A 288,358-nucleotide genomic window follows, 5' to 3' on the forward strand; every position below is an offset into this window, starting at 1 on the left:
AGAACATATCTGACAAACAAGCTTTTTTTTAAGATTAAATAATTTTTTGCCTAAAATAAGTCTGTTAGGATTATTTTCAGACAGCTATTTTTCTTATTTCAAGAAATCTGAGTAAAATTTACTTGAAGCACTGGCAGATCATTTCACTTCTAATAGATTTACACAGAAAACAAAGGAATTTAACTAGTTTTAAGGAGATGTGTTTTTGCAGTGCATATGTATTGGTTTAGGACGGTGATACACCGTTCGATTCAAACCTTTGTTTTCAAAAACTAGAAACATTTTGAAAACTTCCAGGATAAATGCCTGAATTTTTAAAACAAATTTAAATTGCAATATTTGAACACAAATTATATTAACATACACAATAAATACAAAGGGTTAGGGTTACGGTTATTAATTACGGTTAATAATCTCTTAACTAACCAGGAATGCAAAAAAATAAACGTTTGTCTTAAGACCACTCAACATTATCTAAATCAATGCAATTGAAAAAAAAAATGTCTTGGCGTATAACAGTGCTTCTCAATTATTTTCTGTTACGCCCCACCCACGAAGACTTAACTGTTTCGCGCCCTACCCCAACTCTCTGCTGCCACTGTAAATATTACCATTTGTCTGTAAAATTATTATAATAGGTACTGTACTGACTGATCCCTGTTCTCAGTCTAGTACTGGATGATAGTTAGGGGATTGTAGTGATGACGTGCGCTCAGTGCAGTTGGAGACGCGAAGCAAACACCAGCGAGTCCATTTCTCAGTTCAACTAGTTTATTCTGGTGGCGTTTAATAAGTTAACTCAAAAGCACTTTGTCCAAATAAAAGTAACAAACCAAAAGACTCAAAACGTATTTACAACAAACAACATAAATGAGTACATTCCTTCCTGCATGCTGCTACTAAGCCACAGTCAAAAACTGTTTGCCCTCCTAACTGCCAACACCTGTGACATGATTAGCTGACATTTTAAACATACCTGGGCTGATTCGAGGTCAGTGGAAAGACGCGATTGACAGCCTCTAGTGGCGAGGAGTAAAATTACATATAATAAGACAAATCAGGAATATGGCTCTTACAGGTACACCTCTGCATAACATTTGTCCTTTTTTCTGCATAAGCAAAAAATATAGATCAACTTAGAATGAAGTATAACTTTATTAACAATGCTGTTTTAACACAAAAGACTTAAAGCGCATAAAATTGCCTAAATTCAAAACAAAACAAAAAAGTCACATCCAAACTGTAAAAATACACGCAAGGTACATTTTTTACCATTTGATACAGAAAAATAAAATGTAATAAAATCAAATCAATAATAATAAATTCAAATTGATGAGCAACATTAACTTACAAAGACAATATGCCAAACAATTTGACCAATAAAACAAAAAAGAACAAAAACGACAGTGTCATTGGACAGAGGGACAGTTTTTATTTTTGCTGCTGGTAGTACCAGCTGGGGGGTTATTTAGCACTGAGCATGCTAACAGTGTATGCTGTTTACTGATGTAACACTGACATAGAGGGACGATTGTTGGCAATATTTGGCACGTTTTCGCTAAAAAACAATCAAGTGGCTTATCAATGTGATCTGGGTGTAAAGTCTTTCAGTGATGTCTTAATTGATTTGGTTTCCCGCTGCAAACATTTTTAGACACCGTAAACAGACTGGTCTTTCCTTGTCTCCTACTGCATTCTTTGCTATGTGCGCGTGTTTGGTTATAAAAATACTGCACACACTCTGAAAATGAGAGCGCCACAGACACCCACTGACTGGATATACAAGTACACTTTATTCTAGTCCGGCAAAAAAAAAAGTATGTTCCCCGAGGCCACATGCGCCACCCCCGGCATCGCTGTTTTATGATGGCAGTAATGACACACAATTAAGCAAGCACATACAAAAAAATACCTGTGGCCCTTAAACGGTCACTACTGGATTATTATTTTGCAGAATGCTTTAACGTCATAAAAGATAAAGAAATCACACACACAGAGATACAAAATAACGCGGCATACTAATTGCAAGATGCAGTCCGTGCACAATCCACTCATTAAGTTCTGCCGTTTCGACAAGGTTAGAGCCGCTATCTGACGCCATCATGTTCATTTGTAGCCTGTGTTAGCCGCTAGCGTTAGCCTGTGGCCTGGCTATCAGTAGAAAGCTGCACTGAAAACACACGCTCTTGAAATCGTGAGAACCAGGAAGGAAAGCAGGTGAAAGCCCGTCTGGAGGCCGTCAAGAGTCCACTGAATGTTGGGTGAAAGTTTGGCGAAGCTCCCTAAAGCCCCACTCCATCACGTTTGCTTGTAGGGGTAGTGTTAACCTACCGGGCTTGGTTTGTTTGACTTCCTGAGTGATAACCACGTGACTTCATACGTAAATGAAAAGAGCCAAACAACACAGAGTCAATGCGGGATGAAAAGACAATATTTTCTTGTTTTAATAAATTACTGAATTTACCAACATGGTCAAAATTACGACGCCCATCATGAAGAATCTCGGTAACTGTAAATTTTCATTTTCCCGTCCAGCTCTAGCGCACGTTGTGTTAGCCCAGTGCTTCTCAATTATTTTCTGTTACGCCCCCCCCAAGGAAGACGTAAATGTTTCGCGCCCCCCCAAACTCTGCCGCCACTGTAAATAGTATCTTTTGTCTATAATATTACTATTATAAGTACGCCTCTGCCTCACATTTTTCTATTAGAGAAAATAAAAGAGATGAACTTATAAAGTATAACTTTATTAACATTGTTTTGTTTGTAACAGAAAAGACTAACGCGCATCAATTTGCCTTAACAAAAAAAAAAAAAAAAAGTCACATCCAAACTAAAAATACACTCAAGGTTCATTTTTGACAATTTGATACTGAAAAATAAAATCTGTTAATAATAAAAAATTCAAATTGTTTAGAAACATTAACTCATGAGGACAATATGCCAAAAAATTTGACCGAAAAAACAAAACTGAATAGAAGAAGAAAAAAAAGTGTCTTTGGACCGAAGGACAGTTTTTATTTTCGCTGCTCACTGCTCAAAGTATCACCTCCAGTTTGCAATGGTGTGGGGTTATTTTGCACTGAGCATGCTAACAGTGCTCACTGGTTTACTGATATAACACTGACAAAGCAGGATGATTGTTGGCTATATTCGGCACGTTTTCGCTGAAAAAAAAACAAGCGGCTTATCAATGAGATTGGGGTCCAATGTCTTTAAGTGGCGTCTTAATTGATTTGGCTTTCGGCTGTCCGCTATAATCCTTTTTAGACACAGTAAACAGTGGTCTTTCCTCATCTACCACTGTATTAAATGCCAAAGCCAAAAGGCAAACGGCCCAAAAAAAGCGGATTCTCGGCGGCCGAGGAGTACCTTAGGTGAGGGCGGTCGGCGTGACGATCCCAAGCCGAAAATGGCACTTCTCGGGCGGGCACGTGAGAACCGGAGAAGACAGTGGGTCGCTGCGTGAGTCCGGCCGGGAAACGGCTTTCGAAAACGGCGCACAGCTCTTCATATCTCTCTTCTGTGTGCTCTTGCTTACTTCAAAAATACTGCGCGCATTTTGAAAATGAGAGCGCCACTGCCACCCACTGAGTGGATGTACACTTTATTCTAGTATGGCCAAAAAAAAAAAAAGCTTGTTCCCCGAGGTTACATGCGCCACCCCTGGCATCGCTCTTCGCCCCCCTGGGGAGGGCGCGCCCCAGTATTTGAGAAGTACTGTGTTAGCCTTTTCTTTGTTTTAACTGTCTTTTAGCATTGGTAAAAGCGTTCTATAAATAAAAATCTATGATTACTATGATCATTTGAAAGGCTCCTCTCCATTATGTGTTCTTGTGTGTCTGTTTAAGCTTCGCTTATGAATGAATCTTTTACCACAAGCTGTGCAGACAAAAGGCTTTTCCCCGGTGTGTGTACGTGTGTGTCCTGTTAACTGATGCCTCGTACAAAACCTTTTATCGCAAAGAGAGCATGTGAAAGGCTTTTGCCCAGTGTGTGTACATGTGTGTGTTGTTAACCGACGCTTCGTACAAAATATTTTATCGCAATGAGAGCATGCGAAAGGCTTTTCCTCGGTGTGTGTCCTTGTGTGACATATTAATTGTTTCTTTTGGGAGAATCTTTTACCGCAAAATGTGCAGAGAAAAGGCTTTTCCCCAGTGTGTGTACGTGTGTGTATTGTTAACTGTTGCTTATGAACAAATCTTTTATCGCAAAGAGAGCAGGCGAAATGCTTCTCTCCAGTGTGGGATTTGGTATGACAGTTTAGTACGGCTTTCCGGGAGAATCTTTTATGGCAAACTAAGCAGGGAAAAGGCTTCTCTCCAGTGTGTGTCATTGTGTGTTGGTTTAAACTTCCCTTCGCAGTGAATCGCTTACCACAAGTTGTGCAGACAAAAGGCTTTTCTCCCGTGTGTATACGCATGTGTCTTATTACATCTTTCTTTGAACAAAATCGTTTATCGCAGAGTGAGCAGTCAAAAGGCTTCTCTCCGGTGTGCGTTCTTGTGTGTTCGTTCAAATGTCCCTTGTCGGGGAATCTTTTACCACAACATGTGCAGACAAAAGGCTTCTCTCCAGTGTGTGTCATTGTGTGTTCGTTTAAACTTCGTTTCTTAGCGAATCGTTCACCACAAGTTGTGCAGACAAAAGGCTTTTCCCCCGTGTGTGTACGTGTGTGTCCTGTCAACTGATGCTTCGTACAAAATCTTTTATCACAAAGTGAGCAGGCGAATTGCTTCTCTTCAGTGTGTGATTTGGTATGACAGTTTAGATATGATTTCCGAGAGAATCTTTTATGGCAAAATAAGCAGGGAAAAGGCTTCTCTCCAGTGTGTGTCATTGTGTGTTTGCTTAAACTTCCTTTCTCAGCGAATCCTTTACCACAAGTTGTGCAGACAAAAGGCTTTTCCCCAGTGTGTGTACGTGTGTGTCTTGTCAACTGATACTTGGTACAATATCTTTTATCACAAAGTGAGCAGGCAAAAGGCTTCTGCCCTGTGTGTGTATACATGTGTCTTTTTAAGTGATGCTTCCAAGAAAATGTTTGCTCACGAAGTGAGCAGGTAAAAGGTGATGACCCTTTTAGGGATTTGGAAGCGTTTTGCTCAAAGTCATTATCCTCCTCATCAGTGTTAAAGTCTGAAGAGTGTGATGTTACGTCGTCACTTTCCGAGAGTGGCGCTAACAAACCGTCAGGTTGCGGCCGTCCCTCTTCTTTTGTTGTCAGGTGTTGAAGTAAGCTGTTGCTCCAGAGTTTTGCTGCTCCGCTCTCTTCGCTTGGACCTTCATCTTCTTCACTCTTCACACGAACAGTCATTGGAGACTTGGTGATTTCATCTTCTTGTTCTTCTTCTTTAATGTTGGGGGTCTCTGGCTCTGCCTCCTGTTTGATGTATGGCATCTCCAACTCCTCTTTAATGTGGAGGGGAGGGTGCTTCTCAGGGTGAAGCTCTTTTATAGTGACGTCTGAAGGACACTGGATGGAAAAATATAACATCATTTGTTAAAGGGGCCCTTTTCTCAGGTCTCCCGCTGCATAGCATTTAAGCTAACGGACATTTGCTATGCAAGTTAGCCTATTGTTGTAAACATTAGCATAAAATATCATTTAAGCTAGCAAACTTTTGCCATGCAAGGTAGCCAATTGTTGTAAACATTAGCATTGTATAGCATTTTAGCTAGCGGACTTTTGCTATGCCACTTCGCTAACTTGCTTAAATGCTACATAATTGCTTAAATTTCAGATTGTTTCTGGTGCTCACCAGGTTGCTTAAATGTATTTTATTTCTGTTGATGTCCCTTCAGGGCAGTGGTTCTTAACCCTTTAACACCTAAGCCTACTTTGGCCGAATTTGCATGCCTTTGATGTTGCCTTTATATTTCAAAGAAAAAATTGTTCACAATGGCCAAGTTGGGTTCCTTTTTTCAGGATACCTTGAACTTCATGTCCAAACTGTTTGTTTTCTTCACTGACCAATTTTAATCCACATTTTAGACCCAAAAAGACAAAAAAATCCCAAAATCTTTTTTCAAAATTTGTAATGTTGATGTCCCACTGACAACCAAACGTGCTCGACCAACCGTTTTGAAACTTGATAGTATTTATTTAACTTGCTAGGATAAACATTCAATAGAAAAAAATAAGATTGAATAGATTTATGTTTGACAATTCAACACAAGCAGCAGGTATGGTCATAGGCGTTTTTGGCCTTTGCACATACTATGGTCAAAACAGGTTATATACAGTGCAAAATAGTGAGAAAAAAATTATATATATCATCCAACACAAAAAGGGTTTGGAGGATATCTCGTTGTGAAGTTCGGTATTGTACCCATCACCTTATCAAAGGTATATATGTACATGCAATCAAGCTTCTCGAACACACATCTATATAAAAATTAAAAAGATTCATAGTGAATAAAAAAAATATATAACATTGAAAAACAGTATTTTCAAAAATATTGACAAGTAGTCCAGTTCAATTCAATTTTTTCAGGCATGTGACCCAATAGTGTTTTTTTTTTTTTTTTTTTTTTGCGCACTCAATAAAGTTAGTTTTTGAACAGGTCACTGAGCTGCGTCACATACAACGTCACACAGCCTACTCTTCCGCCGTTTGAGCGCTACTGTCACTTCTACTCGCCGAGACGCCGACTAATCCGAGGAAAACGACGACAAATACAGCTCATCCTATTCCTTGAGTTAATGACAAAATGCATTAGCTTGCGCTAAGTTTAGTTTTTGATTCATTCTGCACGTTTCAAAGTCGCTCGCGTAATCCAACAGGTGTTCATGCCTCCTTTTTCTTAGTTGGCGCCTAGCTCGGCTATTTATTAAAAATGTTCACATTAGGTTCGTCCTTCTTGACATCACAACGGCTCTTGGGATACGTAGTCTTTTGTGCTGCTTTCGGTTTTGAAAAAGGACAAGAAATGATGGAAATATGGAGATAGACACATGGTCCATGCAGCGTTTTAATGCATATTTATGAGTGCAATAAAACTATAAAACTCAAATGACATTATCTCCCGTTTTACTTGGTCGATTGACTTCAAATAAAAACTGGTGTGGACATCAACTTTTGTACTTTCAAATGAGAGCAACCAGGGGCACGTGGGTGATGTAATTACAGCGTTACGAGGCTTCAAAGATGATATGCGTAAACGTGTCGCATCCGACATGTTCGGTGTTAAAGGGTTAACTGGGGTAGCCACCTATCCCTTAAAATAAGGAACAATCCGAAATTGGGAATTAAATGTTGCGTTCCGTATTGAACTAATACGGAATAGAAATGATTAGATACATTTCTATGCATTTTATGAGTTTTCGGGATGTCCCTTTTTCTCTCTGCCTGTACAGCTTTGGGCGCGAGGGGGGCGTCCCGTATTTCTTATTTCTGAAAGGTGGCAACCCTTTTTTTAACCTGGGTTCGATCGAACCCCAGGGGTTCGGTGAGTAAGTCTAAGGGGTTCGGCGAGGGTTAAGACACACAGGGCCCTATTTTCATTCACCTACTAACGGCAAAGTGTAGTTTTGGACTGGTTTGACCACAATTTACAAGCTTACTGTAATTCCATTTCTTTTAACTGTTAGCCCTCTATCTAATGCAGTGCTTCTCAATTATTTTCTGTTACGCCCCCCCCAAGACATAAACATTTCGCGCCCCCCACTCCAACTCACTGCCGCCTCTGTAAATAGTAGCATTTGTCTATAAAATGATTACTATTATAAGTACACCTCTGCATAACATTATGTCCTTTTTAATATTAGAGAAAAAAATGTAGATCAACATAAAATAAAATATAACTTTGTTAACATTGTTTTGAAAAAAAAAAAGTGAACTGTAAAAATACACTTAAGGTAAATTTTTTGACCACTAAATACTGAAAAATAAAATTTAATAAAATCAATAATAATAATAAATTCAAATTGATTAGCAACATTAACTCATGATAAGAACAATATGCCAAACCATTTGACCGAAAAAACAAAAATTAATAGAACAAACACAAGAATGTCATTGGACAGAGGGACAGTTTTTAAGTTTTATTTTATTTCATTTTTTTGCACTGGGCAACTTGGTATACCACCTTATATGATGCTAACAGTGCTTGCTGGTTTACTGATGTAACACTGACAAAGTGGGATGATTGTTGGCAATATTCGGCACGTCTTTGCGAAAAAAAAAAAATCAAGCGGCTTGTCAACATGATTAGGGTTTAATTGTTTAATCTAAGGCTACGTTCATACTACAGGTCTTAATGCACGAATCCGATTTTTTCGTGTTTTTCCGACTTGAGTGAGGCATTAACTTGACGGTCTGAACGTGACAAGTCGCATAGAACTGGACCATTTCAAATCCGATCTGGGTCACTTTCGTATGTGGTTCAAATCCGATCTGGGCCACATTTTTCCAGACTGTCGCGGCGGTCTGTACTGTCCACTCTCCCAAATCGGATTTCATGCAGCAATTACGTCATCAAATAGCGAGAGAGACGCTTACCGTAGTGGTGCCGCTGTGCGTTATTAGCGCCTAGCTTGCAGTGAACACGGCTTTTGGGGAAGGGCTGGTCTTGACAACAGTCATAAAAAATAAAAATGGGTTGAGGATAAGCCTGAGAATGCTCAGTTTTCTCTCTGCTCCAAGTGAGCAATATTTCAACACTGCCTACACGGCCGAGGTCGGGGCAAACTGCCCGTATGTGTGTGTGACGTGCACGGACCGTGCGTGCATGCTATCGATCCATATAAACTTTGAATATAAGCCTAAACGGGGATTATTTATGTCTGTTATTTGTGTCCTCCTTTTGAAAAGCAAAATATGATATCCCTGGAATGACGGATGACGTGTGTCATTTGTTTTGATGCTTCTGCGCATGCGGGTCGTCTTGCTCAGAGCGTGTCGGACTGCGAATTAGTGCGCATGCGTAATACTTGAATGGTCTCAAAGGACAAAGGCAGTCTGAACGGGCACGCCAAAAAAACATATGACAAAAAATCGGATTCGTGCATTAAGACCTGTAGTATGAACGTAGCCTAAGTGACGTCTTAATTGATTTGGTTTCCTGCTGTCTGTTGCAAACATTTTTAGACACAGACTGGGCTTTCCTAGTCTCCCACTGTATTAAAAGTCAAAGCCAAAAGCCAAACGCTACATACACTTCGTCATATTTCCTCGTCTTAGCGCTTCATATCTCTAGTGCTCTTTGCTGTGTGCTCTTGTTTTGGTTAAAAAATACTGCGCACACTCCGAAAATGAGCGCGCCACTGCCACCCAGAGTGAATGTGCAATTACACTTTATTCTAATACGGCAAAAAAGTATGCTCTGCGCCCCCCTGGGGGGGCCCGCCCCACTATTTGAGAAGTACTGATCTAATGGGAGGAGAAACTGGTTTGCTCAGTGGAAGGTTCACCCGTACTTGGTACATTGAAGTATACGAAAAAAAAAACATTTGCGTCCTATTTTACACTATAAAAAAGTATGTGATGTAAGGATGCAACACTAAAATGAGATGTAGACATGACCAAAAGAAATTCATTTTCCAACGTGAAAATCAACAGCAAAAGGCACAATTATTTGTGGTATATTTAAAATTTGAAGTAATTCGAATTGGAATTCAGATATTAGCTTGCTATAGCTTAGCTATATCAGTTTTTAATTTAAAAAAAAAATTGCTTTATTATTTAATTCTGAAGGGTTCAATGAATGCACACGTGAAACTTGTGGGGTTCAGTACCATTAGCAAAGTTAAGAACCACTGCTTTAGGGGCTCTGTATGTAAACTTTGCTTCATTAAAGTAGCAAGTGGGCAAAGACATTGCCTCCCTTATATACACCAATCTTCATCTTTCACAGATGAACCCCCATAGTTGGGATCAAATGGGATTATATGAATAAAATGTGGTCATGGGGAGTCAACCAAAGTCTTCCCAAACAGATATTTTCGAGTTGTCTGGTGAAATTCTTCCAGTTTTAATACTGTAAAATATATCGCTAACACCAAAAAAGTCGCAATGTCAGTTTTTTTCCAATATTGTTCATCTCTAATAGAGTGAGAGGTTTAATGTTGGTTCTCTACCTTGTAGATACTTTCTCGTGTTGCATGTTTGTTGCCACTGTCGCAATTTATGACGTCAAACACAACATGTGCTGTATGATACCCACATTGCGGCAGCTACTTGTCAGATGGCTCAATCATGTGGCCCAGTGTAAACATGCCCAATTGCGATTTGGACACTTGCCCAAAAAATGAACAGCCAGCCCTAAAATTTGATTTGAGGACGAAACAGATTGGAATTAGATATGCCTGGAGTCTGAACGTAGCCTCGGAACCCTTTTGCTGTAGATACAGGTAATACACCTTATTACAGTTATCCATCTTCCACTGATATTGATGAAAGATTTGTCAACTCATTGGCTGCCATTGACGGCCATAGACGTCCAATCCGTTTGACGTCGGAGGGATGGCAGCGAATGAAATGCCGCCTTCCCAGTTCAAATGGAGTGGACGTAATAGTTGTACCGCCATATCGTGACATTATCGTTATCGTGAGCCTTCTTTCGCTACTCAGATATGGGAATTTTGCCCTAGTCTCAATCACGATCACATCAAAGCAAGTCTGGCATTGCACAAAGAGTAAAACAACTAATGTCATGATCTTACCCTCATTTTCTTTTGTTTTACAGTTGCTCGCTGTGGCCTGGATTACCTCTCCTCATTTTCCACGTCTGTACTCTTCAACTTGATGCTTGGGATTGCGTTTGCCTTCAGGAGTGGCGCGGGAAGTGGGAGGCTGCAGCACCCCCTAGTGTTGGGTAGAAAAAAATGGTGTTTCATTAGATTTATTAGCCTATAAAACTGTGAAAAAATAGTGTATATAACATTGGGGATTTAATATATATGTTGAAAAACCTTTTTTGTTATTAACATGGTCACAACCTGACACCTTGCTTGCTACCGGTGTTCTGCCAAAATGTGCTACATCGGCAAAACGTCTACAAGAGGCGAATTTGACACCAAAAGCACTACCGCGCTCTTCATATTTGTTTTGTTTAGTTGCATACAGGCAGACCGTACTAAAAAATACCCGATGAAAATACTGAAATGTAGTTATATAAAATAAGGACGGTTTAAATACGCTCCTTGACAAATGTGGTCAGCAGATCAACACTGCTTTAAAGCTACCACAAGAAAACACAATGGTTAAAAGTGTGGGAGGGAAATAGACACAAAAAGGATTTTTGAGGCAAGGAAAAATTCAATAAAAACAAAAATAGTGACAACTCGCCACTTTTAACCAATGTACGCATGCGTGCGGATGCTTGCGCAAGAGCACACTGAGCAGCGTGTAGGACAGTACTTCTCAAATAGTGGGGCGCCACCCCTGGCATTGGGGTGAGGTTGTTTTCTTGAAAAATCTTCAGAAGGAAAAATTGTTATCAATTCACATTTCAGGTAATCCTCAAAAAACATGTTCTTGATATAACGCCATTCAAATTTTTGATGAACTTTTTATACATTTGAAGAAATTGTAATTTTTGTATTACTACCCTAAGCTTCCACAAGTGGGTCAAAAATGACCCACATGCATTTTCTATGGAATCCAACGGGAATCTTTCATTCTTTTCAACTTTAGCTGTCAGGAATAAATTTATCATGGACCACACAGGCTAGGTATGTAAAAAGGGACATCCCTTAAGAAGATTGTTACACAGCAAGAGCTGATACGTGCATTATATGTATTATGTCCAAATAGTATTTTGTGTGTGTGTCTTTCATGACTCTATTATTATTTATCAACAAATTAACCTACTTTATAACTAGCTAGCTAACAATGGACAGTTTTTGTCATGTTTTTTTGGCGTACCTGTTCAGACTGCCTTTGTCCATTGAGCCTGATCAAGTACTACACACGCGCTCTAATTTGCAGTCTGAGATGCGCTGAGCAAACTGACCCGCATGCGCAGGAGCATTGGAGCAGAGAGAAAACCGAGCATTGTCAGGCTTATTCTGAACCCTTTTTTTTTTTTTTTTATGACTGTTGTCAAGCCCGCTCCTTCCCCAAAAGCCGCATTCAAACTAGACGCTAACGCTAATGCACAGTTGCACCGCTACTGTAGCACCCTGTCTCTCTCGTTCTTTGCTGATGTTAATTGCTGCATGAATTCCAATTTGGGGGACTTGATAGTTCGGACCAGGGGCGGACTGGGACTAAAAAGCAGCCCTGGACTTTGACTCAGCCCAGCCCACAAGAATTGCTATACAAAGGGAAACACAGACCCCCTAGGGGGGGGCCGGGGTCATGCCCCCCCGGGATTTTTTTTTTTTTTTTTTTTTACATTTTATTGTAAAATGCATCAATTTCGTGCACTTTGAGAGAAAATGAAGAAAATGTGTCTAGACTGTGACTGTCTGACTTGGGGCGCTCAAAGTACTGCAAGGCTGAACTGGAGTTGGATTCATTTTCTGTACTAGCTCTATGATCAACCTGAATAAACAAATGAAAGAATTTATTTTTCAAAGCAAGTTTTATGTATCCAATTGATTATAATATATCTCTATATATCTTTGTCTATAAAATGACTTCATTGTTTATGCCATAATTCAGTGGTCTCCAAACTATTACACATAGGGCCGCAGCGGGCGAGGGATTTCATTCCAACAAAACAAGACAACACCTATCCACCAATCTGGTGTCTTACAAGTGTAATCTTTTGATTGCAGTCAGGTGCTGCTTGTTTTAGCAGAATCTTCTTTGGTTAAACTGTCGGTACTCGATCGGTTGAAACAAAAACCAGGCCCCACAGCGTCCCTTGAGGACCGGTTTAGAGACCCCTGCCATAATTAATCTTGCCATACAAATAATAAATTTCAATGAAAATACAATAAACATTTCAAGACAAATCCTGTATACATAACATTCATTGGAAAGTATTAACCTTAAAACAAAACGATATATAAAGGATTAATAATATATATAACATCAATTTAACTACCTAAACTTTAAAGTAAAACCATTCATTTTATTAATATTTTGTTATATTTCTTCTGAATTAATATTGCTGCTGCGTGTGCATACGTTGTTTTACAGGTAAAATATTTTTCTTAAGAGAGTGATAGTAGGACTAGCATACTGTAACTTGACACGATTGCAAACGGGTACATGGGCTAGCTGGCACTAACCCCTTAATTGTCATTTATTTCATTTAAAATGTAGCTACCTGGTGGATAACAACTGCCAGTATACCGAGCAAGTAACCCTCTTCATCCCTACTTACTTTCCCTGCGTTTGTCTGGGGAACTTCCATATCATTACCCCCCTCCCTCTTCTTTTCTCTCTCCCTGCACCGGTTGCACGTCAGAGCGGCTGCCGCTCCCACCATCTCACCATCGCCGGGGGCTGGGCTGTTGACTTGTTACCCGACGTGGCCGCTGCAGCTTGCGAAAATATTTGTCAATTTATGACATTTTAATGCTTCGCTCTCCAGTTTCTTTAATTTTTTCTCCCTAACCTTCTCAGCGCCACCCTTTTTTTTTTTTTGCCACCACCATCCATATTGACGCTCGTTGCTATTTTGCTTCCACAAGGATCCAATGAAGGCTACTCTGTGCTTTCTTCGTTCTTCTATCAGATTGGCAGTGCCAGGCGCAATGCTGCCACCTGTCGGATTGGATGCGAACTGTAGTTAATCAGAGGATGGGGGGGATAAAAACAGTGATGTATAATGAATGGCGGCCGCCGGCCGTCCAGGCCACCGGCCGTTCTGTGATCCTCCAGAACCCACAGATTACCAGTCCGCCCCTGGTTCGGACCGCAGCCACATTCTGGAAAAATGTGGCCCGGATGGGATTTTAACCACATGCGAAAGTGACCTGGATCGAATTTGAAAATGGTCCACTTTTATGCTTTTCCCTTTCAGTCGAGTCGGAAAAACACGAAAAAATCGGATTTGTGCTAGATTTACAGCTGAAATGGTCCTACAGATGTTGGATGATGGAGAGGCAGTGACAGGGTTGGACTCAAGTGTCCGAAATTTCTGATGATGAGGATCCAGACTATTGTCCAGGTGGCAGTGGCAGTTGTCCACCTGGAAATCCAACTGAACAGGATCAATGTGACTAATAAGATTCCACTTATGTGTCCTCTGAAGAAGAAAGTGTCCAAATCATGGCCAACAGAATGAGTTGGTACTAGTAGGCCTGAACGATATATCGTTTAAACATCGCCATCGCGATGTGCGCATGTGCAATAGTCCCATCGCAAGGACGTGCGATAGTTTTTTAATTTCATTTTTTTTAATCCACAAACGTTTGTTTTGAGGAAGGAGAGGGGGAAAAAAGCACACAGCTTCTCTTTCTCTCCAGCAAGTCATCGGCTCCTCCCCCTCCCCCTGCAACAGCGGAGTGGAGGGAGGAGGGGCCGAACAGCAGAGCGGAGGGAGGAGGGCCCGTTCTCAAAGTGAAAGCAAGCAATCAACACGTTGGAGGAGCAAGGAAGACTGTATCCAAAAGGAGTTTTGGAAGTATTTTGGCAAGAACAAGACTATAAGGGACAAAAAACAGCCCTGTCGACAGTGCCTCGCCATGGTTGCCTCAACAAGAAGTAATCTGTCAAACATGTGGGACCATTTAAAACGCAGGTATCTATGCATTCCTGCTACGAGCTCCCCATCAGAGGCTTTTTAGCACAGGTGGGAACATTGTTACGTGCCAACGTTATTGTCTCAAGCCTGCTATAGTGGATAAACTAATAGTCTTGGCCAAAAACCTATGAGACCCAGTTGAGAATTGCTGAGCAAGGAAGGTGGACGATATGCAGACAAATACATAACACAGCTGAAGGAATGTCTTTTCTTCTTTTTATTCATGTGACAGCTATCAGGAAGGCAGGAAATTTGGGAGTTAAAATGGTTCTGTTATTCATCACAGTTATTTGCAGTTATTCAGTTCAATTATTTACAAGTTCAATTGAGTTTGTTTCTTTCATATTTAAATTTATTGTAAACCGTATTTTTCAAATAACTATATATAGTACAGCTGCACATAAAGTTTTGATACTTAATATTTTTGTTGAAATATTTTTACAACTTTGTTGCCGTTTTGCAGTTTTATATTGTTATATTTTGTGTAAACAACTCAGGGGACTAATGCACTTGCACTTTTATTAGTCAGATTTAATATTTAAGTTCAAATATGTTGAAAACTTTGTTGTTTAACTGAGGTTTTTATGTATTGTTATAGTTTGTGAACTCTTTTGTCATATTTAATATTTTTGTTCAAATATGTTGACAACTTTGTTGTTTTACTGAGGTTTTTATTTATTGTTATAGTTTGTGAACAACTCTTTTATTTGTCATATTTAATATTTTTGTTCAAATATGTTGACAACTTTGTTGTTATTTTACAGAAGTTTTTATTTGTTATATTTTGTCAAAAACTAAGGGGACTAATGCACCTGCTCTTTTATTTATCATTTAATGTATTTGCTGCTGTTGAAGTGTAAAATATTGTATTCAATCAATGATCTATTTTGTGCAGACATGACTTCCTGGATACCTTCATACAGAAATCTTCATCATTAACAAATTAAACGGTATTATATGAATACACTGTGGTCACGGTGTGTTATGTAAAGTATTTCCAAACACCTATTCAAGTCATTTAGTGAAAATTTCTTTAAAAAAGATAGATCTTTTTTTTTTTTAATATCGCAATATAATATCGCAATATATTGCAAACCTAAAAAAAATCGCAACAATAGTTTTTTCCAATATCGTTCAGGCCTAGTTGGTAGGGTTCTTACCTCCCACCCATGGTAGAACACAGAGCCACAATAACCTCAGAAATTGGTCAGTGCCTCCACAAGGGCTTAGCACCGCTCTCTTACCAAAAAGATGCATGGGAGCTCTTCATCATTGATGATAAAATACAAGGAAGGATAAAGTCTATTGCTGTTCTGTTTATTTGTCGTTTTTTTCAAAAAATGTTAATTGAATCATAAAGATATTTCAAGCATGAAATCTTTCTTGTATGGCCCTAAATATCATTCTAATTAATATACAAAATGGCATAAAAACACATTGGTTCTAATATGGGTCATTTTTGATCCACTTATGGAAGAGTGTAGGGTCCAGTAACTTGTGCATCTAAGGGTTAATACAGTGGAAGATGAGGAAAGACCACTGTTTACTGTGTCTAAAAATTATAGCGGACAGCCGGAAGCCAAATCAATTAAGACGCCACTAAAAGACATTAGACCCAAATCTCATTGATAAGCCGCTTGATTGTTTTTCAGCGAAAACGTGCCGAATTTTGCAACAATCGTCCCACTTTGTTAGTGTTTTATCAATAAACCAGTGAGTGCTGTTAGCATGCTCAGTGCAAAATAACCCCACAGCATTGCAAAGGAGGTGAGACTGTGAGCAGCAAAAATATAAACTGTCCTCATGTCCAAAGACACTTTTTTTCATCTATTCAGTTTTGTTTTTTCGGTCAAATTTTTTTCCATAATGTCCTCATGAGTTAATGTTTCTAATTAATTTGAATTTGTTATTATTTACTGATTTTATTACATTTTATTTTGCAGTATCAAATGGTAAAAAATGTACCTTGAGTGTATTTTTAGTTTGTGACTTTTTTTTTTTTTTTTTAATTCAGGCAAATTGATGCGCGTTGTCTTTTCTGTTACAAATAAAACAATGTTAATAAAGTTATACTTCATTATAAGTTGATCTATTTAACTTTTTTTCTTTAATAGAAAAAAAGGGCAATGTTAGGCAGAGGCGTACTTATAATAGTAATTCTATAGACAAATGATACTATTTACAGTGGCGGCAGAGAGTTTGTGGGGGCGAGAAACATTTAGGTATTCTTTGGGGGGGGCGTGACAGAAAATAATAGAGAAGCACTGGTGTAGGACGTCTCGCCGCAACGAAGGAACTGCAGAACACCGGGTCGCGTTTAATAAGACGCTATAGGAAAAGTTAACTGTTGACAAAGGAGACGTAACCATGGCGCAAAAACGAATTAGCGATTTTTTTCTTTTCAAAAACAGCAAATTTTTCTAAAATTCAATTCAAGGTCAAAAATGAAGATGATGAGTGCTATCTACCTTTAGTGTCTTCAAATAGTTGAGAAATGCTTGCATTGTAGCCATATTATTGTTTTTTGTTGCTGTTGAGCTGCCGCCGTGCAGAGTGCTGTTGGTTATTCGTGTGCAATATATTTTAGTGTTGTGAAAAGGTGGTGTTAAACTGAGGCTGATTGGACCTTTTAGTTTTCAAATGTGTTCGTGTGTCATTGCGCCGTCTAGCTGTGTGGAATTATAATACACAAGTGCTTTTTTCACGATGAAAACTACCACACACTGTAGGCAAAAAAGAACGTTGTCTTTGTAGTAGCCTAGTGGTTGTATGTAAACTAACCAGCAGGCGTGTGTACAGCCATTGTGCACGCCTTGTAAGGAGAAAACACACGAGGATGACAAATTTAGGCTGAAACGGCTGTTTTGGGATGGGGAAAAACAAAAAAAGATCCTCAGCAACCCCTGCTATGAGCGACTTCCAGCGCCCCTGGCCTTCAGTCAGTAGCATTTTGTCGCATCTTTAACACAAGTAGAAAAGAGTCTTACACAATTAAATGTAATCGCTTTAATGTAAACTGAGCGACCCCCGCCCCTTTAAACAAAATTTACAAGTGGCATAAAGCTAAAGCGACGTATTGCTTTAACGCAAGGGTTTGCATAGAGACAGGAGGGACATAACACTAAAAACTTCTCAGGATGCTCAAATTGTCCCCATCAACTTTTAAGCAAACTTACCGTAATTTTCGGACTATAAGCCGCTACTTTTTTCTTTTATTTTGAATCCTGCAGCTTATAGTCCAATGCGGCTTATATGTCGATTTATTTGGGTTGATAGGTAACACATGCCTCCTAGCATGCATTGCAGCGCTAAAGAGAAACAATCAAAATTCATGTGCTGTGCTTATTATTTCTTCAGTTACCGTTCCAGTTGTTTCATTAAATGCTAGTTATGGTATTTCGCAACACTTTATTTGACAGTGGCGTCATAAGACCATCATAATTGTGACGTGACACTATCATGGGCATTACTGAATCCTTATGACAGATGCCATTAAGTGTCATCTGGCAAAATATGTTATTAACTCCATTTATGTCCAACTCCGAACTTTTGCATCCATCCAAAAGTGAGATAGTTTGCCGGATAACAATAAAAGAAAAAAAAAAAGCACTTATCAATGCACGTGACAGTCTCATGTCATAATTATGATTGTCTAATAACAGTCTTATGGCGCCACTGTCAGTGACTGTTACCAAATACCATAACTAGCAATTAATGAAACAACTGGAACAGTAACTGAATAAATAATTAGCACATAACATGAAATTTGATTGTCATTTACATCTAGAATGCTGCAATACATTCTAGGAGGCATGGTGGACAACAACAGTGTTGACACTAGTTGGCAGCAGAGGTTGACTGCCTCCCCCAAGGGAGCAGTGATGGCCAAATGAAGCTTCTTGAAGCAATGAAGCTTTGCAGCCAATTGAAGTTTCATTGTGGTTCATTTGGTCTTATGACAGTCGTATGATGCCGCTGTTAAATAAGGTGTAACCGGTTAGTATTTTTTGGTGTACATATCCCATAATACAGTGAGGAATGCTGCGGCTTATAGTCCAGTGCAGCTCATCTATGAACAAATGCCATTTTCGTGTCACGTTTGGTGCGTGGCGGCTTAGTCAGGTGCGCCTTATAGTGCGAAAATTACGGTATTTGTATAATATAATGAGTTCAGTTATCGATGTAATTTAGATTGTCTTCCTATATTTTGTAAGGGTAGAATTGACCCTACCATTATTAAATGAATTACTTTCATTATGTTCAGATTTACATTGACCCCATTTCCCCCCCCCCCAAACGCACGTTTGATTGGCTGACCACTTGTTAAATTCCCTTGTTTTCAGTGTAAAACTACTAGAAATACGTGAAATTATCTGCCAGTGCTTCAATTTTACTCAGATTTCTTAAAATCAGAAAAAATAGCTATCTGAAAATAATCGGAATTTATTTTAAGCAAAAAGTGAGCATATTTAATCTTTTTTTTAACTATTCGTCAGAAATGTTCGTGATTCAAGAATTGATCTTTTTCAAAATATTACTTAAAAGCATTTTTTTCTTGAATTAGGTGAAAAATGACCGACTTTTAGATGTATGGGCTTAATAAGAATAAATTGTAATATTTACCTACAGTACATGGAATAATGGAATGGAATGGAATTTTATTGTCATCATCAGTATCATTGACAATCATTGCAATTACAAAATGTGATATGATTTACACGAAGGAACTGAAGAAGAAGACAAAGGCTGACGAGATGAAGCATATGCTTATCAGTTTCCCGTCCTCCATAAAACTAAAGACGCACATTCAGGCATGGAACATACATCAAAGCGTCCAGTCATGCAGCTCAATTAATTTCAGGGCGTACAAGGTTATGGCTTAGTCATGTCCCTGACATTTTTGCATCAGTTTGCTGTGGAACATTTTGTTGTGGCTATGTGTGTGGCAAAAGTGATTATGTGTTATCACAACTGGTGTGAGTAGCGGCAACAATTGGCACACACAAAGGTCGCTGTAACAGTTTCATCAGACATGTATGTATAAAATCAAACAACATGCTGTACATATTTTATCCCAAGATTAATGTCTCCGCAACGAAAACATGCTTACACAGTATCTTTTCCATATCCTAGACATTTGAATCAGGAGCTCAGTAGACACAGCAGATAATTATGTTTTTACAATTGGGGATTAGGAGCTCAATTGTAATACATTCAAGGAGATTGTCAATCATAATTGCAACACCCTCTCCCCCCCTTAAGATGCCCGATTCATTCGTGTCATGTTATGTCCGTGCAAATTAAAGTCAGAGCTTTTGTTATATTTAGTAGATAATCATTATTGTGTTCGAGATTCTTGTAGAGACGCCTGCCGTTGATAGGTTTCAGCTAAACGTCCACATCCACGAGTTGTTATACTGGTCCGCTGTGTAGTATTTACAGTTATCCAGCTATTATAGTTAGCTGGTCAAAACTCGTGATAGCTTTTATCTTCATATCTTGCGTCTTGACAAGGATCCTGCAATCCGAGACCCAGGTGTTGGCTATTTTCCCAGCTTTCTTGAGTTGATGTGCTTTTCTTGCAATTTCGGCATTTCGGCGAGTCAAGTTGTCATTCAAAAAAATCTTCGACCCTTTCAGGTGGCAGCGCTGCTTAAGCAGGGCAGTCTTTGTCTTTTGGTCTGCCAGCTTCATGAGCACCGTCGCCGGTCCTCTCCCCCCTGATGGAAGCAGAAGGCAGCGACGGATGTCCAGCGGTTCCATTTTTATTCCATACTCTTTCAGCTTAGCAATTGCCAGTTGCGCCACTCTGTCCCCTGGGCTAGGCGTCAGTTGTAATCCAGAAATGATGAGCTCATTTGCGCGTCGGCACTGGTCGAGATCGTCAGCCTAAATTTCCAGCCTCTTGATGTGAACATCTCTCGCCTCGACCGCCTGCTTGAGTTTCTCGTTTTCAGCGCGAAGTAACTGGAGCTCTCTGACGATTTCTTGATTCTGGTTTTGAATCAAGCCAGTCAAGAAGACCTCCTACTTCTGTATGGAGGATTTTATTTCATCCAAGTCTCCAGGTTTTAGATTCTTTGGAGCCATACTGGGAGTCGAGCTTGCTGGCCCTGAGCGCTTATCGGTTAAGATAAGAGAGTGCTTAAGCAACTCAGAGTGCGTCTGTACGCGGTGAAAGCTGAGCATCTGACCCAGTAATCTGTTAACTAGTCTAACACTCAAAATCAAGATGGAGAAAATTATTCAAGAAAAAATATCAGATTAAGACGTTACAAATTTGCAGTGTGAAAGTATATATATATATATGTATAAATCAAGACAGATTTGTTTTGCATTGATCACTTAGCCTATCAATTAATTAGGTTCATCTTGGGAATAATAGTTCTGACCCCCGTTCACCCAATCTGTTTGGTTTTATTCATGTCCCGACCCAGCAAAAATGCCGGTTATGCTGTTATATCGTCCCTACCAATATTAAGACCAAACCTACACCCTTGCTATAACGTGTCATGGCTAGCGAGCTAAGCTAAACAAAACGAAGTTACGTAATCCTGCAAAGCTTCAACATAAAGCCAAACGACTTTTAAGGCAGAGTTATACTTCCGCGTCAGACCTGCGCCGTCAAGGAAGACCCGAGTTACGACCCTGCGACGAAGCCTGATGCGCTCCTCTCGAATTTTCTACCTTCGCGTCGCGTAGACGCGTATGACGTGGCAGAAACGGACTGTGATTGGTCCGCTCAGACTGTTGTTTCCAGTTCAGCGCGAAATCACCACCATTGTAGAATAGAATCAAACATTATTTTCTACATGCAAAAATGGACCAAGCCGACGAGAGTATCATCGAACAGCAAATCTCATCAAGACATTATTGTGATTGCCAAATGGCAAGGTCGGCGATTGAAAAAAAAAATTTTTTAAATGGAAGAACCACCGAGACGTGTGAGTTCGGAATCAAGTGGCCACACGAAGTGGTGACCCAGTCGGCCAAAAACTGCCAACTTTTTATCACTTGATGTCGTATTTTTGGTTGGTGCACTTCCTCATTTATTGTGTACATATGTTTGCTGTGAGTCTGTGACTTATTTACGTGTCACCCTTCAAGTATATGAAGAAGAAAGCACAGATTTGGTGTCAAAAGAATTGTTTTGATCTTTAATTTTCAATAACAGACAGTTCACACACGATACATCATCACTGATTGAGAGTGCCTCGGTGCTTTTTATGAAGAGTGCCTCGGTGCTTTTTATGATAACGTTAAAATCAAGGCTCCCAACGCAGTTTGGGAAGTTCCATTGACGCCAGAAATCTGCTATGGCTTCCCAATGGCTGGTTGTAGTATGGAGATAGAATAGTGCCAAAAGAAGTGAGGTTGTAAAATGAAAATTATCCCTGTAAAATGACCAACTAAAAAAACACTTATATTTCCAAATTTTGCGTTGTAAAATAAACATGAAAAAAACTCAAAGGAATAAATTGTTCTACATGTTGTTTTTTTCTGTTTGGAAGTATTTTTTTTTGTTTTGTTCTACAGGTGTTTTTTTCTTCACTAAAGGTTAAAAATGACCAATTACAAGTGCACGTTTTGTCACATTCTTGTCAAGTTTTATGAGCCAAAAAAGATACTTGTAACCTAGTTTTAAAATTAAAAAATGACTAATTTTAACATGTAAAACAAAAACTTGTATTTCCAAATTTTGCGTTGTGAAATAAACATTAAAAAAAATTCCACAAGTTTTTTTTTCCATTTACAAGTGATTTTTTTGTTCTACGGGTGTTTTTTCTTTGCTACAGGTTAAAAACCACCAATTACAACCTCACGAGTTTTGTCTCCCCCTTGTCGCGTTTTCAGAGACAAAAGTCACTAGTAACCACAGACGAAAAAAACTACTTGTACATCGAAATAATCTGTTTTAAAAAACAAACAGAAAAATATCATTCCAAGTCGTGGCCAAAAAAAGACGTTAAGAACACAATCTAGTGAATAGTTCTTCACTACCAGGTGTGACCCACCATCAGCAAGCATGGCAATAGACCCTACCCACCGACGTCACAAAATCACGTGCTCGCTGTATGGTTCCGCCCACTTGTCCGTCATTTTGTGTCTGTATTATCAATGGTCTCAATTGATCGAGCAATTTATAATGCATTTCATGGAAGACTCGGTGCTTTCGGATGCCGTAAACTCACTTGATGCGTTGCATAAAAGGTGTTATGTGGAAAAGCTTCAGTTTATCCATTCGCCAGATCCATATTTGATGCCTAAATCGATGTTTTTCGACCTGCTGTCTCCGCCGTATTTGCCTGACATCTGCTAGCTACCCTGAACTGTACAACTATCTTGTCCACACAAAATCAGCCTATTCTCACGAAAGTTTGAAAAACTTTAAGAGCTTGGAGGCTTATAAATACTTCGTTGCTGGTTGGGTGAAACAGGTCCTCGTCCACGAAAATTCGGCAGGAATCTATCTTGTGCTTGGAAAGGTGAGTTACGAAATTTTCAATTCAAAATCTTTTGTTATTGCTAACATCCACTGTCAAGTCTAATGTATTTCATGTCGTTTGTCAATGGAGTTAGGGCTTTTAATGTTTATATGGTTTAGCGATAGCACTCTCACTACATACGTACGTGTATGTTATCGGCGATTAGCCTAGCAATGATCTTAATTGTGGTTGTCAGCCCAAAACCCTCTAAATATATATTAAATGCATCTTACCAGATATAAAATGACTACTACATAATCTGTGGTAATCGTTTGGAGCCCAGTTTTCTCGTCAAATTGCAGCAGCCCATCTCGCTCTCTCCTCTCCGGGTCTCTCGGAATCCGGTAGAACTTCAAGTCTCTCCGTCTATCTTCTCTGTTATTGCAACCGACCGCCACACACGCCTTCACCATTTTGATTATTAATGTTAACGAGCAGAAAAACACGTCGTAAATAGGAGGAATGTACATAGCCGTAACAGGGAAACATGATGTGTTGACGGACAATTGGGCGGCACCAGTCAGGAGGAAGGAGTTGTGACGTCACGTGGGTAGGGTCTATACCAGGGGTCAGCAACCCTGGTCCTCGAGTGCCACTATCCAGCTTGTCTTCTATGTCCCCCTCCTTTAACGCACCTGACTCAAATAATCATGATCGTTATTAGGCTCCTGCAGAGCTTGCTGATGAGCTGATCATTTGATTCAGGTGTGTTAAAGGAGGGAGACATGGAAAACAAGCTGGATAGTGGCACTCGAGGACCAGGATTGCTGACCCCTGGTCTATACCAAAAGTAGCGGAAAATCCACCTTTTAAACAATATGGAGCTTGCATGCAAAATCATTTAGTGGTCTCTTGCGCCACCTGCAGGGTTAAGGGTGTAAATACACTATCCATCTCATGTTATTTAACCGTCGTTGAAAGGATTGATACGAAAATCACGAAAATTGCAATAAAATACGTCATAAATCCAAATTTATGAATTATAATGGTAGTCAATGGTAACATATTTTGTAATTCCGAGTCACTTGCATTCAAGTTTTTTGGCTACTTAATGCAAAGGTTTAGAAATGACGGCAAAGTTGCATTTGGAACGTCTGCCTGTTTTAAGAACCAAGGAAATATTTAACATTCGTAGCGTTTTCTTCCTTATGCTTTCTCTTTGATGTGAAAACAAAACCCATCCAAAAATTACATATAATGTAATATTCGGCACAAGGGTTAAAGAAAAAACACCCGAAGAACAATTCACTAGATTGTGTTCTTAACGTCTTTTTTTGACCACGACTTGGAATATTTTTGTGTTTGTGTTTCACAACAGATTATTTCGATGTACAAGTAGTTTTTTTCATCTGTGGTTACAAGTGACTTTTGTCTCTGATAACGCGACAAGGAGGAGACAAAACTCGTGAGGTTGTAATTGGTGGTTTTTAACCTGTAGCAAAGAAAAAACACCCGTAGAACAAAAAAATCACTTGTAAACGAAAAAAAAAAAAAAAAACACTTGTAGAATTTTTTTTACATTGTTTTTTTCATGTTTATTTCACAACTCAAAATTTGGAAATACAAGTTGTTTTTTGTATTTTACAAGTTAAAATTATTCATTTTACAGGTATTTTTTTTTTATTTTAAAACTAGGTTACGAATATCTTTTTGGCTCATAAAACTCGACAAGAATGTGACAAAACTTGTGCACTTGTAATTGGCAATTTTTAACCCGTAGTGAAGAAAAAACACCTGTAGAACAACAACAAAAAATACTTCCAAACAGAAAAAAACAACTTGTAGAACAATTTATTCCTTCGAGTTTTTTTCGTGTTTATTTTACAACGCAAACTTTGGAAATACAAGTGTTTTTTAGTTAAAATTGGTCATTTTACAGGGATAATTTTCATTTTACAACCTCACTTCTTTTGACACTATTCTATCTCCATATGTAGGACACAGCAAACAAATCGGGCAGGAGGGCTTTGCAGACCTTGAACGCAATGCTCGACGCCAGTTTGAAGCTAGTCGCCACATCTAGCTCTTCCACCTGAGTCTAAAACTCTCTGTGCGGCATCAAAAGTCGGCCAGACCGTCTCGAAACCGTCTTCTGCGTCACTTGCCCCTTAACATTTGTATGTTCAATATTTATTCAATGTTGATGAGCAGGACATTTACTTTCAAGAGTTCCAACTTGCATTGTTTATTTTTTCTCCCTTAAACTAGACTAGCGGAAGTCAACAAGCATGCCCCGAAACCGTACAAACATAACGCCACAACCCTCTAGTGGCTTGGCGGTGAATTACAGAGCAACGCGTTCCCTCACCGCAGAACTATCGAATGTCGAATGACGCCGTCGTCGCTGCGCCGTCACCGCAACGCGGGAGTATAACTCGGGTTTTACACTACGCTTTAAGATGGGACGTTTTAGTCCACTAAATTCTTACTTCGGTACTTACCCGATGAGAATGCTTTGAAGGAACCCCTTTGGTCAAAAGGGAACACGAAAGAACGCCAGTACCCGGTAGGTGAACAGGTATTGTGTCATGTGAACCGGAAGTAGAAACATTCAGGCGCTGAAACTTCAACGTAATATGTGAAGTATTTGGAACCAAAACTGGATTCCAAAAATATTTAATGAATATGATAAACAGAAGTGGCTCAAGTAGCCAAAAATTGTACTCAAGAGTAGCGTTTCTTCAAAATAATATTACTCAAGTCATGTTCAAGTAGTCATCCCAAAAATTTACTCAGGTAAAAAATATTCTATGAAAAAACTACTCAAATACTGAGTAATTCTTTATTTATTTTTAAAATGAAAACATTTTTTTTTTCGCAGCATAAGGTCATCTATTTGAACTTTTATTTATCATACTATAACCTATTGGATGACCATACTAGGCCAACCCACCGCAAGAGCATGAGTGTCCTCTAGTGCAAGGGTGTTAACAAAGGCATAGGCTTGGTCTCAATATTGGTAGGGACAACATAATAGCATAAACTGCATGTAAACTTTTTGCTGGGGATGGGACATTAATAAGATCAAACAGATTGGGTGAACGGAGGTCAGGGCTACATTTCTCACTAATATGAATCTAATTGATAGGCTAAATGATCAATGCGAAATAAATCTGTAAATTTATAACATCTTTGTCTGATAATAGTCTGAATTATTTTCTCCATCTTGTTTTGAGTGTTAAAGACTAACAGATTAATACGTCAGATTTATCCACCTAAATTAAGTAAATATTACAATTTGTTCTTATTAAGCCCATGCATCAAAAATTTGGGTCATTTTTCACCTAGATTCAGGGAAAAAATGCTTTCAAATAATGTTTCGAACAATATCTATTCACCAACAAGCTTTTTTTGTTTGTTTTTTTGTTTAGAGATTAAATATACTTTTGTCCTAAAGAAATCTGAGTTACTAACTACATTTACTTCAAGCACTGGCAGATTATTTTACTTATTCCTTATAGTTTTACACTGAAAACAAAGGAGGTGTATTTTTGCAGTGCATAGGTATTGGTTTAGGTGATAAAGGTTTTAATGGAACAATGCGTTTTCAAAAACTACTTAAGTAACATTTTTGAAAACTTCCAGGATTAATGTCTGGATTTTATGAGCACATTTAAATTGCAGTAGTTTAACAAATTATATTTACACAGTAAATACAAACTTGTTAATAATCTCTTAACTATCCAGGAATACAAAAAAATAATACAAACTTGTTAATAATCTCTTAACTATCCAGGAGAACAAAAAAATAAACTGTTTTAAGACTAGGACTGGGCAATATGGCCTCAAGTATGTATCACGGTAAATTGAGCAGATTTACCTCGATAACGATAAATGACGATAAATTCGCCCAAGCGGACTGTTATATAAGTTGAAAATTTGACTCAATGCATGGAATACAAATTAACCGTTTCTCGTTAAATTTATTTACCAGCTTTCAATTTAACAATTGCACATGCAGTCTAAACATTAAGTATAAAAAAAAAAAATCTTGTAAAAAATAATAATTCTAGTGTGAACATTTATAACAGCTTGTATGACTTGAAAAATGTACAACATAAAAATTAATATGACGACTGTGCAAACATGTCATTGTAACACAAATGACTTGCAGCTTAAAGCTACATTCACACCGGCCGCGTCATTTGCTTGCGGCGCGTCGGGTTTCCATTGAAAGTCAATGTAAACGCGCCACAAGGCGCGTCAAGCTGCCTTGCGTCACGCGTCGGGGCGTCGCGATGACGCCAAATCGACTGACGCGCGTCAAATTTAACGCGCCGCAAGGAGATGGTTTGGTTGAACTTTTCTGCGGCAGAGTTCGGCGTCGAGGGGGAAGCAGCCAATCGAATACGTTTTCTAATTCACGTGACTTTAGCTGCCCCGGAGCCGGAAACATGCCGCCACATCCGGTGAACACTAGTCAAAACATTTCGAACTACTCAGAAAATGGAAGGCGCTTTGATAATTGCTGTGAGTGACCATAAAGTCCTTTTCAACACGACATTGCCAACATAGAAAGACCGGAACAAGAAGGACGCTGCCTGGAGGGAAATAAGCGATGTGCTCAATGTTTCTGGTAAGTACTGAACGCTGCAGCTAACACAAAAAAAGGTAGCAAATGCTAAATTACGGGCTACAGTACTTAAAGCCAACAACTTACTACAACTCGGACAAAACGGGAAAACTGCTATGCTTATTTGTTTACAGTTATTTAGCGCAGCAGCGGCTGGTTCGGTGCTGGTCTTTTTTTTTTTTTCTTTATTCGGCACAACGCCGGCCGACGTGGAAATGCACGATATTAATGGCGTTCCTTGATAAATTTGTAGCATCGAGAAAGACCTCTACCAATTTCGGTTCGTTTGTATGTGCATTAAGTTTCGATTGCATGTGCATTTAAGGTTTCTGTGCGATATGGAAGAAATTAATAAGGAACAAAAAACTCTTCATATCTGCTCAAAGGAATGCCATGACCCCTATATGACACTGACAAATGCAAGATTGTTACTATGTTTTGGTTTTTATTTTGTTATTTTAATTTATCTATATCTATTTATTTTTTTTTTATTTTTTTTTATTTTTTTTTTTAACATTAGCCAAGACGAACATCAGAGTTTGATGGGGGATTCCACTCCTTGCATAGAGCCTATCCGTCCTTCGACTACACCCTCAATGGACTGGCCTCCTGGAACACCTACCTTGGGAAGCACGCTGACAGACTGCACACCAGCCATGGTTGACATCGCAGAAACGCCAGCCGTTCTGTGCTACTCCCCTTCCACAGTTAGCTGAGGACCCCTCCTCTCTCACCCCGGCAGTCACACCAAAAAGGTCGCGTGGTATGTATAAAGTTTATTAATCGACGTAACTGATGTTTGTGTTAGACTTTTTTTTAATACAGGTAAAAAGCGAAAGGCGGGAGACTCCGTGGGAGTCCGTGGGAGAATGAGATTATCCAAGCCATCAAATTCCACGGAAACGATGCACCAACCCACAAAATAAACCACTGTCTTCTGGCATTTCAAGAGCTTATCGACACACTTCCAAAGATGAAGCAGCAGGAGCTTCGATTAAAGTTGCATCAGTTTGCGTTTGAGTTTGTGAAGGCACACGGGAGCTGCGTGAATTTTTTCTTCTACAACTATTGTACTGTGTGTATTTTGCAGTGGGGAATTATAGTTTTAATTTGTACCGAATTGATCTCTTGCAGTCTGGTCTATTATGTACGGTGTATCAAAGGAGTCAAATTACAATCAGACTTAAATGATTTGCAGTGTAGTTGAAAAAAGGGCTTACATAGGTTTTTGCATTCTTCTATGTATATAGGTTTGTTAAAAAAAAAAACTTCTTTTCAAAATTGTATTAATTCCTACTTCATTTGTTACCTAGTTAGGTACTGTACAGCTACACTCATAGTTAGTTACAACTTGGGTTTTCATTTATTATACCATAAATTCTATTTCCGTTTATATGAGCATTAAAACATCAGGCATCAACTAAAAAATAGTAGTTATTTTCTTTTAAATTTTTTACTGTGTGATTTTTTTTTTCTTTATTCTACAACTATTTTACTGTGTGTATTTTGCAGTGGGGAGTTATAGTTTAATTAGTACCGAATTGATCTCTTGCAGTCTGCTCTATTATGTATGGCGTATCAAAGGAGTCTAATTACAATCAGACTAATATGATTTGCAGTGGAGTTGAAAAAATGGCTTACATAGGTTTTTGCATTCCTCTATGTACATAGGCTTGTTAAAATTCTTTTCAAAATTGTATTCATTCCTACTTCATTTGTTTCATAGTTAGTTACAATTTGGGTTTTCATTTATTATACCATAAATTCTATTTCCAATTATATGCGCATTAAAACATCAGGCATCAACTAAAAAATGAATAAAGGAGTAGTATGAAATGTGAACTTAGAAAATCCAACCTCCCTGCACCAACAAATTAGCTGACAACTGTCATAAGTACATAAATACTTGATTACAAATATTATTTATCCACACAAACATTTTTAATATAACTAACCTCTTCGTTTTCAAACAGGTGGTTAGAAGCAAGGAACGTAATGAATTGTATAGAGTTTGTAATGATTGTGTGTTAAAAATAGGATAGGCCTTAGCAAGAATTGAAATACTTGGTGATAGATTGGCTTGGAGATAGCTAATGTAGGGGTTCCAGCAGATCTTGTCATCGATTAATACTAAATAAAGAAACTAAATAAGAAATTTACAAACACTTTAACATCACATTATTAACTTGTATGTTGAAATCAATATCATACAACTGCCAAACACCATGTTTTGTCTTTTCCAGGCTCTAATTACTGCACACACAGAACAAGAGTTGCCAGTACAAGTGAATTTTAAAATATTATAAAAATGAAAATTTAATAAAAAATTTAATTACAGAAAATGCAGGCATGGCAAATGTCCATGCGTGGTATTTATTAACACTTTCTAAACAATTTACAGTCTTGCTACTGTAATGCAACTTCATTTGTGAAATATAAGGTGAATGCTTCCCGCACTGCAATGGCCTCTCGTGTTGCGTTGTTGGCAGAAAGTCTGCTAACATCAGGGAGAGGATGGCTATCAACATTAGCTTTGGCATTTGGTGTTTCAGCTGTTCCTGGTGAAGATTTCCTAATGATCATCGACAACTTCTCTATGCCATTTTCAACGATGCGTCTATGGTTTCACCGGATACTAAACAAGGGCTGAACCGGAAGTAGTTCAGTCTCACGGTCTGACTTCTCGAGCTCGGTGTGAATGCTTTTGGCGACGGCAATGTACGCGTCACGCGTTGTCACGCGTTATTTCGCGGCCGGTGTGAATGCAGCTTAACAGTACACTTCAGACAACTTGTTGGTAATGGCTGCTGTGACATAACTATTCAACACAAGTGTTTACGTCAAGGTTTCAGGGTTTTTTTTCCCAGAACATTTTTAATACATACACCCCCCACACAGACACAACCAGATTAAAGCTGCATTGCTCTGATGCCCATTAAACATTTAAGATTTTATGATGGCAGAATAAAGCAAACACATACAGAAAAATAGCTGTGGCCATTAAACTGTCATATTATATATAGGCTTCACTGTTGGATTATACTTTATGCTGAGTGCTTTACCATCATGAAAGCTTTCAGAGAAATCACAGAGAGATACCAAATAACGCGACATAATGATTGCTAGATGAAGTCCATGCCCAGTCCACTCATTAATTTCAGCCGTTTCGACAAGGTTAGAGCCGCTATCCGACTCCATCACGTTCATTTGGACCGTTAGCCGCTAGCGTTAGCCTGTGGCTTGGCTACCAGAAGAAAGTACTGAAAGCATCCTCTCCTGAAATCGTGAGAACTACGGAGGACAGCCCGTCTGGAACCCGCCAAGAGTTAACTTAATGTAGGGTGAAAGTTTGGCGAAGCTCCCTTAAGCCCGGCTCCATCACGGTTGCTTGTAGCGTTAGCCGCTCGCGTTAGCCTACCGGGCTTCTGTTTGTTTGGCTTCCTAAAAACCATGTGACTCCATACGTAAGCACACTGACTTTTCATTAAATTACCGAATTTACCGACATGGTCAAAATTATGTTGGTCATCGTGAAGAATTTCAGTAACGGGAAAATTTCGGTTTACCGTCCTGCTCTACTTAAGACCACTCAACAGTCCGTCTAAATAAATATAACTGAAAAACCTCTCAGCGTATAGCAGTGCTTCAATTGTTTTCTGTTATGCCCCCCCACGAAGACTTACTCCCTTCCCCAACTCTCTGCTGCCACTGTAAATAGTCCCGTTTGTCTCTAAAATTATTATAAGTACACCTCTGCATAACATTTGTCTTTTATTTCTACTAAAGCAAAAAAAAAAAAAAAAAAAAAATCAACTTAGGATAAAGTACAACTTTATTAACATTGTTCTTTTTGTAACAGAACAGTCTAGAAGCGCATAAGATTGCCTAAATTCAAAATAAAAAAAAGTCACCTCTAAACTGTAACAATTCACAGAAGGTACATTTTTTGACCATTTGATACAGAAAATTAATATGTGATAAAATCAAATCAATAATAATTCAAACTGATTAGCAACATTAACAAAGACAATATGCCAAACAATTTGACCGAAAAAACAAAAATAGAAAAACGACTGTCATTGGACAGAGGGACAGTTTTTATTTTTGCTGCAGGCACAATCAGCTGGAGGGTAATTTTGCACTGAGCATGCTAACAGTGCATGCTGTTTACTGATGTAATACCGACATATAGGGACGATCGTTGGCAGGAAAGCATCAGTGTATTGTAAACAATCAAAAATAAAATTGTGAAAAGCAGTAAGCCATAATTATTGGAACTCACTCCCAAAACCCATCCGCACCTGTTCTGATCTTCCAACCTTCAAAAAATTATTAAAACTCACCTTTTTAAACTGGCTTTTAATTTGTAATTCTTTTCTCTATTGTTTTGAACTGCGCACGTTAGGGCTGGGCGATATGGCCTGAAATACGTATCATGGAAAATTGAGCAGATTTACCTCAATAACGATAAATTCACCCAAGCGGACTGTTTTATCATTTGAAAATCTGAATCAATGCATGAAATACAAATGAACTGTTTCTCGTTGATTTATTTACCAGCTTTCAATTTAAAATATTTAATAAATGTACATGTAGTCTAAACATTAAGTATATACTGTTAAAAATTCTTGTAAACAAGACGTATGAACATTTATAACAGCTTGTATGACTTGAACAATGTACGACATTATAAAAATCAATACGACGACTGTGCAAAGATGTCATTGTAACACAAATGCCTTACAGCTTGAACAGTAAACTTCAAACAGACAACTTTTTGTTAATGGCTGCTGTGACATAATTACTCAACGCAAGTGTTTACTTCAAGGTTTCAGGGTTTTTTTTACCATTTTTTTAATCCATGCACCCCTCACACAGAAACACACACACGCATTAAAACTTTATTGCTCTTGTGCCAATGAAAATGTAAGATTTTATGATGGCAGTAATGACAAACAATTAAGCAAGCACATACAAAAAAATAGCTGTGGCCCTTAAACAGTCACTGTTGGATTATAATTTTTTTTGCAGAATGCTATAACATTATAAAGGATACAAAATAACGCGACATACTAATTGCTAGCTGCAGTCCGTGCACAATCCACTCATTAAGTTCAGCCGTTTCGACAAGGTTAGAGCTGCTATCCGACTCCATCACGTTCATTTGTAGCCGCTGTTAGCCGCTAGCGTTACCCTGTGGCCTGGCTATCAGCAGAAAGCACTGAAAACGCACGCTCCTGAAATTGTGAGAACCAGGGAGGAAAGCAGGTGAAAGCCCGTCTGGGGGCCGCAAAGAGGCTACTGAATGTCAGGTGAAAGTTTGGCGAAGCTCCTTTAAGCCAAACTCCATCACCTTTCCTTGTAGGGTTAGCCGCTAGTGTTAGCCTACCGGGCTTGTTTGTTTGACTTCCAGAGTGATAATCACGTGACTTTATACGTAAGCACACCGACTGCTTTCTTAAAGTAATGCTCTACCTTAAATACATGTAGGCTCTAATAAACCACAATTGTTCTCTTGTACTAAAATATGTTGTTAGAAACACATAAAATGTTAAATCAATGGCAATATTTTATAATATTTAGTACATATTTTGACCGTTAGTTGGCGCCATGGTTTGCGGGCTCGCATTGATGACGTAAATGGGATCTTTCCAAATGTGTAGCGTGTACAACAACTGCTTATTGCTGGCTAAACCCGCGAAGTAAAATGCCACGATGTGCTACTTTTGGATGCAATTTCCAGTCAAATGGAAACAAGGGGAGTGACGTGAGTGGTCAAGGTGGAATTATTATTTTTAGTGAATAAATGTGCATAAATGGAAGCTTCTCCCCCTTTTTGGTCCCTGTATGCACGTATCCTACCCACCACGCGTTACCACTGGCGCCCGAACATTTTTCCTGGATCCTCAGTCAAGTAAGGGATCTGTCTATTTTCTTGACCCGACGGTCCCACCGCGTCTGCAATATTGGTTTCGGATCCATTTTTTTTATTCGTCGGTCCCACAGCGGCTTTTCGATCAGTCTATTTGGTGGAATCGACGGCCTGATCGCGGCTGCAACGTTGCCATGGGATCGGTCTAATTCCTGGATCTTCGAGAGAGTAAAAAACGCGGATTTGGATTATTATTGCTATCTTTTTTGTTGACTATTCTTCGTGGGAGTTTTCCTCAAATCATGCCAAATAATTAAAGCACTATGGCACATTACAGTGACGACAGTGACTCTGACATGGACCTTACAATAATGTTGGAGTTCGTCAGGGAATGCGTGTTTGCATACTGCTAAGCTCCCGAGTGAAGAGTGGTCAAGATGGAAATACTATTTTTTATGAATAAATGTGCATAAGTGGAAGCTTCTCCCCTTTTTGGTACTTCTATACATGTATCCTACCTAGCACGCGTTATAATGTGCGAGATATGGATTACACAAGGTGTGCTCTTTGGCCTGTACTGTATGTAAAGCACACGACAGCTTTGGATGCTAACAATCTACATAAGTATATTGGGATAAGTTTGAAAACGCAATCTGCTTACCTTGAATATCTGCTACTAAAACCGGAGTTCCCAACAGCATACACTCTCTCGCTCCATTGTCATTGAGACTCACTTGCCGCGAGTGCATCACCAGTTTTGCCCAACTTTTGTCTTATCAGGTATTTGCTGCACGCATTTTTCCCTGCTGCCCGTCTTGTGAACGACCGACAGTGCTGTTCTGCTCTTCACTCTTCACAGATCTGGTTCAAATAGGAATGGTAGAACCGATGACATGTTGCGAAAGCTAACGAGTGACACGCTGGAATTTCGGCAACGAGCCCGGTGACGTCACGCACTGCGACGTAACAAGAATGGCAACTGATCACTTAAAATTTAACAAATTTTATTAAAACAAAAACATTAAGAGGGGTAGAGGTTGCGCTAGACATTTTCGCCGTCTGTCATTTTGACTGACAGGGTCATGAAAATCCGGTCATATTCTATTTTTAGCCGTCACTTAAATTTTTAAAATGATAAAGATGACATATTCAATAGTATTTAGTTTTCATTCATTTTTAATTAATATTGTAACGCTTGCTTGGCGGCGAAAAATTAGACACGGAAGTCGTGGTATTTTTCTCCCTTTTTACTCTGCTTACCGCCAACAACTCCGCCCCCAAAGAAAAAGAGGCAACGATATAGACCCCAATCACCAACGTCACACAATGATCTTAATTGCGGTTGTCAGCCCAAAATCTTCTAAATATATATTAAATGCATCTTACCAGATATAAAATGACTACTACATAGTCTGTGGTGATCGTTTGGTGCCCAGATTTCTTGTCGAATTACAGCAGTCCATCTCGCTCTCATCTTCGGGTCTCTCAGAATACGGTAAAACTTCAAGTCTCTCCGTCTATCTTCTCTGTTACTGCAACCAACCACCACACACGCCTTCACCATTTTCATTATTAATGTTAACGAGCAGAAAAACATGCCGTAGTAGGAGGCATGTACGTAGCGGTAATGTGTAAACATGACGAGCTGGGCGGCTCCAGTCAGGGGGGCGGAGTTGTGACGTCATGTGATTGGGGTCTATACACAGGCGGCAATCTTGTCCATCAATTGGATGGCGCGCTGGCACACCGGGTGCACCAATAAGAACCTCGCGTTGATGTGTCAATCACGGTGCCGCCGCCAGACCCCGGTGCGCTACAATATTCTGACAGAAGAGCCAACGGCGTCATGCATTAAGAGAGACAATAGCTAATTAATATGCTCACTCGTCACCCTGTGGTCTGGGGTGTGAATTGCAACCTGTCAAAATGACGGACGGACTTCCGTTTTTTCCGTCACCGTTTTAAAAAACCGGTCAACGACAGAAAATATCCGGTTAACGCGACCCCTGAAGAGGGGTTTTAATATCAAATTGTTATAACTCATACTAACATTTATCTTTTAAGAATTCATTGTCTTAAAGATCGAGGATCTCTTTAAAGGGGAATGAAAAGAGCCCAACAACACAGAGTCAATGCGGGATGAAAAGACTATATTTTCTTGTTTTATTCAATTGCCGAATTTACCAAGATGGTCAGAATTACGTCGCCCATCATGAAGAATCTCGGAAACTGTAAATTTTCGATTTACTCTAACTCTAGCTAACGTGGTGTTAGCCTTTTCTTTGTTTCAACTGTGTTTTAGCATTGGTAAAAGCGCACTATAAATAAAATCTATGATTACTATGATCATTTGAAAGGCTCCTCTCCAATATGTGTTCTAATGTGTCTGCTTAAGCTTCCCTTATGAATGAATCGTTTACCACAAGCTGTGCAGACAAAAGGCTTTTCTCCAGTGTGTGTTATTGTGTGTTGGTTTAAACTTCCCTTCACAGTGAATCGCTTACCACAAATTGTGCAGACAAAAGGCTTTTCTCCCGTGTGTGTACGTGTGTGTCCTGTCAACTGATGCTTCGTACGAAATCTTATATGACAAACTGAGCAGGCGAATTGCTTCTCTCCAGTGTGTGATTTGGTATGACAGTTTAGATGTGATTTGCGAGAGAATCTTTTATGGCAAAATAAGCAGGGAAAGGGCTTCTCTCCAGTGTGTGTCATTGTGTGTTTGCTTAAACTTCCTTTCTCAGCGAATCCTTTACCACAAGTTGAGCAGACAAAAGGCTTTTCCCCAGTGTGTGTGCGTGTGTGTCTTGTCAATTGATACTTGGTACAATATCTTTTATCACAAAGTGAGCAGGCAAAACGCTTCTGCTCTGTGTGTGTATACATGTGTCTTTTTAAGTGATGCTTCCAAGAAAATGTTTGGTTACAAAGTGAGCAGGTAAAAGGTGATGACCCTTTTAGGGATTTGGAAGCATTTTGCTCAAAGTCATTATCCTCCTCATCAGTGTTAAAGTCAGAGGAGTGTGATGTTACGTCGTCACTTTCCGAGAGTGGCGCTAACAAACCGTCAGGTTGCGGCCGTCCCTCTTCTTTTGTTGTCAGGTGTTGAAGTAAGCTGTTGCTCCAAAGTTCTGCTGCTCCGCTCTCTTCGCTTGGACCTTCATCTTCTTCACTCTTCACACGAACAGTCATTGGAGACTTGGTGATTTCATCTTCTTGTTCTTCTTCTTTAATGTTGGGGGTCTCTGGCTCCGCCTCCTGTTTGATGTATGGCATCTCCGACTCCTCTTTAATTTGGAGGGGAGGGTGCTTCTCAGGGTGAAGCTCTTTTATAGTGACGTCTGCAGGACACTGGATGGAAAAATATAACATCATTTGTTAAAGGGGCCCTTTTCTCAGGTCTCCCGCTGCATAGCATTTAACGGACATTTGCTATGCAAGTTAGCCTATTGTTGTAAACATTAGCATAAAATATCATTTAAGCTAGCAAACTTTTGCCATGCAACGTAGCCAATTGTTGTAAACATTAGCATTGTATAGCATTTTAGCTAGCGGACTTTTGCTATGCCACTTCGCTAACTTGTTTAAATGCTACATAATTGCTTGAATTTCAGATTGTTTCTGGTGCTGACCAGGTTGCTTAAATGTATTTTATTTCTGTTGATGTCCCTTCAGGGCAGTGGTTCTTAACCCTTTAACACCTAAGCCTATTTTGGCCGAATTTGCATGCCTTTGATGTTGCCTTTATATTTCAAAGAAAAAATTGTTCACAATGGCCAAGTTGGGTCCCTTTTTTCAGGATACCTTGAACTTCATGTCCAAACTGTTTTTTTTTTCTTCACTGACCAATTTTAATCCACATTTTGGACCCAAAAAGACAAAAAAATCCCAAAATCTTTTTTCAAAATTTGTAATGTTGATGTCCCACTGACAACCAAACGTGCTCGACCAACCGTTTTGAAGCTTGATAGTATTTATTTAACTTGCTAGGATAAACATTCAATAGAAAAAAATAAGATTGAATAGATTTATGTTTGACAATTCAACACAAGCAGCAGGTATGGTCATAGGCGTTTTTGGCCTTTGCACATACTATGGTCAAAACAGGTTATATACAGTGCAAAATAGTGAGGAAAAAAATTGTATATATCATCCAACACAAAAAGGGTTTGGAGGATATCTCGTTGTGAAGTAAGGTATTGTACCCATCACCTTATCAAAGGTATATATGTACATGCAATCAAGCTTCTCGAACACACATCTATATAAAAATTGAAAAGATTCATAGTGAATTAAAAAAAAATATAACATTGAAAAACAGTATTTTCAAAAATATTGACAAGTAGTCCAGTTCAATTCAATTTTTTCAGGCATGCGACCCAATAAAGTTTTTTTTTGTTTTTTTTTTGCGCACTCAATAAAGTTAGTTTTTGAACAGGTCACTGAGCTGCGTCACATACAACGTCACACAGCCTACTCTTCCGCCGTTTGAGCGCTACTGTCACTTCTACTCGCCGAGACGCTGACTAATCCGAGGAAAATGACGACAAATACAGCTCATCCTATTCCTTGAGTTAATGACAAAATGCATTAGCTTGCGCTAAGTTTAGTTTTCGATTCATTCTGCACGTTTCAAAGTCGCTCGCGTAATCCAACCGGTGTTCATGCCTCCTTTTCCTTAGTTGGCGCCTAGCTCGGTTATTTATTAAAAATGTTCACATTATGTTCGTCCTTCTTGACATCACAACGGCTCTTGGGATATGTAGTCTTTTGTGCTGCTTTCGGTTTTGAAAAAGGACAAGAAATGATGGAAATATGGAGATAGAGACATGGTCCATGCAGCGTTTTAATGCATATTTATGAGTGCAATAAAACTATAAAACTCAAATGACATTATCTCCCGTTTTACTCAGTCGATTGACTTCAAATAAAAACTGGTGTGGACATCAACTTTCGTACTTTCAAATGAGAGCAACCAGGGGCACGTGGGTGACATAATTACAGCGTTACGAGGCTTCAAAGATGATATGCGTAAACGTGTCGCATCCGAAACGTTCGGTGTTAAAGGGTTAACTAGGGTTGCCACCTGTCCCTTAAAATAAGGAACGATCCGAAATTGGGAATTAAATGTTGCGTTCCGTATTGAACTAATACGGAATAGAAATGATTAGATACATTTCTATGCATTTTAGGAGTTTTTGGGATGTCCCTTTTTCTCTCTGCCTGTACAGCTTTGGGCGCGAGGGGGGCGTCCTGTATTTCTTATTCTTGAAAGGTGGCAACCCAATTCTTAACCTGGGTTCGATCGAACCCCAGGGGTTCGGTGAGTAAGTCCAAGGGGTTCGGCGAGGGTTAAGACACACAGGGCCCTATTTTCATTCACTGACTAATGGCAAAGTGTTGTTTTAGACTGGTTTGACCACAATTTACAAGCTTACTGTAATTCCATTTCTTTTAACTGCTAGCCCTCTATCTAATGCAGTGCTTCTCAATTATTTTCTGTTACGCCCCCCCAAGACGTAAACATTTCGCGCCCCCCACTCCAACTCACTGCCGCCTCTGTAAATAGTAGCATTTGTCTATAAAATGATTACTATTATAAGTACACCTCTGCATAACATTATGTCATTTTTAATATTAAAGAAAAAAATGTAGATCAACATAAAATAAGGTATAACTTTGTTAACATTGTTTTGTTCGTAACAGAAAAAATGTAAAGTGCATCACTTTGCCTGAATTTAAATTAAAAAAAAAAGTGAACTGTAAAAATCCACTTAAGGTAAATTTTTTAGACCACTAAATACTGAAAAATAAAATTTAATAAAATCAATAAATAATAATAAATTCAAATTGATTAGCAATATTAACTCATGATAAGAACAATATGCCAAACCATTTGACCGAAAAAACAAAAATTAATAGAACAAACACAAGAATGTCATTGGACAGAGGGACAGTTTTTAAGTTTTATTTTATTTCATTTTTTTGCACTGAGCAACTTGGTATACCACCTTATATGATGCTAACAGTGCTTGCTGGTTTACTGATGTAACACTGACAAAGTGGGACGATTGTTGGCAATATTCGGCACGTCTTAGCTTGAAAAAAAAAAAAAAAAAAAAAAATCAAGCGGCTTGTCAACATGATTAGGGTTTAACTGTTTAATCTAAGTGACGTCTTAATTGATTTGGTTTCCTGCTGTCTGTTGCAAACATTTTTACACACAGACTGGGCTTTCCTAGTCTCCCACTGTATTAAAAGTCAAAGCCAAAAGCCAAACGCTACATACACTTCATCATATTTCCTCGTCTTAGCGCTTCATATCTCTAGTGCTCTTTGCTGTCTGATCGTTTTGGTTAAAAAATACTGCGCACACTCCGGAAAATGAGCGCGCTACTGCCACCCAGAGTGGATGTGCAATTACACTTTATTCTAGTACGGCAAAAAAGTATTTTCCCCGAGGCTCTGCGCCCCCCTGGGGGGGCCCACCCCACTATTTGAGAAGTACTGATCTAATAGGAGGAGAAACTGGTTTGCTCAGTGGAAGGTTCACCCGTACTAGGTACAATGAAGTATACGGAAAAAAAAAACATTTGCATCCTATTTTACACTATAAAAAAGTATGTGATGTAAGGATGCAACACTAAAATGAGATGTAGACATGACCAAAAGAAATTCATTTTCCAACGTGAAAATCAACAGCAAAAGGCACAATTATTTGTGGTATATTTGAAATTTGAAGTAATTCGAATTGGAATTCAGATATTAGCTTGCTATAGCTTAGCTATATCAGTTTTGAATTTTTAAAAAAAAAATTGCTTTATTGTTTAATTCCGAAGGGTTCAATGAAGGCACACGTGAAACTTGTGGGGTTCAGTACCATTAGCAAGGTTAAGAACCACTGCTTTAGGGGCTCTTTATGTAAACTTTGCTTCATGTAAGTAGCAAGTGGGTAAAGACACTGCCTCCCTTATATACAACAATCTTCATCTTTCACAGATGAACCCCCATAGCTGGGATCAAATGGCATTATATGAATAAAATGTGGTCATGGGGAGTCAACCAAAGTCTTCCCAAACAGATATTTTCGAGTTGTTTGGTGAAATTCTTCCAGTTTTAATATTGTAAAATATATCGCTAACACCAAAAAAGTCGCAATGTCAGTTTTTTTTTCCCAATATCGTTCATCCCTAATAGAGTGAGAGGTTTAATGTTGGTTCTCTACCTTGTAGATGCCTTCTCGTGTTGCATGTTTGTTGCCACTGTCGCAATTTATGACGTCAAACACTACATGTGCTGTATGATACCCTTGTTGCCGCAGCTACTTGTCAGATGGCTCAATCATGTGACCCAGTGTAAACAGGCCCAATTGCGATTTGGACACTTGCCCAAAAAATGAACAACCAGCCCTAAAATTTGATTTTAAGGACGAAACAGATTGGAATTAGATATGCCTGGAGTCTGAACGTAGCCTCAGAACCCTTTTGCTGTAGATACAGGTAATACACCTTATTACAGTTATCCATCTTCCACTGATATTGATGATAGATAGATTTGTCAACTCATTGGCTGCCATTGACGGCCATAGACGTCCAATCCGTTTGACGTCAGAGGGATGGCAGCGAATGAACTGCCGCCTTCCCAGTTCAAATGGAGTGGACGTAATAGTTGTACCGCCATATCGTGACATTATCGTTATCGTGAGCCTTCTTTCGCTACTCAGATATGGGAATTTTGCCCTAGTCTCAATCACGATCACATCAAAGCAAGTCTGGCATTGCACAAAGAGTAAAACAACTAATGTCATGATCTTACCCTCATTTTCTTTTGTTTTACAGTTGCTCGCTGTGGCCTGGATTACCTCTCCTCATCTTCCACGTCTGTACTCTTCAACTTGATGCTTGGGATTGCGTTTGCCTTCAGGAGTGGCGCGGGAAGTGGGGGGCTGCAGCACCCCCTGGTGTTGGGTAGAAAAAAATGGTGTTTCATTAGATTTTTTTATTAGCATATAAAACTGTGAAAAAATAGTGTATATAACATTGGGGATTTAAAGTGCCAGTGACACGAAAAAGCATGTTTATTTCATAATACACGCGGTATTTTATGCTCCTGAATGATATGGACCGCTTGGATGTGTGTGGAAGCGATCGCTATATTTATTTAGTTTTTTGAATCCCGCGCCAGGAAAATGAGTGACTTCCAGCTTCGGTCTTGCATTGAGGAGGAGGGCGCTGTGACGTGTACGGTAGAAGACGTCCTCTTCACGCTACAGTGTACTGTTGCGTATGAGGACGAAGGATTCAGCTGATTTTGCGGATTAATACGTTTATTTTTTGCATCACGCCAGCCAAACGGCTGCAGAAAAATCATTCTGTACGAGGGAGAGGCGTATGCGCCTTTTTGGAGTTTCAAAAGGTTCCCATTCACCGTGGATATTTACTGTGGGACCATTGGACTTACGAAGAAGTGAGTAAACATCTTGTTTTGTATTATGTCAAATACGAATACAGCGTACTACAAACTTCCTTTAAATGAAGGACTACTTACGTTTGATCATTGATAGGCATGTAAAAAGCTCTCCTAATGCATTAGCAGCAGCACGTTAGCTGCGTTAGCTCCAGCCACCCTCCTCCGGGGAACGAACTGTAAATTGCTCTCCGCCGGGCGGTTTGCCGATCCGCGACGACAATAGACAACCGGGTCGTCATGTCAAATAATCCAGGATAGTTATGTGTGATTTTCCGCTTTGAAGACTTTGAAACATCACTCGGTTCGGGTTAGCATGTCGGCTAGCTGTCACGCCTTCTGGTTTGTTTACATTCTCCGAAGCCGGGGAAGGGAAATGACATATGTCCGATTTAGGTGTCATAAAATATAGTTCGGGAGGTGCGACAGTAAAGGTGAAGTCGACAGTTTTGACCATTATGGAGTAATTTTGCCATGTCGTCCTGAATAAATGCATTTTTATTATTTCATATTCCATTCAGCACAAGACTGTTATTTGTCATGACCATGCCATTTATTTAGCAATTGGGGAAAATACTTGGATAAAAAAAAATATCCTGTAAAAATATTGAAGCAAAGAGACAGAAACAATGAAATTTTGCCGCTCTCTTCGTCGCGTTTTCCTCATTGTGAATAGTTCCCCCTCGACGGGCTGACTGGTCCTTCTCAAGCCATTTGTATAGCTATTGGGAAAAAATCTTGGATAAAAAGAATATCCTGTAAAAATATTGAAGTAAAGAAACAGAAACTATGACATTTTGCCGCTCTCTTTGTCGCGTTTTCCTCGTTCTGAATAGTTCTCCCTCGACGGGCTGACTGGTCCTTCTCAAGCCATTTATATTGCTATTGGGGAAAAATACTTGGATAAAAAGAATATCCTGTAAAAATATTGGAGTAGAGAGACTGAAACAATGACATTTGGCGGCTTTCTTCGTCGCGTTTTCCTCGTTATGAATAATTCCCCCTCAATGGGCTGAATAGTAAAATGGATGAGCCCAGTCTACCGCTGACGTCATCCACCAGTTGGGGACGCTAAAGTCCTATAATGGTAGGCGTGGCTAACTGGCTAATTTCTCGTCATCTGTGCTTTGCTAAATTGTTGTATATAATCGAATCGTCTCAAAATATGATTCTAATTCACATACTAATGCCATTTAAGACTTTTTTCTCGTGTCGTATGCTCTTTAAACTAGACTAGCGGAAGTCAACAAGCATGCCCCGAAACCGTACAAACATAACGCCACAACCCTCTAGTGGCTTGGCGGTGAATTACAGAGCAACGCGTTCCCTCACCGCAGAACTATCGAATGTCGAATGACGCCGTAGTCGCTGCGCCGTCACCGCAACGCGGGAGTATAACTCAGGTTTTACACTACGCTTTAAGATGGGACGTTTTAGTCCACTAAATTCTTACTTCGGTACTTACCCGTTGAGAATGCTTTGAAGGAACCCCTTTGGTCAAAAGGGAACACAAAAGAACGCCAGTACCCGGTAGATGAACAGGTATTGTGTCATGTGAACCGGAAGTAGAAACATTCAGGCGCTGAAACTTCAACGTAATATGTTAAGTGTTTGGAACCAAAACTGGATTCCAAAAATATTTAATGAATATGATAAACAGAAGTGGCTCAAGTAGCCAAAAATTATACTCAAGAGTAGCGTTTCTTCAAAATAATATTACTCAAGTCAAGTTCAAGTAGTCATCCCAAAAATTTACTCAGGTAAAAATTATTCTATGAAAAAACTACTCAAATACTGAGTAATTCTTTATTTATTTTTAAAATGAAAACATTTTTTTTTTCGCAGCATAAGGTCATCTATTTGAACTTTTATTTATCATACTATAACCTATTGGATGACCATACTAGGCCAACCCACCGCAAGAGCATGAGTGTCCTCTAGTGCAAGGATGTTAACAAAGGCATAGGCTTGGTCCCAATATTGGTAGGGACAATATTATAGCATAAACTGCATGTAAACTTTTTGCTGGGGATGGGACATTAATAAGATCAAACAGATTGGGTGAACGGAGGTCAGGGCTACATTTCACCCTAATATGAATCTAATTGATAGGCTAAATGATCAATGCGAAATAAATCAGTAAATTTATAACATCTTAGTCTGATAATAGTCTGAATTATTTTCTCCATCTTGTTTTGAGTGTTAAAGACTAACAGATTAATACGTCAGATTTATCCACCTAAATTAAGTAAATATTACAATTTGTTCTTATTAAGCCCATGCATCAAAAATTTGGGTCATTTTTCACCTAGATTCAGGGAAAAAATGCTTTCAAATAATGTTTCGAACAATTTCTATTCACCAACAAGCTTTTTTTGTTTGTTTGTTTGTTTAGAGATTAAATATACTTTTGTCCTAAAGAAATCTGAGTTACTAACTAAATTTACTTCAAGCACTGGCAGATTATTTTACTTATTCCTTATAGTTTTACACTGAAAACAAAGGAGTATTTTTGCAGTGCATAGGTATTGGTTTAGGTGATAAAGGTTTTAATGGAACAATGCGTTTTCAAAAACTACTTAAGTAACATTTTTGAAAACTTCCAGGATTAATGTCTGGATTTTATGAGCACATTTAAATTGCAGTAGTTTAACAAATTATATTTACACAATAAATACAAACTTGTTAATAATCTCTTAACTATCCAGGAATACAAAAAAATAATACAAACTTGTTAATAATCTCTTAACTATCCAGGAGAACAAAAAAATAAACAGTTTTAAGACTAGGACTGGGCAATATGGCCTCAAGTATGTATCACGGTAAATTGAGCAGATTTACCTCGATAACGATAAATGACGATAAATTCGCCCAAGCGGACTGTTATATAATTTGAAAATTTGACTCAATGCATGGAATACAAATTAACCGTTTCTCGTTAAATTTATTTACCAGCTTTCAATTTAACAATTGCACATGCAGTCTAAACATTAAGTATAAAAAAAAAAATCCTGTAAAAAATAATAATTCTAGTGTGAAGATTATAACAGCTTGTATGACTTGAAAAATGTACAACATAAAAATTAATATGACGACTGTGCAAACATGTCATTGTAACACAAATGATTTGCAGCTTTAACAGTACACTTCAGACAACTTGTTGGTAATGGCTGCTGTGACATAACTATTCAACACAAGTGTTTACGTCAAGGTTTCAGGGTTTTTTTCCCAGAACATTTTTAATACATACACCCCCCACACAGACACAACCAGATTAAAGCTGCATTGCTCTGATGCCCATTAAACATTTAAGCTTTTATGATGGCAGAATAAAGCAAACACATACAGAAAAATAGCTGTGGCCATTAAACTGTCATTATATATAGGCTTCACTGTTGGATTATAATTTATGCTGAGTGCTTTACCATCATGAAAGCTTTCAGAGAAATCACACAGAGATACCAAATAACGCGACATAATGATTGCTAGATGAAGTCCACGCCCAGTCCACTCATTAATTTCAGCCGTTTCGACAAGGTTAGAGCCGCTATCCGACTCCATCACGTTCATTTGTACCGTTAGCCGCTAGCGTTAGCCTGTGGCTTGGCTACCAGAAGAAAGTACTGAAAGCATCCTCTCCTGAAATCGTGAGAACTACGGAGGACAGCCCGTCTGGAACCCGCCAAGAGTTAACTTAATGTAAGGTGAAAGTTTGGCAAAGCTCCCTTAAGCCCGGCTCCATCACGGTTGCTTGTAGCGTCAGCCGCTAGCGTTAGCCTACTGGGCTTCTGTTTGTTTGGCTTCCTAAAAACCATGTGACTCCATACGTAAGCACACTGACTTTTCATTAAATTACCGAATTTACCGACATGGTCAAAATTATGTTGGTCATCGTGAAGAATTTCAGTAACGGGAAAATTTCGGTTTACCGTCCTGCTCTACTTAAGACCACTCAACAGTCCGTCTAAATAAATATAACTGAAAAACCTCTCAGCGTATAGCAGTGCTTCAATTGTTTTCTGTTATGCCCCCCCACGAAGACTTACGCCCTTCCCCAACTCTCTGCTGCCACTGTAAATAGTCCCGTTTGTCTCTAAAATTATTATAAGTACACCTCTGCATAACATTTGTCTTTTATTTCTACTAAAGCAAAAAAAAAAAAAAATCAACTTAGGATAAAGTACAACTTTATTAACATTGTTCTTTTTGTAACAGAACAGTCTAGAAGCGCATAAGATTGCCTAAATTCAAAATAAAAAAAAGTCACCTCCAAACTGTAACAATTCACAGAAGGTACATTTTTTGACCATTTGATACAGAAAATTAATATGTAATAAAATCAAATCAATAATAATTCAAACTGATTAGCAACATTAACAAAGACAATATGCCAAACAATTTGACCGAAAAAACAAAAATAGAAAAACGACTGTCATTGGACAGAGGGACAGTTTTTATTTTTGCTGCAGGCACAATCAGCTGGAGGGTAATTTTGCACTGAGCATGCTAACAGTGCATGCTGTTTACTGATGTAATACCGACATATAGGGACGATCGTTGGCAGGAAAGCATCAGTGTATTGTAAACAAACAAAAATAAAATTGTGAAAAGCAGTAAGCCATAAGTAAAATATTGGAACTCACTCCCAAAACCCATCCGCACCTGTTCTGATCTTCCAACCTTCAAAAAATTGTTAAAACTCACCTTTTTAAACTGGCTTTTAATTTGTAATCCTTTTCTCTATTGTTTTGAACTGCGCACGTTAGGGCTGGGCGATATGGCCTTAAATACGCATCACTGAAAAATGAGCAGATTTACCTCAATAACGATAAATTCGCCCAAGCGGACTGTTTTATAATTTGAAAATCTGAATTAATGCATGAAATACAAATGAACTGTTTCTCGTTGATTTATTTACCAGCTTTCAATTTAAAATATTTAATAAATGTACATGTAGTCTAAACATTAAGTATATACTGTTAAAAATTCTTGTAAACAAGACGTATGAACATTTATAACAGCTTGTATGACTTGAACAATGTACGACATTATAAAAATCAATACGACGACTGTGCAAAGATGTCATTGTAACACAAATGCCTTACAGCTTGAACAGTAAACTTCAAACAGACAACTTTTTGTTAATGGCTGCTGTGACATAATTACTCAACGCAAGTGTTTACTTCAAGGTTTCAGGGTTTTTTTACCATTTTTTTAATCCATGCACCCCTCACACAGAAACACACACACGCATTAAAACTTTATTGCTCTTGTGCCAATGAAAATGTGAGATTTTATGATGGCAGTAATGACAAACAATTAAGCAAGCACATACAAAAAAATAGCTGTGGCCCTTAAACAGTCACTGTTGGATTATAATTTTTTTTGCAGAATGCTATAACATTATAAAGGATACAAAATAACGCGACATACTAATTGCTAGCTGCAGTCCGTGCACAATCCACTCATTAAGTTCGGCCGTTTCGACAAGGTTAGAGCTGCTATCCGACTCCATCACGTTCATTTGTAGCCGCTGTTAGCCGCTAGCGTTACCCTGTGGCCTGGCTATCAGCAGAAAGCACTGAAAACGCACGCTCCTGAAATTGTGAGAACCAGGGAGGAAAGCAGGTGAAAGCCCGTCTGGGGGCCGCAAAGAGGCTACTGAATGTCAGGTGAAAGTTTGGCGAAGCTCCTTTAAGCCAAACTCCATCACCTTTCCTTGTAGGGTTAGCCGCTAGTGTTAGCCTACCGGGCTTGTTTGTTTGACTTCCTGAGTGCTAATCACGTGACTTTATACGTAAGCACACCGACTGCTTTCTTAAAGTAATGCTCTACCTTAAATACATGTAGGCTCTAATAAACCACAATTGTTCTCTTGTACTAAAATATGTTGTTAGAAACACATAAAATGTTAAATCAATGGCAATATTTTATAATATTTAGTACATATTTTGACCGTTAGTTGGCGCCATGGTTTGCGGGCTCGCATTGATGACGTAAATGGGATCTTTCCAAATGTGTAGCGTGTACAACAACTGCTTATTGCTGGCTAAACCCGCGAAGTAAAATGCCACGATGTGCTACTTTTGGATGCAATTTCCAGTCAAATGGAAACAAGGGGAGTGACGTGAGTGGTCAAGGTGGAATTATTATTTTTAGTGAATAAATGTGCATAAATGGAAGCTTCTCCCCCTTTTTGGTCCCTGTATGCACGTATCCTACCCACCACGCGTTACCACTGGCGCCCGAACATTTTTCCTGGATCCTCAGTCAAGTAAGGGATCTGTCTATTTTCTTGACCCGACGGTCCCACCGCGTCTGCAATATTGGTTTCGGATCCATTTTTTTTATTCGTCGGTCCCACAGCGGCTTTTCGATCAGTCTATTTGGTGGAATCGACGGCCTGATCGCGGCTGCAACGTTGCCATGGGATCGGTCTAATTCCTGGATCTTCGAGAGAGTAAAAAACGCGGATTTGGATTATTATTGCTATCTTTTTTGTTGACTATTCTTCGTGGGAGTTTTCCTCAAATCATGCCAAATAATTAAAGCACTATGGCACATTACAGTGACGACAGTGACTCTGACATGGACCTTACAATAATGTTGGAGTTCGTCAGGGAACGCGTGTTTGCATACTGCTAAGCTCCCGAGTGAAGAGTGGTCAAGATGGAAATACTATTTTTTATGAATAAATGTGCATAAGTGGAAGCTTCTCCCCTTTTTGGTACTTCTATACATGTATCCTACCTACCACGCGTTATAATGTGCGAGATATGGATTACACAAGGTGTGCTCTTTGGCCTGTACTGTATGTAAAGCACACGACAGCTTTGGATGCTAACAATCTACATAAGTATATTGGGATAAGTTTGAAAACGCAATCTGCTTACCTTGAATATCTGCTACTAAAACCGGAGTTCCCAACAGCATACACTCTCTCGCTCCATTGTCATTGAGACTCACTTGCCGCGAGTGCATCATCAGTTTTGCCCAACTTTTGTCTTATCAGGTATTTGCTGCACGCATTTTTCCCTGCTGCCCGTCTTGTGAACGACCGACAGTGCTGTTCTGCTCTTCACTCTTCACAGACCTGGTTCAAATAGGAATGGTAGAACCGATGACATGTTGCGAAAGCTAACGAGTGACACGCTGGAATTTCGGCAACGAGCCCGGTGACGTCACGCACTGCGACGTAACAAGAATGGCAACTGATCACTTAAAATTTAACAAATTTTATTAAAACAAAAACATTAAGAGGGGCAGAGGTTGCGCTAGACATTTTCGCCGTCTGTCATTTTGACTGACAGGGTCATAAAAATCCGGTCATATTCTATTTTTAGCCGTCACTTAAATTTTTAAAATGACAATGATGATATATTCAATAGTATTTAGTTTTCATTCATTTTTAATTAATATTGTAACGCTTGCTTGGCGGCGAAAAATTAGACACGGAAGTCGTGGTATTTTTCTCCCTTTTTACTCTGCTTACCGCCAACTACTCCGCCCCCAAGGAAAAAGAGGCAACAATATAGACCCCAATCACCAACGTCACACAATGATCTTAATTGCGGTTGTCAGCCCAAAAAGAGAGACAATAGCTAATTAATATGCTCACTCGTCACCCTGTGGTCTGGGGTGTGAATTGCAACCTGTCAAAATGACGGACGGACTTCAGTTTTTCCGTCACCGTTTTAAAAAACCGGTCAACGATGGAAAATATCCGGTTAACGCGACCCCTGAAGAGGGGTTTTAATATCAAATTGTTATAACTCATACTAACATTTATCTTTTAAGAATTACTTGTCTTAAAGATCGAGGATCACTTTAAAGGGGAATGAAAAGAGCCCAACAACACAGAGTCAATGCGGGATGAAAAGACTATATTTTCTTGTTTTATTCAATTGCCGAATTTACCAAGATGGTCAGAATTACGTCGCCCATCATGAAGAATCTCGGAAACTGTAAATTTTCGATTTACCGCCCGGTTCTAGCTAACGTGGTGTTAGCCTTTTCTTTGTTTCAACTGTGTTTTAGCATTGGTAAAAGCGCACTATAAATAAAATCTATGATTACTATGATCATTTGAAAGGCTCCTCTCCAATATGTGTTCTAATGTGTCTGTTTAAGCTTCCCTTATGAATGAATCGTTTACCACAAGCTGTGCAGACAAAAGGCTTTTCTCCAGTGTGTGTTATTGTGTGTTGGTTTAAACTTCCCTTCACAGTGAATCGCTTACCACAAATTGTGCAGACAAAAGGCTTTTCTCCCGTGTGTGTACGTGTGTGTCCTGTCAACTGATGCTTCGTGCGAAATCTTATATGACAAACTGAGCAGGCGAATTGCTTCTCTCCAGTGTGTAATTTGGTATGACAGTTTCGTAGTGATTTCCGAGAGAATCTTTTATGGCAAAATAAGCAGGGAAAAGGCTTCTCTCCAGTGTGTGTCATTGTGTGTTTGTTTAAACTTCCTTTCTCAGCGAATCGTTTACCACAAGTTGTGCAGACAAAAGGCTTTTCCCCCGTGTGTGTACGTGTGTGTCCTGTCAACTGATGCTTCGTAAAAAATCTTTTATCACAAAGTGAGCAGGCGAATTGCTTCTCTTCAGTGTGTGATTTGGTATGACAGTTTAGATGGGATTTCCGAGAGAATCTTTTATGGCAAAATAAGCAGGGAAAAGGCTTCTCTCCAGTGTGTGTCATTGTGTGTTTGCTTAAACTTCCTTTCTCAGCGAATCCTTTGCCACAAGTTGAGCAGACAAAAGGCTTTTCCCCAGTGTGTGTGCGTATGTGTCTTGTCAACTGATACTTTGTACAATATCTTTTATCACAAAGTGAGCAGGCAAAAGGCTTCTGCCCTGTGTGTGTATACATGTGTCTTTTTAAGTGATGCTTCCAAGAAAATGTTTGGTCACAAAGTGAGCAGGTAAAAGGTGATGACCCTTTTAGGGATTTGGAAGCATTTTGCTCAAAGTCATTATCCGCCTCATCAGTGTTAAAGTCAGAGGAGTGTGATGTTACGTCGTCACTTTCCGAGAGTGGCGCAAACAAACCGTCAGGTTGCGGCCGTCCCTCTTCTTTTGTTGTCAGGTGTTGAAGTAAGCTGTTGCTCCAAAGTTCTGCTGCTCCGCTCTCTTCGCTTGGACCTTCATCTTCTTCACTCTTCACACGAACAGTCATTGGAGACTTGGTGATTTCATCTTCTTGTTCTTCTTCTTTAATGTTGGGGGTCTCTGGCTCCGCCTCCTGTTTGATGTATGGCATCTCCGACTCCTCTTTAATTTGGAGGGGAGGGTGCTTCTCAGGGTGAAGCTCTTTTATAGTGACGTCTGAAGGACACTGGATGGAAAAATATAACATCATTTGTTAAAGGGGCCCTGTCATTACCCGATCGTGACGGGTGCATCGATTGTGACGGTTTGCTACTGCGCACGCGCAGATCAACGCCATTTTCTCCCGACGGATTACGGGAGATATAGATTTATGCATTAGGCTCGGACATTGAGGGTTTTTCATGCGTTTGTGTACGCCGCTATCTTCGAGTGGCATGAAATGCTTGAATATGTCTTAATAGATACTTCGAGTGATCCGAGAAGATGAATGTGGATACCTAGCATCTTCCAAGGTACCTGGTCGACGGAACGCTTCCAACTACTCAAGTGGGGCGCCGTAAGATTCGATGAATGGTGCGTGATTTCATTGTTAAAGGTAAGTAAAACTGATGTTATACTGGCAATTTTTTGTTATAAGCCTGAAAAGAGGGTCATGAATATATGAGCCTCTACGTTTTTTTAATCCTTTATAGGCCAAGTGACTATGTTTTATGCCATTTAAAAAACGCAGCTCCATAAGCTATTTATAAAGATATTTAAATAATTGAAAAAAAGAGGCACTTTTTCTATTTCTGTTTTTTAAGTAGAAAATGAGAAAGATATGAGATGTTAAAATAAAAATAAGTGAAACTGTTGTGAATGTCAGGTGGGAGAAGGTCCAGAGCTGAGTTTTATTTATTTATTTATTTATAATTTTTTATCTCTGTCAGGTGGTGGTCATTTTAATCTACTGACTTTTAAGAATCTCTTTGCTTTTTTAATTTTCGTCCAACAGATAAAAGACCCCCCAATAAAATATATGCGCCTGGTCATCAAGTCAAAGGGGAAGCAGACTATCCTCATGGAGTGTCAAAATAACTCTGGTACTGGGAACTAGAGCGGCGTCGAGGGCACCCGCAACAAAGCCATTTCTAGCTTCTATTGGCCAACAATGATTCAGGACATCAATGAATGGGTAAATGCCTTAATTGAGCAACTAAGTTAAATCAGAAGCGTTACATGAAATTTATTTCATCTAAAGTAATGATTTATATTGAAGCACAAATGGATTGTTTTCACTTCTCAACAGACATTACAATATTAGACCATCCTGCTTTTCAGAATTGTAGAAATATTGTAAATAAATTTGTTTTTATTTCTGAGAAATTATCAAATATTGTCACATTTTTAAAGCCTTTTTGGTGGTCTGTTTTTCATTTTGTGACACTTATGTCAAAGAACATTGGGAGGTATTGGGCATGGATTTATTTGCATTTCTTTTTAAAGGCATGGGCACAGATTTGCCTTCTGGTCAGAGAAAGCGTCCCCTCTTCTTCAGGGAACTCTACAGCCTGTCTTCAGGGTTCCAAAGGCAACCCCCTCTATATCTTACTCAACTTCAATCAGACAGGTAAAAGAAAACTACAAGATAATCAATCAATGTTGATAAGGGGAATGGTCATCACTGCAATTGATGGCTTACCTGGTAATAACGTTCACCTGCATGTCATGTGTAAATTATGTTTTCTTTGTAAGGTTGAGGATGACACTGACAGCTGCCTAATCCTGGACATAATTTCCTTTGATCTAAATTGAGGACATAACTGCTATACTAGTAATTATAATCAGAGGCAGGGCCCAATGAGGCAGTATTGCACAGGGAGTTTAGTAATTGTCATGAGAAGCCAATTACATTTTAAACATTTGTTTTTAATAAATTTGATACTTTTTCATTGGCGGCTCACCTATATTTTACAGTTGCCAGAAGTATTGACTGCCAACATACATGAAAAAGTTGTCCTTCGGGAAGGTGACCGTGCTATATGCACATTGACTCTTGTGTGCTCCAGAATCAGAGACCTTGGTTCTCCAGACTCCTTCAGAAGACGGCCACATTTTAAATGGCTTAACAGTAAGTACTTTAGTAAAATGCAATGACATGTACTTTTTTTGTGCTGTTGTCACATTTGTCTACAAGCTATATATGTAAATGTGATTTTTTTTTTTTTTTTTAATCCCACAGGTGTCTGGACATGGAGCAGGTTCTGTGCAGAATTCAGGAGAGAGTATTACAACATGTACACCATTGAGATCTGCCATGGGTATGGGGAGCAGTTCAAACAATCCCCACGAGGTGAGTTGCACTGTGTAAGCTTATCTTGGTGTCATTAGAGACACTTAATATCTCAACATAGCATAGACATGGTGGAAAAGCCACAGTGCTTGGAAACAGTATTTCTCAGTGTTTTTATGTTCTTTTATAGGATTTGTTGGAGAGGAGAAAAGGGGTAAAGTAACGGCGTTTTACTGCAAGGAGGAAACACCTACAGGATACTGCAGTTGTTCCTGCTGTCCAATGCATTAAACTTTAATGTATTTGTTTGAGTTTGTTCTACACATGCACATTAAAACTGTTTCAGCTTAAGGCATTTTGTTTTCTTCAATCTACGGCATAATCATTGGATGCTTTCCTATGAAACTTTATTTTTATCCTAAATTTAATACAGAAATAAATGTCACCTTACAGCTTTTATTTGTTTATTCACCTTCTCTACTGTTTATCCTCAAGAGTATTTCTAATTATATTTATGCATTTGTAGGTTTGTATTATGTATTTTGGACTATAGAATGACTGCCACATAGTTTTCAGTGTTATCATAAATTTTCTGTTGTTCTTCCCTAAAGCTGTCAGACTGTTGAACTCTTGCCATGCTCCGTAGACCCCCAGTATTACTGGACTACTATGATCATGTCTATATACCTCACGCACATCTTAGCCCCTAACAAGCCCAAGTCAGCCAACTGCTAAATTGTTTTAGTAGTTACATATTTTTATACTTCTATCCAGCGTTTTTGTCTTTCTTGCTTGTTATTTTTGTATGCACCTTACAATTTTGCTCTTTTATACTCACTCTGCATTTATATTTGCTTTTAAAACGGGACCTGAGTTCTAATTTCTCACCATTAACATGTAAATCTGAACTGATGAGACAATAAAAATCCTTGAATCCTTATAAAATGGTCGAAATATTACAACAATAAATTTAACAGTGATAATGTTTTGTTTTTTATAATCACAGCAAATTACATGAAACTACGAGTATACCAAAATATATACAAAACAAAAACATTTTATTGTTGGATTTAGCTGCAGAATTAAATCATAACATGGGCTTTAACAAAATTTTGTATATATACTAAATATAAAAAAGTCACAATAGAGGCTCTTTTTAATTGTTACTGTTAAGGACTAAACTATACTCACCATACAAATCTAGGACTCTGAAGCCTTCGTACATTATTACAATAACAATTTCTATTTGTAATACCATTGAGAAACGTATGTTATAACAGTCCGTAAGGTTTAAAGTTTTTCTTTTAAATTTAACCAGCGTGAATGGTCTCTGAAGGGGTTACTGGGGGTGAGGGGAGGGGAAGACATTTAAGTATGTAAGGAAAGCACTTTTTCAATTCTTTTAAAGAATTATTATTACTATATTGATACACAGATAAGGGTGGAGGCAAACTGTAGATGATGTACATTTTTATACAGTAAATGGCAGTATGCACTAAAATTCGCGATTAATAAAAAAAAACAAAGAACTTTAACGTGCATGCGCAGATAGCTACCCGATCGCGACCGTCTCTCACGTGACTGAACTACGTCACTTCCCTCAAAGGCTTTACGCTTATAAACGCAAGAGATTCAGACATAAAAATTCATTATTCTTCGATTTGTCTTTAGGTTGATTAATAATTTTTTATATGTCAGAATCTACCACATAAATCACTCTTGAGTCATCGTGGCTCAAGTGGGGGCGGTGCTCTACGCGCATGCGCAGAACCAATCGAGGTCTGCCTAAGATTTATTCCTGATTAAATAAAGTCTTAAGGTTTTCTTTTTGTGTACACATGCATTGCTTGGATCAGGGTGTACCTCAAATGCCTTACCGATTTAAAAAATATCACATATATGTCTATATCTCCCGTCATCGCTCGGGAGAAAATGGCGTCGATCTGGGCGTGCGCAGTAGCAACCGTCACAATCGATGCACCCGTCACGATCGGGTAATGACAGGCCCTTTTCTCAGGTCTCCCGCTGCATAGCATTTAAGCTAGCGGACATTTGCTATGCAAGTTAGCCTATTGTTGTAAACATTAGCATAAAATATAATTTAAGCTAGCGAACTTTTGCCATGCAAGGTAGCCAATTGTTGTAAACATTAGCATTGTATAGCATTTTAGCTAGCGGACTTTTGCTATGCCACTTCGCTAACTTGCTTAAATGCTACATAATTGCTTAAATTTCAGATTGTTTCTGGTGCTTACCAGGTTGCTTAAATGTATTTTATTTCTGTTGATGTCCCTTCAGGGCAGTGGTTCTTAACCCTTTCACACCTAAGCCTACTTTGGCCGAATTTGCATGCCTTTGATGTTGCCTTTATATTTCAAAGAAAAAATTGTTCACAATGGCCAAGTTGGGTTCCTTTTTTCAGGATACCTTGAACTTCATGTCCAAACTGTTTGTTTTCTTCACTGACCAATTTTAATCCACATTTTAGACCCAAAAAGACAAAAAAATCCCAAAATCTTTTTTCAAAATTTGTAATGTTGATGTCCCACTGACGACCAAACGTGCTCGACCAACCGTTTTGAAGCTTGATAGTATTTACTTAACTTGCTAGGATAAACATTCAATAGAGAAAAAAATAAGATTGAATAGATTTATGTTTGACAATTCAACACCAGCAGCAGGTATGGTCATAGGCGTTTTTGGCCTTTGCACATACTATGGTCAAAACAGGTTATATACAGTGCAAAATAGTGAGGAAAAAAATTATATATATCATCCAACACAAAAAGGGTTTGGAGGATATCTCGTTGTGAAGTTAGGTATTGTACCCATCACCTTATCAAAGGTATATATGTACATGCAATCAAGCTTCGCGAACACGCATCTATATAAAAATTGAAAAGATTCATAGTGAATAAAAAAATATATATAACATTGAAAAACAGTATTTTCAAAAATATTGACAAGTAGTCCAGTTCAATTCAATTTTTTCAGGCATGCGACCCAATAAAGTTTTTTTTTTTTTTTTTTTTTGCGCACTCAATAAAGTTTGTTTTTGAACAGGTCACTGAGCTGCGTCACATACAACATCACACAGCCTACTCTTCCGCCGTTTGAGCGCTGCTGTCACTTCTACTCGCCGAGACGCCGACTAATCCGAGGAAAACGACGACAAATACAGCTCATCCTATTCCTTGAGTTAATGAAAAAATGCATTAGCTTGTGCTAAATTTAGTTTTCGATTCATTCTGCACGTTTCAAAGTCGCTCGCGCAATCCAACCGGTGTTCATGCCTCCTTTTCCTTAGTTGGCGCCTAGCTCGGCTATTTATTAAAAATGTTCACATTAGGTTCGTCCTTCTTGACATCACAACGGCTCTTGGGATACGTAGTCTTTTGTGCTGCTTTCGGTTTTGAAAAAGGACAAGAAATGATGGAAATATGGAGATAGACACATGGTCCATGCAGCGTTTTAATGCATATTTATGAGTGCAATAAAGCTATAAAACTCAAATGACATTATCTCCCGTTTTACTTGGTCGATTGACTTCAAATAAAAACTGGTGTGGACATCAACCTTCGTACTTTCAAATGAGAGCAACCAGGGGCACGTGGGTGACGTAATTACAGCGTTACGAGGCTTCAAAGATGATATGCGTAAACGTGTCGCATCCGACACGTTCGGTGTTAAAGGGTTAACTAGGGTTGCCACCTGTCCCTTAAAATAAGGAACGATCCGAAATTGGGAATTAAATGTTGCGTTCCGTATTGAACTAATACGGAATAGAAATGATTAGATACATTTCTATGCATTTTAGGAGTTTTTGGGATGTCCCTTTTTCTCTCTGACTGTACAGCTTTGGGCACGAGGGGGGCGTCCTGTATTTCTTATTTCTGAAAGGTGGCAACCCTATTCTTAACCTGGGGTCGATCGAACCCCAGGGGTTCGGTGAGTAAGTCCAAGGGGTTCGGCGAGGGTTAAGACACACAGGGCCCTATTTTCATTCACTGACTAATGGCAAAGTGTAGTTTTAGACTGGTTTGACCACAATTTACAAGCTTACTGTAATTCCATTTCTTTTAACTGCTAGCCCTCTATCTAATGCAGTGCTTCTCAATTATTTTCTGTTACGCCCCCCCAAGACGTAAACATTTCGCGCCCCCCACTCCAACTCACTGCTGCCTCTGTAAATAGTAGCATTTGTCTACAAAATGATTACTATTATAAGTACACCTCTGCATAACATTATGTCCCTTTTAATATTAAAGAAAAAAATGTAGATCAACATAAAATAAAGTAAAACTTTGTTAACATTGTTTTGTTCGTAACAGAAAAAATTTAAGGTGCATCACTTTGCCTGAATTTAAATTTAAAAAAAAAAAAGGGAACTGTAAAAATACACTTAAGGTAAATTTTTTGACCACTAAATACTGAAAAATACAATTTAATAAAATCAATAAATAATAATAAATTCAAATTGATTAGCAACATTAACAGTTTTTAAGTTTTATTTTATTTCATTTTTTTTGCACTGAGCAACTTGGTATACCACCTTATATGATGCTAACAGTGCTTGCTGGTTTACTGATGTAACACTGACAAAGTGGAACGACTGTTGGCGATATTCGGCACGTCTTTGCTAAGAGAAAAAAAAAAATCAAGCGGCTTGTCAACATGATTAGGGTTTAATTGTTTAATCTAAGTGACGTCTTAATTGATTTGGTTTCCTGCTGTCTGTTGCAAACATTTTTAGACACAGACTGGGCTTTCCTAGTCTCCCACTGTATTCAAAGTCAAAGCCAAAAGCCAAACGCTACATACACTTCGTCATATTTCCTCGTCTTAGCGCTTCATATCTCTAGTGCTCTTTGCTGTGTGCTCGTTTTGGTTAAAAAATACTGCGCACATTCCGAAAATGAGAGCGCCACTGCCACCCAGAGTGGATGTGCAATTACACTTCATTCTAGTATGGCAAAAAAGTATGTTCCCCGAGGCTCTGCGCCCCCCTGGGGGGGCCCGCCCCACTATTTGAGAAGTACTGATCTGGAAGGAGAAACTGGTTTGCTCAGTGGAAGGTTCACCCGTACTTGGTACATTGAAGTATACGGAAAAAAAACCCATTTGCGTCCTATTTTACACTATAAAAAAGTATGTGATGTAAGGATGCAACACTAAAATAAGATGTAGACATGACCAAAAGAAATTCATTTTCCAACGTGAAAATCAACAGCAAAAGGCACAATTATTTGTGGTATATTTGAAATTTGAAGTAATTCGAATTGGAATTCATATATTACCTTGCTATAGCTTAGCTATATCAGTTTTGAATTTTTAAAAAAATAATTGCTTTATTATTTAATTCCGAAGGGTTCAATGAATGCACACATGAAACTTGTGGGGTTCAGTACCATTAGCAAGGTTAAGAACCACTGCTTTAGGGGCTCTGTATGTAAACTTTGCTTCATGTAAGTAGAAAGTGGGCAAAGACATTGCCTCCCTTATATACAACAATCTTCATCTTTCACAGATGAACCCCCATAGTTGGGATCAAATGGGATTATATGAATAAAATGTGGTCATGGGGAGTCAACCAAAGTCTTCCCAAAAAGATATTTTCGAGTTGTCTGGTGAAATTCTTCCAGTTTTAATATAGTAAAATATACAGTTGTGGTCAAAAGTTGACATACATTGTGAAGAACATAATGTCATGGCTCTCTTGAGTTTCCAGTTATTTCTACAACTCTGATTTTTCTCTGATAGAGTGATTGGAACGGATACTTCTTTGTCACAAAAAAACATTCATGAAGTTTGGTTCTTTTATGACTTTATTATGGGTGAACAGAAAAAAGTGATCAAATCTGCTGGGTCAAAAATATACATACAGCAGCACTAATATTTGGTAATATGTCCCCTGGCCATTTTCACTTCAATTAGGCACTTTAGGTAGCCATCCACAAGCTTCTGGTAAGCTTCTGGTTGAATCTTTCTCACACTCTCTGCTGCTTCGCTACTGTGCAGACGTCTCTCTGCTTTGCTCCTGCTTCTCAAGCTTCAATCATCTTTTTAATCATTTTTAATCACCTCTAAATTACTCAGTATGTCTTGGAATTTTCTTTTAATCTTGTTTTTATTCAAACAAAGGCTTTTTGAGCATTTTTGAGCCTTTTAAAGTGCTTTTTTGTCGTTACTGGAACACAAGTCTGCCTTATCAGAGCTGAGGAATTCGGCTAACGAAAGCTAAGTAGCAGCAACATGCCTCCCCTGTCAATGGATGATTACCACAAACTGCTCCAGAAGATAGCAGTACTGGAAACAAAAATCTACCGGCTTGAAGTGAATATGGAGGTAAATGGACAGCTCGGGAATGAAACCACTCTGCCGATCTCCCAAAACAGCGAGTGGGAGCGGACCCACAGAATGCAAACAAACACCATCGAGACTCAACGGGACCCTGGCAGAACCCAGCACTGGCAGATTTACGATGAAAAGGAATGGCCACCTCTGCAGAAGACCGCGTCATCTACTCCGGCACCAGAAAGAAAATTATCACAGATCAAGGCAACAACAAAGTACTGTTGTACGATATACCGGTATCAGTATAGTATTGCGGTACTTGCTTTCAAAAAACGGTACTATATTACCTCATTTTAGTACCGACAAAAAAATGTCATGTGTTTTGAGCGTCGGAGAATGTTGTGTGTGTGCTGTGCAGCAGGCAGCAGCAGCGCTGCACTCACTCGCTCTGACTGTGCTCTGCTCCTGTGTGGGCGGACCGACTTCCCCCACCCCTCCCCTCGCCCCTCACAGCAAAGCAGCAGCTCATAGCAACAGTTCAGCTCGGGGAAAGATACGAGGAAAAATGACGGCAGCTCCTACAGAGCCGCAGCCTACAACTAGCGGGCTGCAAAACCAGCCAAGGCTCGTTGAGAAAGAAGACGCACGAAGCGAAATATGGAGGTACTTCGCTTACCGTGCCGACGAAGAAGGAAACGCGGCGGACACATCAAAGCCCGTGTGTAAAAGATGCCATAACGCCACACAAGCGAAAGGTTCCAACACATCCAACTTGGCGAAACATCTTGCGGACAACCATCCCGATTTGTACCAAGAATTCAAAGAACGACAGGTAGCGAATGTGAACGATAACAACACACAACATGCCTTCAAATCAGTCCCAACGAGTATTTGTCCCACAATAGCCTACTCGTGTGTCAGTGAAACACGAGGCAATAAACGCAATGTGCTCACAGAACACGGAATCTCCACCAAGGAGCATATGAGTCAAGTAAAGTAGCCTATCAAAGATCAAAAAGTTTAGCCAACATCAGAATACTGCATGCCATGTAAAAGATTTATGGCCCTCATTTGCCATAGCGTTTGGTATGCAGTAGGCTACTCTGATGAACATCCTAATATTTTCAATAATCAAATTATATTAATGTTATACTAATTCATTGGCAAAAACGCCTAAATGTTTAGAAAAAAATACACACATCATAAACCACCACTATACTGCCAGTCCCAAGCCAGTCTACTTTAGTAGCCTAAACATTAACTGTAGTGTGTGTGTGTGTGTGTGTGTGTGTGTGTGTGTGCTCTCTGTCCCTCTCTCCCCCTCCTCTCTCCCCTCCTCCTCTCTCTGTCCCTCTCTCCCATCCTTTCTCATCTCTTGTGAACACTTTTTGTTGTTGTTGTTGAACCTAAAGCTCAGGAGCTGCAGCCAAGTACAGTACTTTTATTTTTTGTTAAAAAAAATAGCTGTGTGAAAATATTTTTTTATTTAAAACAAGTTTGTACAGTTCATTCTATTGATGTGTGAATTGTGAAGACATTTTTATTTATTTTTACATAAAGTTCAGGAGCTGCAAGTACAGAGAGTATTTTTATTTAAAAAAAACATAGCAGTTGTTGTTTATAACTTTGAACAGTTTACTTTGGAACACAGTTATTGTTACTTATATGAGGTGATCTAAGATTTGCCTATAGCATTTTCAGTACAACTAAAAAAGTAGGAACCAGGATAATAGCACCATTTAGCGGTCTGATGTCACACTGGAGATGTGACAGTTTAACATTGTTCAAAATAAAAATGTTACTACCAGAGTGAACTTCAATAAAAGAAGTTTTCTGTTCCAAGTTTTGTCCTCTCTATTCCAGTATTTTTTCCCTGATGTTTTAGGTTTTTTGCGTGGTATCGTTTAGTATCGGGTATCGAGGTATTTAGTCAGGTATCGGTATCGAACTCATAATTTTGGTATCGGGACATCCCTACAACAAAGGCTCAAAGCAAAGTGCCTCAAGCTGCTGGAATTCAACTGGAAAATAGATTTACGCCACTCTCCGAGACTCCTGACCCAGGGAAAGTTGGAACACCCAGCTCGAAAGAGAGGTATGATGCTAATGCATGTGCTAGCAGGCTACAGAGAAAGCGACCCAATGGGCCCCGCACTCTGATAGTGGGCGACTTTGCTGTGAATGGGATGAAACACTTTTTTAGCAACAATACCAGAGTATGTTGTTTTAACAAAGCTACGGTGTCTGTTATCTCTGAAAAAATCCTTAGCATTGCTGCTCAGCATCCAACAGCCACTACTCTGATAATACACACAGGAGCCCTCGATATTGCGAAGCAAAAATCAGAGCTTTTAAAGCAAGACTTCACTGAACTGATAAACAAAGTCGGAACTTTAAATACTGAGGTGTTTTTCAGTGGACCAATACCCGCGCCCAGGCTGGGGGATGAAAGTTTCAGCAGAGTGATGATGCTCAACAAATGGCTCAAAGCAACATGCGCTGGACAATCGATGTACTTCATTGACAATTTCAACATATTTTCAGGGCGCAGGCATCTCTTTAAGAACGATGGCCTTCACCTAAATAAGTCAGGAGTGCGGTTACTAAGCAGCAGCATGTTTTATCTCTTGAGGCACAGACAGTCTGCTTATCTCGAGGAAAGGAGGCAAGCTGTCCCAAAACATCGGATAAACATGGTGGCTGGGATGAGTGCTGAATCAGACAGTGTGCATGCAGAATCAATGTCTCCTCCAAAAATGGAGCCGATAGTCGCTGAAGGGGAAGTGACTAAGCCAGCCCTGCCAGGCTGTGACCAACCCTCCTCTGCTGAGGCTCCACTGCCTCAACGGGAGGAGACCCTGGTAGCAGGTGATCGACCCCCTTCAGACGAGACTCAAGAAGTGGCTCCATCAGCTCAACAGGAGGAGAACGACCCGACCGTGCAATCCTCTGCTGTCGAGGCCCCATCCAGCCCCAAATCCTCGCACTCCAAGACGCCACCACGCTGCCAACTCCAGGATAAGGCCCCATCCAGCCCCAAATCCTCACACTCCAAGACGCCACCACGCCGCCGACTCCAGGATATGGCCCCATCCAGCACCAAATCCTCACACTCCAAGACGCCACCACTCCGCCGACTCAGTCAGGCTAAGGCCTCATCAAGGCCTAAATCCCCACAGTCCCGGAAGCCCCCCCGCCGACGACTTAGTTTGGATGAAATAATGAGTCAACCTGATCGGGACTCCATGGATCTAGATGGCAAGGTTAACCAGTCTCTTGATCTCCTCAAGTTCATGTCTTCGCTTCCACCCTGTACCTGTCACACCCGACAGGTGCCAGGGGAAGATGGCAACAAACCAACCAGCCTCCACTGGAATTCTCTCGGGGCAAAGCCAAAGCACTACAACTCTGGAATTACACGGTATTATCCTTCTATGGAGGAAGCCATGTTTGCGACACCAATATGATGTGCACCGGGTCCAGGCTGTGACAACATTACAAAGACTGTTCTGTCCCAGCAAAAGCCGGGGCCTTATGGAGTACAGTATGTATGCTCAACAATCCCAGTGGTGATAAACAACAAAAAAAGGGCTAGACTGGTGAGAAATAAAAAACGTTCAATCAACTCTGCCAACCTGTTAAGCATAGTAAGTCATTCCCAAAACTCACCAGTGAATCCAGTCTGGCATCTCCAATTGGCTCTGCTAAATATTAGATCTTTAGCTGGCAAATCTTTCTTAATTAATGATTTTATCAGCAAACATAACCTTGACATGTTGTTCCTAACAGAAACTTGGTTAGATCAAGATAAGAGTTCGACAGTTCTGATTGAGGCAACCCCCACAAACTTCAATTTCTTTAGTGCTCCAAGAACCCATAAGAAAGGAGGTGGGGTTGCCAGTCTGATCAGGGACAGTTTTCAATGCACGAATATTTCATGTGGTCAGTTTGATTCCTTTGAATATATTGTCATTCAGCTAAAAAGCCCTTGCAGAGCTGCCTTGGTAACAATTTACAGACCACCGAAGTATAACACAATGTTTTTTGATGAGCTTACCAAAATACTGTCTTCCGTCTGCATGGACTTTGATTGTGTTGTTTTAGTGGGTGACTTTAACATTCATGTTGATAATCCTGAAGAAGGATGTGCTAGAGAGCTTTTAAATATTTTGGATACATTTGGTTTATCTCAGCATGTCACAGTTCCAACACATAACAGAGGGCACATACTGGACTTAATAATATCCAAAGGTCTTAACATCTCTGAGGTCACAGTGAATGATGTTGCTCTGTCTGATCACTACTGCATTATGTTTAAAATGACCACCCCTGTCCATCCTCTGAAAAGGGAAACAGAGGTGATTAGGAAGCGTTACATAAGTGATAACACATGTGCGTTATTCACACAGGCCTATGCCTCATCATTAACCTCTACAATAGCTCCAGTGGAAGAACTTGTAAATAGTTTCAGTTCCAGTGTGATGACTGTAATGGACACTATTGCCCCGATTAAGACAAAAACTTTGTCAAGAAAGAAGAGGTCACCCTGGAGAAATGCCACACTAGCTATAAAACAAAAACAAGTTTGTAGACGAGCAGAACGCAGATGGCGAAAAAACAAACTCCTAGTTTTTTATGATATCTACAAAGAGAGTCTTCGCAAATACAACCAGGAACTGAAAAATGCTAGACAATCATATTTTTCAGAGATCATTAGTAGAAACACCAACAATACTCGCACACTATTTTCTGTTGTTGACAAACTGACAAACCCACAAGCATCAATACCTCAGGAATTGGCATCTGAGGTGTCCTGTAATAATTTCGCAGCATTCTTTACACACAAAGTACTAAAGATTAGACAGGCTGTGTGCAACTCCGGATTAACAAATGTTACACTAAACACCTCCCAAAATGTCCCCCACGTCAATCTTAGACAGTTTAGCCTCCTGGACTATGCCACTTTAACAGAAATTGTGTCGAAATTAAAGCCCACAACATGCTGCCTTGACATCCTTCCTTCAAACTTTTTCAAAACTGTTTTTCATTGCATAGCCCCAGACATACTTCAGATTATAAATACTTCCCTCCAAACAGGAGAGTTTCCTCAGACTTTAAAAACTGCAGTAATAAAACCTCTCCTAAAAAAACCTAATCTGGATGCCTCAACCATTAGTAATTACAGGCCAATATCAAATCTGACATTCCTGGGGAAAATTATCGAAAGGGCTGTGTTTGAACAGATCCAGACTTTTATGATGCAAAACAATCTTTTTAACTCATTTCAGTCTGGATTTCGGCCACAACACAGCACCGAGACCGTGCTTATCAAAGTCCTAAATGATATTCGTCGGAATACCGATGCAGGCAAATCATCTGTTCTGCTACTATTGGATCTCAGCGCCGCATTTGACACGGTTGATCACAACATACTACTCAGCAGATTGGAACAGTGGGTAGGGTTTACTGACACTATTCTTCAGTGGTTCACATCCTATTTACATGATAGAGATTTCTTTGTGTCAATTGGAAACTATCAGTCAGAACGAACCAAATTCACGTGTGGAGTCCCTCAAGGGTCAATTCTTGGACCACTCTTATTTAACATCTATATGCTTCCGTTAGCTCAGATAATGGAACAGTATGATATCTCCTATCACGCCTATGCAGATGACACACAACTGTACATTTCTGTGTCCCCACATGATTATAGTCCCTTAGTCTCCCTGAGTAAATGCATTCGTCAAATCAATGAATGGATGTGCCAGAATTTTCTCCAGTTAAATGTAGAGAAGACAGAGGTGATCATTTTTGGGCCAAAAAAGGAAAGGTCAAAGATAAGCAGCCAACTTAGCACAATGTCACTAACAGCTACAAATCAAGTCAGAAACCTTGGCGTAATTATTGACTCAGACCTAAAATTTGATAGCCATCTAAAGTCCATCACTAAATCCGCTTATTACCACCTAAAAAATATAACCAGAATTAAGGGGCTTCTGACTCAACAAGACATGGAAAAACTTATGCATGCATTCATTTTCAGCAGATTGGACTACTGCAACGGTATATTTACAGGTCTTGATAAAAAATCAGTCAGGAAGCTGCAGCTAGTACAGAATGCTGCAGCCAGAGTCCTCACAAATACAAGGAAGCTGGACCACATTACACCGGTTTTGAAATCGCTACACTGGCTTCCAGTGAGTCAAAGGATAGACTATAAAATACTACTGCTCGTCTACAAAACACTTAATGGCCTTGGACCAAAATACATGCTTGACTTGTTAGATTCCTATGAGACATCTAGACCCCTAAGGTCGTCTGGAACGGGTCTTCTGCATGTTCCAAGAACAAGAACCAAGAGGGGTGAGGCAGCATTTAGTTATTATGCTCCTCACCTCTGGAACAAGTTACCCGAACGTCTGAAGTATGCTCAAACTGTTAGCTCCTTTAAATCAGGGCTAAAAACGCTTTTGTTTGGCACTGCATATCCATAACTGTCTATATATTTCAACCTACCTGCCTTCTATTCCTATTGTGCTTATCTCCATTGCTGATTTCAATGATTATTAGTAGTAGTAGTTTTTGCTTTATTTTTATTTTTGTTTTATTTTTATTTATTTATTTTTATTCTGTGATTAGATGTGATCATTTGTCTTGGTTTTTACGTTGTGTTGATTTAAATGTGATTTTTATGGTCTTCATGTGATGTAAAGCACTTTGAATTGCCTTGTGTTGAATTGTGCTATATAAATAAATTTGCCTTGCCTTGCCTTGCCTTTGACCACTCCTCTTGACAGAATTGGTGCAGTTCAGTTAAATTTGATGGCTTTCTGACATGGACTTGTTTCTTCAGTATTGTTCACAAGCTCAAGTCAGGACTTTGGGAAGGCCATTCGAAAACATTAATTCTAGCCTGATTTAGCCATTCCATTACCACTTTTGATGTGTGTTTGGGGTCATTGTCCTGTTGGAACACCCAACTGCGCCCAAGACCCAATCTTCGGGCTGATGACGTTAGATTATCTTGAAGAATTTGAAGGTAATCCTCCTTCTTCATTATCCCATTTACTCTCTGTAAAGCGCCAGTTCCATTGGCAGCAAAACAGCCCCACAGCATAATACTACCACCACCGTGCTTGACGGTAGGCATGGTGTACTTGGGGTTAAAGGCCTCACCTTTTCTCCTCCAAACATATTGCTGGGCATTGTGGCCAAACAGCTTGATTTTTGTTTCGTCTGACCACAGAACCTTCCTCCAGAAGGTCTTATCTTTGTCCATGTGATCAGTAGCAAACTTCAGTCGAGCCTTAAGGTGCTGCTTTTGGAGCAAGGGCTTCCTTTTTGCACGGCAGCCTCTCAGTCCATGGAGATGCAAAACACGCTTGACTGTGGACACCGACACCTGTGTTCCAGCAGCTTCTAATTCTTGGCAGATCTGCTTTTTGGTGATTCTCGGTTGAATCTTCACCCTCCTGACCAATTTTCTCTCAGCAGCAGGTGATAGCTTGCGTTTTCTTCCTGATCGTGGCAGTGACAAAACAGTGCCATGCACTTTATACTTACAAACAATTGTTTGCACTGTTGCTCTTGGGACCTGCAGCTGCTTTGAAATGGCTCCAAGTGACTTTCCTGACTTGTTCAAGTCAATGATTGTTCAAGTCAATAATCATTCACAAGAAATTGCTAATTCGTGTTGCTGTATGTATATTTTTGACCCAGCAGATTTGATCACTTTTTCTGTTAACCCATAATAAAGTCATAAAAGAACCAAACTTCATGAATGTTTTTTGTGACAAAGAAGTATCTGTTCCAATCACTCTATCGGAGAAAAATCAGAGTTGTAGGAATAACTGGAAACTCAAGAGAGCCATGACATTATGTTCTTCACAAGTGTATGTCAACTTTTGACCACAACTGTATTGCTAACACCAAAAAAGTCGCAATGTCAGTTTTTTTCCAATGTCGTTCATCCCTATTAGAGTGAGAGGTTTAATGTTGGTTCTCTACCTTGTAGATACTTTCTCGTGTTGCATGTTTGTTGCCACTGTCGCAATTTATGACGTCAAACACTACATGTGCTGTATGATACCCTCGTTGCCGCAGCTACTTGTCAGATGGCTCAATCATGTGGCCCAGTGTAAACATGCCCAATTGCGATTTGGACACTTGCCCAAAAAATGAACAGCCAGCCCTAAAATTTGATTTGAGGACGAAACAGATTGGAATTAGATATGCCTGGAGTCTGAACGTAGCCTCGGAACCCTTTTGCTGTAGATACAGGTAATACACCTTATTACAGTTATCCATCTTCCACTGATATTGATGATAGATTTGTCAACTCATTGGCTGCCATTGACGGCCATAGACGTCCAATCCGTTTGACGTCGGAGGGATGGCAGCGAATGAAATGCCGCCTTCCCAGTTCAAATGGAGTGGACACAATAGTTGTACCGCCATATCGTGAAATTATCGTTATCGTGAGCCTTCTTTCGCTACTCAGATATGGGAATTTGCCCTAAAGTCTCAATCACAATCACATCAAAGCAAGTCTGGCATTGCACAAAGAGTAAAACAACTAATGTCATGATCTTACCCTCATTTTCTTTTGTTTTACAGTTGCTCGCTGTGGCCTGGATTACCTCTCCTCATCTTCCACGTCTGTACTCTTCAACTTGATGCTTGGGATTGCGTTTGCCTTCAGGAGTGGCGCGGGAAGTGGGGGGCTGCAGCACCCCCTGGTGTTGGGTAGAAAAAAATGGTGTTTCATTAGATTTTTTTTATTAGCATATAAAACTGTGAAAAAATAGTGTATATAACATTGGGGATTTAATATATATGTTGAAAAACCTTTTTTGTTATTAACATGGTCACCAGCTGACACCTTGCTTGCTACCGGTGTTCTGCCAAAATGTGCTACATCGGCAAAACGTCTACGAGAGGCGAATTTGACACCAAAAGCACTACCGCGCTCTTCCAACTTGTTTAGTTGCATACAGGCAGAACGTACTAAAAAATACTGAAATGTAGTTATATAAAATAAGGACGGCTTAAATACGCTAATGTGGCTAATGTGACTAATGTGGTCAGCAGATCAACACTGCTTTAAAGCTACCACAAGAAAACACAATGGTTAAAAGTGTGAGAGGGAAATACACACAGAAAGTATTTTTGAGGCAAGGAAAATAATCAATAAAAACAACAATAGTGACTACTCGCCACTTTTAACCAATGCACGCATGCGTGCGGATGCTTGCGCAAGAGCACACTGAGCAGTGTGTAGGACAGTACTTCTCAAATAGTGGGGCGCCACCCCTGGCATTGGGGTGAGGTTGTTTTCTTGAAATATCTTCAGAAGGAAAAATTGTTCTCAATTCATATTTCAGGTAATCCTCAAAAAACATGTTCTTGATATAATGCCATTCAAATTTTTGATGAACTTTTTATACATTTGAAGAAATTGTCATTTTTGTATTACTACCCTAAGCTTCCACAAGTGTGTCAAAAATGACCCACATGCATTTTCTATGGAATCCAACGGGAAACTTTCATTCTTTTCAACTTTGGCTGTCAGGAATAAATTTACCGTGGACCACACAGGCTAGGTATGTAAAAAGGGACATCCCTTAAGATGATTGTTACACAGCAAGAGCTGATACGTGTATTCTAAGCATTATGTCCATATAGTATTTTGTGTGTGTGTCTTTCATGACTCTATTATTATTTATCTATCAACAAATTAACCTACTTCATAACTAGCTAGCTAACAATGGATAGGTTCATACCGCAGGTCCTAATGCACAATTCTGAGTTTTTGTCATGTGTTTTTTTGGCGTACCTGTTCAGACTGCCTTTGTCCATTGAGCCTGTTCAAGTACTATACACGCGCTCTAATTTGCAGTCTGAGATGCGCTGTGCAAACTGACCCGCATGCGCAGGAGCATTGGAGCAGAGAGAAAACCGAGCATTGTCAGGCTTATTCTGAACCCATTTTATTTTTTTATGACTATTGTCAAGCCCGCTCCTTCCCCAAAAGCCGCGTTCAAGCTAGGCGCTAACGCTAATGCACGGCTGCACCGCTACCGTAGCACCCTGTCTCTCTCGTTCTTTGCTGATGTTAATTGCTGCATGAATTCCAATTTGGGGGACTTGACAGTTCGGACCGCAGCCACATTCTGCAAAAATGTGGCCCGGATGGGATTTTAACCACATGCGAAAGTGACCTGGATCGAATTTGAAAATGGTCCACTTTTATGCTTTTCCCGTTCAGTCAAGTCAGAAAAACACGAAAAAAATCGGATTTGTGCTAGATTTACAGCTGAAATGGTCCTACAGATGTTGGATGATGGAGAGGCAGTGACAGGTTGGACTCAAGTGTCTGAAATTTCTGATGATGAGGACCCAGACTATTGTCCAGGTGGCAATGGCAGTTGTCCACCTGGAAATCCAACTGAACAGGATCAATGTGACTCATAAGATTCCACTTATGTTTCCCCTGATGAAGAAAGTGTCCAAATCATGGCCAACAGAATGAGTTGGTAGGGTTCTTACTAGAGAGAATGACCTCCCACCCATGGCAGAACACAGAGCCACAATATCCTCAGAAATTGCATACCTGTTAAGTTTCTGATTTGGTCGGGAGACTCCCGATTTTGACCCCAATGCTCACGCCTCACGATTAGAAAGCCAAATCTCCCGATTTTCCAAAAATGTCTTTTTTTTTTTTTTTTTTTTTTACGTTTTTGTTTGTCACCGTTTTGTAACGATACCATTCGGCCCGATTCGGAAAGTGACCAACAACGAATAGCCTGGCCGTCTCCGACTTCCCTGCCCTCACTCCCCTTCAGAGCTGGAAAAGCCCAACCAATCATCTGACAGGGAGGGAAGAGGCGAAGCACCACCGACTTCCCAAGATGCTGGCACTAATAAACCGGCTTTTAGACTGGTTCAAGTCTTTATTTTGGAAGGAAGAGATGGAGCTGACCCTGGTCGGCCTCCAGTATTCGGGAAAAACGACGTTCGTCAACGTAATTGCCGTAAGTCTTACCTGCCAGCGATAGCTAACTAGCCTAATGCTAATAGCATTAGAGCTAATGATGGGAGAACGATGAGGAAGAAGTCGCTGCTTTACTCTGTGTTTTCGTGGATCAAACATCATGGAATATTAAACCACTGCGGTCCTACCCCCACAATATATGAATTCAAGTGAGAAAGCGTATCGTTACTTACCTGAAGTTTAATCATTTAGATTCGCTATTATGCTAAAGCTAAAGTGTATACTATACACTTTATTACATTATATCATTATTACTGTGCTGAAACAAAAAATATAAAGTTTCAATTCTAAGTTACAATTCAATTAAAAACTGCCATGACAAAGATACTTTTAAAAACAAATATGATTAATTTTCTAAATGATGTAATTAATGTTGCTGATTTAGTCTGACGAAACCCTAATTGGAGTGATGGTTGATGAGATGAAGAGGCTGCTGAGGAAGCTGATGTCCAAATTTGTGCAAATGGATGTGATCAGGAAAGCTGAGGATATCCTAGATGTTGATTACAGGAACAAGGAGAACTGGCATGACACAGGCAACATAGGAGTATCACATGATGCCAGACAATACATGGAGCAAGTTGAAGACTATCTCTGATGCCACCAAAAAGAGGTTCTTTGACAGTGTAGTTAATTTTTACACAAGTGTTGTGACCAAAATGAACTTGAAAAAAAATGGTTGCATTTTGTCTTAGTTGGCAAACAGAAATCTCCCTATTTGCAATTTCTACAACTTAACAGGTATGAAATTGGTCAGTGCCTCCACAAGGGCTTAGCACCGCTCTTTTACCAAAAAGATGCATGGGAGCTCTTCATCATTGATGATAAAATACAAGGAAGGATAAAGTCTATTGCTGTTCTGTTTAAAAAAAAAAATAAAAAAAAAAGTTTTCATCATTAAGATATTTCAAGCATGAAATCATTCTTGTGTGGCCCTAAATATCATACTAATTAATATACAAGTGATTATTCTTCACCAAAATGGCATAAAACCACATTGCTTCTAATATGGGTCATTTTTGACCCACTTATGGAAGAGTGTAGGTCCAGTAACTTGTGCATCTAAGTGTTAATACAGTGGGAGATTCGGAAAGACCACCGTTTACTGTGTCTAAAAATGATTATAGCGGACAGCCGGAAGCCAAATCAATTAAAACGCCACTAAAAGACATTAGACCCAAATCTCATTGATAGGCCGCTTGATTGTTTTTCAGCGAAAACGTGCTGAATATTGCCAACAATCGTCCCACTTTGTTAGTGTTTTATCAATAAACCAGTGAGTGCTGTTAGCATGCTCAGTGCAAAATAACCCCACAGCATTGCAAAGGAGGTGAGACTGTGAGCAGCAAAAATATAAACTGTCCTCATGTCCAAAGACACTTTTTTTCATCTATTCAGTTTTGTTTTTTCGGTCAAATTTTTTTCCATAATGTCCTCATGAGTTAATGTTTCTAATTAATTTGAATTTGTTATTATTTACTGATTTTATTACATTTTATTTTGCAGTATCAAATGGTAAAAAATGTACCTTGAGTGTATTTTTAGTTTGTATGTGACTTTTTTGTTTTTTTTAATTCAGGCAAATTGATGCGCGTTGTCTTTTCTATTACAAATAAAACAATGTTAATAAAGTTATACTTCATTATAAGTTGATCTATTTAACTTTTTTTCTTTAATAGAAAAAAAGGGCAATGTTAGGCAGAGGCGTACTTATAATAGTAATTCTATAGACAAATGATACTATTTACAGTGGCGGCAGAGAGTTTGTGGGGGCGAGAAACATTTAGGTATTCTTTGGGGGGGGGCGTGACAGAAAATAATAGAGAAGCACTGGTGTAGGACGTCTCGCCGCAACGAAGGAACTGCAGAACACCGGGTCGCGTTTAATAAGACGCTATAGGAAAAGTTAACTGTTGACAGAGGAGACGTTACCATGGCGCAAAAACGAATTAGCGATTTTTTTCTTTTCAAAAACAGCAAATTTTTCTAAAATTCAATTCAAGGTCAAAAATGAAGATGAAGATGATGAGTTCTATCTACCTTTAGTGTCTTCAAATAGTTGAGAAATGCTTGCATTGTAGCCATATTATTGTTTTTTGTTGCTGTTGAGCTGCCGCCGTGCAGAGCGCTGTTGGTTATTCGTGTGCAATATATTTTAGTGTTGTGAAAAGGAGGTGTTAAACTGAGGCTGATTGGACCTTTTAGTTTTCAAATGTGTTCGTGTGTCATTGCGCCATCTAGCTGTGTGGAATTATAATACACAAGTGCTTTTTTCATGAAGAAAACTATCACCCACTGTAGGGAAAAAAGAACGTTGTCTTTGTAGTAGCCTAGTAGTCGTATGTAAACCAACCAGCAGGCGTGTGTACAGCCATTGTGCACGCCTTGTATGGAGAAAACGAACGAGGATGACAAATTTAGGCTGAAACGGCTGTTTTGGGATGGGGAAAAACAAAATAATATCCTCAGCAACCCCTGCTATGAGCGACTTCCAGCGCCCCTGGCCTTCAGTCAGTAGCATTTTGTCGCATCTTTAACACAAGTAGAAAAGAGTCTTACACAATTAAATGTAATCGCTCTAATGTAAACCGAGCGACCCCCCCGCCCCTTTAAACAAAATTTACAAGTGGCATAAAGCTAAAGCGACGTATTGCTTTAACGCAAGGGTTTGCATAGAGACGGTAGGGACATAACACTAGAAACTTCTCAGGATGCTCAAACTGTCCCCGTCAACTTTTAAGCAAACTTATTTGCATTATATAATGAGTTCAGTTATCGATGTAATTTAGATTGTCTTCATATATTTTGTAAGGGTAGAATTGACCCTACCATTATTAAATGACTGCTTATCGGTTAAGCTAAGAGAGTGGTTCAGCAGCTCAGAGTGCGTCTGTACGCGGTGAAAGCTGAGCATCTGACCCAGTAGTGTGTTAACTAGTCTAACACTCAAAATCAAGATGGAGAAAATTATTCAAGAAAAAATATCAGATTAAGACGTTACAAATTTGCAGTGTGAAAGTTAGTATAAATCAATATTTATATTATAATATAATTAGGTTCATCTTGGAAATAATAGTTCTGACCCCCATTCACCCAAACTGTTTGGTTTTATTCATGTCCTGACACAGCAAAAATGCCGATTATGCTGTTATATCGTCCCTACCAATATTAAGACCAAACCTATGCCCTTGCTATAACGTGTCATGACTAGCGAGCTAAGCTAAACAAAACGAAGTTACGTAAGCCTGCAAAGCTTCAACATAAAGCCAAACGACTTAAGGCCGAGTTATACTTCTGCGTCAGACCTGCGCCGTCAAGGAAGACCCGAGTTACGACCCTGCGACGAAGCCTGATGCGCTCCTCTCGAATTTTCTACCTTCGCGTCGCGTAGACGCGTATGACGTGGCAGAAACGGACTGTGATTGGTCCGCTCAGACTGTTGTTTCCAGTTCAGCGCGAAATCACCGCCATTGTAGAATAGAATCAAACATTATTTTCTACATGCAAAAATGGACCAAGCCGACGAGAGTATCATCGAAGAGCAAATCTCATCAAGACATTATTGTGATTGCCAAATGGCAAGGTCGGCGATTGAAAAAAAAAAATTTTTTTTAAATGGAAGAACCACCGAGACGTGTGTGTTCGGAATCAAGTGGCCACACGAAGTGGTGACCCAGTCGGCCAAAAACTGCCAACTTTTTATCACTTTATGTCGTATTGTATTTTTGGTTGGTGCACTTCCTCATTTATTGTGTACATATGTTTGCTGTGAGTGTCACTTATTTACGTGTCACACTTCAAGTATATGAAGAATAAAGCACAGATTTGGTGTCAAAAGAGTTGTTTTGATCTTTAATTTTCAATAACAGACAGTTCACACACGATAGATACATCATCACTGATTGAGAGTGCCTCGGTGCTTTTTATAACGTTAAAATCAAGGCTCCCAACGCAGTTTGGGAAGTTCCATAGACGCCAGAAATCTGCTATGGCTTTCCACTGGCAGGTGGGCACTGGTTGTAGGACACGGCAAACAAATCGGACTGGAGGGCTTTGCAGACCTTGAACACAGTGCTCGACACCAGTTTGAAGCTAGCCGCCACAGCTAGCTCTCTCCACCCGTGTCTAAAACACTCTGTGCAGCATCAAAAGTCGGCCAGACCACCTCGAAATCGTCTTCTACGTCGCCTGCCCCTCAACATGTGTATGTTCAATATTTATTCTATGTTGATGAGTAGAATATTTACTTTCAAGAGTTCCATCTTGCATTGTTCATTTTTTCTCCCTTAAACTTAGGGTGACCAAACATCCTCTTTTGCCCGGACAAGTCCTACTTTCACGTAGTATCCTCGTCGTCCGGGCGGGTTTTTATAAACTCATAAAAATGTCAGTTTTTTATGATTTTTCACGGGACCAATTTGAAGAGAATCCCTCCGGTCGCTGGGTGGCAGCGCCTGCCTGCGATGACATGTCTACTAGCAGTAGGGAGGGAAGGAGTAGTTCTTGTTTTTGTTGGCAGTTTACCCCTATCATGAGGCATTACCGCCATCTACTGGGTTGACGATTTGGACACAACGCCTGCCCAGTTGTTAAAGACCAAATGTGAAGTAATTTCATAAAATGCCAAATAGGTTCACAATTAAAGTAATTAAACATTGTTCAACAAATAAAGCATAAAAAAATAAGTTATATGTTGTATATTTGACAAAATAATCGTGTTTCCGAAGTTCGAGCCTGAAAGGGGACGAACCCGGAAGTGATACGTCACACCGAGAATAGCAATGGCAGCGCTCCATACAAAGGCCTTCAAACAATTATTCAAACAGCGATATAAGGGATAGATCAAGCGCAAGTGAGGAGATCCAAGTTTTTGAAGAGTTGGAGGAAGAGGAGGAGGTTGGAATTTTATGTTGGACCTTACATGTATTAGCCAGACGCTAATCAGGATGCAAACAATGTGCCCACATGACCTGACATGGAATGGGACAAGACCCATCGAGATTACAAGATTGGTAAGATATAGGTTTTTATTATTTTTTATATTTGAAGATGCAGGCATTTGCACATAATTTTATTTTTTTGTGTGATTACATTGTTTAAAAAAAATAATCAGACTTCATGTTCAAGCAGTTAGCCTACTCAGTAGTTGGGTATTCTTTTCAGCAAATATTTTTGGACCCTCTGACAAACGCGGAAGTGTTCGCCGAAACATGTCAGGTAAATAAACCGCCTACTATTGCCTGGGATAAGAGAAAAGTTTTGACCAACTTATAAGTGTAGGCAAAATGAACTCAATGCAACTATGATCGGGGATTGCCACGAGTTAGCTTTCGGCTAACAACACTAGCTTCTACTGTTCATTCCACAACACGATCAGGGTTTTGCCTCGAGTTACTTTTCGGCTAACGTCGCTACCTTCTACTGTTCATTCCACAACAGTTGGACGCTCTGCTTTGACAAAAGTCATCAGTCATCTATCCAAAAATCACACTTACTTTTTGGCAAATCCTTGATCATAAGCAGACCGGTTGAGGAAGCAGGCATCTTCGAAGTGTTTGCAGCATAGAACAGTACTCGATGATGGCGTGAAATTCATTTGCTTCGTGCGAACGAAAGATGTCCATTTACGTGCCTTGCTATCCTTTGGCCACTCATACAAGTTTTCTTTAGATTGAGAACAATACATCGCCACACACCGCCGTGGCATCTTACCGAGAAGCAATGCAACAATACTGTTCTATGGCGGACTCCCCTCGCAGTTCTCTGTGTGACGTTATTTCCGAAGATTTCCGAAGATTGTCGAAGAAAAGCATTTTCGTTGTCAAGGGCGTTGCTATGGGTTAAACAAAGATTCTGGAAGGGTCTCGTCAAAAAAAAATAACGAAAATATGCTTATAATTGTTTGGCCATTGATATTATTCAAAAACATTACTTCACATTTGGTCTTTAAGTTTTTTACGATAAATACGTATATAATGGCAACTGTTGACTTCTGTCGGAGCTTTGACTGTAAAATCCCGTTTGGTGTCGCATTGTTGCGGTGCCGATGATTGTAGACTTTTATAGCAAAGTTTGATTTTTGCCTCAGCTAGCTATCAGAAAGTTAAACCACGCTAGGCATTATGGGAAACGTAGTTTTGAACTGCTACGTTTGGAAACATGCTGGTTGAATAGTTTGTATATAATTGAATGAGAATATCAATTGAATGGGAATAACAATCCGTCAAGGACAATTGTCGTGATAGTAATTTATGAAAATTGGGGCTGTCAAAATTTTCGCGTTAACGGGCGGCAATTAATTTTTTAAATTAATCACGTTAAAATATTTGACGCAATTAACGCACATGCCCAGCTCAAACAGATTAAAATGACAGCACAGTGCAATGCCAACTTGTTACTTGTGTTTTTTGGAGTTTTGTCACCCTCTGCTGGCGCTTGGGTGCGACTGATTTTATGGGTTTAAGCACCCATTAGCATTGTGTAATTAATGACATCAACAATGGCGTGCTACTAGTTCATTTTTTGATTGAAAATTTTACAAATTTTATTCAAACGAAAATATTAAGATGGGTTTTAATATAAAATTTCTATAACTTGTACTAACATTTATCTTTTAAGAACTACAAGTCTTTCTATCCATGGATCACTTTAACAGAATGTTAATAATGTTAATGCCATCTTGTTGATTTATTGTTATAAAAAACAAATACAGTACTTATGTACCGTATGTTGAATGTACATATCCATCTTGTGTCTTATCTTTCCATTCTAACAATAATTTACAGAAAAATATGGCATATTTTATAGATGGTTTGAATTGCGATTAATTAATTTTTAAGTTGTAATTAACTCGATTAAAAATTTTAATCGTTTGACAGCCCTAATAAAAACATTTACCGGTAGTTGGCACATAGCCTAATGTGTGTATGTGTGTTGACTGGACTACATTTCCATCGGTCTGCATTCTATATACATATATATAAATTTTTTCAAACTGCATTTTTCCATCCAGAGTGAGGGGGCACACTTTAAATATATTAAAGTGCTATAGGCATCTTTGAGTGAACTTCGAGTAAAATTCAAGTATTTTGAGGCTGGGCTGAGTGTCCTCTTTTTTGGAAATCAAAATATGGTCACCCTATTAAACTAGACTAGCGGAAGTCAACAAGCATGCCCCCAAACCGTACAAACATAACGCCACACCCCTCTAGTGGCTTGGCGGTGAATTACAGTGAATTACGTTCCCTCACCGCACAACTATCGAATGTCGAATGACGCCGTAGTCGCTGCGCCGTCACCCCAACGCGGGAGTATAACTCAGGTTTTACACTACGCTTTAAGATGGAACGTTTTGGTCCACTAAATTCTTACTTCGGTACTTACCCGATGAGAATGCTTTGAAGGAACCCCTTTGGTCAAAAGGGAACACGAAAGAACGCCAGTACCCGGTAGGTGAACAGGTATTGTGTCATGTGAACCGGAAGTAGAAACATTCATGCGCTGAAACTTCAACGTAATATGTGAAGTGTTTGGAACCAAAACTGGATTCCAAAAATATTTAATGAATATGATAAACAGATGTGGCTCAAGTAGCCAACAATTGTACTCAAGAGTAGCGTTTCTTCAAAATAATATTACTCAAGTCAAGTTCAAGTAGTCATCCCAAAAATTTACTCAGGTAAAAAATATTCCATGAAAAAACTACTCAAATACTGAATAATTCTTTATTTATTTTTAAAATGATAACATTTTTTTTCGCAGCATAAGGTCATCTATTTGAACTGTTATTTATCATACTATAACCTATTGGATGACCATACTAGGCCAACCCACCGCTAGAGCATGAGTGTCCTCTAGTGCAGGGGTGTTAACAAAGGCATAGGTTTGGTCTCAATGTTGGTAGGGACAATATAATAGCATAAACTGTATGTAAAGTTTTTGCTGGGGATGGGACATTAACCCTTAGATGCATCAGTGGGTCAAAAATGAGCCGGTGAGGTTGTTTTCTTGAAGTATCTTCGGATTGAAAAATTGTTACCAATTAATATTCCAGGTTTTCCTCAAAAAACGTTTTTTGATATAATGCCATTCAATTTTTTGATGAACGTTTTGAACATTTGAAGAAATTGTAATTTTTGTATTACTACCCTAAGCTTCCTCAAGTGGGTCAAAAATGACCCACATGCATTTTCTATGGAATCCAATGGGAATTTTTCCATTCCTATTAACTTTGGCTGTCAGGAATAAATTTACTGTGGACCACACAGACTAGGTATGTAAAAAGTAACATCCCTTAAGATTATTTTACACAGCAAGAGCTTATATGTGTACTGTAAGTATTATGTCCATATAGTATTTTGTGTCTTTCATTACTCTTTTTATTATTATTTATCAACAAATTAACCTACTTCATAACTAGTTAGGTAACTAAGGCTAGGTTCATACCGCAGGTCCTAATGCACAATTCCGATTTTTTTGTCATATCTGTTTTTTTTTTGGCGTGCCCGTTCAGACCGCCTTTGTCCTTTGAGCCTGTTCAAGTATCACACGAGCGCTGAGCAAACTGGCCCGCATGCGCAGGAGCATTGGAGCAGGGAGAAAAACCAGTATTCTCCGACTTATCATCAACCCATTTTATTTTTTTTATGACTGTTATCAAGCCCGCTCCTTCCCCAAAATCCGCGTTCAAGCTAGGCGCTAATGCACAGCTACCATAGCGCCCTGTCTCTCTCGCTCTTCGCTGATGTTAATTGCTGTTTGAATTCCAATTTGGGGAACTTGACAGTTCAGACCGTGGCCAAATTCTGGAAAACTGTGGCCCGGATGAGGTTTTAACTACATACGAAAGTCACCTGGATCGAATTTGAAATGGTCCACTTTTATGCGACTTTTCCCGTTCAGTCGAGTCAGAAAAACACGAAAAAATCGGATTCGTGCATTAAGACCTAGCCTAAGTTAGCTCACATTACTGTATATATATATAGTGTGTGTGTTTGTGTGTATTTATTTATACAGCTACATATTGATCTATTGAAAACACAACTCTTATGTTTCCTTATCCAAAATGTCATAGCTGTTAGATTTACAGCTGAAATGGTCCTACAGATGTTGGATGATGGAGAGGCAGTGACGGGGTTGGACTCAAGTGTCCGAAATTTCTGTTGATGAGGACACAGACTATGCCTCCATGCATGCCTCCACAAGGGCTTAGCACCGCTGTCTCACCAAAAAGAGGCATGGGAGCTCTCCATCATTAGCCACGTTTACATGCTGACTTTTATTCATACCGATTCAAATCATTCCGAATGGAAATTTCAGATCAGCTGTTTACATGTCACTTCATCTATTCCGATCCAGCGTTTACATGTGTCTGCCTTTATTCCGAAAAGACGTTTGACAACTGCCGTCTGACATGCGCAGATTAATCAAAACCAAGCATCACGTTGCAAAACATGGGAGATCGATCGTCAGAGTGCTCCTGTTTTGCTCTTTTGCCTTGTAGTAGCCGGTTTTCAGCGTTTTCCACCGGTTTCTAATCTGGTCAACGCTCCGGTCTATTCCGGCTTCGTGTAACCTCTCGTGAACTTTTTTAAATAGTTCACTGTTCCTCGTTTTACGCCCGTCTAAGAGAGCAATTATATTCAATTCTTTTAAAGTTTGAATTAAATACAAACTTTCCGCGGGACTCCAATTAGGTGCGCTGTGCTTGGAAGCCATGTTGCAAGTGACGTCACCACGTCAGTACAGAGCATGTGCAGAAAGAACGCAACCAGATACCATTCTGCTTCCCTGTTTACATGATATAATTTTACTTCTAATCGGTTTGGGAAAAGGAATATTCCACCCCTGTGAAACGGAATGAAATTCCATTCGGTTTGGGCCTGTTCATTCCGAATGAGGTGTTTATATGGAACACATTTATTCGGTTTGAACATCTAAACTGATTGTAATTGGAATATTTGGCTCCATGTAAACATGGCTATTGATGATAAAATACAAGGAAGGATAAAGTCTTGCTGTTTTTTTTTGTTTTTTTTTAAATGTTAATTGAATGATAAAGATATTTAAAGGATGAAATCATTCTTGTGTGGCCCTAAATACTAATTAATATACAAGTAATTTTTCTTCACCAAAATGGCATAAATACACATTGGTTCTAATATGGGTCATTTTTGACCCACTTAAGGAAGAGTGGAGGGTCCAGTAACTTGTGCATCTGGGAATAAGATCAAACAGATTGGGTGAACGGAGGTCAGGGCTACATTTCTCACTAATATGAATCTAATTGATAGGCTCAATGATCAATGCGAAATAAATCTGTATTGACCAATAGGCCTACTAACTTTCAAACTGTAGATTTATAACATCTTATTCTGATAATAGCCTGAATTATTTTCTCCATCTTGTTTTGAGTGTTAAAGACTAACAGATTAATACATCAGATTTATCCACCTAATTTAAGTAAATATTACTATTTGTTCTTATTAAGCCCATACATTAAAAATTTGGGTCATTTTTCACCTAGATTCAGGGGGGAAAATGCTTTCAAATAATGTTTTGAACAATATCTATTCACCAACAAGCTTTTTTTTTTTTTTTAGAGATTAAATATACTTTTTTCTTAAAGAAATCTGAGTTACTAACTAAATTTACTTCAAGCACTGGCAGATCATTTTACTTCTTCCTTATAGTTTTACATTGAAAACAATGGAATTTAAGTTTTAAGGTGTATTTTTGCAGTGCATAGGTATTGGTCTAGGTCAGGGGTGTCCAAACTTTTTGCAAAGAGGGCCAGATTTGGTATGGTAAAAATGTGGGGGGCCGACCTTGGCTGACATACTTTATGTAGAACAATATATTTAAGCACATTTTAGCAAGCTATTCTGTGTGTCACATTTGCTTCATTATTTTTTTTAAATGAATAATTTGAACAATCTTGCAACTAACCTTTGTGGCGTTCTCTTTCGAGTCTCGGGCTCTTGCGAAATACTGCTGCTGTGAAATTAAACTAGCTTCAAGTTGCTTGAATTTCTAGCTACGTATCTTCCCTGTAATCTTGTCGTACATGTCACCGTGTCTTGTTTGGTAATATCGCCTCACATTGACCTCTTTAAAAACAGCGACTGTATATTTGCATAAGAGGCAGACACTGTTGTTGAGTATTTTAGTGAAGAAATAGTCCAATTTCTGGCCGTCGCAGTCAACTTTTTGTACAGTACTGCTGACCAATTTATTAAGTCTGCGTGCGGGCCAGACGTTATTGATTTTATGACAGAGGCTGGGAGCCGGATGAAATTTGACCACGGGCCGCATTTGGCCCCCGGGCCGGACTTTGGACATGTCTGGTTTAGGTGATACATTGTTTCATTAAAACCTTTGTTTTCAAAAACTATTTCAGAAACATTTTGAAAACTTCCAGGATTAATGTCTGGATTTTATGAGCAAATTTAAATTGCAATAGTTTAACAAATTATATTTACACAATAAATACAAACCTGTTAATAATCTCTTAATTATCCAGGAACACAAAAAAAATGTCTTAAGACCACTCAACAGTCTAATTAAATATAACTGAAAAAACTTCTTAGTGTATAACAGTGCTTCTCAATTATTTTCTGTTACGCCCCCCCCACGAAGACTTAAACGTTTCATGCCCTTCCCCAACTCTCTGCTGCCACTGTAACTAGTTCCGTTTGTCTCTGAAATTATTATAAGTACACCTCTGCATAACATTTGTCCTTTTTTCTACTAAAGCAAAAAAAAAAAAGATCAACTTAGAATAAAGTACAATTTAGCTGGGATAGGCTCCAGCACCTCCGCAACCCTCGTGAGGAAAAGCGGCATGGAAAATGAATGAATGAATGAATGAATTTATTAACATTGTTTTGTTTGTAACAGAAAAGTCTAGAAGCGCATAAGACTGCCTAAATTCAAAATAAAACAAAAAAGTCACCTCCAAACTGGAACAATTCACAGAAGGTACATTTTTTGTCCATTTGATACAGCAAATGAATATGTAATCAAATCAAATCAATAATAATTCAAATTGATTAGCAACATTAACAAAGACAATATGCCAAACAATTTGACCGAAAAAACAAAAATAGAACAAAAACGACAGTGTCATTGGACAGAGGGACAGTTTTTATTTTTGCTGCTGGTAGTATCAGCAGGGGGGTTATTTAGCACTGAGCATGCAAACAGTGCATGCTGTTTACTGATGTAATACTGACATATAGGGACGATTGTTGGCAGGGAAGCATCAGTGTATTGTAAACAAACAAAAATAAAATTGTGAAAAGCAGTAAGCCATAAGTAAAATATTGGAACTCACTCCCAAAACCCATCCGCACCTGTTCTGATCTTCCAACCTTCAAAAAATTGTTAAAACTCACCTTTTTAAACTGGCTTTTAATTTGTAATCCTTTTCTCTATTGTTTTGAACTGCGCACGTTAGGGCTGGGCGATATGGCCTTAAATACGCATCACTGAAAAATGAGCAGATTTACCTCAATAACGATAAATTCGCCCAAGCGGACTGTTTTATAATTTGAAAATCTGAATTAATGCATGAAATACAAATGAACTGTTTCTCGTTGATTTATTTACCAGCTTCATCAAGCATCAATTTAACATATTTAATATTTGTACATGTAATTTAAACATTAAGTATATACTGTTAAAAATTCTTGTAAACAATAAGAAGTATGAACATTTATAACAGCTTGTATGACTTGAACAATGTACGACATTATAAAAATCAATACGACGACTGTGCAAACATGTCATTGAACACAAATGGCTTACAGCTTGAACAGTAAACTTCAAACAGACAACTTTTTGTTAAAGGGTATGAAAACGCAAAGGGGGTGTGAGACATCAATAGAACCGTTATGTGCCAAGATAACAAATATTGATAAAGTTAACAAAAAAATCAACCACATTAATGAGCAATTATCGAAAATAGATTGAAAATGACGAACATTTCCGAAAGTGTTCCGGAAACAGCCGAATGGGGCGGAGACGTCATAACAAGGAAACAAAAGGTCGAGGCGGGTGCCATCGTTGTTTATCGACGAGAGAGTTGCGTTCATGTTTTATCAAAAAATCGCTAAAATGGTTCAAACCTGTCATGCTATGTGGTTTGCAAATAACCATTTGTCACAATGTAGTACCCATGAGTTCCCGAATGCGAGAAAAAGAGCTGGACTATGCAGAAAATGAGTAAAGTTCGTCAGTGCCAAGAGGGCTAATTTTGCAGACCCAGCCTCCGGCACGGTTTTGTGTGGTGCGCATTTTACACCTGAAAGCTATACGAACTATGGGCAAATGAAATCAGGTTTTGCTAAGAAATTGCTGCTGAAAGCAGATGTGGTGCCCGGTGAAAGAGGACGATGACTGGCTCTGATGAGACCGCCTCACCACCCCAGGCAAAGCAAAGGAGGGAAATGGCCAGAGTGAGTACTCTTTTATAATAAAAAACATATCACGCATTGGATATAGGACTGGACACATGTATAAATTATCGCTCGTAAAATATATAGAACAAATCCTTGAATCCCATTCATATTTGTCTGTTGGCAGAGCAAAAACCTATGATAGCACAATAAATGGTAATTATTCTATACATTACATTATTTTGCGGTCACCGTGTATCAGCTTAAAAAAAAGAAATGCAAAACAAACCATTCGGTGTTTCCCACACGATGTTGCCGGTGTTTCATCAGTGTGATTGCTCCTCTCAATGATCCTTTCATTAGGCTGAATTGGCTTTCGTTTAGGCTCAAATTGATAACCCAAAACACCAAAGAAAGGTTCATAACTCTCCTCGTCACCATTAGAAGAATGTTCGTTACGTCGAATTCGTCGCTGCAACTAGAAACAAAATTGACCGCTATCATCGCCGCCATTCGGTACTAAGCACTGAGCCGGTTGTTTCCTTGTCGTGACGTCACGCACACAATATGCTAGATTTCCGGCATCACGGGGGCGGGTCCTTTTAGCTTGACAATCAACCTAATTTCTATCATTTTCTTGGTGTTGCGATGTGTGTAATTACACGAAGTGGCATGATATGAATTCAAAAGGCTTATGGATAAATGATGGAATATTAGCATTTCCTCAGGTGTTGTCATACCCTTTAATGGCTGCTATGGCATAATTACTAAACGCAAGTGTTTACTTGAAGGTTTCAGGATTTTTTTACCAAAGCATTTTTTTAATACATGCACCCCTCACACAGAAACACACACACGCATTAAAACTTTATTGCTCTTGTGCCAATGAAAATGTAAGATTTTATGATGGCAGTAATGACAAACAATTAAGCAAGCACATACAAAAAAAGAGCTGTGGCCCTTAAACGGTCACTGTTGGATTATAAATTTTTTTGCAGAATGCTTTAACATTATAAAAGATATCAAAGAAATCACACACAGATACAAAATAACGCAACATACTAATTGCTAGCTGCAGTCCGTGCACAATCCACTCATTAAGTTCAGCCAATTCGACAAGGTAAGAGCCGCTATCAGACTCCATTACGTTCATTTGCAGCCGCTGTTAGCCGCAAGCATTAGCCTGTGGCCTGGCTATCAGTAGAAAGCACTGAAAACGCATGCTCCTGAAATCGTGAGAACCAGGGAGGAAAGAAGGCGAAAGCCCGTCTGGGGGCCGCCAAGAGGCTACTAAATGTCAGGTGAAAGTTTGGCGAAGCTCCATTAAGCCCAACTCCATCACCTTTGCTTGTAGGGTTAGCCGCTAGTGTTAGCCTGCCGGACTTGTTTGACTTCCTGAGTGATAATCACGTGACTTCATACGTAAGCACACCGACTGCTTTCTTAAAGTGATCCTCTACCTTAAATACATGTAGGCTCTAATAAACCACAATTGCTCTCTTGTACTAAAATATGTTGTTAGAAACACATAAAATGTTAAATCAATGGCAATATTTTATAATATTTAGTACATATTTTGACCATTAGTTGGCGCCATGGTTTGCGGGCTCGCATTGATGACATAAATGGGATCTTTCCAAATGTGTAGCGTGTACAACAACTGCTTATTACTGCCTAAACTCGCGAAGTAAAATGCCACGGTGTGCTGCTTTTGGATGCAATTTCCAGTCAAATGGAAACAAGGGGAGTGACGTGAGTGATCAAGGTGGAATTATTATTTTTAGTGAATAAATGTGCATAGGTGGAAGCTTCTCACCCTTTTTGGTCCCTGTATGCACGTATCCTACCCACCACGCGTTACCACTGGTGCCCGAACATTTTTCCTGGATCTTCAGTCAAGTAAGGGATACGTCTATTTTCTGGATCCGACGGCCCCACCGCGTCTGCAATATTGGTTTCGGATCCGTCTATTTTTTTTATTCGTCGGTCCCACAGCGGCTTTTCGATCAGTCTATTTGGTGGAATCGACGGCCTGATTGCGGCTGCAACGTTGCCATGGGATCGGTCTAATTCCTGGATCTTCCAGAGAGTAAAAAACGCGGATTTGGATTACTATTGCTATCTTTTTTGTTGACTATTCTTCGTGGGAGTTTTCTCCAAATCATGCCAAATAATTAAAGCACTATGGCACGTTACAGTGACGACAGTGACTCTGACATGGACCTTACAACAATGTTGGAGTTCGTCAGGGAACGCGTGTTTGCATACTGCTAAGCTCCCGAGTGAATAGTGGTCAAGGTGGAAATATTTTTTGTGAATAAATGTGCATAAGTGGAAGCTTCTCCCCTTTTTGGTACTTTTATACATGTATCCTACCTACCACGCGTTATAATGTACGAGATATGGATTAGACAAGGTGTGCTCTTTGGCCTGTACTGTACATAAAGCACACGACAGCTTTGGATGCTAACAATCTACATAATTATATTGGGATAAGTTTGAAAATGCAATATGCTTACCTTGAATATCTGCTAATAAAACCGGAGTTCCCAACAGCATACACTCTCTCGCTCCCAACCGGAGTTCCCAACAGCATACACTCTCTCACTCCGTTATCATTGAGACTCACTTGCCGCGAGTGCATCACCAGTTTTGCCCAACTTTTGTCTTATCAGGTATTTGCTGCACGCATTTTTCCCTGCTGCCCGTCTTGTGAACGACCGACAGTGCTGCCTTGCTCTTCACTTTTCACAGATCTGGTTCAAATAGGAATGATAGAACCGACGACATGTTGGGAAAGCTAACGAGTTACACGCTGGAATTTCGGCAACGGGCCCGGTGACGTCACGCATTGCGACGTAACAAGAATGGCAACCGATCACTTAAAATTATTTTACAAATTTTATTAAAACAAAAACATTAAGAGGGGTTTTAATATCAAATTATTCTAACTCATATTAACATTTATCTTTTAAGAATTACTTGTCTTAAAGATCGAGGATCACTTTAAAGGGGAATGAAAAGACTATATTTTCTTTGTTTTTTTCAATTACCGAATTTACCAACATGGTCAAAATTATGTCGCCCATCATGAAGAATCTCAGTAACTGTAAATTTTCGATTTACCGTCCGGCTCTAGCTAACGTTGTGTTAGCTTTTTCTTTGTTTCAACTGTCTTTTAGCATTGGTAAAAGCGCTCTATAAATAAAATCTATGATTATTATGATCATTTGAAAGGCTCCTCTCCAATATGTGTTCTAATGTGTCTGTTTAAGCTTCCCTTATGAATGAATCGTTTACCACAAGCTGTGCAGACAAAAGGCTTTTCTCCAGTGTGTGTTTTAATGTGACAGTTTAGTTGTCCTTTCTGAGAGAATCTTTTATGGCAAACTGAGCAGGGAAATGGCTTTTCTCCAGCGTGTGTCATTGTGTGTCTGTTTAAGCTTCCCTTATCAATGAATCGTTTACCACAAGCTGTGCAGTCAAAAGGCTTTTCTCCAGTGTGAGTTTTAATGTGGCAGTTTAGTTGTCCTTTCTGAGAGAATCTTTTATCACAAAATGTGCAGAGAAAAGGCTTTTCCCCGGTGTGTGTACGTGTGTGTCCTGTTAACTGATGCCTCGTACAAAACCTTTTATCGCAAAGAGAGCATGCGAAAGGCTTTTCCCCAGTGTGTGTACGTGTGTGTGTTGTTAACTGACGCTTCGTACAAAATCTTTTATCGCAATGAGAGCATGCGAAAGGCTTTTCCTCGGTGTGTGTCCTTGTGTGGCATATTAATTCCTTCTTCCGGGAGAAACCTTTCCCACAAAATGTGCAGAGAAAAGGCTTTTCCCCGGTGTGTGTACGCGTGTGTATTATTAACAGTTGCTTACGACCAAATCTTTTATCGCAAAGTGAGCAGGCGAAAGGCTTCTCTCCAGTGTGTGATTTGGTATGACAGATTAGTACGGCTTTCCGGGAGAATCTTTTATGGCAAACTAAGCAGGGAAAAGGCTTCTCTCCAGTGTGTGTCATTGTGTGTTGCTTTAAACTTCCCTTCCCAGTGAATCGCTGACCACAAGTTGTGCAGACAAAAGGCTTTTCTCCCGTGTGTGTACGCGTGTGTCTTATTACATCTGTCTTTGAACAAAATCGTTTATCGCAAATGGAGCAGAAAAAAGGCTTTTCTCCAGTGTGTGCATGTGTGTGTGTTGCTAAATTATGCTTCGTACGAAATCTTATATGACAAACTGAGCAGGCGAAAGGCTTTTCCCCAGTGTGTGTACGTGTGTGTCCTGTCAACTGATGCTTCGTACAAAATCTTTTATCACAAAATGAGCAGGCGAATTGCTTCTCTCCAGTGTGTGATTTGGTATGATAGTTTAGCTGTGATTTCCGAGAGAATTTTTTATGGCAAAATAAGCAGGGAAAAGGCTTCTCTCCAGTGTGTGTCATTGTGTGTTTGTTTAAACTTCCTTTCTCAGCGAATCGTTTACCACAAGTTGTGCAAACAAAAGGCTTTTCTCCCGTGTGTGTACGCGTGTGTCTTACAACACCTTTCTTTGAACAAAATCGTTTATCGCAAAGAGAGCAGGCAAAAGGCTTCTCTCCATTGGACCCTTTTAGGGATTTGGAAGCATTTTGCTCAAAGTCGTCATCCTCCTCATCAGTGTTAAAGTCAGAAGAGTGTGACGTAACATCGTCACTTTCCGAGAGCGGAGCTAACAAACCGTCAGGTTGCGGCAGTCCCTCTCCTTTTGTTGTCAGGTGTTGAAGTGAGCTGTTGCTCCAAAGTTTTGCTGCTCCGCTCTCTTCGCTTGGACTTTCATCTTCCTCACTCTTCACAATAACAGTTATTGGAAAGTTGGAGATTTCATCTTCCTGTTCTTCTTCTTTAATGCTATAGGTCTCTGGCTCCGCCTCCTGTTTGATGTAGGGCATGTCCCACTCCTCCTCTTTAACGTGAAGGGGATCGCGCTTCTCAGGGTGAAGCTCTTTCATAGTGTCGTCTGCAGGACACTGGACGGAAAAATATAACATGATTTGTTAAAGTGGCCCTTTTCTCAGGTCTCCCGCTGCATAGCATTTAAGCTAGCCAATTGTTGTAAACATTAGCATAAAATATCAGTTAACTCATTTGCTCCCAGAAATGTATAAATACGTTCTATTTTTAAATGATTCATTGTCCCAAAAACGTATATATCCGTCGTTTGCGTTTTTTTGGTTTTTTTACAAGAAGCAGCTACGGTTTGCGATCAATCTGAGAATCAAAAAACAAGGCTCCAAACCCATTTTAAAGCAATAAAACTGGCCACTGGAGGGCAATAGCGCAATTTATAAGACCCGATTCAACAGCAATGAACGGCCGGGCAGCACGGTCAGAGTGCTGGCGGCATGATGCCAGGCGGCGCTCTGACCGAACAAAACAACAGAGAGGACGCCTGGTTGGCCAGGCGTTGGACGACCCAGCAAAACGAGTGGGACCCCCAGTGCAGCGGCTCGCCGAGCATACCCCGCAAAGACGCAAAAATAATCCATCTTTGTGAGACAGACAACGATGAGGGAAAAGTTTACACGGCTGACGTAGCGACAACGGCGTCATCTCGGCGACAACGGCATCATCTCTCAGTCGTCATGTGTAAAGAAATTGTTACTTTGCTATCAAAAGCTCTATTTGTCTGGTTATTCATGGTATTTTGTAAAAGGAAAACATTCAGATGTTTGGGATGTAACTAATGCAAAAATAGCTGTGTTAAACTAAAGTTATGTTTGAAATGTATGCGTTTACAAAAAGCATTTTCTCAATTTTTTCATCAGAAAATGGAAAACTGCTCAGACTAAGCTATTTTCTAATGCTGATTTCTAAAGAATAGAAAAAGATATGAACTTATTTTTTGTCTGCTGAAAGAAGAGATTCTAATCTTTCTTTTGGTGGGTTCCATGTTTTATATAGCAATAGAACAGAATTTTCTGTGGGCCTTGCAAAATCAGTCAAAATCCAGAAAAACAGCCGGGAGCGAAGGGCCTTGCTCTGGTGATAATGGCTGGGAGTGAATGAGTTAAGCTAGCGGACTTTTGCCATGCAAGGTAGCCAATTGTTGTAAATATTAGCATTGTACAGCATTTGAGCTAGCGGAGTTTTGCTATGCTAGTTCGCTAACTTGCTTAAATGCTACATAATGCTAACGTTAATGTGTGCACACCAGATTGCCTAAATTTCAGATTGTTTCTGGTGCTCACCAGGTTGTTTAAATTTATTTTATTTCTGAACCACTTGTCCCTTTAGGGCAGTGGTTCTTAACCTTTTAACACCTAAGCCTATTTTGGCCGAATTTGCATGCCTTTGATGTTGCCTTTATATTTCAAAGAAAAAATTGTTCACAATGGCCAAGTTGGGTGCCTTTTTTCAGGATACCTTGAACTTCATGTCCAAACTGTTTGTTTTCTTCACCGACCAATTTTAATCCACATTTAGGACCCAAAAAGACAAAAAAATCCCAAAATCTTTTTTCAAAATTTGTAATGTTGATGTCCCACTGACAACCAAACGTGCTCAACCAACCGTTTTGAAGCTTGATAATATTTATTTAACTTGCTAGGATAAACATCCAATAGAAAAAAATACGATTAAATAGTTTTATAATAGCTTATTAGTAGAGTTAATAGAGTTAATGAAAAAATGCATTAGCTTGCGCTAAATTTAGTTTTCGATTCATTCTGCACATTTCGAAGTCGCTCGCACAATCCAACCGATTTTGGCAGAACACCGGTGTTCATGCCTCGTTTTCCTTAGTTGGCGCCTAGCTCGGCAATTTATTAAAAATGTTCACAGTAGGGTCGTCCTTCTTGACATCATAACGGCTCTTGGGATATGTAGTCTTTTGTGCTGCTTTCGGTTTTGAAAAAGGACAAGAAATGATGGAAATATGGAGATAGACACATGGTCCATGCGGCGTTTTAATGCATATTTATGAGTGCAATAAAACTATAAAACTCAAATGACATTATTTCCCGTTTTACTTGGTCGATTGACTTCAAATAAAAACTGGTGTGGACATCAACTTCCATACTTTCAAATGAGAGCAACCAGGGGCACGTGGGTGACGTAATTACAGCGTTACGAGGCTTCAAAGATGACATGCGTAAATGTGTCGCATTCGACACGCTAGGTGTTAAAGGGTTAACCTGGGTTCGATCGGACCCCAGGGGTTCGGTGAGTAAGTCCAAGTGGTTCGGCGAGGGTTAAGACACACAGGGCCGTATTTTTATTCACTAACGGCAAAGTGTAGTTTCAGACTGGTTTGACTACAATTTACAAGCTTACTGTAATTCCATTTCTTTCAACTGCTAGCCCTCTATCTAATGGGAAGAGAAACTGGTTTGCGCAGTGGAAGGTTGACCCGTACTTGGTACATTGAAGTATAAGAAGAAAAAAAAAACATTTGCGTCATATTTTACACTATAAAAAAGTATGTGATTTAAGGATGCAACATGAAAATGAGATGTAGACATGACCACAAAAAAATCATTTTCCAACGTGAAAATCAACAGCAAAAGGCACAATTATTTGTGGTATATTTGAATTTGAAGTACCGTATTGGCCCGAATATAACGCAGTGTTTTTTGCATTGAAATAACACTGAAAAATATTCCTGGTCTAGATATTAGACCCATTCACGACGCTAGATGACGCCAGATATCATTGAAGGGATGTTCTGTCATGACAGATCTCAGCGACTCTCAAGTTTAACCAGTTTGCATTATTTTATTGCAATATTTTTCCTTATTCAGATTTGTTTCAAGACTACAGTTAGACTTACTTTGATGGTTAATGCAGTTATTGCAATTTTGTTGTTTTATCACAATAGATTGGTTTATTTACATTTCAAAAACCAGAAGCCATTCATTTACGAATGTGATTGCACTTTAGTTTACATATTAAAATGTTCAGATATTACGATTTGAATGAGGCAAAATAACAAATATGTTGTTATAATCATTTGTTTCAGATGTACTGTAATTATTTTCTGTATAAAATTAATTTGGTGTTCAAAAAGTCTTTTTTCAAACTCGAGTCTTGAAAAAGAAGGGGTCGTCGTATAATCAGGGCCGTCTTATATTCGGGCCAATACGGTATACCTTATTACAGGCCTTCTTTCGCTACTCAGATATGGGAATTTGCCCTACAGTCCCAATCACATCAAAGCAAGTCTGACATTGCACAAAGAGTAAAATCACTAATGTCATAATCTTACCCTCATTTTCTTTTGTTTTACAGTTGCTCGTTGTGGCCTGGATTACCTCTCCGTATCTTCCATGTCTGTACTCTTTAACTTGAGCTGCAGCACCCCCTGGTGTTGGGTTGGGTAGAAAAAAGTGGTGTTTCATTAGATTCTTTTTTTTTATTAGCATAAAAAATTGTGAAAAAAATAGTGTATATAACATTGGGGATTCAATATATATGTTGAAAAACCTTTTTTGTCATTAACATGGTCACCACCTAACACCTTGCTTGCTACCGGTGTTCTGCCAAAATGTGCTATATCGGTGAAACGTCTTCAAGGCATAGGGACGGTAGGGACATAACACTAGCACTTTTCAGGATGCTCAAATTGTCCCCACTCCGTTATTTGCATTATATAATGAGTTCAGTTATCGAGGTCATTTAGATTGTCTTCCCATATTTTACAAGGATAGAATGCACCCTACCGTTATTCAGTGAATTACTTTCATTATGTTCAGACTTTGCCTGGCACTACCAGACTATTCTCCCTGTATTTTTTAAACACTGTGAGAATAGTCTGGGACCCAGTCCATTAACGGCCTCTCGAGCAAGAACAAAATCAACCGTCAAATCAGGTTCGTTTATTTGCGTGACGTGTTCTTAACGAGAAACGTCACTCTTCCACGTCGGAAGTCGTCTCCACAACAACACAGATGACGAACAGGAGAGCCGAGAATATGTTCCAATCCACGGCAAAATCAGTTTTAAATTAAGAAAAACACAGACACAAGTCATTGACAACAAGCTGTTTCGCGCTAGCCATGTTAAATAAACTTCTCCGTTCTCCGCTCGCGTCGCACGTGTTGTCGCTTTACCGACGTCACGTCTGCCCGTTGCTGATTGGTCCACTCCGCTGTCTGTTTGCTGTGGCTTGCTCCGCCCCAGACTCTATAGCTGGAACAGTGGTGAGTCTGGTGTACCAGGCTAGTTCAGACTTAAATTGACCTCATTTTTTTCCCTCAAACGTACGTTTGATTGGCTGATGACTAGTCAAATTCCCTTGTTTTCAGTGTAAATCTACTAGAAATAAGTAAATTTATCTGCCAGTGCTTGAAGTAAATTTTACTCAGTTTTCTTGAAATAAGAGAAATAGCTGGAAAAAAAATCTTAACACTTATTTTAAGCAAAAAGTGAGTATATTTAATCTTTTTTTTTCTTTTAAAGCTTTGTTCGTCAGATATGTTCGTAATGCAAGAATTGGTCTTGTTCAAAATATTATTTAGTATGGATGTATGGGCTTAATAAGAACAAATGGTAACATTTACTTAAAGTGATTAATAATCAAGTATTAATCTTAACTAGCCTTTAACACTCAAAAAAAGATGGAGAAAATTATACTAGATATAAGAAAAAAATATCTACGGAGCCCCCCGTGTGCCAGGGTAGAGAAAAAAAAAATCATAGCTAATCTATACCCACAGTTTAGTAATCTGTAAACACAGTTTACCAAACTGTACCCACAGTTTAGTAATCTGTACCCACAGTTTACTAATCTGTACCCACAGTTTACTAATGTGTACCCACAGATTACTAAACTGTACCCACAGTTTACAAATCTGTACCCACAGATTACTAAACTGTACCCATAGTTTACTAATCTGTACCCACAGTTTAGCGATGACCCGGAAACAGTATTCACCAATGTTTGGCGGGGACTCCAAACGCCGAGGGACCGCCCGAGCGAGAACCTGCACGTTTTGCCCTCGGCGAACAAAGGGGTTTTAAAAGGTAACTATTGCACGTTTTCTTCGGTAGCTGTCTAAAATTCCCTTTCAGGTGTCATCAATCAATATGGCATGTTGTGTTTGCACATTTACTGTGCTGCTGTCGTGTCCATGCGTGCTTAATTCAACTAGTGTTCATTTGTCAGATAGCTATTTTTAGTAGCCGCTAAACTGTGGGTACAGATTACTAAACTGTGGGTACAGATTAGCTATGATTTTTTTTTTCTACCCTGGCACCCGGGGGGCTCCGTAAATATCAGATTAAAACCTTATAAATTTGCAGTGTGAAAGTTGGTATAAATCAATAGATTTGTTATGCATTGATCATTTAGCCTATCAATCAATTAGTTACATATTCGTGAGAAATGTAGCCCTGACCCCCCGTTCACCCAATCTGTTTGGTTTTATCAATGTCCCGACCGAGCAAAATTGCCGGTTATGCTGTTATATCGTCCCTTAAACCCACACCTACGACCTTGCTTTAACGTGTCATGGCTAGCGAGCTAAGCTAAACAAAACGAAGTTCCGAGAGCTTGCAAAGCTTCAACATAAAGCCAAACGACTTACACTACGCTTTAAGATGGGACGTTTTAGTCTACTAAATTCTTACTTCGGTACTTACCCGATAAGGATGCTTTGAATGAACTCCTTTGGTTAAAAGGGAACACATAGAACGGCAAGTCCCGGATAGGTACACAGATGTTGTGTCATGTGAACCGGAAGTAGAAACATTCAGGCGCTGAAACTTCAACGTAATATGTAAAGTGTTTGGAACCAAAACTGGATTCCAAAAATATTGAATGAATATGATAAACACAAGTGGCTCGAGTAGCCAAAATTGTACTCAAAAGTAGCGTTCCTTCAAAATAATATTACTCAAGTACAAGTAAAAGTAATCATCCCAAAAATTTACTCAGGTAAAAAGTATTCGATGAAATAACTACTCAAACACTGAGTAATTCCTTATTTATTTTTAAAATGATTTTTTTTTAAAATTCATTTGCAGCATAAGGTCATCTATTTGAACTGTTATTTATCATACTATAACCTATTGGATGACCATACTAGGCCAACCCACCCCAAGAGCATGAGTGTCCTCTAGTGCAGGGGTGTCAACAAAGGCGTAGGTTTGGTCTCAATATTGGTAGGGACGATATAATAGCATAAACTGTATGTAAACTTTTTGCGCCCCACTATTTGAGAAGTACTGGGCTAAATGATCAATGCGAAATAAATCTGTATTGACGAATACTTTCAAACTGCAAATTTATAATGTCTTAATCAGATAGGTTTTCATAGTCTGAATTATTTTCTCCATCTTGTTTTGAGTGTTAAAGACTAACAGATTAAAACGTAGCGGCACGGTGGCCGAGTGGTTAGCACGTCTGCCTCACAGTTCTGAGATCAAGGGTTCAATCCCGGGCTTCGGCCTTCCTGTGTGGAGTTTGCATGTTCTCCCCGTGCCTGCGTGGGTTTCCTCCGGGAACTCCGGTTTCCTCCCACATCCCAAAAACATGCATGGTAGGCTGATTGAACACTCTAAATTGTCCGTAGGTATGAGTGTGTGCGTGAATGGTTGTATGTCTCCTTGTGCCCTGCGATTGGCTGGCAACCAGTTCAGGGTGTCCCCTGCCTACTGCCTGTAGTTAGCTGGGATAGGCTCCAGCACCTCCGCGACCCTCGTGAGGAAAAGCAGCATGGGAAAAAAAAAAAAAAAAAAAAAAGAAAAAAAAAAAAAATGAATGAAAGATTAATACGTCAGATTTTTCCACCTAAATTAAGTAAATATTACTATGTGTTCTTTTTTTAGCCTATACATAAAAAATTTGGTTCATTTTTCACATAGATCCAGAAAAACAAATGTTTTGTTTTTGTTTTGAACAATATCTATTCACCAACAAGCTTTTTTTTTTTTTTTTTAAAGATTAAAAATACTTTTTTTCCTAAAACAAGTCTGTTAAGAAAAATAGCTAGCTCAAAATAAGCTTATTTTAAGAAATCCCAGTTAACTAAATTTACTTGAGGCACTGGCTAATCATTTCACTTCTTCTTAATAGTTTTACATTGAAAACAAAGGAATTTAACGAGTTTTAAGGAGGTGTATTTTTGCAGTGCATCGGTATTGGTTTAGGTCGGGGGTCCCCAAACTACGGCCCGAAGGCGACAAAACACCAAAAAACACAAGTAACAATTGGACATGACACTACGCTGTTATTTTAATCTGTTTGAGCGGGGCATGTGCGTTAAATGCGTCAAATATTTTAACGTGATTAATTTTTAAAAATTACCGCCCGTTAATGCGATAATTTTGACAGCCCTAATTATATTATAATTATTATTTTTATTTACTTTTGTTCCGTGAAGAATCCAGAAAGGGTTATTTGATTGTGATTTTCTGAAAAACAAATTTTTACATTTAGGCACTCCTGCAATCGTCACACCTTTTTTGTTACAAACTGACCCCGGCCCCTCATCAGAGAAAGGAAACGTTATGTGGCCCTCACAAGAAAAAGTTTGGGGACCCCTGGTTTAGGTGATACACCGTTCCATTACAACCTTTGTTTCAAAAAAACTGCTTAAGAAACATTTCGAAAACTTCCAGGATAAATGTCTGGATTTTATGAGCAAATTTATATTGAAATAGTTGAACATAAATTATATTTACACAATAAATACAAACCTGTTAATAATCTCTTAACTATCTAGGAATACAAAAAAAATTGTATTAAGATCACTCAACAGTCTAATTAAATGTAACTGAAAAAACTTCTTAGCGTATAACAGTGCTTCTCAATTATTTTGTTACGCCCCCCCACGAAGACTTAAACGTTTCGCGCCCTCCCCCAACTCTCTGCTGCCACTGTAAATAGTACTGTTTGTCTCTAAAATTATTATAAGTACACCTCTGCATAACATTTGTCCTTTTTTTCTACTAAAGCAAAAAAAAAATAGATCAACTTAGAATAAAGTATAACTTTATTAACATTGTTCTGTTTGTAACAGAAAAGACTTAAAGCGCATAAGATTGCCTAAATTCAAAACAGTCACCACCAAACTGTAACAATACACACAAGGTACATTTTTTGACCATTTGATACAGAAAATTAAAATAATAAAATCAATAATCATTCAAATTGATTAGCAACATTAACAATGACAATATGCCAAACAATTTGACCGAAAAAACAAAAATAGAACAAAAACGAGTGTCATTGGACAGCGGGACAGTTTTTATTTTTGCTGCAGGCAGTATCAGCTGGAGGGTAATTTTGCACTGAGCATGCTAACAGTGCATACTGTTTACTGATGTAATATAGGGACAATTGTTGGCAATATTTGGCACGTTCTCGCTCAAATACAATCCAAGCGGCTTATCAATGTCATCAGGGTCTAATGTCTTTAAATGACGTCTTAATTGATTTGGTGTCCCAAAGTCTGGTCTTTCCTCGTTTCCTACTGTATTCTTTGCTGTGTGCTCTTGTTTGGTTAAAAAATACTGCACACATTCTGAAAATGAGAGCGCCACTGACTGACTGGATGGACAAGTACACTTTATTTTAGTACGGCAAAAAAACAGTATATTATCTGAGGACACATCCCCTGGCATCGCTGTACTCCCCACTATTTGAGAAGTACTGGCTTAAATACAGTCTTGATGAGCTTGAATTGGCTTCAGGTACGACATCAAGAACGCTCTAACAACTGTGTTTCATCAAAGACAAAGCATTGGAAAAATTACACTAGGGAGCTAATATTTCCCCAGAATGGTAAAAAACATGTAAAGATCAAAATGGCACCCTGCTGCAATTTCTAACTTTTGCAAACAGGTTGGGGAGATTCGCACTAAATTCTTGTAATATTGCCATGTTCTGGCTCATTGACTCCCATTATAAATCATAATTTTTGATATGCTGTAAACCTGATGTGTTACAATGCATTTTCCGTGATTACTCATGCAATCGCTTCTTTGGCGAGTCAAAAATATGGAAATAGAGGAATTTGTGTGTTGAGAGGCTTAACACCCAAAAGCCACTAGGGGGCGCCAAAGGCCAATACATGAATTTGCTTGCAAAGAAAGCTTGTTGTTATGACCTATGGACTTATTTGGGCCTCTATGTCATATGAAATATTCAAATTACACTTTTATTTTATATATATATACAGCATAGTTAGTTTTGCGATTAGAATAATACTGCTATTAATGTCGTTGGAGGGGCATTAAAAATAAATAAAACTTATATATGTGTAGATAGGTCTAATGCCAATGAACATTTTTGAGTGGTTGAAAGTGAAAAAATATTCATAAATGACTTTGTTATCAAGCTTCAAAGGATAAGCCAAAATCACAAGAATTTAGTTTGATTCAGAAAACTGCCATTGTGTAAAAACTGGGCATGCATAAAAAATTATGTTGTTATGACTTCTGGACTTATTCAAGCCTCTAACTATATCATATGAAATATTTAAATTAGACTTTATATATATATATATATATATATATATATATAAGACCCCCAATTTGGCCAAATTTCAAAACTGTCCTAAATGCATGTGTGACACTTCATTGGAAAGCTGAAAATCTCAATTTTCTGGGGGAACAAAAATTTTGAACAGGAGGGCATTTAAAAAAAAAAAAAAAAATTAAACAGCAAAACCCTATCTGGAGGTGATAGCATGCAAAAGCAGAATTACAGACGCCATGACTTTAACAAGATATTATCGCGTACTGACCTTGTTTCGATCCAAAAACTCCATGTAGCATGTATCACTGAGTGTCAAGACACAGCTGTAAATGACCACAGCTGAATTTTTGGGGGATTTTATGGGTGAAACATGGTAATATAACAAGGGTCGCGATGCAGAAATCGCAGACATCAAGGAGTGGTCGAGATGTTCTTTTTCATATATTTACCATTTGAAACGTTTTTTTTTCCCATTTTTTCTTTGTTTGGATCGATTATTTATCATCTAACATATCAGAAAAAAATGCGACAAACAAAAAAAATACAATTAAGCAATAGTTATGAGGTAAATATCTGACTTTTTTACAGATGCCATTTTTTTCATTGTGACGTAATTTGTTTAAAAGTTTACAATATGCGAGTAAATAAATTTAAGTCGTTTTTTTTTTTAAACAAAATATTAGACATCAATTAATGATTCTAAGCTAAAAATGACAGACATTTTGAATAGTAAATATATTTAATTAGTTTCGTTTTATGGCTGGGTTGAAACAAAAGCTGTTGCGCAATGTCTGTAAACGGGAGTTTCCAGGGTAAAACGGGCAAATTAAAAATAGTTCGGGGGCCTAATGCGCCATGAATCTGCTATGGCAGCATAAAGACATATTGTGCTATCAAAAACAACAGTTGTTTTGGCTTAAAATACAGCACTTTCTTTTAAAGAGGAGTGCAAGAGCAGAAACTTCTTTTTCAGTCTTGTCTGTGTTTTCCGCCATATACATATATATATATATACACATACACAGCATAGTTAGTTTTGCTATTAGAATAACACTGCTATTAATGTCAATAGGGGGCATTAAAAATAAATAAATAAATAAAACTATATATGTGTAGATAGGACTGATGCCAATGAACATTTTTGAGTGGTTGAAAAAAAAAAAATTCATAAATGACTTAGTTATCACACTTCAAAGGAAAAGCCATATTTTGGACAAAATCACAAGAATTTAGTCAAAATAAAATAACGCCCACAGGAAAGGGGAATGAACAGAGCCGAACAACACAGTGTCAATGCGGGACGAAAAGACTATATTTTCTTGTTTTATTAAATTACCGAATTTACCGACATGGTCAAAATTACATCACCCATCATGAAGGATTTCAGTAACCGTAAATTTTCGGCTTACCGCCGGCTCTAGCGCATGTTGTGTTAGCCTTTTCTTTGTTTCAGCTGTCTTTGAGCATTGATAAAAGCATTCTATAAATAAAACTTAGGGTTGTTCGATCATGTTTTTTGCTCCCGATCCGATCCTGATCGTTTTAGTTTGAGTATCTGCCGATCCCGATATTTCCCGATCTGATTGCTTTTTTTTTTGCTCCTGATTCAATTCCAATCATTCCCGATAATTTTTCCCGATCATATACATTTTGGCAATGCATTAAGAAAAAAATGAATAAAACTCAGGCGAATATATACATTCAACATACAGTACATAAGTACTGTATTTGTTTATTATGACAATAAATCCTCAAGATGGCATTTACATTATTAACATTCTTTCTGTGAGAGGGATCCACGGATAGAAAGACTTGTAATTCTTAAAGGATAAATGTGACTTTGTATATTGTGACTAAATATTGCCATCTAGTGTATTTGTTGAGCTTTCAGTAAATGATACTGTAGCCATCTCTTCTGCCCAAATGCATGATGGGAAGTGCACCCATGACTGTGCGTAGTGGTACCAATTGATACATCTTCTCTGCGTTGGGAAATAACATAGGGTGTTAAGAAAAAGATCAATTACTACCTTTCTTCCCCACATTGCTTCCCACGATGTTTCTAATCGTAGGAAGAGGCTCCAAAGGCTGCCAAAATTCACTCTACTCGTTTTACGCTGCCTTTTAGCTCTATATATAGGTAAAACGGCGCCATTACAAATTGATCTCGACAATGCATGAGTGGGCCGTGCAGCGCATGCATTAATTGCGTTAAATATTTTAACGTGATAAATTAAAAAATAAAAAAAAAAAGTAATTACCGCCATTAACGGGATAAATTTGATAACCCTACCTTAAGCCTAAACTAAAGACTCTGGATGAGTGTAACATATTATGTCTGTAACGTTAAATACAATTAGAAAACGATTTATTTAAAAAATATATATATATTACAAAAAGGCATGTCCGATATTTTTTTTGCCGATTCCGATACTTTGAAAATAACGTGATCGGACCCGAGACATCTCTGATAAAATGTATTATTATTATAATTTGGTGCGTCTTTTTGCGTAATTGTTTATATCTTCCTTCCAGGTGTATCTTACGGTAACCGAGAGGTGCCAGGCGAAATGCAAAGTCCAAACACTTTGCAAATAGAAAAAAGCACGAACCCCAATTGCCAACACTTTGCAAATGAAAAAAAAAGCACGAATGCAAACTGCCACAACACGATCCCCAATTCCTAAAGCGCGATTGCAAATTGGCAAAAGCATGAACCCCGATTTCCACAACACGACAGCAAATGGCTTGCAGCACGACAGCAAATGGCTCGCAGCATGAATGCAAAAGGCTCGAAAGACAACAGCAAAATCCTGCAGCACGACGGCAAGAGGATGATCCAGAAGTTAAAAAAAAAAAAAAAAAAAAAGACGACACTTTGTATATTGCTATATGTGTTTTGTGACGGACCTCTGTGAAGTTGCCAACCCCCCCCATCAGACGCAAATTTATATAAAAATGATGTCCATCGTTTGTGCAGTAAAAATTTTGTTTGTGCTGCTCTTAGAGATATTTACAGTTCTTCTTTTTAATATCGAGTGGTGACGCGTAGCTTAGCTCACACGGCTAAGGGAGCGTACCGAGGCGATCAGTAACAGAGGGGTGTCTCAGCAACTAGCACGATCAAACAAATTCGGGTCCATTTTGAAGTAAATTGGGGGGCTTGAGATATTAATTTCGAGTGATGACGTCACTCTAAGCCCCTCATTTACACCAAAGTGGTCCCGAAGTGTTGCCATTCGTTTTGTGCTACGTTCGTGCTAGTTGTTCAGACACCCCTTTGTTATTGAAAGAGTTGGTACGCTCCATTAGCCGCAGGGAGCTAACCGAGTGACGTCCCTAGGCGAAATCAATATCTCAGTTAAAGCACAATGGTGTATCTACAAAACCTAGCTGACGTCAGATTTACCTATAAAAGAATTGTAAATATCTCTAAAACGAAAGTACCACAAAATGTTTACAGCAAAAACGATTGAGATTTTTATATAGATTTGCAACTATATGGAGGTCCGGAGAATTGGTCACAAAGCACATATAGCACTATACACAGTGTCGTCCTTTTTTTTAAACTTCCGGGTCATCCTCTTGCCGTCGTGCTGCCTGATTTTGCTGTTGTGCTGCAAGATATTTGCTGTTGTGCTGCGAGCCATTTGCTGTCGTGTTGTGCCAATTGGGGTTCGTGCTTTTGCCAATTTGCAATCGCGCTTTAGGAATTGGGGATCGTGTTGTGGCAGTTTGCGTTTGTGCTTTTTTCTTTTGCAAAGCGTTTGCAATTGGGGTTTGTGCTTTTTTCTATTTGCAAAGTGTTTGGACTTTACATTTCGCCTGACACCTCTCGGCCACCGTAGTATCTTTTGCCTTAAACTGATCATTTGAAAGGCTTCTCTCCATTATGTATTCTTGTGTGTCTGTTTAAACTTCCCTTATGAGTGAATCGTTTACCACAAGCTGTGCAGACAAAAGGCTTTTCTCCAGTGTGTGTTCTTGCGTGATCCTTGAGTAGTATTTTCCGAGAGAACCTTTTATGGCAAACTGAGCAGGGAAATGGCTTTTCTCCAGCGTGTGTCATTGTGTGTGTGTTTAAACTTCCCTTCTCAGCGAATTGTTTACCACAAAATGTGCAAGGATAAGGCTTTTCCCCAGTGTGTGCACTTGTGTGACGTACTAATTGTATCTTCTGGGTGAATCTTTTATCACAAAATGTGCAGAGAAAAGGCTTTTCCCCGGTGTGCGTACGTGTGTGTCTTGTTAATTGATGCCTCGTACAAAACCTTTTATCGCAAAGAGAGCATGCGAAAGGCTTTTCCCCAGTGTGTGTACGTGTGTGCGTTGTTAACTGACGCTTCGTACAAAATCTTTTATCGCAATGAGAGCATGCGAAAGGCTTTTCCCCGGTGTGTGTCCTTATGTGACATATTAATATTAACTTCCGGGTGAATCTTTTACCACAAAATGTGCAGAGAAAAGGCTTTTCCTCAGTGTGTGTCCTTGTGTGACATATTAATTCTACCTTCCGGGAGAATCTCGTACCACAAAATGTGCAGAGAAAAGGCTTTTCCCCGGTGTGTGTACGCACGTGGGTTGTTAACTGTTGCTTTTGACAGAATCTTTTGTCGCAAAGAGAGCATGCGAAAGGCTTTTCCCCAGTGTGTGTCCTTGTGTGACATATTAATTCTATCTTCCGGGTGAATCTTTTGCCACAAAATGTGCAGAGAAAAGGTTTTTCCTCAGCGTGTGTACGCGTGTGTGTTGTTAACTGTTGCTTTTGACAGAATCTTTCATCGCAAAGAGAGCAAGCAAAAGGCTTCTCCTCATTATGTGTTCTTGTTACGTGTCTGTTTAAATCTGCCTTCGCGAAGTATGTTTTACTGCAGCGTGAACAGGCAAAAGGCTTCTCTCCAGTGTGTGTTTTAGTGTGACAGTTTAGTTGTTCTTTCCGAGAGAATCTTTTATGGCAAACTAAGCAGGGAAAAGGCTTTTCTCTGGTGTGTGTCAAGGTGTGTTGGTTTAAATTTCCCTTCTCGGCAAATTGTTTACCGCAATATGTGCAGACAAAAGGCTTTTCTCCGGTGTGTGTACGCGTGTGTTTTGTTAAATCTTTCTTAGCAAAAAATCGTTTATCACATAGTAAACATTCAAAAGTTTTCTCCCCAGTGTGCGTTCTTGTGTGTTCCTTTAAACGTCCCTCGTCGGTGAATCCTTTACCACAACATGTGCAGACAAAAAGCTTCTCTCTAGTGTGTGCTCTAGCATGTCTGTTGAAAGTTGTCTTATGAGCGAATCTTTTACCACAGATTGAGCAGGTAAAAGGCTTCTCTCCAGTATGCGATCTTGCATGTATGTTTAAAGTTCTCTTCAGAGCGAATCTTTTGCCACAACATGCACATACAAAAGGCTTTTCTCCAGTGTGTGTAGGCGTGTGTCTTGTTAACTGTTGCTTACGGCCAAATCTTTTATCGCAAAGAGAGCAGGCGAAAGGCTTCTCTCCATTGTGTGTTCGTGTGTGAATGTTTAATTCTGCTTTCGTTAAGTATCTTTTATCACAAAGTGAGCATGGAAAAGGCTTTTCCCCAGTGTGCGTAAGCGTGTGTCTTGTTAACGGTTCCTTACGGCCAAATCTTTTATCGCAAAGACAGCAGGCAAAAGGCTTCTCTGCATTGTGTGTTCGTATGTGAACGTTTAATTCTGACTTTGTGAAGTATCTTTTATCACAAAGTGAGCAAGGAAAAGGCTTTTCCCCAGTGTGCGTACGAATGTGTCTATCCAACTGATTCTTTTGAGTGAATCTATTACCGCAGAGTGAGCAAGCAAAAGGCTTCTCTCCAGTGTGTGTGCTTGTGTGTTTGTTTAAATTTCCCTTGTCGGTGAATCTTTTACCACAAAATGTGCAGACAAAAGGTTTCTCCCCAGTGTGTGTACACATGTGTCTTTTTAAGTCCTGTTTCCAAGAGTATGTTTTATCACAAAGTGAGCAGGTAAAAGGTTTCCCAACCGCTTTTGTGTCTCTTTCCAATGATGACTTGTTTAAGGATTTTGAAGCATTTTGCTCATAGTTGTTATCCTCATCATCAGTGTTGAAGTCAGAAGAGCGTGATGTTACGTCGTCAGCGTCCGAGAGTGGAGCTAACAAACCGTCAGGTTGAGGTCGTTCCTCTCCTTTTGTTGTCAGGTGTTGAAATGAGCTGTCGCTCCAAGGTTTCGCTGCTCCGCTCTCTTCGCTTGGACCTTCATTTTCTTCACTCTTGACACAAATGGTCTTTGGAGACTTGAGGATTTCATCTTCCTGTTCTTCTTTAATCTTGGGGGTCTCTGGCTCCGCCTCCTGTTTTATGTATAGCATCTCCGGCTCCATCTCCTCTTTAACGTGGAGGGGATCGTGCTTCTCAGGGTGAAGCCGTTTTATAGTGACGTCCGCCGGACACTGGATGGAAAAATATCGCATGATTTGTTCAAGTCAAGCTTTCCACACCGTGATTTTTATGTTGTATATTTTTTACCGAGACTAAGGCCTTGTTCAGACTTTTAGCCAAAATTTAATTTTTAGCCCATCCAGATTGTAACTGGATGGCTCTTTTGTAGTCTGAACAGTCACAAAGCACAGAAATCAGAGGTAGTTTGATATTGGATATTAAAAACATTTCTCAATCTCAACAGCTCAGATGGGTTTGACTGTCCGTGATGTCACTATGCTATGGAAAACTCAATATGGCAAAGAGCGCCAATCGAAGTGCAGAACGGTTAAAAAGAATGGAATAAGAACACGCTGAGGAAAACAGCGTATATACAGTGAGGGGCAGAAGTATTTGCACCCCTTGTGATTTTGTAAGTTCACCCATTTAGAAAATAGGTAGAGGTCTGAAATGTCAATAATGGATGCATTCCACTTATAGAAACATGATCTAAAAGATTTATACAAAACTCACATTGTTGTTTTAAAAAAATATATATATTTGTAATTTACTGGGGTTCCTAAACATTTGTACCCCTTAGAATAAGCAATAATTATGACACTCAAAAAGTCGTCAGTGTACCTTAAAAAAAGTCCACCATTACCCCATGAATGACCAGCCACCCACCCCCGATTGAGCTCTTTATTGTCAAATGTGCACCCAACAGTCAGTCATAATCCAACTGCTACTAGAGCAGGGCGCGTTACCGAAATTCTTCAAGATGACCGACGTAATTTTGACCATGTCGGTAAATTCTGTAATTTAATAAAACAAGAAAATATAGTCTTTTCATCCCGCTTTGACTCTGTGTTGTTCGGCTATGTTCATTCCCCTTTAAGAAAGCAGACAGTGTGCTTACGTATGGAGTTACGTGGTTTTCAGGAAGCCAAACAAACAGAAACCCGGTAGGCTAACGCTAGCGGCTAACGCTACAAGTAAACGGGATGGAGTCGGGCTTAAGTTAGCTTCGCCAAACTTTCACCAGACATCAAGTAAACTCTTGGCGGGTTCCAGACGGGCTTTCACCCGCTGTCCTCCCTGGTTCTCACGATATCAGAAGAGGATGCTTTCAGTGCTTTCTTATGGTAGCCAAGCCACAGGCTAATGCTAGCGGCTAACAGCGGCTACAAATGAACGTGATGGAGTCGGATAGCGGCTCTAACCTTGTCGAAACGGCTAAAATTAATGAGTGGACTGGACACGGACTTCATGTAGCAATCATTATGTCGCATTATTTGGCATCTCTGTGTGATTTCTCTGAAAGCTTTCATGATGGTAAAGCACTCAGCATAAAGTATAATCCAACAGTGAAGCCTATATATAATATGACAGTTTAATGGCCACAGCTATTTTTCCTGTATGTGTTTGCTTTATTCTGCCATCATAAAACCTTAAATGTTTCATTGGCATCAGAGCAATACAGCTTTAATCTGGTTGTGTCTGTGTGGGGGGTGCATGTATTAAAAAATGTTTTGGGGAAAAAAAAAAAAAAAAACAATCCTTGACATAAACACTTGTGTTGAATAATTATGTCACAGCAGCCATTACCAATAAGTTGTCTGAAGTGTACTGTTAAAGCTACAAGTCATTTGTGTTAGAATGACATGTTTGCACAGTCGTCATTCATATTGATTTTTATAATGTTGTACATTTTACAAGTCATACAAGCGGTTATAAATGTTCACACTAGAATTTTTATTGTTTACAAGATTTTTTTTTAAATACTTTATGTTTAGACTGCATGTGCAATTGTTAAATTGAAAGCTGGTAAATAAATTTAACGAGAAACGGTTCATTTGTATTCCATGCATTGATTAAAATTTTCAAAATTATATAACAGTCCGCTTGGGCAAATTTATCGTCATTTATCGTTATCGAGGTAAATCTGCTCAATTTATCGTTATACGTACTTAAGACCATATCGCCCAGCCCTAACTGCTACCATGGGCAAGACCAGAGAGCTTTCGAAAGACACCAGAGAAAAAAATTGTTGAGCTCCACAAAGCTGGAAAAGGCAATGGGACCATTGGAAAGCAGCTTGGTGAGAAAAAAAAAATCAACATTGCGGCAAATTAAGCTGCAGCAATGGTTCAACGCTAATAAATTATCTCTAAATCTTGAAAAAACAAAATATATGCTATTTGGCAAAAAAGGTCTCAAGGAGCACTTAAACATACAAATAAACCATGTGACAATCCAGCGAGAACGTAAAGTCTTAGGAGTAGTAACTGATGATTTATTAACATGAAATGCACATGTAAGCCATCTGAAAAACTAGCCAGAAGCATTTCTATTCTCTTAAGAGCCCAAAATGTGCTAGATGAGAAGGCTCTCCAAATACTTTACAGTGCATTGATTTTGCCGTACCTCACCTATTGTGCTGAAATTTGGGGAAACACATATAAAGCCCAGCTGCATCCTCTGATGGTCCTTCAAAAGAAAGCAATTACGATTATCCATAAAGCCCCTTATAGAGCTCACACAAATGAGCTTTACATCAAATCTAAGCTTTTAAAATTTTATGATTTGATACATTTCAAAACTGTCCAGATGATGTAAAAGGCACATACAAATTGTCTTCCGCACAACTTATAAATTCACTTCCAAGCAAGGGAATCAAATTCTGATTTAAGAGGGATCAATGTGTTTAACTATAGCCATGCAAGAACCACTTTAAATTCGTTTTCGATTCCTATCATTGGGGCCCGCCTCTGGAATATTCTAGACCCCGCACTGACTAACATGGGGACCCTAGCAGCCTTTGAGAAAACATATAAAGAACTTCCCCTAAACCGCTATAGAGTCTGACCTCTAGCATGGATAAGAACTGTACAAGATTTAAAATCAGGGCGTTTAGCCAGACACACAAACACTATATAGTGTTCCCATAACAAAAAGTGGAGGGAAAGGAGAGACTATTGTTAAAGTGAGACATAACACGCCTTAATCAGCTCTGTCGCAAAGACAGAACATTATTCATCTGCTGACATACGCGAACGCTGTCTAGTTGTAATTAACTCTGTAGCAATTTTATGCGTCATGGAACTGCTCAATTGGTACCTAAGTACGTTGGACAAGATTTTCTCAACAATGCGACCTACATCGAGCCAACGCCCATGTCCGGCCAACACTTTCACGTCTGGATTAACTGAAGATTTCCTAGCAGATAAACTTTCACCGAATCAATGAGCTAATGGATGATTGACTGAATGATGCAAGTGCCACGTCTAATCAATGACTACTGGGAAGATAATTCATGTGTAAAAAAAAAATTTTTTTTTTTTATTTTAAAAAATTGCACTTATATCAAAATGTGAAATGTCTACATTATCATGCGAAGATTTGCGTCCTTTGGTTTACTGGGGACGGACAGGATTTAATAAGCCCAAGCTTCTGCCGTCAGCCCTTGTCTTTTCTTCGGGTTAATTAATCTTATTACAATGTTATCTTGTAACTGTCAATGATACAGATGATGATGACAATAAACAATAAAACAAAATGATAAAAGGCTAAAGATGACTGATTATCTACATCGGACTGGGGCTCCATGTAAAATCTCTCCTCGTTGGGCATCACTCATGATGAGAAAAGTAAGGGGTCAGCTTAGAACTACACGGCAGGAGATGGTCAATGACCGGAAGACGGCAGGATGCAGTGTTTGAAAGGCTACTGTCAGTAGAACGCTACGGTGCAATTGTTTAAAATCATGCATTGCTCAGAGGGTTCCCCTGTTGAAGCCAGTACATGTGTAGGCCTGTCTGAAGTTTGCCAGAGACCAACTGAATGATGCAGAGGGGTCATGGGAGAAAGTCATGTGATCAGATGAGCCTAAAGTAGAACTTTTTGGTGCAAACTAGAGATGTTCCGATCACGTCATTTTCAAAGTATCGGAATCAGCAAAAAAATATCGGACATGCCTTTTTTTAATATATATATATTTTAATTCAATCGTTTTCTAATTGTATTTAACGTTACAGACATAATATGTTACACTCATCCATAGTCTTTAGGCTTAAGGTAGGGTTATCAAAAATATCCTGATAACGGCGGTAATTAATTTATTAAAAAATGTGTCACGTTAAAATATTTAACGCAATTAACGCATGCGCTGCACGACCCACTCACGCATTGTCGCGTTCAATCTGTAATGGCGCCGTTTTACCTATATATAGAGCTAAAAGGCAGCGTAAAATGAGTAGAGTGAATTTTGGCAGCCTTTGGAGCCTTTTTTTAATTGGCTAAAGCCTTACAAACCCTCTCCCTACAATTAGAAATATCGTGGGAAGCAATGTGGGGAAGAAAGGTAGTAATTGATTTTTTTCTTAACACCCTATGTTATTTCCCAATGCAGAGAAGATATATCAAATGGTACCACTACGCACAGTCATGGTTGCACTTCCCATCATGCATTTGTGCAGAACAGTTAAATGGCTACAGTATCATTTACTGAAAGCTCAACAAATACACTAGATGGCAATATTGAGTCACAATATACAAGTCACATTTATCCTTTAAGCATTACAAGTCTTTCTATCTGTGGATCCCTCTCACAGAAAGAATGTTAATAATTTAAATGCCATCTTGAGGATTTATTGTCATAATAAACAAATATAGTACTTATGTACTGTATGTTGAATGTATATATTCGTCCGAGTTTTATTCATTTTTTTCTTAATGCATTGCCAAAATGTATATGATCGGGAAAAATTATTGGGAATGATTGGAATTGAATCGGGAGCAAAAAAAAAAAAAGCAATCGGATCGGGAAATATCGGGATCGGCAGATACTCAAACTAAAACGATCGGGAGCAAAAAAACATCATCGGAACAACCCTAGTGCAAACTTTACTCGTCATGTGTGGAAGAAAAATAAGGATGAGTACAATCCCAAGAACATCATCCCCACTGTGAAGTATGGGGGTGGAAACCTCATGCTTTGGGGCTGCTTTTTGGCAAAGGGGACAGGACGACTGTACTGTTTATAGCAGAGGATGAATGGTGAAATGTATTGTCAGATTTTGAGCCAAGACCTCTCTCCCTCAGTCAGAGACCTGAAGATGAGTCGTGGCTAGATCTTGCAACATGACATTGATCAGAAGCACACAGCCAAGCTGACCAAGGAGTGGCTGCGTAAAAAGTATATCAAGGTTCTGGATCGGCCTAGCTAGTTTCCAGACCTCAATCCAATAGAAAATCTTTGGATGGAGCTGAAACTTGAGTGGAGGAATGGGCCAAAGTCCCTGTTTCCATTTGTGAAGACCTGGTAAAGAAAGCCTCTGACCTCTGTAATTGCAAACAAAGGCTTCGGCAGTGAATATTGGCACCGATTTTCTCAGGGGTACAAATACCTATGAACCCCAGTAAATGACCAATAAATTATTGAAAAATCTTACAATGTGAGTTCCGGATTTTATTTAGAATATATATTTTTTAAATTTACTTATTTTAACTTAAAATTATATTTATGTTCCAATTTTCTAATATGTTTTGAAAACATCCTGTTCTATGGAATTTTTTTTTTTTTTTTTAAAACTCACATATTTTAAAGAAACACATTTTAGAGCTGTAATTGCAATACCGTGATACCGTAGAACCGTGATATTTTGGCTTCACGTTATCGTACTGTCAGAATATCATTCCGGCAGATTGACAGACATAAAAAAAAAAAAAAAAATGTAAGCAATCGGTGCGCACCAGAAACCATCTAGTAAACATTAGCTTTATGTAGCATATAAGATAGCGGACTTTAGCCATGCATGTTAGCCAATTGCTGAAAACATTAGCATTATATAGCATTTAAGCTAGCGGACGTTTGCTATGCAAGTTAGCAAATTGCAACAATTGTATATGGCGGAAAACACTCAGGTGACTTGAAGTTCCGCTCTGAGACTCCCAATATGGCCAAATTTCAAAATTGTCCGATATGCACGTGTGATATATCATTGGAAAGCTTTAAATCTCAATTTTCTGGGGGAACAAAAATTTTGAACAGGAAGGCATTTAAAAAAAAAAAAAGTTTTTTTAAACAGCAAAACCCTAATTGGAGGCAAGCGCACGCGAGAGCAGAATTAAAGACGCCACGATTTTAACGAAATATTATCACGTAACTACCTTGTTTCGATCTAACACTCCATGTAGCATGTAAAACCGAGTGTCAAGACACAGCTGTGAATGGCCACAGCCGGATTTTTAATTCTATTTTATGGGTAAAACATCGTGATATAATAAGGGTCACGATGCAGAAATCGCAGACAACAAGGAGTGGTTGAGATTTTCTTTTTCATATAGTAACCATTTTAAACCTTATTTTTCAAAAAAAATTTTGTTTGGATCAATTATTTATCATCAAACATATCGGGGAAAAAGCAACAGTAACAAATAAATTTAAATTAAGCGATAGTTAAGAGGTAAATATACGTGACTTTTTTACAGACGCCAAATTTATCATTGTGACGTAATACGTTTAAAAGTTTAAAATATGCAAGTGAATAATTTTTTTAAGTCGTTTTTTTTAAAACTAAAATTTAGACATCAATTAATGATTCTAAGCTAAAAATGACAGACATTTTGAATAAGAAATATAATTACTGTCTTTTTATGGCTAGGTTGAAACAAAAGCGGTTGCGCGACGTCTGTAAACGGGGGTTTCCAGAGTAAAACGGACAAATTAAAAATAGTTCGGAAGCTAAGTGCGCTCGTCTGTGTTTTCCGCCATGTGTATATATATATATATATATATATAAACAAAACACAAGACTGAAAAAGCAGTTTCTGCTCTTGCACCCCTCTTTAAATTAAACTGCTGTATTTTAAGCCAAAAACAACTCTCGTGTTTGATTGAACAATATGTCTATATGCTGCCATAGCAGATTCATGGCGCACTAAGCCTCCGAACTATTTTTAATTTGTCCGTTTTACCCTGAAGATCCCCGTTTACAGACGTCGCGCAACCGCTTTTGTTACAACCTAGCCATAAAAAGAAGTAATAATATTTATTATTCAAAATGTCAATTGATGTCTAAATTTTAGTTTAATAAAACAAAATAAACAATTTGGCGTCTGTAAAAAAGTCACGGATATCTACCTCATAACTATGCCTTAATTGTATTTTTTTGGTTACTGTCACATTTTCCCCGATATGTTAGATGATAAATAATCGATCCAAACAAAAAAAAAAAGGAAAAATAACATTTAAAATGATATCTATATGAAAAAGAAAATCTCAACCACTCCTTGTTGTCTGCGATTTCTGCATCGCGACCCTTGTTATATCACCATGTTTCACCCATAATTTTTTTTTTTTTTTTTTTTAAATCCCGCTGTGGCCATTCATAGCTGTGTCTTGACACTTGGTGATACATGCTACATGGAGTTTTTGGATCCATACAAGGTAAGTACGCGATAAGTTCTCGTTAAAATCGTGGCGTCTTTAATTCTGCTCTCGTGTGCTCTCGCCTCTAATAAGGGTTTTGCTGTTTAAATTTTTTTTTTAAATGCCCTCCTGTTCAAAATTTTTGTTGACCCAGAAAAATGAGATTTTAAGCCTTCCAATGATGTATCAAACATGCATGTAGGATAATTTTGAAATTTGGCCTAATTGGGGGTCTCAGAGCAGAACTTTAAGTCACCTGAGTGTTTTCTGCCATATTATATACTGTATAAATATATATACACACACACACATATATATATATATATATATATATATATATATATATATATATATATATATATATATATATATATATATATATATATATATATATATATATATGTAATGCCAATGTTTACCAGATTGTTTCTAGTGCGAACTAGGTTGCTTAAAATTACTTTATTTTTGTAGATGTCCCTTTAGAGGCAACGTACGTAAACTTGGTTTTGCTTCACAAAAGTAGCAAGTGTGCAGAGACATTGCCTCTTTTATATACAACAATCTTAATAAACCCCCATAAGCCTGGATCAAATTACATGAATAAAATATGGTCATGGGGAGTCAACCAAAGTCTTACCAAACAGATCATTTTAAGTCATCTGGTGAAAATTTTTCTAGTTTTAATATTGTAAAATATATCGCAAACCCCAAAAACGTCACAGTCAAAGTTTTTTCCCTGCAATATCGTTCATCTCTAATAGTACTGTTTGTTCTCTACCTTGTGGATACTTTCTCGCGTGTGTCATGTTTGACTCTGCTGTCACAATTTATGACGTCAAACACTACATGTGCTCGATGACGCCTTTGTTGCCGCAGCAGCCCATAAGATGGGTCATTAATGTAGCCCAGTCTGAAAACGCCCAAAGCCGAATTGGACACTTTTGTTAAAAAAATCTGAACAGCCAGCTCTAAAAATCGGATTTGAAGACGAAACAGATTAGAATTAGATACGCCTAGGAACCTTTTTGCTGTAGATACAGGAAATACACGTTATTACAGACACCCATGTATCACATACATTGATGATATTCAAATGGATTGGACATACAGTGGTACCTCTACATATGAAGCCAATTCGTTCCAGGACCTTGTTTGCAAGTAGAAATGGTCGTATGTCGAGCAGGATTCTTCCATAAGAATACATTATAATTCCATTAATTTGTTCCAGACCCCAAAAACCTACACTAAATCCTTAACAAATACTGCTGTTACTAATGCTAACAGCAATTACAAAGAGCAAAACAAATAAATTATGAATAAAAATCAGAATAATAATATAATAATATCTCGAATCAGGGTTCAATGTGGCAGATGTTTTTTTTCTGTACCTGAACGCGCTACGTGACTGACGTGACCGAGAGAGATAGCGGTGCGGTTGAGTTTACTTTCACTTTCGATGTTTTCTTGAGAACACCGTCAACTGCGGGGGACAGTAGGCGTTTTGTGTTGGATAAGGTCTGAAATAAATAATAAAAGATCTGTCGAAGCTGGCGATTTCTTTGACAATGTTACACAATAATAATTGTCAACTTATAAAGACTTGCGAACGGTGGTCGTCGGAGGACCCTGGAGACATATTTTTGAGCCAATTCTCGGATGCATACCCCACGCTCATATTTTTCTATAATGTGCATCTTCATTTCAATGGTAAGTGTCACCCTTTTCCTTGTTTCACCACCTCTACCAACATTTTTGAAACCTGTGCTGATTTCTCTTACAAGAAAATCATCCGTGCGTCTGTTTGCGGTGCTGTCATGTCGTATTTCGAGCATGTCGTCGGATTTAGAAACAAATGGCAAGTCAAATTTTACGTCGGATGTCGAAAAGCTCGTGTGTCGAGGGAACACTATGTTTTTCCGCCATATCGTGAAATTATCGTTGTCGTGAGTCTTGGCTCGCAATTCAGATGTGGGAATTTGCCCTTCATTCACAATCACGATCACATAAAAGTAAGTCTGATATAGCATAAAAAGTAAAACTCGTGATCTTACCCTCATTTTCTGTTGTTTTTCAGTTGCTCGTCGTGGCCTGGATTTCCTCTCCTCGTCTTCCACGTCTCTACTCTGTAGCTTGATGTTTTGATTACGTTGGCCTTCAGTCAGTAGTATTTTGTTGCATCTTTAAAACAAGTCGAAAAGAGTCTTATACACTTAAATGTAATCACTCTAATGTAAACCGAGCGACCCCACCCCTTAAAACAAAATTTACAAGTGGCATAAAGCAAAAGCAATCAAAATGCGTGGACGTGTCTTGGCTAGCGAGCTAAGCTAAACAGAACGAAGTTATGTTAGCCTGCAAAGCTTCAAGATTAAACCAAACGACTTCCACAAAAAGCTTTAATATGGGACGTTTTAGTCCACTTAATTCTTACTTCGGTACTTATCCGATGAGAATGCTCTGAAGGAGCTCGTTTGGTTGGGCGAAGAGTAGACGAAAGAAGTTACTGTTGTGCCGGATGGAAACACAGAAGTTGCGTCAAGTGAACCGGAAGTAGAAACGTTCAGGCGCTGAAACTTCAATGTAATATAATATGTTGAAGTGTTTGGAAACAAAACTGGACAACAAAAATATTCAATGAATATGATAAACATATCCGAATCTGAGTCATAATTATCAATAACTAAATTTTGAAAGCTCAGAATATCGTCCGTAAATCTGTACGTTGAAAGTTTGGTCTTAATTCAATTTACTGTACTGCTTCCGCTGGAATTCTTCCATCAGGGATCAAAATAATGAACTGGCTTCATTTTAAAGCATTGAAGCTTCTCAGGCTCAGTTTAGCTTTTACTTAAGTTGGAGTAGAGTTACTTCAAGATAATATTACTCAAGTAAAAGTAGTCTTCCAAAAAATTTACTCAATTACAAGTTAAAAGTATTTGGTGGAAAGAATACTTAAGTAATGAGTAAGATTGTGAGTAACCACTTACAATGTTTGATTTTTAATTTTTTTTTTTTTAAACAATGGTGTTTTTTTCTCAGCACAAAGTTATTTATATCAGTGTTTTTCAACCTTTTCTAAGTCACGGCCCATTTTTACATTATTTTGCAGCACAACGCAAACTAAAAATGTTCCAAAATAACTTTCTGTACAGTATATTTCTTTATAATTTCTCAATTTTTATCCTCACTCAGTATATTTGATGAAACGTTAAACATAATGGAGTAGGTTTCGTCTCATCCCCGGTGAAAATAAATCGAACGAAACAATTCTTTTAATGTATTGTTTTGTCTTTGAGCTCTTTTTTTTTTTTTTTTTTTTTTTAATCACAATTCATACTAGGGCCTTCATCTGGGTCAGAATCTTGTCCAGGAGTCAGTTTGGAATTTCAAAATTGTCCATTTTAAAAACTTACCCATGATTTGAGTGTCTTTCAAAATACCGTCAGGAGCCACCCACCCTAATAATGTTATAAATTGTAAAGGTGGTCAGGTAAATTGACAGATTGGACAAAACAATTTTTTTCTTCTTTTTACGTGGGTTTTATTCCCGACCGCAAATGTAAAAATTTGTACAGCATTAATTTGGTAAACACTGACATTGACAAAAAATATTTTAAATCAAATCACACTGCCGTATGGTCCTCCTTATCTTCATAGTTCTTTAGAAGTTATTTACAAAGATAACAAGCAAAATAATAAACTGGCAGATTGGCTCCAAAATAGACAACAATAGTGGCTTCCGCACAGGGAAATTGAATATATTTTGAAGATAACGCAAGCATTGACTTTTTGTATTATAAGGAAATAAATAAGTAGACTAACATAGGTGTATGAACAGAAATAAGTCCAAAGTGCATATTATGTGCCAAATATATCACATTTGAGACAAGCATTTCTGGACCTCATTGCAGTAAATAAAATTGTTTAAAACCTTATTGTGTTCAACCTCACTTTAGTTATGCTTGTCATGCATCATTTATGAGACAAATTAGAGAACATACTGTTTTTACACCTGCCAGTTGCCAACATGTAATGAAAATTCAATGTGTGATAAAAATCATTGAGTGTAGAAACATTTTAGCAGCCTCAAGCGTTATGAAAGATCGCATTTGTTTAAAATTGTTCAGGTTGAATTTTACTGAATTAGATATTCTTTTAAACGGAACCACGTATAGAAAGACTTGTAATTCTTAAAAGATACACGTTTAGTATGAGTTAAAATAATTTGATATTAAAACCCCTCCTGACATTTTTGTTTTATACAATTTGTCAAATTAGTTTAACTACTAGATCGTCATTGTTGTTGATTGGGCGGTGACGTCACTGGACTGCATCTGTTCAGCCCTTTCAATTTGAACCCGAGAGGAACATTATTGAGCATGACAACACTGTCGATATTTCACAAAACGAGCAGCAAAAGCAAAATGAACAGGAAAGACGGGATGAGAAGAGACGAGAGTAGGAGAAAACCAGTGTTCTGCCAAAATGTGCTACAAGAGGCGAACTTGACACCCAAAGTAATACCCTGTGCTTCCAGATGGTTTTGTTTAGATCCATACAGGAAAAAAATACTAAAGATGCCTTAAAAAAATACTTAAACGTAATATCAAATAAGGGTGGTTTAAATACGCTACGTGTCTAAAATGGTCAGCAGGTCAACAATCTGCTTTTTCGCTACCACAAGAAAAAAACAATGCTTAAAAGTATGAGAGGAAAACACATGTAAAAAGTATTTTCAAGCAAGGAAAATATAACTAAAGACTCAATAAAAACACAAATATTAAGTAGTTTTATCGGACGTGCGCATGTGTTGGACGTCTTTCCGGGTAGGTAGGAATTGCAGAACACCAGTAGCGTTTCTCTAGTGACAGTGACAGCTGCGGACTCCGCACTGTCACTAGATGCAGGTTAGTATGTGTATTGTTTATCGATCTATTAGCTGCAATTAGTAACTGAAGTCCTCAGATGAAAACCAACAAATCTGTTGCGGTCTGCAAATGCAGAAGCAAGGTGGGACAAAAAAAACGTGATTGGGAAAAGGGAGACGAAAAAAGGGTCCGTGACAGTTGGTTGGGATCAATTATCTTTTTTTTAAAAACTCGAAGGAAAACCGCTGTGAGAGGCAGACGAACAAAACAAAAAAACAAGGCAAGCAACAAAGGGATCGAGACTACAATCTGTCAAATGGCAGCAAGGCAATATCTTGGCAACCTGCCTAGGATCGGTTAAAAGACACTGCTATAGAGCTGGAATTGGATGCAGGTACGACGTCGGCAACTCATCCCCCAGCTCTGTAATAAAACAATCTGACCAGCAAAAGGATGTGACAAAATCATGCCAGTCGTCATACTAGCCTCTCTGTCCGTTCCTCATTGCGTCCCGAAGATCGCGCCGACTGTGTTTTAGTTCCGCTTTACTTGGAATATTCCAATAATCGGAATTTGGACATTTGTTAATCGTTCTCGAATCTTCCACAGCCGAATCGCGAATAATCTAAGAATCGGAAATTTCGCACACCTCTACTAGCTACGCTTGCTAGCTATCACAGCTATTCTTCCAGTCCAGGCCAAGTACGTCATCGCTCCGAGCGTCTATTGCGCACATAAAAGATGGCGCCCAACGTAGGTCAAAACATTTACTAAATATTAGAGGTTTTTCAAAATCTGTGGTAATATTTTATGTGTTTCTAACAACATATTTTATTAAAAAAAAAGAACAATTATAGTTTAGAAGAGCCAACAAGTCTTTAAGTCAGAAGTTTCTCTTAATATGGCTTTTAAAAGGCAGGGTGGAAAATATGAATTATATTCGTGAAATTAAAAGGGCTTCTAAAAACATTGGTATTGTTATAATTTATTGTAAGCACGATACCATAGTTTGATTTGTCCAATTAAGTAAATAATGCAATGTAAAACGTACTGATATATACAACCCATATTTATAAAAACTGTGCGCTAAAAACGGTTCACAAAAAAGCAAGTAAGTCAGTCAGTAATGGAAAATGTTTGATTTCAAACATTTACATTACACAAGACAAATATAGAAATCTTAACTGAAAATATTCAGATAAAGTTTGGAAATTGGACGAACAACAACAAAAAGGGAAGCATCAAAGCATTTAAAAATTCTGACAATCCAAAGTAAAATTGTGAAAAGTCCCAAGTCAATTAGGCGTGTCTTTTCGCGTGTATGTTTAAAGATCTCTCCTGAGCGAATCTTTTACCACAAACTGAGCAGAGAAAAGCCTTTTCCCCGGTGTGTGTAAGCGTGTGTCTTGTTAAATCTTTTTTTGTACGAAATCGTTTATCGCAATGTGAGCAGTCAAAAGGCTTCTCTCCTGTATGCGTTTTTGAGTGTTCGCTCAAATGTCCCTTGCTGGTGAATCTTTTACCACAACTTGTGCAGGCGAAAGGCTTCTCTCCAGTGTGTGTTCTTGTGTGAATGCTTAAATCTTTTTTCTCGATGTATCTTTTACCACAAGTTGTGCAGACAAAAGGTTTTTCTCCAGTGTGTGTGAATGTGTGTCTTGTTAACTGATGCTTCAGACGAAATCTTAGATGACAAACTGAGCAGGCGAAAGGCTTTTCCCCAGTGTGCGTACGTGTGTGTCTTGTTAACTGATGCCTCGTACAAAATGTTTTATCGCAAAATGAGCATGCGAAAGGCTTTTCCCCAGTGTGTGCCCTTGTGTGACGTATTAATTCTCCCTTCTGGGTGAATGTTTTACCACAAAATGTGCAGAGAAAAGGTTTTTCTCCAGTGTGCGTACGAGTGTGTGTTGTTAACTGAGGCATAACACGAAATCTTTTATCGCAAAATGAGCAGGCAAAAGGCTTCTCTCCACTATGTGTTCTTGTGTGAACCTTTAAATCTGCCTTCGTGATGTATCTTTTATGGCAAACTGAGCAGGGAAAAGGCTTTTCTCCAGTGTGTGTACGCATGTGTGTTTCTAACTGAATCTTCTGAGTGAATCTTTTACCACAAAGTGAGCAGACAAATGGCTTCCCAACCACGCATTCTTTTGTGTCTCTTTTCAATGATGACTTGTTTCGGGATTTTGAAGCATTTGGCTCAATGTCATTATCCTCCTCATCAGTGTAAAAGTCAGAAGAGTGTGACGTTACGTCGTCACTGTCCGAGAGCGGCGCTAACAAACCGTCAGGTTGCGGTCGTCCCTCTCCTTTTGTTGTCAGGTGTTGAAATGAGCAGTCACTCGAAGGTTTCGCTGCTCCGCTTTCTTCACTTGGACCTTCATCTTCACTCTTCACGCAAACAGTCATTGGACACTTCGTGATTTCACCTTCCTGTTCTTCTTCTTTAATCTTGGGGATCTCTGGCTCCGCCTCTTGTTTGATGTACGGCATTTCCGTATCCTCTTTAACGTGAAGGGGCTCGTGCTTCTGAGGGTGAAGAGCTTTAATAGTGACATCTGCAGGACACTGGATGAAAAAAATCATATGATTTGTTTAAGTTGAGCTTTGCTCAGTCTCCCGCCGTGATTTTCATGTTTTATACTTTTTAGGGCTGCAGCTATCGAATATTTTAGTAATCGAGTAATCGACTGAAAATTCTATCGATTAATCGAGTAATCGGATAAAACAAATATATTTTTAGGTGAAGAGCAATTATAAATATACATGAGAAAACAAGACATTTCATCTAATCTTGAACCATTTTCAGTCAATCAATGTCTTTATTTTCGATGTATATTGTTGAAAACAGCCAACAATTGCATCTCAGATGTAACTAGAATTTAAAAAAAAGACTAATTCACAGCTTTCACTCAAAAAACTTTTAGATCTTATTAAAAAAAAAATATATATATATATATATATATATGTATATATATATCTTACCTAAAAATGCCGTTACGCTTGATAACACACATCACTTAAAAGTTAGGATTTTTTCCCACGTGTTTCAATTGAATTTCTCTTTGTGTCAAGCCATTTTTAAGTTCTAGTTAAGTTTTAAGTTAGTCTAATAAGTCCTGATAGGATTTTGAGTTTTTACAGCGTTCAAAATAAATGTATGATACAGGCTGTATTGGAGCACATTAGGGACCAGTGCTACTTGGTGTTTTATCCAGCAATGACTACTGAGCTAAAATTGATAGTTAGCATGATTAAGTTTTTATTTTACACCCTCATCACTCCACAATGCTATGTTATGTTAAAGCCTGTATGTAAGACACGTTAGCCACGCATTGACAGTGGTCATAATTAATTGAAACCTAGCCCTCCGCAGGGCTAACGTTACGTGAGCTAGTAGCGACGGTAACGTTAATCTTGTTTATTAGCGCTTAGCGCTCTTTATTAGCGCTTAGCGCTCTACTGCTTTAAGATGGCGGCTGTTTACGAACGCTGCCCAGACGCGGGCGAGTCTGTCATTTTGCATCTAGTTCAACATACATGTGATCTCTATGAGACGCATAAGACGCTACCTGTACCAACGTAGCATTGTGCGGGCTAGCATTTAGCAACGTCGGCGTCGTTTGTGGCGGCTGTCGGCTGCAGTAAGTTTTTTTTTTCCTTCTTCCTCTCCGCACATGACAGCGCGTTGTCCCGCATTAAAAGTAGTCCGAGCAAAACGTGATGCTTAGAGCTGTCAAAATAAACGATTACTCGAGGTGAATAAAATTACTCGGATCAGTTTTTAAACTCGAGTTACTCGAGTTGCTCGAGTACTCGTTTCAGCTCTAACACTTTTTACCGACGCCAAGCCTTGTTCAGACTGGCAGCCAAAATTTGATTTTTAGCCCATCCAGCCAATGCCGTACCGCACGCAGGCTATTTTTAGACCGTGACATCGCATCGTAAAGCAGCGGTAAAGTAGAAGTGGGACATTATAGACCCGCCCTCGCATAGACGCAATGGTAATTCTGCTACTTTTCTCCAGTAATCTTTCAAAAACGAACATGCTGATCACGCATTGCTTTATGGAACTTGTAGAAACGACTCTAGACATTAAGGATGTTTTCTTCATACGTTTCTCGAAACCAAAAACTCTGATGAAAAAATGTGACGAATGAATCAATTTGCGCAGACGTTTTAACTAAAGATGATGCCGATCGATCGGGTCCGATCACGTCATTTTCAAAGTATCAGAATCGGCAAAAAAATATCGGACATGCCTTTTTTAAATATATATACAGTATATATATTTTTTTCCAATTAAATCGTTTTCTAATTGTATTTAACGTTACAGACAAAATGTCTTACACTCATCCAGACGCTTTAGTTTTGGCTTAATGTAGGGCTGTCAAATTTATCGCGTCAACGGCGGTAATAACATTAAAATATTTAATGCAATTAACGCATGCGCTGCACTACCCACTCACGCATTGTCGCGTTCAATCTATAATGGCACCGTATTACGTATACATATAACTAAAAGGCAACGTAAAATGAGTAGAGAGAACTTTGGGAGCCTTTGAGGCCTTTTTTTAAATTGGCTTAAGCCTTACAATCCCTCTCTCGATGATTAGAAATATCGTGGGAAGCAATGTGGAGAAGAAAGGTAGTAGTTGACCTTTTTCTTAACACCCTATTTTATTTCCCAAAGCTGAGAAGATATATCAATTGGTACCATTACACACAGTCACGGTTGCACTTCCCATCATGCATTTGGGCAGAAGTTAAATGGCTGCAGTATCATTTACTGAAAGCTCATAAAAATCCACTAGATGGCAATATTTAGTCACAATATACAAAGTCACATTTATCCTTTAAGAATTACAAGTCTTTCTATCCGTGGATGCCTCTCACAGAAAGAATGTTAATAATGTAAATGCCATCTTGAGGATTTATTGTCATAATAAACAAATACAGTACTTATGTACTGTATGTTGAATGTATATATTCGTCCGGGTTTTATTCATTTTTTTCTTAATGCATTGCCAAAATGTATATGATTGGGAAAAATTATCAGGAATGATTGGAATTGAATCGGGAGCAAAAAAAAAGCAATCAGATCGGGAAATATCGGGATCGGCAGATACTCAAACTAAAACGATCGGGATCGGATCGGAGGCAAAAAAAAAACATGATCGGAACAACCCTAGTTTTAACGCCAGCTGGGTGAAGCCAGGGTGAAGCCATTCACATTTCATATGCAGTCAACATTTTGTTGGGTTGGCATGCTCCTTCAGAGGACAAAGAGATAAGCCATTTTGATATTTTTAACTTATTTTTTAGCATGACGTTGTAGCGTGCTTCTTTCGTCTGACAATGAATGACCTGAAAGGAATTAAAATGGTATTTGATTGCCAGTTACCTTTTCTGTTGTTAAAAAAAAACAAATTTGTTAAGGGTTGAAGTGTAAATAAATTATAGAATTAAGATTTGTTATCAATGAAAAAATAAAAGTGTTCGTTGGCTGTCACTGAGTAGCATTTGCGATCGCTACACAAAACTAACTAAATTACCACCAAGAACGGTCAGAGACGTAGGACAACCAGAGGATATAATATATAAATAAGATAGGGCTGGTGGTAAAGGATAGCTTGTTGAAACAGGAGAATGTCATTGTAAGTCGCGTCGATAAAAAAGCTAAGGCTATGCTTCGGTTGGCTCGGTTGTTTTCCTTCTTTTTCAGCCTTTGACACTCAAGCCATCTCTTTAACTGAACATTTTTATGTTCTTCCACATCTTTGCCAGCGAATTTGGCAGCAGGGACATCATTTTCGGAGAGAATTGGTAGGTTTAGCTCTGCAAACATCTCCTTCGTACACGGTTTCCATTCATTTCCTAGGACAACCGGTTGCGTTTCCCCCCTTAGCAACAGTAGCTATTGTCGTGAATACTAATGAGCGGAAGTGACGTGTTGCTTGCGGTACGTCATTGCAACAAATCAACCATTGGCTAACTCCCACAGCAAAAGTCCACTAGCTGAAATTCGATTAATGCTTATGTTTACCAGATAGTCTCTGGTGCGCACCAGATTGCTTAGATTTATTTTTATTCTGTCGATGTCCCTTTAGGGGCTCTGTATGTAACCTTTCTTTTGCTTCATAAAAGCAACCCTAACCCTATACAGCATTCTTTAGCTTTCACAGATGAATCCCCATAGCCTGGATCAAATGGGATTGTATAAATACAATGTGGTCATAGTGAGTCAACCAAAGTCTTCCCAAACAGACCTTTTCAAGTCGTCCGGTAACATTTTAATTTACAAGTGGCTTAAAAGCTAAAGCAACGTGTCGCTTTAACGTGTCATGGCTAGCGAGCTAAGCTAAACAACAAGAAGTTACGTTAGCCTGCAAAGCTTCAACATAAAGCCAAACGACTTTCACTAAGCTTTCAGATGGGGCGTTTTAGTCCACTAAATTCTTACTTTGGTACTTACCCGATGAGAATGCTTTGAATGAGCCTGTTTGGTTATGAGAAGGGAACACAAAAGAACGGCAAGTCCCGGATAGGTAGACTGACAGATGGTGTGTCATGTGAACCGGAAGTAGAAACATTCAGGCGCTGAAACTTCAGTGTAAAATGTGAAGCGTTTGGAACCAAGACTTGACTCCAAAAATATTAAATTAATATGATAAACAGAAGTGGCTAGAGTAACCAACAAGTGTACTCAAGTAAGAGTAGTGTTTCTTCAAAATAATATTACTCAAGTAAAAGTAGCCATCCAAAAAATGTACTCAAGTGCAAGTAAAAAGTATTACATGAAAAAACTATTCAAGTAGAGTAATTCCTTATTTATTTTTGAAATGATAGCATATTTTTTTCACAGCATAAGGTCATCTATTTGAACTGTTATTTATTATACTTTTATCAATTTGATGACCATATTAGGCCAACCCGCCCCAAAAGCATGACTGTCCTCTAGTGCAGGGGTGTCAACAAGGGTGTTGGCTTGGTCTCAAGATTAGTAGGGACGATATAATAGCATAACCTGCATGTACACTTTTTGCTGGGGACTGGACATTATTAAAACCAAACAGATTGACTGCTAATTTATAACGTTTTAATCTGATAAATTTTCTTAAATCTCGTCGAATAATTGTCTCCATCTTGTTTTGAGTGTTAAAGACTAGTTAACGGATTAATACCTCAGATTATTCCACCTAAAGTAATATTACAATTTGTTCTTATTCAGCCCATACATCAAAAAGTTGGGTCATTTTTTGCCTAAATCCAGAAAATTTTGCGTTCAAATAATGTTTTGAACAATATCTATTCTTGAGTTAAGAACATATCTGACAAAGAAGCTTTTTTAAAAGAAAAAATATACTAACTTTTTGCCTAAAATAAGTCCGTTACGCTTATTTTCAGCTAGCTATTTTTCTTATTTCAAGAAATCTAAAATTTACTTAAAGCACCGGCAGATCATTTCGTTTCATTCTAATAGATTTACACCGAAAACAAATGAATTTTAACTAGTTTTAAGGTGTGTTTTTGAAGTGCATATGTGTTGATTTAGGTGATACACCGTTTTCAAAAACCACTTAAAACATTTTGAAAACTTCCAAAATAAATGGCTGGATGTTATTAGCAAATTTAAGTTGCATTATTTGAACTTAAATTATATTAACATACACAATAAATATAAACCTGTTAATGTCTCAACTATCCAGGAATGCAAAAATATAAACATTTGTCTTAAGACCACTCAAGTCTGTCTAAATAAATATAACTGAAAAAACATAGCATTTAACAGTGCTTCTCAATTATTTTGTGTTACGCACCTCCACCACGAAGACGTATACGTTTCGCCCCCCCCCCCCCCCCAACTCTCTGCCGCCACTGTAAAAAGTAACTTTTGTCTCTAAAATTATTATAAGTACACCTTTGCATGACATTGTGCCATTTTTTTACTCAAGCAAATAATATACAGTGGGGAGAACAAGTATTTGATACACTGCCAATGGGAAAACCCATTGGTAGTGTATCAAATACTTGTTCTCCCCAATGTATACAGTGGGGCAAATAAATATTTAGTCAACCACTAATTGTGCAAGTTCTCCCACTTGAAAATATTAGAGAGGCCTGTAATTGTCAACATGGGTAAACGTCAACCATGAGAGACCGAGTGTGGAAAAAAAAAACAGAAAATCACAGTTTGATTTTTAAAGAATTTATTTGCAAATCATGGTGGAAAATAAGTATTTGGTCAATACCAAAAGTTCATCTCGATACTTTGTTATGTACCCTTTGTTGGCAATAACGGCGGCCAAACATTTTCTGTAACTCTTCACAAGCTTTTCACACACTGTTGCTAGTATTTTGGCCATTCCTCCATGCAGATCTCCTCTAGAGCAGTGATGTTTTGGGGCCGTCGTTGGGCAACACGGATGTTCAACTCCGTCCACAGATTTTCTATGTGGTTGAGATCTGGAGACTGGCTAGGCCACTCCAGGACGTTGAAATGCTTCTTACGAAGCCACTCCTTTGTTGCCCTGGCTGTGTGTTTGAGATCATTGTCATGCTGAAAGACCCAGCCACGTCTCACCTTCAATGCCCTTGCTGATGGAAGGAGATTTTCACTCAAAATCTCTCGATTCATGGCCCCATTCATTCTTTCCTTTACACAGATCAGTCGTCCTGGTCCCTTTGCAGAAAAACAGCCCCAAAGCATGATGTTTCCACCCCCATGCTTCACGGTGGGTATGGTGTTCTTCGGATGCAATTCAGTATTCTTCCTCCTCCAAACACAAGAACCTTTGTTTCTACCAAAAAGTTCTATTTTGGTTTCATCTGACCATAACACATTTTCCCAGTCCTCTTCTGGATCATCCAAATGCTCTCTAGCGAACCGCAGACAGGCCTGGACGTGTGCTGGCTTCAGCAGGGGGACACGTCTGACAGTGAAGGATTGGAGTCCCTGGCGGCGCATTGTGTTACTGATAGCCTTTGTTACTGTGGTCCCAGCTCTCTGTAGGTCATTCACTAGGTCCCCCGTGTGGTTCTGGGATTTTTGCTCACTGTTCTTTTTATCATTTTGATGCCACGGGGTGAGATCTTGCATGGAGCCCCAGATCGAGGGAGATTATCAGTGGTGTTGTATGTCATCCATTTTCTAATAATTGCTCCCACAGTTGATTTCTTTACACCAAGCGTTTTACATATTGCAGATTCAGTCTTCCCAGCCTGGTCCAGGTCTACAATTTTGTCTCTGGTGTCCTCGACAGCTCTTTGGTCTTGGTGAATTTTGGAGTGTGACTGGCTGAGCTTGTGGACAAGTGTCTTTCATACCAATAAGAGTTAAAACAGGTGCCATTAATACAGGTAACGAGTGGAGCCTCGTTAGACCTCGTTAGAAGAAGTTAGACCTCTTTGACAGCCAGAAATCTTGCTTGTTTGTAGGTGATTAAATACTTATGTTCCACTCTAATTTTGAAATAAATTCTTTAAAAATCAAACAATGCGATTTTCTTTTTTTTTTTTCCACATTCTGTCTCACGGTTGAGGTTTACCCATGTTGACAATTACAGGCCTCTCTAATCTTTTCAAGTAGGAGAACTTGCACAATAGGTGGTTGACTAAGACTGTATATAGATCAACTTAGAACAAAGTATAACTTTATTAACATTGTTTGTTACAGAAAATCCCAAAGCGCATAAATTTGCCTGAAAAAGACAAAAAGAAGACATCCAATCTGTAAAAATACACTCAAGGTACAGTTTTTGATACAGAAAAATAAAATTTAATAAATCAATCAATAATAATGAATTCAAATTGATTAGCAACATTACCTCATATGGACAATATGCCAATTCAAAAAACAAAAGTGTTCCAAAAATGACAGTGTAATTGGACAGAGGAACAGTTTTTGTTTTTGCTGCAGGCAGTTTCAGCTGGGGAGTAATTTTGCACTGAGCATGCTAACAGTGCATGCTGTTTACTGATGAAAGAGGAAAGATTGTTGGCAATATTCGGCACGTTGTCGCTGAAAAACAATCAAGTGGCTTATCAATGTGATCGGGGTCTAATGTCTTTAAATAACGTCTTAATTGATTACGCTTCCCGCTGTCCGCTGCAAACATTTTAAGATACAGTAAAAAGACTGGTCTTTTCTTATCTCCTACTGCTTTCTTGCAGTTGTTCGGTTCAAAAATACTGCACACACTCTGAAAATGACAGCGCCACTGCCACCCACTGACTGGATGTACAAGTACACCTTATTCTAGGACGGCAAAAAAAAAAAGAATATTCCCCGAGGTCAAATGCCCTACCCCCAGCATCACTGTACACCCCACGATTTAACAAGTACTGGCTTAAATACAGTCTTGATGAGCTTGAATTGGCTGCAGGTACTTGTTTACGTGAAGAAGAGCGCTCACACGCCAGAACAGTGCTTCTCAATTATTTTCTGTCACGCCCCCCCAAGGAAGACGTAAATATTTCGTGCCCCCCCAAACTCTCTGCCGCCACTGTAAATAGTATCATTTGTCAACAAAATTACTATTATAAATACGCATCTGCCTAACATTGTGTCCTTTTTTTTTAATAAAGAAAAAAAGTAACATAGATCAACTTATAATAAAGTATAACTTTATTAACATTTTGTTTGTAACAGAGAAGACTTGACATGCATCAATTTGCCTGAATTAAAAAAAAAAAAAATTCACATCCAAACTAAAAAATACACTCAAGGTACATTTTTGACCATTTGATACAGAAAAATAAAATGTAATAAAATCAGTAAATAATAACAAATTAAAATTGATTAGAAACATTCACTCATGAGGACAATGTGCCAAAAAATTTGACCGAAAAAACAAATCTGAATAAAAGAAGAAGAAAAAAAGTGTCCTTGGACAGGACAGTTTTTATTTTTGCTGCTCACAATATTTACCTCCTTTGCAATGGTGTGGAGTTATTTTGCAATTAGCATGCTAACAATGCCCACTGGCTTACTGATGTAACACTGAATAAGCAGGACGATTGTTGGCAATATTCGGCACGTTTCCACTGAAAAAATCAAGCGGCTTAACAATGAGATTGGGGTCTAATGTCTTTAAGTGGCGTCTTAATTGATTTGGCTTCTGGCTGTCTGCTATAATTATTTTTAGACACAGTAAACAGTGGTCTTTCATCATCACCCACTGTATTAAGCGTCAAAGCTAAAAGGCAAACGGCACGAAAAAAGCGGATTCACGGCGGCCGAGGTAGTGAGGGCAGTCGTTGTGACGATCCCAAGCCGAAAATGGCACTTCTCGGGCGGCGACGTGAGAACCGGACAAGACAGTGGGTCGCTGCGTGAGTGAGTCCGGTCGGAAAACGGCTTTCGAAAACGGCGGTGGCACACTGCTCTTCATATCTGTTGTCTGTGTGTGCTGAGTGCTCTTCCTTAGTTCAAAAATACTGCGCGCACTCTGAAAATGAGAGCGCCACTGCCACCTACTGAGTGGATGTGCAAGTACACTTTATTCCAGTACGGCAAAAAAAAAAATTTTAAAAACATGTTCCCCGAGGTCACATGCGCCCCCCCTGGCATCGCTCTGCGCCCCCCCCAGGGGGGCGCGCCCCACTATTTGAGAAGTACTGCGCCAGAAGAAGACGGACAGCTACGCAGCTCTGAGTGAGTGGGTGAGTTAGCGAGAGAAAAACACGGCTGCGAACCTACGTTCATTGTTTATGCTTGTAAAATTTCTCTACAGAGGCAACACCTTTGTGTATCATCTTTTCTGTTGTTGTTGTTTGTTTTCCACCCGCGATCGGACACTTAGAGCCAGTTGTGTGGTTGTTTGAATGATGTGCTAATGCTAGCGAACACATGCCGTTTGTGTCACTGTTGTAATAGCACCTAATTGTCATCCATTTACGTTGACGCAAACCCGTTTGGTATCAAGGACGAAATTGATTCAGCAAATTATACGGACGTCCAGCATCAGCATTCGGGAGTTTAGCTCGCTGTATAGCCAGGACCGAGCCGTAGCATTCTGGTGAGGACTGTATATTCGCATTTCATTGTTCATGCATCATGTAACATTATACTGTACACTTATTCAGCATGTTGCTCTCTATTGTATTTTTAACATTAAATTGCCTTTCAACATGACATATCTGTTCTATGTGTTGGATTTTTTTCAAGTAAATTACCCCCAATAATGCGACTTATACTCCGGTGCGACTTGTAGTCCGAAAAATACGGTGATTAAAATTGTGAAAAGCAGTAAGCCGTAAGTAAATTAGGTGTGTTTTTTAGCGTGCTTGTTTAAATCTTCCTTCCGGGTGTATCCCTTGCCACAAAGTGTGCAGAGAAAAGGCTGTTTCCTGGTGTGTGTATGGGTGTGTGTTGTTAAATGTTGCTTTCGACCGAATCTTTTATAGCAAAGAGAGCAGGCGAAAGGCTTCTCTCTAGTGTGTGTTTTCGTGTGATAGCTTAGTAGTGATTTCCGAGAGAATCTTTTATGGCAAACTGAGCAGGGAAAAGGCTTTTCTCCGGTGTGTGTCATTGTGTGTTTGTTTAAACTTCCCTTCTCAGCGAATCGTTTACCACAAGATGTGCAGACAAAAGGCTTTTCTCCCGTGTGTGTACGCGTGTGTCTTGTTAAATCTTTCTTTGTAAAAAATCGTTTATCGCAAAGTGAGCAGCCAAAAGGCTTCTCTCCAGTGTGCATTCTTGTGTGTTCGTTCAAATGTCCCTTGTCGGTGAATCCTTTACCGCAACATGTGCAGACGAAAGGCTTCTCTCCAGTGTGTGTCACTGCATGTGTGTTTAAAGTTCTCTTATGAGTGAAGCTTTCACCACAGATTGAGCAGGTAAAAGGCTTCTCTCCAGTGTGCGATCTAGCGTGCGTCTTTAAATTTCTTTTCTGAGTGAATCTTTTGCCACAATATGGGCATACAAAAGGCTTTTCTCCACTGTGAGTACGCGCGTGTCTTGTTAACAGTTGCTTACGGCCAAATCTTTTATCGCAAAGAGAGCAGGCGAAAGGCTTCTCTCCATTGTGTGTTCTTGTGTGAAAGTTTAAATCTGCCTTCATGAAGTAGCTTTTATCACAAAGTGAGCATGGAAAAGGCTTTTCTCCCGTGTGTGTACGCATGTGTCTTGTTAAATCTTTCTTTGTGAAATATCGTTTATCGCAAAGTGAGCAGTCAAAAGGCTTCTCTCCAGTGTGCTTTCTTGTGTGTTCGTTCAAATGTCCATTGTTGGTGAATCCTTTACCACACCATGTGCATACAAAAGGCTTTTCTCCACTATGTGTACGTGTGTGTCTTGTTAACAGTTGCTTACGGCCAAATCTTTTATCGCAAAAAGAGCAAGCGAAAGGCTTCTCTCCAGTGTGTGTTCGTGTGTGTATGTTTAAATCTGTCTTCGTGAAGTATCTTTTATCACAAAGTGAGCATGGAAAAGGCTTTTCTCCTGTGTGTGTAAGCGTGTGTCTTCCTAAATGAATCTTCTTAGTGAATCTTTTACCACAGAGTGAGCAGGCAAAAGGCTTCTCAACCGCGCATTCTTTTGTGTCTCTTTTCAATGATGACTTGTTTCGGGATTTTGAAGCATTTGGCTCAAAGTCATTATCGTCCTCATCAGTGTTAAAGTCAGAAGAGCGTGACGTTACATCGTCACTGTCCGAGAGCGGAGCTAACAACCCATCGGGTTGCGGTCGTCGCTCTCTTTTTGTTGTCTGGTGTTGAAGAGAGCTGTCGCTCGCAGGTTTCGCTGCTTCGCACGGACCTTCATCTTCCTCGCTCTTCACAATAACAGTTATTGGAAAGATTTCATCTTCCTGTTTTTCTTCTTTAATTCTATAGGTCTCTGGCTCCGCCTCCTGTTTGATATACGGCATTTCCGACTCCTCCTCTTTAACATGGAGGGGATCGCACTTCTCAGAGTGAAGCTCTTTTATAGTGATGTCTGCAGGACACTGGATGGGGAAGAAAAAAAACCCCACATGATTAGCTAAAGTCGAGTTTTGCTCAGTCTCCCACCGTGATTTTCATATTGTATATTTCAGGCATGAAAATGGGTCAGGGGTTAAAAAGGTGAGAAGGGTGTGGAGCAAATATGTTCCAGTAGGGCTGTCCCAAACAACTAATTTTCTCCCGATTAGTCAGCAGACTATTTTTACAATATATATGGCGGAAAACACAGACAAGACTGAAAAAGCAGTTTCTGCTCTTGCACTCCTCTTTAAAATAAACTGCTGTATTTTAAGCCAAAAGAACTGTTGTGGTTATAGAACAAGATGTTTATATGCTGCCATAGCAGATTCATGCCGAACTAAGCCTCCGAACTATTTTTAATTTGTCCGTTTTACCCTGAAAACCCCCGTTTACAGACCTCGCGCACCCGCTTTTGTTTCAACCTAGCCATAAAAAGAAGGTAAGTAATTTTATTTATTATTCAAAATGTCGGTCATTTTTAGCTTAGAATCATTAATTGATGTCTAAATTTTAGTTTTAAAAAAAAACTATTCACTCGTATATTTTAAACTTTTAAACGAATTACGTCACAATGAAAAATTTGGCGTCTGTAAAAAAGTCACAGATATCTACCTCATAACTATCGCTCAAATCTATTTTCTTCCTTACTGTCACATTTTCCCCGATATGTTAGATGATAATCAATCCAAACAAAAAAAAATGGAAAAACAACGTTTAAAAGGGTAACTATATGAAAAAGAAAATCTCCTTGTTGTCTGCGATTTCTGCATCGCGACCCTTGTTATATCACCATGTTTCACCCATAAAATCCCCCAAAATCCGGCGGTGGCCATTCACAGCTGTGTCTTGACACTCGGTGATACATGCAGACACGGCGCTCCGCATACGCATAACACGCACTGCGCATAGGGGACCAACTCTGCCTGAAGGGGCACCCAAAAAAAAAATCGAGTTTGTAAAAAATCCTAAAAAATAGTAATTGTAGTAATAACAACAATATATAGACAAAGCATTTATGCCTAGGGCACCAAAATAGCTAGCGCCGGCCCTGGATATGTGCTACATGGAGTTTTTGGATCGAAACAAGTGCGTGATAATATCTCGTTAAAAATCATGGCGTCTTTAACTCTGCTCTCGCGTGCTCTCGCCTCCAGATAGGGTTTTCCTGTTTAAAAAACATAAAAAATAAATAAATAAATAAAAAATGCCTTCCTGTTCAAAATTTTTGTTCCCCCAGAAAACTGAGATTTTAAGCTTTCCAATGATGTATCACACATGCATTTCAGACAATTTTAAAAATTGTCTAAATTTGGGTCTCAGAGCGGAACTTCAATTCACCTGAGTGTTTTCCGCCATATATATATATTTTTTGTAATTTAGCAATTAAATTTTTGTTGACGCTCATTAATTCACAAAAACATTTTGGAACACTTCAATTCTTTATTAAAGTACAAATAAACATGTAAATACCAATAATTAATCACACACGAACACTGAGTTCAAATGCTAGCTTGATAGCATTTACTCGTGCGAAAGAATGGAATGTAAACATTATACACTAGCCAAAAAATGTGAACAGCAAGCCCTAAAAATCCAATTTGAGGACGAAACATATTGAAATCAGATATGCCTGGAGTCTGAACGTTGCTTTGGAACCCTTTTGTTTTAGATACAGTAAATACATTTTATTACAGACACTCATCTTTCACTGATACTGATGATGATGATAAAATTCTTAACTCACTGGCTGACATTGACGGCCATAGACATCCAATCAGTTTGACATGGGAAGGATGACAGCGAATGACCGGGCAACTTTCCAGTTCAAATGGTTTGGACATAGTGGCATGGTATTTTTAGACCGTGACGTTGCATCGTAAAGCGGAAGTAAAGTAGAAGTGGGACATTATAGACCCGCTCTCGCATAGAAGCAATGTAAAATCTGCTACTTTTCTCCGGTAATCTTTCAAAAACGAGCATGCTGATCACACATTGCTTTTTTGGAACTTGTAGAATGACTCTAGACATTACGACATATGAAGGATGTTTTCTTCATACGTTTCCCGAAACTAAAAACTCGGAGGAGAAAATGTGAAGACTGAATCAACTTGCGCGGACTTAACGCCAGCTCGCCAGTAAACATTTATGCAGTAAACATTTTGTTGGGTTGGCATCGTCTTTCAGAGGACAAACAGGTAAGCCATTGTGATATTATTAACTTATTTTTTGGCGTGACGTGCCAGGTGCTGCTTCTGTCTGACAATGAATGACCTGAAAAGAATTAAAATGATATCTGACTGCCACTGTTACATTTTCTGTTGTAAAAACACAACTTTAGTAAGGGGGAAGTGTAAATAAGTTATGGAATTAAGATTTGTTAAGAATGAAAAATTTAAAAGTGTTCGTTGGCTGTCACTGAGTAGGATTTGCGATCGCTACACAAAACTAACTAAATTACCTCCAAGAACGGTCAGAGACGTAGGACAACCAGAGGATATAATATGTAAGAAAGACAGGGCTGGTGGTAAAGGATAGCTTGTTGAAACAGGAGAATGTCATTGTCAGTTGCGTCGATAAAAAAGCTAAGGCTATGCTTAGGTCGGCTCGTTTTTTTCGTCTTTTTCAGCCTTCGACACTCAAGCTATCTCTTTAACTGAACATTTTTATGTTCTTCCACATCTTTGCCAGTGAATTTGGCACCAGGGACATCATTTCGGAGAGAATTGGTAGGTTTAGCTCTGTAAACATCTCCTTCGTACACGCTTTCCATTCATTTCCTATAGACCCCAATCACATGACGTCACAACTCCGCCCCCCTGACTTGAGCCACCATATTGTCCATCAGCTTGTCGTGTTTACACATTACCGCTACGTACATTCCGTGTTTTTCTGCTCGTTAACATTAATAATCAAAATAGTGAAGGCGTGTGTGGCGGTTGGTTGCAGTAACAGAGAAGATAGACGGAGAGACTTGAAGTTCTACCGTATTCCGAGAGACCCGAAGAGGAGAGCGAGATGGACTGCTGCAATTCTACTAGAAAACAGGGCATCAAACGATCACCACAGACTATGTAGTAGTCATTTTATATCTGGTAAGATGCATTTCATATATATTTAGAGGATTTTGGGCTGACAACCACAATTAAGATCATTGCGAGACTAATCGCCGACAACATACAGTTTCAAATTCAAGATGTTTATTGCTTCAACCATCATTATTTTTTGAATAATATTTAGCTGGTACCAAGTGAAAGAAGATGGCCTCGTCTACGGATCATCAGTTAAACAGGGGTGTCCAAACTTTTTGCAAAGGGGGCCAGATTTAGTAGAACAATATATTTAAACAAATTTTAGCAAGCGCTTCTGTGTGTCACATTTGCTTTATTATTATTATTTTTAGTTCATAATTTCAACAATCTCGCCTTTGTGGCGTTCTCTTTTGACTCGCGGGCTCTTGCGAAATACTGCTGCTGTGAAATTAAACTAGCTTCAAGTTGCTTTCATTTCTCGCTGCGTATCTTCCCTATAATCTTGTCGTACATGTCAGCATGTCTTGTTTGGTAGTATCGCCTCACATCTAACGCTTTGAAAACAGCGACTGTCTCTTTGCAAATCAGGCAGACACAGTTGTTGCGTATTTTATTGAAGAAATAGTCCAATATCCACCTATCCTTGAAGCGTCGCAGTCAACTTGTTTTTTTTATTGATTGTCGCCATTTTAGAAAATTGGAAGGGTCACACGGGGTAATGTTGCTTAGAGTGCTGCTCTTAAAGTTTTTCAATCTTTCGTGAGAATAGGCTGATTTTGTGTGGACAAGATAGTTGTATCAGGGTAGCAGATGTCAGGCAGAGACGGCGAAGACAGCGGGTTGAAAAATATCGATTTAGGCATCAAATATGGATCTGGCGAATGAATAGACTGAAGCTTTTCCTCATAACGCCTTTTATGCAACGCATCCAATGAGTTTACAGCGTCTGAAAGCACCGGGGCTTCCATGAATTGCACGATAAATTGAGACCATTGAAAATACGGACACACAATGACGGACAATATGGCGGCACAATAAAGCGACACGTCATTGTGTGACGTTGGTGATTGGGGTCTATTAGGGACAAGCGGTAGCTTGTCCCCACTTAGCAACAGTAGCTAATGTCATGAATATTAATGAGCGGAAGTGACGTGTTGGTTGCGGTACGCCATTGTTGTACCAGCATGTCGTGAAATTATCGTTATTGTGAGCCTCGTATCTCAAGTCAGAAATGGGAATTTGCCCTTCAGTCACAATCGCATCAAATTAAGTCTAATATTGCATAAAAAGTTAAACTGATGTCATGATCCTACCCTCATTTTCTTTCGTTTGGTTGATCGTCGTGGCCTGGATTTCCTCTACTTATCTTCCACGTATCTACTTGATGTTTGGGATTGCGTTGGCCTTCACTCATTCGTATTTTGTTGCATCTTTAAAACAAGTCAAAGAGCGTCATCTAGCATTAAATGTAACCACTCTAATGTAAACCGAGCGACCCCCTCTTAAAACAAAATTTACAAGTGCCATAAAGAGAGCAATCGAAATGCGTTAACGTGTCTTGGCTAGCGAGCTAAACTAAACAAAACGAAGTTATGTTAGCCTGCAAAGCTTCAACATTAAGGCAAACGACTTCCACTAATGTTTAAGATGGGACGTTTTAGTCCACTAAATTCTTACTTTGGTACTTACCTGATGAGAATGCTTTGAAGGAGCCAGTTTGGTTCGAAGGGAACACAAAAAAACTGCGAGGGTACACGGACATTGAGCCAAGTGAACCGGAAGTACAAACATTCAAGCAATGAAACTTCAGTGTAATATGTTGAAGTGTTTGGAACCAAAACTGGACTCCAAAAATATTTCCTGAATAGGATAAACACAGGGGTGAAAGTGGGTCAGAACGGTCAGCAACGCAGTTCTGGTATAATATTCAGGGCCAGAAGGCAGTTCCGGTATAAGATTGAGGGCCGGTGTTCGGCCATTCCTTACTACGCGGCGAAACGTGCTACACAAAGCTCAGCGCGCTTGCGCAAGCATCCACACGCATGCACACATCGGTTAGAAGCGGCGAGTACTCACTATTTTTGGTTTTATTTTGTTTTTTAGAACCTTATCACTGCCTCAAAGATACTTTTTGCATGAATTACCCTCTAATACTTTTAACCATTGTGTTTTTTTGTGTTAGCTTTGAAGCAGTTGACCACATTAGTCACGTAGCGAATTTAAACTATCCTTATTTGATATAACTACATTTAAGTGTTTTCTTCAGGCATTTTTTGAGTACGTTATGCCTCAATGCATCTAAACAAAAAAAGTTTAGAGCGCACGGTAGTACTTTGCGTGTCAAATTCAACTAATGTAGCACGTTTCGCCGATGTAGGATATTTTGGCAGAACCCCGGAATGCTGTTCCACCACTACAACCACTACAAAAGATGATAATTCCGCCGCCATCTTCATCTCCGCACCTGACGAATCTGTAAAATGACTTGATTTTTGCCCGAAAGGAGATTAAACAAACTTTATGAACAGTTCACTGAACATTTGGACATGAATTTCAGTGCTTTGATTCCGAAAATGTGACGGCAACTGTCAAAACGCTATGTAAAAAAAAAAAAAATGCTAAGCTGCCACACATGCATTTCATCTACCAACATCAGATTTACATACACAAGTGTTAGGAACAAGCATGATAAAGTGTTTGTGTCGTGTAATCCATTTCCACTGATATTTATTCTTGATTTTATTCCAAGGACGGCACCCCAGCTGCTGCAGTTATCAGAGTCTGACGATGATGAGTCATGTCAATGTGCAAATGCACGCAGCAAAGCAAACCGCCTGGACTCATTTATCCGTTCAATTGGCTGACATGCGGACATGTTTTCAGTAGAGATGGTTAGTTCTGATTGGTTCAAATGTGCATGTTTTCTGCAACAGCAAAAAAAAAAAAAAGAAAAAAAAGAAAAAAAAAAGCTTTTTGAATTGATGCGACAAAAAAAGGGCAATGCAACATAAAATGGATCAAACCTTTGAGAGCATCGAAGGAGTTGAGGCTTATTTCTCATATTTAGTTTTATTTGCTCTGATTGGGAGGTTCAGGACATCTTAGCTGTCAATGTGCACTTTGGACTTATATTTGTTCATTTATGTTAGGCTACTTATTCATTTCCTTATGATTTAAAAAAGTCAATGTTTGCTCGATCTTCAAAATATATTCCATTTTACTCTGCATAATATCATAAAGTCATCTGTACTTATATTTCTGAAAGTATGTTACTTATGTTTATTATTAAAAAAAAATGTTTACATGAACTTCAATTTTAATATACAGTATGTCAGTATATCCTATGTTCTTAAGTAGTTAAAATTGAGATTTGGCATTTAGTATGTGAGGAAATGAGGGAAAAGAAAAATTAGGAGATGGAGGTTGGGGTTATTGCTATTTTGTTAACTTTTATTTTGCAAATCATTGAAATAATACAATTTTGAATGAAAAATAAATAAATGCATTTTCTGGCTCCGTGGCGAACTTCACGTCGGGGAGTTCCGGCAAGAAATTCTCGCCACTTTCACCGCTGGATAAACATATCCCAATCTGAGTCATAATTATCAGTAACTCAATTTTGAAGGCTCAGAACGTTGTCAATTAATCTATACACTGAAAGTTTGCGTCACATTTGTTTGACTTTTGGGCCGGGGGGGCACAACATGTTGATGACCCCAAAACACTGTGTCAGCAATAAATTATTTTACCAGAATATTGATAACAATAAGGAGAAAATGAGCGAATGAATTTTTGTTTCCCATCATGAGGGGAATTCTAAATGAGGCTGCTTAGGACAGATATACTTTTCGCCAAGAAGATCGTCATCCATTGAATATGGTACGCCCGCCAGTGTCGTGCCAATGTAGTTACCCCAGTCAAAAATTGTATCCCCTGGGCGGAGCCATCTGGAGGTAGATTTTTGTCTTTATTATTCGATCAAAAAATGTGTTTGAATGCAAAAATTAATCTGAAACTCAATAAAAAGCATTTGAAAGTTTTTGTTCTTTGAATTTTTTTTTTTTGATTGATGGTTTTTTGCGTTTGGGCTACATTTTGGCTAGGACATTTGTGTCTTTATTAAACAAAAAATGAGTAGCTTCAATTAAAAATATATATTTTAAAATGAAAAATCACTTCAATCAAAATAAGAGAAATTTCAATCATAGAAAGTTTTTGAATGCGAAAAAATATTTGAGACTTAAATATTTGCATTTGAACACCTAATTTTTAATTTTAAAAGTTTTCTGACTTTAGCAATCCTTTTTGTGTTTGGGCCATATTATGGGTAGGACATTTGTGTCTAAATCTTTCAAACCCCCCCCAAAATTTTCAAACAAAGAAAAAAATCATTTGAAAGTTGCCCTGCCCTATTTTTTTAATTTTTAATAATATGCAAAGCAAATGACCATCTTAGGTGCTATTCACATGATCTGTTCGAAAAATAATTTTGAACCATTATAAAAATATATTTTTTGTTAATTTCATTAATTTTTGTTGTTTGCTTTAAAGCTTTACAACTTTTATATATATAGGAAAATCAATTACATGCAATGACACTTTTCGGCCACCAGCCCCCCCCCCACCCCCAAATTCCGCTTATGCATCTGCGTCAACGAAATCCAAGTACATTCGCATCAGTAGAATCAACAAACATGGCCGTAGATGGCATTAAACAAAGTAAATGCCATTGAAAATTAATGGGAAATTTGGACGTCCATGGCTGTCAATGCATACCTGTCAACCTGAGGCCGTTGGCAATCTTACAATCTTACAAAAAGTGACGTATGCCCTTAAAAATTGGTGACTAATCTTACATTTTATATAGCGTGCAATATGAAACAAAAATAAAAGTTAATTTTTATAATATGAATTTATTAGTAATATTGTCACATATAACCTGGTGCCATCAAAGAACAATCAATATCTTCAGCTACATCATGACTACTAAAATTTAACTGACTTTTGTTATAATTGTATGTGGCACTTTTGGCAATTTCTATCTTGTCTTTTGATGGCTGCACTTCATGGCACTTCAGCTCGCAATTCAGTTTGACTTGAAGGTAGTTCGTTAGCGTGTCCAATTATAAATTAAAAAGGTCAATTGATAAAATGAACTTACCGATGCAATCTTTGAGTCAGGGAACATTTCTTTTGCTAATTCTGAGAAGTGATCAGCAATAGTTGCAAGCAAATTGTGTTCGGCAACAAACTGGCAGAATAAAATCTTTGCTTTCGTCACAGCATATCTTTTCATTCTGCAGACCAGTGTTGTTAATCTTATTTTTAAAAATTAATTATAGTTCTTCTATCGTACTTCTCCCGAAAAGTAAATGAGTTCGTAACTCAGTTACCTGAATGTAAGAGAATACGTAAGAGTGAATGTAGCCTTTAATGTTTTTTTTCCCATTCCAAACAAAAAACATAGAAACCTTTGCTATGTTTGGAAGTCATTTAATGTTGTGAATCAACTGATAAAGTTGTTAAAATTGCTCCCGTTTTTGCATTAGTTCCCTTCTGTCTACTTTCGACATGTGAATGTTTTAAAACTGTTTCATCATTTAAAGATATATTCAAGTCAAGATTTTGCCTATTTAGTAGTATTTTTGATAAAAAGTTACTTCGGTTCCCTAGGAAGGTTCCCTATGACAGAGCCTTTCTGAAAAGTCTACTGCTTTAAGATGGCCGCTGTTTACTAACGCCGCCGAGTCTGTCATTTTTCATCTAATTCTATATGCATGTGATTTCTAGTGTAGCATCAAGTGGGCGTAAATTGTAGGCTGTCGGCTACAGTCAGGAAATATTGGAGCCACCTAGCCTAGCATCGCGTTTGCAACAGCGTCACAACACTAACTTTTTTCGCGTCATTCAATCAACGCAGTAACGCATAGTGTCGCACATTGTCTCGTTGCCGAAACGGTGACAAAATCCGAACGGAGAAAAAAAACGTAATGCACAAAAATCGTACAGATTTTGAACGTATGGCGTACACATTTAAAAATCAGTGCTCGCTTGTACAAATTACGCCGAAACTGTACAATTTGACAGGTACATTTCGGGACATTTCCTCATGAGTGATAGTCATGACGCTGCAAAATTCCACATCATATATGGGGAAGAAGGAGAGAAGTCTGTATTGGCTCACCCACTTTATTGTGGAAACAATAAAGAAAAACAATTACAAAATAACAGCGGGCTGCCGCGACATGCGACCGCCATCTTTCGCTACCTCGCCCATTCTCCTTCTTGCTTCCTTCTACGTCACAGCTCGTCTTTTAAGGGGTCTCGCTTTATTACGGACATTGCAATACACAATAAATAGGTTGCCGCTGAACCCTTCGCACTAGACTGCTGCTAGTTTGAAACGGCCTTAAAAATTTTTAAATAATGGGAAACGAGAAAAAAAATATCTCATTTGCGTGGCGGCTTCTATTTCAGTGTGGCATGCCGCCACAATAAGTTGTATGTCAGGGAAACTGCTGCAAAATCCCACATCACTTTACACGGGAATTTACCGGGTGTAAGATGTGCTTTAATGCTTTTGCGTGCTAAGGTTAATAATGTGTGTTTAAAACTAATAGTTATAACTACAGTCTTATTTAACAGTCTTAAGGCCTTACAAAAGAAAGAATGTGTCGCGGAAGGTCACATTCAACTGAAGGACAGATACCAGCATGATCCAGAGGGGCAGATTTTCCTGTTTTAGGTTTCTATTGCTGACCATAAAGTTTCAACACAATGAGACAAGACAAATAACTGCCCACATTCTTTTCTCAAGATAACAGCTATTTCTCAAGATGTGAAACTCACGCATGTATGTTGAAACTTTCTCACTTGTCAATAAAAGCTGCGCTCCTCAGGGGGAAAGTCAGATAAGCTTGTTGTGAGCCACGCGCTCCCAACCACCTTTCTCCTGACAGCGTTAGCACATCTCCGTTCCTAGTCTGATCCTTCTCCAGGTCTTCTCCCTCTCTAGGTCTTTAATTAATGACAAAAGTGAGTTTAGACCTAACACCGGGATATAAGATTGTAAGGAGCTGAAAAGAAGGGAAGCCTCAGAGTATTGTAAACAATCAAAATTAAAATTGTGAGAAGCAGTAAGTCTTTTTGGGTGATTGTTGAAAACTTCCTTCTGGGTGTATCCTTTACCACAATCTGATCAGGTGAAAGGTTTCTCGCCATTGTGTGTTCTTGTGTGTGTGTTTAAACTTCCCTTCACAGCGAATCTTCTCAACTGATCAGGGAAAAGGCTTTCCCCCTGTGTGTACATGTGTGTGCTGTTAACTGTTGCTTACGAGTTACGACCAAATCTTTTATCACAAAGAGGGCAGGCGAAAGGCTTCCCTCCAGTGTGTGTTCTTGTGTGATCGTTGAAATCTCTTTTCCTGATGAATCTTTTACCACAACTTGTGCAGACAAAAGGCTTTTCTCCCGTGTGTGTACGTGTGTGTCTGTTTAAATTTGCCTCCATGAAGTAGCTCCGATGGCAAAGAGCAGGCAAAAGGCCTTTCCTAGTGATGTTACGCTCGAAGCAGACGCTCGAGACAAGTGTCGAGCGCTCGCGGCAGAAGTATCACAAATCAGTTGTCTCAATGTCTCGCTGGATCCAGTGGAACAGCTAGTGAAGTCACGCTCGAAGCAGACGCCCGACAAGTGTCAAGCGTTCGCGGCAACAAGTATCCCGATGGAGGAAGTCGGAGTGATGTCACGATGACGTCACCTTGCTTAGCAACGTGTCGCCATTTTGTGAAGGGGAATATAGATCTTTTAAGCAAGAAATGTACAAATAAACATATAAGGGAATCATTCTATAGTAAGAGGAGAATTGTACCTCGTGCGAAATTCTTTTGGAATGCACAGTTTGATAATATAAAATGGAGGGAGGCGTGGCTTGTTCCTTTTAAATTGTTTGTTTCCAACAAAGTACGGGAATTGCACTTGAAAATTTGACATAATATATACCTGACTAACGTGTACTTGTCTCGTTTTAAGGATATTGACAACAAATGTACATTTTGTATGACTGAACCTGAAAGCGTGACTCATTTGTTTTATGGTTGCCCCATTAGTGTAAAGTTTTGGACGGATCTTCAGAAATATATTTTATGTCAAACTAAACAAAACATTGACTTGACAGGAAAAGCGATCATTACTGTATTTGAATCCAAAGATAAAAAAATATTTACTATGTTAAATCTTTATATATTGCTAGGGAAATTTCATATTCATAAATCTAAATTTCAAAAAGTAAATCCGAACTTTAAGATTTTTTTGGTTGAATTTGAATCATATTTCACATCACTTAATATGATGCAAAATAATAAATGCAAGTCTACTACAGAAGCTCATGCAAAATTGTTTAGTACTTAATTAATTTCCTCGAGTTATTATTTTTATTTATTTACCATTTTTTTCCTTTGTTTTTTGTTGTATGTCTTATGGTGTAAATATGTTGAGATGGTTATATTCTATGTGAACTGGTTGTTTTGTATTATTTGTTATTTGTATGTTGCGTTGTGTTCAATTTAAAAAAAAAAAAATTGTGAAGGGGGTATGCACAGCTAAACATTCCGTAGACAAACGTCTGAAATTCATATATTTCAGGTGTGTTTTGCGTCGTTTTTCCTAAAAACGTCCTAAACGTGGCTTACTATTATCACAAGTCACTGCCAACTGACGCGAGGAGGTGATGCAATTTAAAATTAGCATTTATTGGCGTACAAAGCTGCCGATACAAAGTCGCAGCTGATAGCTGGATAACCAAAGGAATGGCCTGCAGTGGAGTTCGGAAACATCTACAACTACCTCATAAAGATACCCAGTAAGTTGACATTTATCATTTACGTGGAATATGTACTGTGTGGAACTGAGAAAGTTGGTAGTATATACAAAGTGAATATTTCTGCCGTTACCGGTAATTCGCCTCCAAGCTTTATTTAGCCGTCAACACGTCACGGCATAATAACCAATTCCCACCAGGCCAATAATATACTGATTGACTAATCAGAGCAGTTCACGGCAAAAGAAAAAAAAAAAAAACGCTTTGCGATTTGCCGGTTAAGGTAAAAATAACCACTGCCTAGTCTATTGAATCGTAGCAGCTAATTGGGGCAAAAAATAATCGATTAAACTCACCAGTGATAAAATGTCGGCTGCAAACGTAAATGTGCTTGGATTTAGATTCCCACAGGCGAAACTAGTCCACGGAACCGTCTTCTCTTACTGTTCCTCGATTAATTGCGCTCAGCCATTTGTTTCTTTTTTTCTCACGTGGAAGAATGAAGAACTTTAAATGCGGCTCCGAACTCTTCCTTGTGTAACAACCCACAACACAGCAACTTTTAGCCATTCCGATGGAAAAAAAAGACGACAAATAAGACGAAAGTTTAATGAGTTTCTATTATAAGTGACTCGTCTTTTACCCCATTGTCAATATGGCGACGCTGTGTTGTGGCTGGTGACACCATTAAATGCCCGGATGTCTGACTCCCTCTATACGGTGTACAGATGTCTCGCTTCATTCAGTGGAAAATCACCTTGCCACGGAAGCGAAGCTTTGTGACGTCACACGCGTGTCGTCCTTTAGAGATGTCCCGATCCGATATCTGGATCGGATCGGACGCCGATATGGGCAAAAAAATGCGTATCGGTATCGGATCGGCTGACACGGAAAAATTCTGATCGTTTTTTTTTTTAAAGTCCGGTCCGGGTTTTCCAGCGCACCAATTTACATAATCCATTCCGGTTTTTGTTTCGGTTTCCCTAAAATCCGGTCCGTATTTTACGGCACACCTTCAACACACTACATTACCGTCATTACCGAGAGACTTCATCGGTAAAAATGTCAGCTGTGTGGGATTATTTCACTTTGAAGGACGACAAAGACAAAGAGGCAGAGTGTAACATATGCCATAATAAAGTCAAGCGTGGTGGCAAAGCTGTAAGAAGTTTTAATACAACCAACCTAATCAAGCATTTATCGAAATACCATCACAAACAATATAAGGAGTACGTGAAAAGAAGAAAAGTGAAGACAAAAAGAAAGGCCCTACGCAACGAACACTGGCAGAAACTTTTGCTATGCGTGACAAACTGCCATTGACAGTCCCAAGACCCAGGGAATGACAAGAGTCATTGCCGAAGGAATCATTCTGGATGACGAGCCAATTTCTCTCGTGAGTAAAGTGGGATTTAGACGCATCGGGCAGACTTTTTTCAAAAAATATATATTCATATATTTATACTAAAACGATGTACGGATGTTAAATTAAATAATTTGGATAAAACAGAAGGCACTGTGCATGCCTGCGCACGGGAACGCAGTGGCCCCGTTCTCTTTTTAATCTTCCCCTCCGCGAGCATCCTGGTATTTCTTTTTCGATATGAGGCAAATATAGGAGTGAAAAACAAACTAAAGACAGAGGAATTGAAAAGCAAACAACTGCGTTGGGAGTGGGATATGGAAAGGATTGTAATTGATTGTTGAAGATACGGAAACCTGTGTCGGTTTCGCTGAATGTAAAATAATGTGGCGCTTTGGTCTCATGCGAGAAATATATTTAACAAACGTTTCCAGCGTTATTTCGCTGTGTAAATGCATTTATAATCATAAGTATTTAGTATTAAGTATTTAAGCATTGAGATAACTTGCGTTTTTTTTCCTGCCAACTCGAGGAGATTAAAATAAATGTCAAATCCACTATCCACCTGTTAGAACACACATGCAAACATAAAATATATAAATGTTTATTGAATATCCAGCTTACAGTCTTGTTTAACTGGGAAAATTTGTTACAAAAGACAGGCTATAATTTGTTATCATTATGCATATATATCATTATGCATATATGCACCGGCGTCACCAAACGTGATCACACAAAACGTAACCACGCATCGCTCCTGAGTCCTCACAAATAAAACATAAAATTGTGTTTATTTCGGGCTCGTGCCTACAAATAAAACATAAAATTTTGGGTTTTTTCGGGCTGGGCAAGCAAATCAAAGGGCGTGTGTAATAGTTAATAGTTTGAAGTAGTTGGTGTGTTTTGGTTTTTAAGACAGTTTACAATATTATTTGCATGTTTTACTGTCTGAATATGTCATTTCTGTTTGTTATTCATAATGTTTTGTGTTTATCATTTAATAAACAGGTCAGTTTCTTGTTACCAACCATTGTGTTATTCAAACTCGCCTAATTCAGCTGGCAAGTTGTTATCAAGACTACTAAAACCCTTTTCATCATGAGTCTGACAACTAAGTAAGGAGGATAAATAACTTTAAACTTTAATACATGCTCAGAGAGGCCGGTATCGGTATCGGCCAGTATCGGTATCGGATCGGAAGTGCAAAACAATATCGGTATCGGATCGGAAGTGCAAAAACCTGGATCGGGACATCCCTATCGTCCGTAACCGTCGACATGTCACTCAGGGACGGAGGGGTCGAGTCAGTCAATTGGGTTCAGTCAAACTCACAATGCTTATAAAAAGGGGAAATATCCCTCAAAATGTTGTCGGTTGTGAGGAGGAGCGCGCGTTACGTCATATTGAGAACGAGGGAGAGTGAAGTTAGATCAGATTACACATTAGATTAAATTGCAATTGCACATAGTATAGGCATTCATTGTCACACTATACGCTGATTTATATAATATGCACACACACACATTGGTTTTTGTGTCTGTCAGTTTTTATGTTTGTCTATCTGCCAATTTGTACATTTGTTCGTGCCGTGTGAGAGAATATTCTCAAAAGCTGGAGAGGTGATTAGCAAAAAGAGGAACCGGCTGAAACCATAAGCTGCTGAGATGATTTTGTTATTAAATAAAAATGTGTGAAAAACCAAAATCCCCATCCCAGTGTCACTAGCATTCTATACACCTACCATCAAGAGTTCCCTATTGCACAACCATTTTCGTCTTTCATTTAAAAGTAACACAACAGATTTTTTTTTGTTTTCGTTATTATTTTTTTTTTTATTATCTGGGGGAGGAAAAAAATATAAATTCCAGGCCGAGAGTCGAACACACTACTGTATGCACAGTAGGCAAGGTATGTAAACCACCATGCCACCCGCAGGTTTAATAACTCAGAAGACACTTTGTTATTTTATTACATGAAAGTCCAATATATATATGTCCAGCAAATGTCACCACACTGAATTGTGTCAAATGCCTCATAGCCTGAACCATTTCAACACATTTGCTTCAGTGGTACAGAAAGCAGTGGTGAAGTAGTTTCGTGACTCACCACACTGATTCGTGGCAAATGCTTCATAACTCTGAACCATTTCGACACATTGTTTAATATTGATTCACTGCTTCAGAAAGCTTCGGTTTCTCCATCACTAGCTTTTCCCCTGTGTGTGTTCTTGTGTGATCGTTGCGGTGGTCTTTCCGAGAGAATCGTTTATGGCAAACTGAGCAGGAAAAAGGCTTTTCTCCGGTGTGTGTCATTGTGTGTGTGTTTAAATTTCCCTTTTGAGCGAATCGTTTCCCACAAGATGTGCAGACAAAAGGCTTTACTCCTGTGTGCGTTCGCGTGTGTTTTATTAAAAGTCTTTTTTCAAAGAAAGATTTATCACAAAGTGAGCAGTCCAAAGGCTTCTTTCCAGTGTGTATACGTGTGTGTTTTGTTAACTGATACCTTGTACAAAATCTTATATGACAAAATGAGCAGGGAAAAGGCTTTTCCCCAGTGTGTATATGTGTGTGTTTTGCTAACTGATACCTTGTACGAAATCTTATATGACAAAATGAGCAGGGAAAAGGCTTTTCCCCAGTGTGTGTACGCGTGTGTCTTTCTAACTGAATTTTATCAGCGAATCTTTTACCGCAGCATGAGCAGGCAAAAGGCTTCTCTCCAGTGTGTATTTTTGCGTGCCTCTTTAAATTTCCTAACTCGGAAAATCTTTTACCACAACATGTGCAGACAAAAGGCTTTTCTCCAGTGTGTGTACGTGTGTGTCTTGTTAACTGATGCCTGGTACAAAATCTATTACGACAAACTGAGCATGCGAAAGGCTTTTCCCCAGTGTGTGTAAGTGTGTGCTTCTTTAAAGCTGCCTTCGTGAAGTATCTATTATTGCAAACTGAGCAGTCAAAAGGCTTCTCTCCAGTGTGCGTTCTTGTGTGTTCGATCAAACGTCCCTTGCTGGTGAATCCTTTACCACAACATGTGCAGACAAAAGGCTTCTTTCCAGTGTGTGTCATTGTGTGTTTGTTAAAAGTTCTCTTCTGAGTGAAGCTTTTACCACAGATTGAGCAGGCAAAAGGCTTCCTAACGGTGCATTTTTTTGTGTTTCTTTTCACTGATGACTTGTTTAGGGATTTTGAAGCATTTTGATCAAAGTCATTATCCTCCTCATCAGTGTAAAAGTCAGAAGAGTTTGACGTTACGTCGTCACTGTCCGAGAGCGGAGCCAACAAACTGTCAGGTTGCGGCCGTCCCTCTCCTTTTGTTATCAGGTGTTGAAATGAGCTATCGCGCAAAGGTTTCGCTGCTCCGCTCTCTTCGCTTGGATCTTCATCTTCTTCGCTCTTTACACCGACAGTCATTGGAAACTTGGGGATTTCATCTTCCTGTTGTTCTTCTTTAATGTTGGGGGTCTCTGGCTCCGCCTCCTGTTTGATGTACGGCATCTCTGACTCTTCCTCTTTAATATGGAGGGGATCATGATCCCCAGGGTGAAGCTCTTTTATGGTGACGTCTGCGGGACCCTGGATGGAAAAATATCACATGATTTGCTGAAGTCGAGCTTTCAATGTTTTATATTTTTTTCCCGATACCAAGGCCTTGTTTGGACTGGCAGTCAAAATTTGGTTTTTAGCCCATTCAGCCAATAGCGTACCACACGCAACACGTCACTTTTCTCATTAATATTCATGACGTTAGCAACTGTTGCTAGGGGGGTTGTTTGTCCCTCATGCTAGATGCATGTAAATAGCGTACGGACGAGATGTTTACTGAGCTAAGCCTACCAATTCTTTCCAAAAATGATGTCCGAGGTGCCAAATTCACTGGTAAAGATGTGGAAGAACATACAAATGTTCAGTTAAAGCGATGGCTTTAGTGTCGAGGGCTAGAAAAAAAAACAGGAAAAAGAGCAGACTTGATCCAGAGGTAGCTTTTTTATTGACACATTTTTCTTGTGTGCTTTGCCTTACGCCACTGAAATTGACATTCTCCTGTTTCAACAAGCTATCCTTTACCACCATATGCCCTGTCTTTTTTATATATTATATCCTCTGGATGCCTCTGAGAGTTCTTGGGGGTAATTTATATAGCTATTTTTGTGTTGCAATCGCAAATGCTACTCAGTGACAGCTAACGAACGCTTTTAATTTTTTCATTAATACAAAATCTTCTTTCTACTAATTTACACTTCCCCCTTACTAAGGTTGTTTCTTTACAACAGAAAAGGTAAAGCTGTTAAATCTAGAGCCTACCTATGAACAGGCTTACCAAGGCCATACATGGCTAATTTATTCAAACATCCATATTCTAGAAAAAGAGGCATACATAACTGTTGAGATATAGAAATAAAATCATAATTTTTTTCAGCTCGTCCATTATCAGACAGAAGCAGCACGGCAAAATGCCACGTGAAAAAATATTACATACAACAACATTGTTCGCATTTTTCCCCTACGACGTTGTAGCTTCGGGAACCGTATGTAGAAAACATCCTTCATATGGGGACAGTCATAATGTCTAGAGTCATATCTACAAGTTCCATAGCAGCAGTGTTTAATCGGCATGTTCTTTTTTTTAAAAAAAAGATTACCGGCAGAAAACAAGCAGTAATAGCATTTCTTCTATGCGAGCGCGTTTATATGTTGTTTACTATGGTGACGTCACGCAGCCTTGCGGTCTAAAAATAGCATTCGTGCGGTACACTATTGGAACAATTGGCTAACTTGCATAGCAAAGTCCGCTAACTTAAATGCGATATAATGCTCATGTTTACTGGATAGTTTCTTGTGCGCACCAGATTGCTTGAATCTTTTTTTGTCGATGTCCCATTAAGGGCTCCGTACGTAAACTTTGTTTTGCTTCATAAAAGTAGCAAGTGTGCAGAGACAATAATCTTTATCTTTCACAGATGAACCCCCATACCCTGGATCATATGGGATTATATGAATACAATGTGGTCATGGGGAGTCAACCAAAGTTGTCCCAAACAGATCTTTTTAAGGCATCTTGTGAAGATTTTTAATATTGTAAAATATATCACAAACCCCAAAAATGTCAATGTAAAAATTTCCCCCCCCAATATAGTTCATCCCGAATCGTAATGTTTGTGCCGCTTTCGCAATTTTGACGTCAAACACCTAATGTGCAGGATGACGCCTTCGCTGTCGCAGCAACCCGCCAGATAAAAAATGTGAGCAACCTGCCTTAAAAAAAATCAGATTTGAGGACGAAACAGATTGAAATCAGATACGCCTGTAGTCTGAACGTAGCCTAGGAACCCTTTTGCTGTAGATGCAGTAAATACTAGGGCTGTCAAATTTATCGCGTTAACGGGCAGTAAATAATTTTTAAAAATTGATCACGTTAAAATATTTGACGCAATTAACGCATGCACGGAATGACCCGTTCATGTGTTGCCTCAAACAGTTTGCAATGACGCCGTTTTAGCACATTGTCAAGATCAAAAATAGATCCTTAGATAGACATTCGTAAAATTACCCAAAAATAAGGAGAGAAGACACTCAGTTTTCTTGGCCAAGGAGAGCAAGGAGGGACTAGACAGCGAAATGCTAGATTACGCTGCTTAGTCACCAAAATTGATCTAAACTAAACTACTTGCTCTTTCTTTTATTAGGGGCTTGTCCTAACACAAAAAGGTGCCGACCTAAAGGGAGGGGGAAAGCAAGCTGGAGACACCCATGTGATTTTGATTGGCTATGTGTGAGCATGTAGGTGGAACTAACTAAATACACGTGTGTAAGCAAAGGCACTTAGATAAAGTGGTCAGAATGACCCAGACACTTCAGTTATGCAACGCTGCGGCCATGGAAGATGTCCTCGAATGGAAGATGTCCTCGAAAGTCTAGACGAAAGTCTAGACGTCAGGTGCTGAAGATGTCCCGGAATGTCTAGTTACGCAATGATGCGGCCATGAAGCAAGGCAGTTGTCATCCCGACCCTCTTTACTCTTTGTAACACTTAAACATTATACTACAACCTAGTATAGCAAGCAATAATAATTTACTGGTTATATCAATAAGAAAAAATATGGCAATATGTATTATGTATGTATTAGGTATGTATGAGCACAAGCAAATATTCAATCAAGCAAGCAAATATTCAATCAACCCTTGATAATTAACTCAACACACATCGAGAGCGAAAGGGCAGAGAAATGCCAGTGGACACAGGCGTTCATTGGGCCACGCCTTTTATTGGTTTAAGGTTTGGCTGCCACTACTAACAGTCATGGTTGCCCAACTTCCCATCATGCATTTGGACAGAGCAGGAGACGATCTTTTTCTTAACATGCCTAATTGAACACAATGCAGAACATACTGTATACCATTTGCGGCCAATACTGACAGTCATGGTTGCCCAACTTCTCATCATGCATTTGGGCGGAGCAGGAGAAGATTTTTTTCTTAACACGCCTAAATGAACACAACGCAGAACATACTGTATACCATTTGCAGTCACCACTGACAGTTATGGTTGCCCAAATTCTCATCATGCATTTGGGCGGAACAGTTAAGTCGCTACTGTATCATTTAGTGAAAGCACAGCAAAAATAATATTCACATCCCTCAAAAAAATAATGTTCACAAAAAGAAAAGCACTCAATGCAAAGACAACTGGCATTCCCAATCAAAATAGCTATGCAAAATACACATAAAACTTACTCAGACTTTGCCTTGGCTAGATCTCTAATTAATTTACAACTCGCCATTGACACCTTATGGTGTATTCATTCACTACCTTTGTAGTTAAAGACACTCTGGAAGATCGGCAGAGAGTCCATGTGACGTCCCGCTCGGCGACGTCAACAATGGCGAGCTAATAGTTTATTTTTTGATTGAAAATTTCACAAATTTTACTAAAACGAAAACATTAAGAGGGGTTTTAATATAAAATTACTTTAACTTGTACTCACATTTATCTTTTAAGAACTACAAGTCTTTCTATCCATGGATCCCTTTAACAGAAAGAATGTTAATAATGTTAATGCCATCTTGTGGATTTATTGTTATGATAAACAAATACAGTACTTATGTACAGTATGTTGAATGTAAATATCAGTCTTGTGTCTTATCTTTCCATTCCAACAATAATTTACAGAAAAATATGGCATATTTTAGAGATGGTTTAAATTGCGATTAATTACGATTAATTTTGAAGCTGTGATTAACTCGATTAAAAATTTTAATCGTTTGACAGCCCTAGTAAATCCACTTTATTACTGACACCCACCTTCAGAGATTGATGATAGATAGAATTGTGAACTCATTGGCTGCCATTGACGGCCATAGACATCCAATCCGTTTGACGTGGGAGGGATGGCAGCGAATGAACTGTCACCTTCCCAGTTCAAATGTATTGGGCGTAATTGTTGTGCCACCATACCATGAAATTATCGTTATCGTGAGCCTTGTATTCCAAGTCAGATATGGGAATTTGCACTTCAATCACAATCACGATCACATCAAAGCAAGTGTGATATTTCACAAAAAGTAAAACAACTCATGATCCTTACCCTCATTTTGTTTGTATTTCAGTTGCTCGTCGTGGCCTGGATTTCCTCTCCTTATCTTCCACGCCTGTACTTGATGTTTGGGATTGCGTTGGCCTTCAGTTAGTAGTATTTTGTCGCATCTTTAACACAAATCGAAAAGGGTCTTATACAATTAAATGGAATCACTCTCGTGCTAACCGAGCGACCCCCCCCCCCCAAAAATGTTTATGAGTGCCATAAAGAAGATAATGTAGTTGCACTAGGGTGACCAAAAAGAGGACACTTGGCCCGGCCTCAAGATACTGGAATTTTACTCGAAGTTCACTCAAAGATGCCTATACCACTTTAATATATTTGAAGTGTGCCTCCTCCGCCTGGATAGAAAAATTCAGTTTTATAGAAAAAAAAAAATATATATATATGGCGGAAAACACTCAGGTGACTTGAAGTTCCGCTCTGAGACCCCCAATTTGGCCAACTTTCAAAATTGTCCGATATGCATGTGTGATACATCATTGGAAAGCTTAAAATCTCAATTTTCTGGGGGAGGAAAAATTTTGAACACGAGGGCTTGTTTTTTTTTTTTTAAATGTCTTTTAAACAGCAAAACCCAATCTGGAGGTGAGAGCACGCGAGAGCAGAATTACAGACGCCATGACTTCAACGAGATATTATCGTGTACTTACCTTGTTTTGATCCAAAAACTCCATGTAGCATGTATCATTGAGTGTCAAGACACAGATGTGAATGACAACAGCCGGATGTTTTGGGGGATTTTATAGGTGAAACACGGTCATGTAACAAGGGTCGCGATGCAGAAATCGCAGACAATAAGGAGTGGTCCAGATTTTCTTTTTCAAATATTTACCCTTTGAAACGCCCCCCCCCCCCCCCCCCAATTTTTTTTGTTTGGATTGATTATTTATCATCTAACATATCGGAGCAAATGCGACAGTAACAAAAAAAATAAAATTTAGCGATAGCTATGAAGTAAATATCCGTGACTTTTTTACAGCCGCCATTTTTTTCACAGTGACATAATTGGTTTAAAAGTATAAAATATGTGAGTGAATAATTTTTTAAAGTCTTTTTTTTTTTTTAAACGAAATATGAGACATCAATAATTATTCTAAGCTCAAAACAACAGACATTTTGAATAGTAAATATAATTAATTACCTTCGTTTTATGGCTGGGTTGAAAAATAAAACGTTTGCGCGACGTCTGTAAACGGGGGTTTTCAGGGTAAAACGGACAAATTAAAAATGGTTCGGGGGCTTTTCACGCCATGAATCTGCTATGGCAGCATATAGACATATTGTTCTATCAAACACAACAGTTCTTTTGGCTTAAAATCCTGAAGTTTCTTTTAAAGAGGAGTGCAAGAGCAGAAACTGCTTTTTCAATCGTCTGTGTTTTCCGCCATTTATATTTATATTGCCATATGGAAAATATTATATACTGTATGGAAATCATTCTTTTGCTCAACGGGTTATTCTTCCTTAAAAAAAAAAGACTCAATTTCCACGGGTCTGCATTATATCTATTGTTTTTTTTTTAAATGATAACTTTTTTTTTTTTTGCATTTTTATTGTTTGATTTGTGTGTGTGTGTGTGTGTGTGTGTGTGTGTGTGTGTGTGTGTGTGTGTGTGTGTGTGTGTGTGTGTAAAAATAAAGGCTCATGAGTAACCTGTTGAGTTAAAAAAAAACTTTTTTTTTTCATAAAACTCCTAAAGTGATATAGGTATCTTTAAGTGAACTTCGAGTAAAATTTAAATATCTCGAGGTCGGGCCGAGTGTCCTCTTTTTTGGAAATCAAAATATGGTCACCCTACATAAAGCAATCGAAATGCGTTCACGTGTCTTGGTTAGCGAGCTACGCTAAACAAAACAAAGTTATGTTAGACTGCAAAGCTTCAACATTAAGCCAAACGACATCCACTAAGCTTGAAGAAGGTACGTTTTAGTCCATTAAATTTTTAACTCGGTACTTACACGATGAGAATGCTTTGAAGGAGCCAGTTTGGTAAGAAGGGAACACGAAAGAACGGCAATTGTGGCGAGTGTACACGGACGTTGCGTCTGGTGAACCGGAAGTTGATGCATTCGAGCAATGAAACTTCAGTGTAAAATGGTGAAGTGTTTGGAACCAAAACTGGACGCCAAAAATATTTTGTGAATATGATAAACATATCCCAATCTGAGTCCCAATAATTATCAATAAGTCGATTTTGAAGGCTCATACAGAACGTTGTCCGTAAATCTAATGAACGATAAAAATTTTTAATCGAGTTAATTACAGCTTAAAATTAATCTTAATTAATCGCAGTTCAAACCATCTCTAAAATATGCCATATTTTTCTGTAAATTACTGTTGGAATGGAAAGATAAGACGGATATATACATTCAACATACTGTACATAAGTACTGTATTTGTTTATTACAACAATAAATCCTCAAGAACATTATTAATTCTTTCTGTGAAAGGGATCCACAGATAGAAAGACAAATCTTAAAAGATAAATGTGAGTACAAGTAATAGTAATTTTATATTAAAACCCCTCTGTATGTTTTCGCTTTATAAAATTTGTAAAATTTTCAATTAAAAAATAAACTAATAGCTCGCCATTGTGGAAGGTAGTGATTGAAATACCCTTGACACCTTGTGGTGTGAGTTTTAAATTAATTAGAGATCTAGTAAAGTTTTTCTAGTGCGTTTTGCCCCTTGACTGATGCCGTAGTTTCCGGGTTTATTGTACCTTACGTACTTGAGTGTTGACTTCACAACGTACTGAAACCTCTGATAGTTTGTATATTGTGACTCAACATTGCCATCCAGTGTATTTGTTGAGCTAAACGAAATGTTTGACCAAAGTCCGAGTATTATTTTGCATAGCTATTTTGATTGGGAATGCCAGTTCTCTTTGCATTGAGCACTTTTCTTTTTGTGAACTTTTTTGAGAGATAGGAATATTATTTTTGTTGTGCTTTCAGTAAATGATACTGTAGCGACTTAACTGTTCCGCCCAACTGCATGATGGGAAGTTGGGCAACTATGACATTGTGGTGGCTGCAAATGGTATATCTTCTCTGTGTGGTGTACAATACAAGGTGTTAAGAAAAAGATTATCTCCTGTCATTCTTCCCCACGTCGCTCGCCAAGAGATGCCAAAGCTTATGCCAATAAATAGCACGTCCCCAATGAATGCCTGTGTCCACTCCACTCGCTTGTCTTTGCCTCTTAGCTCTCAATATACATAAAACAGCACCATTGTAGTCTGTTTGCGGCAATGCATGAGTGGGTCGTTCTGCGCATGCGTTAAATATTTTGACGTGATTATTTTAAAAATTTAATTACCGCCCGTTAACGCGATAAATTTGACAGCACTAAAATCTAAACATTGAAAGTTTGGTCTTTATTCAACTTACTGTACTGCTTCCGTTGGAATTCTTCCATCAGGGGTCAAAATAATGAACTGGCTTAATTTTAAAGCATTGAAGCTTCTCAGGCTCAGTTTAGCTTTTACTTAAGTTAGAGTTACTTCAAAAATAATATTACTCAAGTAGTCATCCAAAAAATGTACTCAAGTACAAGTAAAAAAAAAAAAGTATTTGGTGGAAAGCATACTCAAGTAATGAGTAAGATTGTAACTGCTTTCGATGTTTGATTTTTTTTTTTTTTTTTTATGTGCTGAGAAAAAAAAAAGTCATTAATATCAGTGTTTTTCAACCTTTTCTCAGGCACGGCACATTTTTACATTGGAAAAAATTTTGCGGCACACCACAAGCTAAAAATGTTCCAGAATTACTTTCTGTACAGTATATTTAATCATAATTTCTCAATTTTTATACATAGTGTGATATTTGATGGACCATGAAACATAATGGGGTAAGTTTCGTGTCATCCCGCTGAATGTAAATCCGAACGAAACATAGCTTTTTCTGTATTGCTTGTATTACCTTATGTCTTTTGACCTCTCCCTATTCGCTTTTCATTTTTTTCACGACTCATACTCGGCCCTTCATCCGGGTCAGAATCTTGTCCAGGAGTCAGTTTGGGTTTTGAAGTTGTCCTTTTTAAAAACTCACGGAGTGTCCTACAAAATACCATCAGGTGCCACCCTAATAATCTTATAAATTACAAATGTAGCCGCTTAAATTGACAGATTAAACCAAAAATATTTTTTCCCCCTTCTTTTTTCGTGGGTTTTATTCCCGACTGCACATGTAAAAACCTGTACTGCATTAAATGGGTAAACACCAAAATTATCAAAAAAATATTTCAAATCAAATCACACTGGCACATGGTCCTCCCTATCTTCACAATAAAAGTTATTTTTACAAAGATAATAAGCAAAATAATAAACTGGCAAATTGACTCAAAAATAGACAACAATAGTGGCTTGCTGAATAGGAAAATAAAAAAAAACTTTCTCAAGCCACTTACCACCCTATTTTATAGAGGCCTTTAAAGCTAACAAACAATTACTGTATTTTCAGCTAGCTATTTTTCTTATTTCAAGAAATGAGTAAAATTTACCTGAAGCACTGGTAGATCATTTTACTTATTTATAATAGATATACACTGAAAACAAAGGAATTTAACAAGTTTTAAGGAGGTGTGTTTTTGCATTGCATGTGTTTTGGTTTAGGTGATACACCTTTTCCAAACTTTGTTTTCAAAAACCACTAAAGGAAAATTTTGAAAACTTCCAGAACAAATGTCTGGATTTCATTGGCAAATTTAAATTGCAATATTTGAACACAAACTATATTAACATACACAATAAATACAAACCTGTTAATAATCTCTTAACTATCAAGGAATGCAAAAAAATAAACATTTGTCTTAAGAGCACTCTACAGTCTCTGTAATTAAATAATATAACTGAAAAAACTTCTTAGCGTATAACTGCCTCAATTTCTTTCTGTTACATATGGAGGTAGAATTGTGTCTTTATCATTCAATTTTTAAAAAAAGTTGCTTTCATCAAAATATTTATTTTCAATCAAACCGTCGCTGGGACTCCGGTGAGATCACGATGTCACACCGCCGTACCGGTGCCCTATTTTCGGCTTGGACTCGAGCAGGGTCCGATGGCTGGATGGAGCCCTGGTAGCTATTATTCTTGCTTCATGCTTTTATGCCATTGGCGTAGTCACCTGCCACTCAAACATGTCGGAAGTAGCGGCGAAGTTGGATCTTTGTGTCAAAATGATTCAATCTAAAAAAAGGCCTTCAAAACTTTTTCCACTTCATAAAAAAAAAAAAAAAAAAAAAGTGCTTTCAAAACTTTTTCCACTTTAAAAAAAAAGTTTAAAACTTTTTTGCTTTTCAAAAAAGTGACACTTCAATAAAAAAAAATTTTTTTTTCAAATAAATATTTTTAAAAATATATTTTTTTGCAAGTAATTTTTTTCTTTGATTAAAAATAGTTTTTTTGATTGAAGCAACTTTCATTGGGATTGAATGATTAATACACAAATGTCCTACCCATAATATAGCTCAAACACAAAAAGGATTGCTTCAATCAAAGAAAAGTTTGAATGAAATCTTGATAAAATGCGAATTTCTAAGTCTCAAATATTTTTTTTTTCCACATTCAAAACTTTTTTTCTACGATTGAAATTAAAAAAAAAAAAATTTGATTGGAGTGATTTTTCTTTTCAAATACATTTTTTTGTTTCAAATTTTTGCATTCAAACAATTTTTTTTTTGATTGAAGTGACTTTTTCTTTGAAAATAAATATTTTGATTAAAGCAACTTTTTTTTGATTGAATAATGAAGACACAAATCTACCTCCATAGTTATGCCCTTCCCCATGAAGACACAAACCTATCGCGACCCCCCCCCAACTCTCTGCCGCCACTGTAAATTGCACCATTTGTCCAAAAATTATTAGTATAAGTACACTTCTGCAAATATATAGATCAATAAAAATAAAGAATAAATTTATAGAATAAAGTACAACTTTATTAACATTGTTTTGTTTGTAACAGAAAAGACCGCCTGAATTCAAAACAAAGTCAACCAAACTGTAAAAATACACTCAAGGTACACTTTTCAAACATTTCATACAGAATAGAAAAAAATTAATAAAATTGAGTAATACTAATGAATTCAAATCGATTAGCAACATTAACTTACAAAGACAATATGCAAAACAATTTGACCGAAAAAAAAACACAATGGAACAAAAACGGCAGTGTCATGGGGTCAGTGTCATTCTCTAATGTGATGGGGGTCTAATATCTTTAAGTGGCGTCATAATTGATTTGGCTTCCCACTGTACGCTGCAAACATTTTTAGACACTGTAAACAGACTGGTCGTTCCTTGTCTGACAGTGCCACTGCCACCCACTGTCTGGATGTACAAGTACAATTTATTCGAGTGCGGCAAAAAAAAGAATACTACCCGAGGTCACATGCTTCCCTCCCCCGCCACCAAGACAATGAAGCAGCAAGCAAATATGATGTAATGTCCAGGTAATACAATCGCACCAGCCGCCTTCCCCGCTCAGAGAGTGCAGAGACGCCAACCTGGGATAAATCAACATACCTGTCAAGTTGTACGGTTTCAGCATAATTTGTACAAGTGAGCACTGATTTTTAAATGTGTAGGCCGTACGTTCAAAATCTGTACATTTTTCGTGCATACCGTTTTTTTTTTTCTCCGTTCGGATTTTGTCACCGTTTCGGCAACGAGACAATGGGCGTTACTACGTTGGTTGAATGACGCGAGAAAAGAAAGAAGAGCAGGAGTGGAAAGAGTGTTGTGACGCTGTTGCAAACGCGATGCTAGGCGGCTCCAATATTTCCTGACTGAAGCCGACAGCCTACAATCTACGCCCACTTGATGCTACACTAGATATCATATGCATATAGACCTAGATGTGAAAAGACAGACTCAGCGGCGTTAGTGAGCAACCGCCATCTTAAAGCAGTAGAATTCTCAGGCTCTGTTGCAGTGAACCTTCCTAGCAATCCTCAGTAACTTTATCTAAAACACTCCTAAGTCGGCAAAATCTTGACTTGAATCTATCTTTAAATGATGAAACAGTTTTAAAACTTTCACATGTCGAAAGTAGACAGAAGGGAACTAATGCAAAAACGGGAGCAATTTTAACAACTTTAACGGTTGATCCATAACATTAAATTATTTCCAAACATAGCGAAGGTTACTTTTTTTTTTGGGGGGGGGGGGATGAAAAAAAAAAATCATGAAAGGTAACACCAGTTACTTTGCCAAGTAACTAATTACTCTTATATTCAGGTAACTGAGTTACTAACTCAATTGCTTTTATTTTGTAACTGTAATTAATTGCATTTTTAAAAATAAGATTAACAACACTAGTCATAAAGATGCAGACAGCAGAATGAAAAGTGACGACAGCCGAGATTTTATTCTGCCAATTTGTTACTGAAAACAATTTGCCTGCAACTATTGTTGATCACGTCTCAGAATTAGCTAAAGAAATGTTCCCTGACTCAAAGATTGCATCGGTAACTTCATTTTATCAATTGACCTTTTCAATTTATAGTTGGACACACTAGCGAACTACCTTCAAGTCAAACTGAATGGCGAGCTGGAGTGCCATGAAGTGCAGCCATCAAAAGACATGATAAAAATTGCCTAAAGTGCTACATACAATTATAACAAAAGTCACTGTTAAATTGTAGTAATCATGATGGAGCTTAAGATTTTAATTGTTCTTTGATTGCACCAGGTTATATGTGACAACAATATTACCAAAAAACTCATATTATTTTAAAATTTTAGTTTTATTTTTGTTTCATATTGCACGCTATATAAAACGTTTTAAGATTCGTCATCAATTTGTAAGGGCATACGTCACTATTTCTAAGATTGCCAACGGCCTCGGGTTGAAAGTAATGAATTAAGCCACCTTTACACATACAACCCGGTTTATTCCCAGGACTTTCCCCATGAGTGAAAGCCATGACACAGCTAAATTCCGCATCACCTGACACGGGAATTTACCGGGGTACAAGTCTGAAAGGGGCTAAAAAGAAGGGAAGCCTCAGAGTATTGTCAACAATCGCAATTAAAATTGTGAGAAGCCCCAAGTATTTTTGGGTGATTGCTGAAATCTTCCTTCCAAGTGTATCCTTAACTGCAATCTTATCAGGTGAAAGTCTTCTCTCCATTGTGTGTTCTTGTGTGTCTGTTTAAACTTCCCTTCCCAGTGAAGTTTTTACCACAAACTAGGGGTGTAACGGTACATGTATTTGTATTGAACCGTTTCGGGACGGGGTGCTCGGTTCAGAACGGAGGCGTACCGAACGAGTTTCTGACGTAATGTAATTCTTACTTTTCGAGGCTGTGGGTCGATTGGGTTCCAGTTTCTTTGTGTAAATTACATTTACTCCGTCTTCTCTATTATAATGAGGACCAACACGGCAAGACAGTATAACTCTGCTTTATTACCCCGCGCCATGTGCAGGAACTCTCGTGGTCAACTCAAAAGCATCCTACAACACAAACAGCTAGGAACTAATATTCAAATCAGAGCTAAAATTACACATCATCTCAAAACATAAATTCATAAGATAAATAATAACCTATACGAATTAAATCAAATCAAATGAGCCAAAACAATAATAATACACAATTCCTGCTTACAATAATAAGCACCGCAGGTGGAGTAGCGCATGCTGCAGCCGCGCACACCAAAACAAACAACAGCAAACGGCAGTAGTAGTGGACGTCATGGCTAGTGCCACTAGCATTGGCAATCAGGGTCCCCCCAGGATAGATAAATCCAAAATTAACACTTTTAAGACCTTTTTTAATGCCATTTCAACTGAAAATACTTTTCTTGCACCCATATAATATTGAATCATATTAAACAAATGAAGCATTGAACATCAAATTTAACCTCAATTACTAAGTGTGTTTGACAAAAGAATGCACATTTATTGAAGATACAATTAAAACACATTTAAAGTAACATTATACAGTCTTTCAGAATTTTTTTAAACACGCACGCACGCAATAACTATGGACAAAAAGAGGAGGAGGACAGGAGGAGGACCAGCCATCTTCTGTAACAGGTTAGTGCACCTGCCAAGACCCCAGTGAACATGGCTAACTGTTGAGTTAAACGGCAAAATTCACATTCATTCGAAAGGCAAACTGTGCAGAAATACATTATTGCATCCAACACATTTTTTTCGGGTGAAATTGGCAGCTTACTTTGAAATGTTTAAGCAGGTCCACTGCCTTTGCATGACCCATAAACTGCAACCCAAAGTATCTGGATGTGACTTGAGCCCTGTGACTTGAGTTGTGTGTGAAAACAATTTTCCATGTCAGTCCTTACGCGGACATTTAACGGGTCGCGTCCTAGTATCATGTCCGGGACTTTCCCGGGAAGCAGAGTGCGTGCAAGCAGGCGTTAAATTGCCGGGTCATAGCAGATGGCTGATGACTGAAATATTATGGCTGTGGCCGATGTAACTTCCTCCCTCTTCGCAGTAAGACGAAAACTGGCAAACAAACATCGTAATTATAAACACAGCAAGCTGGAAACAGCTAAATTAAATTGAAAACATTACGAAATTAAAATGTCAATTATTACTTCAGGGTCGGGCCGGGGTTCCTCATGCTAACTTTTTAAATAAATATATATGAACGATGTATGCATGTTAAACTAAGGAATACTTGTTATGAAATAATTTGGAGTAAAAAAAAAAAAAATGTATGTATGTATGGCCATTGCAGAGCCAGAGCGTGCCATACGCCCTTTTTAATCTTCCCCTCTACGGTTCCGCAAAACCGCATCTGTTTATTTGGGTTTAACAAACTTTTCCAGCATTATTTCGTTGTGTAAATACAATTATAATGATCATAAAAAATATGTAGACTATTTCAACGTTAAGAAAACTTTTTTCTGCCAACCGAGAATTCGTTACAAAAGACAGGCTTTTATGCAGACATCGTCACAGATGTGATCACACAAAATGCAACCAGTCAATTTTCCCAAGCAGCAAGCAGTGCAGGTCCAGGTCTGACTGGTGCATCCCTTTCCTTTTCTCCTGAGTCCTAAAATTTTGTGTTTTTTCCTGAGCACATGCCTACAAACACAGCATAGAATCTCGTTTTTTTTCCCAGGCTCGGGCCAGCAAATCAAGTTAAATGATCGGGCTCGGGCTGAGTCGGGCTTTAATAACCGCGGGGTCGGGTCGGGCTGGATTTTTTTAGGCCCGATTTTACCCCTATCTTAAAATCTTGATGAGCTTAAATTGGCTGCAGTTACCACGTCGGGAATGCTCCCTCCAGAAAAAGACACGATTTGACCAACTTTATGTTTAACAAACTTACCAGTGTTTTCATTGTGTAAACGCATTTATAATGATCATAAAAATATGTTGACTATTTAAACACTAAAAAATTTGCATTTTTTTTCTGCCAACTTACAATTTGTTAGAAAAGACAGTTACGACATCGGGAACGCTCCCTCTGGAACAAAACGCAATTTGACCAACATTGTGACAGCCGATGCCGACCAAAAATGACGTTCGATTTATAGTGCAGTGCATCGTAAAAATTCTATGCGTCATCTTCGTTATGGATTTAAAAAAAAAAAACTTCATGGATATAATTTAGGTTGCACTGAGATGATGTTAAAATACAGTGAAAAAATTCCAGTTTTACAACAGCTAATTTAATACTTTTAATACCCTTAATAATGGAAAACTAAATTCAATGCTTTTTTAAAATACTTTTAATAACCCGCGGGTACCATGGCAATAAGCAAGAGCTTGAGGACCTTCCCGCGACCTTAAGGTCTCCCGTTTGGGAACACTTCGGCTTCCCGGTGAAATATAAACCTAAACAGGGACAAAGGCAGGTTGATAAAACCAAAGTGGTTTGCCGCCATTGTTCATCCGAGATCGGGTACGTTTCTGGTAACATGTCAAACCTGTAAACCTATTTGAAACGGCACCACCCCAGCGTGAACATCGCTACAACGAAGAGAAAGACGAGCGTTGTACAAACACAGCTCCCCACTGCATTTAAACAGCCGTTACCCGGTGGGTCAGATCAGGCTAAAGCAGTAACAAATGCAGTTGATGTTTATATAGATTTAAGACCCTATTCAGTTAGCCTGGTACACCAGACTCACCGCTGTTCCAGCTATTGAGTCTGGCCACCAATCAGTGGATAAAATTTCCAGGGCGGAGCAAACCACAGCAAACAGCGGACTGGACCAATCAGCGACGGGTGGACGTGACGTTAGTAAAGCGACGAGGGACTTGTGCGCGGAAGTAAACATACGAGGAGAGCGGAGTTCATTCAACATGGCAAGCGCGATACATGTTGTCAATGACTTGTGTCGATATGTTTTTGGTAATTTAAAACTGATTTTACTGTGGATTGGAACATGTTCTCGGCTCTCCTGTTTGCCATCTATGTTGTTGTGGAGACGACTTCCGACGCGGTTGAGTGACGTTGAAAATTAAAAATACGTCACGCAAATAAAGGAATCTGATTGGACGGTTGATTTAGTTCTTGCTCGAGAGGCCGTTAATGGGCTGGGTCCCAGACTTTTCTCACAGTGTTTGAAAACTACAGGGAGAACAGTCTGGCCGTAACAGGCAACTATTCAGTGTTAGAGAACGCTGGCTTCAAACATATGGATGGGGGTAAAAGGTAATATGAGAAACTTGAAACTGTTCAATTTTGCACATCAGATATTAAAGAAAAAGTCTGAGCCAATGTATTTTTATTTTGTTAGTCAAAATATCTACATTTCAGATTATTGTATTTTCTATTTTTGAGCAGAATTCTAGATTTGTATAGGCTAATGTTCCTATTGTTGAAAGCACAAAAGTGCGTGATAAACAACTAGCAAATTTATATTTTGCATTTTTTTTTCTTACTGTACAGAAAATGAAACAAACCGTGACCTCAAAACCGAGGTATGTACCGAACCGAAATTTTTGTGTACCGTTACACCCCTACAACAAACTGATCATGGAAAAGGCTTTTCCCCTGTGTGTACGCGTGTGTGTTCTTAACTGTTGCTTACGACCATATCTTTTATCGCAAAGAGGGCAGGCAAAAGGCTTCTCTCCAGTGTGTGTTCTTGTGTGATCGTTGAAATCTCTTTTATCGATGAATCTTTTACCACAACTTGTGCAGATAAAAGGCTTTTCCCCCGTGTGTATAAGTGTGTGTCTGTTTAAATTAGCCCTGGTGAAGAAGCTTTTTTGGCAAACTGAGCAGGCGAAAGGCTTTTCCCCAGTGTGTGTACGTGTGTGTCTGCTTAAATTTCCCTTCGTGAAGAAGCTTTTATGGCAAACTGAGCAGGTGAAAGGCTTTTCCCCAGTGTGTGCCCTTGCGTGACGCATTAATTCTGCTTTCTGGGTGAATCTTTTACCACAAGCTGTGCAGACAAAAGGCTTTTCTCCAGTGTGTGTTCTTGTGTGATAGTTTAGTTGTTCTTTCCGAGAGAATCTTTTACGGCAAACTGAGCAGGGAAAAGGCTTTTCTCCGGTGTGTGTCATTGTGTGTGTGTTTAAACTTCCCTTCCGAGCGAATTGTTTACCACAAGATGTGCACACAAAAGGCTTTTCTCCCGTGTGCGTTCGCATGTGGATTGTTAAAAGTCTTTGTACGAAGAAAGATTTATCGCAAAGTGAGCAGTCAAAAGGCTTCTCTCCAGTGTGCCTTCTTGTGTGTTCGTTCAAACGTCCCTTTCCGGTGAATCTTTTACCACAAGTTGTGCAGACAAAAGACTTCTCTCCAGTGTGTGTACGTGTGTGTTCTGTTAACTGATACCTCGTACAAAATCTTATATGACAAACTGAACAGGTGAAAGGCTTTTCCTCACTGTGTGTACGTGTGTGTATGTTTAAAGCTGCTTTTGTGAAGTATCTTTTATGGCAAAATGAGCAGGGAAAAGGCTTTTCTCCAGTGTGTGTAAGCGAGTGTCTTTCTAACTGAACTTTAACAGTGAATCTTTTACCGCAGCATGAGCAGGCAAAAGGCTTCTCTCCGGTGTGTATCCTTTTGTGAACATTTAAGTTTCCCAACTCGGAGAATCTTTTACCACAACATGTGCACGCAAAAGGCTTTTCCCCAGTGTGTGTACGTGTGTGTCTTGTTAACTCATGCCTTGTATAAAATCTATTATGACAAACTGAGCAGGCGAAAGGTTTTTCCCCAGTGTGTGATTTGGCATGACATTTTAGTACGGCTTTCTGAGCGAATTTTTTATGGCAAACTAAGCAGGGAAAAGGCTTCTCTCCAGTGTGCGTTATTGTGTGTTTGATCAATTGTCCCTTGTCAGTGAATCCTTTACCACAACATGTGCAGACAAAAGGCTTCTCTCCAGTGTGTGTCATTGTGTGTTTGTTCAAAGTTCTCTTATGAGTGAAGCTTTTACCACAGAGTGAGCAGGCATAAGGCTTCCTTACAGTGCATTCTTTTGTGTCTCTTATCACCGATGACTTGTTTAGGGATTTTGAAGACTTTTGATCAAAGTCATTGTCCTCCTCATCAGTGCTAAAGTCAGAGGAGTTAGGTTTTACGTCGTCACTTTCCGAGAGCGGAGCCAAGAAACCGTCAGGTTGCGGTCGTCCCTCTCCTTTTGTTGTCAGGTGTTGAAATGAGCTGTCGCTCCAAGGTTTCGCTGCTCCGATCTCTTCGCTTGGACCTTCATCTTCTTCACTTTTTACACAAACAGTTATTGGACACTTAGTGATTTCATTTTCCTGTTCTTCTTCTTTCATGTTGGGGGTCTCTGGCTCCGCCTCCTGTTTGATGTACGGCATCTCCGACTCTTCCTCTTTAATGTGGAGGTGATCATGCTTCTCAGGGTGAAGCTCTTTTATTGCGACGTCTGCGTGACACTGGATGGAAAAATAATAGGGCTGTCAAAATCATCGCGTTATCGGGCAATAATTTATTTTTTAAATTAATCACGTTAAAATATTTGACGCATTTAACACACATGCCCCGCTCAAACAGATTAAAATGACAGCACAGTGTCATATCCACTTGTTACTTATGTTTTTGGTGTTTTGTCGCCCTCTGCTGGCGCTTGGGTGCGACTGATTTTATGGGTTTCAGCACCATGAGCATTGTATAATTATTGACATCAACAATGGCGAGCTACTAGTTTATTTTTTGTTTGAAAATTTAACAAATTTAGAGCTGAAACGAATACTCAAGTAACTCGAGTAGCTCGAGTTTAAAAACTGATCCGAGTAATTTTATTCACCTCGAGTAATCGTTTATTTTGACAGCTCTAAGCATCACGTTTTGCTCGGACTACTTTTAATGCGGGACAAGGCGCTGATGTCACGTGCGTCGAGGAAGAAGCAAAAAAAAAAAACAAAAAACAAAAAAAAAAAACTTACTGCAGCCGACAGCCGCTACAAACGACGCCGACGTTGCTAAATACTAGCCCGCACGATGCTACGTTGGTAGCAGGTAGCATCTGATGAGTCTCATAGAGATCACATGTATGTTGAACTAGATGCGAAATGACAGACTCGGCCGCGTCTGGGCAGCATTAGTAAACAGCCGCCATCTTAAAGCAGTAGAGCGCTAAGCACTAATAAAGAGCGCTAAGCGCTAATAAATAAAATTAACGTGACTGTCACTAGCTCAAGTAACGTTAGCCCTGCGGAGGGCTAGGTTTCTATTAATTATGACCACTTTTGATGCGTGGCTAACGTGTCACATACAGGCTTTAACATAACATAGCGTTGTGGAGTGATGAGGGTGTAAAATAAAAACTAAATAATGCTAACGATCAATTTTAGCTCAGTAGTCATTGCTGGATAAAACACCAAGTACCACTGGTCCTTCATGTAATCCAATACAGCCTGTATCATACATTTATTTTGGACACTGCAAAAACTCAAAATCCTATCAGGACTTACAGTTTAGACTAACTTAAAACTTAACTAGAACTTAAAAATGGCTTGACACAAATAGAAATTCAATTGAAACACGTGGGAAAAAATCCTAACTTTTAAGTGATGTGTGTTATCAAGCGTACCGGCATTTTTAGGTATATATATATATATATATATTTTTTTTTTTAAATAAGATCTAAAGGTTTTTTTGAGTGAAAGCAGTGAATTAGTCTTTTTTTATTCTAGTTACATCTGAGATGCAATTGTTGGCTGTTTTCAACAATATACATCGAAAATAAAGACATTGATTGACTGAAAATGGTTCAAGATTAGATGAAATGTCTTGTTTTCTCATGTATATTTATAATTGCTCTTCACCTAAAAATATATTTGTTTTATCCGATTACTCGATTCATCGATAGAATTTTTTTAGCCGATTACTCAATTACTAAAATATTCGATAGCTGCAGCCCTACAAATTTTATTCAAACGAAAACATTAAGAGGGGTTTTATAAAAAAATTCTATAACTTGTACTAACATTTATCTTTTAAAAACTACAACTCTTTCTCTCCATGGATTGCTTTAACAGAATGTTAATAATGTTAATGCCATTTTGTTGATTTGTTATAATAAACAAATACAGTACTTATGTACAGTATGTTGAATGTATATATCCGTATTGTGTCTTATCTTTCAATTCCAACAATAATTTACAGAAAAATATAGCATATTTTATAGATGGTTTAAATTGCGTTTAATTACGATTAATTAATTTTCAAGCTGTGATTAACTCAATTAAAAATTTTAATCGTTTGACAGCCCTAAAGAATATCACATGATTTGATGAAGTCGAGCATTCCATGTTGTATATTTTTTTCCGACACCAAGGCCTTGTTCAGACTGGCCGTCAAAATTTGATTTTTAGCCCATTCAGTCAATAGCGTAACGCGCGCAACACTTCACTTTTTCGCATTAATATTCATGACATTAGCAACTGTTGCTAGGTGGGTTGTTTGTCCCTCAGGCTAGATGCATGTAAATAGTGTACAAACGAGATGTTTACTGAGCTAAGCCTACCAATTCTGTCCGAAAATGATGTTCGAGGTGCTAAATTCACTGGTAAAGATCTGGAAGAACATACAAATGTTCAGTTAAAGCGATGGCTTGAGTGTCGAGGGCTAGAAAAATAAAAAACGGGAAAAAGACCCGACCTGATCCAGAGGTAGCTTTTTTATTGACACCTTTTTCTTGTGTGCATTGCCTAATAGGGATGGGAATTGATGAGAATTTTATGATTCTGATTCCATTATCGATATTGCTTAATGATTCGATTCTTTATCGATTCTCTTATTGATTCTAATTTGGACTAATGGACTGTATGAGGTTCTGGGTGCAATATGTTTTATGGTTCATTCGCCTCGGGCTGTCGGTTAGAACACAAGGAGCGGAGAGTGGAGTTGGTCTTTGCCACTTTTAATACAACTTGGCAACAGGCACAACTATGTACAGGCAATGGCACTTGATATGAGAATCGCTCAAGGTGGGAGCAAGCGTGGAAAGATGTTGATGTATTTGTGTATGGAGGACTGGAATGTGTGGATATATGTGTGGTTCTGAAAGGAAAGAAAAGTAGTGCTAATGCAATAAACAATGCAAATTGACTGTAGTCAATCATACACATACATGACTCGCAGCGTAATGAACACAAGGGTGGGGGGCACGAGTGCGCGCGCACAACCCTCAAGCACGCTGCGTTTACGTTCTGTCATTATCGCCATAAAAGTGGCGAAAACCAAGGGCTGTACACGCTTATGGATGTACAACATCATCTTAAGATGCTAACTAACTAACACATTCTCTCAACACGAATGTGCAACGTGAATGTGAAGTAAACAACGCTCTCCTCGACGCAGTGAGGACGAGCGGAGCAACCAGCCGACAGTAAAAACACAAAACGGTCGCGCTGATAACGGCTCTAATTTATCATAAGAACTTTATGGCATGAAGAGGAAATACTTACATTTGTTCATGGATGCACATAAATTAATACTTCCTCTTAACAGGTGGCCGTCCTCTGCTCGAAATTCGCACTTTACACCTATTCTCGGTCCCAGAATACGCAATGCGCATGACGTAGGACAATAACAGGAAATGGACTGGTGGCTATGGGAACGTACGCATACGCAAATCTTTCTAACAGGAGTATAAAAATTGCTCATAAAATCGTTTAGGATTATTTTAGATGCATGTATGTTATATTTTTCTTATAGAGTATTCGACGAGAATATGATAGACCCATTAATAGACTTTTTGGGAAAAATCACCATTTCTTTAAGTCGTCTCATGAATAATGACTTGGCCTGGAAATACCACTACATTATCACTCGGCGGCAACACCTCATGGTACACTTGATGGGTGGTTACACTGTGAGCATTCATGTTGTGATACTTGCTTACTTGTCGGTGTGTATCATGCGTTAAGTCTGTGACGTTGATTGTACTCTTTGGAATCTATAATCTATCAAAAAATTCCATTGAATTGATACACACGGCGATTCCCATCCCTATTGCCTTACACCACTGACATCGACATTCTCCTGTTTCAACAAGCTATCCTTTACCACCATATGCCCTGTCTTTCTTATATATTATATCCTCTGTTTGTCCTACGTCTCTGACCGTTCTTGGGGGTCATTTACATAGCTATTTTTGTGTTGCGATCGCAAATGCCAACGAAGTTTTACTTTTACACTACCAAATCTTCATTCTATTAATTTACACTTCCCTCTTACTAAAGTCGATTCTTTACAACAGAAATCTAAAGCCTACCTATGAACAGGCTTACCAAGGCCAAACATGGCTAATTTATTCAAACATCCAGATTTTAGAAAAATAGGGCTAAATGACTGTTGAGATATTTAAATAAAATTAAAATATTTGATCAGGTCATCCATTTTTTTGGGTCATCCATTGTCAGACAGAAGCAGCACGGTAAAATGCCACGCTAATAATATTACGTATAATATAACATAGTTCACATTTTTTCCCTCCGAGTTTTTGGCTTCGGGAAACGTATGAAGAAAACATCCTTCATACGTGGATGGCCGTAATGTCGAGAGTGATTTCTACAAGTTCCATAGCAGCAATGTTAATTGGCATGTTCTTTTTTGAAAGATTACCGGCAGAAAACAAGCAGTAATAGCAATGCTTATATGCGAGCGTTTTTATGTCTTTATACATGTGGTCCCCTTCCGATTTACGATGGTGATGTCACGCAGCCTTGCGGTCTAAAAATAGCATTCATGCGGTACGCTATTTTTATTTATTTTTTTAACAATGCAACAATTGGCTAACTTGCATAGCAAAGTCCACTATCTTGAATGCAATATAATGCTCATGTTTACCGGATAGCTTCTTGTGCGCACCAGATTGCTTCAATTCGTTTTATTTCTGTCAACGTCCCATTATGGGCTCCGTACGTAAACTTTGTTTTGCTTCATAAAAGTAGCAAGTGTGCAGAGACAATAATCTTTATCTTTCACAGATGAACCCCCGTAGCCTGGACCAAATGGGATTATATGAATACAATCGTCTGGTGAAAACTTTTAATATTGTGAAATATATCGCAAACCCCAAAAATGTCGCAATAGTTCATCCCAAATAGTAATGTTGTAACCCACTCTAAAAAACAGATTTGAGGATGAAACTGATTGAACTCAGATACGCCTGTAGTCTGAACGTAGCCTAGGAACCCTTTAGCTGTACATACAGTAAATACACTTTATTATTGACACCCATCTTTCAGAGATTGATGATAGAATTGTGAACTCTTTGGCTGCCATTGAGGGCCATAGACGTCCAATCCGTTTGACGTGGGAGGGATGGCAATGAATGAACTGTCACCTTCCCAGTTCAAATGGATTGGACGTAATTGTTGTACCACCCTAACGTGAAATCATTATCGTGAGCCTTGTATCGCAAGTCAGATATGGGAATTTGCCCTTCACTCACGATCACATCAAAGCAAGTGTGATATTTCACAAAAAGTAAAACAACTCATGATCATTACCCTCATTTTCTTTGGTATTTCAGTTGCTCGTCGTGGCCTGGATTTCCTCTCTTTATCTTCCACGTATCTACTTGATGTTTGGGATTGCATTGGCCTTCAGTCAGTAGTATTTTGTCGCATCTTTAAAAAAAGTAGAAAAGCGTCTTACACAATTAAATTGAGTCACCCTCATGCTAACCTAGCGACTCACCGCCCCTTTAAAACAAAATTTATAAGTACCATAAGGATAACGTAGTGCCATAAACTAGGCTAAGCAATCGAAATGCGTTTACGTGTCTTAGCTAGCGAGCTAAGCTAAACAAAACGAAGTTATGTTAGACTGCAAAGTGTCAACATTAAGCCAAACGACCTCCACTAAGCTTTAAGAAGGGACGTTTTAGTCCACTCAATTTTTACCTCGGTACATACACGATGAGAATGCTTTGAAGGAGCCAGTTTTGTAAGAAGGTAACAGGAAATAACTGCAATTGTGGCGTCAAGTGAACCGGAAGTAGAAACATTCAAGCAATGAAACGTCAGTGTAATATGTTGAAGTGTTTGGAACCAAAACTGGACTCCAAAAATATTTAATAAATATGATAAACATATCCCAATCTGAGTCTTAGTTATCAATAACTCGAGTGTTATATAACTGATTCTCTCAGCTCAATTTCTCTGTTTTTTCATCAGAAATTGGAAAACTGGTCAAACTAAGCTTTTTTCCAATGCTGATTTCTAAAGAATGGGAAAAGATATGAAAATTCGTTTTTTTTTTCTGCTGAGAGAGTAATCTTTCTTTTGGTGGGTTCCATGTTTATACAGCAATAGAACAGAATTTTCTGTGGACCTTGCAAAATCAGTCAAAATCCAGAAAAAGCGCCCGGTAACAAAATCTCTTGAACCAACCCCCCCCCCCACACACACACACACTTAAAACATTTTCTCCTCTGATCTACACAATTCAAGAATTTCGCCAAAAGGTTAGAGATTTTCAAGCCTGTTATTGATATCTGGTCATTTCTTGTTGATTTGGGGACATGTTTTTTGCCATTGAAAATGAATGGGAAATTTGGACGTCCATGGCCATAATGGCATCAACTTAAATATGCATCAATGGAATCCAAGTACATTGGCATCAATAGATTCGACATGCATGGCCGTCAATGGTATCAATGCAATGTAAATTCCATTGGAAGTGAATGGGAAATTTGATAGTTGCATCCCATTAAAAACGAATGGGAAAAATTTTGGCAAATTTCCGGGGAACCGTAAATTTTTTCCAAATTCTGTAAGCTTTTATGCCTGGAATTTTTAATGTCCAAATTATGTGATTTGGCCAAAAAATGTAGGACTAGATACGTTTTGATTTTTTAAATTTTTTAAAACCAGCATATACGGGCAAACGGAAAATTTTTCGGGGCCATCCGAAAAAGTCCCTGCGTTGCGCAAAAATTACGGTCGTCACGATACTAGAACGGTGCTGATCGGTCTAATGGTTCAGGCTGTGAGGCGTGCTGAAGAAATCCCATTCAAAAAAACAAAAAAAAAACAACAACAACAACAGAATTTTATTATCTGGGTCTTTGCAATGCAAAGCCCCAGATAATGAACAAAAATATAGAGCCCTCCATAATTATTGGATTTATAATAATTATGTGTTTTTTTAGCTTCTAATATATATTTTTTTCTAAATAATATGGGACCTTAATGGAAAAAAAGAGAAAAATCCAACCTTCAATATAAGTGCATTTATTCAGTGGGGGAAAAATCCCACATAAAGAAATAATTATTTGACATCAAATAATGTGTGTCACAATTATTAGCACCCCTGGTGTTAATACTTTGTACAACCCCCTTTTGCCAACAAAACAGCACCTAATCTTCTCCTATAATGTCTCACATGATGGGAAAAGACAGAAAAAGGGATCTTCAGCCATTCCTCTTTGCAGAATCTCTAAATCATCCAGAGACCTGGGTCCTCTCCTCTGTACTCTCCTCTTCAGCTCACCCCACAGGTTTTCAATGGGGTTGAGGTCTGGGGACTGAGATGGCCATGGAAGGAGCTGGATTTTGTGTCTGGTGAACCATTTCTGTGTAAATTTGGCCATATGTTAAGGGTCATTGTCTTGCTGAAAGAGCCAGTGACGACCCATCTTCAGCTTTTGGGCAGAGGGCAACAGATTTTGATTTAAAATGTCCTGGTATTTCAAAGCATTCATGATGCCATGCACCCTAACAAGGTTCCCAGGGCCTTTGGAAGCGAAACAGCCCCACAGCATCACTGACCCACCCCCATACTTCACAGTGGGTATGAGGGGCTTTTCACCATGCGCATCTTTCGTGGCATTTCTTCATGAGTGATAGCCATGACACTGCTACATCCCGCGTCGCCTTACATGGGAATTAACCAGGATATAAGTCTGAAAGTGGCTATCAAGAAGGGAAGCCTCAGAGTATTGTCAGCAATCAAAATTAAAACTGGGAGAAGCAGTAAGTCTTTTTGGGTGGTTGTGGAAATCTTCCTTCCGGGTGTATCCTTTACCACAATCTGATCAGGTGAAAGGCTTCTCTCCATTGTGTGTTCTTGTGTGTGTGTTTAAACTTCCCTTCCCAGCAAATCTTCTCAACTGATCAGGGAAAAGGCTTTTCCCCTGTGTGTACATGTGTGTGCTGTTAACTGTTGCTTAAAACCAAATCTTTTATCACAAAGAGGGCAGGCGAAAGGCTTCTCTCCAGTGTGTTCTTGTGTGATTGTTGAAATCGCTTTTCCTGATGAATCTTTTACCACAACTTGTGCAGACAAAAGGCTTTTCTCCCGTGTGTGTATGTTTAAATTTGCCTTCGTGAAGTAGCTCCTATGGCAAACTGAGCAGGCGAAAGGCTTTTCCCCTGTGTGTGCCCTTGTGTGATGCATTAATTCTCCATTCCGGGTGAATCTTTTACCATAAGCTGTGCAGACAAAATGCTTTTCTCCAGTGTGTGTTTTAGGGCTGCAGCTATCGAATATTTTAGTAATCGAGTAATTGGATAAAACATTTTTTTTTTTTTTAGGTAAAGAGCAATTTTAAATATAGATGCAAAAACAAGACATTTAATCTAATACTGAACCATTTTCAGTCAATCAATGTCTTTATTCTCGATGTACATTGTTGAAAACAGCCAACAATTGCGTCTCAAATGTGACTAAATATATATATATATATATATAAACGATTAAAATTTCTAATCGAGTTAATTACAGCTTAAAAATTAATTAATCGTAATTAATCGCAATTCAAACCATCTATAAAATATGCCATATTTTTCTGTAAATTATATATATATTCTGTAAAATAATTTGTTGGAATGGAAAGATAAGACACAAGATGGATGTATACATTCAACATACGGTACATAAGGACTGTAGTGGGCATTTCACTCTACTGTCATTTAAATCTGTCTATGCGGTCCTCACTCCGAAGCGTCTAAGTTTTCCAAAGCTAGACAGCTAGTGAACGACGCCTTAATAATCAGACTTCTTCCCTTTTCATCTGATTTATTAATAAAATGGCCTCAAACCACTGTCCTCTTTAGACCGTAGTGAAACTACAAAAAAAAGTACACAAGCATTGCATTAGCAAAAACGTTAGCTTAGCACGCTATACAGGTTCACTAAACATAAACAAAAACCGTCTCATACAAAAAATATAACATTTCGCTTACTAACATAATATGTACATTCTTTACAACAACCATACTTACGGACAAATCTTGTCCAAGGATCATATTAGCACAGCATTACAACGTAGGCGTCAGCCCGAGACGTCCTGCAGCCATATTGAACTGGCAAGAAAGCAATAAACCATGTCGCAAAGCGACCACAAGAGTTCGCTGTTAGACAGCACAAAAAACCTTGCTGTACAACTTACCAAAAGGGAGAAGAATACTGTCTGAGCGGGACATGTGCGTTAATTGCGTCAAATATTTTAACTTGATTAATTTAAAAAATTAATTACCGCGCGTTAACGCGATAATTTTGACAGCCCTAATATATATATATATATATATATATATATATATATATATATATATATATATATATAGACTAATTCACTGCTTTCAATCAAAAAACTTTTAGACCTTATAAAAAAATTAGGGCTGTCAAATGATTAAAATTTTTAATCGAGTTAATCACAGCCTAAAAATTAATCGTAATTAATCGCAATTCAAACCATCCATAAAATATGCCATATTTTTCTGTAAATTATTGGTGGAATGGAAAGATAAGACACAAGACGGATATATACATTCAACATACTGTACATAAGTACTGTATTTGTTTATTATAACAATAAATCAACAAGATGGCATTAACATTCTGTTAAAGCGATGCATGGATAGAAAGACTTGTAGTTTTTAAAAGATAAATGTTAGTACAAGTTATAGAAATTTTATATTAAAACCCCTCAATCTTTTCGTTTTAATACAATTTGTAAAATTTTCAAACAAAACATAAACTAGTAGCTCGCCATTGTTGATGTCAATAATGACACAATGCTCATGGATGGTGTTGAAACCCAAGCGCCCAAGCGCCAGCAGAAGGCGAAAAAACACCAAAAAACACAAGTAACAAATGGACATGACACTGTCATTTTAATCTGTTTGAGAAGGGCATGTCGGTCATTTCGCATCTAGTTCTACGTACATGTGATATCTATGACACGTATCAGACGCTACCTGCTACCACCACAGCAACATGCGAGCGTAGTTTTTAGCAACGTCGGCGCAGTTTGTAACGGCTGTCGGCTGCAGTAAGGTATTATTTTATTGCTTTTTCCTCTACGCACGTGACGTCAGCGCGTTGTCCCGCATTAAAAGTAGTCCGGGCAAAACGTGATGCTTAGAGCTTGCAAAATTAAACGATTCCTCGAGGTGAATAGAATTACTCAGATCAGTTTTTAAACTCGAGTTACTCGAGTATTCGTTTCAGCTCTTGTGTGTTTTAGTGTGATAGTTTAAATGTGATTTCCGAGAGAATCGTCTATGACAAACTGAGCAGGGAAAAGGCTTTTCTCCGGTGTGTGTCATTGTGTGTGTGTTTAAACTTCCCTTCTGAGAGAATCTTTTACCACAAGATGTGCAGACAAAAGGCTTTTCTCCTGTGTGCGTTCGCATGTGTCTTTTTAAAAGATTTTTTACAGAGAAAGATTTATCGCAAATTGAGCAGTCAAAAGGCTTCTCTCCAGTGTGTATACGTGTGTGTTCTTTCAAACGTTTCTTTTCGGTGAATCTTTTACCACAAGTTGTGCAGTCAAAAGGCTTTTCTCCCGTGTGTGTTTTAGTGTGATAGTTTAGATATGCTTTGTGAGAGAATCGTTTCTGACAAACTGAGCAAGAAAAAGGCTTTTCTCCGGTGTGTATTTTTGCATGTCTCATTAAACTTCCCTTCAGCGCGAATCGTTTACCACAAGATGTGCAGACAAAAGGCTTTTCTCCTGTGTGCGTTCGCATGAGTCTTTTTAAAAGATTTTTTACAGAGAAAGATTTATCGCTAAGTGAGCAGTCAAAAGGCTTCTCTCCAGTGTGTATTTTTGCATGTCTCATTAAACCTCCCTTCTGAGCGAATTGTTTACCACAAACGGTGCACACAAAAGGCTTTTCCCCAGTGTGTGTACGTGTGTGTCTTGTTAACTGATGCTTTGTAAAAAATCTCATATGACAAACTGAGCAGGCGAAAGGCTTTTCCCCAGTGTGTGTAAGTGCGTGTTTCTTTAAAGCTGCCTTAGTGATGTATCTTTTATGGCAAATTGAGCAGTCAAAAGGCTTCTCTCCAGTGTGCGTTCTTGTGTGTTCGATCAAACGTCCCTTGTCGGTGAATCCTTTACCGCAACATGTGCAGACTAAAGGCTTCTCTCCAGTGTGTGTCATTGTGTGTTTGTTCAAAGTTTTCTTCTGAGCGAAGCTTTTACCACAGAGTGAGCAGGCAAAAGGCTTCCTTACAGTGCATTCTTTTGTGTCTCTTTTCACTGATGACTTGATGAGGGATTTTGAAGCATTTTGATCAAAGTCATCATCCTCCTCATTGGTGTTAAAGTCAGAAGAGTTTGACGTTACGTCGTCACTGTCCGAGAGCGGAGCCAACAAACAGTCAGGTTGCTGTCGTCCCTCTCCTTTTGTTGTCAGGTGTTGAAATGAGCTGTCGCGCCAAGGTTTTGCTGCGACGCTCTCTTCGCTTGGACCTTCATCTTCTTCACTCTTCACACAAACAATTATTGGACACTTAGCGATTTCATCTTCCTGTTCTTCTTCTTTCATGTTGGGGGTCTCTGGCTCCGCCTCCTGTTTGATGTACGGTATCTCCGACTCCTCCTCTTTAACGTGGAGGGGCTCATGCTTCTCAGGCTGAAGCTCTTTTATAGTGACGACTGCGGGACACTGGATGGAAAAATATCACATGATTTGCTTTAGTCGAGCTTTCCGTGTTGTATATTTTTTTCCGACACCAAGGCCTTGCTCGGACTGGCAGTCAAAATTTGGTTTTCAGCCAGTTCAGCCAATAGTGTACCGCGCGCAGCACGTCACTTTTCTCATTAATATTCATGACGCTAACAACTGTTGCTAGGGGGGTCGTTTTTCCCTCACGCTAGATGCATGTAAATAGTGCACGAACGAGATGTTTACTGAGCTAAGCCTACCAATTCTATCCGAAAATGATGTCCGAGGTGCCAGATTCACTGGTAAAGATGTGGAAGAACATACAAATGTTCAGTTAAAGCAATGGCTTGAGTGTCGAGGGCTAGAAAAAAAACGGGAAAAAGAGCCGAGGTAGCTTTTTTATCGACACCTTTTTCTTGTGTGCATTGCCTTACGACACTGACATTAACATTCTCCTGTTTCAACAAGCTATCCTTTACCACCATATGCCCTGTCTTTCTTAGATATTATATCCTGTGTTTGTCTTACGTCTCTGACCGTTCTTGGGGGTCATTTATATTGCTATTTTTGTGTTGCGATCGCAAATGCTACTCAGTGACAGCCAACAAACACTTTTACTTTTTTCAAGTCTTCATTCTAATAATTAATTTACTTTCCCCTTCCTAAGGCTGTTTCTTTACAACAGAAATCTAGAGCCTACCTATAAACAGGCTTACCAAGGCCAAACATAGCTAATTCATTTAAACATCCATATTTTAGGAAAATAGGGCTAAATGATTGTTGAGATATATAAATAACATTTTTAATTTTTTTTCAGGTCATTTATTGTTTCTAGGGTTGTTCTGATCATGTTTTTTTTGCTCACGATCCGATCCCGATCGTTTTAGTTTGAGTATCTGCCGATCCCGATATTTCCCGATCAGAGTGCTTTTTTTTGCTCCCGATTCAATTCCAATCATTCCCGATAATCTTCCCCGATCATATACATTTTGGCAATGCATTAAGAAAAAAATGAATAAAACTCGAACGAATATATATACATTCAACATACAGTACATAAGTACTGTATTTGTTTATTATGACAATATATCCTCAAGATGGCATTTACATTATTAACATTCTTTCTGTGAGAGGGATCCACGGATAGAAAGACTTGTGACCTTGTATATTGTGAATAAATATTGCCATCTAGTGTATTTGTTGAGCTTTCAGTAAATGATACTGCAGCCATGCCCCAATGCATGATGGGAAGTGGAACCATTATGGGAAGTGGAACCATGGCTGTGCGTAGTGCTAGCAATTCATATATCTTCTCTGCGTTGGGAAATAAAATAAGGTGTTAAGAAAAAGATCAAATGCGACCTTGCTTCCCCACATTGCTTCCCATGATATGTCTAATCGTAGGGAGAGGGATTGTAAGGTTTTAGTCAATTAAAATAAGCCTCCAAAGGCTGCCAAAATTCACTCTACTTATTTTATGCTGCCTTTTATCTCTCTATATAGGTAAAACAGTGCCATTACAGATGGAGCGCGATAATGCGTGAGTGGGTCGTGCAACGCATGCATTAATTGCGTAAAAATTTTTAACGTGATACATTTAAAAAAAACTTATTACCGCCGTTACTGGGATAAATTTAATAACCCTACCTTAAAGCTAAACTAAAGACTCTGGATGAGTGTAACATATTATGTCTGTAACGTTAAAACAATTAGAAAACGATGTAATAAAAAAAATATATATATAAAAAAGGCATGGCCGATATTTTTTTGCCGATTCCGATACTTTGAAACTGACGTGATTGGACCCGATCGATCGGCATTGATCGGGACATCTCTAATGGTTTCAGGTCATCCATTGTAGACAGAAGCAGCACGGCAAAATGCCACGCTAATAATATTACGTATAACAATATAACATAGTTCACAGTTTTTCCCTCCGAGTTTTTGGCTTCGGGAAACATGACGAAAACATCCTTCATATGTGGACGGTCGTAATGTCTAGTGTTGTTTCTACAAGTTCCGTAGCAGCAGTGCTTAATCGGCATGTTCTTTTTTGAAAGATTACCGGCAAAAAACAAGCAGTCATAGCATTGCTTAAATGCGAGCGCGTTTACATGTTGACCCCCTTCAGATTTACAATGGTGATGTCACGCAGCCTTGCGGTCTAAAAATAGCATTCGTGCGGTACGCTATTGCAAAGATGCAACGATTGGCTAACTTGCATAGCAAAGTCCGCAAGTTTAAATGCGATATAATGCTCATGTTTACCGGATAGTTTCTTGTGCGCACCAGATTGCTTTAATTCATTTTATTTCTGTCAATGTCCCATTATGGGCTCCGTATGTAAACTTTGCTTTGAGTCATAAAAGTAGCAAGTGTGCAGAGACAATAATCTTTATCTTTCACAGATGAACCCCCATAGCCTGGATCAAATGGGATTATTCAATTAAATTCCTTTATTGTCATTGCAAGCCGAGGAAACAACGTAATTGGAAAGCTACTCTGTGGTACCATAAAACACCCACAAGACACAGGACAGTAAAATAACACACAACTTAAACAACATACCATATTTTTCGGACTATGAGTCGCTTTTTTTTTTTTTTTTTTTCATAGTTTCGCTGGGGGTTGCGACTTATACTCAGGAGCGACTTATGTGTGAAATTATTAACACATTATGATATCATTTCACATGTTGTTTTGGTGTTGTGGAGTGACACCGATGGTTTGGTAAACTTGTTAGCATGTTCTTTATGCTATAGTTATCTGAATAACTAAATAGCTATGGCCACGTTCGCGTTCTGCCTTTGGCAATGTGTGTTCAATTGTATTATTGACTTTTTTATATTGAAATGCATGTTTTTAGTTTGTGGCGCTTTCACGCCCACGTGGGGGCGCACTCGCACTTGTTTACGTGAAGAAGAGCGCTCACACACCAGAAGACGACCGACAGCCATGTAGCTCTGAGTGGGCGAGTTAGCGAGAGAGAAACACGGCTGCGAACCTACGTTCATTGTTTATGCTTGTAAAAATATCTCTACAGAGGCAACGCCTGTGTGTGTAATCTTTTCTGTTGTTGTTGTTGTGTTTTCCACCCGCGATCGGACACTTAGAGCCAGTTGTGTGGTTTTTTGAATGATGTGCAGATGCTAGCGAACGCATGCTAACCGTTTTTGTCATTGCTGTAAAAGCACCTAATTATCATTTATTTACGTTGATGCGAACCTGTTTGGTATCGAGGACGAAATTTATTCAGCAAATTATACAGATGTCCAGCATCGTCATTTGGGAGTTTAGCCCGCTGAATAGCCAGGACCGAGCCGTAGCGTCCTGGTGAGGATAGTATATCCACATTTCATTGTTCATGCACTGTACACTTAATCAGCATGTTGTTCTCTATTGTATTTTTATATTAAATTGCCTTTGAAGATGAAATGTCTGTTCTATGTATTGGATTTTATCAAGTAAATTTCCCCCAAAAATGCGACTTCTCCTACGGTGCGACTTATATATGTTTTTTTTCCTCTTCGATGGGCATTTTATGGCTGGTGCGACTTATACTCAGGTGCGACTTGTAGTCTGAAAAATACAGTACTACTAAATAATAAACAATAACTATTGTGCAAAAGTGAATACAATGTGGTCATGGGGAGTCAACCAAAGTCTTCCCATACAAATCTTTTTAAGGCGTCTGGTGAAATCTTTTAATATTGTGAGATATATCGCAAACCCCAAAAAATGTCCCAATGTCAGTTTTTTCCCCAATATAGTTCATCCCCAATAGACCCTACTCACCTACGTCACAAAATGGGCGTGTCGCTGTTTCCGGCCGCCATATGGTACCTATTTTTTAGACCTATTCTCATTGTTTTCAATTAGTCGAGCAAGTTATAGAGCAATTCATGGAAGCCCCGGTGTTATCTGACGTTGTAAACTCATTGGATGCGTTGCATAAACGGCGTTACGTGGAAAAGCTTCAGTTTATCCATTCGCCAGATCCGTATTTGATGCCTAAATCGATGTTTTTTGACCCGCTGCCTTCGCCGTCTCTGCCTGACCCTGATATTTACAACTATCTTGTCCACACAAAATCAGCCTATTCTCACGAAAGTTTGAAAAACTTTAAGAGCTTGGAGGCTTATAAATGCTACGTTGCTGGTTGGGTGAAACAGGTCCTCGTACACGAAAATTCGGCAGGAATCTTGTGCTCGGAAGGTGAGTTACGAAATTTTCAATTCAAAATCTTTTGTTCTTGCTAACATCCACTGTCAAGTCTAATGTATTTCGTGTCATTTGTCAATGGAGCTAGGGCTTTTAATGTTTATATGGTTTAGCGATAGCACTCTCACTAGATACATATATAATATGCAATAAATATGAAGTGCGATAGCACTACTCCAGATTGTCCCTAGTTGAATTTATTTTTTGGCTTTTGACCTCAATAGTGAAATTGTAAATTAATTGTATGAAAACTGTCTGATTATCCCCTTATAATTATATATTTTCAGGTAGTTCATTCACAACGTCTGAGTGTATGTTGTCGGCGATTAGCCTAGCAATGATCTTAATTGTGGTTGTCAGCCCAAAACACTCTAAATATATATTAAATGCATCTTACCAGATATAAAATGACTACTACATAATCTGTGGTAGTCGTTTGGAGCCCAGTTTTCTCGTCGAATTGCAGCAGTCAATCTCGGTCTCCTCTTCAGGTCTCTCGGAATACGGTAAAACTTCCAAGTCTCTCCGTCTATCTTCTCTGTTTTTGCAACCGACCGCCACACACGACTTCACCATTTTGATTATTAATGTTAACGAGCAGAAAAACACGCCATAATAGGAGGAATTTACGAAGCGCTAATGCATTAACATGACGAGTATATGGACAACGTGGCGCGGGGGCGTGGCTGTGACGTCCCGTGAGTAGGGTCTATAGTAATGTTGTAACCCGCCCTAAAAATCAGATATGAGGACGAAACAGACTGAAATCAGATACGCCTGTAGTCTGAACGTAGCCTAGGAACCCTTTTGCTGTAGATACAGTCAATACACTTTATTACTGACACCCATCTTTCAGAGATTGATGATAGATAGAACTGTGAATTCATTGGCTGCCATTGAGGGCCATAGACGTCCAATCCGTTTGACGTGGGAGGGATGGCAATGAATGTACTGTCACCTTCCCAGTTCAAATGGATTGGACATAATTGTTGTACCACCCTATCTTGAAATCATCATTATCGTGAGCCTTGTATCGCAAGTCAGATATGGGAATTTGCCCTTCACTCACAATCACATCAAAGCAAGTGTGATATTTCACAAAAAGTAAAACAACTCATGATCCTTACCTTCATTTTCTTTTGTATTTCAGTTGCTCGTCGTGGCCTGGATTTCCTCTCCTAATCTTCCATGTAAGTACTTGATGTTTGGGATTGCATTGGCCTTAAGACAAGTAGAAAAGCGTCTTACACAATTCAATGGAATCACCCTCATGCTAACCGAGCGACCCTCCCCCCCTTTTAAGACAAAATTTCTAAGTGCTATAAAGATAATGTAGTCAGTGCCATAAAGCAATCGAAATTCGTTAACGTGTCTTGGCTATCGAGGTAAGCTAAACAAAACGAAGTTATCTTACACTGCAAAGCGTCAACATTAAGCCAAACGACTTCCACAAACCTTTGAGACGTTTTAGTACGCTCAATTTTTAACTCGGTACTTAATCGATGAGAATGCTTTGAAGGAGCCAGTTTTGAAAGAACTGCAATTGTGGCGAAGGTACACGCCACGGACGTTGCGTCAAGTGAACCGGAAGTACAAACATTCAAGCAATGAAACTTCAGTGTAATATGTTGAAGTATATGTTGAAGTGTTTGGAACCAAAACTGGACTCCAAAAATATTTAATAAATATGATAAACATATGCCAATCTGAGTCATAATTATCAATAACTCGATTGCTCTATAACTATGTAGTTATATCAATATATAGTCAGAAATCAGGAGGCAGGCTTGACTGATTGACTGAACTCTTGTTGTCACATACAAACACGTCCGTGTCATACCACAACCCCCCCCCCCCCCCCCATATAAAACATCCCCTTCCACAACATTGATTTTGAAGGCTCAAAACGTTGTCCGTAAATCTATACATTGAAAGTCTGGTGTTTGATTTTTAATATAATGATATTTTTTTTCCCTCAGCACAAAGTTATTAATTTCAGTGGACTTCCAACCTTTTCTGAGTCATGGCGCATTTTTACATTAGAAAAAATCTTGTGGCACACTGCAAACTAAAAATGTCCCAAAATGACTTGATGTACAGCATATTTAATTATAGTTTCTCATTTCTTATACTTACTCAGTGTTATATGTGATGGAACGTTAACCATAATGGAAGGAGTTTCGTCTCATTTCCAGTCAAAGTAAATCCAAACGAAACATAGCTTTTACTGTGTTGCTTTGTCTTTGAGAGGTCCGTATTCGCTTTTCATTTTTTGTCACGACTCATTCTAGGGCCATTATCTGGGTCAGAATCTTATCCAGGAGTCAGTTTGGATTTCAATCAACGTCTCACTCGCGCTGCCATTTCTATATGAAGGACCAGTAGTGGAAATATTAAATAAATACACAATTATATACATTTTTAAATGTGTCAATAAAATGCTTCAATTTCAATATTTATTTCAGATTGCAGATCCACAGCAATCGCTGCCATGCTGGGATGGAAGGAACACTAGCTTCACTCCAGAGCCATGAAGCTTGCCTCGCTCAACTGAAACCCCGCCTAGTTCACGCCTGCCCATCAAGTTTGATGATTGATGGTTCGATGCCATAAATAAAAATTGAAATAAATATATATTGTGATAAATTGGAAATAAATGTTGAAATAACTACATAGAAATTGAAATAAATCTAAATTTAAATAAAGTGAAGGAATTCGTCCCCCCCCTGGCCAAGCCGCACGGAAACGTTGACAGCCGAACGAAGTGCCACTCTGCTGATGTCGCCTCCGTGCAAGTCAAACGGGAGGGCTGAAATTCCGCGCGTTTACCTCTTGTGTTAACTCTTATTACTGACTCCATGCTGCAAAAGCTTGAAGAAGGCTCACCGAAAACAGGTTGACAATTTACTCGTCGACAGTGGTCAAAAAACAAGGCAAAAACAGACGACGGAGGAACAATTCTGGATCCAAAACAAGGCTACATGTTTTATCTCTGTGTCCAGTGTTTTTGAAGGCTACGGTGGAGTGGGCCGGGCCAAAGGTGTGGCTGAGTGTTGTCTTGGGATAATCCCTCTGTGGTTTTCATATTGAGCTATTTACTGTCATAAGGCATACATGAGAAATTCATTTTCATATCAAAATTTCAATGATGTGCAAAATAACAGTAAACAAAAATACCAAACTGTGATCCCAATCGCCATCTAGTTTTTATTTCACTTTTAACTACTTAAGAACATAGGATGTACAGTACATTAAAATTGAAGATAATGTAAGCATTGACTGATATAGATTTTAAAGTAACATACACGAACAACAATAAGTACAAAGGACCTATTATGCACTGTGAAATGGAGTATATTTTGAAGATAGCGCACACATTGACTTTTTTTTTTTTAATATTATAAGGAAATGAATTAGTAGCCGGACAAAGGTAGAGTGGGGCAAATAAGTACTTAGTCAACCACCAATTGTGCAAGTTCTCCTACTTGAAAAGATTAGAGGCCTGTAATTGTCAACATGGGTAAACCTCAACCATGAGACAGAATGTGAAAAAAACAGGAAATACACATGTTTGATTTTTTAAGAATTTATTTCCAAATTAAAGTGGAAAATAAGTATTTGGTCACCTACAAACAAGCAAGATTTATGGCTGTCAAAGAGGTCTACATGCATGCAAACTAGTTAGGGGTGAAAAAGGTGACAAAGTAACATGGACACACGGCATGCTCGGAAAAGTGCATTTCATAGTGCAACCAGAGACATCTCAAACACAGTACATAATAATTTAACATATACAGGTCTAAATCTCTCATCCTGAAATCAGAACATATAAGACGCATTAAGTAGCAAATTATACAAAATCTAAATTATAAAATATACAGGATGTCCCATTTGCATTAAGCAGAGAACAGCTGTAGAGCATAAAATATGAATTTACAGGTACAGTATGAATTCCATTCACTTAACTATTATGTGTTAGATCGATCGATCAGTGTTTTTCAACCTTTTTTGACTCACGGCACGTTTTTACATTGGAAAAAATCTCGCGGCACACCACAAACCAAAAATATTTTCTGTACAGTATATTTAATTATAAAATAATTTCTCAGTATGTATACTTACTCAGTGTGAAACTTGAGCCTGTTTAGATGAACACAAAGTCGATATCCTTATTCTTCAACAGCTCTCAGTCTTTTTTTTTTTGTATAGCAGTTAGGCTTCAAAAAGCTCAGAATTATCAGACAGGGGGATTTGAGCAATGCCTTTAACCACATCAGGGTCGAGCATCACGCAGACAATGGCTTTGCAGGCAGGTAGTATTAATGTCTCTGTCCCGGTGTGGGACTTTTTGGAATTAGCAACAAAGTAACTGGCTTTCAGGGCTTTCTCATTTACCTTCATAGTTTCATCAAAAAAGTTGCCTGCTTCTCTGTGTTTTCACGAAGGCGAACAAAATAGTCCATCGAGTAGTTTTCAAGTGACGGGTGTTTAGTTTGGAGATGACGTTTAGGAGAGCTGCTCATGTCGGGTTCAAGAACTGCTCGGATTTCTAGTCGTCAGCCATTTTGCTGTCCTTGACAATGTGTTGGAATAAAACACGGGGAGGATTGACGGTCGTCACATATGGATAAAATATAAAGGACACTTTCGAGTATATCGACACATGACGAGTCTATCCAAATAATGTGCAGTAGAAGTGCTGGGGTCCACATTGTCGCGGACAGTAAGGTCATTGATGGCGAGAAATCTGAGCAGTTTTTGAACGCGACACCAGCAATACTGCCCTCATCTGCACACGACCGAGAACTTTCTACCTACTCCTTCCTACCTTCGTACTGCAATTCCGCCCGACGACGTAAAAAATATTGTAATAGCCCCGAATGGGGATATAGAAAGGAGAGGAGTCAGTGATGATTTTCCCACTTTATTGTGGCAACAATGGAAAATAATAGACAAAATAACAGCGGCCACCGCAACATGCGACCGCTAACTTCGCTCTAACGCCGTTCTCCCTCCCTCCTTGCTTCCCGCTACGTCAACACTCTGCAGTCTGATGGCCCCTTCAAGGGCCCGCACAGTTACGGACATTACAATATTTATATATATAAATGCGGCATTAGATAATTTCTCGCGGCACACCTGACGATCTCTTACGGCACACTAGTGTGCTGCGGCACACCAGTTAAAAAAAAAACTCTGGTCTAGGTCATAGGACTAGAGTGTAATTTTGAGCATGGACGGTTCTGAAGTTAACGGTTTCACTCGCTCGTTGACATGCCTCCCCCCCCTATTTTTCCCCCCTGGGATCTACCTGATTCAGAAGAATGACCCATTTTGATTTCCAAACGGCGAAATTTCGCTGAAAGGTGGCAAGTTTGCATGCCTGGGTCTAACTTTCTCTAACGAGGCTCCACTCGTTTCCTGTATTAATGGCACTTGCTTTATCTCTTTATCGGTATAAAACGTCATCTAACGAGGCTCCACTCGTTACCTGTATTAATGGCACTTGCTTTAACTCCTTATCTGTATAAAAGACACCTGTCCACAACAACAGTCAGTCACACTCCAAACTCCATTATGGCCAAGACCAAAGAACTGTCGAAGGACACCAGAGACAAAATTGTAGACCTGCACCAGGCTGAGAAGACTGAATCTGCAATAGGTAAAACGCTTGGTGTAAAGAAATCAACTGTGGGAGCAATTATTAGAAAATGGAAGACATACAAGACCACTGATAATCTCCCTCGATCTGGGGCTCCATGCAAGATCTCACTCCGTTTCGTCAAAATGATAACAAGAATGGTGAGCAAAAATCCCAGAACCACATGGGGGGACCTAGTGAATGACCTACAGAGAGCTGGGACCACAGGAACATAGGCTACTATCAGTAACACAATGCGCCGCCAGGGACTCAAATCCTTCACTGCCAGATGTGTCCCCCTGCTGAAGCCAGTACACGTCCAGGCATGTCTGCAGTTCGCTAGAGAGCATTTGGATGATCCAGAGGAGGACTGGGAGAATGTGTTACGGTCAGATGAAACCAAAATAGAGCTTTTTGGTAGAAACACAGGTTCTCGTGTAGAGCTGTCCCGACTAGTCGACGTAATCGATGACGTAAATCCGTCGACGAGCACAACATCCCGTCGACGGTTAATGAAGGGTTAAAAAAATATATGCGCGGAAAGTTGAGAATGTCGGATGCGCTGTATGCAATCGGGGAAAGCGGCACAAAGCCAAAAAAGCCCACCAGAGTGTCCAAAACATTGACTTATTTCAAAGAAACAAAGGAGGCTACACTCTTCTGTCCTGTCTCTTCAATGCCAAGCTTGACTGCACGTCGGCCGTGAATAAACACCTCAAGCGCCGTCACCGTTTCTAATTTTTTTTTTCCTTCATTTTTTGTACACTAGAGGGTGCTGTCGCCTTACTAAATAATAATGTTTCATTGACAATGGGCCTATAAGTGCTAATAGTATTGTTCTTAATGCTAACTGAAAGGTTTATTTCATGTTATGGTATAGAAAATTATTTAAGGTTAAAAGGTCATAAATATATACAATATATACAGTGATTGCACTCAAGGGAGAGATTGTCAATGATAAGGTAATAAATTAAGGTAAAGGCAATTCATATAGGCAATTCATTGATATATAAATAAGGTTTAAAAGGAAAAAGGTGAAAAGTTTTCGTTAATTTCTAATTGTGTTGTTTATTTGTGTGCACCGTAGCTCTTACGGTGTGATTACATCAAAGATGGAATAAAAGTTGTAAACCATCAGTTTAAGAGACCATCTTTTCAATCGGGATGCTACACTAGTTAATTCTATCAGCATTTCAACTCATTGTTTATTTGTGATTTATTATTGTTATTTACGTGTTTATTTGTACTTTAATAAAAATTTTTAAGTGTTCCAGTATGTTTTTTTGTGAACTGATGAGCGTCAACAAAAATTTCATTGCTAAATTAGTAAACAAAAACAAACAAACAAAAAATATATATATATTTTTTTATTATTAGATTAGTCGTCTAATCGTAAAAATAGTCGGCTGACTAATCGGGAGAAAATTAGTCGTTTGGGACAGCCCTATTCTTGTGTTTGGACGAGAAAGAGTACTGAATTGCATCCGAAGAACACCATACCCACTGTGAAGCAAGGGGGTGGAAACATCATGCTTTGGGGCTGTTTTTCTGCAAAGGGATCAGGACGTCTGATCTGTATCAAGGAAAGAATGAATGGGGCCACGTATTGAGACATTTTGAGTGAAAATCTCCTTCCATCAGCGAGGGCATTGAAGAGGAGACGTGGCTGGGTCTTTCAGCATGACAATGATCCCAAACACACAGCCAGGGCAACAAAGGAGTGGCTTCGTAAGAAGCATTTCAAGGTCCTGGAGTGGCCGAGCCAGTCTCCAGATCTTAACCCCATAGAAAATCTGTGGAGGGAGTTTATAGTCAAAGTTGCCCAACGACAGCCCCAAAACATCACTGCTCTAGAGGAGATCTGCATGGAGGAATGGGCCAAAATACCAGCAACAGTGTATGAAAAGCTTGTGAAGAGTTACAGAAAATGTTTGGCCTCCGTTATTGCCAACAAAGGGTACAAAACAAAGTATTGTGATGAACTTTTGGTATTGACCAGATACTTATTTTCCACCATGATTTGCAAATAAATTATTTAAAAATCAAACAATGTGATTTTCTGTTTTTTTTCCCACATTATGTCTCTCATGGTTGAGGTTTACCCATGTTGACAATTACAGGCCTCTCCAATATTTTCAAGTGGGAGAACTTGCAAAATTAGTGGTTGACTAAATACTTATTTGCCCAACTGTATGATATTTAACCCAATAATATAAATTTAAATTTTAAACTTCCCTTCCCAGTGAATCTTTTACCACTAAGTGATCAGGGAAAAGGCTTTTTCCCTGTGTGTACGCGTGTGTGCTTTTAACTCGTCCTTACGACCAAATCTTTTATCGCAAAGAGGGCAGGCAAAAGGCTTCTCTCCCGTGTGTTTAAGTGTGTGTCTGTTTAAATTTGCCTTTGTGAAGTAGCTTTTATGGCAAACTGAGCAGGCGAAAGACTTCTTTCCATTGTGTGTTCTTGTGTGATTGTTTAAATCTGCCTTCGTGATGTATCTTTTACCACAAGCTGTGCAGACAAAAGGCTTTTCTCCAGTGTGTATTTTAGTGTGATAGCTTAGATATGATTTCTGAGAGAATCGTTTATGGCAAACTGAGCAGGGAAAACGCTTTTCTCCGGTGTGTGTAATTGTGTGTTTTTTTAAACTTCGCTCCCAAGAGAATCGTTTACCACAAGATGTACAGACAAAAGGCTTTTCTCCTGTGTGCGTTCGCATGTGTGATGTTAAAAGTCGTTTATCAAAGAAAGATTTATCGCAAAATGAGCAGTCAAAAGGCTTCTCTCCTGTGTGTCTTCTCGTGTGTTCGTTCAAACGTGCCTTTTCGGTGAATCTTTGACCACAAGTTGTGCAGGCATAAGGCTTCTCTCCAGTGTGTGTACGTGTGTGTTTTGTTAACTGATACCCTGTACAAAATCTCATATGACAAACTGAACAGGCGAAAAGCTTTTCCCCAGTGTGTGTACGTGTGTGTATGTTTAATTGTGCCTTTGTGAAGTATCGTTTATGGCAAAATGAGCAGGGAAAAGGTTTTTCCCCAGTGTGTGTACGGACGTGTCTTTCTAAATAAAGTTTTTCAGAGTATCTTTTACCGCAGCATGAGCAGGCAAAAGGCTTCTCTCCAGTGTGTATTTTTGTATGTGTTTTTAAACTTCCCTTCTGGGAGAATCTTTTACCACAACATGTGCACGCAAAAGGCTTTTCCCCAGTGTGTGTACGTGTGTGTCTTGTTAACCGTTGCCTCGTACAAAATGTATAATGACAAACTGAGCAGGCGAAAGGCTTTTCCCCGGTGTGTGTAAGTGTGTGTGTGTTTAAAGCTGCCTTCGTGAAGTATCTTTTATGGCAATCTGAGCAGGGGAAAGGCCTCTCTCCAGTGTGCGTTCTTGCGTGTCTGTTTAAAGTTCCCTTATCTGTGAATCTTTTCCCACAAACCGAGCATGGGAAAGGCTTTTCTCCAGTGTGTGTTTTCGTGTGATAGTTTAGATGTGCTTTCTGAGAGAATCGTTTATGGCAAACTGAGCAGGGAAAAGGCTTTTCTCCTGTGTGTGTCCGTGTGTGTTTGTTTAAACTTCCCTTCTCAGCGAATCGTTTACCACAAAATTTGCAGACAAAAGGCTTCCTGACGGCGCATTCTTTTGTGTCTCTTCTCACTGATGACTTCTTTAGGGATTTTGAAGCATTTTGATCAAAGTCATTATCCTCCTCATCAGTGTTAAAATCAGAAGAGTGTGATGTAACGTCGTCACTGTCCGAGAGTGGAGCTAACAAGCCTTCAGGTTGCGGTCGTCCCTCTCCTTTTGTTGTCAGATGTTGAAATGAGCTGTCGCTCCAAGGTTTCGCCGCTCCGCTCTCTTCGCTTGGATCTTCATCTTCTTCGCTCTTTACACCGACAGTCATTGGAAACTTGGGGATTTCATCTTCCTGTGGTTCTTCTTTGATCTTGGGGGTCTCTGGATCCGCCTCCTGTTTGATGTATACAGGCATGAAAATGGGTCAGGGGTTAAAAAGGTGAGAAGGGTGTAGAAATGTGCCGGTATGAGATTTTGACGGTACGATAACCTTAAGGAAAAATACCGCGGTGTTACAGTATCACGGTGATGGGTGAAAATATTATGTGACCCGAAGTGAATTAGCACATTATGCCTTAACATTATCACATTATGCTTTCACATTATGCCTTTGTGCTGTGACCTTGATTATAACCACTTCTTGTTTACTCCGACGCCTGTTAATGTTTTTCACACTATTCTGTTGCCTGGGTTCCACAGTTGGGAGAGAATCTCACGAGCTAACTTGTTTTGCACAACTTGCTTCTCACGCCATTTTGACACCTGATGGAAACAACAAACCACCACTGGAAGGGAATCTCATGTATCTTCAAGGTTGGGTAAAACGAGCTAAAGGGAGGGAATCCCAATAACATGTATGGGCAAAATGGTTCACATCCTGAGCTTAGAGGCTGGCCACCTTTTTGCTCACAAGGCGTACCTTTATAAAGCCAGGAGCATTCTCCACTCCCTCAGAGTCCACCGTAGGATTAACGCGAAATCGCTCGGCTTTGTTCCCATGCTGGTTCTAACTGAGGCGCTGGCTCTCCGCCCATTGTCACTGGTAAGAGCTTTTTGATTGCTAGGGAATACTTGTGTGCTTTGACGGTAGCGTGGGGATTTATAAGTGACAATCTGGATCTAGCGTTATTGTTATCACGTGTTATGCTTGTCTTGATGATCTGTATTGCTTGCTTTTATGTGGGATTGTAATCAATAAACATAATTAATTCTGCAATTGTCATCAATAAACATTGTCTATTTTGCAAAAGTGTGCCTGTTATTGATTCACCGCGAACGCGGAAATTGCTTGTAACACACGGTATTGCAACTATAGCTCCAAAATGTGTTATTTTGAGATGGGTCAAAAAAAAAAAAAAAAAAAAAAAAAAAAAAATCTGTTTTTTTCCAGAAGATATTTGCAAATTAGAACACAAATATGTTAAAATAAATAAACAAAAAAATAACAAATATTTTAAATAAAATTAAAATCAATAGAACTTATAGACTACCTACAGCAGGGGTGTCCAAACTTTTTGCAAAGGGGGCCAGATTTGGTGCGGTAAAAATGTGGGGGGCCGACCTTGGCTGACCTCCTTTACGTACAGCAATATATTTAAGCAAATTTTAACAAGCCATTCAGTGTGTCACATTTGCTTTATTATTTTTTTTAATTGAATAATTTCAACAATCTTACAACTAGCCTATAAGCGCTCTAATATCTATAACCCATGCTAAATCATGTTTTTTTTTCTCATGGAACCTGCAGATGCATGAGTTGACTTGCATTTTTTCTTCCCAAACAGAAATGTCAAAATTCTAAATTAGTCTCAAAATCATGAAATTTTAGGTGTATCAAATGTAATGCATTTGGCAATAAAGGGTTAAAGTGCTGCTGCCTTTTAGTGGGTAAATGAAGAGCAGCATTTCGTGTGTAAGCTACTTCATATGCTGGTTGCAGTACTTCTGACCAATTTTTTTAAGTCTGTGTACAGGCTAGACATTATTGATTTTATGACAGAGGCTGGGGGCCGGATGAAATTTGACCAGGGGCCGTATATGGCCCCCGGGCCGGACTTTGGACATGTCTGACCTACAGCCACTGCTCAGGTTGCTCAAGATTAGAGCAAGAACAAAAATAATTGCTATAAAAAAGTAAAAACACTTCTAAATAAAATTGAAATATATCTACTGTACAATTTTTTTTTTGGGGGGGGGGACAAAAAGCTCAAGTGAAGTTTTGCCATTTTCAGCCACTGTGTCAACTCTTTTCTACATGTTATGCCTTTGTGTTAAAAAGACAAAGAATTCATAAGTTAAAAACGTATAAGTTAGTTAAAATGTAAATATTGTTGTGTAAAGGTTTCATCAAAAAAACATTGAGAGTGAGACCTTTCCTTGTCCAGAGAACGTGCATTTGTGCTTCGCGCGTAAATGTTAAATGCCAAGTCCCCCACCCCCCCAATATCGTTCATCCTTAAAGGGTATGTAGCGGCAAAGGGGGTGTGAAACATCAATAGAACCGTTATGTGCCAAGATAACAAATATTGATAAAGTTAACAAAAAAATCAATCACATTAATGAGCAATTATCGAAAATAGATCGAAAATTACGAACATTTCCGAAAGTGTTCCGGAAACAGGCGAATGGGGCGGAGACGTCACGACAAGTGATTGACAGTCGAGGCGGAGCCAGGTGCCATTGTTTTTTAACGACGAGAGAGTAGCGTTGGGGTTTGTTTGACCAAAACATCACAAAAATGGTTCAAACCTGCTGTGCTATGTGGTGTACAAATAGTTATTTATCGGAATATAGTATCCATGAGTTCCTGAACGCGAAAAAAAAAGCTGGACTACACAGACAATGGGTAAAGTTCGTCCGTGCAAAGAGGGCTAATTTTCTAGACACAGCCTCCGGCACGCTTTTCTGTGGTGCGCATTTTCCACCTGAAAGCTTCTCGAACTATGGACAAGTGAAGATTGCTGCTCAAAGGAGATGCGGTGCCGACCATACACGCGCACCCACCTAAATGTCCCGAGATATCAAGAAAGAGGACGATGACTAGCAAAGGAGGCTAAGGCTAAGCAAAGGAGGGGAGCAGCCAAGCTCGAAATGACCAGAGTGAGTACTCTTTTATAATAAAAAAATGTCACGCATTGGATACAGGACTGGACACGTGTATAAATTATCGTTCGTAAAATATATAGAACAAATCCTCTGATCCCATTCATATTTGTGTCTGTTGGCAGAGCGAAAAGCTATGATAGCGCAATAAATGATAATTATTCTATGCATTCCTTTATTTTGCAGTCACGGTGTATCAGCTTCACAAATAGAAATACAAAACAAATCATTGGTGTTTCCCACACGATCTGCTGCCGCTGTTTCATCAGCGTCATTGCTCCCCTCAATGACCGTTTCATTACGCTGTATTGGCGTTCGTTTGGGCTCAGATTAGTAACCTAAAACACCGATTAAAGCTTCGTAACTCTCCTCGTCACCATTAGATGAACATTCGTTACGTCCTTCTACGTCGGATTCGTCGCTGAAACTAGAAACGAAATTGTCTGCCATCATCGCCGCCATTCAGTATTAAAGCACTGAGCCTTTTTCTTGTTGAAGAAACATCCCTCACTGTCAATTCTGAATTCTCTTTTATTGACAACGTGTTTCTTCATGAGGGAACCTGGAATATGTGCAGGACGAACACAATGCATCAGCATAAACAGCTCAAAACACCCCTAATTCTCCCCTCACTAGAAGGAATTATATTGATGTAGACAGGCGCTGCCCCCCTAGTGGCCGGTGGCACTCTCTTCACTTGTCGTGACGGCACGCACAATCTGCCAGATCTCGGGCGCCGGTCGTTTTAGCTTAACAATCGAGCCAAATTTCTCTCATTTTCTTGTGTGTAATTACACGAAATGGCATTATATGAATACAAAAGGCATGCGTTTATGGATAAATGATGGAATATTAAAATTTTCCCAGGGCACTACATACCCTTTAATAGTAATGTTGGTTCTCTACCTTGTAGATCAGTGGTTCTTAACCTGGGTTCGATCAAACCCCAGGGGTTCGGTGAGTAAGTCTAAGGAGTTCGGCGAAGGTAAAAAAAAAAAATGCAGTGCCCTATTTATGTATGCCGGTTAAATCAAGGCATAATGGATTTTTCGACCAGGTTTTGGACTGGTTTGCACCCAGTTTACAGGCTTAATCAATTTCTTTCAACTGCTAGTTCTCGATCTGTTGGGTGGAGGAACTGGTTTGCTCAGTGGAAGGATGACTCGGACTTAGTATGAGGGAATACAACCGACCTATGCGCAGCGTGGTCTCAAATTTTGACCTGTTTGTAAAACATGATGTCAAAATGAGAAGAATTTTGAACTGAATTTGTTATTAGCTTGCTAGCTTAGATTCATCGGTTTTTATCTTATTTTTTTCAAAAAGCTTTATTATCTAACCCTGATGGGTTTGGTGAATATACCGTATTGGCCCGAATATAAGACAGCCCTGATTATAAGATGACCCCCTCTTTTTCAAGACTCAAGTTTGAAAAAAAGACTTTTTGAACACCAAATTAATTTTTATACAGAAAATAATTACAGTATATCTGAAACAAATGATTATAACAATATATTTGAGAGAAAAAGCATGCTATTTTGCCTCATTCAAATTTTAATATTTGATCATTCAAATATGTAAACTAAAGTGCAATCACATTCATAAATGAATGGGTTCTGGTTTTTGAAATGTAAATAAACCAATCTATTGTGATAAAACAACAAAATTGCAATAACTGCATTAACCATCAAAGTGAAGTCTAACTGTAACTGTAGTCTTCAAACAAATCTGAATAAGGAAAAACATTGCAATAAAATATTGCAAACTGGTTAAACTTGAGAGTAGTTGAGATCTGTCATGACAGAACATAGCTTTAATGATATCTGGCGCCATCTAGCGTCGTGAATGGGTATAATGTCTAGACCGCGAATATAAGACGACCCCCACCTTTTCAGTCTTATTTAAATGCAAAAAAACACCGTCTTATATTCGGGCCAATACGGTTCATGTGAAACTTATGGGGTTCGGTACCTTTAGCAAGGTTAAGAACCACTGTTGGAGATACTTTCTGGCATGTTGCATGTTTGTCGCCACATTCGCAATTTATGACGCCTTTGTTGCCGCAGCAACCCTTCAGATGGGTGAATAATGTGGACACTATGCTATCATGATTTGGACACTTGACAATTTTTTTTTTTTTTTTAATGAAAACAGCCAGCCCTAAAAATCGGATTTAAAGTCTAAAGAGATTGAAATGCCTGGAGTCTGAACGTAGTCTTGGAACTGTTTTTTCTTTCTGTAGATACAGTAAATACTAGAGGTGTGCAAAATTTCCGATTCTTAGATTATTCGCGATTCGGCCGTGGAAGATTCGAGAACGATTCACAAACATCCAAATTTCGATTATTGAAATATGCCAAGTAAAGCGGAAGTACAACACACTCAGCGCGCTGCGGGTCTTTGGGACGCAATGAGGAACGAAGCGAGAGTAGCTAAACATCATGCTTATCATTACCCTGCCCCTCTGGTAATGCCAATGCTCAACTCACGCCTCTAGCTCAACTCATACCACGAGATAAAAAAAACAACAACATATCTGACTGCTGCCGAAAAGCTGCTACAAAGTACATCCACATGTTACGGTAGATATCATTTATATAGGACTAGATGCAATATAGATTCGGTAGCGTTGTAGTGAACCTTCCAAGCAAACCTAATTAACTTTTTATCTAAAATACTCCTAACTCGGTAAAATATTGACTTGAATCTATCTTTAAAATAGATTTAAAACTTTCACATGTCGAAAGTAGACAAAAGGGAAATTATGGAATAACGGGAGCAATTTTAACAACTTTAACGGTTGATTCACAACATTGAATTAATTGAATGTAGTTTAAAGCTGCTGATACAGAATGGGGACTGGAGTTTTTTATTTACTGTAATTTTTGTATATTTGTTTACTGCTATATGTTAACTTGACACTGAAATAGTAGTTTGGTTTAGCCTGAGAGTATTTTTGAACAATTTTGGAACTAATGTACAGAACATTTAAAAAAAAAAAAAAAAAAAAAGAGGGGGGTGTATCAATAATCGTTTTATAATCGAATCGGAGCCTCTGAATCGTAATCGTAATCGAATCATTAGGTGCCCAAAGATTCCCAGCTCTAGTAAATACAACTTATTACAGACACCCATCTTTCACTGACATTGATGGTAGGTAGAACTCATTGGCTGCCATTGACGGCCATAGACGTCCAATCTGACGTGGGAGGGATAGCAGCGAGTGAACTGCCGCTTTCCCAGTTCAGATGGATTGGACGTAATTGTTGTACTGCCATATCGTGAAATTTTCATTATAAATTCCTTATCTGACTTGCCATACAAGTTGTATGGCAAGTCAGATATGGGAATTTGCCCTTCAGTCACAATCACTGATCACAGGCACATCAAAACAAAAAGTAAAACAACTAATGTCATGATCTTACCCTCATTTTCTTTCTTTTTTCAGTTGTTCGTCGTGGCCTGGATTTCCTCTCCTCACCTTGATATTTGGGATTGCAGTGGCTTTCATTCGGTAGTATTTTGTCGCATCTTTAAAACAAGTCAAAGAGCGAGCGTCTTCTAGCATTAAATGTAATCACTCTAATGTAAACCGAGCGACCCTCTCTTAGAAAAAAATTTACAAGTGGCATAAAACTTAAGCAATCGAAATGCGTTAACATGTCTTGGCTAGCGAGCTACGCTAAACAAAAGAAAGGTATGTTAGCCTTCAAAGCTTTAACATTAAGCCAAACGACTTCCACTAAGCTTTAAAATGGGTCATTTTAGTCCACTCAATTCTAACTTCGGTACATACCCGATGAGAATGCTTTGGAGGAGCCAGTTTTGGAAGAGGGGAACACGAAAGAACTGCAATTGTGGCGAGGGTACACGGACGTTGCGTCAAGTGAACCGGAAGTAGAAACATTCAAGCAATGACACTTCAGTCTTTGGAACCAAAACTGGACTCTAAAAATATTTCTTGAATATGATAAACAGATCCAAGTCCAAGTCATAATGATCAAAAACTCAATTTTGAAGGCCCCCTCCGCCCAAATATTTTGTATTCAATGTATATCTTTAGATTTAGCATTGGAAAGAGTTCCTATAGACCCTACCCACCGACGTCACAAAATCACGTGCTCGCTATATGGTTCCGCCCACTTGTCCGTCATTTTGTGTCTGTATTATCAATGGTCTCAATTGATCGAGCAATTTATAATGCATTTCATGGAATGCCGTAAACTCACTTGATGTGTTGCATAAAAGGCGTTATGTGGAAAAGCTTCAGTTTATCTATTCGCCAGATCCATATTTGATGCCTAAATCGATGTTTTTCGACCCGCTGTCTCCGCCGTATTTGCCTGACATCTGCTAGCTACCCTGAACTGTACAACTATCTTGTCCACACAAAATCAGCCTATTCTCACCAAAGTTTGAAAAACTTAATACTTCGTTGCTAGTTGGGTGAAACAGGTCCTCGTCCACGAAAATTCGGCAGGAATCTATCTTGTGCTTGGAAAGGTGAGTTACGAAATTTTCAATTCAAAATCTTTTGTTATTGCTAACATCCACTGTCAAGTCTAATGTATTTCATGTCGTTTGTCAATGGAGTTAGGGCTTTTAATGTTTATATGGTTTAGCGATAGCACTCTCACTACATACATACGTGTATGTTGTCGGCGATTAGCCTAGCAATGATCTTAATTGTGGTTGTCAGCCCAAAACCCTCTAAATATATATTAAATGCATCTTACCAGATATAAAATGACTACTACATAATCTGTGGTAATCGTTTGGAGCCCAGTTTTCTCGTCGAATTGCAGCAGCCCATCTCGCTCTCTTCTCTCCGGGTCTCTCGGAATCCGGTAGAACTTCAAGTCTCTCCGTCTTCTCCGTCTATCTTCTCTGTTATTGCAACCGACCGCCACACACGCCTTCACCATTTTGATTATTAATGTTAACGAGCAGAAAAACACGTCGTAAATAGGAGGAATGTACGTAGCCGTAACAGGGAAACATGATGTGTTGACGGACAATTGGGCGGCACCAGTCAGGAGGAAGGAGTTGTGACGTCACGTGGGTAGGGTCTATAAGAGATCATATTAGACATGTTTTTTTCCCTCCCAAAATAAAATAAAACAAAACTTTAATGGATGTATATGCAACATAGTTATTTTGGACTTGGGTGATTCCACTTGTTCACATTAGAAGGCAGGGCATAATAGCGCCCCCCAACTCATGTGGTGACTATAAATAGCTGGGCGCGTCGCAGAGTAGCCCAGTTGCATTTTGTCATCATTATCGTTGCTACTAGCTTAGCGCCACAGAGCCAAGGGCATAGGTTTGGTCTCAACATTGGTAGGGACGATATAACATATCAAGATATCCAAGGACTGATCTACATCTGAGGCATACTAGACTACCCCAAGACTCGAACCAAAGTACTCTCATGAAATTCTGATGTGGGATTTCATTTCACAGATTTTTTTCCTCGTGTCAGTTAGTGTTCATGTATGTGTCCCCCCTGAAGTGGATCCATTCTTGGATAGCTTCCAGTTTTTTTTTTTTAAATAAAGGGACTTGCACTCTGAAGCCACCGCGTTGCATTACCGTAATGCACATAATGCAAACAATGATCCAAATGAGGGACGGCTAGCTTGACTTCGTTATTCCTTGTGGGGCTGTCCAACCGCAGTAGTTTTGCAGGTTAGCAGGTTCACACAGTTGAATGTTATTCTAACTCTGATGCAGGTTGGACTTTCAGGGGCAAAATTAGTGGTGTTTCCCCCACCTCCATAACACTGACATCTTTTTACATTACTTGCAGTAGCTGCTGCTGGTCAAAAAACTTCTAATATTCCTCCCCTTCAAAGGGGGTAGAGGAGGCGGCATGTTGTCAACATGAATCTGTCGGGGCTGTGTGACTGCATGTCTGTGTGTCTTTGGGGGGTGGCGGGGGTAAGTCATTTGCCAATCAAACATGTGTTTTGAGGGGGGATGGATTGGCACATTCAGCCAGTAAAAAGGGATAAATGTAAGTCTGAACATAATGAAAATAATTAGCTTAAAGTGTATGATAACACTAAGGTGCTGTGAGATATCAATAGAACCGTTATGTGGCAAGATAACAAATATTAATAAAGTTAACAAAAAAAAAAATCACATTCATGAGCAATTATCGAAAATAGATAGAAAATTACGAACATTTCCGAAAGTGTTCCGGAAACAGCCGAATGGGGCGGAGACGTCACAGCAAGGAAACAAAAGGTCAAGGCCGGTGCCATCGTTGCTTATCGATGAGAGAGTTGCGTTCGTGTTTTATCAAAAAAAATCGCTAAAATGGTTCAAACCTGTCACGCTATGTGGTGTACAAGTAGCTATTTGTCGCAATGTAGTACTATGAGTTCCCGGACGCGAGAAAAAGAGCTGGACTACGCAGACAATGAGTAAAGTTCGTTCGTGCTAAGAGGGCTAATTTTGCAGACCCGGCCTCGAGCACGGTTTTGTGTGGTGCGAATTTTACACCTGAAAGCTATACTAACTATGGACAAATGAAATCAGGTTTTGCTAAGAAATTGCTGCTGAAAGCAGATGCGGTGCCCACCTACACGCGCAGCCACCTAAATGTCCTGAGATATCAAGACAGAGGACGACTGGCTCTGATCCGACAACCCCACCACCCCAGGCAAAGCAAAGGAGGGAAATGGCCAGAGTGAGTACTCTTTTATAATAAAAACATCGCACAGACTGGACTAGAGATGTCCCGATTGATGCCGATCGATCGGGTCCGATCACTTCATTTTCAAAGTATCGTAATCGGCAAAAAATATCGGCCGTGCATTTTTTAAATATATATATACGTATATATATTTGTTTAATTAAATCGTTTTCTAATTGTATTTAACGTTACAGACACAATATGTTACACTCATCCAGAGTCTTTAGTTTAGGCTTACGGTAGGGTTTTCAAATTTATCCCTATAACGGCGATAATAAGTTTTTAAAAAAATGTATCACATTAAAATATTTAATGCAATTAATGCATGCGGTGCACAACCCACTCACGCATTGTCGCGCTCAATCTGTAATGGCGCCATTTTACCTATATAGAGAGATAAAAGGCAGCGTAAAATGAGTAGAGTGAATTTTGGCACCCTTTGGAGCCTTTTGTAAATTGACTAAAGCCTTACAATCCCTCTCCCTACGATTAGACATATCATAGGAAGCAATGTGGGGAAGTAAGGTAGCAATTGATCTTTTTCTTAACACCTTATTTTATTTCCGAACGCAGAGAAGATATATCAATTTGTAGCACTACGCACAGTCATGGTTCCACTTCCCATCATGCATTGAGGCATGGCTACAGTATCATTTACTGAAAGCTCAACAAATACACTAGATGGCAATATTTAGTCACAATATACAAAGTCACAAGTCTTTCTATCCGTGGATCCCTCTCACAGAAAGAATGTTAATAATGTAAATGCCATCTTGAGGATTTACTGTCATAATAAACAAATACAGTACTTACAGTGCCTTGCAAAAGTATTCGGCCCCCTTGAATCTTGCAACCTTTCGCCACATTTCAGGCTTCAAACATAAAGATATGAAATTTAAATTTTTTGTCAAGAATCAACAACAAGCGGGACACAATCGTGAAGTGGAACAAACTTTATTGGATAATTTAAACTTTTTTAACAAATAAAAAACTGAAAAGTGAGGCGTGCAATATTATTCGGCCCCTTTACTTTCAGTGCAGCAGACTCACTCCAGAAGTTCAGTGAGGATCTCTGAATGATCCAGTGTTGTCCTAAATGACCGATGATGATAAATAGAATCCACCTGTGTGTAATCAAGTCTCCGTATAAATGCACCTGCTCTGTGATAGTCTCAGGGTTCTGTTTAAAGTGCAGAGAGCATTATGAAAACCAAGGAACACACCAGGCAGGTCCGAGATACTGTTGTGGAGAAGTTTAAAGCCGGATTTGGATACAAAAAGATTTCCCAAGCTTTAAACATCTCAAGGAGCACTGTGCAAGCCATCATATTGAAATGGAAGGAGCATCAGACCACTGCAAATCTACCAAGACCCGGCCGTCCTTCCAAACTTTCTTCTCAAACAAGGAGAAAACTGATCAGAGATGCAGCCAAGAGGCCCATGATCACTCTGGATGAACTGCAGAGATCTACAGCTGAGGTGAGAAAGTCTGTCCATAGGACAACAATCAGTCGTACACTGCACAAATCTGGCCTTTATGGAAGAGTGGCAAGAAGAAAGCCATTTCTCAAAGATATCCATAAAAAGTCTCGTTTAAAGTTTGCCACAGGCCACCTGGGAGACACACCAAACATGTGGAAGAAGGTGCTCTGGTCAGATGAAACCAAAATTGAACTTTTTGGCCACAATGCAAAACGATATGTTTGGCGTAAAAGCAACACAGCTCGTCACCCTGAACACACCATTCCCACTGTCAAACATGGTGGTGGCAGCATCATGGTTTGGGCCTGCTTTTCTTCAGCAGGGACAGGGAAGATGGTTAAAATTGACGGGAAGATGGATGCAGCCAAATACAGGAACATTCTGGAAGAAAACCTGTTGGTATCTGCACAAGACCTGAGACTGGGATGGAGATTTATCTTCCAACAGGACAATGATCCAAAACATAAAGCCAAATCTACAATGGAATGGTTCAAAAATAAACGTATCCAGGTGTTAGAATGGCCAAGTCAAAGTCCAGACCTGAATCCAATCGAGAATCTGTGGAAAGAGCTGAAGACTGCTGTTCACAAACACTCTCCATCCAACCTCACTGAGCTCGAGCTGTTTTGCAAGGAAGAATGGGCAAGAATGTCAGTCTCTCGATGTGCAAAACTGATAGAAACATACCCCAAGCGACTTGCAGCTGTAATTGGAGCAAAAGGTGGCGCTACAAAGTATTAACGCAAGGGGGCCGAATAATATTGCACGCCCCACTTTTCAGTTTTTTATTTGTTAAAAAAGTTTAAATTATCCAATAAATGTTGTTCCACTTCACGATTGTGTCCCACTTGTTGTTGATTCTTGACAAAAAAAATTAAATTTCATATCTTTATGTTTGAAGCCTGAAATATGGCAAAAAGTTGCAAGATTCAAGGGGGCCGAATACTTTTGCAAGGCACTGTATGTACTGTATGTTGAATGTATATATTCGTCCGAGTTTTATTCATTTTTTTCTTAATGCATTGCCAAAATGTATATGATCGGGAAAAATTATCGGGAATGATTGGAATTGAATCGGGAGCAAAAAAAAGCAATCTGATCGGGAAATATCGGGATCGGCAGATACTCAAACTAAAACGATAGGGATCAGATCGGGAGCAAAAAAACATGATCGGAACAACCCTAGACTGGACACATGTATAAATTATCGCCCGTAAAATATATACAACAAATCCTCTAATCTCATTCATATTTGTGTCTGTTGGCAGAGCGAAAACCTATGATAGCACAATAAATGATAATTATTCTTTACATTTCTTTATTTTGCGGTCACGGTGTATCAGCTTCACAAAAAGAAATGCAAAACAAACCATTCGGTGTCTCCCACACGATCTGTTGCCGGTGTTTCATCAGTGTGATTGGTCCCCTCAATGATCCTTTCATAGGCTGCATTGGCTTTCGTTTTGGCTCAAATTGATAACCAAAACACCAAAGAAAGTTTCATAACGCTCCTCGTCACCATTAGAAGAACGTTCGTTACGTCGGCCTCGTTGCTGCAACTAGAAACTAAATTGCCCGCCATCATCGACGCCATTCAGTACTAAGCACTGAGCCGTGTTTCCTTGTCGTGGCGTCACGCACACAATATGCTAGATTTCCGGGATCTCGGGCGCCGGTCGTTTTAGCTTGACAATCGATCCAAATTTCTATCATTTTCTTGGTGTTGCGATGTGTGTAATTACACGAAGTGGCATGATATGAATCCAAAAGGCATGCGTTTATGGATAAATGATGGAATATTAGCATTTCCCCAGGTGTTGACATACCCTTTAATAATGGTAGGGTCAATTCTATCCTTACAACATATGGGAAGACAATCTAAATTCCCTAGATAACTGAACTCATTACAAAATGCAAACAAGGTTGTTTAAAAGTTGGTGGGGACAATAAAGTAGAAAAATGCTTGTCATTATGAAATGCTTTATTGAATGAGTCCACTCAAATCCGCTCAGGCTGCTCATTTACACACGAGTTGCCAGAGCAACTGTTTAGCTCATTCACTCTCAGCCATTTTCACCAGAGAAACCCCCTTCGCTCCCGGCCATTTGACTGGATTTTGACTGATTTTGCAAGGCCCACAGAAAATTCTGTTCTATTGCTATATAAACGTGGAACCTACCAAAAGAAAGATTACTCTTCTTTAAGCAGGAAAAAAAGTTAGTTCGTGTCTTTTTTTCCATTCATTAGAAATCAGCATTAGAAAATAGCTTAGTTTGAGCAATTTTCAAATTCCTGATGAAAAAACACAAATTGAGCTTTTTGTAAAAGCATACATTTCAAACATAACTTTGACTTTAACACAGCTATTTTTTGCTTTTGTGACATCCCAAAACACCTGAATGTTTTCCTTCTACAAAATAACATAAACAACAAGACAAATAGAGCTTTTGATTGCAAAGTAACAATTTATTTACAGACAACTATACTACTGAACTGAGAGATGACGCTGTTGTGCGCGTTTCCGGCCGAGTCACGAGACACTAGATTCACAAGAGACATGAGCGGCTGAACATGGCAAAGCGAACTCTACTTACCGAGCAGCACAGACTCAACAACATCATCCGCTACACTGGTGATCCCGATCGTTCTGCTCGGTCGTCCAACGCCTGGCACCTGGACATCCACCTGGTCGTCAAGCTTGGTCGTTCATCGCCTGGCGTCCCGGACGTCCTCCCGGTCGTCCTGCTCGGACTTCCCACACCTGCCGTCCTGGACGTCCTCCTGGTCGTCCGTTCGGTCGTCTTCCTCCGGTGCCCCGGCCGTGCGGCCCGACCGTTTGTTACGTTAAATTGGGTTGCGCCTGGCGTCCTATGTGGGTGGATTCCGGGGGGGACCTCTGTGGTGACCACTGCCTCATGGCAGAGTTAACCTGGGGAGCTTGTGTGGGGTATGTTGTGTTCCTGGGGGGGGGGGGGGGGGGACTGGTTTGGCCATGCGCGTTTCCAGCTGGGTTGTTCTCCACATTTTTGTCACGCTTCTTGCCTCTTCCGACAGATGACTTCTTACCAAATGCTCTACTCTAGTGGCCAGTTTAATTGCTTTAAAAATGAATTTTGACCATTGAACTTTGGAGCGAAGTTGCATCAGAACCGAGAGATGTCTCTTATGGAAAAAAACGAAAAAGATGTATAAATATGTTTTTGGGACATTGAAACAATTAAAAATAGAACGTATTTATACATTTTTGGGAGCAAATGAGTTGACAAAGTAAACGATGACTGACGCATGCTGCGCTTTGAAGTTTCGGCTTCCAAGCGTATCTGGCAAGATCAAACCTTAGCGTCTGTCAAGCATCATTATCTTTGATAAGCAACTCCAATGCACTGCCTGACCAAGAAAAGGATCAGGAGGGAGAGTGAGAGGCTACGTGATCGGATCGGGACAGCGCTCTAAAATACTGCATTTATTTATTTTTTAATTGAAAAAAAAAAATCCGCGATTGACTGAGGGCCCAAAGTTTGAAGTAGTGAGGGATCACTGTAGTAGTTTCTAAAAATGTTACAAACAAGGAATGACATTGGTTTTCTGGCAAAGACCTTCAACGATTTTTTGTAGAGTGAATCTATGTTACTGCATGTATTTACACCTGCCAGTTGCCAACATGTAATGCAATATTCAAAGTTTGATAAAATCTTTGCGGGTAAAAACATTCTAGCAGCCTCAAGTATGATGAAAGCTCTTATTTAAAATTGTTCAGGTTGAATTTACCTGTAATACGTAATCTTTTAATATGTACGGAGCCCCCCGGGTGCCAGGGTAGAAAAAATTTTTAAAAATCATAGCTAATCTGTACCCACAAATTACTAATCTGTACCCACAGTTAACTGTACCCACAGTTTAGCAATCTGTACCCTCAGATTACTAAACTGTACCCACAGTTTAGCAATCTGTACCCACAGTTTACTAATCTGTACCCACAGATTACTAAACTGTACCCACAGTTTAGAAATGAGCCGGAAACTGTAGTCACCAATGTTTGGCGGGGACTCCAAATGCCGAGGGACCGACCGAGCAAGTACCTACACTTTTTGCCCTCGACGAACAAAGGGGTTTTAAAAGGTAACTATTACACATTTTCTTTGGTAGCCGTCTACATTTTCAGGTGTCATCAATCAATATGGCACGTTGTGTGTTAGTAGCTGCTAATGCGGCTACTAAAAATAGCTAACTGACAAATGAACACTACTTGAATTAAGCACGCACGGACACGACAGCAGCACAGAAAATGTGCAAACACAACATGCCATATTGATTGATGACACCTTAAAGACGCCTACCAAAGAAAACGTCCAATAGTTACCTTTTAAAAACACTTTGTTCGCCGAGGGCAAATGGTGCGGATGCTTGCTCGGTCGGTCCCTCGGCATTTGGACTCGGAGTCCCCGCCAAACATTGGTGACTACTGTTTCCGGGTCATTGCTGAACTGTGGGCACAGATTAGTAAATTTTGGGCAAAGTTTAGTAATCTGTAGGTACAGATTAGTAAACTTTGGGTACAGTTTAGTAAACTGTGGGTACAGTTTAGTAATCTGTGGGTACAGATTAGTAAACTGTGGGTACAGATTAGCTATGATTTTTTATTTTTTCTATCCTGGCACCCTGGGGGCTCCGTAAATATGGCTTTTAAAAGACAGTGTGGAAAAATATGAAGTATTTTCATTCAAAAGACTAAGACGACAAATTAAATGGGCTGCTAAAAGCAATGGTATTGTTATAATTTATTGGAAGCACGATACCATAGTTGTCCAATTAAGGAGATTAATAAAATACAAACAGTACTGTTATACACTAGGGTTGGGAATTCAATTCAATTCAATTTGTATAGCCCTCAATCACAACAGAGGTCTCAAAGGGCTTTACAGAGGCAATATGATACACAATTAGAAATGAAGCAACAAAGATGAATAGATACAGTTCAAGTCCTGGGTATCCCCTATCCTTAAGACCCTCCATGTCGGCAAGGAAAAACTCCAAAAACTCCAGAGTCAATTGGGAGAAAAATGAGAAACCTTGGGGAGTACCACAGTCAGGAGAGATCCACTCCCAGGACGGATAGACAGGAACCCCAGAACGGCTAATGGGAATTAGCAAGCGAAATTGTAGTCCGTAAAAATACAGTGGAGTAAAGGAGCAAGAAGAGGTCCCTCTGGTCAGATGAGACGGGGGTAGCAGCGAGGACGTCAATCCAGCCAGGGGTCCGGACAGTCAGGAGGCTGCAGCTGAAAAATAGCCCCTCCCCAGAGGGGAGGGGGGAAAGGGGACACCGGGTGACTAGTGATGAAGAGACTAGACAACTAGATATTAACATTGGAAAATAGAAATAAAGTAAGACAAGTGGTAGGTAGAGTAAGAAAAGGAGATAGAACTCAGCGGCTGTACTGCCCCCAGCATTATAGCTTCTAGTGCAGCTTAAACTAAACTGTGAGTCTACTCCGACTTCAACTAGCCTAACCATAAGCTTTGTCGAATAGGAACGTTTTTAATCTAATCTTAAATGTGCAGACTGTCTCGGCTTCTTTAATACTAGCTGGAAGCTGATTCCATAAAACAGGGGCTCTAGCTCCGACAGTACTTTTATAAACCCTGGGAACTACCAGTAGACCTGCATTCTGAGATCGGAGTGTTCTGTTGGGGCGGTATGGAACGAGAGCATCGGTGAGATAAGATGGCCCCAACCCATTAATGGTCTTAAATGTAAGAAGGAGTATTTTAAATTTAATTCTAAACTCGACTGGAAGCCAGTGAAGTGCCTGGAGCACAGGGGTGATGTGCTCTCTTCTATTGGTTCCTATTAAAAGTCTTGCTGCTGCGTTTTGGACTAGCGAAGACCTTTTAGAGAGTTTTTAGGACAAGCTGCAAGTAGGGAGTTACAGTAATCCAATCTCGATGTAACGAACGCGTGAATTAATTTTTCTGCATCGCTTTTAGATAAAATATTTCTAATTTTGGCAATGTTGCGCAGGTGAAAGAAAGCCGTTCTACAGGTTTGTTTAATGTGTGCTTTAAACGATAAGTCAGGGTCAAATAAAACTCCTAGGTTTTTAACTGTGGCGCTGGAGGCTACACTTACATTGTCCAGAGTGACTATCTGGGCAGATAAAGAGTCTCTAGCACTTTTCGGGCCTATTATAAGGACTTCTGTCTTTTCAGGGTTAAGTAGAAGATAGTTAGTGCTCATCCAGGTATTTATATCTCGGACGCAGGCGCTTAGTTTTTCTACTTGCCTGACCTGCTCAGGTTTAATTGATAAATACAGTTGTGTGTCGTCAGCGTAACAGTGAAAGTTAATGCTATGTTTTCTGATGATATTACCTACAGGAAGCATATACAGCGTAAACAAGATGGGCCCGAGGACAGATCCTTGCGGCACACCATAACTAACTCTAGAGTACGATGATGATTGCTGGTTTACATTGACAAACTGGTACCTATTAGATAAATATGATTTAAACCAGCATAGGGCTGCACCTCTAATGCCTATGTCACGTTCTAATCTCTGCAATAAGATATTATGGTCGATTGTGTCAAAGGCTGCGCTCAGGTCCAGCAGAACCAGGATTGAGACTAATCCAACGTCAGCGGCAAGTAACAAGTCATTAGTTACTTTAACTAATGCGGTTTCAGTGCTATGATGAGCTCGAAAGCCAGACTGGAACTGTTCAAATAAACTATTGTCCTGAAGGTGCTGACAGAGCTGTTTAATTACCACTCTTTCAAGGACTTTGGAGAGAAATGGTAAGTTAGAAATAGGTCTATAATTGGCCAAAATATCAGGATCAAGAGTAGGTTTTTTCAAGAGCGGTTTAATAACTGCATATTTAAAGGACTGCGGCACGTAGCCAGTAACTAATGAGGTATTTATTATATTTAAGATAGTGTCAATAGTTAGAGGCAGGGTCTCTTTAAAAAGTTTGGTTGGGATTGGGTCGAGGAGGCACGTTGATGGTTTGGAGGACATTATAATTGAAATTACATCAATTTGGTCTACAGTGGTAAAGTTATTTAATATTTTAGAGGGTTTTATAGGAGATTCCGAATTCTTTGTCTGCACTTTAATAACTGGAAGTGATTCATTTATTTTATTTCTAATAGTTGCGATTTTATTGTTAAAAAATTTTAGGAAGTCATCACAGCTAAGGGTGGTTGGGATATAAGGTTCTATTGAGGTGTGACTGTTTGTCAGCCTTGCTACAGTGCTGAACAGAAACCTAGGATTATTTTTGTTTTCCTCTATTAAGGATGAGTAATATCTAGTTTTAGCCGTACGCAAGGCCTGCTTATATGTCACTAAGCTGTGTTTCCAGGCAGAGAGGGTGTGCTCTGTGTTGGAACGGCGCCAAAGTCTTTCTAATTTACGTGTCGATTGTTTAAGAGAGCGTGTTTCAGCATTATACCAGGGAGAGGCTCGTCTCGGCTTGACAAACTTTAATTTGGAGGGAGCGACGACATCGAGGGTGGTACGAAACGTAAACAGAACACGATCAACAAACTCGTCATTAACAGCAAGGCCGGGCATCATTCCTTCATAATTAGATGACATGGAGGCAAATATAGGCTGAATTATCTGTTTATACTCTGAAACAGAGTGATCACCTAATGTCCTTTTCATCTGAGTTCTAGTCACTAGTGGCGGATTATCTTGAAGCACAAACTGAAAGGTAATTAGAAAATGATCAGACAGTACGGGGTTGTGGGGATGGACACTAAGATCACTAATCTCCGTACCGTATGTTAAAATCAAGTCCAGGGTGTGCTTGTGACTATGAGTTGGTTTATTTACATTTTGAATGAAGCCAGTCCCATCTAGTAGGTCATTAAAGGCCTTACCAAGGGAGTCACCTTCATCGTCAACATGTATATTAAAATCCCCTACAATTATAATTCTATCCCAGCTTAGCAAAGTACTAGATAAAAAGTCAGAGAAATCTAACAAAAACTGTGAGTAGGGACCAGGGGGACGGTAAACCACTATGAAAAGAATTGGTTTTTGGTTCTTCCAATTAGCGTCTATAATTGATAGTGCTAGACTTTCAAAGGAGTTATAAATGTAATTAGCTTTACTTTTTGGGCTCATACCTAAACAAGAGTGTGATATTACTGCCACCCCCCCTCCACGGCCCGTGCTTCTAGCTGTGTGAAAATTCACGTGACTTGGGGGTGTGGATTCATTAAGTCTAACAAAGTCATCCTGCTGAAGCCAAGTTTCAGTCAGGGCCAAAATATGAATATTTATAATCTCTGGGATGAAGCCGATTCGATATGTATCTCGATACACAGGTTACGATTCGATTAAAAAAACAAGACATTTTTAAGGCCGAGCGATTCGATACAGTTTAAGAACGATACGGTTCGATAGAGTGAAAACGATACGATAGTAATCATTTGTTGTGTGTGTTCGTACAGTATTTTAAACATATAAGACCACATTTGTAATAGCAAAATAAAACAACAAAATTTCATTCCAATGTTATGTTTTATTTTTCTATGAAAAAAAATAAGGCTTACTATATGACCGGCATTTTGTTGGATGGGATTGATAATAAAACTCTAGTGACAGACAACAATAAAGTGCAGTAATTCAATTACTGTATTTCCTGGTGTTTTGAACACAAGAGGTAAGTAATTGAAGTGCAAACTTTCAACGTAAACATCTTACAAACAAAATATATTAATTATATGCAGCAGCTCTAGAAAAAAAGAATTAAAACTGCTAGTGTTATCATAAATAATAAATTATGCTTTACCACTGGTATAATTGGGGGAATAAAAACATGGCATTTTACACAGACAGGTCAATAATCATTACTTTAACCTTATACACAGCAGTCATTCACTTATGCTGTGCTTCCACATTTTTTATTCCTCATCACTGTCCATATCTTTTTTGAAGGGCAGATTTTTCTTGAGGAGGATCAACTGATCCACATGTTCATGTTTAAGTAGACTGCGTTTCGTGGAAAATATATGTCGCCCTTTCCACCATTGTAGTGGGTTATTTTTCAGCGTTAAAAACTCACAATCTCTGTACCGCTTCACACTAGCTCTGACCCATGCGAACAGATCTGGCTGCCTTCATTACTTCAAAGTCTGACTTTTGTTTTCCTGGGTGCGTTGAAAATCAATCACTGCATGTCGCTGGCTTGGTGCTCAAACTGTCCATTGTTTTAGCATGTCGCTTCATTGCCACTACTAGTTTCGTTTTGGGCGGTGAAGAAAACGCTAAGGAGCAGTGGTTTTGTTACCTCTCGCGTCGTTATGACACGCCCGTGACGATCGGGTAATGACGGCTACTACTAGCGGTTCTTTTTTTTTTTTTTTTTTTTTTATTTCTTTAAAACCTGTCCTGTTCAGCTGTTTGACACAGAGAATGGAAGTCTAAGTGCCCGGATTCTGAACAGTTTTAATGTTTCACATTGAGAGTCTGACATACTCCCATTGTGATCATTCAAAATACCTTTTTATTATGACAAAGCAGCGAACAGGAAGGGATTACGGGGGGACAGAAGAAAAGAAATACAAGAGAAGAAAGAAAAGAAACACATACACAAACAACAACAAGAAATACACTGAACATCTAAACTAGTTACTAATATGCTGGTGCTATCGTCAGCGAGATGTATTTCCGGTTTACACCATGTGGGGGCCTATTGGCCAGTGAAAGAGGAAAATGGGGGTGGGGGTGTCTATAAGACTATAAGCTAAGTGATTGAAAGGGGTAGAGTGTACACAAATCAGTTCTGTGATCTAGAACCCAGTAATCGTGTGAATCTCTTATGAGTGTAAGCCCGTTGGCGACCAACCCTCCGCCGCCGCATCGCCAATCCCGGCACCGGAACCCCCAACCCGAGCATGCCCTACCACATCCAGCAGCACGCAAGCCCCACCGGGCGCGCGACAGCCACGCAGACGGGCGGAGAAACCGCGCGGGCGCCAACCCAGGGCCACGGCCCCCACCCAGCCAGCCCGGGGAGGGAGGGCAAGCGGGGGGGTGGGGGGGCCATGCGCAGCCCATCCCTCCTCCCGCCGCCCTACTACAAGCGGTTCTGCCGAAATGCATGGGAAGTTGAGGCAACCACAACTGTGAGTGGTGCTTATCCATATTATATCATGCGTGCGGTCACAATCTAAGTGAGCTGTTGGTGAATGACATATGTGCAGCATGTGAAGTAAAAGCTAAATTATTATCATATTAAGCAAAGCATTGAACTAGGCATTAGAAGCCGATTCTTGTCCTCGCGATAGCCGAATTCTATCTCTACTATCGGTTCATTGAATATTTAAGGGCTAATTACTGTCGAATGGTACCTTTACTATCGATACAGCTGTATCTCTCACCTGTAGAACCGGATATCTGGTCATATCGGTTTATCATTCTCAAACTTCGTATATACAGTTTACAAAAAAAGCAAGTCAGACAGTCAGTACCGTATTGGCCCGAATATAAGACAGTGTTTTTTGCATTCAAATAAGACTGAAAAAGTGGGAGTTGTCTTATATTCGAGGTCTAGACATTATACCCATTCACGACACGAGATGGCGCCAGATATTATTGAAGCAAATGCTGAACTTGAGGAGTAATGTTCTGTCATGACAGATCTCAGCTACTCTCAAGTTTAACCAGTTTGCATTATTTTATTGCAATGTCTTTCCTTATTCAGATTTGTTTCAAGACTACAGTTACCGTTAGACCTCACTTTGATGGTTAATGCAGTTATTGCAATTTTGTTGTTTTATCACAATAGATTGGTTTTAGTGCTGCAACGATTAATCGATTAACTCGAGTATTCGATTAGAAAAAAATATTCGAATTAAATTTTGCTGCCTCGAGTATTCGTTTAATTAAAATGGCATTGTAATGGTTTGTTTTGAAAGTGTTTGCCTTTATTTGCATTGATTTGGGTTGATACACTGCCCTCTAGTCTGCCTCATTTCACATTGCTGAACCCATCTGCTCCCTGTTAAGACCAACATAAGCTAAGTTTTGTTTGAGCTAATGTTTTCAGCTGTTTGTATATTTACCCATTTTTTGTGGGAATATGTGTTCGAACTATTTGTTAAGAGCATTGTTAAAAATAGTTGGCATTTCATAGCATTTCAATTAGCGGATTTTTGCTATGTAAGTTAGCCAATTTTTCTTTTGCTGTACATATATCCTCATTTTTCTTTTCCAATACCGTTTAAGGCTGAGGACAGGTATTTTACTTTATGTTCCTCATCCGATTACTCGATTATTCGAAATAACTAGTTCATCGATTAATCGACTACTAAAATAATCGATAGCTGCAGGCCTAATTGGTTTATTTACATTTCGAAAACCAGAAGCCATTCATTTACGAATGTGATTGCACTTTAGTTTACATATTTAAATGTACAGATATTAAGATTTGAATGAGGCAAAATAACATGCATTTTCTCTCAAATATATTGTTATAATCATTTGTTTCAGATGTACTGTAATTATTTTCTGTATAAAAATTAATTTGGTGTTCAAAAAGTCTTTTTTCAAACTTGAGTCTTGAAAAAGAGGTGGTCGTCTTATTATCAGGGCCGTCTTATGTTCGGGGCCAATACGGTAACGAACAACAATATTTGATAGTCATGATAAAAAGGTCCAGTAATTCTACAATGAAGCAGATTTTAAATCATTGGAATGCACAAGACAAAATCTTCTCTGAAACGATTCAGATAAAGTTTGGAAATTGGACAAACAACAACAAAAAGAAGGGAAGCATCAAGTATTGACGACAATCAGAAGTAAAATTGTGAAAAACAGTAAGCCAGACGCAAATTAGGGGTGTCTTTTAGCGTGATTCTTTAAATCTTCCTTCCGGGTGTATCTTTTACCACAAACTGAACAGGGAAAAGGCTTTTCACCGGTGTGTGTACGCGTGTGTCTGTTTAATTCTGCCTTCGTGAAGTATCTTTTATGGCAAACTGAACAGAAAAAAGGCTTTTCTCCAGTGTGTGTTCTTGTGTGATCGTTGAAATGTCTTTTCTCGATGAATCTTTTACCACAAGTTGTGCAGACAAAAGGCTTTTCTCCACTGTGTGTAAATGTGTGTCTCGTTAACTGATGCTTCTGACAAAATCTTTTATCGCAATGGGAGCAGGCGAAAGGCTTTTCCCCGGTGTGCGTACGCGTGTGTGCTATTAAATGTTGCTTATGACAAAATCTTTTATCGCAATGAGAGCAGGCGAAAGGCTTCTCTCCAGCGTGTGTACGCGTGTGTCTGTTTAATTTTCTCTTCTCAATGAATCGTTTACCGCAACTTGTGCAGGTAAAAGGCTTTTCCCCGGTGTGTGTATGCGTGTGTGCTGTTAACTGTTGTTTTGAACAGAATCTTTTTTCGCAAAGAGAGCATGCGAAAGGCTTTTCCACAGTGTGCGTACGTGAGTGTCTGTTTAAAAGTGCCTTCGTGAAGTATCTTTTATGGCAAACTGAGCAGGCGAAAGGCTTTTCCCCTGTGTGTGCCCTTGTGTGACGCATTAATTCTCCCTTCCGGGTGAATTTTTTACCACAAAATGTGCAAATAAAAGGCTTTTCTCCAGTGTGTGTTCTTGTGTGTCTTGTTAACTCTTGCTTTGTACAGAATCTTTTATCGCAAAGAGAGCAGGGGAAAGGCTTTTCCCCAGTGTGAGTACGTGTGTGTCTGTTTAATTCTGTGTTTGTGAAGTATCTTTTATGGCAAACTGAGCAGGGAAAAGGCTTTTCACCTGTGTGTGTACGCGTGTGTCTTTTTAAATGAATCTTCTGAGTGAATCTTTTACCACAGAGTGAGCAAGCAAAAGGCTTCCCATTCGCGTATTCTTTTGTGTCTCTTTCCAGTGATGACTTTAAGGATTTCAAAGCATTTTGGTCAAAGGCATTATCCTCCTCATCTGTGTTAAAGTCAGAAGAGTGTGACGTTACGTCGTCACTGTCCGAGAGCGGAGCTAACAAACCGTCAGGTTGCGGTCGTCCCTCTCCTTTTGTTGTCAGGTGTTGAAATGAGCTGTCGCTCCAATGTTTCAAAGCTTCGCTCTCTTCGTTTGGACATTCATCTTCTTCACTCTTCACAATGACAGTCATTGGACACTTCGTGATTTCATCTTCCTGTTCTTCATCTTTAATCTTGGGGGTCTCTGGCTCCGCCTCCTGTTTGATGTACGGCATCTCCGACTCTTCCTGTTTAACGTGGAGGGGAGCATGCTTCTCAGGCTGAAGCTCTTTTATAGTGACGTCTGCGGGATTCTGGAAGGAAAAATATCACATGATCTGCAATTGTCAAGCTTTGCTCAGGTCTCAAACCGTGATTTTCATGTTTTATATTTTTTACAAACACCAAGGCCTTGTTCAGACTGGCAGCCAAAACTTGATCTTAACCCTTGAGAGTCGAAGGACGCGCCGGCGCGTCCTCAGCGCACGTCCTCTTTGAAGCGCCCTCACGTTTTAATTACGTCACCCACATGCCGTTGGTTGGTCTCGTTTTAAAGTGCGGAAGTTGCGGTTTACTCTCGTTATTATTTGAAGTCAATCGACCAACTAAAACGTGAGATATTGTCATTTAAGTTTCATAGTTTTATTGTCCTCTCAAAAAAACATTAAAACGCTGCATGGATCATTTGTTTATGTCTATATTTCCATCATTTCTTGTCCTTTTTCAAAACGGAAGCTCCATGAAAAAAAACACAAATCAAACGAACCCTTTCGAAGTCACAGTGGAAGCACAAAATGCGTTTTCTTTTTTTTTTTTTAATAAATATAACTGCCGTGCGAGGTTCCACCGAACGAGAGGGAGGAGTGTTCTGAAGCAGCGAGGTGGCGAGCGACGGCCGTTTGGATCGAGCAGCGACTTTGTGTGACTTTGAGAATGAACGGAAAACTAAATTTAGCGCAAGCAATTGTGCTTTTTGATCGACTTGAGGAAGAGGATGGTCCAAATTCGTCATCATCGTCTTCTTCGGAAGAGTCCTCGAGTGAAGATAGTGACGGATTTGAACACGTGGGTGACGCCATCGACGAGCAGAGGTAAGCCAACTCACTTTTTTTTTTAAAATGCTGAAAAAGTTTCTTTTGATATTGCAAGACAAAGTTAATTTGAATGCATTATAAGTGTGTGTTTGTGTATATAATAATAAAATGTGCATATCAGATCAAAGTCGTACGTGCACTGTGTGTATGCCAGGCAGGAATTTATAATTTGTGGTGTTCTTCTTTCTATATGAAGATTAGGGATGTAGCACATATTCAGCTATGGTATTCTTTCTATTGTCATACATATAGATTTCCATTATCATTTATTGCTGTATATATTTTTATTTTATACTTTATTATTTTCATAAATACTGACTTTTTCTTCATGTACATTTATAGTGACAATGAAAGTAAAGTGAAATGAAAATGGAAGGGTGGAAAGAGGACCGACACCCCATGGAAGTGTGGGCTGTCTGATGTAGCCCTGTGTCTAATTCCAGGACGAAACTGCTTTTCGGAGTGGCATGCCTGAAAAAAAATGTAACTTGTTTATTGTAAATATTTTTGAAAATACTTTTTCCCCCCAATGTTATATATATATATATTTTCCCCCCACAATCAGTCTTCTCAATTTGTGTATATAAATGTGCGTTCAAGAAGCTTGATTGTGTGTACATAGTTTTCATCAAGTGATGGGCCGCAATACCTAAACTCATAAAGAGATGGCCTCTAAAAACTTTTTGTGTTAGATGGTATATATTTTTTCCACTGTTCTTCACTGTTTGGTCTGCTGTATATAACCTCTTTTGACTAGAGCATGTATAAAGGCAAAAAACGCCTATGGCTATACCTGTTGTTTATGTTGAATTGTCAAATATAAGACTATTTATTCTAAATTTTTTTGGTTGAATGTTCATCCTAACATGTTGAATAAATATTACAAAGTTTCAAAACGGTTCGTTACGCATGTTTGGTTGTCAATTGGACATCAATATTAAAAATTTTGACAAAACAATTTTGGAATTTTTGGTCTTTTTGGGCCCAAAATGATGATTTATAATTGGTCAGTGAAGGAAACAACAGTTTGGACATGAAGTTCAAGGTGTCACAAAAAAAGGGACCAAACCAGGCCATCGTAAACAATTCTTTCTTTGAAATATAAAGGCAACTTCAAAGGCATGCAAAATCAGACAAAATAGGCCCAGACCTTATTAAGCCCATCCAGATAGTAACTGGATAGCTCTTTTGTAGTCTGAACAGTAGGAGTGGGAACCTCTTGTTACCTCACGATACGATACGATTTGCGATACAAAGCTCACGATAACGATGATCTGACGATATGGCGATACAACGATTATCGATACATTGGTCAGGAAATCATTCTAGGATATTCTACAAACAACTAATAAACAGAAAAACAAGCTTTTGCTGTGAATTGGAATGAGTTTATCACTAGTAGACGTCCAATCCATTTGAACTGGGAGGGTGGCAGCGAATGAACACATCCCTCCCAGTTCAAACGGATTGAACGTCTATGGCCGTCAGTGGCAGCCAATGCCAGGCAATGAGGTCATTTTAGGCCATTTAAGGGCATTCGCCTGTTGATTTTCAGTTACTTCCTGTTGATTTAGGGGTATCTTATGGGTCACTTCCTTTTTATTTTAAGTTACAGAACAGGAAGTGACCTGGAAATCTCCCAAATGAATAGGCAGTGACTCAACAGGAAATGACCTGTAAATGAACAGCAAGTGACCTGTAAATGCCCGAAAATCGGACAGAATGACTGCGAATGCTCTGGTTTCAAATTAGTGCTGCAACGATAAATCGATTAAGTTGAATATTCGATTCAAAAAAAATATTCAAATTAAATTTTGCTGCTTCGAGTATTCGTTTAATTAAAGTGGCGTTGTAATGTTTGTTTTGAAAGTGTTTGCATTGTTTTTTTATTGATTTGGGTGGATACACAGCCCTCTAGTCTAACTCATTTCACATGGCTGAATCCATCTGCTCCCTGTTAAGACCAACATAAGCGTTTGTTTGAGCTAATGATTTTTTTGGACGCAATCCTAATTTAGTTCAAAGGTATATTTAGCCATTTTTTGTGGGAATATCTGTCTGAGCCATTTGTTTGGAGCATTGTAAAAAGCCTTTGCATTTTATAGCATTTAAGCTAGCGGACTTTTGCTATGTAAGTTAGCCAATTTTTCTTCTGTTGTACATAGATCCTCTTTTTCTTTTTTTTTTTATATGCCGTGTGAGGCTCAGCTCAGGTATTTTATTTTTTTATGTTCCTTATCCGATTACTCAATTATTTGAACTAAATAGTTCATCGATTAATCGACTACTAAAATAATCGATAGCTGCAGCCCTATTTCGAATGAACAAACGTTCCCAGTCCAAATGGATTGGGCGTCAAACACCATCAATGGCAGCCTTAGAGTTACCTGAGAAACTATTATGGTATGGTATTTTGGTAGCACCTTTTAAAATTTTTTTTTTTTTTTTTTTTAGTCATTGACACCTTTTTAAAACGATATCTCGATTCTTGGCAGGAGCATATCGATAACCTTTTCGCATATAAAGTATCACGATATATCACCATTTCAATATATTGTCACACCCCTACTGAACAGTCACAACGCACAGAAATCAGATATTTGTGAGACTGATTGAAAGCACATAAGAGATGTCGTTTGATATCCGATATGAACAACACGTTTCTCAATCTCAACAGCTCAGATGGGTTTGACTGTCCGCGACGGAAAACTCAATATGGCAAAGAGCGCCAATCGAAGTGCAAAGCGGCTAAAAAGAATGAAACACGCTGAGGAAAACAGCAGTATATAAATATGAATATATTGTGACAACATGTGGCGACAAGTAGTGGAGGGACATTACATTCCTTGGCCAGAGATGAGGAATCCAGTCAAAATGGCCACCAGCCCAAACACATCTCTTCCCAACGTGCCGCACAACTGCTCCAGGTGTGGCTGCTTAAGCCACTTTTTTGCAGCCGGCCTAGTGGAGTATAGAAAAAATGACCAAATTGTGGCCGTGTCTACACCTAGCAGGGTTTTTAATAACCGAGGATCCTGCCCCAATTCGTTGGGAAAAATAATTACGTCTACACCAGCACGTTTGTCGGACAAAAAAAAAAAAAAAAAAAAGCTTCGACAGCCAACCGCATTAATTTTGAAGTACATTCATAACAATGCGCAAAAAATAATTGTCCATAATACCTCCCACCCTTCGCATGTGTTATTCAACATGTAAGAGCACTGCAAGAGTTTGTAAATAAATGGAAGCAAAAAAGCTCCTGTCTAAGTTACTCCAAATGTAAATATCGGTCTCAGGTGGCCCTGAAGTGCAAAACACAACGGCAAATCAAAAAACATAACGGCAATTTCAAAAACAAAACAGCAAATAATATTAAAAAAAAAAAAAAAAAACGCCAACTCACATAACAAAAAAAACAACAACAAAAAAAATAAAAAACAAAACGCCAAATTACATTGCATAAAAAATAAAAAAAACACAATGACAAATCCTAAAATGAATTACAATGAGGAACCGGAAGAAGTAGGTACCAGTAAAAAAGTACACTCATCCCTGATTTCACTGACATTGATGATGATCAAGGGCATAGGTTTGCATAGGGACGGTGGGGACATAACACTACCAACTTTTCAGGATGCTAAAATTAACCCTACCAACTTTTAAGCAACCTTATTTGCATTATATAATAATTTCAGTTATATAGGTAATTTAGATTGTCTTCTTATATGTTGTCAGGATAGAACTGATCCTACCATTATTAAGTGAATTACGGTACTTTCATTATGTTAAGACTTACACAGACCCCTTTTCACTCGCTGGATGTGCCAGTCCATGTTTTCCCCTCGAACGCACGTTTGATTAGCTGATGACTTGAACACCCCACCACATACAAACACGCATTCACAGGCCAACAGAAATACAACATGCCGCCTCCCCCGCCCCCTTCAAAGACGATGGATGATTTTTTCCGCCAGCAGTAGCGACTGTAAGTAATGTGAAAAGACGTCAATGTTGTGGAGGTGAGGAACACTTCACTAATTTTGATACTGCTACAGTGCTTCAAGTCGAGTTTATTCACTGAGATTTCTTGAAGTAAGAAAAACAGTTAGCTGAAAATAAGCTTAACAGACTTATTTTAAGCAAAAAGTTTGTATATTTTATCTTAAAAGAAAAACTTGCTTGTCAGAAATGTTCTTAATTCAAGAATATTGTTCAAAACATTATTTGAAAGATTTTTTTTCTTGATTTAGGTAAAAAATGACCTACTCTTAGATGTATGGGCTCAGTACAAATAGTAATATTTACTTAAAGTGGAAGAATCTGATGCATTAATCTTTTAACTAGCCTTTAAGAATGAAAAAAAGATGGGAGAAAATTATTTGACTGGATTTAACAAAATAATCAGATTAAGACATTATAAATTTGCAGTGTGAAAGTTAGTATAGGTCAATAGATTTATTTTGAATTAATCATTTAGCCTATCAATTAATAAGGTTTACATTGGTGAGAAATGTAGCCCTGACCATTCACCAAATATGTTTGGCCTTATTAATGTTCCGTCCCCAGCAAAAAGTGTACACGCAGGTTATGCTGTTATATCGTCCCTACAAATATTAAGACCAAACCTACGCCCTTGACGATGATAGATAGAATTGCTAACTCATTGGCTGCCAATGATGGCCATAGACGTCCAATCCGTTTGACAAGGGAGGGATGGCAGCGAATGAACTGCAACCTTCGCGGTTCAAATGGATTGGACGTAATTGTTGTACTGACATGTCGTGAAATTATCATTATCGTGAGCCTTGCATCGCATGTTGGATATAAGAATTTGCGCTTCAGTCACAATCACCGATCACGGTCACATCAAAGCAAGTCTGATATTGCACAGAAAGTAGATAAAAATAATAATTATTATAATGTTGTGATCTTACCCTCATTTTCTATCGTTTTTCAGTTGCTCGCAGTGGACTGATTTCATCTTCCACGTCTCTACTCTTTGACTTGATGTTTGGGATAGCGTTGGCCTTCAGTCAGTGGTATTTGGTCGCATCTTTAAAACAAGTCGAAAAGCGTCTTATACCATTGAATGAAATCTCTAATGTAAACCGAGCGAGCCCCTCTTAAAACAAAATTTACAAGTGGCATCAAGCTCAAGCAATCGAAATGCGTTAACGTGTCTTGGCTAGCGAGCTAAGCTAAACGAAACGAAGTTATGTCCTGCAAAGCTTCAACATTAAACCAAACGACCTCCACTAAGCTTTAAGATGGGAAGTTTTAGTCCACAAAATTCTTACTTCGGTACTTACCCATGCTTTGAAGGAGGCTGCTTGGTTAGAAGGGAACACAAAACAACGGCAAGTCTTGGATAGGTACACAAATGTTGTGTCACGTAAACCGGAAGTAAAAACATCCAGGTGCTGAAACTTCAATGTAATATGTTGCAGTGTTTGGAACCAAAACTGGACTCTAAAAATATTTAATGAATATGATAAACATCCGAATCTGAGTCATAATAATCGATAACTCAATTTTGTCCGTAAATCTAAACATATTTTCAACTTACTGTACTGCTCCCGCTGTAATTCTTTCATCAGGGACCAAAATAATGTACTGGCATCATTTTTAAGCATTGGAGCATCTCAGTTTAGCTTTTACTCAAGTAAGACTCACTTTATTACAAAATAATATTAGTCAAGAATAAAAGTCATCCAAAAAATGTACTCAAGTACAAGTAAAAAAGTATTAGGTGAAAAGAGTACTCAAGTAACAAGTAAGATTGTGAGTAGCTGCTTACGATGTTTGATCTTTTGAAAAGAAAAAAAAAAATCCATCACGGTTATCTAGACGAACTGCTTTCATTCTGTACTATAACCTATTCCTTAACCAGATAAAGCCAAAGAAATACAAAAAATAAGGATTGAATATCAGCGAGAGAGAAAAAAAAATCTAGAGATTTGAAGCATTATTCATCCAAACAGCATGAGTGCCCTCTAGAGGAGAAAATAGTTCCTAGTTTGAATAGTTGAGTGGTGAATAGTTACTTCATTGTTCCTATTATGAAACTAAAAGGATCATATCTGCAGTGTTCTGCATTTCCTTCTGGAGGAAGTTTCGTATCATTAGCGGTGGAAGTAAATCCAAACGAAACATAGCTTTTACAGTATTGCCTTGTCTTGGAGCTCTCTGTATTCAGTTTTTTTTTTTTTTTTTTAACCACGACAGTAGTGGCATCATCTGGGTCAGAATGTTGTCCAGGAGTCAGTTTGGATTTCGAAGTTGTCCATTTAAAAACGTATCCATGAATCAAAATACAGTCAGGGGCTGGTGTTAATTTGAGCCGGATCTTGCAGGAACAAGATCCAGCACCTCTTGATTTTGGCCTCCCTGTGTTCCGGGACTTATTTGGGCAGATCCAGCCCCTCTCGTGCAAATAAAATAATAATATAAAAACGTTGGGGGAATGAAGGAGAGGAGTCGTTGAGGGCTTTCTCCACTTTATTGTGGCAACAATCAGAAAACAATAAGCAAAATAATAGCGGACTGCCGGCACATTCGACCGCGAACTTTTGCTTCTCATCATCAACAATGGCGAGCTACTAGTTTATTTTTTGATTGAAAATTTTACATTTTTAATAAAACGAAAACATTGAGAGGTTTTAATATAAAATTTCTATAGCTTGTACTGACATTTATCTTTTAAGAACTACAAGTCTTTCTATCCATGGATCGCTTTAAGAGAATGTTAATGTTAATGCCATCTTGTTGATTTGTTATAATAAACATATACAGTACTCATGTACCGTATGTTGAATGTATATATCCGTCTTGTGTCTTATCTTTCCATTCCAACAATAATTTACAGAAAAATATGGCATATTTTATAGATGTTTTGAATTGCAATTAATTACGATTAAATTTTAAGCTGTAATTAACTCGATTAAAAAATTTTAATCGTTTGACAGCCCTAATATATATTTTTTAAACATTATATCCTAAATATATATATAAAATTTATATCCAAAATATATATCCTAAATCTGAATTTTATATTAAATCCTACAGTGCCATCCATAATTATTGGCACCCCTGGTTCAGATGTGTTTTTTAGCTTCTAATATTTATTTTTAATTCAAATAATATGGGACCTTAATGGAAAAAAGAGAAAAATCCAACCTTCAATAAAAGTGCATTTATTCAGTGGGGAAAAAATCCCACATAAAGAAATAATTATTTGACATCAAATAATGTGTGTCACAATTATTAGCACCCCTGGTGTTAACACTTTGTACAACCCCCTTTTGCCAACAAAACAGCAACTAATCTTCTCCGATAATGTTTCACAAGCTTGATTTTGTGTCTGGTGAACCATTTCTGTGTAGACTTGGCCATATGTTTAGGGTCATTGTCTTGCTGAAAGACCCAGTGACGCCCCATCTTCAGCTTTTGGGCAGAGGGCAACAGATTTTGATTTAAAATGCCCTGGGATTTCAAAGCATTCATGATGCCTTGCACCCTAACAAGGTTCCCAGGGCCTTTGGAAGCGAAACAGCCCCACAGCATCACTGACCCACCCCCATACTTCACAGTGGGTATGCTAAAATTAGGGTGCGCGTTATAAACAGGTACAATAATTTCCCCTAGATTTTACAAGTAAATTTGGGGTGCGCATTATACATGGGTGCGCATTATATTCGGGAAATTACAGTAATGATCAGAAGTGACGTGTTGCTTGCGGTATGCCATTAAGGAGATTAATAAAATACAAACAGTACTGGTATGTACAGTTTACAAAAAAGCATGTCTGACAGTCACTAATGAACAACAACATTTGATAGTCACAATAAAAAGGTCCAGTAATTCTACAGTGAAGCAGATTTTAAATCATTGCAATGCACAAGACAAAATCTTCCCTGAAGCGGTCAGATAAAGTTTGAAAAATTGGACAAACAGCAAGAAAAACAAGGGAAGCAACAAGTATTGATGACAATCAGAAGTAAAATTGTGAAAAACAGTAAGCCGTAAGCAAATTAGGGGTGTGTTTTAGCGTGATTCTTTAAATCTTCCTTCCGGGTGTATCTTTTACCACAAACTGAACAGGAAAAAGGCTTTTCCCCATGTGAACGCGTGTGTCTGTTTAATTGTGCCTTCGTGAAGTAACTTTTATGGCAAAGAGAGCAGAGAAAAGGCCTTTCTCCAGTGTGTGTTCTTGTGTGAATGCTTAAATCTTTTTTATCGATGTATCTTTTACCACAAGTTGTGCAGACAAAAGGCTTTTCTCCACTGTGTGTAAGTGTGTGTCTTGTTAACTGATGCTTCAAACAAAATGTTTTATCGCAAAGAGAGCAGGGGAAAGGCTTTTCCCCAGTGTGTGTACGTGTGTGACGCACTAATTCTCCCTTCCGTTTGAATCTTTTACTACAAAATGTGCAAACAATAGGCTTTTCTTCAGTGTGTGTTGTTGTGTGTCCTGTTAACTCTTCCTTTGTACGGAATCTTTTATCGCAAAGAGAGCAGGGGAAAGGCTTTTCCCCACTGTGCGTACGTGTGTGTCTGTTTAAACGTGTCTTCGTGAAGAATCTTTTATGGCAAACGGAGCAGGCGAAAGGCTTTTCCCCAGTGTGCGTACGTGTGTGTCTGTTTAAAAGTGTCTTCGTGAAGAATCGTTTATGGCAAACTGAGCAGGCGAAAGGCTTTTCCCCGGCGTGTGTATGCGTGTGTGTTAACTCTTGCTCTGTACAGAATCTTTGATCGCAAAGAGAGCATGCAAAAGGTTTTTCCCCAGTGTGCGTACGTGCGTGTCTGTTTAAAAGTGTCTTCGTGAAGAATCTTTTATGGCAAACTGAGCAGGCGAAAGGTTTTTCCCCGGTGTGTGTACGTGTGTGTGTAGTTAACTCTTGCTTTGAACAGAATCTTTTATCGCAAAGAGAGCAGGGGAAAGGCTTTTCTCCAGTGTGTGTTCTTGTGTGTCTTGGTAACTCTTGCTTGGTACGGAATCGTTTATCGCAAAGAGAGCAGGGGAAAGGCTTTTCCCCACTGTGCGTACGTGTGTGTCTGTTTAATTCTGTCTTCGTGAAGTATCTTTTATGGCAAACAGAGCAGGCGAAAGGCTTTTCCCCGGTGTGTGTAAGCGTGTGTGTTGTTAACTCTTGCTTTGAACGGAATCTTTTATCGCAAAGAGAGCAGGGAAAAGGCTTTTCACCTGTGTGTGTACGCGTGTGTATTTTTAAATGAATCTTCTGAATGAATCTTTTACCGCAAATTGAGCAAGCAAAAGGCCTCCCATTCGCGCATTCTTTTGTGTCTCTTTCCAGTGATTTCGATGCATTTTGGTCAAAGTCACTATCCTCCTCATCAGTGTTAAAGTCAGAAGAGTGTGACGTTACGTCGTCACTCTCCGAGAGCGGAGCTAACAAACTGTCCGGTTGCGGTCGTCCCTCTCCTTTTGTTGTCAGGTGTTGAAGTGAGCTGGCGCTCCAAGGTTCTGCTGCTCCGCTCTCTTTGTTTGGACCTTCATCTTCTTCACTCTTAACAGCAACAGTCATTATACACTTAGAGATGTCATCTTCCTGTTCTTCTTCTTTAATGTTGAGGGTCTCTGGCTCCGCCTCCTGTTTGATGTACGGCATCTCCGACTCTTCCTGTTTAACGTGGAGGTGAGCGTGTTTCTCAGGCTGAAGCTCTTTTATAGTGACGTCTGCGGGATTCTGAAAGGAAAAATATCATATGATCTGCTATAGTCAAGCTTTGCTCAGGTCTCCAACCGTGATTTTCATGTTTTATATGTTTTACCATCACCAAGGCCTTGTTCAGACTGGCAGCCAAAATTTGATCTTTAGCCTATCCAGATAGTAACTGGGTGGCTCTTTTGTAATCTGAACAGTCACAAAGCACAGAAATCAGATACTTGTGAGACGGAATTAAACCACATAAGAGAGGAAATTTGATATACGATGAGAACAACATGTTTCTCAATTTCAACAGCTCAGATGGGTTTGATTTAGTGCTACAACAATTAATCGATTAACTTGAGTATTCCATTAGAAAAAAAAAAATTCAAATTAAATTTTGTTGCTTCGAATATTCGTTTAATTAAAGTGGCGTTGTAATGGTTTATTTTGCAAGTGCTTACATTTAGTTTATTGATTAGGGTAGATACATTGCCCTCTGGTCTGCCTCATTTCATATGGCTGAATCCAACTGCTCCCTGTTAAGACCAACGAAAACTAAGTTTTTGTTTGGGCTAATGTTTTTTAATGCATTCGTAATTTAGTTTATATTTAGCCTTTTTTTGTGGAAATATGAGTCTGAACCATTTGTTAAGAGCATTGGAGAAAAAAGTTAGCATTTTATAGCATTTAAGCTAGCGGACTTTTGCTATGTAAATTAGCCAATTGTTCTTTTGTTGTACATAGATCCTCATTTATTTATTTTTTTATACCGTTTGAGGCTCAGCTCAGCTATTTTCATTTCAATTTTTTTTCATGTTCCTTATGCGATTACTCGATTGTTCGAACTAACTAGTTCATCGATTAATCGACTACTAAAATATTCGATAGCTGCAGCCCTAGTTTGATTGTTCGCGACGGAAAACGTGGCAAGGAGCGCCAATCGAAGTGCAGAGCAGTTAAAAAGAATGCAACGCTCTGAGGAAAAAAGCATTATATACACTCCTGATCAAAATCTTAAGACCAGTTAAAAAATTGCAAGAATTTGCATCTTGCACAGCTGTATCTCAAGAAGGTTCTAAGTTTCAAAATGCAAAAGGACCTTCTTAAGATACAACAGTGCAAAATGCAAATTCTCTCAATTTTTGATCAGGAGTGTATATATCGTGACAACATTCGGCGGCAAGTAGTGGAGGGCCACTACATTTCTTGGCCAGAGAAGAGGAATTCTGTCAAAATGGCTGTCAGCCCAAACACAACGCTTCCCAACATGCTGCACAACTCTTCCATGTGTGGCTGCTTAAGCCACTTAATTGCAACCGGCCTGGAGGAGTATATAAAAAAAAATGACCAGACTGAGGCTACGTCTACACTAGGACTGATAATGGCCTTAAACGTGTAATTAGTTCGACTATACGGCATGTCGGCTACACTAGGATGCCTATTATCCCGATTAGCTGTTAGACGGAAAATGTAGGTGAGTAATATTACCCGCTGCTTTATATGTACTGCTGTCTCTGTACAACAATCGGATACTAAGGAAATGATGTCATGCCGTCGCCATTTTTAGTGTGGCAAGACGGCATCGTAAACAATGGAGGCGAACGATCACGACGTGGTATTCCCGCTTCCACACATTTTTCTTGAACCTTCAAACTACGTCACTATAATATGCTTCAATTCAGTGCCCATTTGTGGTCCTCCCATCGCGGATGACGCGGAGATGAGCGTTTTTTTTTTACAGAGCTCATCTCCCGCATTGTTTTCCATCCGATCAGCCAGCTGCGGGGCTGGACCCTCCCAAGTCAATGCCGACCGTACATGAGTATATAAAAAGGCGTAGAGAATCATATTTTGAGACAATTCGACTATATATAACAATTTGGCAAAGCGCAGATGATGAGAAATTAGACTTTTAATCTGCTGTTTAGCCCTTGCCTGTCATTATAACGCTCTAGCGTCCCAAACGGAGGACGACGTCGGCAGGGTCATGATTTCATCTGACTTAGAATTCAGCCCATTGAGGGGGAATTATTCAGAACGAGGTAAATGCGACGAAGAGGGCAGCAAAATGTCATTGTTTCAATCTCTCCGCTCCAATATTTTTACAGGATATTCTTTTTATCTAAGTGTTTTTCCCCAATTGCTAAATAAACTGTATGGTCATGACAAATAACAGTCTGCTCCAAATGGAATATGATATAAAATATAAAAAATGCATTTATTCAGTACGACATGGCAAAATTACTCCATAATGGTCAAAACTGTCAACCTCTTGCACCTCCCGAACGATATTTTATGCCACCGGAGTCGGTGCGGCTTTTGTCATTTCCCTGCCCCGGCTTCGGAGAGCGTAAACAAACCAGGAGGCGTGACAGCTAGCCGACATGTTAACCCGAACCGAGCGGCGTTTCAAAGTCTTGATCTTGCCTTTCGAAGCGAAAAAAAAAAAAAAAAAATCACACAAAACTACCCCGGATCATTTTGCACGACGGCGGGGTTGTCGATTGTCTTCGCCGATCGGCAACCCCGAGCATTGTCAGCCACAAAATGCAAACCACCTCCATATCAAAACGTGTGCCATGATCGGAGTATTTGACACAATACAAAACACGACGTTCACTCACTTCCTTATATGTCCAATGGTCCCACAGTTGTCGGACTTGTTTTGTCCAATCTCAGGGTGAATGTGAAACTTTTGAAACCCAAAAGGCTCACACACCTCTCCCTGGTGCAGCAACAAAACCCTGCAGCACATTTGGCTGGCATGATGCGAAAAATAAACAAATTAAGCCGCAAAATCAGCTGAATCCGTAGTCAATACAGCAATGCTGTATTGTGAGATGCTGACCCGGGTGACATCACATTCGCATTCGTCCTCAACCTGAGACTGGAACCGGAAGTCACTCATTTTCATGGCGGGGGATTAAAAAATTAAATAAATAAAACTATCGCTTCGACACAAATCCAAGCGGTTAATTTCATTCAGGAGCATAAAATACCACGTGAAATATGAAATAAATATGCTTTTTGATGTCATAGGCACTTTAAGTACATTCATAACAATGGGCGAAAAATAATTGTCCATAATACCCCCATCCTTCGCATGTATACTTCAACATGAAGCACTGCAAGAGTTTGTAAATAAATGGAAGCAAAAAAGCTCTTGACTAATTTACTCCAAATGTAAACGGCAAATCAAAAAACACAACAGCGAAAAAAAAAAAATGCAATTCAAATAACAATTTTTATAAACAACGCCAAATTACATAAAAACATAAACAAGAAATTCCGAAAACAGGACAAATAAAAAAAAATAAAAATAAATAAAAAATACTGCAATTCAAAAAACAAAAACAAAAAATTTCTTTTTTAAACAACGGGAAATCACATAATAAAAAACAGAACAAAAAATTCCGAAAACACAACGACAAATTAAAAAACAACGGCAAATCACATAACAATAAATAAATAAAAACAAAATGACAAATCCAAAAATGAAATTACATTGAGGAACCAGAAGAGCTAGTTACTAGAGCTGGGAATCTTTGGGCACCTAACGATTCGATTATGATTCAGAGGCTCCGATTCGATTATAAAACGATTATTGATTCACCCCCCTCCTTTTTTTATTTTTATTTTTTAAATGTTTTGTACATTAGTTCCAAAATTGTTCAAAAATCCTCTCAGGCTAAACCAAACTACTATTTCAGTATCAAGTTAGCATATGTCAGTAAACAAATATACAAAAATAACAGTAAATGAAATACTCCAGTCCCCATTCTCTTGTGCATCAACTGTTATAGTTGTTAAAATTGCTCCTGTTATTCCATAATTTCCCTTCTGTCTACTTTTGTCAAAGTTTTAAAACTATTTCATCATTTAAAGATAGATTCAAGACAAGATTCTTCCGATTTAGGAGTATTTTAGATCAAAAGTTAATTAGGTTCGCTACAACAGAGCCTTCTAGAGAAGTCACTGCTTTATTACTGCTTTATGATGGCGGCTGCTTACTAACGCAAGAAAGTCTGTCATTTCGCATCTCGGTTCAATAATACATGTTCTAACACCGCCGTCGTCTGTCATTTTGCATCTAGTTCTACATATATATGTTTGTAGCAACTAGCAACTGGCCGTTGTTTGTAGCGGCTGTCAGCGGCAGTCAGGTATGATTGTTTTTTTTTATCTAGCGGCATGAGTTGAACATGATATTTACTCTTGGTCCGTTCTTCAATGCGTCCGAAAGACTGCGCTGTGTTTTACTTCCGTTTTACCTGGTATAATTCAATAATCGGAATTTGAATGTTTGTGAATCGTTGTCGAATCTTCCACGGCCGAATCGCGAATAATCTAAGAATCGGAAATTTCGCATGCCTCTACTAGTTACCAGTCAAAAAGTACACTCATCGCTGAATGGACTAATCTACTCATCATTCACTGATACTGATGATGATAGATAGAATTGTTAACTCATTGGCTGCCATTGACGTCCAATCCGTTTGACGTGGGAAGGATGGCAGCGAATGAACTGCCACCTTCCCACTTCAAATGGATTGGACATAATTGTTGTACTGTCATATCGTGAAATTATCATTATCGTGAGCCTTGTATCGCATGTCAGATATAGGAATTTGCCCTTCAGTCCCTATCACTGAACGGTCACATCAAGCAAGTTCGAAAGTGCACAAAAAGTTAAACAACTAATGTCATGATCTTACCCTCATTTTCTTTAGTTTTTCAGTTCCTCGTCAAGGCCTGGATTTCCTCTCCTTATCTTCCACATCTGTACTCTTAAACAGAGGCGGGTAATAACGCGTTACATTTACTCAGTTACATTTACTTGAGTGACTTTGAGAAAAATGTACTTCTTAGAGTAGTTTCAACACGCAATACATTTTACTTTTACTTGAGTAGATTTGTAAAGAAGAAACACCACTCTTACTCCACTAATTTGGCCTGCACTAGAGTCGTTACATGTTTTGCCTTTATTCTACATAATGACTTTATTTTTGCCAGAGATGCCAAAAGTGGCCGTCTCAGTTTCCACGTTTCCATTTTACCGGGGGCCGGCAACCTGTGTTTTGAGAGCCGCATGTGGCTCTTTAGCGCCCTAGTGGCTCCCTGGAGCATTTTCAAAAATATTTCAAAATGAAAAAATATGCTTGAGGAAAGTATTTTTTGGGGTTTTATATGGTTTCTGTAGGAAGACAAAATGACACAAACATTCTTAACATTTTCCAATGCTGTAAAAATGTGTACAATAAATATTAAATTTAGGGCTGTCAAACGATTAAAATTTTTAACCGAGTTAATTACAGCTTAAAAATTAATTAATCGTAATTAATCACAATTCAAACCATCTTTAAAATATGCCATATTTTTCTGTAAATTATTTTTGGAATGGAAAGACACAAGACTGATATATACATTCATCATATGGTACATAAGTACTGTATTTGTTTATTATAACAATAAATCAAGATGGCATTAACATTAACATTCTCTTAAAGCGATCCATGGATAGAAAGACTTAGTTCTTAAAAGATAAATGTTAGTCCAAGTTATAGAAATTTTATATTAAAACCCCTCTTAATGTTTTCATTTTATTAAAATTTGTAAAATTTTCAATCAAAAAATAAACTAGTAGCTCGCCATTGTTGATGTCAATAATTACACCATGCTCTCTCATGGTATTAACCCATAAAATCAATTGGACCATTCAACATACAGTACATAAGTACTGTATTTGTTTATTATGACAATGAATCCTCAAGATGGCATTTACATTATTAACATTCTTTCTGTGAGAGGGATCCACGGATAGAAAGACTTGTAATTCTTAAAGGATAAATGTGACTTTGTATTTGTGACTAAATATTGCCACCTAGTGTATTTGTTAAGCTTTCAGTAAATGATACTGCAGCTATGCCCAAATGCATGATGGGAAGTGCAACCATGACTGTGCTTAGTGCTACCAATTGATATATCTTCTCTGCGTTGGAAAATAAAATAGGGTGTTAAGAAAAAGATCAATTATTACCTTGCTTCCCTACATTGCTTCCCACGATGTCTCTAATCATAGGGAGAGGGATTGTAAGGCTTTAGCCATTTAAAACAAGGCTTCAAAGGCTGCCAAAATTCACTCTACTCATTTTATGCTGCCTTTTAGCTCTCTATATAGGTAAAACAGCGCCATTACAGATTGAGCGCGACAATGCGTGAGTGGGTCGTGCAGCGCATTCATTAATTGCGTTAAATATTTTAACGTGATAACATTTTATAAAAAATTAATTACCGCCGTTATCGGGATAAATTTGAAAACCCCACCTTAAGCCTAAACTAAAGACTCTGGATAAGTGTAACATATGTCTGTAACGTTAAATACAATTAGAAAACGATTTAATTAAAAAATATATATACATTAAAAAAAAGGCATGTCCGATATTTTTTTGCCGATTCCGATACTTTGAAAATGACGTGATCGGACCCGATCAATCGGGACGCCGATCGATCGGGACATCTCTATTAATAATATTGTAATGAAAAACTTTAAGTGGCATCATACAGCACAGTGGTGCTTTGGACGCACTGCAGGGAAAATAAACATTAAATCATGAAGGCTCATTATGTATTTTTAGCCGACTTAGTCATTCTGATAGTAGGCTAATATAGCTAATACAGATACATACAAGCATGTGTTGCCTTCATTATTAGGCTAATTTAAGGCTTTTAATTTTTTTCTGGCTCCAGACATGTTTGTTTTTATTTTTTTGACCAATATGGCTCTTTCAACATTTTGGGTTGCCCACCCCTGCGTTATACCACTCAGAGGTTACAATAATTGTTCTCCACTAGAGGGTACTCATGCTTTTTGGACGGGTGCTGTTTCATAGTGTTATGGTCTGAATTCCATGATATTTGTGTCATCCTTTTGGCCTAATATTGTCATGTAATAGGTTATTTTACAGTATATTGACAACAATTCATATGGATGAAGTGATGTGCTGAGAAAAATACCATAATTAAAAAAAAAATAATCGGACATTGCATTTATTCACAATGTTGCTCATACTTTTTACTTGTACTTGAGTATATTTTTGGATGACTACTGTTATTTTTACTTGAGTAATATTATTTAGGAATAACAGTACTCTTACTAGAGTAAAGTTTTTGGATACTCTGCCCACCTCTGCTCTTTGACTTGATGTTTGAGATTGCGTTGGCCTACAGTCAGAAGTATTTTGTCGCATCTTTGAAACAAGTCGAAAGGCGTCTTATACCTTTAAATGAAATCACTCTAATGTAAACCGAGCGACCCCCTCTTAAAACAAAATTTACAAGTGGCATAAAGCTAAAGCAATCGAAATGCGTTAACGTGTCTTGTCGAGCGAGCTAAGCTAAACAAAACGAAATTATGTCCTGCGAAGTTTCAACATTAAGCCAAAAGACCTCCACTAAGCTTTAAGATGGGACGTTTTAGTCCACTAAATTCTTACTTTGGTACTTACCCGATTAGTAAGCTTTAAAGGAGACCGTTTGGTTAGGAGAAGGGAATACAAAACAACGGAAAGTCTCGGATAGGAACACAGATGTTGTGTCAAGTAAACCGGAAGTAGAAATATCCAGGAGCTGAAACTTCAGTGTAATATGTTGAAGTGTTTGGAACAAAAACTGGACTCCAATAAAATTTAATGAAAATGACAAACATACCCCAATCTGAGTCATAATTATCATAACTCAATTTTGAAGGCTCAGAACGTTGTCCTTAAATCTAAACATTTGAAAGTTTGGTCTTTATCCAACTTACTGTACTGCTCCATCTTGTTGGAATTCTTCCATCAGGGACCAAAATAATGAACTGGCATCATTTTAAACCATTGGAGCTTCTCAGGCTCAGTTTAGCTTTTACCCAAGTAAGAGTAGCATTACTTCATAATAATATTACTCAAGTAAGAATAACAGTAGTCAGCCAAAAAATATACTCAATTACAAGTAAAAAAGTATTTGGTGGAAAGAATACTCAAGTAACGAGTAACATTGTGAGTAACTGCTTACGATGTTTGATATTTTGAAAACGAAAAAAAAAAAAAAAATCATCATAATTATCGATATGTACTGTTATTTTGCACTATTACCTATTACATAACCGCATAAAGCCAAAGAAATACAAAAAATGATAACTGAATTCCAGCATGAGAAAAAATCTACAGAATTGAAGCATTATTCATCCAAAGAGCATGACTGCCCTCTAGTGGAGAAAATAGTTCCGAGTTTGAATACGTAGTTGAGTAGTGAATAGTTACTTCATTGTTCATAACAAGAAATTGAAAGGATCATATCTTTGGTGTTCTGCATTTCCTTCGACGCAGCGAGACATCCCACATATGCGAGTGAATAATTTTTCAAAGTCATTTTTTAAAAACTAAATATTAGACATCAATTAATGATTCTAAGCAAAAAATGACAGACATTTCGAATAATAAATACGATTACTTACCTTCTTTTTATGGCTAGGTTGAAACAAAAGGGGTTGCGCAGCGTCTGTAAACGGGGATTTCCAGGGTAAAACGGACAAATGAAAAATAGTTCGGGGACTTAATGCACTATGAATCTGCTATGGCAGCATATAGACATATTGTTCTATCAAACACAACAGTTCTTTTGGCTTAAAATACAGCAATTTATTTTAAAGAGGGGTGCAAAAGCAGAAACTGCTTTTTCCGCCTCGTCTGTGTTTTTGGCCATATATATATATATATATATATATATATATATAGATAGATAGATAGATAGATAGATAGATAGATAGATAGATAGATAGATAGATAGATAGATAGATAGATAGATAGATAGATAGATAGATAGATAGATAGATAGATAGATAGATAGATAGATAGATAATATTTTGTGTTTTTTGTTTTTTTTTTTTAATCCTGTGATATAAATGAATTGATAAATTAATACAATGTTTAGAAATAATGAACTGAAAATACAAAAAGAAATACACATTGGCTATGCCCCCAAGCAACACTATATAATTGATTTTTATATCAAATAGAGAAGAGCTATTAAAAAATTGTTTTAATTGAGCAGATGGGGGGGAAGTCAGTAATGAACAAAACTATTTCATCGCAATTATAAAACAACTAATTCTAGAATGAATCTGATATGAAAATATTACAATGCACAAGACTAATAAAGGCATATTCCCTGAAACTGTTTAGATAAAGTTTAGAAATTGAACAAACGGCAAAAAAGGGCAGCATCAACGTATTTCAAATAATCATACATTTGATTTCAAAGTGGCTTTCAAGACACACAAGGAAACTTTACAACAGGGTTTACAAAACAAATAGAGGAGACAAAAGCAACATCTGAGTAAATCAAAGTAACAGGAAAGAAGTACATAACCAGTCTTGTTAATCTTACTTTAAAAAAGTAATTAGTTACAAATTACTTCTCCCAAAAAGTAATTGCGTTAGTAACTAAGTTACCTGAATGTAAGAGTAATTAGTTACTTGGCAAAGTAACTGGTGATCATTTTCATGTTTTTTTTTCCTAAAAAAAAAAAAAAAAAAAAAAAAAAAGGTCACACAATGTGAAGTTTAAAGGGTTTTTGGGACAACCCTAAACTTAACTAGTCCCGGGGGTATTGCGGATATTGCGATAACTAGATAGTAACTTTTGCTATGTGTGGAAGTCATTTAATGTTGTGAATCAACCGTTAAAGTTGTTAAAATTGCTCCCGTTATTGCATTAGTTCCCTTCGGTCTATTTTCGGCATGTGTAAGTTTTAAAACCGTTTCATCATTTAAAGATAGATTTAAGTTAAGTTTTGCCTATTTAGGAGTATTTTAGATAAAAAGTTACTTAGGTCCGCTAGGAAGGTTCTCTACAACAGAGCCTTCTTGAGAAGTCCACTGCTTTAAAATGGCGGCTGTTTACTAACGCATCTAGTTCTTTGTTATACTTGTTACTAATGCCGTTGTGTCTGTCATTTGCATCTAGTTCTGTATATTATGTGATATCTACCTTTGCATCATGTGGGCGTAGTTTGTAGGCTATCGGCTACAGTCAGGTATTATTGGAGCCACCTAGCATAGTAGCATTGCGTTTGCAACGGCGTCACACTCCCTTGCCTCCTCCCGACTCCTGCTCTGCTCTCTCAGATCTGTGAGTCCGTCTTTTTCATACTTTTCTACTCCCGCCTTGCCCTCTGCTGAAGTAACAACATATCCTGGATGGCTTCTTTACACTATATACCCCACTCACCAACGTCACAAAATGACGTGTCGCTGTATCCGGCCGCCATATTGTCCGTCATTGTTTAGCCCTATTCTCAATGGTTTCAATTAGTCGTGCAATTTATAGAGCAACTCATGGAACCCCCGGTGTTGTCTGACGCTGTAAACTCATTGGATGCGTTGCATAAAAGGCGTTATGTGGAAAAGCTTCAGTTTATCCATTCGCCAGATCCATATTTGATGCCTAAATCGATGTTTTTCGACCCGCTGTCTTCGCCGTCTCTGCCTGACATCTGCTACCCTGATATCTACAACTATTTTGTCCACAGAAACTCAGCCTATTCTCAAAAAACTTTAAGAGCAGCACTCTAAGCAACATTACCCGTGTGACCCTTTACTTCCAATTTTCTAAAATGGCGACAATCAATTAAAAAAAAAAGTTGACTGCGACGCGTCAAGGATAGGTGCATATTGGACTATTTCGTCAATAAAATACACAACTGTGTCTACCTCATTTGCAAAGAGACAGTTGCGGAAGATACGCAACGAGAAATTAAAGCAACTTGAAGCTAATTTAATTTCACAGCAGCAGTATTTCGCAAGAGCCCGAGGGTCGAAAGAGAACGCCACAAAAGCGAGATTGTTGAAATTATGAATTAAAAAATAAAATAATAAAGCAAATGTGACACACAGAAGGGCTTGCTAAAACTTCTTTAAATGTATTGTTCTACGTAAATCAGCCAAGGTAGCCCCCCACATTTTTACCACACCAAATCTGGCCCCCTTTGCAAAACGTTTGGACACCCCTGTTTAACCGATGATACGTAGACGAGGCCAGCTTCTTTCACTTGTTACCAGCTAAATATTATTCAAAAAATAAAGATGATGGAAGAAATAAGCATCTTGAATTTGAAGCAGTATGTTGTCGGCGATTAGCCTAGCAATTATCTTAATTGTGGTTGTCAGCCCAAAACCCTCTAAATATATATTAAATGCATCTTAGCAGATATAAAATGACTACTACATAATCTGTGGTAATCGTTTGGAGCCCAGTTTTCTCGTCGAATTGCAGCAGTCCATCTCGCTCTCCTCTCCGGGTCTCTCGGAATACGGTAGAACTTGAAGTCTCTCCGTCTATCTTCTCTGTTATTGCAACCGACCGCCACACACGCCTTCACCATTTTGATTATTAATGTTAACGAGCAGAAAAACACGCCATAATGGGATGAATTTACGTAGCAGTAATGCATCAAAACGACGAGTTGACGGACAATATGGCGCGCGGGCGTGGTAGTGACGTCATGTGAGTAGGTTCTATAGCCTAGCGGGATTTGGCACCACAGAGCAAAAGTTTCCACATGGCGGAAATGGAGATCCGTGATGCCACAACGCACCTTTGGAATTCTGAAATTTGGGCTCATTTTGGCTATTACTGCAAAAATGGAGGCATGGAGTGTGACAAGAGCCACACCATATGATAGCTGTGCAATGCAAAAGAAATACTGCAGTTATTTTTGGTCTATTAGCCCTGTGGTGGTTGACGTTTTTTTTTTTTTTCATATTTAGAATCCTGCATTTAAGCAGGTTTGGACTAAAAAAGACAAAAGGTTACAGTAAAATGAAAGGCATATCTGTTCAAACTAGTGCTGTTAAATTTACCGCGTTAACGGGCGGTAATTAATTTTTTTAATGAAACATGTTGAAATATTTGACGCATTTAACGCGAGCGCAGAATGACCCGCTCATGCATTGCCTCAAACAGATTACAATGACCCACTTGAGAGCTAAGAGGCAGTCTTGTTTTGTGCTTTTTCTTAACAAAGTTATACCACACACGACGTGCTGGCACTTTGTTTCTTTATTAGCACATTTAGCTTCAACATTAACAGAGCTTACGGCTCTGGGCAGGCTGTAACTCTAACTCACTCCTGCATCATGTGAGTAAACAACACTGGCGCCGCGTGCACTTCAGTGTGCCTCGAATAATTCTATATCAGAATATTACAAAAGGTGAGTGGACACAGGCGTTCATTGGACGGCGCCGTTTATTGGCATAAGCTTCGGCGACTCCTTCACAACAAACATAAGTATAATTTAGTGAAAGCACAACAAAAATAACATCTCTTCAAAAAAAAAAAAAAAAAAAGATGTTCACAAGAAGAAAAGCGCTTCAATCTGTATTAATGAGGCCCTATTTTCACACAGTTAAACAACAGTGCAAAGACAACTGGCATTTCCAATCAAAATTGCTATGCAAAATACACATAAAACTTACTCAGACTTTGGTCAAACTCTAGTCAAACATTTCGTTTAGTTCAATAAATACAGTGGATGGCAATATTTAGTCACAATATACAAACTATCAGGGGTCTCCTACGTTGTGAAGCCAGCACTCAAATAACGTGAATTACAATGGAGGGACCAGTTAACAGGGAACTACAGCGTCAGTCGAGGGACAAAACACACTATTTGGCTTAATTTCTAAGTTAATTTAAAACTTGCCATTGACACCTTGTGGTGTATATCAATCACTACCTTACGTAGTTTAAGACACTGTGGAAGAACGGCAGGGAGCCCATGTGACGTCCCGCTCGGCGACGTCAACAATGGCGGGCTACTAGTTTTTATTTTTTGATTGAAAATTTTACAAATTTTATTTAAAAACGAAAACATTAAGGGGCGTTTTAATATAAAATTAGTATAACTTCTACTCACATTTATCTTTTAAGAACTACAAGTCTTTCTATCTGTGGATCCCTTTAACAGAAAGAATGTTAATAATGTTAATGCCATCTTGTGGATTTATTGTTATGATAAACAAATACATAACTTATGTACAGTATGTTGAGTGTATATATCCGTCTTGTGACTTATCTTTCCATTCCAACAATAATTTACAGAAAAATATGGCACATTTTAGTGATAGTTTGAATATTGATTAATTATTTTTTAAGCTGTGATTAACTCGATTAAAAATTGTAATCATTTGACAGCCCTAGTTCAAACATAAAATAAAAACATGTTTACTTGAGTGCTGGATGAGGTTTCAAGAATAAATTGGTATAAATGTACTTTTAAGTCTATTTTAATTTGTTTTTCCTAAAGTGTTATACAATTACCGCGATATTAATCTCTATTCAGCTCCTTTAAGTGTGCGTTTTAATATGGATTTTTAAATTCCCCTTTTGGGTGAATCTTTTACCACAAACCGAGCAGGCAAAAGGCTTTTCTCCAGTGTGTGTTTGCGTGTGTGTTGTTAACGCTTGCTTGTAAAAAAATCTTTTCCCACAACATGTGCAGACAAAAGGCTTCTCTCCAGTGTGTGTTCTTATGTGTTTGTTTAAATTTCCCTTCTCGGTGAAACTTTTATCACAAAGTGAGCATGAGTGTCTTGGTAACTGATCCTTCCGAGAAAATCGTTTTTCGCCAAGTGAGGAGTCAAGAGGCTCCTCTTGAGTGTGTTTTCTTGTGTGTCTTTTTAATTCTGGCTTCGTACAAAATCGTTTATCGCAAAGTGAGCAGGCAAAAGGCTTCTCTCCAGTGTGCGTTCTAATGTGTATTTTTAAATTCCCCTTTTGGGTGAATATTTTACCACAAACTGAGCAGGCAAAAGGCTTTTCTCCAGTGTGTGTTCTAATGTGTATTTTTAGATTCCCCTTTTGGGTGAATCTTTTACCACATAATGTGCAGTCAAAAGGCTCCTCTCGCGTGTGTTTTCTTCTGTGTTTTGTTAATTCTGGCTTCGTACAAAATCGTTTATCGCAAAATGAGCAGTGAAAAGGCTTCTCTCCAGAGTGTGTTCTAATGTGTATTTTTAAATTCCCATTTTGGGTGAATGTTTTACCACAAACCGAACAGGCAAAAGGCTTTTCTCCAGTGTGCGTTCTCACGTGCATTTCTAAATTCCCCTTTTGGGTGAATGTTTTGCCACAAACTGAGCAGACAAAAGGCTTCTCTCCAGCGTGTATTCTTATGTGTTTGTTTAAATTCCCCTTCTCAGCGAAACTTTTATCACAAAGTGAGCAGGCAAAAGGTTTCTCACCCACGTTGTCTTTGGCCTTTCTTTTCAATGATGGCTGGTTTGAGAATTTTGAAACATTTTGGTCAAAGTCAACATCCTCCTCATCAGGGTTAAAGTCAGAAGAGGATGATGTTACGTCGTCCCTGTCCGAGAGCGGTGCTAAGAGGCCACGTGGTTGAGATCGTCCCTCTCCTTTTTCTGTCAGGTGTTGAAATGAGCGGTCCTTTGAAGGTTTCGCTGTGCCGCTCTCTTCAATTGTACCTTCTTCTTCACTCTTCACACTGACATTCATTGGAAGCTTGGGAATTTCATTTTCCTGTACTTCTTTCATGCTGGGGGTCTCTGGTTCCGCCTCCTGTTTGATACACTGCATCTCCGACTCCTCCTGTTTGACGTGAAGGGGGTCGCGCTTCGCAGAGTGAATATCTTGCACTGTGATATCTGCGGGACACAGGATGAAAAAAAATGAACGTAATTCGCCAGAGTTGATGTCCAATTGTGTGGCGTCTAGGCATGTGACGGTATGAGATTCTGACAGTATAACCTTCAGCCAAAGTATCAGGGTTCCACGGTATTGCAATTACAGCTCTAAAATGTGTTCCTTTGAGAAAACTGGGTTTTAAAAGAAAAAACTTTTTCCAATTGAACAGGATTTTTATTTTTCAAAACATATTCGCAATTTGGTACATAAGTATAATGTTAAGTTAAAATTAATCTAAAAAAAATAACTGAAATATTCACAATAAAATTAAAATAAATGCAGTTGTTTAGGTGAGCCCAGTGCTTATTTTGTAAAACATAAGGTGCAGGAACGCAAAGTACATATGACAGCGCAGGGATGACGACACGGGCACAGGTCCCGGAACAAACGCAGAAAATGGGGCTGAAAACAAAACGTAAATGCCCACTTGACATACTGTGGGACTTTTTTTTTCCTTTTCTTTTTGCTTTTCTGACTCATTTTGAACCATCTTCTTTTTTAAAAAAGACAGTAAATGCAACTGCCTTTTTGGCTTGTTGAAATACCGTTTGATCCTGGCTGCTTGCTCCCCAGATGCCGCAAATTTCAAAAGTTTTATTTTTTTTTCTTTATGTCTGGGCAGCGATTTGTTGGTCCAGCTTTTGAGTGCATCAACAAATCTCCGACTCTTTCAAATGACTTTAAATTTTTATAAACAACATGCAATTCTTGAGGTTTGTTCTGTAAATGAATGCATGCATATTATTATTTGATATTAAACTGTAATGTCCGTAACTATGTGTGAAATTCTGTAATAATGTTTTCCGAGGCACCCTGAAGTGCACGCAACATTACTGTTGTTTTGGTCACGTGATGTGGGAGTTGGGCAGAGAGGCACAGCCTGCCGAGAGGCCCAAGCTGTGTTCGTGCTCTTAGCTCCATGTGTTAATAAAGAAACAAAGTTGTCAGCAAGTCGTGTTCGATACCTTTGTCAACAAAAAGCTCAAAGAAGACACTATGCACGGTCCGTTTAAGAGACGCTGGGATTGGAGAGCTGTGAGTAGTTAGAAGCGAGGGGGAGACGGGCGAGAAGCAAAAGTTTGCGGTGGAATAAGGGGCAGTCCGCTGTTATTTTGTTTATCGTTTTCTTATTGTTGCCCCAATAAAGTTGAGAAAGCCATTAATGACTCCTCTCATTCTTTTCCCCCAACGTTTTTATATTATTATTTTCTATGCACGAGAGGTGCCGGATCTGCCCAAATAAGTCCCGGAACACAGGGAGGCCAAAATCAAGAGGTGCCAGATCTTGTTCCGGCAAGATCCGGCTCAAATTAACCCCTGCGAGCCTAAACCCACAGCTCAACATTATAACTGTCAGAACAAAAATATTTGAATTTCCATAAAAAGCACATATGTATGACTCGTATCATGTTTACATTTACACACACACTCTTTCTCAACAGAGACAGTTGCCAGAGAGAAAAAAAACACGATGTTTCACCACCGCTAGACACATTAAATACGCTGCAGTTAACTGGTAGCTGGTGGGAAACTTTCATGACAGTATTTACCAACTTTAATTTTGTATAAATGTGAAATCATATTGGAGGTATTGCCTCCTCGGCAGCCACCCTCTGCAAACATGTTTTACATGTCGGTTGGCCCTCCTCCTTTTCTGTAGCCTAAGTATTCCCATACCAGTGATTTAGTTTTCTTTGATGGGGAAAAAGTACAGGCGTTTCACCTCCTCCAGCCATTGTGTAGCACAGCTGACTCACTGGCACTGAGCAACACCTGGTGGGGGAGGGTTGAAACTTGCAGCTGCGAGCAAGGGATTTCTCCCTGCATTTTTGGGACCTAAAAAATAGCTAATACTGTAGGGACGGTATGACGGAAATTATTTTCAGATTTGAAACCGTGACGTTTTCCACGATATACCTTGAAACCAGTAATTGGCACATGTCTACGCGGCACACCGCGGGACCTCCACGGGGCAGGAGAGGATTCCCACCCTGAGGGGCACACATCCTGCCACCACGCCGGCAGTCTGCCCTGAGGCCTAAGGAGGATGCCCGGGTAGAAGAGAGAGGAAGGCGTGAAGAGGAGGATGCCGAGAGGCTGCTCGGGACCGGAGCCCCGACCTCCTAGACGAAGAGGCCTCGCCCCGGGAGCCCTGCCTTGTAGGAAAGTGTGGGACCCAGCCACTTACATGGCCCAGGACTGTACAGCCCTATTCCGCCTCTCCCCAAAAACTTGAATTAATGTGACTTATGGTCGAAGTCAACAGCCTCCAGGAGCGGTGCTAAGAGGCCGTCTGGTTGCAATCGTCTCTCACCTTTTGTTGTCAGCTGTTGAAATGAGCTGTAGCTCGAAGGTTTCGCTGCTCTGCTCTCTTTGCTGGTACCTTCATTTTCTTCATTATTCACACTGACATTCATTGAAAAACTTGGGGATTTCATTTTCCTGTTATTCTTTAATGTTGGGGGTGTCTGGCTCCGCTTCATGTTTCATATGCGGTCTCTCCAACTCAGACTCCTGTAAAACAGTTGTGTTGTTCGGGGGTTGTCGTGCTTCTCTGGGTGAAGTGCTTCTTCAGTGATGTCTGCGGGGACAAGGGGTGTGCAAAATTTCCGATTCTTAGATTATTCGCGATTCGGCCATGGAAGCTTCGAGAACGATTCACAAACATCCAAATTCCGATTATTGAAATATGCCAAGTAAAGCGGAAGTACAACACACTCAGTGCGCCGCGCGGTCTTTGGGGCGCAACGAGGAAGAACGCAGCGAGAGTAGCTAAACATCATGCTTCTCATTACCCGGCCCCTCGGGTAATGTCAATGATCAACTCACGGCTCTAGCTCAACTCATGCCACGAGATAAAAAAAAACCAACAACATACCTGACTGCTGCCGAAAAGCTGCTATAAAGTACGTCATCCACATAATGTAATGGTAGATATCATTTATATAGGACTAGATGCACCATTGATTCTGTAGCGTGAGCTACATCTACAAAAAGCTAGATGCGGGCGTTAGTAAACGGCCGCCATCTTAAAGCAGTACACTTCCCTGCAAGGCTGTTGTAGCGAACCTTCCAACCAAACCTGATTAACTTTTTATCTAAAATACTCCTAAATCGGTAAAATATTGACTTGAATCTATCTTTAAAATAGTTTTAAAACTTTCACATGTCGAAAGTAGACAAAAGGGAAATTATGGAATAACGGGAGCAATTTTAACAACTTTAACAGTTGATTCATAACATTAAATTAATTGAATGTAGTTTAAAGCTGCTGTTACAGAATGGGGAGTTTTTTTATTTACTGTTATTTTTGTACATTTGTTTACTGCTATATGTTAACTTGATACTGAAATAGTAGTTTGGTTTAGCCTGAGAGGATTTTTGAACAATTTTGGAACTAATGTACAAAAAAAAAAAAAAAAAAAAAAAAGGGGGGGGGGGGGGGGGGTGTGCATCAAAAATCGTTTTATAATCGAATCGGAGCCTCTGAATCGTAATCGAATCGTTAGGTGCCCAAAGATTCCCAGCTCTAGCAGGGACACAAGATTTTTAAAAAAAATTGTCACGATTTGCCAACGTTTGTTCATTCCCTGCCAACCGTACCAATTCAAATGGATTGGACACATACATATAAAACATGGTAGCGCTACACCACACCAAAATAAAAAGCCACTACGCCATGCAAATGAGATGGTTTTTTTTTTAAGATTTGAAGATACATTCTACTTTATAATTTGTACAATTTAACAATAAATAAATATACTGCATAGTAGCTTAATATTATCACACTATTTGCGAGAACTCGTCTGAAATAGCACGTCAAATACATATTGACGCTTTATTTTGTATATCAGATTGGTTCTGTTGCAAGCTTGTGCCCGACTATGTCAGCGCGGTTTGAAATCGGGAGCAAAATCACAGAAAGGTATTCCATGTTAATGAATGTAATTCTGGTTTAAGCCTGTGAAAATTACCTTAATATTGACATAACGCATAAGTTTTTTATGACGTGTGTTTGACCCGAGCTGTCGCATCCTAGCATAACATTTGTCCATTGCTGATGTCTGTGGCTCTAATTTCAGATGAGTACTTTGAAGTATTAAAAAAAAAAAAAAAGACTTTGTTGTCTGGTTGTCAACAGACGAGAAAAATCGGAACTGCTATCACACGACAGCAACGACAACGAAATACGTTAATGTGTCTCTGCTAGCGAGCTAGGCTAAACGTCTTCGGCTAAGCTAAATGAGCATGAGAAGTGTAACCATAAAGTCAAACGACTTCCATTAAGCTTTAAATTGGGACGTTTTAATCCATTAAACGCTTACTTTGATACGTATCCGATGAAAATGCTTTGCAGGAGCGCATTTGGTTTGAAGGATACCCGAAAAGAACTGCGTTTGTGCCGGTGTGCGGACGTTGTATCACGTGAACCGGAAGTAGAAAAGTTCAGGCGCTGGAATTTCAGTGTAACAGACGAATCGGCGACCATCACTACGTAACTGGCACTAGATATTCATTCGATGTGATAAACATATCCGAAACCGAGTCGTAACTCAATTTTCAAGCCTAACAACTTTGTCCGTAAATATATACATCTAAAGTTTGGTCTTTATCCAATTTGCTGTACTGCTTCCGTTGCACTTAGATCAATGAACTTGCTTCCCATCGACGCAAAGAGAATGAACGGCCAGGAGAGGCCGCTGTTTGCAGAAGCCTCGTCTCACTCTAAGCAGGTTGTTTCACTTGACTTTGACAATCAATCAGGAATGTGAGCCTACTCAAACCTAGTTTTCACGCTTGAAGGAATACAGTTTAAATCCATGGCACTTTTCGTCCCCCATTCCACAGAACTATGAAATTAAATGCATATTTAACAGTGTATTTATTCAATTAACTTTGGCACTTTTAGGCAAGGCAAATTTATTTGAATAGCACAATGTCACACCAGGTAAAAGTGCTTCATGTCACATGAAAATCAGAAAGACACAATTTTAGTCCCTCCATACACTTTGCCCAACTTTCTCTAAAATGGTAGATGGAGTAAATTTAGCTGACACTAATCCACACCTGGCTGAATACTGAAAATATTTCCAAAGCAGGCCTGGCTAATGAGAGAGTAGAATGTAGCTTTAGCAGTTAGCGCAATTGGACGCTAGTTTAGATGACTAAGTATACGTGTTCATGCAACTAAAAAGTTTTTTTCTCCGCAACAAACCCCCGCGTTTTTCACGTTTATGCTCCTCTTCTTTCTTCTGTCTAAAATGCGACCCAGAGGGCTTTTGTCTTTTCATGACGTTTCTCAATTGCGGAGGAATGCATAAAAATAACACCTTCAGGTAGCCCTCTGGTCTGCAGGGAGTGGGGGAGGGGGTGCGTGAGATTGGAGACTGTGGTGAAATTACTGCATTACAGGAAATCGTGAAACGGGCATAAGTTGCATTAGAAACATTTTTTCATTTTTATATGAAGTAGGGCTGTCAAAATTATCGCGTTGACGGGCGGTAATTAATTTTTTAAATTAATCACGTTAAAATATTTGACGCAATTAATGCACATGCCCCGCTCAAACATTAAAATGACAGCACAGTGAAATGTGTACTTGTTGTGTTTTTCGGAGTTTTGTCGCCCTCTGCTGGCGCTTGGGTGCGACTGATTTTATAGGCTTCAGCACCCATGAGCATTGTGTAAGTAATTATTGGCATCAACAATGGCGGGCTACTCATTTATTTTTTGATTGAAAATTTTACAAATATTATTAAAACGAAAACATTAAGAGGGGTTTTAAATATGAAATTTCTATAACTTGTACTAACATTTATCTTTTAAGAACTACAAGTCTTTCTATCCATGGATCGCTTTAACAGAATGTTAATAATGGTAATGCCATCTTGTTGATTTATTGTTATAATAAAGTAAACAAACACAGTACTTATGTACCGTATGCCGAATGTATGTATCCATCCTGTGTCTCATCTTTCCATTCCAACAATAATTTACAGAAAAATATGGCATATTTTATAGATGGTTTGAATTGCAATTAATTGCGATTAATTACGATTAATTAATTTTTAAGCTGTAATTAACTCGATTAAAAATTTTAATCGTTTGACACCCCTAATATAAAGACATTACTATATGTATTGTTGTTCGTGTTTTACTGTCTTGTATACATTTTTGAATACTGCTTTCAAATATTAGTTGAACATTAGTTTCTTGACGGCCTTTTGGACACTGAGATGCCCCTAGCATTTGCCTAGCTCGCCCTATGGACCACACAAGTCTGTACAAATACCGCGATAATAGTCTTAAAGTGTAGTACTAGGATTAATCGAGATCAAATCGAATCGAACCCTGTTAATCGTAACAGGAGAAATCGTAGCACCAGACGTGAGACAACACACACCCCTACTATTGTTATAATTTAACGTAAAAATGGTTCTATAGTCCAATTGGTAAATGGGGTTATACTTGTATAGCGCTTTTCTACCTCCAAGGTACTCAAAGCGCTTTACACTACATTGCCATCTACCTACTGGTGACACAGCACCAGGAGCAATGCGGGGTTCAGTATCTTGCTCAAGGATACTTAGGCAAGTTCATCAGGGTGGAGAATCGAACCCACAACCTCTGGGTTGGGGGACAACTACTCCACCACTGAGCCACGCCATCCCCAATTGTGTTGGAATATGTAAATTAATGCCATTCAAATACTGTATACAACACGTATTTAAAAAAAAAAAAAAAAAAAAAAAAAAAAGAGAGACGAGCTTTGAAAAATATGTCAGTCAGCAATGAAGAAAATATTTAATAGTAATAGAAGTATAGAAGTACAGAAGAAGGTCCAGTAATTCTATAGTTAATCAGATTGTAAAATATTACAATACACAACCCTAAAAAAGACATCATCCCTGAAACTATTCAGATAAAGTTTGGAAATTGTACAAACAACAACATAGGAAAGGGCAGAATCAAAGTATTTCAAATGCCAACATTCAGACGTAAAATAGCGAAAAGCAGTCAGACCTGGAACAACCTCAACAGATAGAGAAGTAGCCCGATTCAGTCAAATAAATAGCTGTATATATCAAATATATACGTTTTTATCATGTCCTAGCCTCCTGTTCAGTTTATTCAGAAGAAGCCTGTATGTATTAGGTTTTATTTATATTGTTGTTCCATTTCTGGCCACTACACGAAGACAAACACATTTTGAAATAACTTAAATATGACTAAGACTAATAAGCATTTTCGTCCAAAAGACCAAGACGAAAATGAAAAGGGCTGCCAAAAAACAGCATTGTATGCTACATCACGTGCAGCATCGCAGCACCACGCTGTGACGCTCCACGCTCCCTCCCCTCCCAGGACGGAGGTATTTCCTCTTCTATTTGTCTGATCAATGAGTGCGTCTTTTGTACACATGGTGATACTCAGAAAGTTCGGTTGGCGTAGTATGAATGCTGAACCTTTTCAACAAGTTTTGATCCGAAGTAAGCTCTCCGAACGGACCCTGGTCCTCTTGGTCTAATGTGAAAGCACCCTAAATGTCCCTTGCGAGTGAATCTTTTACAGCAAACTGCTCAGGAAAAACATTCCTCCATAGTGTGAGTTTTGGTGTGTTTTGCTAGGTCTCCCTTCCGGGTGAATCTTTTACCACAAACTGAGCAGAGAAAAGGTTTTTCTCCAGTGTGTGTATGCATATGTGACGTTAATTCTTGCTTCGAACAAAGTTGTTTATCGCAGAGTGAGCAGTCAAAAGGCTTCTCTCCGGTGTGTGTTCTTGTGTGTATTTTTAAATGCGCCTTCTGGGTGAATCTTTTACCACAGAGTAAGCAGGCAAAAGGTTTCTCTCCAGTATGTGTACGCGTGTGTGATGTTAACTCTCGTTTCCGGCAAAATCTTTTACCACAACACGTGCAGACAAAAGGCTTCTCTCCAGTGTGTGTATACATATGTCTTGTTAAATCTTGCTTTGTATAAAATTGTTTATCGCAAAGTGAGCAGTTAAAAGGCTTCTCTCCAGTGTGTGATCTTGTGTGTGCTTTTAAACTCCCCTTTTGGGTGAATCTTTTACCACAAACTGAGCAGACAAAGGGCTTTTCGCCAGTGTGTGTTTGAGTGTGTGTTGTTAACGCTTGCTTCCCCAAAAATCTCTTACCACAACATGTGCAGACAAAAGGCTCCTCTCCAGTGTGTGTTCTTGTGTGTTTTGTTAATTCGGGCTTCGTACGAAATCGTCTATCGCAAAGTGAGCAGTCAAAAGGCTTCTCTCCAGTGTGCGTTCTGATATGTATTTTTAAATTCCCATTTTGGGTGAATCTTTTACCACAAACTGAGCAGGCAAAAGGCTTTTCTCCAGTGTGTGTTTGCGTGTGTGTTGTTAACGCTTGCTTGTGAAAAAATCTTTTACCACAAAATGTGCAGACAAAAGGTTTCTCTCCAGTGTGTGTCGCTATGTGTTTGTTTAAATTTCCTTTCTCCGTGAAACTTTTATCACAAAGTGAGCAGAAGTGTCTTGTTAACTGATTCTTCCGAGAAATTTGATCAAAAGGCTCCACTCGAGTGTGTTTTCTTGTGTGTCTTGTTAATTCTGGCTTCGTACAAAATCGTTTATCGCAAAGTGAGCACTCAAAAGGCTTTTCTCCAGTGTGTGTTCTAATGTGCATTTTTAAATTCCCCTTTTGGGTGAATCTATTACCACAAACTAAGCAGGCAAACGGCTTTTCTCCAGTGTGTGTATAGGTGTGTGACGTTAATGCTTGCTTCCGAGAAAACCTTTTACCACAACATGTGCAGGCAAAAGGCTTCTCTTCAATGTGTGTTCTTCTGTGTTTGATTAAATTTAACTTGGTTGTCAATCTTTTATCGCAAAGTGAGCAGGCAAAAGGTTTCTCACCCACGTACTTTTTGGCTTCTCTTTCCAGTGATGACTTGCTTGAGAATTTTGAAACATTTTGGTCAAAGTCAACATCCTCCTCATCAGGGTTAAAGTCAGAGGAGTGTGATGTTACATCGTCCATGTCCGAGAGCAGTGCTACGAGGCCATCCGGTTGTGGTCGTCCCTCGGCTTTTGCTGCAAGGTGTTGAAATGAGCGGTCGCTCAGAGGTTTCGCTGCTTTGTTCTCCTCGCTTAGACCTTCATCTTCTTCACTCTTCACAATGACAGTCATTGGAAACTTGGGGATTTCATCTTGCTGTTCTTTTTCTTTAATACCAGGGGTCACTGGTTCCACCTCCTGTTTGATACTTGGAATCTCGGACTCCTCCTCCAGTTTGACATCGGCGGGGTCATGCTTCTGAGAGTGAAGATCTTGCACTGTGATGTCTGCGAGACACAGGATGAAAAAAAATTCACGAGATTTGCCAGAGTTGACATCCAATTGTGTGGCGTCCAATCATCCTTATGTTGTCCTTTAACATTAATCTATCACTTGGCAGTGAATTAACGAACGTTATAAATGTTAATAAAAACAATTACTTAAAAAAAAAATATATATATATATATATACAGTATGTATATATATATGAGCTCTAAAAATACTTCATAATTAGGGAAGTAAAAAAAAGTATCTCAGTAAGTAATGGAAAAATGAATTAATCAGATTGGATTAATGTTTTTTTACGGCTGTCAAACGGTTAAAATTTTTAATCGAGTTAATTATAGCTTGAAAATTAATTAATCATAATTAATCGCAATTAATCGCAATTCAAACCATCTATAAAATATGCCATATTTTTCTGTAAATTATTGTTGGAATGGAAAGGTAAGACACAAGATGGATATATACATGCAACATACAGTACATAAGGACTGTATTTGTTTATCATAACAATAAATTAACAAGATGGCATTAACATTATTAACATTCTGTTAAAGCGATCATTGGATAGAAAGACTTGTTAGTACAAGTTATAGAACTTTTATATTAAAACCCCTCTTAATGTTTTCGTTTTAATAAAATTTGTAAAATTTTCAATCAAAAAATAAACTAGTAGCCCGCCATTGTTGATGTCAATAATTACTTACACAATGCTCATGGGTGCTGAAGCCTATAAAATCAGTCGCACCCAAGTGCCAGCAGAGGGCGGCAAAACTCCATAAAACACAATTAACAAGTGAGCGTTTCACTGTACCTTCATTTAAATCTGTCTGAGCGGGACATCTGCGTTAATTGCGTCAAATATTTTAACGTGATTAATTAAAAAAATTAACACCCGTTAAAGCGATCATTTTGACAGCTCTAGTTTTTTTTTAACTGTCCTTTTGTGCTGGTTAGACACAGAGAATAGGAATCTGAGTATCCTTATGGTCTGAACAGTTTTAATGTATCAGATGGCAGTTTGATATACAGGTAGTCCTTGGTTTTTGTTCCTGCGCTGACTATGTAACCTGGATTTCCACGCAAGTCGGAATTAAACCTTTAAATACCTCAAAACTAGAGCTGTTCCAACTAGTTGACGTTGTCGATGACGCAACTGCGTCAACGAGCACATCATCCCGTCGGCTGTTAATGAAGGGTTAACGTCTCAAAATCTCTGTAGTCTGTGCACAGTGTTACCGGCATCCCCAAGTTTATATTCCATTCTTTTGCCCTAATTAATGCTATTAGCATTTGACCTCATTGTTAATTTGTGATTTATCATTTTTATTTATGTGTTTATTTGTACTTTAAACAAGAATTTAAGTGCTCCAAAATGTTTTTGTAAATTAATAAGCGTCAACAAAAATTTAATTGCTAGATTAGTTAAAAATATTTTTTTTTAAATATTAGACGAGTCGACTAATTGTTAAAAAAGTCTGCTGACTAATCAGGAGAAAAATAGTCGTTTGGGACAGCCATACTCAAAACATCCTCTAATTTAAAAATAACTAAACATAACCAAACAAATAACCAAAAACATGTATTATACTTCACGGATGCCTGCGTCTTGTTGTTTTTTGTTTGGTGATGCATGCTTTTATTTTGGTGCAGGAAGCGTAGAACAGAAAGCAAACGCATGTACAGACGCACCTGCCCACCCCACACACGCACACACAGAGCAGCCGTGACAGCCTGTGTGCAAATTTGTTGCCTGTGAAGCATCCAGCGGCAACGGCCGTATATAATCCCGTTTGTACTGTTTATTGTGTGTTGTCAATTGTGGGAGAATGCTTGGAGCGGGTTGATGTGATTGTTTTTGATGATGTGCGGATGTTAACTGATACATACTAATCGTTTGTTATTGCTGTATCAGCAGCTCCTCGTAAAAGCAAATTTGAATTGCTGTTATTGAAGCCGAGACTGATTTAATGTCATTTTATTTTACTTTCATTCTGAAAGTGTTGATGTCATTAGCAGCTGAATAAAGTATGCAAACCACACGGACGTCTGACATCGTCATTTCGGAGCTTAGCTCGCTGTCTAGCTAGGACTTAGCTCCAACATCTTGGCGAGCACAGTACAATGACGAATAATCCATGTTTTGGGACTTTTTTAAATTTAATTTAAGGGTATTCGAGGTATTAAAAGGTTGCACGGAAATGCAGGTTACACTGCCAACACGGGACGGAACTCGTTCATAAACCGTGGACTACCAGTATATGGTGGAAAACACGGACAAGGTTCGTAAACCGGGGACTACCAGTATATGGCGGAAAACACAGACAAGACTGAAAAAGCAGTTTCTGCTCTTGCACTCCTCTTTAAATGACATTGCAGTATTTTAAGCCAAAACAACTGTCGTGTTTGATAGAACAATATGTCGATATGCTGCCATAGCAGATTCTTGGCGCATTAAGCCTCAAACTATATTTAATTTGTCCGTTTTACCCTGAAAACCCCCGTTTACAGACGTCGCGCAACCACTTTTGTTTCAACCTAGCCATAAAAATAAGTTCAGTAATTATATCTATTATTCGAAATGTCTGTCATTTTTAACTTACAATCATTAATTGATGTCTAATATTAGTTAAAAAAAAAAAAACGACTTTAAAATATTATTCACTTGCATATTTTAAACTATTAAACAAATTACGTCACATTGAAAAAATTGGCGTCTGTAAAAAAGTCACGGCTATCTACCTCAGAACTATCGATTAATTGTATATTTTTTGTTACTGTTGCATTTTCCCCGACATGTTAGATAATAAATAATCCATCCAAACAATAAAAATTTTAAAATAACGTTTAAAAGGGTAACTATATGAAAAAGAAAATCTTAACCACTCCTTGTTGTCTGCGATTTCTGCATTGCGACCCCTGTTATATCACCATGTTTCACCCATAAAATAAAAAAAAATAAAAACCAGCTGTGGCCATTCACAGCTGTGTCTTGACACCCGGTGGTACATGCTACATGGAGTTTTTGGATCAAAACAAGGTAAGTATGCGATAATATCTTGTTAAAATCGTGGCGTCTTTAATTCTGCTCTCGCCTCTAGTTTGGGTTTTGCTGTTTAAAAAAAATTCTTTTTTTTGAAAATGCCCTCCAGTTCAAAATTTTTCTTCCCCCAGAAAAGTGAGATTTTAAGCTTTCCAATGATGTCTCACGCATGCATATAAGACACTATTGAAATTTGGCCAAATTGGGGGTCTCAGAGCGGAACTTCAAGTTTCAAATTTTTCGTCATGAATGGGACACGCCGCATCTATTTTACAGCTGGGTCTCCCTACAAAAAAATATCCAGACGAAGGGGAGGCCTCGCAGCAGGAGCCCTGCCTTATAGAAAAGTGTGGGAACCAGCTACTTAAAATCAAGGGGCGACCGGCTCTATGGCCACGTTCCGACTCTCCCCGAAAACCTGAACGAATGTGCTTTTGGTCCAAGTCAACATCCTCCTCATCAGTGTTAAAGTCAGAAGAGTGTGATGTTACGTCGTCGCTGTCCGAGAGCGGTGCTAAGACGCTGTCAGGCTGCAATCATCCCTCACCTTTTGCTGTCTGGTGTTGAAACGAGCAATCGCTCGAAGGTTTCCCTGCTCCGCTCTCTTCGCTTGCACCTTCATCTTCTTCACTCTTCACAATGACAGTCATTGGAAACTTGGAGATTTCAGCTTCCTGTTCTTCTTCAATGCTGGGGGTCTGTGGCTTCATCTCCCGTTTGATGTGCAGCATCTCTAACTCAAACTCCTGTACAACACAGGGGGTTGTCGTGCTTCTCCGGGTGAAGAGCTGCTTCAGTGATGTCTGCGGGGACACAAAATTCTTTTAAAAGTCATCTGATTTGTTAGTGTTTGTTCATTCTGAGCTGACCCTACCTTTTTAAATACTTTGGACATCAATGGCAGCCAAACACAAGCATTTCTTAAATTGGTTGTTATCTGTTAGGCCCCAAATACATCAGATGCATCATCGTTCCGATTCCAATAAAAAAAGCGCCGGAGCCAATCCGTTCCCATTATATCCTATTGTTCAACGTATACCGGCCGCGTCAGAGCTCCGGGTCGACTGCGGACCATCTCCGGCGTCCCGCAGCCCGCCGGATGGTATAGGCTATTTCCTATTTTTGACAGACACACATTCAACAAAATGGGCGGAGCCGGGCCTGACGTCAACAGCCCAGTTGCTTATTCACGGTTTAAACACCAGCGAACATGGACGAAGAACGTTCCATCATGGATCTGGAAAGTCACAAAGTGATTTAGGATGCAGCAGATCGTTATTATAAGGTCAGCATTAAAAAGGAAGCTGCAAGATGTCCTATTATGCATGTTTTTCTGGCAATGATATCAAACACACGACGTCCTGACGTTGTTTTTTATTAACACACGGCGCTAACAACACTTCCTCAACCTGTGGCTCTCGGTAGACTCTTTCTCACTCCCGCATCACATGAACAAAACAACATCACCGTAGCGTGCACTTCAGGGTGCGTCGGAAAACATCCAATCAGAATATAACACATGAAACGCCATAGCAGAAGCTATGGGGATGGACGGGGAGTTTTTATGCAAGTTATGTAATTTAAAAAAGTATTTCCATTTTACAGAATGGTCGGGTGTCACAAACAAAACGTCATCAGTCGATGGGGTAGGCTACAGAACTAGATGGACAAAAAGCGCGGGAAAAAAAAAAAGCAGCCTATCTGGAAACGGTTCCACTGCAGAAATTCTCGTGCCCGGTGCACACACAATGTTGGTTTGTATACAGAGTCAAGGGGGAAAAGTAACAAAGAGAAAAGCGAGACGCCTGCAAGTTTCGACCTGGTGCAAGACGTTTCTCTTTTCTCTTTCCTACATTTTACTTGACTTTTCATAGAAAAAACAAACAGTTTGCGCTGGGCACAGGAATCTGCAGTGATGAGACACCAATACCAAGTACTGTTTTTTATTTCGTGCAGTATATAATTCGCTATCCATTTTATAAATATTATAGATTATTTAACAATTGTTTATAACAGCTCTATGAGATGTTATGCGCCATAAATTTTAAATGTGCAAAAAGATATAAGCCCACTGATACAACCAAGGGCATAATAGTACCCCCGCAGCCCCCCCCCCCCCCCCCCCCCCAACATACACACGTAGCCCTGATCTCAACATGATGCAGTTAATCTGGAATTAAGAGGGAGACACAACTAAAATACCAATGTGCAAGGACAAAATGTGCTCTCTCTGCTTTTCTGATGAGTACAGACTAGCTGCACACTCAGACTTTGCAACGCTCTCAGAACATTTTTCAATTGAAATGCCTTAAAACTAATGCTGGACAACTGAAAGACAAGGAGCAACAAACTATCTCTCTGCCCCTCTTGCTCTAAAAAATAACTTGCACACAAAAGCGCGACCAAAGCGCGACCCTTTGTGCCTGCCTGTCTCATACACAATTTATTTTCCAGTCTTTTAAAAAGGAGTAAATCTCTCTCTCATTAACCGGCAGCATCCGTCGTAATGTGCGTGCGCCTGTTAACGGTACCCGCATGGCAGACGTGTCTTGAATTTTGTTCTGCTACGAGCGGCTGCCGTAAAGTTATGAGGGAAAATCATCATTTATGAATCGTAATCGTATCGTCACGTGTCAAATCCCGACGCATGTAATAATAACTCACAAGGGGACGGAGTTGGCAGACTGCAGCCGTGCGCAAAAGCCGGTGTTCGGCCATTCCTTACTACGCGGCAAAACGTGTGTAGGACGTTTCTGACTGAGCATTGTGTAGAATGCTCATCACGCTTGCTCAAGCATCCGCACGCATGCACATATCGGTTAGAAGCGGCGAGTACTCACTCTTTTTGTTTTTATTTAATTTTTTAGAACCTTTTCATTGCCTCAAAAATACTTTTTGCATGTATTACCCTCTTAGACTTTTAACCAATGTGTTTTTTTGTGTTAGTTTTGAAGCAGTTGACCACATGAGTCACGTAGCTTATTTAAACCGTCCTTATTTTATATAACTACATTTAGGTATTTTCGTAAGGCATTTTTTAAAATATGTTCTGCCTGTATGCATCAAAACAAAAGAAGTTTAGCGCGCACGGTAGTACTTTTTGTGTCAAATTCGACTAATGTAGGACGTTTCGGCGATGTAGAGATCTTGGCAGAACACCGGTGTGATTTGCCTGTTTTTGACGTACTGCGTGGCACGCAGTCAACACAGAGCCGGTGTTCTGACAAATTTTGCAACCCATCAAAAATTGCTACGTTGCAGTTTTGCGCATGCGCGTAATGTTAAAAATGGCCGCGAATGCAGCGATTCCAAAGTAAACACTACAAACTTTCTTTAAAGAAAGGAATATTTACGTAAGTTTGATCATGTAAAGACATGTACAAAAGTTCTCAAACACATCCTACCATGTTAGCTGCACACAGCAACCTCACCCCGTGCTCTCACTGTTAACGACTTCGCCGTGTCGTAAAGTATTCATTTACGCCATTTTCGTGTTGCACATGTATGTTTATGATGTTCTAGTTTAGTTAGCACCTTTGGATAACATTGACAGTCCAATTGAATGTAAAAGAGGGCTTTTTCAGCGCCACAAAAGCTTTGGGAGCAAAATTTTATAAGGAAGCAAAGTTTGACAGAACACCGGACCGGACCCGGAACGATGATGCATCTAGTGTATTTGGGCCCTTAGACTCGGCTTTATTTGGATTGTGGTCCACAAACACTTGAACATTCGTTAATCCTTCCCTTGTAGTTACAGTCATTTATATTTAAAGGAACTATGAAATGCAACATCTGGTGACTGGTGAAAACACACGATATTTTTGACACAAATGCAAACAAAAAAGTGACAGAAAAGGTAGAATAAGTAAAGTAGAACAAAATTCGTCTTCCTTTTTCAACGGCCTTGAGAAGCGTCTTGGTCAAGATTGTGTGCCCACCCTTTAAAAAAAAAAGAATGATCACGCAAAAGCACCGAATTATGTCGTGTCTTGGCTAGCGAGCTAAGCTAAACTTAGGCTAAGCTAAATGAGCCTGAGAAGCTTACTCATAAAGCCAAACGACTTACACCAAGCTTTAAATTGTGACGTTTTAGTCCCAAGCGCTTACTTACTTATCCGATGAGAATGCTTTGAAGGAGCGCGTTACGTACACGAAAGAAATACAAGTCTGCGTGGGTAAACAGACGTTGCGTCAAGTGAACCGGAAGTGGATACGTTTAGACACTGGAATTTCAGAAGATAATTTTTTTTAAATTAACATATTAAAATAGACAGATGAAAAATAAACAATAAAAACAAAAAACAAAACAAACAGTTATGCCACGATGTACAAACATTCCAAACATTGCACATCAGAGGAAAAAAAAAACAATAATACTGTAATCATTCCATGCAATTATATATAAAAAAAGTTTTTCACAAATCTTGTTTTTTCTTCTTTCAGATTTCTTGATTTTTTTTCAAACAGATTTATGTAGCACACTGTCTTGTTAAGAAAGTGAGGGGAAAAAGGTAACAGCTTGCTAAATTTATATTTGTGGAGGTAAAATTTTGAATAAAACCAGTAGATTAATGATAAGAATATTCTCATTCTTGAGTTTTTTTTTACAGAAACAAAAAATGACATTTTCCTATTGGAGTTTGAAGTACACATGTACATTCCTGTTGATGAATTTGCTAAATTATTTCCAAAATTTATTGGAAAAGGAGCAGGTCCAAAAAAGGTGCTGAACTGTTTCTGGATGATTTCCACAGAACGAACAGTTTGTATCAATGTCCCGCTTGAATTTTTTCATGTAGTGGTTAGCAGGATAGAATCGATGGGTAATTGTGAAAGAGACTTCTTTGACCTTATTTGTTAACAGAAACATGTTGGGGATAGTCCATACCTTAGACCTGGAATTTCAGTGTAACAGGATTAATCAGCGAACACCCCTATGTAACTAGCCACCAAATATATATGCGATATGATAAACCTATCCGAAACAGTAAATAGCTCTCGATAACTCAATTTTGAAGCCTAAGAACTTTGTCCGTAAAGCTATATGTAAAGTTTGGTCTTTATCCAACTTGCTGTACTGGTACCACTGCACTTCTTCCATCAAGGAACATAACAATTGACTCGCTTCATTTTTCAAGCATTGAATCTTGTCGGGCTCGTTTAGTTCCGATTTTTCTCGCTAGCCATGAGCCCGAATAACTCTAACTGTACAAAAGAAGAAAAATAACAGAAGAACTTCTGTACATCGACGCAAAGAGAATGAACGGCCCACAGAGAAAGTACTTATTTTTGGTCATCCAAAAAACCTAAATATAAGCAGTTGTAATACATACTGTAGGCTATATTTCTTTTATCACATATTTGTATTTTTTTTAAACAGTATACATACATTAAAGCAACACTAAGTAACAAAACGCTTTCATAGCATTTGTGATCATATGTCGACTGACAACTAGTTGAATGACAATGCTTTTATACCTTGAAGGGGTCTGTATCGCTTTCACCGGCACTAATTAACTTTGAGGAGGGTGGCAGGAACTCTGCCACAACCTGCCTGGATTCATTACCGGATTAGTATTCATCCTTAGCACAGCCGCTGAAAGAGAAATGTCGTTTAATCCATCTGCAGGGACCAGGAGATCATCATTTCACGACACTGTGTGGCATTGCACTGGTCTTCATGGGAAACGGAGTCTTCCTTTTAGCAAAACACTAACGTTTTTGTCCACCGGCATCGCTAAAATCGACCAAAACTGAAAAGTTACCTAGTGTTGCTTTAATACAATGCTACTAAATTACTTCAAAACAGATATATAAGCTCTAAAATAGTTTTCAATAGAAGAAGTAAAAGTAAGTCATTCAGTGGAAAACAAAAATATGTAACAATAGGAATAAAAAGGTCAAGCAATTCTATAGTTCATCAGATAGGATAATATATCATTACGCAATACAATACAAACCACCGAAATGCAAAGAAAAGTGCTTTTGGGACAGTTATAGCTATAACAAAGACGAAAACAATAGGTCTTACACACGCATTGCACTTGCTGTAACACGATTGTCACAAAGCATGAGAATCTGATTTTCATTCAAAATATTACTACTTTAATCTTATTTTAAGATAACGTATACATAATATGCAACAAACAAGCAAACAAAGACCTGCAAAATCATTGCAACGACTTTTTTCAAAAGAGGCTCAAAGGAAATGGAATTAGGACATTGTAATGCTTTTTCCACTGTAAATAAGTGATAGAAATCTGAATAACACACTGCAATTGAAAGGTTTTTCCCCAGTGTGGCTTCTTACGGGAGATTCTAAATGTCCCTTGCGAGTGAATCTTCTACCGCAAAATGCTCAGGAAATAGATTTCTGTGAGTTTTTGTGTGGTTTGTTAGGTCTCCCTTCCGGGTGAATCTTCTACCACAAACTGAGCAGGGAAAAGGCTTTTCTCCAGTGTGTGTACGCGTGTGTGATGTTAACTCTTGCTTCGTACAAAATCGTTTATCGCAAAGTAAGCAGTCAAAAGGCTTCTCTCCAGTGTGTATTCTAAAGTGTATATTCAAATTTCCCTTTTGGGTGAATCTTTTATCACAAACTGAGCATGCAAAAGGTTTTTCTCCAGTGTGTGTATGCATGTGTGATGTTAACTCTTGCTTTCGAAAAAATCTTTTACCACAACATTTGCAGACAAATGGCTTCTCTCCTGTGTGTCTTCTTGTGTGTTTGTTTAAATTTCCCTTCTGGTTGAATTTTTTATCACAAAGTGAGCAGGAGAAAAGTTTTTCTCTAGTGCCTGTATGCCCGAGTCCTGTTACCGCTTGCTTAGTACAAAATCTTTTCTCGCAGAGTGAGCAGTCAAAAGGTTTCTCACTCACGTAATCTTTGTTATCTCTTTTCAATGATGACTTGTTTGAGAATTTTGAAACATTTTGGTCAAAGTCAACATCCTCCTCATCAGTGTCAAAGTCAGAAGAGAGTGATGTTACGTCGTCGCTGTCCGAAAGATGTGCTAAAAGGCCGTCCGGTTGCAATCGTCCCTCACTTTCTGCTGTCAGGTGTTGAAATAAGCAGTCGCTCAGAGGTTTCACTGCTCTGCTCTCTTCGCTTGGACCTTCATCTTCTTCACTCTTCACAATGACAATCGTTGGAAAGTTTGGGATTTCATGTTGCTGTTCTTTTTCTTTCATCCAGAGGGTCTCTGGCTCCGCCTCCTCTTTGATATACGGCATCTCCCACTCTGACGAACCCGCCCGATTGTGCATCTCAGGGTGAAGATCTTGTACAGGAAGGGGTAACGGAGGGACAGACAGGAAAAGAAGCAGGCGGAAGAGGAGAAGAACAAACAACAACATGAAATACATTATTACATGCCTATGCTACATATTAACAGTGGTGTTATTTTAGCTAAATATATTTACCCGTGGACTCCATGTGGGAGGGGGGGGGCCTTAACCGCGGAGAAAGAGGAGGGAAGGTAAAAGGGGACATGATTTAGGCAGTTTGGAGCGTACATAATTCTGGCAATGTGAGGGTGGGAACCGCGTATTATGTAAACCACCTCTCAGTGTGGTATGTTGACATTCTTTTCTAGGCTACCTGATCACTAATCCGGGCACCGACAATCTCCCTGAGTGTGTCAATTTGCACCCAGTCATCAGTGGACCCACTCAGACGTGTGGTAGTACAGCAGAAATTAACCCCTACACAGCCCTCAGGGAAGGGATGAGGGGACGTGCCACCAGCCCCCACGCTCACCCACTTGGACCCCGCCCCCACTGCCTCAACCCCTCAACCGATACAGCAAACAACATGATCCCCACGGCCCACTAGGCCTGGGGCAGGAAAGGACTCTGAGGGGGAAACATCACGCCGGGGCACAAGGAGGGTGCCCCGACTAGAAAAGACAGAAGAAGGCGGGAGCAAGAGAACACCAAGAGACCGGAGACCCGACTCCCGCACCCCAATAACAGACAGCCCAGAAGAAGAGGAACCCTCGCCTTGCCTTATAGACCCTACCCACCTACGTCACAAAACCACGTGCTCGCTGTATGGTTCCGCCCACTTGTCCGTCATTTTGTCTCTGTATTAGTATTGGTTTCAATTGATCGAGGAATTTAAAATGCATTTCATGGAAGACCCGGTGCTTTCTGATGCCGTAAACTCACTGGATGTGTTGCATAAAAGGCGTTATGTGGAAAAGCTTCGTTCTATACAGTCGCCAGATCCATATTTGATGCCTAAATCGATGATTTTTGACCGGCTGCCTTCGCCGTCTCTGCCTGACCCTGATATTTACAACTATCTTGTCCACACAAAATCAGCCTATTCTCACGAAAGTTTGAAAAACTTTAAGAGCTTGGAGGCTTATAAATGCTACGTTGCTGGTTGGGTGAAAAAGGTCCTCGTACACAAAAATTCGGCAGGAATCTTGTGCTCGGAAGGTGAGTTACGAAATTTTCAATTCAAAATCTTTTGTTCTTGCTAACATCCACTGTCAAGTCTAATGTATTTCATGTCGTTTGTCAATGGAGTTAAGGCTTTTAATGTTTATATGGTTTAGCGATAGCACTCTCAATACATACATACGTGTATGTTGTCGGCGATTAGCCTAGCAATGATCTTAATTGTGGTTATTTGTCAGCCCAAAACCTTCTAAGTATATCTTAAATGCATCTTACCGGATATAAAATGACTACTACATAGTCTGTGGTGATTTTTTGGTACCCAGTTTTCACGTCGAATTGCAGCCGTCCATTTCGCTTTCCACTTTGGATCCCTCGGAATACGGTAAACTTCAAGTCTCTCCTTCCATCTTCTCTGTTAATGCAACCAACAGCCACACACGCCTTCACCATTTTGATTATTAATGTTAAGGAGCAGAAAAACACGCCGTAAATAGGAGGAATGTACGTAGCCGTAACAGGGAAACATGATGTGTTGACGGACAAGTGGGCGGCACCAGTCAGGAGGAAGGAGTTGTGACGTCACGTGGGTAGGGTCTATAGAAAAGTGTGCGACTCAACTACCACTCGCTTTCTGTTGTTGCCAGGTCTGACCGGCAGCCACTACCCAGCACCGTGATAGGGTCGTGTGGGGAGAGTACTGCAGTGTATGCATTAAAATAGCCCGAGAGCAGCACTAAAAGGCCTTCCGATTCCAGTTGACCCTCACCTTTTGATGTCAGGTGTTCAAATAAGCTGTCGCTAGGACCTTCTTCTTCTTCTTCACTCTTCACAATGACAGTTACCGGAAAGTTGGAGATTTCATCTTCCTGTTTTTCTTCCATGCTGGAGGTCACTGGCTCTGCCTCCTGTTTGATATACGGCATCTCCGACTCCTGTATAACATAGGGGGGATCGTGCGTCTCCGGGTGAAGATCTTCTTCAGTCATGTCTGCGGGGAAACAAGATGAAAAAAAATCAAGTGATTCGCCAACGTTCGTTCATTCTCTGCCAACCTTTCCACTTTAAATTGATTGGACATCAGTGGCAGCCAAACACAGGCATATCTTAAATTGGTCGTTATCTGTTAGGGTCAGCTTTAATTGGATTTTGGTCAACAAACCTAGTGACACGAATGGCCGGCCGCGTTTACTTCACTTGAACATTAGTTAATCCTACCTTTGTAGGAGAGGTAAACCGATTATCAGTGCCGGTATTTGGAAATTTGACGTATTTCGGTGTTGGTAATTTTTTAATCCGACCGGCCGATATGAAAAAATCAAATTTAAAACTGGGTTATTTCGGCTAAGATGCAAATGAGTCTCTCTCTCCTGCACTAGTATTCACCCCGTTCTCTGATTGGTTAAATTGTGAATGGAATTACACTTTACTGCGCCTTTCCACCTTTAAGGCACCAGGAGCAATGTGGGTTTAGTATCTCGATCAAGGATACTGAGACGAGGTCATCAGGGCAGAGAATCGAACCCAGACCCTCTGGAACGACTACTCTACCACTAAACCTTATTTCATTTACTGTGAAAAAATTCAAGGAGCTATTATCCAAGTTTTTATTTAACATTCCAAAAGGTGCTGCTGAGCCTGATAACTCCCTGTATTTTTGTAGTATCGTGTTTTCTGTGGAAATTTTTTCAGAGAGCTCTATACAGTATTTAACCTTTTATTCAACTTTATATGAGATGTTTCTGAGTCTATGAAATTCAGGTACTTCTGGAACTTTTTTTTTTTTTTCAGTGATTCAATAAACATGATTTAGGCATTTCAATGAAGTTCAGGGTTTGCATTATCGGCTCCAATAATCGGCATCGGTCCTAAAAAAAAACATATTGGTCGATCTCTACTTTGTAGTAACAATCATTTTTATTTAAATGTGCAATGACATGCAACATCAAGTGACTACGAAATAATAACACACAATATTTTTACATAAATCTAAAGTGACAGAAAAGGTATAATAATGAAAGTAGAACACAATTCGTCTTCCTTGTACAGCCGCCTTGAGAATCTTCGATTATAATCAAATGTACTCATGGCCAAGGTGGCAAGCCCCCCACCCTTCAAAAAACAAAACATACAAATCGGAACTGGCGTCACGCCAAAGCAACGAAATGGGTACAGTGTTTTGGCTAGCGAGCTAAGCTAAACTCAGGCTAAGCTAAATGAGCCTGGGTTAGGTAGCTTAACCATAAAGTCAAACGACTTCCATTTAGCTTTAAATTGGGATGTTTTAGTCCACTAAAACGCTTACTTTGGTACATATCTGATGAAAATGCTTTTCAGGAGCGCATTTGGTTTGAAGGATACCCAAAAAGAACTGCAAGTCGACGCAGGTACACGAACGTTGCGTCAAGTGAACCGGAAGTAGAAATTTCCAGGGGCTGGAATTTCAGTGTAACAGGTTGAAGCGGCGACCATCACTACGTAACTGGCCACCAAATATTTATTCGACACAATAAACATATCCGAAACTGAGTATAAACTCTGGATAACTCAATTTTGAAGCCTAAGAACGCTGTCCGTAAATCTATACATTGGAAGTTTGGTCTTTAGCCAACTTGCTATATTGCTTCCGGTGCACTTCTTCCATCAAGGAACGTACAATGAACTTTCTTCACATCGACGCCGTGAGAAGGAACGAACAGGAGAGACCACTGTTGGAAGACAAAAAAAAAAAAAAAAAAAAAAAAAAACTCGATTCAAAGCCGGTTGTTTCACTTGATTTTCACAAGCAATCAGGCCTACTGACAGGATTTTTCACTCTTGAAGGGACTAGATCAATGTTTTTCAACCTTTTTTGAGTCACGGCACGTTTTTACATTGGAAAAAATCTCGCGGCACACCACGAACCAAAAAATTTTCCAAAATTATTTTCTGTACAGTATATTTAATTATAAAATAATTTCTCAGTAGGTGTACTTACTCAGTGTGAAACTTGAGCCTGTTCAGGTGAACACAAAGTCGATATCCTTATTCTTCAACAGCTCTCAGTCTTTCTCTGTTTTTATTTTTTTTTGTATAGCAGTTAGGCTTGAAAAAGCTCAGAATTATCAGACGGGGACTTGAGCAATGTCTTTAACCACAAGAGGGCCGATCATCTCGCAGACAATGGCTTTGCAGGAAGGTAGTTTTAATGTCTCTGTCACGGTTTGGACTTTTTGGATTTAGCAACAAGTTCAGTAACAAGGTAACTGGCTTTAAGGGCTTTCTCATTTACCTTTGTAGTTCTTATCAAAAAAGTTGCATTTTTCTCTGTGTTTTCAAGAAGGCTAACAAAGTAGTCCATCGACTTGTTTTGAAGCGATGGGTGTTTCGTTTAAAGATGACGTTTCAACTTGCTTGGCACCATGGTGCTGTTGGATAGCTGCTCGTGTAGCGTTCAAGAACTGCTCGGATTTCTAGCCATTAGCCACCTTGCTGTCCTCAACAATGTGTTGGCATAAAACACAGGGGGAGGAGTGACGGTCGTCACATATGAACAAAATGGAAAGGATACTTTCGAGTATAACGACACATGACGAGACTAACCAAATGGTGTGCAGTAGACGTGCTGAGGTCCACATTTTCGCAGACTGCAAGGTCGCTAATGGCTAGAAATCCGAGCAGTTCTTGAACGCAACACAAGAAATACCTCGCTCATCTGCTCGTGACCAAGAACTTTCATATGGCGGGAAACACTCAGGTGACTTGAAGTTCCGCTCTGAGACCCCACATTTGGGCAACTTTCAAAATTGTCCGATATGCATGTGTGATACATCATTGGAAAGCTTAAAATCTCAATTTTCTGAGGGAAGAAAATTTTTGAACAGTAGGGCATTTTTAAAAAAAATGTTTTTTAAACAGCAAAACCCTATCTGGAGGTGAGAGCACGAAGAACAGAATTACAGACGCCATGACTTTAACGAGATTTTATCGTGTCTCTACCTTGTTTCGATCCAAAAACTCCATGTCGCATGTATCACTGAGTGTCAAGACACAGCTGTGAATGGCCACAGCTGGATTTTTGGGGGATTTTATGGGTGAAACACGGTAATATAACAAGGGTCGCGATGCAGAAATCGCAGACATCAATGAGTGGTCGAGATTTTCTTTTCCATATATTTACCCTTTTAAATGTTTGTTTTTTCAATAATTCTTTGTTTAGATCGATTATTTATCATCTAACACAGCGGCGAAAATGCGACAGTAACAAAAAAAATACAATTAAGCGATAGTTATGGGGCAGATATCCGTGACTTTTTTACAGACGCCATAAATATTGGCACGGAAGGAGGGCATGCTGTCGAGGATGACACTCAGACTCTTAACCAGAGTTGAGGGAGAGTAAATTGATGGGCATAGGGAAGTTATTGTAATTAGTGAGCTAGTGGGGACTAGAAGAACTTCTGATTTTGAGTTGAGGGGGTTTGAGTCGAGCCATGAATTCATGTCCTGTAAAAAGAAGGTGAGAGAGGAAGGGGAAGGGGAGGAGGATGGTGTTCCATCAGGGGCATTACCAAGGGGAGCAGAGGTGGGCAGTGCCCACCCATGGACATGCTCTGCCCAGCCAAAGAGAACTGGATGTAGTACTAACGGCAGTCGGGGCACCGCGTATGGTATCCTATTCATATACTGTAGTACGGATGTGTTCAAAGTTTTAACCTTTGCGTTGTTACCTCCTCTTTCATCTTAAAAAAAAAAAAAAAATCAAATGTTGGTTTTGTTCCTAGGGGACGCTACACACATTTACACATATTTTGATATATTTTATTTTTTTTACATTTTATCAGTTTTCACCAGTGTTCACCTGGCTGTTGAGTTTGGTGAGTTTTGAAGCATTCTGAGGGTGTCAAAGTAGGGCTCAGAGTGTCGGCGGGACAAAGAATGACTGCTACGGAACGCTACATAGTGTATTTGGAATTTGTCTTTACACGGTATCAAAGATTGCGCCTGTCTTGACCTGCCTGCGGATTTTGGGGCATTTTGAAGCATTCTAAGGGGGTCAAATTGAGCTCAAAGGGGCTGCGGAACAACTATAATAATAATAATAATAAAACCGAGGAACCACAATAGGTTACCTAAAAAAACATTGTCACCTGCATGTCCATACTGTTCAGTTATGGATGTGTTCTAAGTCAAATAAATCAACTTTTATTTGTTTAGACCAAATCACAACAACAGTTATCTCAAGGAGAAAACAAAACATGTTTTAAGGTGCAGTAGCCCTACGCTGGATTTCGACCTACTTGAGCATTGTAGCTTTTTTTTTTCCGCCCCCCCCAGGTAGGACTAATGCCCACCCACACCCGGCATCCTGGTAACACCACTGTGTTCCATTCAAACATACAGAAGTAAAATAGACAAAAAAGCAGAAAGCAGGAAGTAAGTTCTGGAAAAATCTCAACAGAAAGAGATATAATGCAATTTATTCAATTTTTTTAAAACCCAGAATATTGGATATTTGTGTGGGAGAAAAAAGGTTGTGCAAAATCATTTCAACAACTTTTTCAAAAGAGGCTCAAGAGAAACTGAATAAGGAAATTGAAATGCTTTTTCCACTGTAAATGCATGGCAAAATTCTGAAAATTTGAATAGGGAAACTGAAATGCTTTTTCCATTGTAAATGCATGGCAAAATTCAGAAAATTTGGCTACACACTGCAATTGAAATGGGTTTCCGCTGTGTGGATTCTTTTGTGCAATTCGAAATGTACCTTTCAAGTGAATCGTTTACCATGTGTAGAGAACAGCCTTTCCTCCAGTGTGTGTACGCGTGTGTGATGTTAACTGTTGTTTTCGACAATATCTTTTACCACATTTGCAGGCATAAGGCTTTTCTCCAGTGTGTGTCTGTTTATGTGTTTTTAAATGAGCCATCTGAGAAAATCTTTTATCGCAAAGCATGCAGGCAAAAGGTTTTTCTCCAGTGTGTGTACGCTTATGTCTATTTAAATGAATCTTCTGAGAAAACCTTTTCTCGCAAAGCGTGCAGGCAAAAGGCTTTTCTCCAGTGTGTGTACGTTCATGTCTATTTAAATGAATCTTCTGAGAAAATCTTTTATCGCAATGTGCGCAGGCAAAAGGCTTCTCTCCAGTGTGTGTTCTTGCGTGGGCCGTTAAAAAAATCTCAACGATGAATTTTTTACCACAAAATGTGCAGACAAAACGCTTTTCTCCGGTGTGTTTTTGCGTGTGTCTTGTTAACATTTTTTTCTGGGAAAATCTTTTTTCACAAAATGAGCAGGTGAAAGGTTTCCCATCTACACACTCTTTGGTCTGTCTTGTCAATGATGACTTGTTCAAGGATTTCGAAGCATTTTGGTCCTCTTCATTCGTGTCAGTGTCAGAGGAGTGTGATGTTATGTCGTCGCTGTCCGAGAGTGGAGGTAAGAGGCCATCCGGTTGCGATCGCCCCTCACCTTTTGGTTTTAGGTGATGAAATGAGCTGTCGCTCGAAAGAGTCGATGCTCCGCTCTCTTCGCTTGGACCTTCATCATCTTCACTCTTCACAACAACAGTCATTGGACACTTAGTGATTTCATCTTCCTGTTCTTCATCTTTCATGTAGGGGATCTCTGACTCCGCCTCCTGTTTTATGTACGGCATCTCCAATTTGTCCTTCTATACAACGTTGGTGGGATTATGCATTTCAGGGTGAAGATCTTCAGTGACATCTAAAAAAAAAAAAAAAATAATGAGATTTGATTACGTTCGTTCTTTCCCCACCATTACTGCTACTTCATATGGATTGGACATCAATGGCAGCCAAACACAGGCATTTTTTAAAATTGGTTTTTACCTGTTAGCAGTGTAGTTGCTATGGTCTCTTGGGGCTCCAAGCAAGAAATCCATAGGGACACCCCCACCACTCGTGCACACTGCAAAAAAAAATTTCTGCTCAATAATGCATAATCAATCAGTAAACAATGCACAAGGCCACAACAAAAGACAAATAAGTTTGGCCGACAATATATTAATAAAACATTCTAATAGAAATACATTCAATAGTGTAAAAAAGAAATGTCAAATAAAATAAACTTACACACCTAAAATAACATACTAAAGTTTGACTTTCACAAAATACGCAGGTAAAATGACAGCTTTAAATGCAGGTTGCTACGGCAGATGAGGGGCTAGCTACTGCGATGTCATTTGAAATGGCCAATTCTTGTCGTTTCTGTGGAATACATTTTGGGAGCCCCTTTATTGGCAGGGGCCCCAAGCGACTGCCTGGCTTGCCTGCCCGCTAGCCCTGCCTCTGCCTGTTAGGCTCACCTTTATTTGGATTTTGGTCAACAAACCTGGTGACACAATGGCCGCGTGGACGCTGTTTTAGTACTGCAGCCTTGCGTCACTTAAAAATTAGTTAATCCTATCTTTGCGGTAATAGTAATTTTTATTTAAATGTGCTATGAAATGCTAGAACAAGTGACTTTGAAATAATAGCACACCTATTTTAAATACAAATCCATACTACAAATGTGAAAGAAAAGGCTTAAAAATCAAAGTATAACACAATTCGTCTTCCTTTGTGAGCCGCCTTGAGAAGGGTATAATAATTAAATGCACTCATGGCGAAGATGGCGAGCACCCCAACCCCATTAAAAAACAAATAAATCATAATATCAGGAAAAAATACAAATCAGATCTAGCGTCACGCGAAAGCAACAAAATACGTGTCTTGGCTAGGGAGCTAAGCTAAACTTAGGCTAAGCTAAATGAGCCTGGGAAGCGTAAACATAAAGTCAAACGACTTCAACTGAGCTTTAAATTGGGACGTTTGAAGTCCACTAAGCGCTTACTTACTTATCCGATGAGAATGCTCTGAAGGAGCGCGTTTGGTTTGAAGGGTACTGTAAGTGGTGTCAGGTCCACAAACGTTGCGTCAAGTGAACCGGAAGTCGAAACATTCTGGTTCAGGCGCTGGAATTTCAGTGTAATAGGTTGAAGCGGACGTAACTGGCCCACAAATATTCATTTAACGTGATACACATATCCGAAACTGAGTTTTCCGAGATTAGGATATGTTTATCATATTTATGGAATTTTTGGAGTCCAGTAATGTGACGTAGTGACGGTTCCAAACACTTCAACATATTACACTGAAGTTTCAGCACCTGAACGTTTCTACTTCCGGTTCACATGACTCAACATCTGTATACCCATCCGGTACATCAGTAACTTCTTTCGTCGACTCTTCTTCCAACCAAACGAGCTCCTTCAAAGCAATTTCATTGGGTAAGTACAAAAGTAAGAATTCCGTGGACCAAAACGTCCCATCTTAAAGCTTAGTTGAAGTCGTTTGGCTTTATGTTAAAGCTTCGAAGGCTACCGAAACTTAGTTCAGTTTTGCTCAGCTCGCTAGCCAAGAGATGTTTACGCATTTCGATTGCTTTGGCTTCATGCCACTTCCGAGTGATTACATTTAATTGTATAGGACGCTTCTCGACTTGTCTTAAAGATGTGACAAAATACTACGGATTGAATGCCAATCCTAAACATCAAGTTAAAGGTTCAAAAAGTGCATTTCAATTACTCGTGAAATGGCCATAATATTTCATAGTACATTAAAGAAACATGCTTGGAAACACTTCCAAAGACTAATTGCACGTCGCAAATTTGTTCGTGTTTTGCTTCATCATCAGCCAATCATGTGACCAGTTTTCAGTCTTCGTCCGGGTTGCCACAGCTGTGTACGCCCTGTAAAGTTGCTACGCCAACCACAGACTTCAGTATTTTTATGTTGTTGTTTTTTTTTAATGGCAAATTAGCCTAACTTTAGGTAGAAATATTTACGTTAAATTAATGGCAAGTAGATAACTGCCTGTTTTTTGTCTTTAACAACGAATGTAGACTGTTTTGCGTTCAAATGTATCAAAATTCCAGGATTTTACGCATTTATTTACAAGTAATTTTAACTTAAAAGACTTTTTGTTTGTTTGTTGTCTTTGTTTGGGTTTAGTATTGTCTACACAACAGCGTAACATTCAAACAATGAGGTAATTTTCGGCCAACTGCCTGTTTTTTTGTTAGTTTTTTTTTTTTTTTTGGGGGGGGGGGGGCAAAAAATAGTATTTTAGACATCTGCTCAACATATACTGTACATCATAAAGCGCTCCTGACAGAAAATACAGACGGTTGAAAATACAAGAGGGGTCATTTTTTCATAGCAACTTACCTCTGAATATACTTGACAGCCAGCCATTCATATGAATTGGGTCCGCCCTTGCCGAAGCGATGTTTGGAACTACACGAGGCTCCATTAGCCCGAAGTAAAATCATGTAATGGATCCCTATGGGAGTGTCGCAACTCTCTCTATGTGGCTCTGGCCTGGCGTTATTACAGTGATGGCAAAAAGCGAAAGCAAAGACGCGAGCTATTGATTGTGGCCTCCAAAGTGGAACGATTCAATTGCGGGGCTTGCTCCATAACCATATGAATGGAAAACACAGTGACTGCGCTTGCTCCGATGACGTCAGCACATCGTTTTCATGCGCAATTGCGACATTGTTGGAATGGAGACTGAAGAATGTAAATGCAAACACGAAATGGGTCGTGTTCTCTTGTTTTTGTCGGCGCATCACCATGTAAACAGCCCCTCATCTGTAAATGAGGAAGATTGCTGTATATAAAAGGCATCCAGAAGGCTATTTCTCTACACACTTGATGATGATAGATCAATAGATACTTTATTGATCCTCGCAGAGGAAATTCCAGTGTCCTTTAGAAGCACATGGGTAAAAACATAGGACACAGACAGTACAAAAATATGGGGGCGGGGCATTAAATAAAGAAAACATGCAACACTTACAGTGATCATTATAAAATCAGAAGGAATAAATGAGTTCCTAAAACGCTCTGTCTTGGAGCAAAACGCATAGACTTCACTATCAGTTGACAGGAAATGGGGTGCGGGGCCATTCCATAGCGGCCTATTTTTAAAAACTTATTTTCAAAACCATTACAATTCAAATATTTTCAAAACCAAAGCCGCTAGTGACCTATGACCAAAACAGGTACCTCACTTAGGCATATATGAGTCTCCATGAGCAGCAGCAGCCGTACCCTAATAAAGTCATGATTAATTATTATTTTATGTAAGTATTTAAAAAAAAACAATATGGGCAGAAAAATCACCAAATGCAGAAATAATCATCTATATTTTCAGGATCAATAGCAATATTTAACATATCATATAAGCTTTTGTCCGCGACTTAAATTTTTTTTTTAATTTAGGGCAATTTTGACATTTTTATTTTATTTTGGTGCAATTTTGACGTTTTCAACAGCTGATAAATAAATTTTCGCATCAGAAACTTAATACTTGAGGGAAGCATGCAGAATCATCTTAATTTTACTCAACAAAAGCAAAATTAGCATTTTTCGATATACTATATAGTATATATTTATTTATTTATTTATTTAGGTTGAATTCCGATGTTACTGTTGCCTCAGCACATCTTGCTGGCTATCTGCCCCTGGTCGTTTTTAGTACTTAAAATAAAACATGTAAAAGGCAAAAAAAAAAAAAAATTGTATGGACGCTAGGCCTGAACGATATTGGAAAAAACAATTGCTGCGATTTTTTGGGGGTTTGCGATATTATATTGCGATATTAAAAAAAAAAAAAAAAAAAATATATATATATATATATATATATATATATATATATATATATATATATATATATATATATATATATATATATATTTTTTTTTTTTTTTTAAAGAAATTTTCACTAGATGACTTGAATAGCTGTTTGGAAAGACTTAGGATTGACTCACAATGACCAGTGTACAGTGATCCCTCATTTCTCACGGTTAATGGGGACCAGAACCCGCCGCGATAAGTGAAAAACCGCGAAGTTGCGCACCCCGCCCCCCAAATTTTTATTTTTTTTGTGTGTGTGCTCAATGTATTTATTCAGATTTAGCATTGGAAAGAGATACATATAAGGCATGTTTTTTTCTCAGGCATGTTTTTTCTCACCTTTTCCCCAAAGTATGATTTTTAAAAAATATATGTATGTATATATATATATATATAATGTATATATATATTTTAATAAATAGTTTTAAGCACTTCAAATGTGATAATTATGATCAGTTTTAAACATAACTGTCCAACCAAATCATTTTTGAACAAGAATAAAGTACTGTAGTAGAAAAATGCTTGGCTTTATTAAATACTTCTGTTTATCTACCTTAGCTGTGACTCTTGGAGGACATGTAGAAATTACAAACTCCTCATGATCACTTCTGGCATTTAATTTATACGTCTCAAACGTCTCCACACACACGCACACACACACACACACACACACACACACACACACACACACACACACACACACACACACACACACACACACACACATTCATTCCATAGCGGCTTCCTTGCAGAAACTGTTTAACAAGTTAAACGGTGATTGACAGCTGTTGCGCTGTGATGTCCGCTTCTTTGGCAAGATCAAAGATACCAGCATCGTTAACTTTAATAAGCAAGTGCTGCAGTGACTGTGAGGTTCAAAGAGAGTGTGAGGCTCTGCGCAGAGCAGAAAGCAGGGCGTATGTGAATTAAAAAAAAAAAAAACTATCGCACATCCTTGCGATGGGACTATCGCGCACGCACACATCGCGATGGCGATGTTTAGACGATATATCGTTCAGGCTTAATGGACGCAGAAATTTCTAAATTACTATTTTTTTCCCCCCAAAAAACGGGCACTCGGTAGAAAATTACCTGATTACTTGAATGTAAAGTTACGCTATTGTGTATGGATACAAAATCCAACATGACGGCCATCACAAAACAGACCTTTTTAAGTTGAAAATTCTTGTAAATAAATTGCGTAAATCCTGGAATTTCTATAGATATGAACATCAGACAGTCTAGATTCTTGGACAAAAGCAAAAAGAAAAAAAGGCAGTTATTATACATTTTGCATAGATATTTTAAGCTAAAATTTTATCCATTGATTTTTTTTTTTTTTTTAACAAAGTTTTAAAGTGCATGTTTGGTGCCATTTTATATAATAATTACCTTGAATCCTCGACCAAATCACTCTTGAAACACTCCTGCCTGCTTGTTTGCAGTACAACTTTCGTCCTTTTCCACCTAAATCCGGCATTTGAACACAGCGTTTGTTTGAGTTTATAGCAGTGAAAGCTGCACGACGCTCTGCCTGGCCTGGGCCCCCTAGGGGAAGGCGTGGCGCAATATCTGTAGGAGCTGTCTCGTCAACTGATGGTGAAGTCTGTGGCAATACATATTGCAACCCCCCAAAAGTCGCAATGTCAGTTTTTTTTCCCCCAATATCGTTCAGCCCTAACATGTTTTATTTTGTGTTTCATTTCAATCTTAAAACTTTCAGTACACCATGGGGAAAAAGTGTTGGGTTTTGGGCTGCAAGACAGGCTACGATAGCAACAAGGCATTCCAGCTGGAGCGGGCCGCGAATGGGACCCCGATCACCATCCACAAGTTCCCCAGGGACGACGAGCTGAGGGCGAGGTGGCTCAAAAACATTAACAGGGACGAGGAGGACGACCCAAGTGCCGAGAGGTACTGCTGTTCCTTGCACTTCAAAGACAGTGACTTTAAATCGACACCCACAGTGCACGAAGGGGCGCAGAGGAGGAGGAAGCGGCTTGTCGAGGACGCTGTACCGACCGTATTTAATCGCTGCGTGGCCTACCCGCCCTGCATGCAGGAGGCACCTCATCCCCCCATGCTGTCCACGTCTATGTCCTCGTCAACAGCCAGGAGCTCGGCGCATGTGGCAGAGGCGGCGAGTTTTGAGCATGAGTTCATGGACAGCGACTTGTTCACCTCCCTCGAGGATCTAAAGGAGAAAATCAAGGCGGAGATACCTAGAAACTACAGGCAAGTATTGGGCAAAAGTAGCTGAAAAAACTTTGGCCCTGAAAAGACATTTTTGTGCCGGCAATTTAAGTATTAAATTTGATTTTCTTTTCAGAATCTCCCTGGACAAGCACGCTAGCGAGCAGAACTGGCAGTTTCTCACCCTACTCACGTACGAGCCGGTGCTGGGAGCGCTGCCCGCCATGGCCACAATGCTAAGGATTGGAGAGAACGGGAGCTTCCTCATGACCAAAGGCGGTGTCAAGATCGCCAACAGCAAGCTCCGCCACATCTTGCACGGCCACTGGGATGTCTTCACAAGGGTGAGCCAGGTCACTATCGCCCTGGCCTTCCTGAACAATTACAGCGTCGAGGAAACAGACAAGGTGACGATGACAATTTTATAGCTATTTTAAGTTTTGTAATATCAAAAAATAATCAGGATTTTATTAGGGAAGGAGTTTGAATTTTTTTATGCTGCCTCTAATGGAGACTCATATATGCCTAAGGGAGGTGCCTGTTTTGGTTTCAGGTCGCTATCTGTTTTTGTTTTGAAAATATTTAAATTTTAAGGGAGAAGGATGAGTTCTTTCGAAACAACCCAATAGAATTACACGTTCTAGAACTTGCAGGGTTTCCCCTAGGATTTTTTTTTGAAGCTGTGTTGGTGGTGGGCTGCATCAGAGTCAGACAGCTCCACCATGTCATGCTGCTGCGAAATTGCTTCATATCATGACAAACGGAAAAAAAAAAAACATTTGTCGAAATTTTGTTTTTCTAAGAACCATAAAAAAGATCTATTTGTTCTATCTGAACGTGACGTTCTACATTTACGGTGAAGTATTGGGGCCAAATAAAAACAATAAATAAAATAAAAGGACTTCGAGATTAAAGTCGTCCTATTGCTACGAGAAAAAAGTTGTATTATTACATACGAGCAGGGGTTAATTTGTACCGGATCCTGCCGGAACAAGATCCAGCACCTCTTGATTTTGGCCTCCTTGTGTTCCGGGACTTATTTGGGCAGATCAGGCACCTCTCGTGTATATAAAATAATAATAATATGCTCCTACGTCTGGTTCTTCCTTTGGAGGAGGTGGTTTAGTGTATAAAAACACAGAGACACCTTGGATGGCTGTTGCATTGAGACTTTTATTAACTAAACAAAAACCAGCGTGGGACTGTCAGCCAGTCACCACAGCTCACAACTCTCCTTTTCGCTCTTTCTCTCTCCCCCTTCCGCTCGCCCACTTCTTCTTCTACGCCAAATTGGAAATGCCGGTCACACTGAAACGGGACAGCGGTCCCTTGGGAATGCCGGTATCAATGAATAACGTCATATGAAAGAGTCGGAGATTTGTTGATGCACTTAAAAGCTGGACCAACAAATAACGCCCCTGACATTTAAAAAAAAAAAAAAACAACAACATTGCAAATTTGCGGCATCAGGGGAGCAGGCAGCCAGGATATAATGTACATGGGCCTTTATAATAATTACAACTGTGTTATTGGAATAAATTATTATAGAGGTATCATGAATTAATGGATAAATATGTTTGTAAACCACCGACTCAAGGCACGAATATAACAGCGTAGTGATACATTTGGTGATGAGGTAATAACCATGTATTAATCATCTAGCCATGTTATATTGTGATTAATACACAGCAACTGACCAATCAGAGAGCGTCCTCAAACCCACCCGCTATTATAATAAATAATAATAGGAGATTTGTTTTATTCATTCTAATCTCTGATTTTTTTTTTCTATGTTTTAGAAGTTAGACCTGTTAAGAAACTAATTGCTGGCTGTGTAATGCAAGTCCCACCTGTGGGTATGTGGGCGATTGCCCGTGCTGTGCAGACTATAGCCTAAATAATTGTAAATTGTAAGTCCCACAGCATGGGAAGTAGGCATTTGCCTGTTGTTTTCAGCACCATTTTCTGCGTATGTTCCGGGACCTGTGGCCGTCTTGCTCTTGTCATCCCTGCACTGTCATATGTACTTTGTGTTAACTGTATGTCCTTATGTCCTGCCAAAAAGGTACGATACTCCTTGTCTTTTCTTTCTGCCATCTTATCAAAAGGGTTTCTAAAATTAGATGACGACGCGGAAAACGAAACTGAAAACGAGGAAAGTTTACCTCCTGATCTCACGCACATCAACCGCTATTTTTGACAAGAAAATACGGCAACACCACTCGAACAATATGTCTGCCTCATCTGCATTGCCTATGCGATTGATAGTTAAACAGATAGATAAACAGACACAACAACATGTTTGTTTGCCACTTTCCCAATAAAATTACTGCGAACCGGCTTTCTAGTCTCCGGTTGTTGTATATGGACTACTCGTCCCATGATCGCCCTGGGCTCACGCAGCCAATGGCATGGGACTTGGGGGATCTAACGTAGCACATCCAGGTTGCTATTTGATGATATCTAGTGCGAAGTGTGGGAGTGTTGTCAGAGCATTAAAAAAGTTAACATAAGCCGCTAAAGTCACGTCTGCTCATTACTGCACAACACCAGCGTATGACCTGTGACTGTTGCCTTTTTGCGCAATGCACAAAGGAGTATAACCAAACTTTTTTTGGGGGGGGAATAATTAAAAATTTGTCTGCGAGCTAGATGTAGCCGTCAAAAGAGCCAGATCTGGCTTGCGAGGCATAGGTTCCCGACCCCTGCCTTATGGGATATGTAGTCTCTCACTGTGCTATCGGTTTTTGAAAAAGGAGAAGAAATTATGGAAATATGGACATTAATACATGGCCCATGCAGCGTTTTAATGCTTATTTATGAGGGCAATAAAACTCAAATGACATTATCTCTTGTTTTACATGGTCAATTGACTGAAAGTAAAAACGGGCGTGGATCTCAACCTCTGCACTTTCAAATGATACCAACCAATGGCACGAGGGTGACGTAATTACAGTGTGACAAGGCTTCAAAGATGATATCTGTAAATGTGTCTCTTCGATTTTAGCAAATCATATGATATTTTTTTTCATCCAGTGTCCCGCAGACATCACTGTTGAAGATTTTCACCCTGAGAAGCACGATCCCCTCCACATTAAACAGGAGGAGGAGTCGGAGATGCCATACATCAAACAGGAGGCGGAGCTAGAGACCGCCAGCATTAAAGCAGAAGAACAGGAAGATGAAATCACCAAATTTCCAATGAGTGTCAGAGTGAAGAGTGAAGAAAATGAAGGTCCAAGTGAAGAGAGCGGAGCAGCAAAACCTTTGTGTGACAGCTCATTTCAGCACCTGTCAACAAAAGAAGAGAGACTATCGCAACCGGATGGCCTGTTAGGTCCACTCTCTGACAGCGACGACGTAACGTCACACTCTTCTGACTTTAACACTGATGAGGAGGATACTGACTTTGACCAAAATGCTTCAAAATTCTTAAACGAATCATCATTTAAAAGAGACACAAAAGAATGCGCAGGTGGAAAACCGTTATCCTGCTCACATTGCGATAAAAGATTTCGTTGTAAGCATAACTTAAAAAGACACATGCGGACACACACTAGTGAGAAGACTTTTGCCTGCTCACTTTGCGATAAAACATTTTCTGAGAGGATTCAGTTGGGAAGACACACGCAAACACACGCTGGAGAAAAGCCTTTTCTCTGCTCAATTTGTGGCAAAACTTTTACTCAGAAGAGAAATTTAGATATACACGCAAAATTGCACACTGCAGAGAAATCGTTGGCCTGCCCATTTTGTGATAAAAGATTTCATCTTAAGGATAAGTTGACAAGACACATACGTATACACACTGGAGAGAGGCCTTTTGTCTGCACATGTTGTGGGAAAGGATTCACTGAGAGGGGAAATTTAAACAAACACACAAAAAGCCACACTAGAGAAAAGCCTTTTGTCTGCACAAATTGTGGTAAAAGATTCACTCGAAAGATTGAGCTAGAAAAACACATGCTGGGTTACCCCTAGGATTTTTTTTAAAGCTGTGGTGGTGCTGTGCTACATCGGAGTCGGACAGTCACAACATGTCATGCCGCGGCGAAATTGCTTCATATGACAAATGGAAAAAGAAAATTCTCATTTTTTCCCCCAAGAAGAACACTGACAAATATCTTTTCGAAATATTTCATTCGCCAGGCTAATGTCATAGCTCTCGGCTACGGTATATGTACTTAAAATGCGTAGCTGATTACAGCTACTTACATCTCATAGTCCCCCCCACCCCCTTTTCTTTACTTGGCCATAATACCGTATTGGCCTGAATATAAGACGGCCCTGATTATGAGACGACCCCCTCTTTTTCAAGACTCAAGTTTGAAAAAGACTTTTGGAACACCAAATTAATTTTTATACAGAAAATAATTACAGTACATCCGAAACAAATGATTATAACAATATATTTGGGAGAAAAAGCATGTTATTTTGCCTCATTCAAATCTTAATATCTGAACATTTAAATATGTTTGTTTGTTTATTTATTTATTTTCCGTTCAGGCATGACAAATCCAAAACATACAGCATTTATATGTGTTTACAATTAATTCAACCCGAAAAGAAAAGGGCTGACGGGAGAAGCCGACGCTTATTGAAACCTGTCCCATATACCATATGGGACACAGAAAATATCGAATATCAATTTTTGACATTCAGATTTCGTAATGATTACAAGTTTGTTTTTGTTTTTTTCATAATAACCATCCCCTCCGATTGTTCATTTTCCCAATACTCCATTGTCGATCGTGGCAATGTGCTCGTTATGTTGATTAGATCCAGTAGATTCGTTCATAATTCAGTAATCAGTTTATTCAGTTGATTCGATCCAGGAAAATGCGTCCTTCGAGTGTCTGAGTAACTATGTAAACTAAAGTGCAATCACATTCGTAAATGAATGGCTTCTGGTTTTTGAAATGTAAATAAACCAATCTATTGTGATAAAACAACAAAATTGCAATAACTGCATTAACCATCAAAGTGAAGTCTAACTGTAGTCTTGAAACAAATCTGAATAAGGAAAAAACATTGCAATAAAATAATGCAAACTGGTTAAACTAAAAAGAGTAGCTGGTATCTGTCATGACAGAACATCGCTTCAATGATATATGGCGCCATCTAGAGTCGTGAATGGGTATAATGTCTAGACCGCAAATATAAGACGACCCCCTCTTTTTCAGTGTTATTTCAATGCAAAAAACACCGCCTTATATTCGGGCCAATACGGTACGTACTACATTACTACAACAACAATAGTCCGTCTGTTTACTGACCCTCGTCCATAGACAACGTAAATTCTGTCTTAATACTTCAAAATACTCATCTGAAATTACGACCAGTGATATCAGCAACGAACAAATGGTATGCTAAAACGCAAAGATTCAGGTCAAATACGCCATAAAGAACTTAAACGTTAGGTCAATGTCAATATTAAAGTCGTTTTCACTGGCCTAAATCAGAATTACATTCTTTAACTTGAAAGAATTTCCTGTGGATTCTTGTCACAATTTCCAACTCTGCACAAACGTGGTAGGCACAAGCTTGCAGCAGAAGAACCAATGTGATTTTCAAAATAGAGCATGTAAAGGAACAATTTTCATTTGACGTGCTATTTCAGACGATTTCTGGAAAATAGTGCGTAAATAGTGAACTACAGTCATTTAGACGTTTGACTGCTGTAGATCTACATTTGCATTTATTCACACAAATCCATATCTGTTCATTTCACATGGTTGTACATGATATTTTCAAAGCTATTTGTTTTATCTGCATACAAGGAGTTTTTTTGCCATTGTCATGTCTAGCTATGGGCGGTACGAGCCTGGCTTGGTTTTTTTTCCACAGTTCGTGGAAGACCGCAGATATAAATGGTATGCACGCTGAGATTAGGGCCACATTTGTGTCTTTCCTCACTAAATGTAAACCCAGTACTTTCTTTTTGTTCCTGAATTGTGTCTCGTCATCTCCTGTTCGTTAACAGAATTAAAGAACCTGTAAAATGGAAAAATCAACTTTCTTTTTCTTCACACTCCATCAGAAATTGCAAGTTTACGATTCTGCGTATGGGTGTAATGTTACAAACGGCTGCGAATGCAGCGATTCTGAAGTAAACGCCAAAAACTTTGTTAAGAAAAGAAAAAGCACTTGCGTTCAGAATTGGGTAGTAACGCGTTATATTTATTCCGTTACATTTACTTGAGTAACTTTTTAAGAAAATTGTACTTCTCAGGGTAGTTTTACAGCACAGTACTTTTTACTTGAGTAGATTTGTGAAGAAGAAACGCTACTCTTAAGGCTGACTTATGCTTCTGTCTTGCGATGACGGCGTAGCAATGATGTTGACCCTACGGCGTCAAGTAGCATTCGATAGTTCTGCGGCAAGGGAACGCGTTGCTCTGTAATTAACCGCCAAGCCACTAGAGGGGTGTTGCGTTGTGTCAGTTCGGCTTTGGGTTTGAGTTTTCTTCCATTTAGACAACAATGAGGTGCAGGCGATGCAGAGGACTGTTGCGGAGGTAGTCTGTCCGACTGTTGATGCCGCACAGAGACTGGCAGTCACATTACGAATTCTAGCATCGGGTGGAAGCCAGCAAGCTGCGTTGTCCAGTGGTTTGTCCGATTTCTTTGCCGTGTCCTACAAGTTAGAACCAGCCAGTGGAAAGCCATAGCAGATTTCTGGCGGCTATGGAAGTTCCCAAACTGAGTTGGAAACCTTGATGGTAAACACTTCATCATAAAAGCACCGAGGCACTCTCAGTCAGTGCTGATGTATCAAGTGTGTGAACTGTCTGTTGTTGAAAATTAAACATCAAACAACTCTTTTGACACCAAAGCTGTGCTTTATTCTTCATATACTTGAAGTGTAAAATGTAAATAAGTCACAGACTCACAGCAAACATATGTACATAATAAATGATAAAGTGCAGCAACCAAAAATATGAAATGAAAAAGCTGGCAGTTTTTGGCCGAATGGGTCACCGCTTCGTTTGGCCATTCGCTTCCGAATACAGACGTACTTGTCTCGGAGGTTCTTCCATTTTTTTATGCATTTGCTGACCTCCAGACCTGTATTTTCAGCAATCTCCTTCCACAAATTGCTTGTCATTTGGCAATCTTTATCATGTCCTGATGAGACGTTGTAGAGGTTGTCGTACTTGCGGACCTCTTCGATGATACTCTTGTCCATTTTTGCTTGGAGCGCAACGATGTTTAAAAATGTCGGTGATTTCACGCTGAACCGGAAACAACAGTCTGAGCAGATCAGTCACAGTCCATTTCCGTCACGTCACCACGCGTTGACGTGACGCATAGTCAGGATTTTGTGGCGGTGCACGTCAGGCTACGGCGGAGGGTCGTAAATCGGGTCTGCCTTGACAGCGTAGGTCTGCCGTAGAAGCATAACTGAGCCTATGACTTTTTATACTCTTTATTCTACATATTGACTTCATTTTTGCCAGAGATGCCGACAGAGGCGATGTCATTTTCACCAACGACATGTCGCAACAATAGCAAGATTGTCTTAAATCTACTAGAGAGCGCTCATGCTCTTTGGACGGGTGATGTTATTTTTTTTGTTTTGTTCCCCCCCCCACACACACACAAATATATATTTAATTTTAGTCAAAATTTGATCACTCGACAGTGCATAAAGGAGGGGGGACTCTAAACTATTCCAAAAGTGGCTCGAAATACCGTATTGGCCCAAATATAAGACAGTGTTTTTTTTCATTGAAATAAGATTGAAAAAGAGGGGGTCGTCTTATATTCGCGTTCTAGACATTATACCCATTCACGACGCTAGATGACGCCAGATATCGTTGAAGCGATGTTCTGTTATGACAGATCTCAGCTACTCTCCCCATTCACGACGCTAGATGGCGCCAGATATCATTGAAGCGATGTTCTGTCATGACAGATCTCGGCTACTAGTTTAACCAGTTTTGCATTATTTTATTGCATTTTTTTTTCCTTATTCAGATTTGTTTCAAGACTACAGTTACAGTTGGACTTCACTTTGATAGTTAATGCAGTTATTACAATTTTGTTGTTTTATCACAATAAATCGGTATATTGACATTTTGTTGCACTGCATACTTCAAACTTCTCACTCCAAATAATTGTCAGTACTTACAGTAGATAGCGCCAAACCTTTTTCTAAAAGAGGAAAGAAAGAAGTTAAGGAAGAACTTCTATTTTTTAAGTTTGTAAACAAGTATCAAAACTCACAAAAGTCAAGTAAAGCAAACTGCAGTAAACAAAATAGAATATAAATTAAACAATTGCTCGCTTGGGGGCCCCCTAGTGGTCAGTGGCCCTAAGCAGCTGCATAGTCTGCGTATAGGCTGGGCCGGCCCTGGTTGACATGCTTATTCACAGCCATAAAAGCTTCAGCAGAAAAATCTGATCAGGGAGAAAAATCTGACGGACTCTATGTACCTTAGTATTTTTTTTTTTCTTTCTTTTTTTCTTTCAGGGAGTTGGTAACTCTAAGTGTGGCGGAAGCAGTACACTAGTCGTGCAGTGCAATGGACTGAACTTACAACGTATAGATTTACGGAAAAAGTTATCAGCCTTCAAAATTGAGTTTTTGAGTTATGACTCAGATTCGGATATGTCTATCATATTTATTGAATACTTATGGAATCCAGTGATGTGAAGTGATGGTTCCAAACGCTTCAACATATTACACTGACGTTTCAGCGACTGAACGTTTCAACACTTCGGGGATCATGAAGCAGTAGAACACGTGTTAATGGTGTGTGTGAAATATGGAGGACAGTGGTATCAGTTGAAAACAGTGTTGGAACAGACAAAAAAGGCATTTAGGATGAAAAGTGTTCTCAGGGTAAAGACGGACAAAATTCAAAAACAACTAATGGAATTTCTCAAGGACACAGGGCTGTTGAAAATGATATAGAAAGAGGGAATTTTATTTTTATTTATTTATTATGTTTTTATTTTTTTTCTTTTGTTTTAAGTTTTATCTTCACTCTGGGTGTGTTTCACTGTTAGTCAAACTAGCACAATTTTAGTCTTTACCTGCCTGATCTCGTACCAAACCGTCAAACCGATAGGTGGCAGTAATGCCCCAAGACACGAGGGGTAAACTGCCAAAAAACAAGAAGAAGATCGAACGTTTCTACTTCCGGTTCACATGACGCCACTTATGTAGACCCATCTCGGACATTAGTGACTTCCTTCGTCTACTATTCTCCCAGCCAAACGAGCTCCTTCAAAGCATTCTCATTGGGTAAGTGCCGAAAGAAAGAATTTAGTGGACTAAAACGTCCCTTCATTAAGATTCGTGGAAATCGTTTGGCTTAATGTTGAAGCTTCGCAGATTACGAAACTTAGTTTTGTTTAGCTTAGCTCGCTAACCAAGGCACGTTTACGCATTTAGATTGCTTTTGCTTCATGCCACTCCCCAGTGATTACATTTAATTATATAAGACACTTCTCGACTTGTCTTAAAGATGTGACAAAATGCTACTGACTGAATGCCAATCCCAAACACAAGTTAAAGGTACACAATGTAGGATTTGCACTTTATTCATGAAATGGCCATTACATATCAATAAACATTAAAGAAACATGTTGTTTGGAAATAAATTCGAAAACGGTTCTCAATAGTTAAGTGCAGATTTTCCAATTTAAAAGACAATATGCGCGTCGTGGATTTTGTTCATGTTTTGCTTCATCATCAGCCAATCCCGAGACCAGCCTTCCAGACCTCCACAACAGTCAAAACGGTCGACTTCACCTTTACTGTCGCACCTCCCGAACGATATTTTATGCCACCGTATTTAGTAGTGCTTTTGTCATTTCCCTGCCCCGGCTTCAGAGAATGTAAACAAACCAAGCGGCGTGACAGCTAGCTGACATGCTAACCCGAACCGAGTAATGTTTCAAAGTCTTCGAAGCGAAAAATCACACATAACTAACCAGGATCATTTCACACGGCGGCGGGTCTTTCGATTGTCTTCGCCGATCGGTAACCCACCTGGCGGCGAGCCAGTTAGAGCTCGTCGTTCCCCTGCTGAGGGCAGAGGGTTCGTTTGCGGTGAAGCAGCTGACCAATGACCGCCGGACAGACCGGCCGACATCGGAGGAGCGCGTAGCTGCTAAATGGTCAACATGAATATGGCAAAATAATACTTTACTACACGGCGAAGACGTAAACATAGAGAGTGTCATAGCAGAGCGGCTACAGTTGCTGTGCAGCTAACATGGGAGAATGTGTCTGAGGAGAGCTTTTCTACTTGCCCATCTATGATCAAACATAAGTCCTTTATTTAAAGACAGTTTGTAGTATTTACTTTTTAATCGCTGTATTCGCGGCCATTTTTAACACAAAGTTTCAATTTCTGATCGGGTGGAAAATTTGACAGAACACCGGGCACACTGAAGAGGGCAATAAGCCGAGTATAATGCTCACCCGGCGGGGGATGTGGTGCAGCAACATTTTTCTGCAGCCGTTTGGCTGGCGTGATGCGAAAAATAAACGAATTAATTCGCAAAATCAGCTGAATCCGCAGTCCACCTGCATGCTATAAAGCAATATTGTAGAGCTGTCTTGACTCGTCGACATAGCCGATCAACGTCATCGATGACGTTGACTAATACCGTTGACGGTTAATGAAGGGTTAAAAAAATATATGGGTGGAAAGTTCAGAATGTCGGACACTAAGCAGGGAATGCGGCACAAAGCCGAAACAGCGTTAAAAGTAGGGCTGCAGCTATCGAATATTTTAGTAATCGAATAATCGACTGAAAATTCTATCGATTAATCGAGTAATCGGATAAAACATATTTTTAGGTGAAGAGCAATTATAAATATACATGAGAAAACAAGACATTTCATCTAATCTTGAACCATTTTCAGTCAATCAATGTCTTTATTTTCTATGTATATTGTTGGAAACAGCTAACAATTGCATCTCAGATGTAACTAGAATAATAAAAAAAAAAGACTAATTCACTGCTTTCACTCAAAAACCTTTAGATCTTATTTAAAAATAAATAAATAAATAAATAAATAAATTAAAAATATATATATATATATACCTAAAAATGCCGTTACGCTTGATAACACACATCACTTAAAAGTTAGGATTTTTTCCCACGTGTTTCAATTGAATTTCTATTTGTGTCAAGCCATTTTTAAGTTCTAGTTAAGTTTTAAGTTAGTCTAAACTGTAAGTCCTGATAGGATTTTGAGTTTTTGCAGTGTTCAAAATAAATGTATGATACAGGCTGTATTGGAGCACATTAGGGACCAGTGCTACTTGGTGTTTTATCCAGCAATGACTACTGAGCTAAAATTGATAGTTAGCATTATTGAGTTTTTATTTTACACCCTCATCACTCCACAACGCTATGTTATGTTAAAGCCTTTATGTAAGACACGTTAGCCACGCATCGACAGTGGTCATAATTAACTCATTCACTCCCAGCCATTTTCACCGGAGCAAGGCCCTTCGCTCCCGGCCATTTTACTGGATTTTGACTGATTTTGCAAGGCCCTCAGAAAATTCTGTTCTATTGCTATATAAACATGGAACCCACCAAAGGAAAGATTACTCTCTTCTTTCAGCAGGAAAAAAAAGTAAGTTCATATCTTTTTCCATTCTTTAGAAATCAGCATTAGAAAATAGCTTAGTTTGAGCAATTTTCCAATTTCTGATGAAAAAACGGAGAAAATGAGCTTTTTTGTAAATGCAAAAATTTCAAACATAACTTCGACTTTAACACGGCTATTTTTTGCTTCAGTGACATCCCAAACATCTGAATAATGTTTTCCTTTTACAAAATAACATGAACAACCAGCCAAATAGAGCTTTTGATAGCAAAGTAACAATGTATTCACACTTACCTAACTGAGAGATGACGTTTGGTGGCTGCGACAGCGGTTAAACTTTTCCCTCATTGCCGACTGTCTCGTAAAGATAGATTTTTTTTGGTCTTTTTTTTTTTGTGTGTGGTGACCACTGTCTCGCTCGCCTGGGGAACTTATGTTGCTGGGGGGGAACTGGTTTGGCCATGCGCTTTTCCGTGCAGGACACTCGAGTGTGCAGTGGACCTGAGCAGCAAGCTGCGGAGGGGCTCTGCTAACTTCCCTAATAAAGTTGTACTGTTTGAATTGGGTTGTGGGGTCTTAACAAATGCGCTACTGCCCTCCAGTGGCCAGTTTTATTGCTTTAAAATTGATTTTCAGGCTTGTTTTTTGTTTCGGAGATAGATCGGAAGCTCTTGATGCTTCTTGTATAAAAAAAACGCAAAAGACGTATAAATACGTTTGTGGGACAGTTAAGCATTTAAAAATAAAACGTCTTTATACGTTTCTGGGAGCAAATGAGTTAATAGAAACCTAGCCCTCCGCAGGGCTAACGTTACTTGAATTAGTGACAGTAACGTTAATCTTTATTTATTAGCGCTTAGCGCTCTTTATTAGCGCTTAGCGCTCTACTGCTTTAAGATGGCGGCTATTTACTAACGCTGGCCAGAGGCGGCCAAGTCTGTCATTTTGCATCTAGTTCAACATACATGTGATCTCTATGAGACTCATCAGACGCTACCTACCAACGTAGCATCGTGCGGGCTAGTATTTAGCAACGTCGGTATCGTTTGTAGCGGCTGTCGTTTTTTTTTTTTTTTTTTTTTTTTTTTTTTTTGTGCAAGTTTTTTTTTTTTTTAATGTGCGTCTTCCTCTACGCACGTGACATCAGCGCGTTTTCCCGCATTAAAAGTAGTCCGAGCAAAACGTGACGCTTAGAGCTGTCAAAATAAACGATTACTCGAGGTGAATAAAATTACTCGGATCAGTTTTTAAACTCGAGTTGCTCGAGTATTCGTTTTAGCTCTAGTTAAAAGCAAAAAAAAAAAAAAAGTGGAATTGTCATTCGTTTTTCGTAAATAGTTCAAGTCAAAGTTATCCTATTTTTTTCCATTCATTTCATTTTTTTCACAACGTTTCAAAGTGCATGCCTGGCTCCATTTTATATAATAATTACCTTGAATACTCAACCCAATCACTCTTGAGACACTCCTGCCTGCTGGTATGCACTAAAACATTTTTCCTGTTCCCACCTAAATCGGGCTTTAGAACGCAGCGTGTGTTTTAGTTTATTGCAGGGAAATGACTTCACGACGCTCTGCGTTGCCCGGCCCCCTATGGGAAGCCATGGCGCAATGTCTGTAGGAGCTGTCTCTTCAACTGATGGTGAAGTCTATAGCCGCTTTCGCACTGTAACAGTAGGGGTATAACTAGGGTTGCACGATATCCATTTTTTGAAACCAATATCGATAACTTCCTGCTCCTCAAGGCCGATACCGATACGATAACCGATAGTATTTATATACATATGTAATTTTTCAATGTATATTCACCTGAGTTTTTGAACAGGTGTTGGTCACCAATAATAGTGGTTGATTCAGAATAGATTTGCCTTTGACCGAACCAGAATTTTCATGATGACATGAACATTATTATAATGAACAAAATAGAAAAGAACAATTTTGACTTCAAATAGAGTGCCCATATTATTTTTTTCAAATAAATATAATTTGAGTCGATAACAATCAATCAGTCAATATCATTGACGATGTCTTCCCTTGAACAATGAGCACTGATCTAAAACGAACATGAACTCAACAGGTATTGTGCTTTGTCAGCAGATAAAACATTTGGTGCAACAAAAGGAGAGACTTTTGTCGTCTTGGTCCATGAAACAACTTTCTTAACCTGGCAATTATAGAACAGCAACAATAACCAAGAGGCCTCTCGTGCACCTCTAGGTATAACAGTACACTCAAAATTTTGTTTCGGTTTTGGAAGTGCTCGATTCATTTTAGTGTCTGTATAAAAATGATAGGGAAAAATATACTTAAAGCTTTTAATTTTAAAAATGTAAACAATAGAATTTGTGAAAATAAATAAAAGTGACACTTTTGGATGATATTTAAAAACATTTACACTCAGAGTTCATCAAATTAAAACAAAAAATTGTGACAATTTTGAAATGGTTTTATCCACAGGTATAATTTAACGAGACAGCCAAATAGCGTTTAACTACTTATTCCTGGGTGTCCAA

General features: G+C 39.0%; 14 protein-coding genes and 2 long non-coding RNA genes across 32 annotated transcripts in view; 3 read left to right on the forward strand and 13 right to left on the reverse strand.

Moving 5' to 3' along the window:
* Positions 1-1,464: 1,464 nt before the first annotated feature.
* LOC130926808 (gastrula zinc finger protein XlCGF57.1-like) lies at positions 1,465-25,662 on the reverse strand. The gene is made up of 3 exons (XM_057852056.1): positions 25,574-25,662; positions 10,667-10,808; positions 1,465-5,476 (listed from the first exon to the last, which is right to left on the reverse strand). The coding sequence occupies exons 2-3, from the start codon at positions 10,670-10,672 to the stop codon at positions 3,800-3,802; spliced, it is 1,683 nt and encodes a 560-aa protein (XP_057708039.1). The 5' UTR covers positions 10,673-10,808; positions 25,574-25,662; the 3' UTR covers positions 1,465-3,799.
* On the forward strand, positions 25,424-29,493 carry LOC130926814 (uncharacterized). Its single transcript, XR_009066283.1, has 3 exons — positions 25,424-27,708; positions 28,226-28,460; positions 28,531-29,493. It is a non-coding gene; the product is annotated as an uncharacterized LOC130926814 (long non-coding RNA).
* Positions 29,494-31,586: 2,093 nt separating this feature from the next.
* Positions 31,587-43,606, reverse strand: LOC130917548 (oocyte zinc finger protein XlCOF19-like). Of its 2 annotated transcripts, none has more exons than XM_057839082.1 (3): positions 43,509-43,606; positions 41,393-41,534; positions 31,587-36,928 (listed from the first exon to the last, which is right to left on the reverse strand). In XM_057839082.1, the coding sequence occupies exons 2-3, from the start codon at positions 41,396-41,398 to the stop codon at positions 35,924-35,926; spliced, it is 1,011 nt and encodes a 336-aa protein (XP_057695065.1). In that variant the 5' UTR covers positions 41,399-41,534; positions 43,509-43,606; the 3' UTR covers positions 31,587-35,923. The 2 variants fall into 2 exon arrangements, with proteins under 2 accessions (XP_057695065.1, XP_057695076.1); XM_057839093.1 differs by lacking the exon at positions 43,509-43,606 and adding an exon at positions 42,125-43,316.
* Positions 43,607-44,719: 1,113 nt separating this feature from the next.
* On the reverse strand, positions 44,720-78,247 carry LOC130917542 (gastrula zinc finger protein XlCGF57.1-like). Its single transcript, XM_057839074.1, has 3 exons — positions 78,158-78,247; positions 68,315-68,456; positions 44,720-51,381 (listed from the first exon to the last, which is right to left on the reverse strand). The coding sequence occupies exons 2-3, from the start codon at positions 68,318-68,320 to the stop codon at positions 50,125-50,127; spliced, it is 1,263 nt and encodes a 420-aa protein (XP_057695057.1). The 5' UTR covers positions 68,321-68,456; positions 78,158-78,247; the 3' UTR covers positions 44,720-50,124.
* Positions 78,248-82,686: 4,439 nt separating this feature from the next.
* On the reverse strand, positions 82,687-123,889 carry LOC130919121 (gastrula zinc finger protein XlCGF57.1-like). 5 transcript variants are annotated; one of them, XM_057841592.1, is made up of 5 exons: positions 123,790-123,889; positions 114,875-119,882; positions 114,495-114,621; positions 92,407-92,502; positions 82,692-89,170 (listed from the first exon to the last, which is right to left on the reverse strand). In XM_057841592.1, the coding sequence occupies exon 2, from the start codon at positions 119,805-119,807 to the stop codon at positions 118,611-118,613; it is 1,197 nt and encodes a 398-aa protein (XP_057697575.1). In that variant the 5' UTR covers positions 119,808-119,882; positions 123,790-123,889; the 3' UTR covers positions 82,692-89,170; positions 92,407-92,502; positions 114,495-114,621; positions 114,875-118,610. The 5 variants fall into 5 exon arrangements, with proteins under 5 accessions (XP_057697558.1, XP_057697567.1, XP_057697575.1 ...); XM_057841575.1 differs by lacking the exon at positions 123,790-123,889 and having other exon boundaries at positions 82,687-89,170; positions 114,875-118,597; XM_057841600.1 differs by lacking the exons at positions 82,692-89,170; positions 92,407-92,502 and adding an exon at positions 112,858-113,960.
* A 4,118-nt stretch (positions 123,890-128,007) lies between these two features.
* Positions 128,008-136,125, reverse strand: LOC130921106 (gastrula zinc finger protein XlCGF57.1-like). 2 transcript variants are annotated; one of them, XM_057844780.1, is made up of 3 exons: positions 136,001-136,125; positions 135,625-135,741; positions 128,010-131,263 (listed from the first exon to the last, which is right to left on the reverse strand). In XM_057844780.1, the coding sequence occupies exons 2-3, from the start codon at positions 135,628-135,630 to the stop codon at positions 129,581-129,583; spliced, it is 1,689 nt and encodes a 562-aa protein (XP_057700763.1). In that variant the 5' UTR covers positions 135,631-135,741; positions 136,001-136,125; the 3' UTR covers positions 128,010-129,580. The 2 variants fall into 2 exon arrangements, with proteins under 2 accessions (XP_057700755.1, XP_057700763.1); XM_057844772.1 differs by lacking the exon at positions 135,625-135,741 and having other exon boundaries at positions 128,008-131,263; positions 136,001-136,123.
* A 9,090-nt stretch (positions 136,126-145,215) lies between these two features.
* LOC130927498 (gastrula zinc finger protein XlCGF57.1-like) lies at positions 145,216-171,503 on the reverse strand. 3 transcript variants are annotated; one of them, XM_057853400.1, is made up of 4 exons: positions 171,420-171,503; positions 171,024-171,143; positions 152,078-152,196; positions 145,216-148,067 (listed from the first exon to the last, which is right to left on the reverse strand). In XM_057853400.1, the coding sequence occupies exons 3-4, from the start codon at positions 152,081-152,083 to the stop codon at positions 146,652-146,654; spliced, it is 1,422 nt and encodes a 473-aa protein (XP_057709383.1). In that variant the 5' UTR covers positions 152,084-152,196; positions 171,024-171,143; positions 171,420-171,503; the 3' UTR covers positions 145,216-146,651. The 3 variants fall into 3 exon arrangements, with proteins under 3 accessions (XP_057709383.1, XP_057709375.1, XP_057709369.1); XM_057853392.1 differs by lacking the exons at positions 171,024-171,143; positions 171,420-171,503 and adding an exon at positions 154,051-154,131; XM_057853386.1 differs by lacking the exons at positions 145,216-148,067; positions 152,078-152,196 and adding an exon at positions 158,068-165,938.
* A 3,643-nt stretch (positions 171,504-175,146) lies between these two features.
* Positions 175,147-183,217, reverse strand: LOC130921311 (gastrula zinc finger protein XlCGF57.1-like). The gene is made up of 3 exons (XM_057845023.1): positions 183,093-183,217; positions 182,765-182,858; positions 175,147-177,416 (listed from the first exon to the last, which is right to left on the reverse strand). The coding sequence occupies exons 2-3, from the start codon at positions 182,768-182,770 to the stop codon at positions 175,968-175,970; spliced, it is 1,455 nt and encodes a 484-aa protein (XP_057701006.1). The 5' UTR covers positions 182,771-182,858; positions 183,093-183,217; the 3' UTR covers positions 175,147-175,967.
* Positions 183,218-186,923: 3,706 nt separating this feature from the next.
* LOC130921758 (gastrula zinc finger protein XlCGF57.1-like) lies at positions 186,924-197,834 on the reverse strand. Its single transcript, XM_057846018.1, has 3 exons — positions 197,750-197,834; positions 197,379-197,484; positions 186,924-191,245 (listed from the first exon to the last, which is right to left on the reverse strand). Exons 2-3 carry the CDS (start codon positions 197,382-197,384, stop codon positions 189,536-189,538), a joined length of 1,716 nt encoding a protein of 571 aa, XP_057702001.1. The 5' UTR covers positions 197,385-197,484; positions 197,750-197,834; the 3' UTR covers positions 186,924-189,535.
* A 9,042-nt stretch (positions 197,835-206,876) lies between these two features.
* Positions 206,877-221,646, reverse strand: LOC130921764 (gastrula zinc finger protein XlCGF57.1-like). Its single transcript, XM_057846030.1, has 3 exons — positions 221,516-221,646; positions 221,141-221,259; positions 206,877-215,426 (listed from the first exon to the last, which is right to left on the reverse strand). The coding sequence occupies exons 2-3, from the start codon at positions 221,144-221,146 to the stop codon at positions 213,984-213,986; spliced, it is 1,449 nt and encodes a 482-aa protein (XP_057702013.1). The 5' UTR covers positions 221,147-221,259; positions 221,516-221,646; the 3' UTR covers positions 206,877-213,983.
* A 1,742-nt stretch (positions 221,647-223,388) lies between these two features.
* LOC130914995 (gastrula zinc finger protein XlCGF57.1-like) lies at positions 223,389-245,046 on the reverse strand. 7 transcript variants are annotated; one of them, XM_057834672.1, is made up of 5 exons: positions 244,946-245,046; positions 242,935-243,201; positions 240,161-240,580; positions 230,593-230,664; positions 223,389-225,913 (listed from the first exon to the last, which is right to left on the reverse strand). In XM_057834672.1, exons 4-5 carry the CDS (start codon positions 230,596-230,598, stop codon positions 224,237-224,239), a joined length of 1,683 nt encoding a protein of 560 aa, XP_057690655.1. In that variant the 5' UTR covers positions 230,599-230,664; positions 240,161-240,580; positions 242,935-243,201; positions 244,946-245,046; the 3' UTR covers positions 223,389-224,236. The 7 variants fall into 7 exon arrangements, with proteins under 7 accessions (XP_057690655.1, XP_057690910.1, XP_057690820.1 ...); XM_057834927.1 differs by lacking the exons at positions 240,161-240,580; positions 242,935-243,201 and adding an exon at positions 234,372-234,415; XM_057834837.1 differs by lacking the exon at positions 242,935-243,201.
* Positions 245,047-247,412: 2,366 nt separating this feature from the next.
* LOC130913230 (gastrula zinc finger protein XlCGF57.1-like) lies at positions 247,413-257,197 on the reverse strand. 3 transcript variants are annotated; one of them, XM_057831683.1, is made up of 4 exons: positions 257,095-257,145; positions 253,858-254,099; positions 253,531-253,786; positions 247,416-249,945 (listed from the first exon to the last, which is right to left on the reverse strand). In XM_057831683.1, the coding sequence occupies exons 2-4, from the start codon at positions 253,876-253,878 to the stop codon at positions 248,201-248,203; spliced, it is 2,022 nt and encodes a 673-aa protein (XP_057687666.1). In that variant the 5' UTR covers positions 253,879-254,099; positions 257,095-257,145; the 3' UTR covers positions 247,416-248,200. The 3 variants fall into 3 exon arrangements, with proteins under 3 accessions (XP_057687676.1, XP_057687666.1, XP_057687659.1); XM_057831676.1 differs by having other exon boundaries at positions 253,858-254,220; positions 257,095-257,134; XM_057831693.1 differs by lacking the exon at positions 253,858-254,099 and having other exon boundaries at positions 247,413-249,945; positions 257,095-257,197.
* Positions 257,198-259,038: 1,841 nt separating this feature from the next.
* LOC130913272 (zinc finger protein 771-like) lies at positions 259,039-263,835 on the reverse strand. Its single transcript, XM_057831743.1, has 3 exons — positions 263,695-263,835; positions 262,159-262,380; positions 259,039-260,263 (listed from the first exon to the last, which is right to left on the reverse strand). Exons 1-3 carry the CDS (start codon positions 263,702-263,704, stop codon positions 259,302-259,304), a joined length of 1,194 nt encoding a protein of 397 aa, XP_057687726.1. The 5' UTR covers positions 263,705-263,835; the 3' UTR covers positions 259,039-259,301.
* Positions 263,836-268,025: 4,190 nt separating this feature from the next.
* LOC130913283 (uncharacterized) lies at positions 268,026-269,323 on the reverse strand. The gene is made up of 3 exons (XR_009062747.1): positions 269,228-269,323; positions 268,221-268,299; positions 268,026-268,095 (listed from the first exon to the last, which is right to left on the reverse strand). It is a non-coding gene; the product is annotated as an uncharacterized LOC130913283 (long non-coding RNA).
* Positions 269,324-269,562: 239 nt separating this feature from the next.
* Positions 269,563-280,491, forward strand: LOC130913241 (zinc finger protein 260-like). The gene is made up of 4 exons (XM_057831701.1): positions 269,563-269,659; positions 273,796-274,307; positions 274,402-274,672; positions 277,302-280,491. Exons 2-4 carry the CDS (start codon positions 273,802-273,804, stop codon positions 278,244-278,246), a joined length of 1,722 nt encoding a protein of 573 aa, XP_057687684.1. The 5' UTR covers positions 269,563-269,659; positions 273,796-273,801; the 3' UTR covers positions 278,247-280,491.
* A 1,948-nt stretch (positions 280,492-282,439) lies between these two features.
* Positions 282,440-288,358, forward strand: part of LOC130913249 (zinc finger protein 771-like) — an 18,657-nt gene continuing 12,738 nt past the window's right edge. Inside the window, exon 1 of the mRNA XM_057831713.1 lies at positions 282,440-283,518. The gene's annotated coding sequence lies outside the window, so the exon portion shown is untranslated. The remainder of the gene's footprint in view (positions 283,519-288,358) is intronic.

Source organism: Corythoichthys intestinalis, chromosome 1, assembly GCF_030265065.1.
Source record: "Corythoichthys intestinalis isolate RoL2023-P3 chromosome 1, ASM3026506v1, whole genome shotgun sequence".
Taxonomy (NCBI): Eukaryota; Metazoa; Chordata; class Actinopteri; order Syngnathiformes; family Syngnathidae; genus Corythoichthys; species Corythoichthys intestinalis.

What these genes read in the sequence shown, in the direction of transcription:
- LOC130921106 (XM_057844772.1), bottom strand. Translation starts at nt 136,102, where the DNA reads ATGTTTGTACTTCCGGTTCACTTGGCTCAATGTCCGTGTACCCTCGCA. An exon ending in CTTCAAAGCATTCTCATCAG is followed by an intron (nt 131,264 to 136,000) that starts GTAAGTACCAAA and finishes TTCCCCATCCAG; the next exon opens with TGTCCTGCAGACATCACTAT.
- LOC130927498 (XM_057853386.1), bottom strand. Translation starts at nt 171,113, where the DNA reads ATGCAATCCCAAACATCAAGTAGATACGTGGAAGATAAAGAGAGGAAA. An exon ending in AAATACCAAAGAAAATGAGG is followed by an intron (nt 165,939 to 171,023) that starts GTAATGATCATG and finishes TTTTCCATCCAG; the next exon opens with TGTCACGCAGACGTCGCAAT.
- LOC130913230 (XM_057831683.1), bottom strand. Translation starts at nt 253,878, where the DNA reads ATGTCCAAAGTATTTAAAAAG. An exon ending in TGTCCAAAGTATTTAAAAAG is followed by an intron (nt 253,787 to 253,857) that starts GTAGGGTCAGCT and finishes GTGTCCCCGCAG; the next exon opens with ACATCACTGAAGCAGCTCTT. An exon ending in TCAACACCAGACAGCAAAAG is followed by an intron (nt 249,946 to 253,530) that starts GTGAGGGATGAT and finishes TGTGTCTCGCAG; the next exon opens with ACATCACAGTGCAAGATCTT.
- LOC130913272 (XM_057831743.1), bottom strand. An exon ending in TGAACACCTGACATCAAAAG is followed by an intron (nt 260,264 to 262,158) that starts GTGAGGGTCAAC and finishes TTCCTGTACAAG; the next exon opens with ATCTTCACCCTGAGATGCAC.
- LOC130913241 (XM_057831701.1), top strand. Translation starts at nt 273,802, where the DNA reads ATGGGGAAAAAGTGTTGGGTTTTGGGCTGCAAGACAGGCTACGATAGC. An exon ending in GAGATACCTAGAAACTACAG is followed by an intron (nt 274,308 to 274,401) that starts GCAAGTATTGGG and finishes TTTTCTTTTCAG; the next exon opens with AATCTCCCTGGACAAGCACG. An exon ending in GCGTCGAGGAAACAGACAAG is followed by an intron (nt 274,673 to 277,301) that starts GTGACGATGACA and finishes TTTTTCATCCAG; the next exon opens with TGTCCCGCAGACATCACTGT.